Source organism: Lynx rufus, unplaced genomic scaffold (genome assembly GCF_022079265.1).
Source record: "Lynx rufus isolate CCGP_SWC_20201006 ecotype Redwood Valley unplaced genomic scaffold, mLynRuf1.p SCAF_3, whole genome shotgun sequence".
Classification (NCBI taxonomy): Eukaryota; Metazoa; Chordata; class Mammalia; order Carnivora; family Felidae; genus Lynx; species Lynx rufus.
In genome coordinates this window covers 29,602,025-29,887,670 of record NW_025814845.1, presented here as the reverse complement: position 1 = coordinate 29,887,670, position 285,646 = coordinate 29,602,025, and the positions used below count along the sequence as shown (strand labels likewise).

Sequence of the window (285,646 nt, the reverse complement as noted above, 5' to 3'; positions counted from 1 at the left end):
CCACAATGGGAGTAAGTGTGATTTCTCACAAAGTGAAGTGGATTGATCGGGGTGAGAGCAGGGGAACAATTGGAGGCTGGTTGTAGCTAAGAAGTGATTTTCACTTAGTAAGTTGTTTTGTTGGTAAAGGAAAGTCTAGTTCTCTCCCCAGGAGGGCTTCCATGTCTTCTGTGCCTACAATAGATAAAAGGACTTGTGTGTTACTTTCCCAACTTTGAGGATTAGGTGCCCACATTTTATAATGAGAAAACAAAACTCTGAGGAAGGTTCACCAGTATGCACACAGCTTGGGAGGATGGGCAGGGGCAGTGTTAGGCAGAACCCAATTATACACCAGACCCATTCATATTCTATAGTTCTTAAAATTGATCAGACTGTTAGCATAAACTGTTTATTTGAAATAAATTACATTGAGAATTAAACAATTAGTCAAAATGTACTGACCACCTTTTTACAGAGGATCTTTTTTATTTTTAAAAATTTACATCCAAATTAGCATATAGTGCAACAATGATTTCAAGAGTAGATTCCTTAATGCCCCTTACCCATTTAGCCCATCCCCCTTCCCACAACCCTTCCAATAACCCTCAGTTTTCCATATTTATGAGTCTCTTCTGTTTTTTCCCCCTCCCTGTTTTTATATTATTTTTGCTTCCCTTCCCTTATGTTCATCTGTTTTGTCTCAAAGTCCTCATATGAGTGAAGTCATGATTTTTGTGTTTCTCTAATTTCACTTAGCATGATACCCTCCAGTTCCATCCATGTAGTTGCAAATGGCAAGATTTCATTCTTTTTGATTGCCGAGTAATCCTCCATTGTATATATATACACCACATCTTCTTTATCCGTTCGTCCATTGATGGACATTTGGGCTCTTTCCATACTTTGGCTATTGTCGATAGTGCTGCTATAAACATGGGGGTGCATGTGTCCCTTTGAATCAGCACATCTGTATCCTGTGGATAAATGCCTAGTGGTGCAATTGCTGGGTCATAGGGTAGTTCTATTTTTAGTTTTTTGAGGAACCTCCATACTTTTCCAGAGTGGCTGCACCAGCTTGCATTGCCACCAACAAAGCAAAAGAGATCTACAGAGGATCTTTAAATATGGTTATGTTGTAATATTTTCTAGATAAACCAAACTTGAGAGACAGTTTGTCACATTGAATACACAAACTACTAGCACGCACAAAATTTAGCACAAGTTAATTAGATTTTAAGATGATTCCCCCTGCCCCCCAGCAAGTCTCAGGCTTAAATTCTGAAGATCTTGTCAAAAGCTACCAGCAGTTTCAAATGATAACTTGACAATTCTTAAACATTTGAGTCTGGGATAAATCTGAAAAGTATAATTGGTCATGATTTAGATTAAATACCTATCTAAGGATTCTTATATGATCATGGCTTAAAAACTTGTAAGATGATTCCTAGGTGTTAGGACTGCTGTAAGCATTGGTTTAAGGACTTGACTGGGGCTGGGGGGGCAGGGGTTGGTGGTTATGTATGGCAAGGCAACAAATATGCAAAAGGACACAAGTTTTTTTTTTTTTTTTTTTAATTTTTTTTTTTTTTCAACGTTTATTTATTTTTGGGACAGAGAGAGACAGAGCATGAACGGGGGAGGCGCAGAGAGAGAGGGAGACACAGAATCGGAAGCAGGCTCCAGGCTCTGAGCCATCAGCCCAGAGCCCGACGCGGGGCTCGAACTCACGGACCGCGAGATCGTGACCTGGCTGAAGTCGGACGCTTAACCGACTGCGCCACCCAGGCGCCCCAAAAGGACACAAGTTTTAACTTAAGGTGTAAATGTAAAGACCTGAAGTAGTGAAGATTATAAATATAAGGTATCTTTTTAATGTTTATTTTGAGAGAGAGAGGGCCCAAACAAGATGGGAGAGGAGAGAATCCCAAGCAGGCTCCCCACTGAGCACAGAGCCTGACTCTCATGAATCCTAAGATCAATGGAGCCAAATAGTCTTCAAGGTACTTTTGAATCAAAGAGCACAAAGTAGACCCCAGGAAAGGAAAACCTAAATTTAATTCTTAAATCTTTGTTGTTCCTAATACTGAATGTGCATTCTTTTTTCAAGATGTTGGATGTTTAGAGAGGTTTAAAAGTTGGTAAGTTGTTCAACTGATAATTAGAATATTCACTGGAACTGTGGGGTCAGTGAAGCCATGTGGCACAAAGGGGAGGGGGAACCAGCCAAGTGATTCTTTTAAATGACATTCTTTACACATAGTGAACATTAGAACAACCAGTTGTAATTGTGGATAGCCTTAGGTCCACTTACTTCTCAAATTTTTTTTTTTTTTCAACGTTTATTTATTTTTGGGACAGAGAGAGACAGAGCATGAACGGGGGAGGGGCAGAGAGAGAGGGAGACACACAATCGGAAACAGGCTCCAGGCTCTGAGCCATCAGCCCAGAGCCTGACGCGGGGCTCGAACTCACGGACCGCAAGATCGTGACCTGGCTGAAGTCGGACGCTTAACCGACTGCGCCACCCAGGCGCCCCGAGGTCCACTTACTTTTCAAAGAAGAAATTAAATTATTTGAAAACAAAAAGCATAATCTAAAAATTGCCAAAGGTGGAAGAGTGGGTGCAGAGGGATTAAGAAAAATAAAAAAATTTACTGCTTGAATTTGGCCAGCCGAAAAGCAAATTTATTTCCCATCAATCACTTGTGCATTTATTTGACCAATTGTGTTCTCTCATTACAGTTATCTTTGAAACACTGCTATTTTCAATTAGAGCCTCTGTTACATATAAAATTTGGCTTCTGACATAGGTGGACCTGGAAAACAATCACAATTGCCTTAATTTAGGGTGCTTTCCTACCAAGGGTTTTTGAACAAAAAAACTTCACTTTGACTCAGGTTCCTGGAGAGCGGGGGACAGTGATTAGCTACTATGTGTAATGGGGTGGTGATTGAAATGAATGGGTATGAATGGGTTTACATTTCGAGTTTAGCATACACAACAAATCTTAAGCATGGAGTTTAAGAAAGTCAGACTCCTGGTTCAGATTTAAGTTACTTAATCCCAGCTTCAAAAGGTACAATGAAAAAAGTTTTAACTCCTTCAGACCATCAACATGTACACAAAAAGCACAGTTGCAAGGTCAAAATACACCTGCATTCTACATCTCTGAGAGGTCCCTGTATTCACATGGTATCAGAACAGTGGAGCTCAGGAGAGAACCCAGTCTTACAGACTAATAGGGTCCTTTGATGACTTGATAATAAAACTTGACATCTTTTTAGAATGTTTAGCTTTCCCAAGTATGTAAGATCTCGTTTGTTGCTTCACAAAAATCAAGCGAGGAAAATGCTGTCAATTTGTCTAAAGGAGTTTGCAGTGTTGTGAGGTTGAGCAGGCAGGTGAGTCTAGCTGTCCTTTATCTTAGTCCTGTGACCTTTCCATGAGATGAGTTATGGAAGTTATTTGTTTTTTAAAACTTGGATCTGGTGCAAGGAGAGACCACAAAATCCTATATTTTATAAATGATAACTTTTATTACTATTGAAAACTAGGATTAGTGGGCTTAACAGTCTATGCTGTAGCTGATGATAAATGAACACTAATCCTATTGTGTGTTTTCTAAAGGGGAAAAGCACCTCCTTAGAAGTGACAGAATAATCACTGATTATCCAGTGTTAAGAGTTTTAAATTTTCTGTTGTGGAGTCTAACCAAAGTTGTACTTTTTTCAATATAATTTGTTAAATGTAGCTATTGGTATTTAGAGAAGAATGATAGAAAACAGCTCATCAAACTTCATGAAGCAGTGTATGAGATAATCCTAGCTTACTGTCTGGGTAAAGCCTTTACCTTCAGATCCAAGAACTGAATTCACTGATGTCCACACCTTAAGGGAAAATTCATTTGAACCACACAACAGAGACCTCGATTGTCATCACTTGGTTACTACTAGTATTTCAAATTGTCTTTCTACAATATAGGTAATTCTGTAAGTTACCAGTATACGGAACCGGAGTGAATTTTTTCAACTTTCTTTCATACAGACAGAAATAGGATCAGTTTCACTAAGACCTCTCTGTGTCCTTACTTTAGTGGTATGTGCTGTAAGTTCTTTGCTTTCCAAATTTTTTTTCTCTTCCGCTTATGAAAAATAGTAATTGATAAAAGTAGAACCAGGGTGGAGAAGAAGCAACAAGCAAAGAATATCAGTGGTTTCTTTTGCACAAGAAATAAGCAGACAATGCACTCTGTGTTTCTTGGAGTCTGACTGCATCTAGGACTAGTGATGTCAGAAGGGAAGCCACTGTTGCTGATCAGTTTGTTGTAAAGCTGAACTGAGGACTTAGCTTTGAATTCAGATGTGAAGAATCCAAATCTGGGTTTAGATTTTTCTTCAGTCAGTTTGAATGCATAATAGCCTTTGATTTTGACTTTATCAATCAGTTGTGCTGAAAAATATCAGAAATGAACATTAATCACATGGACTATAAAGTAAGTAAGAATTTAGTTTCCATTGAAATAAAGTCATACCCATAAAAAAGTAGTGATTGTCCTTAAAGGGTTTTTTGACATTCTTTCATGATTGGTAAAAGTGAAAATATGTGTAACTATAAAAATATGTGTAATTAAGTTTTTAAACATTTGAAGTAAAACTTTGATCCATAATATAAGAACTGGGAGCAGAGCACAGAAGCGCATTTATGAATTGGAGCCATGAAGGTGGAAAAGGACTTACACTGTTCAGTTGATCATAGGCACAGAAGTCTTACCTATTTGGCTGGTTTCAGGTCTCCAATACGTCCTTGGTGCGGCCCAATAACCATACTTGGTTTCCCCTAGTCACTTGCTTGGCTGTTTCACACCTCTCCCTCCTCAAACATATAGCACCTCTGTCCTTGCTTTGAAGGGATAGCCTTCCTTCCTATTTTACTGAAAAACATACTCACAGGAGAATTCCTCAAACTCCCACAATCCTATCGATCCACCTACTACCATACTTCTGTTGCTGTGGATGTCCTGTCCATGCTCCTGGAAGAGGCTGACGCTTATACACTAAGTTTATTCTCTGATTTACTCAAGGACATCTCTCCATCTGTTCTCTCACATTTCCCCTCACTATTGGTTCATTTCCATATAAACATGCTATAACTTTTAGTATCTTACGCAAAAATATCCTTGATTGCACACCCTCTACTGAAAAGCACTGGCTCCTACTCACCCTACTCATTGGTTTCTCATCTGACTTCTGAATATTGAAGTGTCCCAGGGCTCAGTCCTCTACGCTTGCTCCCTTAGTGATACCATCCAGCCTTACTGTTTCTAAATCCCATTCTTGGTCTTAACTCCCAAGTTTGTATCTCAGCCCCAGACCTGAACCTGAGACTCCAGTTAGCCTATGTGACATCTCTAATTGACTGATTAATAGACGTCTCAAACTTTAACCTGTGCAACACCAAACAACTCTCCAAAAACCTGTTGTCAGTCTCCCTGACCTGGTAAATGGCCACTCACCCTTTAGTTGCTCAAACCAAAACAGATTTCATTCTTCACTCTTCTAACACTCTCCATCCAAGCCTGATGACTTTACCTTCAAAATCGGTACAGAAGCTAGCCACTTCTCACTATCTCTACTCTATAACCTAATCCAACCCCCCCCCCATTATTTCTTACTTAGACTCCAACCCTCCCTGATTCTGTTGTTGCTCCTTTATAGTGTATTCACTGTAAAAAAGAGTAGCCAGAGTGTTTTTTAAAGACTGTGAGTTAGATCATGTTCCCCTGCTGTTTAAATTTTTTTTTTTTTTTTTGCAACGTTTATTTATTTTTGGGACAGAGAGAGACAGAGCATGAACGGGGGAGGGGCAGAGAGAGAGGGAGACACAGAATCGGAAACAGGCTCCAGGCTCTGAGCCATCAGCCCAGAGCCTGACGCGGGGCTCGAACCCACGGACCGCGAGATCGTGACCTGGCTGAAGTCGGACGCTTAACCGACTGCGCCACCCAGGCGCCCCTCCCCTGCTGTTTAAAACCTTAAATAGCCTGTCTCTCACAGTAAGAGCTGCAGTTCTTAATGATGGTTTACTAATGCCTCTTCTACTTCCTTGACCTCATCTTTGATTGCTTTACTCCCTTACTCATTCTTCAACCTTCCTGAACCTCAAACAGGCCAGGCATGCTCCCACATTGGGATTTTTGCATTTGCTGTTCTCTCACCTGGAACACTTCACAGATAACTGCACAGGTTTGCTGCCTTGTTCCTCCAGGTCTTTGAAGACTTCCCTAACTACGCTTTAGAATTGTAACCACTCCTAAACCCCACTCCTGGGCACCCTCTTCCCTCTTCCCTGCTGTGTTTTCTCATAGAACTATTTGCTTCTGACACTCTGTATCTTATCTGCTGATTCTCATCCCACAAAAATACAGCCTTCATGAGGAAAGTAGTCTTTATTTTGGTGAATGCTGATATGGTGCCTAGAACAGTTTCTGCCCATATTCGGTGCTCAGTAAACATATTTCTGGGATCTTTTTGCTGCTTCAACAAATCTATTATGAATATTTAAAATTAATATTTAAGAATGATAGTAGCAAATGCTGGAAAGAGTAGGAGATAAAGACTCTCAAACACTGTTGTTTGGTCCTATCAAAATAGATAAAATTGAGGAAAATTTTTTACAGTATTAAAAAAATAGCTTACTAGAGGAGGGGGGATAGAAAATGCCTTTATAACATTTGACCCAATAATTCCATAGTGGGCAGTCCTTAGGAAGATAATTAGGAATGAAGACACAGATTTGTATTCAAAGATACCTACTTTTTAGTATTAAAAAAGAAAAAAAAGAAAAACCCACGGGGCTGCCTGGGTGGCTGTCTGATCCAGAGCATCAGACTCTGGATTTCTGCTGAGGTCGTGATCTCAGGGTGGTGGCAAGCTTGAGCATGGAGTCTGCTTAAGATTCTCTGTTCCTCTGGAGTCCCGCATGTGGGGCTCGAACTCACCAAAGTGAGATCATGACCTGAGCCAAAGTCAGACGTTTAACCAACTCAGGCACCCGGGCGCCCCTATGGGTTGTCATTGTTTTTGATTTTTTAAAAAATGCTCTTCTATCCTTGCCAAACTTTCCCTAATGAGCTGGCATTGTCATTAATGCGCCTTCTCCCCTCATTCTTTCGTTCACATTAGCTGGTAATGTCCTATTTCACTGTATCTGATATGGCCCCGCACCTCACCTTTCAAAGCCTCCTGAATGTACTTCTCTAAGTAGTATTTTCGGAGTTCATCATTCTCCAGAGACTGGTCATCGATGCCATTGGCCGTGATGTAAACATCCACGTCTCCATAGTTCTTCTGGATCCACCTCAGCACCTTGCGCTCCCCCCAGGGCAGGACAGCCAGGCGGCTGGGCGAGCTCAGGCAGGTGATGTCCTGCAGAAACTGGACGTCCCTGTCCGCGTCGTAGCGGCTGCCGTTCTGGCGCGCGTGCATCACGAACCAGGTGGTGAAGTGGTTCAGCGCGTAGAAGTCCGCGGCGCCCTTGACCAGCCTCCTCTCCTCCTCCGTGAACCGAGGCAACGCGGAGCGCGAGAGCCCCTGCCTGTTCTTGAAGGCGATGTACTCCCTCATGGCCAGCGGGTAGTCCCCGGTCTTGAAGAGGGGTTCTGCGAACCAGGCGATTTCGAACTGCAGGAAGCGCTCGGCGGCCTGCCAGTGCGAGTCGGCGTAGGGGTTGGCGGGTTCCGCCCAATCCGAGTGCAGAGACAGCGACACGGCCCCGTGCTGCGCAGACCTGTACCGCCGGTCGTAGAGGTGCCAGACCAGGGCGTGGGCAATCAGCAGGTTGTGGGCTGCCCGGTAGGTGTCGTTACTAGTGTGGCTGTAGATGTCACTCAGCCTGTTGGGCTCGTTGATGGTGATCCAGAGCCTCACCAGGTCCCCCAGCTCCTGGAAGCACAGCCCGGCGTAGTCCTGGAAGGCCTGGACTGTGGATGGGTTCAGCCATCCCCCGCTGTGCAGCAGGGGTGTGGGGAGACCCAGGTGGGCGTGAGTCGGATAGTACAACGTGACCATTGGGGAGATGTTGAGCTTCAGCCCCTCACTGACCACGCACCTGTAGTACCTCAGAGCTTGTCGGTTAACCACGGACAGGTTGCCGGCGGGAAGGATTGAGGGCCAGTCCAGAGCAAACCTGTAGTGAGTGACCTTCATTCTTGCCAACATCTCGAGTTGTCTTTTGATGCTGACAAAATCTGTGCATTGGGCTGGCCGTGTTTTCAGCCTCACCCCTTCCACACGGTGCAACAGTCTGTTGCCCGTCACATTCCACACATACAGGTGAGGGTCGCTGAACTGTGGGGAGGAAGCCACTGCCTTGGGCTGTGAAAACAAGCACATCGAAGTAAGGCACACCCTGGCAGATAGGCTCTTAGCATACATGGTTTAAGAGGAAGAAGGGGGGTCTTATTCTGCCTCTCACTGACAACAAAGAACATAAACGAAGCATGTAGCCTCTTCATAACGATCTGAATGTTCTTCTAGTTCTCCTGGTGATGTCATAGAAGAGGTCTGGATGGATCATCCTCTCTTCTAGCTCTTGAAATCTCCCAGGGAGACCAGAAAACAGGGAAAGAAACACACCCAGGGCTTGGCTTGGATAACAAGTTGTTTTTCAGAAAATACTGAGAAACTCCTTTCTTGTCCTAAAAACTCAAGTTATACAGAGGGGTCTCTCATGATTCTGTTCAAATGCATTGGGAAATTTGGGTTGGTACCTTCAGTTAAAAGGAATCATGAAAGATGGACCTTCCAAACTCTGCCATAAGTTGACGGCAAAGTTAAAATTCCAGTTGTAGAGGATTTCACTGAGTTTGGCACTTGGAGTCAAAGGTGGCTGGTTAACCCAGCCATAGTTCCTACAAGAGGCTAGTGGGATGGCATAGGGAATGGCCCTTGCATTTGCTGAATGCAATTTTCTAGCACCTTATATTTGAAAAGTCCAGGTGATATCACATATGCATCATTATGTTGTCCCTACCCATGTGTCTGTGAGAACACGGCATTTATTCATCCAACAGGAGAATACTGAATACCCTCTTTATGCAAGATACTTGGATTATGACTGGGGAAAACAGGAAAATATCCCCCAGAAACTCCCAAATTGACTCTTGGATCTGATGGTGTGTCATACCCTGCCCCTCCACCAAGGAGATAGTCCTGGACGCCGGTCCTCATTCTCCCTCTTTGAAACTTGAGCTTGGCAACTCTGGATAGTGACAGAGCAATGTCACCCACCCCACAGATGTGCCGTAATGAGCCAATGACTCTGGCAGAGCACTCTGTCAACTCTAAAGCAATCTATAAACCTAAGGTAGTCATGACTTGGGTTTAGTTTTCCATGGTTGCAATAATTGCCTGCTAGGCCCTTGAGTATAAATTAAAAATAAAAAGGCTTAAGAAAAACATCTCCAAATTCAGAATTAATAGGAAAAAATAAAAGTTCTGTATTTGTGTTAAAATACCTTTTCTTCCTTTAGCTGAGTTTAAATGCACCCAGAAAAAAAATGATAATTAACCTTTGGTAAATATTTTCCCTCTAATTGTTTTCTTGTGTGTCATCCTTCATAGTCTAATTACAAAACCATAACACTGCCCACTTACCATCTGTCAACCAGTTATCTAGAACATTAAACTGAGAGAACATTGATCATGTGAGCATGAAGTTAAATGTGTATATAATTATTTGAGTACAATCCTTCTAGCTTAGATTGACAGTCTCAGTGTTTGGAAACCTCAGAGCATCAATATTGAAAAGGTGTTTACAAAGAGCAATCTTGCTCTGAAATAAGGCAAGAGCCAATGAAAATGTGTCTTTTAAAAATCTCCAAAAAGCATTAGTTTTAGCAAGTGGGTGTGATTAATCTGCTAAGAGATCTCATTAGAGATGGTGAACCCTGATTTCAACCCTAGCTCCCTAGAGCTTGTTTCTAAAATTCTGTTCTCCACTAAAAGGATCCTGGGCTCCTTGGAGAATGGCTTCTTCCAGTCTGCGGTAGGAAAAGAATGAGGTGATGCTGGTACATCTAATGCCAGAAAAATAAGGATGTGCTTAAAAACTGAAAGGGAAATGTCAAAAAGACACAGGAGCGGTTTGAAGGAGTCCTATTGGCTACTTTGAGTGAGATAATTTGAGCATCAAAATGACTAATGAAACATTGGCAGTAATGAATTATAATGCACTGAAGTTAAGAGAACTACCCAATATATGTTGAAGGAATAATATAATTAAAAATTTGCCATTTTGCAATCTACAAGGTAATAATTCAGGTGAAGTTTATGAATCAATATTAAGACCATTAGTGACATATTGTTAGGAAGCAGGATATGTATACAGTCTCAAAGTGTCATCAGCAGATTACTTTCTAATTACAAATGGAAAAGTTACCTTTCAATTAAGAGATCTGGCAAATGCTACCTTAATCAAGAAATCTGGTAACTACTACTTCCACACATTAACATCTTTCATAATGAGACAATGACATCATGTGCTTCCTGATGTGATATATATTGAACCTCATCTACATAGTATCATTCCAGAAGTTTATTGAATCCAACAAAGAAACAAAGAAAACCAGAACATGAGACATTCTACAATCAATTGGTTTGGACTCTTCAAAACTGTCAATACCATGAACTTGGGGGAATTATTCTGAATTTAAAGGAGGCTAAAGATGAATGACATCCTTGTTTGTATTCCTGATCCAAAAACATTTTTTAAACCAAAAAGGACATTTTTGGAAGATTTAGGATAATTTGAATATGGAATGTGATGATATTGAATCAATATTAAATCTTATGGGTATGATAATATAATAATATAGGAGAATGTTCTTATTTTTAGGAGACACATTTGGATAGCTATATTTTGGGGTGAATTGTAATGACATCTGCAACTTTTCACTTTGTTTATCAAACAAACACTTTATAAAGCATAAAGCAAATGTGGCAAAATGTTAACAATTGGTCAATTTCGATGAAGGGAATATGGGTGTTTATTGTACTAGTTTGAAATATTTCAGAACAAAATGTTGGAGGTGCCTGGGTAGCTCAGTCAGTTGAGCATCCAACTCGGTTTCAGCTCATGTCATGGTCTCATGGTTCATGGGTTCTGGGCTGACAGTGCAGATCCTGCTTGGGATTCTCTCTCTGCCCCTCCCCATGCCCCTATGCGTGCTCTCTCTTTCTCTCTCTCTCAAAATAAAGAAACTTAAAAAAATATGTTGGAGGAGAAAAGAATGCTGAGAGGCGGGGGGAAAGTACGATAGGGATATTTGTAGGTAGGCATACTAATATTTTTAAAATGTTACTTTCATTTTGTCAGTCTTCGTATAGAGGACATTTAGGTTTTTTTGGCATCTATTCATAATCCTCTGGCTGATTTTTCAAAAAGCACCCTAATTTTCCTTGGCAAACAATTTACCCTCATTCTTAGTCCAAGTTCAAGGAAGATCGATGTCTACCAGGCTCCAGGGGTAAGCATGAAACCCAGACGTGGTTGATCCCAGAATTGCTTTCCCCTGACCTAAGTGACTCACTTTCGCTCCTAGGAGTAGGAGTAGGGTCCCCAGATGGGGTAGACATTCACAGTGTCAATCACAGGGGTATAGGTGGGTCTTCAGATGAAACAGAAACATATAGGTTGAGTCATGTGCAGGCAGGAACTCTTGTCTCTTGGGATCTTTCTTTGCAGGTGTGGAATTATAGAAAATATAAACCCATTTGAAATGGTAAAGAAAAGATGGCGTGCCTTTGCCATGTGTAGGAAATAGGAATTGGGTAAGTAGTTGGCTCCATAGGGGACACAAGTGGAAGATGAGTCAGTCCTGTATTTAAGTTACTCTATATCTTTCCCCCCTTTAGTATCTCTGAGCATTTACTAAGTCATGTTTAAGTATCAACAGGGGTTGATATTCATGACCTGTGAACTTTGTTCACTCATGGTTTGAGCCATTTTGTCTGGTCCCATCCCTTGTACATCTTGTTGTCTTTCCATATGCTTCTAGAATACAGGCCATAGTGTGGTATTGTGAGATCTTATAGCGTGGTGTCATGAAACAGATCTTTGTAACCTGAATGAGTTACATAACCTCCCTAAGCCTCAGTTTCCTTGCTTGTAAAATTAGAGTTTTTAAGATTTAATAGAGAGAACATGCATACATACAACAGCTACATGCTTGGCACATAATAAGTGTTTAAAAAATAGTTGCTATTATTTTGAAAAGAGCACTGCAAATATGGGTGCTTGAGAGTTGCCTGTTATAGTTCTGCCTATTTGTGTTACCTTGGGCAAGTCACTTAGGTCTCAGTTATGAACTGATGGGTCTCACTTTCTTAATCCATAAAATGAAGGATTTGGAATAGGAGGTCTCTAAGGTCTCATCTCGCTCTAAAAGTTGACCTTGCATTGAGCACTGGCCATGTACCTGACACTGCCCTAGTAAGGCACACAGCAGGCAGCAAAGCCTCAAACATCTCCACCCTTGTGTGGAGAAAGCTTGCATTCTAGTAGGGGGAAGACGTGATAAATAAGAAAAATGTATAGGGGCTCAGTCAGTTAAGCATCTGACTCTTAATTTCCGATCACGTCATGATCTCATGGTTCATGGGATCGAGCCCCTCATTAGGCTCTGTGCTGACAGCCTGGAGCTTGCTTGGGATTTTCTCTCTCATCCTCTCTCTCTGCCCTCCCGCCTCTTGTGCACACACTCTCTCAAAAAAAAATAAAAAATAAATAAAAAATAAACTAGGGGCTCCTGGTGGCTCAGTCGGTTAAGTGTCTGACTTTAGCTTGGGTCATGATCTCACGGTTTATGAGTTCAAGCCCCGCATCTGGCTCTGTGCTGACAGCTCAGAGCCTAGAACCTGCTTCGGGTTCTCTGTTTCCCTCTTCCTGCCCTCCCTCCCTTGTTCACTCTCTCTCTCTTTCTCTCTCAAAAATAAACATAAATAAATAAACTAAAAAAAATTTAAAAAATGAGAAAAATGCATAAAGTAGTTACCAGGGGCTAGGGGGTGGGATAAATGGAGAGATACTGGTCAAAGGATACAAACTTCCAGTGATAATATTAACAAGTTCTGAGGATCTGATGTACAGCATAGTAATTGTAGCTAATGATACTGTATTATATATACTTTGAAGTTGCTAAGAGAATAGATCTTAAATGTTCTCCCCACAAAAAGAAATGGGAATTTTGTTATGGTAGCATTTTGCAATATATAAATGTATCAAATCAACATGTTGTACACCTTACACTTACACAATGTTGTATGTCAATTGTATCTCAATAAAGCTAGGGGTAAAAAGAAAAATGTGTAAAGTACATAGTGGTATGTTAGTGATGAATAGGATTCACAGAAGAAAAAGAAGGGGAATTGAGGAGATAGCGACTTTTTGGAGTGGAGCAAAGCCTTATTGAGAAGGTGGCATTTATTTATTTTTTTAATCTTTTTTTTTTAACATTTTATTTTATTTTTGAGACAGAGAGAGACAGAGCATGAACAAGGGAGGGTCAGCGAGAGGGAGACACAGAATCTGAAACAGGCTCCAGGCTCTCAGCTGTCAGCACAGAGCCCGACGCGGGGCTCGAACTCACGGACCGCAAGATCATGACCTGAGCCAAAGTCGGCCGCTCAACCGACTGAGCCACCCAGGCGCCCCGAGAAGGTGGCATTTAAGAAAATAATCTGATGAAGGTGAAGAATGAGACATGAGAGGCTCCACTGGGATACAGAGACCTCATAAGGCAAATTATTCAAATCTATCAGATAACAGGAACCACTTGAATAAAGAGCCACTAATAATTTGCTTTTGGCAAACAAAATCTATAAAAAGCTTTTTCTTATAACTTTGACACTACTGACCAATGCCTCCTTCAAAAGCAACTGTAAATTCCCTCTAGACTGTATACTCCTTGAGGGCAGCCTTTTCATCTCCATCACCAAGGAGAAGTTCTGGCACATGAGAGGCTCTCGGTAAGCATCAATTCTCCTCATTTTCCTTCCTCTTTCCGCAACTCCCCTCCATCACCTCCAAGTAATCATATTTGATATTGTCTGATAGTTGTCACTGAGTAAATGAAATAAAATACTGTGTACTGTTTGCACCAGTTCATAGTTAATTTGTAAGTAGCCGCTTACCTTAAGGACAGATTCAGTGACACCCCAGGAAAAGTTGCAGGGAAACTGACCCTGCACATCTGGCGTGGACTCTTTTAAGGTAAAACCATTTTCTTGTACGATCTGTTTATAGTAATGTGCCGAAGACTTGGGCCTTCTTTCTTTTTGTTTACTATTAAAATCCACATAAAATAATCCTCGGCGAGTGGTGTAAGCATCCTGCCATTCAAAGCCATCCAGGAGAGACCAGGCAGTGTAGCCAAACACTCGTATTTCATCAAACCTTATTGCTGCACGGGGAAAGAAAAGCAGAGATGTTCACTCTGGTTCACGGTTATGATTCACTAACAGTATGCTGGGGGACATGTTGCCAGGAGCATATTGTGAAACCAACTTTTCCCCCTAATTTAAAGGCTCATTATAGAAAATAGAAAATTTATGTTTATACTGGAAAAGTGGCAGTTATTTTCATCCAGCATGGTCCTCCCCCTACCCACAACAAGTGAAAGATACAGTGAAATAATCAAATTTAAAATATTCCTGAGACTTAGTATGCAAATCTGTGTCAGAAGGCATAGAAATTTCCAGAACCCTTTGGGACCAATGCAGATGTCTGCTTGTGACCAAGAGTTTCGCATTTCAAGCTTGGGTTGGTTCCCATTTGTGGAGAAACTATCTCCTAAGTAGCTACCCTTTAAGGACTGAAAAATCAGCTTTGAGAATAAACATAAGTGAATGAGCATCTAAGGAAGAAAACAAGTACAGTGGTGTAAGAGAAGGACTGACTAGCCAAGGGGCAGGAGGTGTGAGGGCAAACTCTGGGGCAAGTTTGTTGACCTCAGTTTCCTCATTTGTTAAAAAAAGATGGGGAAAGATGATCTCTCAGGACCTTTCTAGCTTTAAAAACTCTGATTCAGGAGCATCTGGCTGGCTCAGTCAGTGGAGTGTGCAACTCTGGATCTTGGGGTTGTTGAGTTCAAGCCCCACGGTGGGTGTAGAGATTTCTCAAAAATAAAACCCTTAAAAATTAAAAAAAAAATTAAAAGAAACTGATTCAATAACTTCTAGGAATTGGGCAAAAATGAAATATGGAAATCAACAGCAGCAATAAAAGCAACAAATACCCAAATCAATCATGAACTTTTTTTTTTCTTAAGAGCCTTCATTTCTGCATTGTTGGGTTTTTGTCACTGACGTTCTTTTCCTAAAAGGTGGAAAATCCATGCCAAGAGATTCTAGTGAGATAAATATATTTTGGTAGGCCCTGGTGCTAGTCTCTTTGGTGTTGTACAGTCCTCAGGGGAAATGGAATGGTAACATGTGGGGAATGTATAGCCCTTCTGCCCGACCGTAGGTATTTGGCTCAGGCCCTGTAGGCAGAGTCCTCTGTTCTGGCGGTCCCCATATGCACATTCCTGTGACTGGGCATGGCTCTGTTCCATGCTGCTCCTTCCCACAGGTTGGGGAAACAAGGTCTTGCTCTCCCAGAGGACCCTCCCTGAAGACTCTCTTGCAGAACCTGGGATTTTCCTCTGGGCTTGTGACTTCTTGCTTGTTTGTTTGTTTGTTTATTAACTCTAACCCCAACGTGGCGCTGGAACTTATGACCCTGAGATCCAGAGTCACACACTCTACTGACTGAGCCAACCAGGCACCCTTAGGCTTATGACTTCTAAAGAGAGCTACAGACTTTTAGAAAGATCCACTAAGAATTTCTTTTTTTTTTTTTTAATGTTTATTTATTTTTGAGAGAGAAAACAGAGAGTGACTGGGAGAGAGGCAGAGAGACAGAGACACAGAATCTGAAGCAGGCTCCAGGCTCTGAACTGTCAATACAGAGCCCGATGTGGGGCTTGAAGCCACGAGCTGTGATATCATGACCTGAGCTGAAGTCAGATGCTTGACTGACTGAGCCACCCAGGTGCCCCCAAAATTTCTTTGTATTTGGGTGAAATGGAGCCCAATTTTGAAGGGGACAAACCCACCATAATTTGAGCTTATCTTATGCTCCATTATTTCAATAGTCACCTGTAGATGTCACTACTTGAGTAGTGGAAAAGGTATGAGGGGTCACTAGGGGTCAGAGAACTATCTAGGAGCCATAGATATTACTCAGCTTTGCCATTCATGGCTCATTCTTTGTCTCCAGGCCTTTTTACTATTTAGTCATGTAATAGAATAAAAACAGCACAGTTTCAAGAAAAGCTTTCAACATCTTAAACCAAGTTACTACTGTCAAAAAACTTTGGGATGTATCTCTTATAGCATGCCTTCTTTTACAAAGAATGATACAGCACCTTGTTACCAATTTAGGATGTATCTACAGTCTAAAACTATTTTGTTCTCAAAATTTTATTAAAAAAGGACATGAGAGTAACATTTAAAAATTCTATCAACATTAGACAATGGGGAAGCCCAACAACAATAATCATATGTTGGAAGATGACTTTAAGTATCCTGTAAGGATTAGTATTCAAAAGTTTTAAAAATTGAGCTAATGTACAACCAACCTTGAAGAACCTGGTTGACGAAATTCTTCATCATGTAGATGGCTGTGGTATCTTCTGTTTTCACATGACTGTCTGTGAACCAGCCATTCTCAGCAATCAAGATTCGGGGGTTGCCATATTCCAGTTTAATCCAGTTCAGCACTTCTCTTAAATTGAGTGACACATTTTGTCCCATTTTAGCCATGGTGTTCTGGGGCTTGAAATTGTTGGGTCCAAAGGAAAAGGCAAAGAAGTCAGCTGTGCCCCTCACTTCACTTTTCTCTGCTTCAGAGAAAAGGGGTAGAATGGAGAGCAACTTCTTTTTCATCACCTCTGGGTAGTCTCCATCCCCATGGATAGGATTGGCAAACCATCCGAGCACTGAAACCATGGATTGTTGACACTTGAGTATATCCATCATGTCTTCTGATCTGTTTGGTTCAATCCAATGGGACCCCAATGTGATTGACAACCAACCTTTCTGATGTGGGCGGAAATTTACGTTGTAGTTATGCCAAACTTTAGAATGAGCCTAATAAGAAGAAAATATTATTAATTTTTATTGTCCTTACTCACAAGGATTGTAACTTGGCTGGTAGAAGGTCTTTTCATTGACAAATTAGTGCAGCACAGGGTGATGCAGGGGAAAGCTGTCAGGGAACCCTGATGATCTCAAAGTCTATTCTCTGTCTGCTTCTCCTGTGCTTCCAACCTACAGCCTCTCCTATAGGATTACCAAGGGCAGGCAGAGAGCTCTGGTCCAAGCTCCATCGTTCTTCTCCTCTCCCTGACTCCTTTCGTGGGCCCTCTTGGGGCTGGGTGCAGGTGAGATATTATGTGGATTGTAGGGTTTCTTCCTCTACATAAAAAGACAAAGACAAGTGATCTTTCATCGTTCTACAGAATCTGCTTTTAGCCCTAACTTATAAGTCCAAGATAATGCACTCTCAAAATTCTGTAAATGGATAATAATAGAGCCCATCTCCTAGGTTTGTTGTTGGGATTGAATGAAATAATATATGTAAAGGACTTTAGAAGAGTGTGTGGCACAGAGTAACCTCTACATAAGCCATTATTATTATTACTATTATTTTTATAACATTATTAATATAACAGTTTTATTTCATAACTATTCTTTTATAAAATATTATTAATATAACATAACAGTTATTATTATTACTGTTACTGTTAAAGAGTGATAGGTACTATACAAAACAGGAAACCAGTGGAAAGAATGTGGGCTTTGGGCTCAACCATCTTAGGCTTGAAGTTTAGGTACTTACTGTGTGGCTTTAGGTAATTCACTTAAGCTTTCTGAAATCTCTTAGTATCCTCACCTGTAAAATGAAGTTAATAACAATACTAATACTAATAATACCCTTTGTAAAGCTGTTAGATGTTGTGCTGATGTATATATTAAATATGTAGCATTGAATAGAGCATCTGGGAGGTACAGCCCAGAGATGGATGTTGTTACTATTGGTTCTCCCACAATTTACATTTCCAGTTGAGCTTTCTTATAACAGAGCCTCATGATAGGTTTCCAGGCTGGGTTTTGTTTTGTTTTTTAAGTTTATTTATTCATTTTGAGAGTCGGGGGCTGGTGGAGGGGCAGAGAGAGAGAGAGGGAGAGAATCCCAAGCAGGCTCCACGCAGTCAGCCGAGAGCCCAACGCAGGGCTCGAACTCACAAACCGTGAGATCATGACCTGATCAGAAATTAAGAGTCAGATGCTCAACTGACTGAGCCACCCAGGTGCTCCTCCACTTGTTTAATAGGTACTTACTTAGCAATTACTTAATGCCTGGATTGTCCCCCCTCGAAAGGCTGAAATGTATGGCACAGGAATGTGCCCTCAGGAGCCAATAATATTATTGGGAAAATAAGATTGAATTTATGAAAATTAAAAATAGAACTACCCTATGACCTAGCAATTGCACTACTAGGTATTTATCCAAGGGATACAGGTGTGCTGTTTCGAAGGGACACATGCACCCCAATGTTTATAGCAGCACTATCGACAATAACCAAAGTATGGAAAGAGCCCAAATGTCCATCGATGGATGAATGGATAAGGAAGATGTGGTATATATATATACAATGGAGTATCACTTGGCAATCAAAAAGAATGAAATCTTGCCATTTGCAACAACGTGGATGGAACTAGAGTGTGTTATGCTAAGTGAAATTAGTCAGAGAAAGACAAATACATGACTTCATTCATATGAGGACTTTAAGACACACAACAGATGAATATAAGGGAAGGGAAGCAAAAATAATATAAAGACAGGAAGGGGGACAAAACATAAGAGACTCTTAAATATGGAGAACAGACAGAGGATTACTGGGGGGGGGTAGTGGGAGGGGGGATGGGCTAAATGGGTAAAGGGCATTAAGGAATCTACCCCTGAAATCATTGTTGCACTATATGCTAACTTGGATGTAAATTAAATAAATAAATACATAAACACATAAACACATAAATAAATAAATAAATAAATAAATAATTTTTAAAAAATACTGAATTTATGAAAGAAAACATGTAAAATGGCATAACATAGGTCATTACGTGGAAAAGTAATTAGAAGCTGGGTAAAGAGTCATGAGCTATATCAGCAGGAGCAAATGTCAAGGACTACAATTAAGGACTCCCGGCCAGTTAATGCTCAAGGCCACTTCATGTCCTGGCTAGACTTAGAATTGTCTGTTATCTGTGTGACAGCCACCTCTTCCCGGGGCAATTGATTTGCTTGCTTTCTGATATCTCTTCCCAGATGTCTCAATTTCTCCTCTGTTTGGGTGTTTCTAAAACAAGTGCACAAAACCTTACTATTTTTAACCCACAATATCTGCTTTCCATTTTATTCCTTAGCTTCTCTTTCGCTCATTAGAGGTATTTTATATTGGGTTGAATTATGTGAAATGCCCTTTTATAAGCCAAAAACAATCAAATATGAGCAATGGTTCGAACTTAATAGATCCTGTGGACACTGAAAATGGTCCATAAATTGTGTTAAGATGAGGAAAGATAGGTGTTACCGTAAGAGGTAAGGATTCTAGAACTGATGCCTCCTTGCTTTATGCAATAATAGCTAATTTAAATAATTCCTTGAAAGATTTTCTGAAGGAGTATTTGCCTCGAAGTATTACCTCCATTCTACCTGTCCTTGATCAGTTTTCACTGGAAGATCCTGGAATCATTTAGCACCCAGACATTCCCAAGGATACTTAAGAATGCTCTCCTCCTAAAGAAATATTCAGGCTGTGGCCTTCTCCCCTACCTGGAACCTGGAAGGTTCCTGGAAGGAATCACGGGAGAGCCTGGGACAGACTTCACCTGAAGTGGTCTTATTCACCCTTTCTGGGATTTTCTGGGGCTGGAATCACAACAGAAACACTTGAAAACTGTTTTTTGTTTTTTTCTGATTCGATATGAAAGCAATCATGCATGAGTGGAAAGGAAGCATTCTTTGCTTTATTCTCATCTGTCACTTAATCCCTCGGTATCCTCAGTAGTTTCATTCACAAAAGCCGCAGTGATCATCAGTACATCTCTTCAGGGCTGTTGTGCACCTGTGATGTGTAAAGTGTAAAGCCCTGAACATGTAAGATTCCAAGTCATAAACTAACTGCCTTGCAAATATGTTATCAGACACTAGAGGAAGAGTGAGATGGAATCAGTATACATTCATTAAAACAGTCCTAATGGGAGCAAAAAAAGGAGAGGGGAATTTCTTTAAGATAGAGATGTTCTATTGCAGATTTCAGTGATTATATGAAAGATGACCTAAGCTGTGATAAAATCTTGGTTGTATCAGCATTTTAATGAGAAATAGAACAGCTTAGAAGACAACAGACATGTACATTGGCAACTCCCTTCCAAGCAAGTTTTCAGGAGATACACACACACACACACACACACACACGTGTTGTCATGCCCCAAGGTGACCTTCATATTCCCCAGTGTCTCTTTCACCTTTGCTGCTATTTGCATAGGCTATCAAGGTATCCAGGGTTATCTTTGCTCAGGACTGAAGACAGCCTCTCCATTCTCATGTGGAGAATGTGGGGGAGGTTCTTTGTGTGGTACTTATGGTTATAACTTGATCCTGTTTGCCAAGGAACAAGGTAAAAAGTATTGCTCCAACATAGTGAGTTTGACATAAATCTTAATGAAATGGGGATATCCATGCATGTCCTTTGGTCTGGCCCTCATAAAGGAGGTCTGTTGGGAAAACCGAAATGGGGTTTAGGAGTGTGGCCTGGCCCTGCAGCCTTGCACAACACTCCTTGTGCGATTTTCCAAGGTTACCCTCTATCTTGTACAAGGCCATCTACCTTTGGAATGATTGATTTAAGGGAGCTTCAACCTTTGTTCTTCAGATTCAGTGGCTTAAAGGGGAAGTCAGCAGCTTTTTCCTTTTGAGCCAGCTATCAGGGCCTGATGTCACTGAGAGACAGCCAGGGGCCAAATATCTTCTTCTGTTCCCTCCTCTAGTCTAACATAGCAGCTTTCTTTGATGCCCCTAGAAGAGCAGATTCAGATAAGTTCTATGAACGATAGGAAGCAAATAAGATATCGGCACAATTTCAGAAACAAGATGAAGACGGGGTCAGAGATCAGGAAGACATGGCGGGACGCTGGTGGAAGGGAAGGATGTGGAGGGTACGGGCTGAAGACAGATGAGCAAACGTAGCATATCACCCGTGTCTGTGTTTCAGGAACCCGCAATCATTTGTCGAAAGCTAAATTTCCAAATCTGTGCATGATTTTAGTCACACTTTGGTTGAAATATCTTCATGTGAACTATAAACTTGTTTATTGTTAAAGCTATTTCATAAAGTATTAAGTAAACACTGTTAAAGAAAATTTATTTAAAACCCTACAATCATAGCAAACTGTTTTCATATTTCTGTGATCCCATCCAGCTTTCCCAAATATATTTCCCACCTAATATCCCTTTGAACAGTTTCCATCTTTTTAATCTTCATAACCATTCACCAATTTGATGAAATATGGCTTAGTCATCTCTCTCTTTTGATAGGAATTAGCTTGGTCCCCCCCCCCTTCCTTTCTTCCTCCCTTCCTTCCTTCCTTCCTTCCTCTCATTTTTTTTTCCTGTCATAAATAACATTGCAATAACTAACTTTGGGCATATAGCTTTTAATGTGCTTGATTTATTTCCTTCTATTAATCCCACAAATGGGCTACCTATTTTTAAAATTGTTTTACATATTTCCAAATTACTCTTCACACATTTTGTCCATTGGTGTGAGTATTCTTTGACCATCTCCTTCAAAACATTGCTGTATTTGGGGATACATGGTTATCAAGAGCGACAGGAAACTGCTACTTACCTACATGGTATCATAGGGGAAAGGACCCAGGTCCCGAAAGCAAGAGACCTAGGCTCTAGTACTGGCCCTACTGCTAATTGGCTTTTTCGTCTTGGGTAAATCATTCCCTCCGATAGCCTCAGTTTTCCCTCTCCCTCTGTTATCCTAAGCTAAAAAGAAACACGCTAGACAATTGCAGTGAAGATTGAATGAGGTAAAACATGTGAAGACTCTGTGAAGACTACACAAATGTAAATTTGAAGTACTGTGCTTTAAAAAAGGAAGCTGAAGATAACTTTAACTTGCTGTGGAAAACAATGGTAGGAAGTCTACGTGGGCAGGAAGAGTGTTCTGCAGCCAGCTCTCCCTTACCTCTCGAGTTTCATGGCTAGACATGTGTGTTCTCATTTATTTTTTTACAGCTGATTGAGTTTTAGTCATTGTCCATTTGGATTGGGATTAATTTCAGCTTGATTGGATGGAGCTAGAGGGTATTATGCTCAGCAAAATAAGTCAGTCAGAGAAATACAAATACCATACGATTTCACTCATATGTGGAATTTAAGAAACAAAACAGATGAACATAGGGGAAGGAGAAAAAAAAAAGAGAGGGGGAGGCGAACCAGAAGAGACTCTCAACTGTAGAGAACAAACTGAGGGTTGCTGGAGGGGAGGGGGGACTGGGCTAAATGGGTGATGGGCACTAAGGAGGGCACTTGTTGGGATGAGCACTGGGTGTTGTATGTTAAGTGATGAATCACTAAATTCTATTCCTGAAACCAAAATAATAATAATAATAATAATAATAATAATAATAATTTTGGTTTGACTCATTGATTCATTTGTTTCATCTACTCAACACTTCTTTATGTTAGCATCCGGTTTTCTGCTAATTATAATTACTGCCCTTCCAGCTTATTTAACATTCATTCATTTTCCACAAATGTTTATTGGGTGTTTAAGATATGCAAACTTTACTGTTCATTGCTAAAAAAATATGTAACTATTATTTCATTAAAGTTTATTATGTGACTGCTACTTCTTTAATTTTTTTTTGAATCTTGAAACTCTGGGAAATGATATCCCTCATTAATCTTAGGTGAGAATTTCAATATTAACAAAAGTTCCCACCTTTCATAAAGAAAATTTTTACCTATCCTATTTTTAATGGTTCAAATTCATGTTTTCTATAGTTGGAATAGCTCAGTAATGATAATATTAAAATTTGTTTTAATGAATTTTCCTATTTTCTTTCCAATTGTTATGTTTTCAAATGATTCTGACAAATCTTTGTTCGTCATCAGTTTGTATAGTTTCAGGATTTCCCCGTAGAAATCATGTAAAAGCTAAACTCTACTATATTTGTTCCTTCAAAAAAATGGTTTTAATATTGTTATAGAATTCTAATTTCAATGATAATATTACTAAATTCAACTAATGTTTGAGTCAGGATCTAAACCTGGCAACATAAAAGGAAAAAGGTCTAGAATAAAACTCATAATTAATTAAGCGAAGCATCTGTGGGTTTCCCCAGATATTGAAGGGGACTTAGAAGAAATCAATATTAGTAAATTGATGCTTAACTGAAGTTCAATTTCCTTGCCCAAGGAGAACATTTGCATGCCAAGTCTGCAGAGGTTGGAATGATATTTTAAGCTTCCTGTTATTATTACATTAACAATCATGATCTTGTTAGTAATTTTTTCATGCAAAAGGACCATATCTCAGAGTATAATTGAAGCTAAAATGGTCTGAGTGGATGACCTGAGGCCTTTCCTCAGGATTTAGGAATGAAGATTTAAAGACAGTCAACATAGAAAACACTCTGGAAATTACAAATAATACAAGTATTACAATAACAAAAATAAGACAAGACCTTTTGGGCCCTGCAACAAAAGCAGATTTCCCATGAACTAAAGGAAGCTGAAGTTTTAGGGCCACTCACTTATATGGGTCCCTATAGAATGTGCTAGGTGGGTTGGAAGCCAGGTTGTATTTAGAAGCATTTCTAGGTAAGTATTCCTTATGAATTCCCTGAAGAGACCTTGGAAAAAAAGGAATCTGAATCAAGCCCACAGTAACCTGTTGTAATATTTTTCTCATTCCAAATAAATGTTCACTCTTGTACCAACTTTCATGTCCATAATTTTTTTTCTTACAGAGGGTCCCCCAGATTGTACATTTCAGGCCCATATAATATAGAACCATGCCTGGCCTCCAAGCCTCTTGAATGCAGAGACTGTACCTATTTTGTTTCCAGTGGTACCTATAGATGCCCAGAGAAAAGCCTGACACAGAATACTTGCTGAATGAATGCCCAGTATGGGTCAGCTAGTCAGCTGGTCACCTGACACACATTGTCGATAGTACAGCCCCTACAAGGCAGATTTAATTTTTACCATTTTAGAGAAGAAACTGAGGTTCACAGAGGCTGGACATTGGTGAAGCTAGGATTTGAACCCAGGCCTTTCTGGTCACTTTACTAAACCATCCTGCTTTCTATATGTCCGACTAGTTCTAAATTTTGAAGCACTTGGGGACTATCTGACATGAACCACAACATACTGTTTTAAAATTATATTTTCTTCCTGCTGTACTTGATTATAATTGATTAAAAGAACTGAACAGTCATAGAATGAAAGTATTGTATCCCACTCTTCCATGCTGAGAGGAAAATATCTATGTATGTGAAATTCAGTATCACCTAGAAAGGTCATGGAAAAAATTCGGAGTGTTCAGAAAACCATGTAGCTGTCCAAGTGCCTGGCCCAGCATGGAACACGTCTGTATAATTCCCTGGGCTCCTTTCCTAGAACCAGCAAAGTTGGCATTAGATATTGTCCTCATTGGTGTCAGAAGCTAAATGAATCCTGAGGGACCACTTCTACACTTGACCGTCTTGATTGAGGATTGAGATCTTTACACCATTGTGAATGTTAGACCAAGAGGGCAGGGATGCTGTGGTTGTATAGCATTCAGTGCAGCACCATTTTCAAACAAATCATAATTAAATGGTCATTAAAGATTAGTGATTTTCATGATCAAATAAACAGTGATTAAATTACAGAACCATAGAAAATTAATAGTGTAAATAGTAATAAGAACCAACATGTATCCAGGGCCAGATATGCTGAGCACTGTTCTAAGTGCTTCCCATGTACTATATCATTTAATCTTTATTTAGGAGAATTAAGGTAGGTACAATTAGCATTCCCACTTTAGAGGCGGGGAGACCAATGGATGGGGAGGTTAAATGACTTGTCTAGTTTCAGAAACCAAGTCAAGCCCACACTGTGGTTCTCCAAGTTCTGGGCTCTTGCCTGCTAACTAGAGGTAGGGGATGGACCTTATAGGTCACTTGATCCAATCTGCAAATATCTTCTATATAGATGAGATGCTGAAGCCCAAGATGTAAGTGACTTGCCCAATGTCTCAGTGGCAAAGCTAGGATTGGAACTGAGTCTTTCAGCTTTCTCCGTCACTGTCATTTCCAGGACATTACATGCATTAAATTATATGCCTTTGAAGCATACTTTTATGCCTTAGACCCAAAGGTGATTGAACAGGCTGAGACAATGCTAGGGGTATGTAACAGACAAGGCACAAAAACAAGGACCAGTACACTGTGAAACCCATGGGACAGTTTTTGGGTGCCAGTAACACTGTAAGGAAAGAGGCAAACTGGGAGTTGTGGTTTTGATTACACCTTCATCCAGCCTCACCAGCCGGGGCACCATATCAGTACCTAATCAAACAGTGAATTCATTAGCATTACCTTCTGTTTATTTATTTTTTTTCCCTTAGAGAAATCATACACGTTAGCAAAAACAAATTTCAATAAATCATTTTATCTTTTTCCTTTAACCTACGGCTATTTTATCTTTTTCTTCACTCTCCATTCATTCACATTGATTAATTGTTTAAATTCAAGTCTACAAATACTTATTTAACAAATACAAGGCACCTTGGTGGGCATTTAGAAAAACATTAACAAGATAACTCCTGCCTTCAGATGAAGTATAACTTCTTTTTTTTTTATGTTTTATTTATTTTTGAGAGAGTGCAAGCAGGGGAGGGGCAGAGAGAGAAAGACAGAGGATCTGAAGCGGGCTCTGTGCTGACAGCAGTGAGCCTGATGTGGGGCTTGAACTCACTAACCACGAGATCATGACCTGAGCAGAAGTCAGACGCTCAACGGACTGAGCCACCCAGGTGCCCTGAAGTATAACTTCTAATAGGAAAGAGAAGTACTGAAATAAGTAGATAAAAGCAGTATACTTTTGGGGCGCCTGAGTGGCATAGTTGGTTGGGCATCCAACTTAGGCTCAGGTCATGATCTCACGGTTAGTGGGTTTGAGCCCTGAATCCAGCTCTGTGCTGACGACTCAGAGCCTAGAGCCTGCTTCAGGTTCTGTGTCTCCCTCTCTCACTATCCCTCCCCTACTCGTACTCTGTTGCTCTCTCTCTCTCTCTCAAAAGTAAATAAACATTAAAAAAAAGCAGTATACTTTTGCATTTCAATTAATCAGAAATGATAACTGAAACTTAGCATAATAATATGATTCAAATTTTGTGAAAAAAATGTGACTTTACATATGTGTTTATATACACCTAGAAAACTATGTGGATAATGAGCAAGCTGCTAGCAGTTGTTACTTCTGGGGTGTGGGGTTAGGGTATAAGAGGAGACTTTCCATTTTTGACTTTGACTTATGTCTTTCTGTATTGTTTGAATGTTTTGCAGTAAAAATGCATAATATTTCTAATTTTAAAAAGTCAAGAGAATTGGTTGAAACAAATGGTTTCTGTCAGTGTATTTAATTGCTCTAAGCTATTACTCTAGTTTCTCCAAAGTTCCAAAACTCTCATGGGAAAAACCGAAACTCATAAAAAGTTCAGTTATTCTGGATTTTATTATCTATTAAATAATGCCTTTTTACTCCATAATAATAAATGTTGATATTCAAAGGTAAGAGCAGAAGACATACAATATATACGTGATTAATATGAAAGAACTGAGAGCAGTAAACCTCAGCCCCCCCTTTTTTTAGACTCAGTCACATAATCAAGATATGACACTATGAAGAACCCATCAATATACTCTCCAAAATACTAAAAGATTTGGTTTTCCCCAGCCTCAAGACTTCCCCCAAACATTTTCAGGCAGATCACCCAGAAACCACTTTAATTACTTCTGTGATTCACTCTTTACTGGTTAGTAAGTTTGGGAGTTCTGATCTATTCTTAGCATTCCTACTGCTTTTCAGCGACAGAATCACTAATGTCTGTTTAATGACCCTCTTTTCTTTTAACATAGACTAAATGACTTGTCAGTTTTCTCAGTAAGATTTTTTACACTAATGCAAAGCTTTCCTCGGTTCATTTTTTCCGTCATATCCAGCACCGTTTTGATCGCTTACAGTATTTTCTGATCTCTGGCTTCCTTTTCCATGTATGAGAGTGTTCACATCAAACCAAGCTGTTTAAATATGATCACAATGTTATTCTCTGAACACTTATAATTACATTTACTTATACTCTTGTTAATCATTCACTGAAGTATAACTTTTTCTACTGAACGATTAGAGAAAGTAAATATTGGGGTGCCTGGGTGGCTCAGTCAGTTAAGCGACCAACTTCGGCTCAGGTCATGATCTTGTGGTCTGTGAGTTCGAGCCCCGCGTCAGGTTCTGTGTTGACAGCCTGGAGCCTGCTTAGGATTCTGTGTCTCCCTCTCTCTCTGCTCACACTCTGTCTCTCTCTTTTTCTCTCAAAAATAAAAATAAACATTTAAAAGAAAAAGTAAATATTACTCTCTTGAAGATTTTAGAATACCAATTGTCTTCTACAAATAGGTTTTTTTACATGACTCCTATCTGACAATGGTATTTTGAGTATAGAAGCTGTCTTTGGCAATTCTTACGTATAAGCAGTTTTCATCTTTGTATTCAAATTTGATTAGAAATGCCTGTAAGAATGCCAATCTTAACTTGTTTGATCATTATTTCCTATATTTTGTTAGAAGTGTCTTAGACGCTAATGGGATTATCGTATAGGTACTATGCATTAGCTAATTAAATGAATAATTGTGTTAAAATGTATTAAACTGTATGAGGTGCCTGGGAGGCTCAGACGGTTAAGTGTCCAACTTTGGCCCAGGTCATGATCTCACGGCTCATGAGTTCGAGCCCCGTGACTGTGCGGACAGCTCAGAACCTGGAGCCTGCTTGGGATTCTGTGTATGTCTGCCTCTCTGCCCCTCCCCTGCTCGTACTCTGTCTCTCTGTCTCTCTCAAAAATGAATAAACATTAAAAAAAATTTTTATTAAACTTCAAATGGTTTTGCCAAGGGCACACACATGTGATTTAACATTACTTCAATGGGACACTAAAGTTTTGAGCAAATAAAACATTAAAATCATGGAAACACATGGAAAACCTTATGGTTAATGTATGAGTCAGGGATAAATTGTTCATAGATTTTGTGGACAAATAAAATATGTGGATGGATGGTTCTGGTCTTTAAAAAGGCAAAGTGAAGTTAAATATCTGTGAGTCAGCATCAACGCAAGTGACTGCCATGGGTTTTAAGACTATAAATTGTTCTTTTCCATTGAAGCCAGGTAGCTGATTCATGTCATTAAACCTTGTTAGCTTGGATTCAGATGGATAAGATTTGAATTTTGGTTCTGTCAATTATTACGGAGTAAAAATCACATACAACCTCAGAGAAACTTCTCTGGGCTTCCGCGTCACCAACTGTAAAATGACTATAAGAGTACCTACCTGGCAGAGTTGATGTACAAATCAAATGAGACAATGTATGAAAAGTACCTAGTATAGTTTCAGACACTACAGTAGGTATGCGGTATTCTTCTTATAATAATGATTAAGAATAGTATGATAGAGCAGTGCCTGGGTGGCTCAGTCAAACATCTGACTCTTGGTTTTGGCTCAGGTCATGATCTCATGGTTCATGGGCTTGAGCCCTACATGGGACTCTGTGCTGACAGTGTGGAGCCTGCTTGGGATATATTCTCTCTCTCTCTCTCTCTCTCTCTCTCTCTCTCTCCCCCCCCCCCTCTCTCTCCATCTCTCTCTCCCTCTCTCTCTCTCCCTCTCTCTCTCTCCATCTCTCTCTCCATCTCTCTCTCCCTCTCTCTCTCTCCATCTCTCTCTCCCTCTCTCTCTCTCCCTCTCTCTCTCTCCATCTCTCTCTCCCTCTCTCTCTCTCCCTCTCTCTCTCTCCATCTCTCTCTCTCCATCTCTCTCTCTCTCTCCCCCCCCGTCTCTCTGCTCCTCACTCTCTCTCAAAATAAATTAACAAACTTAAAAAAAAAAAGAATAGTATGATAGAGGGGCACCTGGGTGGTTCAGTCAGTCAGACATCCAAATTCAGCTCAGGTCATGATCTCATGGTTCGCGAATTTGAGCCCCACGTTGGGCTCTGCGCTGACAGTGCGAAGCCTGCTTGGGATTCTCTCTCTCCCTGTCTCTCAAAATAAATAAATAAACTTAAAAAAAATAGTAAGATAGAATGTCAAAAACTTATCTGCAATAATTGTCTTAATTCTCCACTTTACTGTAAGAATTAAGACCAACCTCTTCCCCCATTCCTGTGTCCTTTTTTTGTTCATTTTGTGTGGGACAGGAAAGTGGTGGAAGGTAGCAAGTAACAAGGCTTTTTTCTTTTCAACCTTTTTTTCTGTCCTTCATTGACAGAAAACTTTGGGCTGGTTTTTTAACCATAGATTTAGCAAAAATTAATTAAAAAATTTTTTTTAAATGTTTATTTACTTTTGAGAGAGAGAGAGAGAGAGAGATAGAGGGCGAGTGGGAGGGGCAGAGAGAGAGACACACACACAGAATCTGAAGCAGGCTCCAGGCTCGGAGCTGTCAGCACAGAGCCCGAGTTGGGGCTCGAACTCATGAGCTATGAGATCATGACCTGAGCTGAAGTTGGATGCTTAATGGACTGAGCCACCCAGGCGCCCCCAAAATTACTTTTGGTATTTTGTTGTCTTGTAACCCAACTTTAACAAGGGAGTTTTTAAACATTCCTTTATTTTTCTCATGGAAAAAAATCATTTCAGATGATCATTAGAGATTTTGTTTCCATCTGACCAAGATAAGCTAAAGAAGGCTCCTGCTAGTATTTCCATTTCAAAATATCACACTTAGCCTTCAAGATATTGGTGGGGATTTGGGCAGAAGAGGCTTAAAAGTGACATTTTTATCTGTTTAAATGTGCCTGTGAAACACTGCAGCTTTCTTGTTCAAGAAAGTAGTTGCCGTGTTCTGTTGGAAAGAAGGCTTAGTTATTAATCGTGTGAATGGTGGCCTTTCATAGCTGTTTTTTGAGTTTTAACACTAAATTTTGGTTAAGAAGTGTATTATATAAAGATAATTGTTGTCTTTTAAAATATAAAATAATCTCTTTACTAATAGTGGAAATTTTCATAACATATAAAAATAGAAGAATATAGTGAACCCTCATGAGCACATCACTCAGCTTTAAGTGTTGTCAATATTCTGCAGCTTGTTTCAAGGTGAGTTTTTAATGTAAAATTTTTTTGATGTTCATTTATTTATTTTTGAGAGATACAGAGAGAGCAGGGCAGGGGTGGAGAGAGATGGAGACAGAGAATCCCAAGTAGTATCCACACTATCAGCACAGAGCCTGATATGGGGCTCGAACTCACGAGTTGTGAGATCATGACCTGAGCCCAAACCAAGAGTCGGAGACTTAACCAACTGAGCCACCCAGGCTCCCTTGATGTAAAATTTTTAATAGAAACAAGCATAGATAATTGATTTGCATATTCTGAAAAGACTATGTGTTTATGCCAGAATCTGTATTGGTGTGTGTGTATGCATGTGCGTGTGCGTGTGTGTGTGTGTGTGTGTGTGTGTGGTGTGTCTGTGTGTCTGAAATCAACTTTTATTCAATTGCAATTTTAAATCCTTTCTGGGGAAAAAAAATCCTTTCTGGAACAAGGTAGATCTTCCTTAAATAGAAAATAATCAGTTGAATTATTTATTGATACCTAATGCATACCCAGCCTTGTATGAACTTTTCTGAGGGAACAATGGCCAAGAAATGCTAAGACAGTGTCCCTCAAAGAGGTAGAAAAATAGGGACTAAATCAAATCTTATCCCAGGCTCAGAAACAAGTAGGTGAGGCCTTGACCTCGAGCAGAGTTTCCCAATATTTCTTGTCCTGAAAGCCTCTTTCATAGTATTAAGCAATCTCTTGAACCCCTGAGGAATTTAAAAAATAATTTCATCATTTCTGTGTAATATACAAAAAAGTGTTGACATACATTTTATTTTATATAAGCCTATTTTATTAAAAATTGTGTTGGAAAGTATCTCAATTCTGTATCTCAAGGCCAAAGTTGAGTTAACTCTTGAAGGAAATTACATTGAACTTGTATCAAACTCAGCTGCTTTGATTCAGCAAGCCACAACAGTTAAAAAAAAAGGATATCAGAAAATCTGGGGATAGTATCTATGTTTCTGAAAAAGGAACAGTTCAGCAGACTGATGAATAAGATCTAAGTTGTCCAGCTACAGAAATAGCAAGATGTCGGATGATTTTTTAGACTTATTTGTAGTATTTTAAAGATGCAATAAAAGCTGTATTGATTGGAGCTTTTTCTTAAAGCAATAACATAAAAAAGAAAGTTTATTTTAAATAAATTGAAAATATTCAAAAATAAATTACGAATATTTAAGATGCTCATGTACATAAACATAAATTTTGGCATTCTCCCATTTAATAATCATACATTATTCAAATTATTTTAATTACACAAGAAAAAGCATTTTATGTCACATTTTTAAATGGCGCACTCTGTTTGGTTTTAGAACCAAATGTATTACAGTGGTATTTTCCAAGTCTGGTACACCTACCTCTTTTTGTATGGGAGGTGACATTAGGTGTAACAAAGAAGAAAGTTTTCTGTTTTCAATGTTACATATTTATTTGAAGGGTATTTGAAAATACTTATCTCATGTATAGTAAGGATAAATTTTTCTTTCAAAATAAACATTTTAAGGAAAAACATTTTAGTAAATAATAGTACATGTGGCACTTGGATATGCAAACAAACAAACAAAAAACCAGCAAAAAAAAAAAGCCAACATGAAGTGATACACAAAAAAGCAAACTTTGTGAAACAAGATGTTGTGGCATCAAAAGTGGATAAAAGTTACTTACGTAACGTTTGTTTGAATTCTCGAATTTTGCTTTTCAAAAAGTACATTTAATGTTTTGTTTGTAAATAACTATGTAAGAGAAATGGTCTGGGGCAGTTTTTACAAGTATTTCGCAAGTAATGCAAAGCTAGCAGAGATAGTCTCTATTCTCAATGTGTGAAAAGCCAAACTAGACATAAATTAATATAGAGTGTATGCATGCAACTTACAGTTCTGGTGAAAATCATGAAGCGATTTTATGTCCCTCATACTAATTATATTTCAACGTCCTTGCTCTTTCTGCTTCATGTTTTTAACCAATTGTCTATTACAGGTTTACAGGAGAAGGAAAGGAGAAGAATTTTGCCTCCCACTTGTTGGGGACATTTGACAATGTCCGGAGACAATTTTGGTGTCACAACCCCGAGGACAAGGGTACTTCTGTCATCTCTCTAGTGGGTAGAGGCCAGGGATACTGCTAAACATTCTACAAAGCACACAAAAGCCCACCACAAAAAGAATTATTTGGCCCCAAATGTCAATAGCACTGAGGTTGAGAAATCCTGATACTACGTAAACAGTACATGTCTATGAAAGATAAAAATTTAAGGCAATGAAGTCAAAACTATCATGGAAGCTATTTGGTGGAGTAGTAAACTGAATGACTTGCCATCTTATGAGCAAAGTCATCTTCCCCAACCTCTGGGCATGTTTACTCAGAGGTTCTAGATGTTCCCTTTTAAGGGGGAGAGGGATCTACAAATTTAAATTATTATGCATATTTATTGACTTAAAAGTAGAAAGAAAACAGACACCTTTAACCATCTTTACTAATGTGAAACCTTGAAGCTTTGCTGATCTGAGGGATGAGAGCAATAGGCCACACAGGCTGGGATCCGTCTCTGGGACTTTAAAAATTGAACTTGAAAGAGAGAAATCTTTCCTCTACAAAGGAGAGAATGATGCCGAACCCCAAGAAGAGAAGGTTGTGAGAGATCCGAGACAAAGGGCTTCTGACAGTGTCCTCATTACTGGATCCATTCATCCCTGTGATTTGGTTACTGGGCCAGGAAATTGCTCATTTTTGCTTAAGTCAACTTGAATTAGGTTTCTGTCACTCACAACCAAAAAGTCCTGACTGATATACCAGTGGATTAACATAGGCAATATTTCAAGAATTAGTAATAATGCAACAAAATATGAGTTTTGAACTTGACATTGGCTCTTTGATTACAAGGTTTAAGAAAGAAATCCTAAACTACTCACTCAAAAAACATTTCTACCTCGCATGTACCTAATCCTAATATTCTGTGTTGGGTGCTAGAAACACAAAGACAAAGAATAGCCTCTCCTTTCAAGGAGCTCTCAGGCTCCTTGGGGAGACAGAAGAGCACCACATGCTATGAGTGCTATGGTAGCAGCAAGCACATCTTATTATGGGAGCCCTTAGAAGGGACAACAACCTTAGCAGGTCAAGAATAACTTAGAGGTGGTGACTGCCTAAACTGAATCTTGAAGGACATTAGATGGGTAAAGTAGAGAGTACAAAGGGCATTCTCACTGGATAGAATGCTAGTAAAGGCTGAATGGGGAGGACTAGTAAGGTACAATCAAAACACTCCTAGCGTATTATCGTGGAGCGTGGGGTGGGAGGGGTTGGCGTTAGTGATGGAGATGGGAGAGTGGCCAGGAAGGACGCGGGAATGCAGGCCAGGGGTTGGATGTCTTGGTGGAAAATCAGGACGTTAATCCTAAAAGCTTTGGGGAGCCACTTCCTAGATTTTATGCAGGGGTGCAGCATGATGCCTGTTGGAAATGATCACTCTGTGGTAAAACAGGGATAATAACAGGTATCTGGCAAGGTTGCTGCCGAAGTTATACATAATATTTAAAGCCACGACTACCATGCTTAGAGATGGTCAGTCAAAAGACGTACTCTCTTTCTTTTCCAAATATTGTCCAAAACTCAGAATGGGGCGTCCATTAGTAGGTGTGATTACGACAAATTTTTACCCAAGGCTTAGGCTCACTCTAAGGTAATCACCAAATCTGCAATGAAGTTGGAATTTAAATTCCAGGTCAGTCTCAGGACTGACTAGGCCATTCAGGTTCCCTCCAAACCAGGACAATGCAGACTGAAATGGAGTTTCCAAGGTTATTCTGGCACTAGAAAACCCCAACAGCCACAGTGAAATCTTTTCAATGTCTGAGGAGTAGGAAATAAAACGATCTATAACCACCCATGAATTTACTTTCATATTAGGCTTTTTTAAAACTCAGTAAGATGTGTTAACTTGGACTAAAAACTAATCCTCAGGAATACTTCTGGGTCACAGATGGCAGAGTAAGGAAGAAATACTTCATTGCAACATAAAATATCAAATTAATCTTTTTCACGTTAAAGGAAGAACAGAGAAGGAACAGCGGAAAAAATGAGTTCACCTCAGGCTACCAAACCATTGCAAGATTTCTCTCTGGAGCTATATGTCACTGGGTTATGAAGCATATTTCACTTTCTGACTGATTTCAAAGGACCTCTTACCCTCCTTATTTAAGTCAGTGATTTAGAAATTTTAAAGAGATAGAAGAAATTATTTGGAAAACACAATAATTAAAAAATGTAATCCCTCAATTTAAAACAATGAAATTTATTTCACTACCAGAGAGTGCTGATTTTGTGTTTAAGGCAGAGTTTGTCTCAAATTAGGGGAAAATGAAAAACATCTGAAAATATAGCATTTTATATGCTAAGTTTGTAAGCAATGCCTGTTAGTTACAACTTTTCCTGTGTATTTTTTATCAGATAGCCAGTTTTTAAGGCCTTAAATTAACCACCAAAACAGATTTTTCATGAAAATTCCAATTGTTAACATTTTCCAGGCAAACCGAAAACTTTTCAACAACTGAGAACACTTTTCTTTATAAACAAGTTAAATAATCATAAGAAATCATAAGAAACCATCAACAGTAGCTTCCTCAAGGTTTAGATTGCCAGGTGGAGAGGGAGAGACGAATTTAACTTTTTCCACTTTATAAACTTTGGTACAATCTGATGTTTCTTAATCTTCACAAGCATATAGTATACATGAATGCTTAAATTTTAATAATTTAAAGAACTAGATAAAAGGAATATTTTTCTAACTTATATATGCATAATCCTCATAGTTAATAGCTGTAAGTTTTCTCCCTTTTAAGGTCTTATTTGCCAAATCACAGTATAGCCTCACAGTAATGTTCTATATACAACCCTAACCAAAGATTTGTAAATGATCTTGAAATCATAATGCAATCAGTTTACTGCCAAGGCAGATGCAACAGAACTATAGTATGACACACATATATAATAGCCCAGAAAGTTCAAAAAGATAAGAAGGGTGGGCAGATATTTTTGTAAGTGCAAATTTAGACACAGAGTAATTTTATGTTCCTAAACATTTTTCTACTTCTATACATTTCACATTTGATTGTTAAAAATCAAAATACTTCTCCTAGCACATTATTAAACACTATTAACAAAGTTGTTTTCATTTTTAAATGTAGCAGGTGTCCAGAGTAATTTATTTTTCCCGAGGAACCCATTTGACTCAAAAAGTTAAACCTGATTCTAGATGTTAGCCTCAGTGTGAGGTGAAGTCTCTTCAAAATCTCTGAAAGATTGCTCTTTTGAAAACATTCTTAATGAAAACATTTCATGTTTAATTATGTTGTCATTTATAAATTAATTCATTTAATCCCACTAAGCTTCAGTTTCCTCATCTTTAAAATGGGAATACTAATAGGACCTTGTTCATGAAGTTATCACAAGGATTAAATGTGATAATGCATGCAGAATGCTTAATATGGTCTGTGGTACAGAGTAAGCATCCAACCAATATTTGCTATTTTTTTGCTTACATTTTCAGCATTGTTTTAGTAATTTTCAGATTTCCCAACGTTAACTGTAGCTTTTAAAACATACTGAGTAGAGCATAGTCTTCCCAGTTTTTATATTACTAGTTTAATTTTAACTCTTAGAACAGTTAACCTCATCTTTTCTGTAACACAGATAAAACCACTGTGAAGTACACTTGTCTCAATTCCTGTATTTAATATGTATCAGTTAGCTAACCTGTATCTAGCTTATTATTGCTAGGTATCACCAAGAATAGCAATACTAACAACATTTATTGGAAATGGTCATGCCTTAAAAGAATCCTGAAATGGTTGCATATTTTCAGAAAAGGTTTCAGCATTTAGATTTCTAAAGTACTGGTTTTTCATACAATGAAAGTGAACTCATATTCTCACACTGTATACTTGCAGATTTTGAGTTAAAACGTTTTTAAAGGGCAACATTTAGGGAAAATAATCAGCTTAATCCATTACTAAGAGCCTAAATAAATAAAACACGACCTTAAATATGAAATTTGAGGATAGAATTTGTGAGTTAGGCTAAAATTAGTTGAATTGATATTAATGAAAAGAATTATTTAAACAGGAGATACATTTCTTAGTGATTCTCTTTAACTCCTGCTCCTTAACATTCTGAAGCTATAACATGAAGCCAGCCGTACAGTACCTTGATGAGGTTGTGTCCCACAGAGTAGACAGCTGCTAAGTTTCCCTTCTCTCCAGGCGCATGCAGACCTGTCCCATACCCATGCCAAGCAACTAGATATGGATTATGAATTGTAATCCAATATTTGACACGGTCCCCAAACGTCTGGAAACAGTAGGTGGCATAGTCATTGAAAATATCTATTATGGTTTCATTTTTCCACCCCCCATATTTTTCTTGTAGGGCCAAAGGCAAATCCCAATGATACAAAGTAACTATCGGTTGAATGTTTCTAAGTACTAGAGCATCGAGAAGAGCATTGTAATACTGGAGACCTTTCGCATTGGCAACTGCTGCTATTCCATCGGGGAAAAGCCTTGGCCAGGAAATTGAAAATTGATAAAAAGAAACTCCAATAAAATCCAGGGCTGATAAGTCTTTTTCCAGAAAAATGTAACTGTCACTGGAACTGTCCGTGCCGTTGACATTTTTAAGGTGTGTTTGGATGAAATGATCCCATATAGAGGGTCCTTTTCCATCTGTCTTCCAATTCCCTTCCACTTGAAATGCTCCAGTCCCAACACCCCAAAGAAAGTTTTTAGGAAAAGTGTCATAGAGAAACAGCTGACTTTCATTTACCGGGCTAAAATGAGGATTTTTAGACCACACAGCTCTGCCGTCTCCAGAGAATCCAGTAACAGCTCGCAGGAGAATAAATGCTGACAGGATGGCAGATCTTTGCAGTCCCCGGTTGCACATTGTTTTCCGATAGTGTATGTTTCTTTCATCGGTGCTGAAGGAAAAAAAAAAAAAAAAAAAAAAAAAAAAAAAAAAAAAAAAATCCATTCATTCCCTGGAGATCCAGCCGCACAGCCGGACTTCATTTGCCACTAACTGCTCGCCTGTCTTATCAACGCTTCAGTAAAAGCTTGTGATTGTAAACCTCTGTCAATGATTAGCTTGAACTGTGAGACTTAGGATGGGCCACGGAGAGCAACGTAATTTGAGGGAGGTGGCTCTCCTACGCTCCCCAACACATTTCATTCCCTCTTACTATGGGAAAGATTATATGAAAACACATCACTGACCGTAGTTTGTGTAACGAAAACATGTATAAGCAATGAATAAAAATGCCATATTCTCTTTGTAGCCTTTCATATTGACCCAAATCTTTTCTGAATGTTTTGAACATTACTGAAAAAAATATATACCTTTTCTAGTTTTATATTTTTTGAGTGGTAATTTTATTTTTTCGCGTTTCAGGAGAAGCAATACAAACAAGAAGCATTCCTATAAGCTTATAATGCGGAACTAGAAAATAACATAAGATATCACACTTCTACCAAAATTATAACACATTGAAGAATAATCTTATCAAGTGCTACCTATTTTAAGAAAATTATAAAAATGTATCAATACATTTGAAAGAAAACGAATGAAGAAATATATAGCTCTTTCTAGATGGAAACACTGAATACTTTCCAACTTAATTTATAAATTTAAATGTACTTTCAACCAATATCCTCTAAACCCCAAATTTTACTTCAACAAAATTATATGAAAGTTTGCTTGAAGAATAAATAGACAATAATTACAAATAAATAAAAGAAAAAGAAAATAGTGAAGGCATAGACTACCTTTACATATGAAAACATTAAAAAAAAAAGCATAACTTAAATAACATGAATCTGGTATAGGAATAAATAGAAAGAAAATACTGTACAGAATCTATAGTTTCCAGATAAAACTTTTTAAAAAATGTATTCTTTTAAATATTTGAGATATCCCATAATAATGAAAGATAGAGTAGTTAACAGCTTGGCCTCTGGAATCAGACTGCCTGAGTTTATTTTATTTATTTATTTTTTTTTTAAATTTTTTTTAACATTTACTTATTTTTGAGACAGAGAGAGACAGAGCATGAACGGGGGAGGGACAGAGAGAGAGGGAGACACAGAATCTGAAACAGGCTCCAGGCTCTGAGCTGTCAGCACAGAGCCCGACGCGGGGCTCGAACTCACAGACCGCGAGATCATGACCTGAGCTGAAGTCGGCCACTTAACCGAGTGAGCCACCCAGGCGCCCAGACTGCCTGAGTTTAAATATAGCTGTGTGACTAGAAACAAATTATTTAACCTTTCTGCACCCCAGTTTCTTGTTAGGTAAGAAAAGGCAGAATACTAGTATCTACTGCATGGATAATTGTGAGAATTAAATGAGTTAATACATGTAAAGCACTTAGAAGAGACACTGACACTTAGTAAGTGCTCAATAAACATTATTCTTATTTCTTTGTGAAAAGGAAGGATTATTCAGAAAGTGATGCTAAGATTTAGCATAATAGACACTATGTTCTGGCTCCTGCCCACATTTTAAACTTCATTTCTCTTCAGTTAACTACATGTAGTACCCTGCCCTTCAGCCATAACAAATAATATTACTAAGTTGGACACACGTTAAGCCCTTATATCCTGTGCCTTGGTACGCATGCTCTCTGCATAGGATGTGTTTCCCCCTTCATCTAGCTCATGTCGACATGTTCTTCAAAACTGCAGCACCTTTTCCGGCAAGTCTTTCTGGCTTCCCAGTTTGTTTTGACTTATTTATTTATTTAAATTTTTAAAATTTACAGTTTATTAGTCCTCTTGTGAAAAAAGTCCTCTTGCACAATCACTGCAGATAAAGTCACTGCAGAATCTTTACTCCTGGGCCTGATCTCCAGCTCACTTTTGTCAGCACCAACACTGGCCTTTGCAGTCCGCCTGACTTTCTTCATTCTATTCTTGTGTTCCTTTCACTGTTTCCTTGACGTCTGTTTCTTCTCATAGAGGCCATGTCTTGCAAGTCTGCCTGGGTTCATTTTTAGAAGTTCATTTTGGAAGCAAGAAATCATAAATCATGCTGAAGCCAGTTGTCTTGCCATCACCAAAATAGGCTCTGGATCCAAATCCAAATATAATATCTGGTGTCATCTGGTCTTGTGCATTTTGGGTGGTTTTTCGTGAATTTCTGTCTTAGGTACTGTTGCATTCTCAGGGTAAAGTAGTCGGTTGGTCATGAACTTCCTGGTCTGGATATTTACCGTGTTGCTCATGATGGTGGTTGATCCTCAGGCAGCCAGAGAGGAAATAAGACAGTTTGATTTGATATAGATGTATCTCTTTGTTCCGTGTTCCCATCGCAACCCATACTTTCTCTGTTATGACATTTATCACACAATACATTTACCTATAACCTCTTTTTGACTTTAATTTCTCTCTCAGTCTCTCTTTTTTAAAAACAAGGACCATAACTGTTTGGTCCCAATAGAATATTTGGGGCCTATTAGTCACTAGACTTGAATGAACGTGCCTGTAGTATAGTATGCATACGTCTATCACCGCATTTATCACATGATCCTGGGATGGTTTGTCTCCTCTCCCAGACAGTAAGAGTATCTCTTATCTAAATTTTTATCATCACTTATCTAAGTAAATGCTTAATCATTGTATATGGAATGAATGGCGTTGACGGAATCAATTCACTATTTCTAAAATATTTTTTCCAGATTTATTGAGATACAACTGACATATAACATTGTATTAGTTTAATATGTACAGCATAATGATTTATGTCTGTATTGTGAACTAATTACTAAAAATAAAATTTTTAAGTGTGGTTATTTATACCCTCACAAATATATTTGATTAAAAAATATATAGCTACAGAAATCTAGAAGAAAATGGAAGTAAATGTTAAATTACATAAATATATAGTTTATATAATGATATTTATATACTTACATATGAACTTATAGAAATAATTTAACTATAATTAAAATAAATGAAAAAAATTGAAAGGCAAATAACAAACTTGGAAATATTAGAGTAAATCTAGAAGGCAAATGGCCAACTTTTTATTATATAAATAATTCAGGCAAATCATTAAGGAAAACACTCTAAATTAGATAAATGGCCAAACAACATGAATAAAAAATATGCAAAAGAGGAAATGCAACTGTGTAGCTAATGAAAACAAATTAAATAACCAGTAATTAAAAACACATATAAAAGTAACTCCAGGAGAGCCTGGCTGGCTCAGTTGGAAGAGCATGAGACTCTTGATCTCGGGATTATAGGTTCAACCCCCTTGTTGGGTGTAGAGATTACTTAAAAATAAAATCTTTCGGGGAAACTGGGTGGCTCAGTCAGTTAAGCATCTGACTTCAGCTCAGGTCATGACCTCGAGGTTAGTGCTTGGAACCCCTGTCTCTCCCTCCCTGTCCCTCCCCCAAGGTCCCTCTCTCCCCCTCCTTCAAAAATAAATAAACATTAAAAAATAAAGTAAAATAAAATCTTTAGGGTGCCTAGATGGCTCAATCAGTTAAGTTGGGTTTTTTTAAGTTAAAAAAATTTTTTAAAAAATCTTAAAAAAAAATTTTTTTTTAATGTTTATTTATTTTTGAGACAGAGAGACAGAGCATGAATGGGGGAGGGTCAGAGAGAGGGAGACACAGAATCTGAAACAGGCTCCAAGCTCTGAGCTGTGAGCACAGAGCCTGACGTGGGGCTCGAACTCACGGACCGCGAGATCATGACCCGAGCTGAAGTCGGCCGCTTAACCGACTGAGCCACCCAGGCGCCCCTAAAAAATCTTTAAACAAAACAGAACTCCGTAATATTTTCTCTTATTAAATTAGCAAAAATAAAACTAAGTGATGAAACCCCCTGTTAATGAGATTGTAAGACTCATTGTCTTACAGATTGTAAGATTTCTGATTAGAATGTGAATTTGTACAATACTAATGGAAAACAATTTTTTTAAGTTTATTTATTTATTTTGAGAGAGACAGAGCGCAAGTGGGGGAGGGGCAGAGAGAGGGAGAGAGAGAATCCCAAACAGGCTCTGCACTGTCAGCATGGAGCCTGACATGGGGTTCGAACTTACCAGACACCATGAGATGATGACTTAAGCCAAAACTAAAAGTTGGACGCTTAACCCGCTGAGCCACCCAGGCAACCCCAAAACAATTTTTTAATATATAATTAACCTTAGATATTTTCATACTTTTAAATTCAATAACATCAGAAATTTATCATAATAAATTAATTCTAAATACATAAAATACTGTATATGCAAATATTTTATAGCAGTATTATTTATGCTTGTGCACACATGCATTCTCTCTCAAAATAAATAATCTTTAAAAAAAAGAGTCTCTTATGGTTTGCTTTCTTCTCTCTCTCCTTTTTCCACCCTTCCTGTATGTTCATCTGTCTTGTTTCTTAAATTCCATATATGTATTTAAGTCATATGATATTTGTCTTTCTCTGACTGACTTATTTCACATAGCATAATACACTCTAGCTCCATCCATGTCATCACAAATGGCAGGGTTTCATTCTTTTTGATGGCTGAGTAATATTTCATGGTATATATATGCCACATCTTCTTTATCCATTCATCAGTTGACAACATTTGGGCTTTTCCCATAGTTTGGCTATTGTTGACAATGCTGCTTTAAACTTCTGGGTACATGTACCCCTTTGAATCTGTATTTTTGTATTCTTTGGGTAAATACCTAGTCACGCAAATTGCTGTGTCACAGGGTAATTCTATTTTTAACTTTTTGAGGACCCTCCATAGTGTTTTCCAGAGTGGCTGCACCAGTTTGCATTCTCACCAACAGTGTAAGAGGGTTCCCCTTTGCATCCTTGCCAACATCTGTTGCTTCCTGTGTTGTTCATTTTAGCCATTCTGACAGGTGTGAGGTGGTATTTCATTGTGGTTTTGATTTGTATTTCCCTGAGCATTTTTTCGTGTGCCTGTTAGCCATCTGTATGTCTTTTTTGGGAAAATGTCTATTCATGTATTCTTCCCATTTTTTAACTAGATTATTTGTATTTTGGGTGTTGAGTTTGATGAATTCTTTATAGATTTTGGATACTAACCCTTTATCAGATATGTCATTTGCAAATATCTTCTCCCATCCATAGGCTGCCTTTTAGTTTTGTTGATTGTTTCCTTCTCTGTGCAGTGAATTCTTCTGCATGTTGCTGTCCAGTTTCCCCAGCACCATTTGTGAAAGAGACTGTCTTTTTTCCACTGGATATTCTTTCCTACTTTGTCAAAGATTAGTTGGCCATATAGTTGCAGGCCCATTTCTGGGTTTTCTATTCTGTTCCACTAACCTATGTGTTTGTTTTTGTGCCTATACCATACTGTCTTGATGACTACAGCTTTGTAATATAGCTTGACATCAGGAATTGTGATGTCTCCAGTTTTGCTTTTATTTTTCAGGATTGCTTTGGCTATTTGGGGTCTTTTGTGGTTCCGTACACATTTAAGTATTGTTTGTTCTAACTCTGTGAAAAATGCTGTTGGTATTTTGATAGGGATTGCATTAAATATGTACATTGCTTTGGGTAGTACAGACATTTTAACAATGTTTGTTCTTCCAATCCATGAGCATGGAATGCTTTTCCATTTCTTTGTGTCTTCTTCAATTTCTTCCATAAGCGTTCTATAGTTTTCAGAGTACAGATTGTTTACCTCTTTGATTAGTTTTGTTCCTAGATATCTAATTGTTTTTGGCGCAATTGCAAATGGGATCGATTCCTTGATTTCTTTTTCTGCTGCTTCATTATTGGTGTATAGAAATGCAACAGAATTTCTGTATGTTGATTTTATATCCTGTGACTTTGATGAGTTCATGTATTAGTTCTACCAATTTTTTGGTGTAGTCTTTTGGGTTTTCTACATAGAGTATCATGTTGGCTACAAATCGTTTGACTTCTTTCTTGCTGATTTGGATACCTTTTATTTCTTTTTGTTGTCTGATTTCTGAGGCTAAGACTTCCAGTAGTATGTTAAATAGTAATGGTGAGAGTAGACATCCCTGTCTTGCTCCAGACTATAGAGGAAAAGCTCTCAGCTTTTCCCTACTGAGGATGATACTAGTTGTGGGTTTTTCATATATGGCTTTTAAAATGTTGAGGTATATTCAATGATTTTTTTAAAAGTAAGCTCTATGATGGGGTGCCTGGGTAGCTCAGTCGGTTGGGCGTCGGACTTTGGCTCAGGTCATGATCTTGTGGTCTGTGAGTTTGAGCCCCGTGTTGGGCTCTGTGCTGACAGCTCAGAGCCTGGAACCTGCTTCCAATCCTGTGAGTCCCTCTCTCTCTGCTCCACCCCCGCTCACGCTCTGGCTCTCTCTCTCTCAAAAATAAATAAACATTTAAAAAAAAAAAAAAGTAAGCTCTATGCCCAATGTGGGGCTTGAACTCATGACTCTGAGATTAAAAGTCTCATGCTTGGGGCGCCTGGGTGGCTCAGTCAGTTCAGCGTCCGACTTCAGCTCAGGTCACGATCTCACAGTCTGTGAGTTCGAGCCCCACGTCAGGCTCTGTGCTGACAGCTCAGAGCCTGGAGCCTGCTTCAGATTCTGTGTCTCCGTCTCTCTCTGCCCCTTCCCCGCTCATGCTCTGTCTCTCTCTGTCTCAAAAATAAATAAAAACATAAAAAAAAAAAAGTCGCATGCTTTACCAACTGAGCCAATCAGGTGCCCTTTAATTTTTTATTTTTAATTAAAAAAACATAAAAGGATAAAACGAAAAATTAGTCAATATTAGATATAAAAGTTTATTGATGAGAAACTATACTTTCCTGCAAAGATTAGGAACAAGGCAAGGATGTCTACTCTCAACACTTCTATCCAACATCATACTAGGAGTCCTAGCTAATGCAATAAGACAAGAAGTGGAGAGAAAAAGTATAAAAATCGGGAAGTAAAAAATAAAAGTCTCTGTTCATAAGTGATGATTATTGTCTATATAGAAAATTCCAAAGAATCAATCCTGGAAATAGGAAGCAACTATAGCAAGGTCGCAGAATATAAGTTTATATATATATATATATATATATATATATATATATATATATATTTAAACTTAATATATATATATTTAAACTTTATGTTATTTGTTTTTTAAACTTTTATTTTCATTCTAGTTAGTTAACATACAGTGTTGTATTAGTTTCAGGTGTAGAATGTAGTAATTCAACAGTTCCATACATCACTCTGTGTTCATCACAACAAGTGTACTCCTTAATCCCTATCACCTATTTAACCCATCCCTTCACTCACCTCCCTTCTGGTAACCATCAGATTGTTCTCTATAATTGAGTAGAGGTTAATATCTAAAAGTCAATTGCTTTATTATTTACCAGAAGTGAACAATTGGAATTTGAAATTAAAAAGACAATACTACTGGGGCACCCGGGAGGCTCAGTTGGTTACATGTCTGACTTTGGCTCAGGTCATAATCTCACAGTTCATGAGTTTGAGCCCTGCATTGGGCTCTGTGCTGACATTTCAGAGCCTGGAGCCTGCTTCGGATTCTGTATCTCCTTCTCTCTCTGTCCCTCCCCTGCTTGCGCTCTGTCTCTCTCCCTCTCAAAAATACACATAAAAAATTAAAAAAAGAAAATGCAAAAATAAAAAAAATACTATTTACATTAGTACCAAAAAAATTACATACTTAGATAAATCTAACAAAATATGTACAAGATCTATATGAGGAAAACTATAAAACTGATGAAAGACATCAAAGAAAATCTGAATAAATGGAGAAATATTCCATATACATGGACAGGAAAATTAAATATTATCAGGATGTGAGTTCTCTGTAATGTGATCTATAGATTCAATGTAATCCCAATAAAAATCTCAGCTAGTTATTTTCTAGATATTGAGAAATTGATTCTAAGTTTTATATGGAAAGGCAAAAGACCCAGAAAAGCCAACATGGTATTGAAGGACTGATAATCTAAGGACTGAAGTTACCTGACCTCAAGACTTTAAAGCTACTATAGTCAAGACAGTGTGGTATTGGCAAGAGCAGACACATAGAACAACAGAACAGACTAGAAAGCCCAGAAGTGCACCTGCATAAATATACTCAATTGATCTTTGACAAAGGAGCAAAGGCAATTCAATGGAGAAAAGATAGCCTTTCCAACAAATGGTGCTGGAACAATTGGACATTCACATTCAAAATTCACACTCACATGGAACAGACTATATACACTACACAAAAATTAACTTAAGGTGAATCATAGACCTAAGCTCATAGTGGATCATAAAATGCAAAACTATGAAACTCCAGAAGACAGCATAGAAGAAAATCTAGGAGACCTTGGGTTTGGGGATGACGACTTAGATACAACACCAAAAGCTCGACCCAAAAAAAGAAGAAAAAAAAATGGTATGTTGGACTTAATTAAAAACATTCTGCCTTGCAAAAGACTATTAAGAGAATGAAAAAACAAGCCACAGACTAGGAGAAAATACCTGCAAAACAGATACATATCAGCTAAAAGATTGGTATCTACAATGTACAAAGAACTCTTAAAACTCAAGAACAACAGCAGAGGTGTTTGGGTGGCTCAGTTGGTTAAGCGTCCAATTTTGGCTCAGGTCATGATCTTGCAGTTGGTGAGTTCGAGCCTAGTGTTGGACTCAGGGCCTGGAGCCTGTTTTGTATTCTGTGTCTCCCTCTCTCTTGGCCTCTTCCCCACTCACGCTCTGTTTCTCTTTTTCTCAAAAATAAATAAACATTAAAAAATATTAAAACAACAACAACAACAAAGCAATTAGAAAATAGGTAACATATTTGAACAAACACCTCAGCAAAGAGGATAGAAGCATTTGAAAAGATACTCCACATCATATATCATTAGGGAATTGCAAATTAAAACAACAATGATATACTATTACATACCTATTAGAATGGTCAAAATCCAAAACACTGACAACACCAAATGCTGGTAAGGATGTGAGCAACAGGCACTCTTATTTATTGTTGGTGGGAATGCAAAATGTTACACACACTTTGGAAGAGAGGTTGGAAGTGTCTTATAAAATTGCTTATAAGTTTCTTACAAAACATACTCTTACCACACTGTCTAGCAATTACAACCTGTGGTATTTCCCCAAATGAGTTAAAAACTTGTGTCCTTACAAAAATCTGAACATAAATGTTTGTAGCTCCTTTATTCATGATTGACAGAACTAGGAAGCAACCAACATGTCCTTTAATAGGTGAATAGCTAAACAAAAATGTGATACAGCCATACAATGAAATATTATTTAGCAATAAAAAAGAAGTGACCTATCAAGCCAGGAAAAGACATGGAGAAGACTTAAATGCATATTACTAAACGAAAGAAGACAATCTGAAATGGCTACATGCTGTATGATTCCAACTATATGACAATCTGGAGACAGTAAGAGGGAAGCTATAAGAAGATTAGTGGGACCGGGTTGAGGGAAGATGAATAAGTGAACCACAAGGTGTTTTTAGGGCAATGAAACTATTATTCTGTAGAATACTGTAATGGTGGATCCATTTATCAAAAGCCATAGAATGTACAATACAAAGAATAAATGCTAATATACACTATGAACTTTAGTTAATAATGTATCGATATTGGCTTATCAATTGTAGCAAGTGTACCACATTGATGCAAGATGTTAAAAATAGGGGAAGTTGGAGCTGGGAGAGGGAGTGGAGGGGTGTACAGGAACTCTGTAGCTATAATTTCTCAAGAAAGAGTCTATTAATTAAAAGAATTTATTGACAAAGCCTAAGTTTTGAAATGTATACTGAGTATTTGTTTGCTAGTGACCAACAATTTATCACCAGACTATTTCAGATTTCATATTAGAAAACAAAGGAATTGGATAATTGTCAGGGTGAGTACAGTAAGCTGCTTAAATCAGAACACATGTAGATAAAAAGAATATAACTCCGCACCCATTAGGATGGCTATTATGGAAAAAAAAAAAAAGACACCAGAAAATAACAAGCATCGGAGAATATGTAGAGAAATTGGAGCCTTTGAGTATTGTTGGTCAGAGTGTAAAATGGTGCAGATACTGTGGAAGAAGCCAGTATAGCAATTCCTCAAAAGATTAAACATACAATTCCCAGGTGATCCAGCAATTCCACTTCTGGGTATTTACTCCAAAGAATTGAAAGCAGGGACTCTAACAGGTATTTGTACACCCATATTCATGGTGCCATTATTCATAGGATCCACAAGGTAGAAACAATCCAAACAATCAACATATTAATGGATAAGCAAAATGTGCCATATATGTATATATGTACATGTACATATACATATAAATATATATATATAAATATATATATATATAAATAAATATATATGTATATTACTCAGCCTTAAAAAGGAATTAAATTCTAACATGTGCTACAACATGGATGAACTTTGAAGACAGAATTAAATAAACCAGACACAAAAGACAAGTATTATAACAATTATACTTCCACCAAGTACCTGGAATATTCAAATATATATAGACACAGAAAATAGAATGGTGGTTTCCAGGGCTGGGGAGGGGGATGAATGAGGAGCTATCAGTTAATGAATACAGAGTTTCAGTTTGGGAAGATGAGAGTTCTGGAAACGGATGGTGTTGGTTGCACAACCATGTGAATGCACTTAATGCCACTGAAGCATAAATCTAAAAATGGCTAAATGGCAAATTTTATATATGGATATTTTACCACAATAAAACATTCTTTTTGAAAGAATGAATGAGGAAAAATATGAAGAAACCTTTATAATGACAATGACTTAATACTGAAGCTTAAAGAATTCTCAAATATTTATGAAAATAAGTCGTGAATTTATGAAACATTTATCATGATTTAATGAATCAGAATAGGGGGTTCGTTTTTCCTGAACAATTATCAAATATTTATAAAATATTTTACTCATAAAAGGGCCCATATTAAGTCCTGGGAGAGAATATATGTGTTCCTGCCTCCAAAAAGAGTTTACAGTTTAGCCAAGAAGAAACAATAAAAACCATAAAATGTGTAAGAATACAAAATAGAACCTCCCAGGTACCAAGTGAATGGGACAGACATACGTGCTCTAGGAATTCTGTATTCAAAACATTACTTCATAATGCTTCATACAAATGACAGAATTCTACAGCAGGGAGTGTCCTTAGAAATCATCTCGTTTAGCCCTTTATTTTACAGATAAGTGTTTTGAGACTAAGATAGTAGAGGCCAGAATTCATCACTCACTTATTCATTTCACAAATCTTTATTGAGTATCTCCTATGGATCACTTTGTTGGAGGTTGGTATTTAAAATCGAAGATGTTGGCAAGACAGTGGAGAAAAAGGAACCCTCATGCACTGTTGGTGGGAATGTACCCTGGTGAAAGCCACTGTGAAAAACAGTGTGAAGATTCCTCAAAAAATTACAAGTAGAACTACCATATGATCCAGTAATTCTGCTACTGGATATTTACCCAAAGAAAACAAAAACACTAATTCAAAAAGATACATGTGCCCCTGTGTTTACTGCAGCATTGTTTACAAGAGCCAAGTTATGAATGTATCCCAGGTGTCCATTAGTAGGGGAATGGCCAAAGATGTGATATATATACATACATACACATGCACAAATATGTGCATATATATATGTAATAAAATATTACTCAGCTATAAAAAAGGATGAGATCTTGCCATTTGTGAAAACATGGATGGACGTAGAGGGTATTATGTTAAGTGAAAGAAGTCAGAGAAGGACGAATACCATATTATTTCACTTCTAAGTGGAATCTAAAACACAAAATAAATGAATAAACAAACCAAAAGCAGAAATAGTCCCTTAAATACTGAGAACAAACTGGAGGCTGCCAGAGGAAAGGGGCTGGGGTCAGAGGAAAATGAGTGAAGAGGAATGGGAGATATGGGCTTTCAGTTACGGTATGAAAAAGTCACAGGGATAAAAGTACAGCATAGGGAATAGAATCAGTGTAACAGCCCCATGTAGCTACACTTCTGGTGAGCATAGCATAATGTATAAACTTGTCAATTCTCTATGTAGTACACCTGAAACTAAAGTAACATTGTATGTCAGCTCTACTTCAATTAAAAAAATAAAAATAGGGGCACCTGGGTGGCCCAGTCAGTTAGGCAGCCAAATCTTGATTTCAGCTCAGGTTTCGGTCTCACTGTTTGTGAGATCGAGCCCTGCATCGAGCTCTGTGCTGACAGTGCAGAGCCTGCTTGGGACTCTCCCCCGCCCCCCCTGCCCCTCCCCTGCTCTCTTTCTCTCAAAATAAATAAATAAACTTAAAACAAATAAATTGAAGATGTTACAATATTCACAGATCTTATAGAAGACAGGAGAGAGGTATAATCCAGAGTGATGTGTGTGTGTGCATGCACGCATGTGTGTAGGTGAAAGGGTGGAGTAGAGGTGCCTGAAAACTCTGAGTTAAGTCCTAAAAAATGAAGAATGATGAGATGTTAGCTGGAAGAGAGAAAGATGGAGGGAGGCTATCCCATGTAGGTGGAGTAGCATATTGGAGGTCAAGAGATGAAAAAGTGTGGCAAGTGGTTCAGGACATCCAGGTTTTAAGAGATAGCGGGGAACAGCAAGAAATAATTAGCAGAGATCGGCAGAAACCATTCATAAAGGACTTTATTAGCCATGTTACTGGAATTGATTTATTTATGCATTTTTGTGTTTATTTTTAAGTAAGTTTCACACCCAGCGTGGAGCCCAACCTGAGGCTTGAACTCACAACCCGGAGATCAAGACCTGAACTAAGATCAAGAGTCAAAACCTTAACTGACTGAGCCACCCAGGCCCCCCATGTTATTGGAATTTAGATTTCATTTTGAAAGAGATAAGCAGCCATTGAAAATCTGTTAAGCAAGTATATAAGTTAGGGTAATACTGTACAAATAAACTCCAAAATCAAAGTCAAGGCCTAAATAGAAGGTCATTTGTCACACATTTGTCTGATGAAGGAGTTCCCAGTTTTTAGGTGGCTCATCTCCACAGTGATTGAGAGATTTAGGGTGCTTATGTCTGTAGTTCTGCAACCCCCTAAGGCCTCACAGGAGTCTCACCCCCTGCACTCAGCATTTGGAGAGGAAATCCGCTGAAAGCTTTGGCCTGGAGGTAAGGTACATAATTCCAGAAATGTCTTCAAGGTGCATCCATGTTGTGGCATCGGTCAGAATTTAATTCCTTTTGAAGGCTGAATAATATTTCATAACGTGTATATACCATATTTTGTTTATCCATTTATCTGCTGATGAATATTTAAATTTCTACCTTTTGGCTATCATAAATAGTGCTGCTATGAACATAAGTGTGTAAGTATCAGCTGGAGTCCCCTGCTTTCACTTCTTTGGAGTATATACCCAAAAGTGAAACTGCTGGATCATATGGTAATTCTATGTTTAATTTTTTGAGGAATTGCCACACCATTTTCCACAATCTCAATTTTTGTTGTGCATCAGAATCACTTCTTGAGCTTTAAAAAATACACATGCTCAGTCTCCACCTCTGGAGACTGATTAGTAGATCTGAGGAGACACCTGACTTCCGTTTCTGTTTAGAATTCATGGTTTAAAAATACTAGAAACAAATTATTAAGAGGTGGTTTTTAAAAAGATCTTTATTTACTTTAAAAATTCAAGCATAATTAACCTACGGGGTTGTATTAGTTTCAGGTGTACAATAGAACGATTCAACAATCCTATACCTTACTCAGTGCTCATCATGTAAGTGCAGTCTGAATCCCCTTCACGTATTTCACCGACTCCCCCGCAACCTTCCTTCTGGCAACCACCAGTTTGTTCTCTACTGTTAAGAGTCTGGTTTTTTCATTTGCCTCTTTTTTCCTTTGCTCATTTGCTTTGCTTCTTTGATTCCACATATGATAGGAATCATATGGTATTTGTTTTTCTCTGAGTTATTTCATTAGCAGTTTATCCTCTGGATCCATTCAAGTCATTGCAAGTGCAGTATCTCATTCTTTTTCTTTTTAATTTTTAATTTTTTAAGTCATTCTTTTTTATGGCTGAATATTCCAGTGTGTGTGTGTGTGTGTGTGTGTACCACATCTTCTTTATCCATTCATCTATAGATAGACACTTGGGATGCTCCCATATTTTGGCTATTATAAATAATGCTGCAATAAACATAGGGGTGCATATATCTTTTAAAATTAGTGTTTATTTTTTAATTTTAGAGACAGATAGTGTGAGCGGAGGAGTGGGGCAGAAGGAGAGAGAGAGAGAATCTTAAGCAGGCTCCACGCTCATCTTGGAGCCCGATGCAAGACTTGATCCCCTAGACCCTGGGATCATGACCTGAGATGAAATCAAGAGTCAGACGCTCGGCTGACTGAGCCACCTAGGCGCCGTTCGAATTAGTGTTTTGTATTTTGTATTTGTGTTTTTGTATACTTTTCCACCAGTAGTGGAATTTCTGGATCACATGGTAATTCTGTTTTTAACTTTTTGAGAAACTTCATGCTGTTTTCTGCAGTGGCTGTACCAGTGTACATTCCCACCAACAGTGCATGAGCTTTCCTTTTTCTCCACATCCTCACCAACACTTGTTGTTTCTTGTGTTTTTGATTTCAGTCATTCTGACAGTTATGAAGTGATATTTCATTGTGGCTTTGATTTGCATTTCCCTGATGATGAGTGGTGTTGAGCATCTTTCCATGTGTCTGTTGGCCATGTCTATTTCTTCTTTGGAAAATGTCTGTTCACGTCTTCTGCCCATTTTGGTTGAATTATTTGGGTTTTTTTGGTGATGGGTTATATAAGTTCTTTATATATTTTGGATATTATTAAGAGATGGTTTTAAAAGAGTAAAAATAAGAGAATATTGGGCAAAATGTTGAGGTTCCCCTAGTTAACATTTAGAGTATATCCTTATACACACACACTCACACACCCACACTCCACACAAATTTTGCATACTTTTAAAAAACATAAATGTATGGGGCGCCTGGGTGGCGCAGTCGGTTAAGCGTCCGACTTCAGCCAGGTCACGATCTCGCGGTCCGGGAGTTCGAGCCCCGCGTCGGGCTCTGGGCTGATGGCTCAGAGCCTGGAGCCTGTTTCCGATTCTGTGTCTCCCTCTCTCTCTGCCCCTCCCCCGTTCATGCTCTGTCTCTCTCTGTCCCAAAAATAAATAAATGTTGAAAAAAAAAATTAAAAAAAAAAAAACATAAATGTAATCACACACCATACAGTGTTCTACAACATGCTTTATTCTGTTAATAATATTGTGAAGATCTTTCAATGTCAGTGTACGAATGTTAAATTCAATCTTCCTAAATAGATGCGTAATATTCCATGGTATTGGTGCACTATATTTTTATTTATTTGACTACTTATCTACTTGCAGAAACCTATTTTTTTCCAGTTTTTTCTATTACAAATAATTCAGCAATTACCAACCATGAAATAATAATTTTGCATATGTGAGAGATATGCCGGGTTAAGGGGTATGTCCATTTTCTATGTTTATGGATATTTCCTTACTGCCCTTCAGAAAGGCAATTGATACTTTTAAGCCCCTACCATTAGTGCATGAGAGCCATCATATAAAGATATTCTCTTATATTTTCCTTTTTAAAAAAACTTTTAAAAATGTTTATTTACTTTTGAGAGAGACAGAGCATGAGCAGGGGAGGGGCAGACACAGAATTTGAACCAGACTCCAGGCTTGGAGCTGTCAGCACAGAGCCCGATGTGGGTCTTGAACTCATGAACTGTGAGGTCATGACCTGAGTCAGATGCTTAACCAACTGAGCCACCCAGGTGCCCCTCTTATATTTTCTTTTTAGGACTTTTATAGTTTTGTTTTCCATGTGTGGTCTGTGAGATCATGACCTGAAGTCAGATGCTTAACCAACTGAGCCACCCAGGTGCCCCTCTTTATTTTCTCTTTAGGACTTTTATAGTTTTGTTTTCCATATGTGGTCTTTTAAAAATTAATTTTCCTATTTATTAAGGTATTACTTCCCTCAATCCCTCTTCCTCTCTTTCTACTTTTTAGTTGTTCTTCTAGAATTTGTACATCTCCACATTTATACTTTGCATAATATTCAGGTATTGCTATCTTTCAATTCATTAATTTTAGACTATCTATTGGTTTGCTATTATGGTAGATGAAGATTTAGCTTTCTTATATTATCATTTCCTGTTGGTAAAAAATTTACCTTTTTGGTTAAATTGATGGTTTGGGTTTACATTATTTTTTACATAAATATTATCCAGTGCTGGGTATTGTAGTATACCATAATTCTGTTCTCTCTCTTTTAGTGAAGCACATTTCCCACCACACATTTGTTTCGTTGCTTGGCTGGGTTTAGAATTCTAGGTTGGGGATCATTTTCATACAAAATGTTGAGGGGAGGGGCACCTGGGGGCTCAGTTGGTTGAGCATGTGACTTTGGCTCAGGTCATGATTTCATGGTTCGTGGGTTCAAGCCCCACATTGGGCTCTGTGCTGACAGCTCAGAGCCTGGAGCCTGCTTCGGATTCTGTGTCTCCCTCTCTCTCTGCCCCTCCCCCGCTCATGCTTTGTCTCTCAAAAATGAATAAACGTTAAAAAATTAAGAAAATGTTGAAGGGAGACAGAGGTGGTGGAAGCCGATGCACTACCTCCCAGCATCAGAGTGTTTGTAGCCGCCAGCCCCATGCTTCCTGGACTGGCTCCAAGTTCGTAAGGGTGGAAGGCGGTGGCAGTGGCAGTGGTAGTAATAGCAGTGACAACAGTTGTAGTTTCCAAATGTAACCTTAAAGCCAAAAGTCTAGTGATGGTGTCTCGCTTCATTTCTTCGGCCCCTGCCCCTCCAACATATAAAGTACCAAATTAATTCCCTGCTAAAACAACAACAACAACAACAACAACAACAAAACCCTTTTCTGGAAGAAATATCTGGAATGATTTCTGTTTCCTACACTGAAGTGCAACACACACAATGTTACTCTTTGCGATTATGTTGGTAGATACTCCATACACAGCTGTTCTATATTTTGAATTGCTAATTACCTGAAATTTAAAAAATTTTTTTTTTTCTGCTGATCTCTTACTCATGGTGCTGGTGCTTAGTCACCTTTGACTGTGAGTAGAGACTGTGGTGGAGAGGGTGATCCATACAGCTATTGGGGGAAGAGCATTCCAGGTACATCATGAGTAGTGAGTGAAAAGTCCTTGAAACAGAATTGTCTGGAACCTTCAAGAAATAATGAAGAGCTGTGGCTGAAGTGGAATGATTGCAAATAGGAGGCGGTAAGTACAGAGGTAATGGCACCACATGGTGCAGGGGAATAGAGAGGAATTTGTTTTATATTCTTACTGAGAAGAGGAGCACTGGAAAGCTTTCAGCTCAGAGTGACATGATCTAACATACACCTGAAAAGAATCTCTCTGGATCCTGTGTTCAGACTGTACTGTAGGTGGAACAAAAGTAGAATCAGGGCCATCAGTCAAGAGATGATAACCAGGGGAGATAAGATGGTAGCTTAGACGTGCATGGTAGTGGTAGATGTAATGAGATTTGTTGGGTTCTGGTTATATTTTGAAGGTAGAGCCAATAGAATTTACAGATGGCTTGAATGTGTGTGTGGGTGATGTGTTGGGGAGAGGAGAGATAGAAAGAGAGAAAGAGAGAAAGAAAGAGGGAGGGAGGGAGGGAGGGAGAGAGAGAGAGAGAGAGAGAGAGAGAGAGAGAGAGAGAGAGTCTTAAGTAGGCTCCACGCTCAGCATGGAGCCCAAGGAAGGGCTTGGTTCCATGACCCTGGGAAATCAAGAGTCAGATGCTCAACTGACTGAGCCACCCAGGTGCCCCTATCTTCAATTTTTTTCAAGCAAAGAATCCTTCTTAAAATTTCATTAAGCTTAAAAAGTTTTTCATTAAGCTTCACAGCCATATTATATATTATTTAGACATAAAAATTTTTCTGATTTCATTGCTCATAACTATTTCTTTCATCCCAAGTCTAGTAAACATCTCAGACATAACATGCCCCCAAACAAATCCTTGTTCCCTACCTCCAATCCCATTTGTTCAACCACAAGCATCCATCATCGCAAAAACAGTAGAGCTCACACATATCCTTCACTCAGTTTTGCTTCATGTTAACTTACATAATCATTTACAATGATCAAAACCAGGATACTATGCTATGCTACTATTTACTAAAGTATGGACCTTATTCAAATTTTACCCATTTTCCTTCTAATGTCTAATGTTTCCTTTTTCTGTCCAGGATCACACATTGCATTTAGTTACTATGCAGTTTTAGTTCTCTCCAATCTGTGACAGTTCCTCAATCTTCCCTTGTCTTTCATGACCTTGACACTGTTGATGAATCCTGGTCAGTCTCTCAATTTTGGTTTGTCTGATGTGCTCTCATGATCAGATTTAGATTATGCACACATGGTAGAAGAAGGGAAAGCAGTGAAAGTCAACTACAGTAGTGAATTTCTTTTTTCTTTTTTCTAGCACTGAGAGTAGTGAGTTTCAACATACAGTAATGTTAAGTTTTGCAAATCCCACGGAAACTAAACATTTTCTAAAAAATGTCTAGGGAATCCGAGTTATTAGTGACCTACTGTATTTACTTTACCAGTTACAATGCTTACCACATCCCAGAGCTAATGATAATATTTATATAAAGACATCAAACCAGGTATAATATTAAAAAAATTTTTAATGTTTATTTTTGAGAGAGAGAGAGAGAGAGAGAGAGAGAGAGAGAGAGAGATTGAGACAGAGCATTAGCAGGGGAGGTGCAGAGAGAGAGGGAGACACAGAATCCAAAGCAGGCTCCAGGCTCTGAGCTGTCAGCACAGAGCCTGAGGTGGGGCTCAAACCCACAAATCAAACCGTGAGATCATTACCTGAGCCAAAGTTGAAGTTGGACGCTTAGCTGACTGAGCCACCCGGTGCCCCTCCAGGTGTAATAGTTTTAAATGGAGAGCCCGAAGCACTTGACCTTATTTGTCTCAAAGCAAAGAGTAGCTCTTTCTATAGCAACTAGCAGTTTAAATGGGTATGTTAAAAAGTATTGCTTATGTCTGTTTTGTGGCAATGGATTAGACTTTATTTGAGTAAGATTTTTGCTGTATATTTTATGGAAGATATGAATTTATTGGAATTCCTTTCTCATGTGTCTTTTCTATTCGGACTTGTGTTCATTTACGAGACTTTTTTTTCCTTCACATACACACTACTCTGTATAAGCAGTGATTATATTCAATACTACTTAAATTGCATGTCAAGAGGGGCACCTGTGTGGTTCAGTTGGTTAAGCCTTCAACTTTGGCTCCGGTCATGATCTCACAGTTCATGAGTTCGAGCCCCATGTCGGGCTCTGTGCTGACAGCTCAGAGCCTGAAGCCTGCTTCAGATTCTGTGTCTCCCTCTCTCTCTGCCCCTCCCCCGTTCATGCTCTGTCTCTTTCTCAAAAAATAAACATTAACAAAATGAAATTGTATGTCAAGAAAGATGATCTATGAGGTTTCCAAGGAAATTCAAAATAATCTTTATTACAAACATTGTTGGAATATGAATGAGGCTTCTGGGTATATATTATGAAAACTCAGATTCTCAAGAGTCTTAAAGGCGTATAATATCCAGGTATATGGTCATCCTTAATTTTCAAATAACTGATGGTAGTTTCCTTTATTTGCTATACTTCACATTATTTCTATGAAACAACAAAAACAAAAATCCTGGAATTACTTTGATTTGTAGGGTTTGGAGAATGAAAGATTATCCTAATCATAAAATCTGTTATCACTGGGGCACCTGGGTGGCTCAGTTGGTTAAGCATCTGACTTCAGTTCAGGTGATGATCTCAGTTTGTGGATTTGAGCCCTCTGTCAGGCTCTGTGCTGGCAGCTCAGAGCCTGGAGCATGCTTGTTTCTGTGTGTGTGTGTGTGTGTGTGTGTGTGTGTGTGTGTGTGTGTCTGCCCCTCCCCTGTTCATGCTCTGTCTCTCTCAAAAATAATAAGCATTGAAAAAAAATAAAAAATCTATTATCACTAAAGGGGCACCTGGGTGGCTCAGTTGGTTAAGTGTCCGACATCAGCTTAGGTCATGATCTCATGACTTGTGAGTTCAAGCCCCACATCACACTCTCTGCTGTGAGTGCAGAGCCTGCTTTGGATCCTCTATCTTCCTCTCTCTCTGACTCTTCTCTGCTCATTCTCTTTCAAAAATAAATAAACATTTAAAAAAATCTATTATCACTACAAAATGCTGTTGGCATTCTTGTTGCTCTGTCTATAAACACTCTTAAAATTACCAATGAGTATTTTAGAAAATTAATCTACAACTTGAGATAGAGTATGTGTATTTGATTGTATGGGTATATTATAGCAGTATTATTTAATCAAATAATATATTTGATTATATTGATATATAATCAAATGTGTATGTCAACAGTAAAGTTATATGCTTTTTGTTAAGTTTACTATTTTAAATATAAATGTTTCTTCTCCTAACTTAAGTGAAGACACTGATATACTTGGGAGAAACTTTTTATTATTTACAGTTTATAAAAATTATCAGGCAAGTTTATATAAATTTAGATTACAAAAGTATAATCATATAAGAAGGTTAATTGAATATCATCCAAGAATTAAGATAAATGACATAGAGCTTAATTTCATAAATTAGAATATATGTGCTATCATGGTGACAGATTATGACTTAATGATTATGCTCATAAATAGATTACAAGGTCAGCATCACTGGTCTGGATCTGCAGTCACCATAAATGCAGAAAAGGATAAGCTACATTCTAATGGACTGTTTTCTATAAGGAATATGTTCCAATAAACCCTGACAAAGCAGGACATGCTAATATTTATCCAGAGGGCAGAAAGTCACATTTGTTGTTGCACAGCGAAAATTCGATTGGTTTCTGTTGACTTATAAAAGTCTATGTGAAAGACAATGTAATTATTGTTACTGGGACAGGATTTTAAAGAGGACTGAAAAGGATTTTAAAGAGACTTCAAGTAAAGAGTTATTTCCATAATACAGATAAGTTAACTAAGGCAGTTGTATTAACACTGAAAATTTACATTGAACAGTTGTTTTCTACTTACACATGGTAGTAGTTAGATTATAAAGGATGACCAAAATTCAAATTATGTACTTTTTAGCTAATGCCAAGCTTTTAGTCATTTTAGGAGGACAATGATTTAACTCTCTGTATATGTTATGGAAAGACAGCCAATTATTATATGCGTAATCCAACTATTCACAAGTTTAGAAACGTACCAATAAAGATGTTAATGTCAATATTCTAACTTCTGTGGTAAAGGGTTCTTCAATGAATGGAAATAATTCTTCCATTAGAGATATATCCCTAAGTTGGGGAGGGAAGGAGATCCTTGACTTTCACACAAAATTGGCTTTGTTGACAAACTTTCCCTGAAACCCTTTCTTTTAAGGATGAACAAGGCCAGTGAGCATTGGGTAATCAGATCCAATATATAATATATCCCTTAAAGATATGTCTTCTCTGTGTTAGGTCTCAAATGATTATTTAAAAGTCTTTAAAAATATTTTAGGCTTTTAATAGATGCCCTTAATTCTGGAAACTGCGCTGCTTATCCAATCGCTGTATTATGTTACCAGTGCCATTCTGGAATGAATTATTAGTCTTATTTATTCATCAGCTGGTTTGAGAAATAGTTACACAAAGAAGATCTGAACTAATAACTAAAGATAGCATGAGGAAAAACCTTTGATGGAAGTACTTTTTTTTTTAATGTTTATTTATTTTTGAGAGACAGAGAGAGACAGAATGTGAGTGGGGGAGGGGCCGAGAGAGCGAGAAAGACACAGAATCTGAAGAGTCTCCAGACTCTGGGCTGTCAGTACAGAGCCCGACACGGGGCTCAAACTCACAAGCCGTGAGATCATGACTTGAGCCGAAGTCAGATGCTCAACCGACTGAGCCACCCAGGCACCCCTATATTTGGTAATCTTTTTAGCACTCTTTAGATTTCTCTTCCATGGAAAACAAATGGGTATCATATTTTGCCATAAAACACATAGTAACCTTTTTCTTTTTCTTTTTTGTCATAAAATACCAAGTGTAAGAATGATGGGATCATAGTAATCTCATGGCTTAAAATCTTATAAAACCTTCCCATTACACTTAGAATAAAATTAAAAGTTTTTGCTGGAGCCTAAGGTTCTAGAGGATCTCTCCTTTCACCTCTGCCCAAATTAATGTCTTATCACTTCCACTGAATTCTGCACCAGTCATAAAACTGGCTTTCTGGTTATTCTCTGGATGTGTTTAACTTACAATCATATTAGGGCCTTTATGCTCGCCCCTTCTCAACATCCACATCCCAGCTCAATGTCTCCTTCTTAGATCACTTATTTACAATACTTCCACACCCTCCTCCCCAGGTACCCTCTATCTCATAAGCCTGCTTCATTTTCTGTATAGCACTTACCCTTCTCTGAAAATACAGACTTTATTTTTGTCTACTTATTTATTTTTCTCTTTTCCTCAAAGATCTAAACTTCAAGAAAGCTGGGGCTGTCTGCCTTATTTACTGTGGGTTCCCAGCAAGCACATAAAAAAGTGCTGACACACAGTAGATGGTCAATAATTATCTGTTGAATGATGCATGGGTAAAAAACACCCCAGCAGAGAAAATAAGCATGAATATTCTGTTCATGTTTATTCATGGTTCCGTTTTGGGTTCTTTACAATATTTCTGTTCCGATTACTTATCATTTCACAACAAACTACCCCAAAAGTTACCACCTTAAAAGAACAATTATTTTATTACACTCACACTACTGTCAGGGAATTTAGGCAAGTTTTGACTAGGTGATTTTTCTGCCCTAATAGTGTTGGTTGGGGTCATTTAGAATTTCACCGGCAGCTGGTATGGTGGGTCCGAGATGGCTTCACTTACAAGCCTGGTACCGAGTGGAGATGGCTGTAATCCTGGGTTCAGCTGGCTCCTTCTCTTGCTTTACATGGGAGCTCAAGGGTCCAGTAGAGCAAGGTAGGAGCTGCTAGTCCTCTTAAAGCTTATGTCTGGAACTGTCAAATCAGACACAGGTTAGCTCAGGTGAGGGGAGCAGTATCAAAGCATATGCAGTCATTTTTAATCTGGTACATTTCTGAGATAGAATATTTCCAAGTAAATGTTCCTAAAGAAAACAATCCAACAAATTCTGTATCTTTCTGGAAGTTACAGGCTTCTGACTTAAGTCTCAGCTAAATTCAGGGAAGGCTTCAAATGCTAAAAAAGAAATACAAAAATTAGAAGTTATATAAAAGATATGTAAAACTTTGAATATATATCTTATTTACTTATTTGCAACACAATGGACATTGTGAATTGGTTTACATCCTCTGAGACCATAAGCAAAATTTGTGATCTCCCTGCTGTGTACATTTTTATGGAGAGTAGGTTCATAGTTTTCATTGATTTTTCAGTTTCTAATGACACCCCTCCTCCCCTATCAAGTATTTCCCTAAGCAAAATTATGGAGTGCAAGGGGCGCCTGCATGGCTCAGTCGGCTAAGTGTCCGACTTAGGCTCATGTCATGATCCCATGGTTCTTGAGTTTGAGCCCAGCATTGTGCCCTCTGCTGTCAGTGAGGAGCCTGCTTTGGATGCTCTGTCCTCTCTCTCTACCCCTCCCCCACTTGTTCCCTCTCTCTCTCTCTCTCTCTCTCTCTTTCAAAAATAAACATTAAAAAATTATGGAGTGCATAAGTTCATTTTTATATCTATCTCCCTTGATAATACCTAGCCTTGTGTAACAATAATGGTAATAGCTGACAAAAATATTATCTTAAGCCAAGAGTAATGTTCTATAATAACCCTATGAAGTACTACTATCATCCTTATTTTATGCATGAAGAAACTAAGGCATAGTATCTTGCCCATAGCATGTGGTGGGGCTGGGAACCCTACCATACTGGCTGCAGATGGTCTGACGCAACAGGGCTCTCTCTGTTCAGGAGTAATAGTTTACTCCTTTGTAAATTGGGGAGAATAATAGTAGCTAGTGTCACAACGGCTATTAGATGAGCTGAACTAGGATAGTCCATAGCTGCATGCCTGGCACATATTATATTGGCATTTGATAAATATAGGCTCTCCACCTTTAACCTCTGTTGTATTCCAGAAGGCTTTGCTATCTTTCTGGTAGAGATATTGGTGTGATAAAATGCAAGACCTGAAGGGGAGGATGGGTGGGTAAAGATCTGAAAGTCTAGGGCCAAACCTGGAGATACTGCTCTCTCCACTAAACTCCTTAGAGTCCGGTGTTTTCTCTTAAAATTGTATGCAAATGTCGCATTCTACTCCACAATTCAGTTGCTTATCTATTAATATGAAACTTGATTACCCCAAAGCTTTTGGGATCATTGTTTTTCTGTGATGCACCTTGTTTATGCCTTGGTCTCACACACACAACTGCTCTGATGAACTTAGTGCAGGTTTGGGAATTTAGACGCCCTAGAGCCTTCTGTGGACCCTTTAGCTTGTTCGGGCCTTATATTTTTCACTTATAAAGTGGAGTGGGTGTTGATGACTAGATGATTTTACCAAAGTCTTTTCTGTTCTGGAATTACACAATATGAAACTGTCCTTTAGGGGGCCTGGGTGGATCAGTGGGTTAAGCGTCAGACTCTTGATTTCTGCTCAGGTCATTATCTCACGGTTAGTGAGTTTGAGTCAGTGTTGGGCTCTGCACTGACAGGGTGGAGCCTGCTTGGGATTCTGTCTCATTCTGCCTCTCCCCTGTTCGTGCTTTCTCTATCAAAAATAAACATTTAAAATGGTCTTTTAGCCCGGTTTTCAAACTGTGGGTTTCCACTTAGCAGGCAGAAACTCCAATTCGGTGGGTCAAACATTAAAAAAAAAATCGGGATAACTACTCTCCGGTGAAATTCTTGTTTCAGAATTGATATTAAAATGTAATGTGCAAAACGACATCTGAAATGTTTATCTTCATCGCTGGTGGTAATTGAAACACCTGAAAGCTGGTGTAAGGCAGTGCACCCTAGAGACGTGTAATTGGGAGAATCCCGGTTTGCCCGCCTTAGTACATCAACCTCGGAAGCTCCATTTGAGGGCTCCCACCAAAAGCCCAAGGCGCAAACCTGCGCGCGGACCCCGGTCCCGTACCTCCTCGCGATGGCAGCGGCCCGCCGGCCTGCGGGGCGTCACCTGGGCCGACGTCGCACCTCCCGCCTCCCGCCTGGGCCAAAGTGAAGCTGCGCGCCTTCTGACGTCATCACCGGGCGCCGCGGCCCCCACCACCTTCCACTTCGCGGGAGAAGTTGTTGGCGCGAATGGATCCCGAGTCCCGGTAACGGATTCCCCAGCCCACCGGCCTGTCTGCCCGCGCCGTAGTCCGTGGGCTGCGATGGTGAGTCCCTGGGGGAGGCTGTGTGGCTCGGGGGCTTGGGAGAGTTTGCAGGCTGGGTGTGGACCGGGCACTTTTGGAATGCAGGGTGGGGGAGGACGGCGGTGCGGGGCTCCGAAGGGGAGCGAAGGCACGGAAGGGGCCAAAAATCTGGCACTGGTCGCACAGCTTTCCTGGGACCGCGGGGTTTCTGCTCTCGGCAGCAGGCTGCGCTCATGCCTTTGGTGCTGCGCCGCAGTTTCACTTTTTTTTACTCTTGGGGGAAGGGAGGAAGGAAGAGAGTAAAGAAGGTGATTTGGGGGGCTTGGCGATAAAGTTGTTTTCCTGTTTGGCGTTGCCCGAAACCTCTCTTTGCGTCCTGCTTAAAGCATTGATTTCAAGCCCTTGTTCAAGGCGGAGAAAAATGTAACAAACTTTCCTTTTTTGTAAGTTGTGTTAGGCCTTGAACTTTCGTCATTAATAGCGCCACGAAACGCTCATCACAGAGCCGTTTGAGACCGAAGGCTTAGGGAGGATGCTTTATTTTGTTTAAATGAATTGGTAGAAGCCAAAGGGATAACACGGTTTACCGGGGGGGGGGGGACCCAAACCCTAACAACACTGGAGGTAAAGACAGATACAATATATCTGACAGCTGTCATCGCCTATCACCTGATGTTAAAAATAATCTTATAAAAACACACCTCTGTATAATTGTGCATAAAGCATATCAATTGAGCGTGAAATGATTATGCAGGTATTAAAACAGACGTTCATGCTGGTATGGAAATAGATACAGATATGTGTTTGAAATATTTAAAGGACAATTTATGATGATCTATTAAGCCAGAATCTACTTCATAATCAGACGCAATTTTTTCAACTATTTTTTACCTTATCACAACACCAGCATCCTGGAGGGAAAATTTTTATGCCACATTGGGAAACCTTGCAGCCCTTAGTGTTTTTTTCTCATAAAAAAGGGATAAAATAATAGCCACCTTGCACCAAATATCAGTGTGTGAGCTGTTTGTTTTATATACCTTTCTCACTTAAACCTCTCAGCAATCTAGTTTTACGGATGGTGAAGGAGGCTTTTAGAGTTTAAACAGTTTGTCATACAACTAATAAGTGGTTGAACTAGAGTAGGAACCTCGGTTTTTCTGACCACTACATTATACTGCCTCCCTAAAATGATTATAATTAATATTGGACTTAAGGCACTATAGTATTGTGGAAAGTTGATGACATTTGGAGTCTTGAAGGTTAAGAGTAAGGCGATAATTTAGTCTTGCTCTGCCATTTGGTAGTTTTGTGGTGGTGGATTTTATTTGGTTTAAGTAAATAGCTTAACTTTAACTTTTTTAAGCTTGTGTTTTTCTTAACTGTAAAAAGGGGCAAAATATAGCTGTCTTAAGTGATTAGCTTGAGGATTAAACAGGGTAATATGTGTAAAGCTTTTTTTGTGGCACCTAGCATGTGGAGGTATACTACTATGTGACTACCAATGATCTAATTTTATTAGGAAGGACTCTGGAACATTGCATAGTTTAAGGGTATCAAAGATGCCTCTGATGTTGTCAGTTACAGTGAACAATGGTTTATATAGTCAACTTTTGATCATTCAAGGACTTTAAGTTTTGGTTCTTTTCTATCTTAGTACTTTTGTTCGCATGCAGATGAAAAACAAAGCTCTTCTAAGAAAAGAAGTAGGGGTCAGATGGGTCAGTTTTGCTCTTTGCTGAAGGGAAAGGTTCTATAACATAGATAAGAATTTTGGATTGCATTGGTATTTAATTTAGTCTTTCTGTCTCTAGTACAACAGTTAGCAAAACCCCAGACTAAAATTCTGTTCAGTGTAGATTTATTGAACACCTAGGCACAAGTTATATTGTAATACAGTAGTTTTTAACTTTGGGTCACAGTTCCCTTTGATAATGTGGTGAGTGGTATGCAAATTTTCTGCCCACAGAAATACATATGGGCATGTATACAACATTTAAGAGAATTTGCATATCTTCTGAAGCCCTTCCATAGACGTTTACAACTCTTACCCTGGGGGCTACATTTTTTTTTCTTAAATATTTTCTAACTGAAGTTATCAGTAAAGGGGTAAAATACTATATCTACAAAATCCAATACTCCGTAAGCATTAAAAAAGAGAAAACTTTATGCCCTGATATAAAACAGTTGTCAAGATAATTTAGTTAAAAAACAAGGGTGTAGGACAGTATGTAAAGTTTCACTTTATGCAGAGAAAGAGAGAAAAGAATATACACACTTTTATTTGAAGTGTGAAAGGATACACAAGGAACTGATAACATTTGCTACCTCTGAAGATGGGAAATATGTGTCTGAGAGGCAGGATCAGAAGCAGACTTTTTTACTCTTGAATTTTTAACCATGTGAACATAATGTCTGTTAAAGGAATTGAAACAAAATTAAAGATAAAAAGAATAGAAAAGAAGTCATGTCAACAATTTGGTTGCTATTAGAATTTAATAACATGCTCAAAATGTGAATGAAACCTGAGATGCCATTTTTAAGAAATCAGCATATGTAATTTGTTGGCTGGTATAATTTATTGAACACATGCATAAGGTTGAATTAAACACACATGAGACCTAGAGTATAGCCTGTTTGAAGAGCTGTCATGTCTAAATACATCTGAGTTGCTTCATGCCCCATTTTAGGGGATACCTTTTGCATTGAGTTTTACTATATGAATGCTCCCCCTGGACTAGTGCTGTCACCCTATTATAGTGTAGTTTTTGCCATATGTAGTAGCAGGTGACCTATAAGGCCCCTACCTACCTCTCTTAGCTCTCTGTCTTTTGAGTGTATTAGGCTGGTTCTGTCTCTGCTCTTGTTCTTGCTATTTCATCTCCTTGTTCACATCCTTCCTCACATGTCTGCCTTTTTATTACTCAAGCCTCAGTCATCACTTCCTCAGAGCTTTTGGTGTTGTATCTAAGAAACCATTGCCTAATCCAAGGTCATGAAGATTTATGCCTGTCTTCTTCTAAAAGTTTTACCTCTCACCTTTAACCTTGATCCATTTTGAGTTAATTTTTAAATTTTATTTTTTATTTTAGAGAGAGAGTGAGCAGGAGGGAGAGAGGGGTATAGAGGGAGAGAAAGAGAGAATCTTAAGCAGGTTCCATGCTCAGCACGGAGCTGGATGTGGGGCTCCATCCTATGACCCCGAGATTATGACCTGAGCTGAAATCAAGAGTCAGATGCTCAACTAACTGAGCCACCCAGGCGTCCTGAGTTAATATTTTGTATAGGGTGTGAAGTAGGGGTTCATGTTTATTCTTTTGCATGTGGATAGTTGTTCCTGCACCATTTGCAGACATTTCTTTTCCCATTGAATTATCTTGGCTCTCTAGTTAAGAATCAAGTGACCATAAGTGTGAGGATTTTTTTTTTTAATTCTCTGTACTTTTCCTCTATCTATCTATCTATCTATCTACCTACCTACCTACCTATCTACCTATCTACCTATCTACCTATCTACCTATCTACCTATCTACCTATCTATCTATCTTAGTGCCAGTAACACACTGTCTTTTTTACTGTAGTTTTGTGGTAAGTCCCTGCCTGCCCTTCCCCCCCTCCCCCCCTTGTGGTAAGTTTTGAAATCAGGAAGTATGAGTTCTTCAACTTTGTTATTTTTCAAGATTGTTTTGTGTGTTCTGGGTCCCTTGACTTTCCACATGAATTTTAGAATCAGCAAAGAAGCCAGCTGGGATTTGATAGTGATGGTGTTGAATCTGTGGATCATTTGGAGGAGTATTGCCCTCTTGACAATAGAATGTCTTCTGATCCATGAACATGGACTATCTTTTCATTTGTTTACGTCTTTAATTTCTTTAAACAATGTTTTATAGTTTTCAGAGTATAGGTTTTACACTTTTATTAGGTTTACTTCTAAGTACTTTGTTCTTTTTGATGATATTGTAAATGGAATTGTTTTCTTAATTTCAATTTTGGATTGTTCATTGCAAAAGTGTAGAAACTTTTGTATATTGATCTGTATTCTGCAACCTTGCTGAACTCATGTAGTAGTTTTAATAGTTTTTTTCGTGGATTCCTTAGGATTTTTTTCTATATAAGATCATTTCATCTGTAAATAGAGATAGTTTTACTTCATCCTGTCCAATCTAGGTACCTTTTATCTCTCTGTCTCTCTCTTTTTATTGCCTAAATGCTTTTGCTGGAACCTTCACAAGTGTTGAATAGAAGTGATGGGAGTGGTTGCATCTTTTTCCTGATCTCAGGGAAAGCATTCTAACAACTTTTTGCTTTCAAAGTGTAAGACCTCAATATAGTTTTAAATACTTTATTCCACAGCTTGTCTCTGCTGTGCTACCAGTTAAATCATTGTGTATATTAGTCAGATATATAATTTGTATATTAGTGTTTTTCAGGATAAAAGATTCTTATATTTGGACAGGTTTTGTGAAGTTTGTTGATAATCAGTTTCTTCTTGTGGATTTGGTGGTTGACTTAAAAATATTAATCAGAAATATTTATATTTCTTGGTTACTTTCTTTTTTTTTTTTTAATTTTTTTTTTTTTCAACGTTTATTTATTTTTGGGACAGAGAGAGACAGAGCATGAACGGGGGAGGGGCAGAGAGAGAGGGAGACACAGAATCAGAAACAGGCTCCAGGCTCTGAGCCATCAGCCCAGAGCCCGACGCGGGGCTCGAACTCACAGACCGCAAGATCGTGACCTGGCTGAAGTCGGACGCTTAACCGACTGCGCCACCCAGGCCCCCTCTTGGTTACTTTCAAAGTAGAGAAGTGAAGCCAAGATACATTGTGGCAACTACTCTACAGAGCACTGCCATACTTACTTTGCATAAAATCCTGTACCTTTCAAAGATAAGTGAACAGAGTGACATAATTTGTTTTCTTTTTGCATTTTTGATAGGCAAATATAACTTGTTTGTTGGTTGAGCTCATCAGCAGTGGAAAAAAGTAACTTGAAGGTTTTGATTATACTTCAAAGTAAATACATGGTGGCTTTTGTACTTTGACCTTCTAAAGCTAGAGGTCAGTGAAAGCTTACTTCTGTATGGGTTTAGGAGTATTTATTGCAAAAATTTTTTTCATCTCTAACTCTACTAGTGGATTTATATAATGAACCAAGTTGGAAACTTCTTGGTACAGGTAAAGGACTCTAAAAATGCAAGATTTTTTTTTTTTTTTTTTTTTTTTTGAGTACTTGGCAAAGTTGGGTATTTTGTCTTGGCTTATGTATGTTAAAATTGCATTTGGGCTGCCTACTAGGTGATGCTTCTCTCTAATAGTGTTGTAGAATTGTTAGTTACACCTTAAGGTAGAAAATGCAAGAAGTCTTTTTTTGCTTACGTTTAAGAGCATCTTAAATTTCAAAACTTTTACTAGAGAATATCTTGTTGGCATTCTCAATTTTTTTAATTCTGGAGTTGAAGTTAAAAAAGTCATAGGGTTGTTATGAGGATTAAATGAGTAAATATTTTTAAAGTGCTTAAATTATTGCTTGGCACAGAGCAAGTCCTATTTAAGGGTTTATTAAAGAAGTAAATAAATGATGCCTTGACTCTGGGCATTGGCAAAAGAAAAAGAGGGAAGGGGACAATAATATTTGAGAGATAGGATGAATAGGTGGAGAGTCAGAGTGAGGAGGAAAAACAGTACCCAGGTTTCTGTTTTGGGTGAATGGTGGTGCTATGCATTGAGGTGGGGAATAAAGGGAGAGAAGCAAGTCCCACAGAAATACGAGCTTAGTTTTGGACATTATGGATTGGAGGTATCTTTGGGGCATTTGGACAGAGATGTATCGGCAGACTATTGGCTACGTGATATGGAACTTAGGGGAGGTATGGGGTGGAGAGATTGAGGAGAGCTTTAGGAGGTATCAGTGTGTATTTGGTACTTGGTACTGAGGTTGAGATGGATGTGAGTTAGCTTGAGTGTATGTGGATCAGAAGTTTTTGATTTCGGATTCATGGAGAACCATTAGTAGGTTTCAGGGAAAGCCCCTGAATTTTAGATTACATGCAAAGTTTTGTATGTGTGTGGGGTGTTTTTTGCCATCAGTCAGTTCTCTAGTTCTCTTGATACTAACTGGGTGTCCTACAGTTCAGTTTACTTCCGACACTATTCAGATTTAGTGCAGACTGCATAAGTTAAGGGGCTCAGTCCCACAAAGTGGCTCCCACTTCAGAAGCCAGTTACAAGCCCTAGTCCACCTATACTTCTGACTGACTGGCTCTAAGTCAGGGCTTTTCAGGACCTCCTCCTCAGGTTTGATAATTTGCTATGGTGGCTCACAGAACTTAGGGAAACATTTTACTTATATTTACCGGTTTATTATGTGGCTACAACTCAGGAACAGCTAAAGGGAAGGAGAAGGTTTGTAGGGTAAGATATGGGGGGTTGGGGGGTCAGAGCTTCCGTGCTGTCTTTGGGTATGCCACCCTCCTAGCAACTTGATATGTTGACCAACCCAGAAGCTCTTCAAACATCGAACCTTGCTTATTCAAGAGTCTTTATAATCTAATCTTCAGTCCACCTCTTCTCCCTGTAGAACTACGAGTGGGGCTGAGAGTTCCCATTCTTGGCCTTTCTAGTGACCAGTTTCCATCCTACGTTGCCTCATTAGTATAAACTTAGGTGTGATCCAAAGAACTGATTGTAAATAACAGAAGACACTTCTGTCACTTAGGAAATTCCAAGGTTTTTAGGAGCTCTGTGCCAGGAACCGGGGATAAATTTTTATTATAGTGTGTTTTTGCATATTTCTGTGGAAAATATTCATAGCTTTTGTCAGATCCACGAAAGTGTAAAAAACAAAACAAAACCCTGGTGTGTTTAGTGAAAAGACCACGCCTCTGTTTACTTGGCACAAGTTTTGGATATTAATAGATAGGCAACCTGTTACTGACAGCATCTTATACTAGCGTATAAGTTTTGCAGGGACAGGAGCCACAAGGATAGGGAACTGCTGTACAGTGCCTGGCACATGGTACATTTTTAATAAGTATTTGATGAAGTACAAATAAGCTTTATTTCCAATAAAAGAGAAATTAACTAGAATAGAAAATTTACTGGTACGAAAACATCTTTTCTAGCCCTTTCTACTTTAATCTATCAAACATTTTTGTTAAAGTTTATTTAAGTAATCTTTACACGCAACATGGGGCTTGAGTCTACAACCCTGAGATCAAGAGTCACATGCTGGGGCTCCTGGGTGGCTTGATTGGTTAAGTGTCTGACTTCGGCTCAGGTCACGATCTCGTGAGTTCTAGCCCTGTGTTGGGCTCTGTGCTGACAGCACGGAGCCTGGAGCCTTTTTCAGATTCTGCGTTTCCCTCTCTCTCTGCCTCTCCCCTGCTTGTTCTCTCTCTCTCTCTTTCTCTCCGAAAAATAAACATAAAAAAAAAAAGTTGCACGCTCTTCCGACTGAGCCAGCCAGGCGCCCCTCTAAGCTATTGAACATTTAATGACAATAAGTAATATAGCCTAGAGAAATACAGTATTTATTATGTGGTAGGTCTATTTTTTTTTAATTATTTTTTATTTTCTTAAATATTTATTTATTTATTTATTTATTTATTTATTTATTTAATGTGTAGTTAGTTATTTTTGACAGAGAGAGAGCAGGAGTGCGAGAGGGGCAGAGACAGAGAGGGAGAGAGAGAATTCCAAGCAGGCTCTATGCTGTCAGTGCAGAGCCCAACATGGGGCTTGATCCCACAAGCCTGTGAGATCATGACCTGAGCTAAATCAAGAGTTGGATGCTTAACTGACTGAGCTACCCAGGTGCCCCTATTTATTTTTTAAATGCTTTTATTTTTAGCTTTGAGAGAGAGAGAGCACAAGTGGGGGGGAGAGAAGCGGAGGGGGAGAGAAAGAATATCGAGCAGGCTCCATGATCAGCACAAAGCCCAACATGGAGCTAGATCCCATGATCCCAGGATTATGACCTGAGCTGAAATCAAGAGTTGGTCGCTCAACCTATTGAGCCATCCAGGTGCCCCACAATTATTTATTAAAAAAAAATATTTATTTATTTGTTTATTTTGAGAGAGAGAGAGAGAGAGAGAGCGCAAGGGAGAGGCAGAGAGAGAATCCTGAGCAGCCTCTGCACTGTCAGTGCAGAGCCCAGTGTGGGGCTTGATCCCACAAACCATAAGATCATGACCTGAGCTGAAATCAAGAGTCACCCAGATGCCCCCCAATTATTTGTTTTTTAAATTGAAGTATAGTTGACACACGTTCCTTTCAGGTGTAGAAAATAGTGAATTGGCAACTCTATATGCTGTGCTCACCACACGCTTAGCTGTCATGTGTCACCATAAAATGCTATTGCAATACCATTGACTGTATTCTGTATGCTGTACTTTTTTGTCCCTGTGACTTATTCATTCCATAACTAGAAGCCTATATCTCCCACTTCCCTTTGTACATTTTGCCTATCTCTTCAACCCCCTTCCCTTTGGCAACCACCAGTTCTCAGTATTTATGGTCTTTTTGTGCTTTTTGTTTGTTTTTTAGATTTCACATATAAGTGAAATCATGTGGTATTTGTCTTTCTGTCTGACTTAATTTCACTTAGCATAATACCCCCTAGGCCCATCCATGTTGTCATAAATGGCAAGATCTCATTATTTTTATGGCTGAATAATATATATATGTGTATTATATTACATATATAATATAATATTAATTATAATATTATATATGTAATATAATACACATATATGTGTGTGTGTGTTTGTGTGTGTGTGTGTGTGTGTGTATAAACCCCATGTGGTCTTTGTTCATCTGTCAGTGGACATTTAGGTTGGTAGGTCTGTTTTCGATTTGAACTTAATTTCAGTCTTCATTGAAATAGTGTAAATTTGATTTTTTAGATCTGAAGTCAGCTGTAAAAAGTTAACTTCTGGATGAATAAAAACCATAATCAGACTACATTAACCGTGGTGAAAATGTCAAAATGTTGAAATAAATCATTAGATCAGGCATAAAGAGTTTTAAATGTTTCAGTTATTCCAATTATGCATGTTTGAAGGAGAACTTATTTTTTAAAAATCTAAATTAATTAATTTCCATTTTCTGTTTAATTTTGCTGGTGTTGGTTAGTACTTTTGGATCAGGTACACCTGAAAACTTTCTGTAGTACAGTATTTCATTGAAAGAGTAGTCTCGGACTCATGTGATTACACTTATTATGGCTTCAGAATTTCACACATCTTCCTCAACACAACCAAGAATAGAATTGGGTTTTTTCACTTCTTGGGAGCAGCCTCTTATGTAGACTGAGCAGATTCCAGGGCAAGTAGGAGAGGCAGATACTTCCATAATCATATGTTCTCTATTTCTTTTCCCTTTCTGTGCTTTATATTGTCTGTTCTTTATTTCCTGTGTTTTGCGTTATTTTCTAAAGACAGAAAGACCAAGAATAGAAAAGTAGAATGAAACCTCCACAGAAACAGAGACTTTTGTCTGTTTTGTTTATTCCAAGCACCGAGAAAAGTTCGTGGTTCATAGCAGGCTCTCAGTGAATATTTGTTGAATGAATAAATGAATGAAGGAATAAAGAGGAATTTGATGCAGGTTCTTAAAATTCTTCCTGGATAGAACCTGTGATTATTTAAAAATTTTTCAGATCACACTTCTTTTTTACTCACTGGTATCTTAGAATTTCTTGAGGCCTGTGCTAGACTTTGCTGTATCATTAACATTGATTATATGTAGAGATATATATGATTTCTAAAAGATACTTAGTTTGGCGAAAACAAATTTGAAGAAGAGGAAATATTGTAGAAAGAGTGAAACTATTTTGTTTTTTGTAGCCACAATATTATAATATGACAAGAGAGTACCATATTTCAAGGGTTAATTATAGGTCAACTTTAATAATTTATTTCAGAATTAATACACAATAAGTGTTAATGTAATACCCACTTAAAATTTCTTAAAGTCAAAAGCAATAGGTAAAGTCATAGCAAAAAATTAATCTCAATTAAAGATTATGTTAATACTCAATTTTTTAAAAACACATCTACCATGAGTTTCATTTTACATAATCAAGAACCTCTCTTTTGGAGGGAGCCCAGATGTAAAGAAATAACTGCTCATGTGTTCAACCGATATGTATAGTTTTAAAGCTTTTATTATTAAGTAATCACTCCCAGTGTGGGGCTTGAACTCAAAAGCCGCACACACGCTCTACTGACTGAGCCAGTCAGGTGCCCCATTGCATTCATCCAACATTATCTCAAGTGCTGGCCCTGTGCTTGAGATAGAGTGGTGAGCTAGGCCTGCTCTATGGAACTTAACAGCGGTGCCTTCAAACTCAGATTTATATGACTATCAAAAGTATAGTCTGGCTGGCTCAGTCGGTACAGCATGTGACTCTCGGTCTTGGGGATGTGAGTTCAAGCCCCACGTTGGGGGTAGAGGTTACTTAAAAAAACATCTCATTTAATCATCTTAGGACTCAATTCAGGTGTTGCTTCTTTTGGAAAGGTCTCTGTGTTAGTTGTTCCTGTCTTCTAGTTTTTAAATTTAAATTTTTTTTTTTTCAACGTTTATTTATCCTGTCTTCTAGTTTTGTGAGAAGCTCTGTCTTAGCACTCTTTTGTATTTAATTCTTTATATACTAATTTGACTCCCAGGTAGCTTCATCAGGGCATTTTCCTGTTTGTGTTCTAAGTCCCTGGCACAGTGCCCGCCTCTAAGCATACAAACTTGTCAGGAATGAGAAGGGAAATGCCATACTGCTAATTGTGGGGTATGGCTACTTTGCATAGATCCTTAGAGTTGTAGGAAAACTATGAAGGGGCAGTCATGGTCAAGTGGAAAACTGAAAGGGATTTGGAGGACCAGGTTCCCTGGTGGAGGTTTTTGGTGTGCCACCTTAATCCCCACAGGAATTTTATGAGGCAGGTGGTAACATGAGGAAACTGAGAGGCAGAGAAGTTATGTAATTCATCCCAAGTGTCCGGTACTAAATGGCAAAACTGATAGAAAGCCTTTGTCTGTCTTAATTCCAGTTACTTATCTATAAAACAGAGATATTCTATTTGCCTTATATACCTCACAGAATCATCAAGAGAGAGAAATCTGTGTCCAGTAGCTGTAAGTAAAAGCACATAAACTTGTTATTATTAGCTATCTGTGCTAAAATTTGTTTTAACTTTGATGTGATTTTTGCCTAAGTTTTTGCCTTATTTGACCTGAATTACTTGTTCAACTAGTAACTGTTGAAGAAGAAAATAAAAAGAGTTAATTACTTTTTTTTGGTCTCCCCAAATAAAAATAATGTTATTTCTTTTATCATTTCTTTTAGAAATGGACTTCCTGGGACAATGGATATGCACATTTAAAATTGTGACAAGTATTGCTGATTGTCTTCCAGATGAGTTTTTATCCTCCAGTATACCAGTTTTTACTTTTACAGCAGAATAGTTTGTGAGCATCTGTTCCCCCATATCCTTGACAAATCTGGGCATTATCAGTCTTTTAACATTTAGAGAAAAATAATCCAGCTTCAATTTATTTGATTATTATTTGTGAAGTTGAACATCTCTTATTATTTGTTGATTATTTGCATTTTTTATAATTTGCTTACTAGTAGCTTTAATTCATTTTTCTACTCAGCTATCTTATTGGTTTGTAGGGACCCTATATATACACCATATATTGTAGATATTTTCAAGTTAGTTACTTGTATTTTAACTTTTGTTTATGGCATCTTTTCTTGTTATGTAGTCAGATCTGTCTTCCTTTATGGATGGTTTCTAGCCTTGATGTTATACTTAGAAGACTTTCCCTTTGCCAAGATTATAAAAGTAAATTAAAATCTGTTCCCTCTTCTCATATACTCAGGAATAATTATTTTGTGAATTCAAGAATGGTGTTTAAATTACAAAATTTTTTTTTAATGTTTATTTTTGAGAAAGAGAGAGACAGTGCAAGTGGGGGAGGGGCAAAGAGAGAGAGGGAGGGACAGAATCTGGAGCAGGCCCCAGGCTCTGAGCTGCCAGCACAGAGCCTGATGTGGGGCTTGAACTCTCAAACTGGGAGATCGTGACCTGAGCCAAAGTTGGGTGCTTAACTGACTAAGCCACCCAGGTGCCCCAAGAGTGATGTTTAGATCTATTAGTTGGGAGTATGATTAGCCACTAGACTTGTTCGCCATTTCATGAAATGTTTGAAAACTGGGAGTACTAGACAAGGGAATGTTAATTGAAGGATAAAGTGAAGTCACTCTCTAAGGCCAAATTAGTGACCCTTGTCTTTTAGATGTTTATATACAAGATGGCTGCTCACATTGGAGATAATCCTAAAAGGTGTGAGTTAATTGGCTTTCCTTGTGATGAAAATTCTTTTCCAAAAGTTTAGATTTTCAGTGTGTATTGGGATAGATCAGAATGTTGTTATTTGTTCTGCTGCCATCAGAGTATAAGGGTGTGGGGAGTGAGAGTAGGGTAGAATAAAGAAAAGGAAGAGAAAGGGGATATGAATAGAAAGGATTAGTTAGGAAGGAAAAGTAACAATGCTGAGGAGTATGAAACACAAAAGTCAGAGAGCGTTAATATAACCAACCATTCCATTTCCTGAATTATATTTTGTTTTCTTTTGTGGTTGTAAGCGTTTGTGTGCCTAATACAGTTTGAAAACCAGCAGTGACTTTAACCTGATTATTAATATTCAGTTTTGGTATTTCCATGGTACACGTGTTGTGCTGTGTGTAAGGGTGCATGCATGCGTGCAAACCGTCACCACCATTTGAATGAAAAATCAGTTGGTAATTTTAAAAGTGAAACTCTGGTGTGAAACTGTCATTTCCTCCAGAAGCAATAAAGTAAATAGTTGTCAACCGCAAACCCAGTTTTTTGTAAGTTATATGGAAGACTGTGCCTTTCTTTATTGCCTATTTTTCTTTATTTAGCACTTGACACAAATGTTTTAGCCTCATAGGTGAAGTATCATTCTGTAAACAATATTTTTTAGACTTAGATTTTATTAGGATGGATTTGTGACTTTTCTGTGTTAAGCAGTTTACAAAAGAGAACATAAAATCAGAGAGGTCTATAATCTTTTAAAAGAAATTTAGTGTCTGTGTACCTCATTTATCTGCTTTGTTTATTTGCTTAGACACAAAGCTATTTTTGTGTGTGCATAACATGCTTATTTGGGATTTGTGGCATTTTAAGAGTATGATATTTACTGCCAGGTTCTAGGAAAGAATTGTTAACTTTCTTACACCTCACAAAGTACCTTTAAGAATTTTTTCTGTATTTGAGAGAGAGAGAGCGAGCGAGCACACGAGTGGGGGAGAGGGTCAGAGAGGGAGAGAGACAGAGACAGAGACAGAGAATCTTAAGCAGTCTCCATGCTCAGTGCTGAGCCCACAGTGGGGCTTGATCCCGTGACCCTGAGATCATGACCTGAGCTGAGATCAAGAGTCCGTGCTCAACAGACTGAACCTCCCAGGTGCCCCGGCAAAGTACTTTCAGCAGGCATTTTGCTCACCACAATAAAGAGAGAACAGGGAACAGGTTAAAAGGATTGAAAACTCAGGAACGTAAGATAGGAAGAGGAGAACACTTGGCTCTTGAACCCAGTTCTTAGGAATTCAGATCCTTATTCAGATCTCATTATTTTGTGTTCCTTATATCCTTGCCTGGGAGCAGAGATAATTATAAGTAGAGACGTTTCAGTGATATGAAGGAATAATAGTTCATAAATGAGGGAAAGGGAAGCTTTTTACTGAGCCAACATTAATTATCCTCATAAAGTGTAGGTAGTATTAGTCCCACTTTACTGATGAGAAATCAGATTAAAGTAACCTGCCCAAGGTCACACATAAAAAGCAGTGGAGTAGAGATTCATACTGAGGCTTTCTGATTCCAAGATCTATTCCTGTTCTCTACACCGTCCCGTGTTCAAAGCTAAAATCTAAAAGGGTAGGGAAGAATATGTATGCAAAAGATAAAAGTGAGTGATTTTAATTGTAAATTACATTGTAAATATTTCATTATGATTAATTTGATTTCAGCTTAACACAAAGGGATAGAGCAATTAAAGAGAATATTGTAATAAGCATAAAATATTTACTTCAGAATTTGGAAAAATCATATAAAGAAGAGTAACTTCAAGGTTTTTAGTTATTAAGTGATTAAGTTTTAAATTATTAAGCCTTAAATGATCAGGGTTGTGAAAGGTATCCTTCTTTCAAACTGGAGTATAAATCCCATGGGCAAGGATTATACTCTTCAACATTTGTCTTCTCTCTCACTGTGCCTGGGGAGGTGGGATGAATATGTGCATATGACTTGCCTCTTTAGTAATTATGCTGTTGTTAAGAACAATTTCATTGCTCATTTTTGTCCTGCTTTTGCCAAATTCTGAGAATTAATAACTATTTTTCATTAGGCGAATGGTTCTTAACCCAGGTAATTTTATCAGTAAACTTTTACACATGAAAAGAACGCTGCTGCACATGGTGGAGTTATTGCACTGTGAAGAAATTGCTGAGGGCAAACCAGTGTGTGTAAGGTGTCCCTGTTTGCAAGTGAAATTCACATTTTGTGCCGTTAATGTTTGTTTATGCATGTCCATTTTTGCTTTTAGGATATTCGGAAATTCTTTGGGGTTATACCAAGTGGAAAGAAACTTGTGACTGACACAGTGAAGAAGAATGAGAAGACAAAGTCTGCTGAAGACACTTTAAAAGCAAAGAAAGGAATAAAGGAAATCAAGGTCAGTTTTCCAGATACCGTATTGAATTGTATAAAAAGTTAAATAAATTCAGTTCCTAGACTTGATATTATGCGAGCCTGAAATGAATATAGATTTCAACTCATTTTGCAGAGAAAGAAGACAAGTATATTTCTAATTAATACAGCTTCCTGCATTCATTGCTTGTTTTCCTATAGGAGAGATGGAACCCTTTTCAGTTGTTAAAACTTTGTATTTTAAGACCAAAGTTTATTCTTAAAGACATGAGCCCCAAGTGAAAGGTGTTGGACTTCTGGTGAAGGAAAACTTTGGAGGAAAGCTTTATTCTTTCCTTGTCTTCCTTGGGCCTCAGAGAAGTTAAGGTACAGTGTCACTGTAGAAAGCAGGTGATGGCTACAATAGTGTGTCTGAGTTAATATTGTTCCACTTTGTGTAAGATATGAGAGTTTTGCAACTCTACAGGTCTATTTACCACCATCTTTTATGTTTTAACTATATGTATTATAGCTACATGTGTTAATATTCCACATTCATTTTTTTTTTAATTTTTTTTTTTAACGTTTTTATTTATTTTTGAGACAGAGAGAGACAGAGCATGAACAGGGGAGGGTCAGAGAGAGAGGGAGACACAGAATCGGAAGCAGGCTCCAGGCTCTGAGCTGTCAGCCCAGAGTCCGACGCGGGGCTCAAACTCACAGACCGCGAGATCGTGACCTGAGCTGAAGTCGGACGCTTAACCGACTGAGCCACCCAGGCACCCCAATACTCCACATTCAGTGTGATAATTTTTGCTCCAAACAGACATGTATTTTATTTTATTTTATTTTATTTTATGTTATTTTATTTTATTTTATTTTATTTTATTTTATTTTATTTTATTTTATTTTATTTTATTTTATTTTATTTTATTTATTTTTTTCAATATATGAAATTTATTGTCAAATTGGTTTCCATACAACACCCAGTGCTCATCCCAAAAGGTGTCCTCCTCAATACCCATCACCCACCCCCCCCTCCCTGTCACCCCCCATCAACCCTCAGTTTGTTCTCAGTTTTTAAGAGTCTCTTATGCTTTGGCTCTCTCCCACTCTAACCTCTTTTTTTTTTTTCCTTCCCCTCCCCCATGGGTTTCTGTTAAGTTTCTCAGGATCCACATAAGAGCGAAAACATGGTATCTGTCTTTCTCTGTATGGCTTATTTCACTTAGCATCACACTCTTCGAGTTCCATCCACGTTGCTACAAAGGGCCATATTTCGTTCTTTCTCATTGCTATGTAGTACTCCATTGTGTATATAAACCACCATTTCTTTATCCATTCATCAGTTGATGGACATTTAAGCTCTTTGCACAATTTAGCTATTGTTGAGAGTGCTGCTATAAACATTGGGGTACAAGTGCCCCTATGCATCAGTACTCCTGTATCCCTTGGGTAAATTCCTAGCAGTGCTATTGCTGGGTCATAGGGTAGGTCTATTTTTAATTTTCTGAGGAACCTCCACACTGTTTTCCAGAGTGGCTGCACCAGTTTGCATTCCCACCAACAGTGCAAGAGGGTTCCCGTTTCTCCATATCCTCTCCGGCATCTATAGTCTCCTGATTTGTTCATTTTGGCCACTCTGACTGGTGTGAGGTGATATCTGAGTGTGGTTTTGATTTGTATTTCCCTGATGAGGAGCAACGTTGAGCATCTTTTCATGTGCCTGTTGGCCATCCGGATGTCTTCTTTAGAGAAGTGTCTATTCATGTTTTCTGCCCATTTCTTCACTGGGTTATTTGTTTCTCGGGTGTGGAGTTTGGTGAGCTCTTTATAGATTTTGGATACTAACCCTTTGTCCGATATGTCATTTGCAAATATCTTTTCCCATTCCGTTGGTTGCCTTTTAGTTTTGTTGGTTGTTTCCTTTGCTGTGCAGAAGCTTTTTATCTTCATAAGGTCCCAGTAATTCATTTTTGCCTTTAATTCCCTTGCCTTTGGGGATGTGTCGAGTAAGAGAGCGCTACGGCTGAGGTCAGAGAGGTCTTTTCCTGCTTTCTCCTCTAGGGTTTTGATGGTTTCCTGTTTCACATTCAGGTCCTTTATCCATTTTGAGTTTATTTTTGTGAATGGTGTGAGAAAGTGGTCTAGTTTCAACCTTCTGCATGTTGCTGTCCAGTTCTCCCAGCACCATTTGTTAAAGAGACTGTCTTTTTTCCATTGGATGTTTTTTCCTGCTTTGTCAAAGATGAGTTGGCCATACGTTTGTGGGTCTAGTTCTGGGGTTTCTATTCTATTCCATTGGTCTCTGTGTCTGTTTTTGTGCCAATACCATGCTGTCTTGATGATGACAGCTTTGTAGTAGAGGCTAAAGTCTGGGATTGTGATGCCTCCTGCTTTGGTCTTCTTCTTCAAAATTACTTTGGCTATTCGGGGCCTTTTGTGGTTCCATATGAATTTTAGAATTGCTTGTTCTAGCTTCGAGAAGAATGCTGGTGCAATTTTGATTGGGATTGCATTGAATGTGTAGGTAGCTTTGGGTGGTATTGACATTTTGACAATATTTATTCTTCTAATCCATGAGCAGGGAATGTCTTTCCATTTCTTTATATCTTCTTCAATTACCTTCATAAGCTTTCTATAGTTTTCAGCATACAGATCTTTTACATCTTTGGTTAGATTTATTCCTAGGTATTTTATGCTTCTTGGTGTAATTGTGAATGGGATCAGTTTCTTTATTTGTCTTTCTGTTGCTTCATTGTTAGTGTATAAGAATGCAACTGATTTCTGTACATTGATTTTGTATCCTGCTACTTTGCTGAATTCATGTATCAGTTCTAGCAGACTTTTGGTGGAGTCTATCGGATTTTCCATGTATAATATCATGTCATCTGCAAACAGCGAAAGCTTGACTTCATCTTTGCCAATTTGGATGCCTTTGATTTCCTTTTGTTGTCTGATTGCTGATGCTAGAACTTCCAACACTATGTTAAACAACAGCGGTGAGAGTGGGCATCCCTGTCGTGTTCCTGATCTCAGGGAAAAAGCTTTCAGTTTTTCCCCATTGAGGATGATGTTAGCTGTGGGCTTTTCATAAATGGCTTTTATGATGTTTAAGTATGTTCCTTCTATCCCGACTTTCTCAAGGGTTTTTATTAAGAAAGGGTGCTGGATTTTGTCAAAGGCCTTTTCTGCATCGATTGACAGGATCATATGGTTCTTATCTTTTCTTTTATTAATGTGATGTATCACGTTGATTGATTTGCGAATGTTGAACCAGCCCTGCATCCCAGGAATGAATCCCACTTGATCATGGTGAATAATTCTTTTTATATGCCATTGAATTCGATTTGCTAGTATCTTATTGAGAATTTTTGCATCCATATTCATCAGGGATATTGGCCTGTAGTTCTCTTTTTTTACTGGATCTCTGTCTGGTTTAGGAATCAAAGTAATGCTGGCTTCATAGAATGAGTCTGGAAGTTTTCCTTCTCTTTCTATTTTTGGAACAGCTTGAGAAGGATAGGTATTATCTCTGCTTTAAATGTCTGGTAGAATTCCCCTGGGAAGCCATCTGGTCTTGGACTCTTATTTGTTGGGAGATTTTTGATAACCGATTCAATTTCTTCGCTGGTTATGGGTCTGTTCAAGCTTTCTATTTCCTCCTGATTGAGTTTTGGAAGAGTGTGGGTGTTTAGGAATTTGTCCATTTCTTCCAGGTTGTCCAATTTGTTGGCATATAATTTTTCATAGTATTCCCTGATGATTGTTTGTATCTCTGAGGGATTGGTTGTAATAATTCCATTTTCATTCATGATTTTATCTATTTGGGTCATCTCCCTTTTCTTTTTGAGAAGCCTGGCTAGAGGTTTATCAATTTTGTTTATTTTTTCAAAAAACCAACTCTTGGTTTCGTTGATCTGCTCTATAGTTTTTTTAGATTCTATATTGTTTATTTCTGCTCTGAGCTTTATTATTTCTCTTCTTCTGCTGGGTTTAGGCTGCCTTTGCTGTTCTGCTTCTATTTCCTTTAGGTGTGCTGTTAGATTTTGTATTTGGGATTTTTCCTGTTTCTTGAGATAGGCCTGGATTGCAATGTATTTTCCTCTCAGGACTGCCTTCGCTGCATCCCAAAGCGTTTGGATTGTTGTATTTTCATTTTCGTTTGTTTCCATATATTTTTTAATTTCTTCTCTAATTGCCTGGTTGACCCACTCATTCTTTAGTAGGGTGTTCTTTAACCTCCATGTTTTTGGAGGTTTTCCAGACTTTTTCCTGTGGTTGATTTCAAGCTTCATAGCATTGTGGTCTGAAAGTATGCATGGTATAATTTCAATTCTTGTATACTTATGAAGGGCTGTTTTGTGACCCAGTATATGATCTATCTTGGAGAATGTTCCATGTGCACTCGAGAAGAAAGTATATTCTGTTGCTTTGGGATGCAGAGTTCTAAATATATCTGTCAAGTCCATCTGATCCAATGTGTCATTCAGGGCCCTTGTTTCTTTATTGACCATGTGTCTAGATGATCTATCCATTTCTGTAAGTGGAGTGTTAAAGTCCCCTGCAATTACCACATTCTTATCAATAAGGTTGCTTATGTTTGTGAGTAATTGTTTTATATATTTGGGGGCTCCGGTATTCGGCGCATAGACATTTATAATTGTTAGCTCTTCCTGATGGATAAACCCTGTAATTATTATATAATGCCCTTCTTTATCTTTTGTTACAGCCTTTAATTTAAAGTCTAGTTTGTCTGATACAAGTATGGCTACTCCAGCTTTCTTTTGGCTTCCAGTAGCATGATAAATAGTTCTCCATCCCCTCACTCTCAATCTAAAGGTGTTCCTCAGGTCTAAAATGAGTCTCTTGTAGACAGCAAATAGATGGGTCTTGTTTTTTTATCCATTCTGATACCCTATGTCTTTTGGTTGGCGCATTTAATCCATTTACATTCAGTGTTATTATAGAAAGATATGGGTTTAGAGTCATTGTGATGTCTGTATGTTTTATGCTTGTAGTGATGTCTCTGGTACTTTGTCTCACAGGGTCCCCCTTAGGATCTCTTGTAGGGCTGGTTTAGTGGTGACAAATTCCTTCAGTTTTTGTTTGTTTGGGAAGACCTTTATCTCTCCTTCTATTCTAAATGACAGACTTGCTGGATAAAGGATTCTCGGCTGCATATTTTTTCTGTTCAATACATTGAAGATCTCGTGCCAATCCTTTCTGGCCTGCCAAGTTTCAAAAGAGAGATCAGTCACGAGTCTTATAGGTCTCCCTTATATGTGAGGGCACGTTTATCCCTTGCTGCTTTCAGAATTTTCTCTTTATCCTTGTATTTTGCCAGTTTGACTATGATATGTCGTGCAGAAGATCGATTCAAGTTACGTCTGAAGGGAGTTCTCTGTGCCTCTTGGATTTCAATGCCTTTTTCCTTCCCCAGTTCAGGGAAGTTCTCAGCTATTATTTTTTCAAGTACACCTTCAGCACCTTTCCCTCTCTCTTCCTCCTCTGGGATACCAATTATGCGTATATTATTTCTTTTTAGTGTATCACTTAGTTCTCTAATTTTCCCCTCATAGTCCTGGATTTTTTTATCTCTCTTTTTCTCAGCTTCCTCTTTTTCCATGACTTTATCTTCTAGTTCACCTATTCTCTCCTCTGCCTCTTCCATCCGAGCCGTCGTTGTTTCCATTTTGTTTTCCATTTCGTTTAAAGAGTTTTTCAGCTCCTCCTGACTGTTCCTTAGTCCCTTGATCTCTATAGCAAGAGATTCTCTGCTGTCCTCTATACTGTTTTCAAGCCCAGCGATTAATTTTATGACTATTATTCTAAATTCACTTTCTGTTATATTATTTAAATCCTTTTTGATCAGTTCATTGGCTGTTGTTATTTCCTGGAGATTCTTCTGAGGGGAATTCTTCCGTTTGGTCATTTTGGATAGTCCCTGGAGTGGTGCAGGCCTGCAGGGCACTTCACCTGTGCTGTGGTGTATAACTGGAGTTGGTGGGTGGGGCCACAGTCAGTCCTGATGTCTGCCCCCAGCCCACCGCTGGGGCCACAGTCAGACTGGTGTGTGCCTTCTCTTCCCCTCTCCTAGGGGAGGAATTCACTGTGGGGTGGCGTGGCCTGTCTGGGCTACTTGCACACTGCCAGGCTTGTGGTGCTGGGGATCTGGCGTATTAGCTGGGGTGGGTAGGCAAGGTGCACGGGGGCAGGAGGGGCAGGCTTAGCTCGCTTCTCCTTAGGTGATCCACTTCAGGAGGGGCCCTGTGGCAGCCAGAGAGAGTCAGACCCGCTGCCGGAGGTTTGGCTCCGCAGAAGCACAGCGTTGGGTGTTTGCGCGGAGCGAGCAAGTTCCCTGGCAGGAACTGGTTCCCTTTGGGATTTTAGCTGGGGGATGGGCGAGGGAGATGGCGCTGGCAAGCGCCTTTGTTCCCTGCCAAACTGAGCTCTGTCGTCCCGGGGCTCAGCAACTCTCCCTCCCTTTGTCCTCCAGCCTTCCTGCTTTCCGAGCAGAGCTGTTCACTTATGACCTCCCAGATGCTAAGTCCCGCTTGCTGTCGGAACACACTCCGTCTGGCCCCTCTGCTTTTGCCAGCCAGACTAGGGGGCTCTCCTTGGCCGGCGGGCCGCCCCTCCGCTCCGGCTCCCTCCTGCCAGTCCATGCAGCGCGCACCGCCTCTCTGCCCTTCCTACCCTCTTCCGTGGGCCTGTCTGTGCTTGGCTCCAGAGACTCCGTTCTGCTAGTCTTCTGGTGGTTTTCTGGGTTAGTTAGGCAGGTGTAGGTGGAATCTAAGTGATCAGCATGATGCGCGGTGAGCCCAGCGTCCTCCTAAGCCGCCATCTTCTCTTCACCCCAGACATGTATTTTAAAGAAATTAAGAGGAAAAAATTGATCTTTTATATTTACCCATATTTGCCATTTCTGGTACTTTCCATTTCTTATCGAAGATAAGAATTTCTTAATTTCTATCTCATATCATTGTCTTTATACCTGAAGAATTTTCTTTGCCATTTCTTGTAGTGTAGGTCTTTGGTAACACATTGCCTAAGTTTTTGTTTATTTATTTAACAGTTTATTTATTTTGAGAGAGAGAGAGCATGCATGCACACAAGCAGGGGAAGGGCAGAGAGAGGGAGACAGAATCTGCACTTACAGTGCAGAGCCTGAAGTGGCGCTCAATCTCATGAACCTTGAGATCATGACTTGAGCCAAAATCAAGAGTTGGTTGCTTAACTAACTGAGCCACCCAGGTGCCTGTAAATTTTTGTTTATTTAATAATGTCTTTATTTTGTCTTCATTCTTGAAGGATATTTTTGCTGGATATAGAATTTTGTATTGACAGTTTTTTGTTTCAGCACTTTAAAATGTTCTATTGTCCTTTGGTCTCTATTTTTTTCTGGAAAGATGTTAGCAGTCATTCGTATTGTTTTCTTTTGTATGTTATGTATTGTTTTTCTCATGCTGCTTTACAGATTTTTATCTTTGGTTTTCAGCTTTGACTGTGGTGTGCCTGGGTGTGGTTTTCTTACGTGTATCCTGTTTATGGTTTCTGAGTTTCTTGAATCTATAAATCTCATCAAATTTGGGAACTTTCTGCCATTATTTGTTCAAATATATTTCTGCCTCATTCTCTTTGTCCTCTTCTGGGATTCCAATTATACACATATCAGAATTTTGATACTGCCTCACAGCTCATGGAGATTTGTTCATTTTTATTCTTTTTTTTTTCCCTATATTTCAGATTATATAATTTCTTTGTTACTGTCTTCAGGTTCATTGACTCTTCTTCCCTCTCCAGTTTGCTGTTAAGCCTATGTAGTGAATATGTTATTTTAAATATTGCATTTTTCAATTCTAGAATTTCTGATTGTTTCTTTTTTATAGTTTTTATTTATTTATGTTCTTGAATGTGGTTATAATAGGTACTTTAAACTTCTTGTTGGCTAATTCTAACATATTAGGATTGGTCTCTATTAAATGCCGTTTCTCTTAAGTCTTTGGCTCAAGTATTAGTTTGGGCTACTATAGCAAAATACATAGACTGGATGGCTTAAACTGAAATTTATTTTCTTACAGTTCTGGAGGCTAGAAGTCTATGGTTAAGGATCCAGCCAATTCAGTTCTTGGCAAGAACTCTCTTTCTGGATTGTAGATAGCTACCTTCTTGCTGTGTCCTCACATAACGTTTTCTTAGTGCGAGCACATCGAGGGAGAGAGAGGTAGAGAGAGAGAGCACGTGCGCTAGTGTGTGTACATACACGTGTGAGTGAGGCCTCTGGTATCTCTTCAAGGACATAAAGCTTGTCAGATCAGGGCCCCATCCTTTATGACCTCATTTAACCATAATTCCTTAGAGACTTCTGTCTCCAAATACAGCAACAATGGGGACATAGGGGCTCAACATATGAATTAGGAGGGATACAAGCATTCAGTCCAAACATTTTGCCAATGGTCCCCCAAATTCATGTTCTTCTCACAATGCAGAATACATTCATTGCATCCTGACAGCCCCTAAAAGTCTTAACTCATTACAGCACCAACTGTCAAGTCCAGAGTCTTATCTAAATACCATTTAAACCAGATAGGGTGAGATTCAAGGTATGATTTCTCCTGAGAAAATTCCTCTTTAGCTGTGGACCTGGGAAACCAGACAAGTATGTGTTTCTAAAATACAGTGGTGGGATAGGCATGGAATAGACATTCCCATTTCAAAAGGGAGAAATCAGATGGAAGAAAGGGGGGATGGGTCCCAAGCAAGTCCAAAACCTAGCAAGGCCAAAACCTAGCAAGGCAAATTCTATTAGATCTTAAAGCTTGAGAAAATCTTTAGCTTGATGCCCCGCCTTCTGGACCCACTGGGGCAGTCGTCCCAGTCCCAAGGCTTCTGGATGGAGGCTGTTTGATCTGTTGAAACAAGAAGTAAGGCAGCCTGATCTCTGAATCACCTTCATGATCTCTTCTCCTTTTCTTAGAGAATGGTGCAGGTTTGCAGCTGAATAGCTCTACTGTCCTTCCCGTAGAATCAAGAAGTCTGACAGCCTTTCTTCATTTTGTCTCATTTCAAACTAGCACAGTTTTTGCTTGTGAAATCTCATTACCTCTTTATTGAGTGATAGTCCAGCCACACTTTTGGTGTTCTTTTCAGCACATGTGTTCTCATTTTTTGCAACATAGGTTGAGTATTTTCCAAAGCTTTAAGTTCTGGTTCCTTTTTGCTTAACAATTCAGTTCATGTCTCTCCTCTTGTATTTTACTGTAGAGGATCCCAGTCTTCACCTTCCAACAGTTTGCTTCGGAATCTCTTCAGCTAAATAATTTCATTGTTCACAAGTTCTATCTTTCACTAAAACACAATGTAGCCAAGTTCTTTGCCATTTTATAACAAGGATTGCTGTTTCTCCAGTTTCCAACAATCTGTTCCTTGATTCTGTCTGAAACCTCACCAGAATGGTCTTTAATGTTTATATTTACCAGCATTCGATTTACGATATATGTATCCTCTAAGATGATAGAAGCTTTCCCCATAGCTCTTATTTTTTCTCCTTGAGACCTTGTTGGAGTCGCATTTAACATCCATATTATTGCTAACAGTCCCTTCACAGGAGTCTACATTTTACAAAATTTTTCTTTTTATTTATTTTGTTTATTGAAGTATGGTTGACAAATAGTATTACATTAGTTTCAGGTGTGCAACATAGTGATTCAGCAACTCTGTGTTATGCTATGCTCACAAGTGTAGGTCCTATACAGCACTTTTAAAATACTATTGACTGTATTCCCTAATCTATACCTTTCACCCCCATGATTGATTCATTTCATAACTGGAAGCCTGTACCTCTCACCCTTTCACCCCTACTTACCCATGCCTTCAACCCCCTTCCCTCTGGCAACCACCAGTTCTCAGTATTTATGGATCTGTTTCTGCTTTGTTTATTCATTTTGTTTTTCAGATTCCACTTATAAGTGAAATCATATGGTATTTGTTTTCTGCTGTCTGACTTATTTCACTTAGTGTAATGCTCTTCAGGTGTGACATGGCAAGATCTCCTTTTTTTTTTATGGCTGAGTAATATTTTGTTATGTTATTATTTATTTATTTTTATAATAGAACCTTTTATTTTGTTATTTTTTAAAATCTTTACTTATTTTGAGAGCGAGTGAGCAAGCGAGCATGAGCAGGGAAGGAGCAGAGAGAGAGCGAGAGAGAGAATCCTGAGTGGGCTCGGCACTGTCAGCACAGAGTGCAATGTGATGCTTGGTCACGCAACCGTGAGATCATGACCTGAGCTGAAATCAGGAGGCAGACACTTATCTGACTGAACCATCCAGGTGCCACAGAGCTTTTTTTTAGGTTTATTTATTTATTTTGAGTGAGAGAGAGAGCATGGGCACAAGCAGGGGAGGGGCAGGGAGAGAGAGAGAATCCCAAGCAGGCTCTGCACTGTCAGCACGGAGTGAGATCTCACTCACGAGTGAGATCATGACCTGAGCCGAAACCAAGAGTCAGGCACTTAACCGACTGAGTCACCCAAGTGCCCCTAGAAGGGTTTTTTTTTTTTTTTAGTTTTTTTTTTTTAAACATTTATTTACTTTTGAGAGACAGAAACAGAGTGCGAACAGGGGAGGGGCAGAGAGAGAGGGAGACACAGAATCTGAAGCAGGCTCTAGGCTGTCAGCACAGAGCGCAGTGCGGGGCTTGAACTCACAAACTGTGAGATCATGACCTGAGCTGAAGTCGGCTTCTTAACTGACTGAGCCACCCACGTGCCCCTAGAACTTTTTTTTTTTAAGTTTATTTATTTTTGAGAGAGAAAGAGAGAGCATGAGTGCACAGAGAGGGAGAGAGAGAATCCCAAGCATGTTCTGTGCTTACAGCGAGAGATCATGATCTGAGCCGAAATCAAGTCAGACACCCAACCAGCTAAACCACCCAGGTGCCCCATGGCTGAGTAATATTTTAGTGTGCGTGTGTATGTATCTCACATCTTTATCTATCTGTTGATGGACATTTAGGTTGCTATCATATCTTGGCTATGTAGGGGTGTATATATCTTTTTGAATTAGTGTTTTTGTTTTCTTTGGTAAATACTCAGTAGTGGAATTACTGGATCATATTTATATATATGCATTTTTGTATTTTGTATTCTATTTCTATTTTTTAATGTTTTAAGGAACCTCCGTACTGTTCTCCACAGTGGCTGCACCAGGTTGCATTCCCACCAACAGTGCATTGAGTGTTTTTTTCCCTCTACATATTCACCAACCCTTGTTTCTTGTCTTTTGGTTCTAGCCATTCTGACAGGTGTAATCTGATATTTTATTGTGGTTTGATTTGCCCTGCTGGTTAGTGATGTTGAGCATCTTTTCATGTGTCTATTGGTCATCTGAATGTCTTTGCAAAAATTTCTTTTTGGGTTTTCTGCCCGCTTTCTCTGCCCATTAGATTATTTGGGGTTTTTTGGTGTTGAGTTGCATAAGTTCTTTATATACTTTGGATGTTAACCCCTTATTGGACATATAATTTGCAAGTATCTTCTCTTATTCAGTAGGTTGCCTCTTCATGTTATTAATGGTTTCCATTGCTGTGCAAAAGCTTTCTATTTTGGTGTAGTCTCAATAGTTAATTTTTGCTTTTGTTTCCCTTGCCGAAATGACATCTAGAAAAATGTTGCAATCTTTTTCAAGACTGCTTTGGCTATTTGGGGTCTTTAATGGTTCCATACAAATTTTAGTATTTTTTGTTCTACTTCTGTGAAAATTACTGTTGGTATTTTGATAGGGATTGCATTGAATCTGTAGATTGCTTTGGGTAGTATGGATGTTGTAACAATATTCGTACAATCCATGAGCATGGAATATCTTTTCATTTGTGACATCTTCAGTTTTGTTCATCAATATTTCATAGTTTTTAGAGTACAGATCTTTCACCTTCTTGACTAAATTTGTTTCTAAGTATTTTATTCTTTTTGGTGCTATTGTAAGTGGAATTGTTTCTTTAATTTCTATTTTTTGAAATGTTTCTATGTATTTTTGAGAGAAAGAGTGTGAGCTGGGGAGGTTCAGAGAGAGAGAGAGGGGGACAAAGGATCTGAAGCAGGCTCCACACTGACAGCAGAGAGCCTGATGTGGGGCTCGAGGTCACAAACCGTGAGATCACAGCCTGAGCCTAAATGCCTGAGCCTAAGTCAGATGCTCAACCAACTGAACCACCCAGGCACTCCTTAATTTCTATTTCTGATACTTTGTTATTAGTATATAGAAACAAGACAGGTTTCTGTATATTAATTTTGTATCCTGAGGCTACTGAATTAATTTATTCTAATGTTTTTTTCTGGTGGAGTTAAGGTTTTCTATGAATAGTATCCTGTCATTTGCAAATAGTGATAGTTTACTTCTTTACCAATTTGGAGCCCTTTTCTTTTTCTTGTCTGATTGCTATGGCTAGAACTTCTTGTACTAATACATATATTTTTAAATTTCTTCTTTGATTTCATCATTGACCAATCAGTTGTTTAATAGCATGTTGTTTAACCTCCACGTGTTTGTGTTTTTTCCATTTTTTTTTTCTTGTAATTGATTTCTAGTTTTGTACTGTTATGGTTGGAAAAGATGCTTGATATGATTTCAGTTTTCTTAAATTTATTGAGACTTATTATGTGGACTAACATGTTATCTGCCATGGAGAATGTTCCACGTGCAGTTGGAAAGAATGTGTATTCGTCGTTTTTGGATGGAATGTTCTGTATATATCTGTTAAGTTGGTCTGTTCTGATGTGTCATTCAAAAGCTGTTTCCTTACTGATTTTCTTTCTGGATGAAATGGGGTGTTAAAGTTCCCTACTGTTGTTGTATCACTGTCGATTTCTTCCTTTACGTATGTTAATCTTTGTATTATGTATTTAGGTACTTTAATGTTGGGTGTATAGATATTTACAATTGTTATATCTTCTTGTTGAATTGATGCCATTATCAGTATGTAATGCCATGTTTTGTTTCTTGTTATAATCTTTGTTGTTAAGTCTATTTTGTCTGATACAGGTATTGCTACCCTGGATTTTTTTTAGTTTCCATTTGAACAGAATATCTTTTTCCATATCTTTACTTTCAGTTTGTATGTGTCTTTAGGTCTGACGTGAGTCTCTTATAGGTAGAATATAGGTGGGTCTTGTTTTTTTATCCTTTCTATCACCCTCTGTTTTTGATTGGAGCATTCTGACCTTTTACATTTAATTATTGATAGGTATGTACTTACTACCTTTCTGTTCACTGATTTTTGGTTGGTTTCGTAGTTCTTCTGTGTTCCTTTCTTGCTTTCTTGTGATTGATAACTTTCTTTAGTGTTGTGCTTGGCTTTCTTTCTCTTAATTTTTGTATATCTATTTCAGGTTTTTGCCTTGTGGTTATCATGAGGTTCCTATGTAATATCTAGGTATATGATATTCTGTATTAAATTGATGGTCACTTGAGATTGAACACATTATAAAAGAACTTCATTTTTACTCTCCCACCCCACATTTTGTGTATATGTTTTCATATTTTACATCTTTTTATTATGTGAGTCCCCTTAACTAATTTATTTTATTTGAGAGAGATAGAGAGCAAGCGGGGTAGAGTGGCAGAGAGAGAGAGAATGAGAATCTTTAAGCAGGTTCCATACTCAGTGCGGAGCCCAGTGCAGGGCTTGATCCCATGACCCTGGGATCATGACCAGAGCTGAAATCAAGAGTTAGACACTCAACTGACTAGGCCATCCAGTTACCTCTAATTTAAAAAATATAGTTGATTTTACTACTATGTCTTTTAACCTTTATACTAGCTTTATAAATGGTTGCCCTACTACCTTTACTGTGTTTGCTTTTACTCATGAAATTTTTTTCCTTTCATAATTTTCTTCTAAATACAGCCTTTCTTTTCCACTTCAAGAAGCCCTTTAATATTTCTTATAAGGCTGGTTAAGTGGTGATGAAATCCTTTAACTTTAGTTTGGGAAACTCTTTAGCTCACCTTGAATTCTGAATAACTTTGCCGGGTAGAGTATTCTCGGTTGTAGGTTTTTTTTTTTTTTATTCAGCAGTTTGAATATATCATGCCATCCCTTCTGCTAAAAAATCAGCTGATAGTCTTATGGGGTTTCCCTTGTAGGTAATTATTTGCTTCTGTCTTGTTGCTTTTAAAATTCTTTATCCTTAATCTTTGACATTTTACATATTAATGTGCTGTGGTGTGGAACTCCTTGGGTTTATCTTGTTTGGACCTCTCTGTGCTTCCTGAAGTTGGATATTTGTTTTCTTCACCAGTTGGGGGAGGTTTTCAGTTCTCATTTCTTCAAGTAAGTTTTCTCACCCTTTGTCTCTCTTTTCTTCTGGGACCCCTGAATGCAAATTTTTGTTCACTTGATGTTTTCCAAGAGATCCGTAACCTATTCTGTGTCTTTTTTTTTTTTTTCTAATTCTTTTTCCTTTTTGCTGTTCTGTTTGGGTGCTTACCATTAGCTTGTCTTCCAGGTCACTGATCTGTTTTTTGCATTCTTTAATCTACTGTTGATTACTTCTAGTGTATTTTTAATTTCCTTTATTGTATTCTTCAATTGTGGTCCTTTTTAATATTTTCTCTTTGTTGAAGTTCTCATTGAATTCATCTATGCTTCTCTCCAGTTGGTGAGCATCTCTGTGATCATTACTTTAAATTTATTTATCTATCTATTTATTTATTTCTTACTTTGAAATGGTTAGCAGATAGCTTGGTTATCTCTATTGCATTTAGCTCTTTTTCTGAGGTTTTGTCTTGTTGTTTCATTAAAAACATATTTCTCTGTCTTCTCATTTTGCCAGACTTTCTGTGTTTATTTCCATGAATTAGGTAGAACAGATACTTCTCCTAACCTTGAAGGAATGGTCTTGTGTATGGCCATCTCCTGTGTAGACTGCATGTGTCTGGTGACTTTGGCTGGCTGGCTGAAGTTGTGGCTGGTGGTCTTGGGGAATTCTGTGCTGGGGTACCCGGGTGGGATGGCCTGAGCTGAAGTGGGTGTGGACTGGGGTGGTTCTAGGGCTGTCTGCACAGATGGTGCCCTGATGGAGCAGCTAAAGTTGAAGTGGGTGCAAGCTGGAGGTCCTGGGGTTCCCTGCTCTGCGCAGATGACACCCTGGCAGGACTGCTGAAGCTAAAGTAGGTGTAAACTGGGTGGTCCCAGGGCTCTTTGTGCACAGGGTGCACAGTTGAAGCTGAAGTGGGCATGGGCTAGGGTGGTCTAAGGGATCTCTGTGCTGAGGACAGCTGAAGCTGAAGTGTGTGCACATGAAGGTGTCCTGGGGTGCTTTGTGTGGGAGTGCCCTGGTGAGGTGGCTGGAGCTGACTTGAGAGGGGGCTGGATGGTCCTGGACACTCTGTATAGGGGAATCCTGGTGAGTTGTCTAGATCCAAAGCAGGAATGGGCTGGGTGGTCCCAAGGCACTGCATGTAGTGGGTCCCTTGGTGAATCATCTGGATCCAAAACAGGCATGTGCCAGGAGTGCTTGGGGAGCTCTGTATTGGGGGTGTCCTGGCAAGTTGTCTGGAGCCAAAGTGGTATGGGCCTGGAGTGTTTTGGGGTGTTTTGTGCCTGTGTCACCTTGGCAAGACAGAGCTATAGTGGGGATTGACCAAGGATATTGTGGTGTGTATTGCACTGGGGTCACATAGGTAGGATGTCTTGGGCTGGTGTGGACTAAGAGCCTGGGGCTTACTGAGGTGATAGGCTGCCTAGGGCACCTGGACCCTGCTTCAGTCCATGCCATCAAGGTGAAGGGAGAATGTAAACCTTGGCCCCTCTGACCTGGAGAGAGTTCCAGCAGCTCCCGCACCATTTGGTGGAGTTCTAGGGCTGGATCTTTTATAATCTAGTTGCCCTTTTAAATTTTGGCCTTTTTTCTGGGGCGCCTGGGTGGCTCAGTCGGTTAAGCAGCTGACTTCGGCTCGGGTCATGATTTCACGGTCCGTGAGTTCGAGCCCCGCGTCGGGCTCTGTGCTGACAGCTCAGAGCCTGGAGCCTGTTTCAGATTCTGTGTCTCCCTCTCTCTGACCTTCCCCCGTTCATGCTCTCTCTCTGTCTCAAAAATAAATAAATAAATAAATAAACAAACAAACAAACAAATAAATAAATAAATAAATTTTGGCCTTTTTTCTGTGCCCCAGGGCACACATCTTGCTTATGGTCCCTCAGTATATCCCTCCTCAATGTAGTTTGCAGTGACAGGGTAAGGGTTCCTTTCATTCAGCAGTTTTTGTTTCTGTTTCTCTTAACATTCTCTTGTGCTCTCTCCATCTTTTGTTGTGCAAAAGCTGTTCAGTCAGCCCTCAGTTCTTCAGGAGGAATTGCTCTATAAATAGGTATAGATTTGGTATATTCTGTGGAGGTGAGTTCAGAGTCTTTCTGCATTGCCATCTTGGACCAGAAGTCCTAGGCTTTTTTAAAGCATGTACTTTTCCAGCCTTCACCATAACCCAGTTCCAAATCCACTTCCATGTTTTAGGTATTTTTTACTGCACCACTTTATTTCATGGTAACAAAATCTGTATAGTCAGAATTCTCCAGAGAAATAGAATCTACAAAGATATTTATTTTAAAGAATTCATGCATGTGATTACAGTGTCTGACAAGTCCCTAGACCTACAGTTGGGAAGCTGGAGACTCATGATAGCTGTAGTATAGTTTAAGTGTGAGTCTGAAGTCCTGTGAACCAGGAGAGCCAGTAGTGTGATTACAGTCTCAAGCCTGCTATCCTTGGATAGTTAATGTTAAATTCATCCAAAAACACCTTCATAGAAACACTCAGAATAATATTTGATGTAATACTTGGGCACTTTGTGGCCCAGTCAAGTTTACAGATAAAAAATAAAGCATCACAGGTTACATTTTGTATTTTGTGTGTGTGTGTCTGGTTATTTTGGATTTATGGTGGATAGTCTAGTTATGTAGTGCAGGAAATTTGGATTCTGTTACATTCCTCCAAAGAGTGTTAATTCATTTGGTTTAGCAGGCAGTTAACTTGCCTGAACTCAGAGCCTAAACTCTTGTGTCTCCTGTGATGGGCAGCAGATGAAATCTTTGTTCAGTTCTTTTATCCTTAGCTGGTACTATGAGTTGTTCCATTCATGTGTAGTGCAGGAGAGATCTGGGCTAAGTTTATGGGCAGAATTTGAGACTCTCCTTCTGTGGCTCTCTCCCTTGTGGGATACCCTCTTCTCTAACTTTTGAGTTACTGTAGTTCTTTTTAACTCTGTGCTCCAGTTCATTTATCTCATTTTCTTGCAAGCTAGTCAATTGTTCTTATATTTTTCAAGTTTTATTGTAATGAGTAGAAGCATATTTCTTTTTTCTTTTTTTAAAGATTTTATTTTTAAGTAATCTCTACAAGTAGTGTGGGGCTTGAACCCACAACTCTGAGATCAAGAGTCACATACTGTATGGACTGAAGCAGTCAGGTGCCTCTAGAAACATATTTCTCCCTTATGATTGGTTATAGTTTCTTTTGCTGTCTGGTTTCTTGATTTTTTTGGGAAAATTTGAATATGTTAGAAATATAATGTATAACTACAAAATATAAATAACATCTTTTGCCTTGGTTATGTATAGTATTCTTTAAAAAAAAATTTTTTTTAATGTTTATTTTTTGAGAGGGGGGTGGAGGGGCAGAGAGAGAGGGAGACACAGAATCCAAAGCAGGCTCCAGGCTCCAAGCTGTCAGCACAGAGCCCGATGTGGGGCTTGAACTCACAAACTGTGAGATTATGACCTGAGCTGAAGTTGGACACTTAGCCAACTGAGCTACCCAGGTGCCCCAGTTATATATAGTTTTCTAACAGGCAGTGGGTAGTGGACAGCCCATAACTCCTTAACCTTTGTCTCTTTCATTTTCAGTAAGCATTTGCCTTTTAATATCTGACATTCTTTTACTCTTTGTTATATGTAATTTAGTGTTGAAAGTGGAGCTGAATAATAATACAGCCTTTTCTATAATTCTTTTTTTCCCATCTGATACAGTTGGTTTTTTTCTTTTTTTTTTTCAGTTTTATTAAGAAATAATTAACATCTGAGCTGTAGAAGTTTGAGGTATACAGCATGATGGTTTGACTTACATATGCTGTGAAATGATTACCACAGGTTTAGTTAATATCCGGGATCTCATATAGATAAAGTAAAAAAAGAAAAAAAAATTTTTCTGTGATGACAACTTTTAGATCTGCCCTCTTAACACGTTTCCTATGTATCAAATAACAGTGTTCATTATATTCTTCATGTTGTATATTGCATGTCTAGTACTTATAAGTAGAAGTTTGTACTTTTTTTTTTTTTTTAAGTTTATTTTGAGAGAGAGAGCAGGGGAGGGGTGGAGAGAGAGAACTCCCTCCAACACTGTCAGTGTGGAGCCCACTGCGGGGCTCAAACCCATGTACTGTGAGGTCATGATCTGAGCTGAAATCAAGAGCCAGATGCTCACCCCGACTGAGCCACCAGGGCTCCTCAGAAGTTTGTACCTTTTGACCACTTCCTCCACTTGTACCTCCCCTCACTCCCTGCTTCTGGTAACCACAAGTCTGGTATCTTTTTCTGAGTTTGGTGTGTTTTTTGCTTCTTTTAGAGTCCACATATAGGTGAGATCATACAGTATTTGTCTTCCTCTGTTTGAATTATTTCACTTAGCATGCCTTCAAGGTTCATTCATGTTGTGGCAAATGGTAGGATTTCCTCTTTTTTTATGTGTATCACAATTTTATCCTTTCCTACTTTGATGGTCACTTAGGTTGTTTCCATGTCTTGGCTATTATAAATAACGCTTCTATGAACATGGGGGTGCAGATATCTTTTGGAGTTAGTGTTTTTGTTTCTTTGGATATAGTTTCAGAAGTAAAATTGCTGGGTCATATGGTAGTTTTTAGACAAAAATTTTTGAGGAACCTCCATACTGTTTTCGATAGTGGCTGTACTATTTTACAGTCCCACCAACAGTGCACAACGGTTCCTTTTTCTCCACATCTTCGCCAGCATTTATTCTCTCTTGTCTTTTTGATGGTGGGTTTGGCTAATTGTTTAGTCTAATTATGGCATTAATGACATTTTGGGCTGTGTAATTCTTTGTTGTGGAGGACTATCTTGTGCGTTGTTAGGGTGTTTAGTAGCATCCCTGGTCTACTCAGTAGGTGCCAGTAACCCCTTTCTCCTGCCCCCCAGTTATAATAAGGAAAAATGTCTCCTTGGGGGCAAAATTACTGAGTTCAAGTCTAACGAGAAAACACAACGAATTTATATAAGTTTTGCATTCTAATTATACTGTGATGTTTACAGGTAAATAGTTCTTGTAAAGAAGATGACTCTAAACAGAAGCAACCAAACAAGAAAAAGAGGATCATCTATGATTCAGGTAATATTTCTTCTGGGGAGCCTTAAAGTTTTAAAATTATTTTATATCCCTTAGAACAGTGTTTTCCCAACTGATGTTCTGAGACACACAGCTCTCTCTGTTGTTGTAATAGGTCCTGTGAGAAGACTCTATGCTCCAATAAAGTTGAAAACAGTTTTATTGTACTGTAGAACTTAACAGAGCTACAATATATTAATGTGTTAAATATGTTTGTTCAGAGGGGTATACAGTATACATAGCATGTTTCAAACTTACTTTGAACATGACATTTATTTATCAAGTAAGTTTACTTATAAAGTGTATTTATTTATTTTGAGAGAGAGAGGCAGAGAGAGAATCACATGCCGCAAGAGTCTGACACTGTAGGGCTCGATGTGGGGCTCTGCTTCACAAACTGTGAGATCATGACCTGTGCTGAAGTCAAGAGTCGGACACTCAACTGACTGAGCCACCCAGGTGCCCCTGACATATTTATTTTTAAAAATATTGATACTAACTTCTCTTTCAGCTGAGCTTCTTGGAGACTGAATTTGAAAAATAGTGCCTTAGAATATTGCTCTGGAAACAAAGATGCTTTTGATCTGGTCCTTTTTTGTTGGATTTAAAATGGAACAATCACAATATAAAATATTTGAATATACTGTACTTTCAAGATGGGGAATGTTGTATTTTTATGTATGCCTTTTATGATCTGTTAAAATAATGATAGAATTCAAAAAGTTTTAGGTGTTGCTTTTGCGGAGAAGATCCATCTGGTTGTGAATTCTTAATAATGCAACCTCTAAGGAAAGTATGCATAGATTGTCAGGATTTGACAATAACAGCAAAAATTCTGACTCAATTCTAAAAGTGCTTCAATGTTTATGTCTTTTACTGCTGTATACAGTAAGGAATTTGAAATAAGTACACATTCCCACTCCCCAGGAGTTTCTATCTTTTGGGAAATTGAAAATTTAGTTGTTTGATACAGTTTTAGTATGAAACAGGATTTATAAATGCATGGTGCAGAGGAAAAGGAAGGATCCTAAAGTTTATGAAACTTCTATTTTTGTACCACTTTGTCTTGATTTGTATTTAAGCGTCCTGGGTGATTAGGTTGTGGTAGACTAATGGCTCCCAAAGATGTCCATGCGCTAATTCCTAGAACTTGTGAATATGTTAGGTTACATGGCAAAAGGGAAACTAAAGCTATAGGTGGCATTAAGGTTGATAATCAGGTGACCTTAAAATAGGGAGATGATCCTGAATTATCTGGGGATGGGCCCACTGTATTCACAAGGAAGAGGGAGGAAAGGGGGAGAGAGAGAGAGACAGAGACAGAGACAGAGACTGACCATGGAAAATAGAGAACCAGAACGATGCAGCATGAGAAGGATTTTGCCTGATGTTCCTTGCTTTGGGGATGGAGGAAGGGAGCCAGAAGCTAAGGAATGTTAGCAGTCACTAGAAACTGGAAAAGACAGGGAAATGGATTTTTCCCTAGAGTATCCAGAAAAGGGTCATAGCCCTGCTGGCACTTTGATGTTAGCCCAGTGAGACCCATATGGGGTTTCTAACCTTCAGAACTATAAGATAATATGTTTATGTTGTTTTAAGCCACTAAATTTGTGGTGATTTGTTATAGTGACAATAGAAAAGTAAGACCAAGGTTTAACACTGTGTAGAAGTAACCTGTGAGAATTCATAAAAGGGATTTGCCTCAAAATGGGCCTTGAGGAATTCGTTAACAATGATCACTTTAAGAACACACTGTATTTTATTTTTTCTCTTGAGAGTTTTGTTTCATTTGCTTCTCATGTACAGATTCAGAATCCGAGGAGACAGTGCAGGTAAAAAATGCCAAAAAGCAACCAGAAAAACCTAAACCTGGTAAAATTCTACGCCAGGATCCTGTTACATACATTTCAGAAACAGGTAAGTGTACTGAGTATGTTTAATGTTTGGGAGAAGAGTAGTGTGTGTTATGTTCTTGAGCTACTCATTGATGTCTGGATGAACCTCCTTCACTTTGAATTGAATTTCTGCTGCCTTTTTTGCTTTGTTGATTTATATTTATCAGGGAAAGGCTGTAATCATCTTTGGCATTTTCTGTGGGTTAAGGGCCATTGTAAGGGTTAGTTACAGGGGAATTGGCCTTGGAATTTTTTAGGTGTTCTATATTGAGTAAGTTGAAGCTCTATCTTGAATCCTGTGTTAAAATATTATTGGTGTATTTTAAGGGCGCCTGGGTGGCTCAGTCAGTTGAGTGTCCGACTTCAGCTCAGGTCATGATCTCACGCTTTGTGAGTTCAAGCCCCGCGTCGGGCTCTATGCTGACGGCTCAGAGCCTGGAGCCTGCTTCAGATTCTGTGTCTCCTCCTCTCTCTGCCCCTCCCATGCTCATGCTCTGTCTCTCTCTGTCTCTCAGTAATAAATAAACGTTAAGGAAAAAAAATTAAAAATATTATTTTAAAACTTTTTTATTTAAGTTTTTTTACTTTGCATGCTAAAGTCATAATAATCTAAGTATATAACAATTATTCATATTTGTGATCTGTGATCTAGCACAGATGTGACCTGAATTCCTTGTATTTTCTTGTGACAGTAAAGATTTTATTAGCATTAGCTTTTTAATAGATGATTGTTTTTATACTTAAATTTATTTGTTCTGTTTTGAGTGGTTAGAAAGCAAAAGCCATTTATAAATAATTGTACACTAATCTTAAAATGGTAAAATAGTATAAATGATTGTTTCATAGATAGTATTCCTTTATGGTGAGGAACTCTGAATTATCATCTTAGGGAAAAAACTCAGATGTGTTGTAAAGTCATTTTTTTTTAAATCGCTGTGAGGATTTTCTTTTTTTTCTCTCCCCACCCCCCCTTTTTTTTGAGAGGGGCAGAGAGAGAGAGAGAAGTGGGGCTCACCTGAAGCAGGGCTCAAACCCATGAACCGTGAGATTATGACCTGAGCTGAAGTCAGATGCTTAACCTACTGAGCCGCTCATGCACCCTGTAAAGTAATTTTGGTTGTGGCATTGTTAATTCCTAGAGGAGACTGTAACAGGAATAAAAGGTTAGATGTATTAATCTTCAAATTCACAGAGCCTGTTGAATTGGTTCCTATGTAGAAATACTTGAAGGAACCATGAAAGCATCTCATAGGTTGTTGATTTGTTCATATTGAAGAAAACCTCTGAAACCATTATTTTTAGCACTCTGCACTTGAATTGCTAGTGAAGTGAACACACCTGGTTTGAAGAGATGGTAAAAGCCACATAATTACTTTGGCACAGCATATTACAGTTCATATTCAACAGACATTTATTGAGTGTTTTTTACATCCCAGAAACTAGGTGCTGGAGGTACAAAAGATGACCAGACTCCGAAGTACTGTAGTAGTCGCTTGAGGTAGCAATAAGCAGTAGTCAGGCAGAGGGCTCGAAGGGTAAGATTTGATCTGGCACTTGAAGGATGAGCAGGCGGTGGAGGGAAGAATGTCAGCTTAGGGGGTGGGATTATTTAAAGCACAGCATCCAGCACAAGGCTTGGTATGTTCGTAGGGCACAGAAGAGACTGCTCATATGAGGAGGAGCAGTGGGAGGTAGGATTAGAGAAGACCTTGAAAGCTAGGCAGATGGATTTAGACTTAACATAGCAGGGAAAGGGAACCATTAAAATTCTTGAAGAGAGTTGTGGAATGATGAGAATAGTATTTAAGAGTGATTGCTAGAGGGGTGCCTGGCTGGCTCAGTGGGTAGAGTGTGCAACTCTTGGTCTTGGGTTGTGGGTTTGAGTCCTATGTTGGATATAGAGATTACTTAAAATATTAAAGGGGCGCCTGGGTGGCTCAGTTGGTTGAGTGTCCGACTCTCTGTCTCAGCTCAGGTCTTGATCTCAGGGTCGTGAGTTCAAGTCCTGCGTTGGGCTCTGCACTGTGCATGAAACCTAATAAAAAAAAAAAGAAAAGAGTGATTGCTAGATTGCTAATGTTCAGGGTGGGATAGAGAGTATAGAAACCATAATTAGGTAAGTCAAGGCATTTCCTAGGGGTGAAGTAATGAGAGACTTAAGTTAGCAATATAAGGGACTGATTTATAAACATTTTTGAGAAATGAGTTACAGATTAGGTTTTTGGATTATCTTTGGTAGTATTATTAGGATAATTGGAGAGTTGATGTCATTACCATGCTAAAGACTTGTTGTTTGTTTTTAAAAAATTTTTTGGTATCCCAACATGGGGCTTGAACTCACAACCCTGAGATCAAGTGTCACACGCTCTACCTACTGAACCGGCCAGGCACACTCCCCCCACCCCCCATTTTTTTTTTTTTTTCAATAACAGCTTTATTGAGATCTACAATTCACCTCTAAGATTTTAATGTTACTGGAATTTGCAGATAAAGGTCAAGGTTTTTGAAGATACGAGTAACAATAAAATTTTTCTTACGTGTATGGGCTGTTACTTGAAAGTATGTGGGTACTCATGGTAGATAAATTGTTCAGTAAGTTGGGAATGAAACAGGAAAGAAAGTCCTTGTGTTGTAGAACAAATCTTAGCCTGGAAGGTCAGAAGCCCTGCCTGAGGGTCCATCCTCGGTTGCCATCTAACAGTTGTTTGAGTCTCACGGACTATAAAGTAGAGACACTACTTGAATAGGCTTGTTGGAGAGATTTACTGGGATGGTGCATAGGAAAGGGCCAGACCCAGTGTCTGAAGCATATAAAAATAGCTTTGTATAGGTTCTCAGAGACATTTGATTGTTATTCAAATGATCAAAAACAAAATGTAGATAACATGAATGTATTTTCTGTAAACTTTTTGGTAAGCTGAGATAGTTCTTCATTACGTCAGAGGCCGACTGACTCTAACCTTTTTGTTCTATTGCTAAATATCTGCTTAGGCACATTGTGCAAATGCACTCTTCTATTAAGAGATCCCCCTCTGAGATCTGGCCACCTTTGTGAAGTTTTGAATATGTGGGAGGGATACTAGAAACGTATGGTGATAGGTTTATTATGTAACCAAAGGTGGTGTGATCGAGCTTTCCAGTGACACCCTGGAAACGTCAAAGTTAGTGTGCAGACAGCCGTGGCCTTCAACTGTGGATCAGTTGGCTATCCTTATCTTGTGATTTTAGGTACACAGAAGGGTCAGACAATTTAAGCTCTGATCACAGATTTTCTTTAACATGGGATCATTTATTTCAGGCCAGGTATTTTCAAATGTTATTTTCTGAAGAGATATCCAGCACTTTATCTGAAATTTTAATGAGCATTATCCATGTTTCTGTCATTCTGCTGGTGGCATGTATGTGTGAAAGTAAACATTGTCCCCTTATTTTAGTTGGAAATTTGGGGTGTGATGTACCCATCTAATAGGATGTTCAGTATTTATTACATAGTATTCTGTTTTTTTGTTTGTTTGTTTGTTTTTTTAGAATTAAAACATGCCTGTTTTGTCTTCTCATGTTTTTTTATTCTTTGAAATTACAGGTTCATGGGAAGAAAATAATCACTTTTTCTTCCTTTTATAAGAGAATGAACTGTTAAAACGAAGTCCATAATAAAATCAGGAATATAATGGGTTTTAAGAAAGTGCAGCTTCTTGAAATTAATAAACTGGGAAATTCATCACCTTAAGATATTTTTAAAAATTATTCTTTACTTTTTTTAAAGCTAAAACTACAGTTGTTCAGTACCAGGTTATGAATAAATATTCACATTATAAATGTAAATGTTTATATTGCAAGTATAAGATTAACCTAAAATTGTATTGTTTATTTGGGGATTGGAACCTCTTGTGGAAAAGGATTATATGACAATGATTTAATTTTAAAAACCTGTTAATAACAAAAGAAACAATTTTTGCTTCATTATTCCTTATTTTATCTTTCATATACCAATTTTTGTTTGGTGTTTTTCTTGCATTTGTGGTGTTTAGGAGCAGAAACTCTTAAATCAGATTGCCTGAGATGACGTTCATTTACCTTCCTTGTGTCTTAGTTTCCTCACTTGGGGGTTGGGGCTAGCAGAGCACTTGAAAAGCATTTAAAACAGGGTTGGGCATATAGTAAATGGTCAATAAGTACTAACTGTTATTCTTACATTTTAACTTTATTTTATCCCTACGTCTGCCTTTAAAGACTATGCTAAAAAATAAAAACATTTTGCTTTTGCTTAAGACTTTCTGTTGATTATGTAACGGTGCTTCAGAAATTTAGAAATTGTATCTGACTCACTTAATGTTGTGGATATACACTGTCAGTATGGTAACTACTATTTACTTGTAGCTGTTGAGCACTTGAAATGTGACTGGCCCAACTGAGAGTGTTGTAAGTATATGTACAGATTTGAAGACTTGGTACAAAAAGAAGTAAATTGTCTCATTAATAATTTTTTAGTATTGATCACATGTTGAAATGATAATTTGGATATATTGAGTTGAATACAGTATATCATTAAATTTAATTTCACTTATTTCTTTTCCACTTTCTTTAAATGTGGTTATTTGGGTTAAATAAAATATGTTACAGTTAATTTCACTTGTTTCTTTTCACTTTTTTAAAATATGGTTATGAGAAGTTTAAAACTACATATGTAGCTCACATTTTATTCTGGTTGCACAGGGCTATATAAACAATGAGAAAACATTTAGGATGTAACCTTAATTTAGAAAATAGCCTGCTTCATTCAAGTGCTTTTACTTTATATTATTATACATTTGTTTAGGCTATATTGTTTTACAGATCTTTAGGCTTATCGTCTAGCTCCATGACATATTTTTCATCATCATTTTGATTAAATATGTCTTCTGTTGATTTTTAAAGTAGTTTGATTACATCAACCTCCCAAATTACAGGAAAAGGAAAAAAATGGCTTATAAATACCTTCATAGCTAACCACTGACTCTAGTAAAATGTTCTTGTAAGTTGGTAAAAACCCAAATACTTGTTGTACTGGGTAAATATATTTACTTTTAGCTGTTTAATGAAGTGAGAGACCTTGAGTTTTGTTTGGCAAAGATGACCTTTTATTATGCAGTTTCATCAGGAGCTGCTGTTTGGCTGAAAATGATGGGGGTTTTTTCCTGTCTTGAAAGTTGTTTATGACTGGTAGTTTTAATTGAGCACATAATTCCAGAGACTGTGCTCTTGAGGTTATAATCATTTGGGAGATGTTAAGTGGGAAAAAATTGGGAATGTAATGTTCTCCAGTTTACCATGTAATATTGGCGACCTGTGACTTGGGAAAATAGTAGCAGAAAATACTGCTCTGTGTGTAATATTCTCTTTTGCTGATTTTTAGAGACATAATAGTTTTGTTTACCAGACAAATGGGAATAGATTATGTAAGGATAGAGTACTTTTCTTAGACATTTTCAGGGAAACCAAAGTGATTGAGACGGAAAATTTCCTTGAAGTGAGAGGAAACTAAGAACTAAGAACTGTGTGTTACATTTCTTTGATTATACTTGTTCAAAAATTAATTTTGATTTGTGCACTAAGACTCTATAAAGAAACTAAATTTATCATTTTGGAGGATGAGTAAAGTATTTAGATTAATATTATTTTAAATTATCTGAGTAAAACATTAACACATTCTCACTGAAAGACAAGTAAACAATTCAGATGACAATGTTTCATTCTCTCATCTATCCCTTTGCCTTATATAGCTATATAAATAAAATATATATACACACACCCACGTGTACATATATACACACTTGTATTTATTTGAGTGGCATTTTATTATAAAATTCTGTAGCTTGCTTTTTCATAACTTAATGTCTTTGGCTCCCTCTTTCCCTCCCTCCCTCCCTCCCTCCCTCCCTCCCTCTCCCTTCCTTCCTTCCTTCCCTCCCTTCCTTCCTCTCCTTGTCTTCCTCCTTGTCCCTTCCTCATTTTCTGCCTCTTTGTCTCAATACAGAAAGATTCCTATCTCATCTTTTAAACTTTTACATGGAATTTAATAGTATGCATTTAATTTTTCTCATGCTCTTATTTTGGATATTAGATTATTGATGTGTGTACTTGTTTGTGCTTCATTGTAATGTAATATATTTAATAAATGAACCATTCACAATGAGGAATATGATCACTTAAAAGAGGGGAGTATTTCTTGAGGTTCATTTTAAGAATGTAGTTTAGCTGCCTATATTATGAAGAGTACATAGGGCTTCCACTTTCTGTTTCTGGGCCCAGTGCTCTTATGAAGGTTCCCACTGCACCCCTACCAGCAGCATTTTTAGTTTCCTTTTGACTTTTATTAATCTTCTGGATAAAAACACCACTAATAATATATTTTTTTGAATAAATACTGCTGTTCCGTCAGGTCTTTTCCAGTTTTCAGGTTCCAAAAGGGGGACTTAACACTTACCTATATTAGATTTCTTTCTGAAATAAACTCTTACATTTTTACCTTATTAGATTCCAGGCTTTTGTAACCTGATTCAGTCATTTATTTAACAATATTTAACAATATTAAATCCTCACTAATTTATTCAACAAATATCCTGTATGTACATAATAGTGTACTGGATAATCTATGAAATAGATAAAAGAATAAAATGTAGTCTTCAAGGGTGTAGAGTTCATTGGGGAGATAAGTCTTTTATATAAAAATTACATAAGGAAAAAATTAACAGCAATAAAAATGTCTCCTGAGGATATTCAGGCATGGGAGAGGTAACTTCTATTTTGGAGGTTTGGGAAACGTTTCCTAGAGAGAGAAATTCGAGATAAATGTGAAAGGTTTTAGAAGAGTTTAACTTGTAGATTTAGGTATTATGTATACCAGAAAGAGAGAATAATGTGGAAGCTTAGAAATCAATAGTGCTATTTCATACGCATTATTCATTACTTTCATACATATTATAGAAAGAGAAAATTTTAAAAATTCAACTTAAAAACTTTTACAGATTTATACCAGCTTAATACTGCCTACTGTTGTAGCTCATATTTTCTTGCTTACAGCATCTTTTACATAGGAGTTTCTTACTTTATTTGAAACAAGACTTTTGTCCAGAGTGCAAGGCGAGAAGAATTCTACCAGAATGATAAAATAAATTTTATCTTGTATACTACTATAGATTTTTTTTCAAAACACTTTTGCTGACCTCATGGAATAGCATTATTCATTATATGGCTTATATTTCATATTCACCTCATTTGATCTTCAAATCTACCTAATAGGAGAGATGACTTTTCAGAAGCAGTTTTCAAGCATTATTCATTATATGGCTTATATTTCATATTCACCTCATTTGATCTTCAAATCTACCTAATAGGAGAGATGACTTTTCAGAAGCAGTTTTCAATCTAAGGTTACACAAAGTTTCACTGTGGAAGAATGCGGTAGTTCTTTGCATGTCCCTCATCTACTTGTTTTTTCATATCCTGTGATTTCATACCTTCTACAAATTTGATAAACATATCTTTGTATTTCTTTCTGAATCATTGGTAAAATTATTCATTTTTTAAAGTTTAGTTTGAGAGAGACAGAGACAACGTGAGTTGGGGAGAGGCAGAGAGAGAGAGAGAGGGAGAGAGAGAATCCCAAGCAGGCTTTGCGCTGCCAGTACAGAACCCCGTGCGGGGCTCAAACCCATGAAACTGTGAGATCAGGACCTGAGCCGAAATGAAGAGTCAGATGCCTAACTGAGCCACCCATGCGCCCCTAAATTTGTTTTGTATTAAGAGACAGGTAAAGAAACCTTTTCCAAAATGACATGATCTGTTATCAGCACCTTGGATATAGCTCTTCTGTTTCTCATGAATTACTTGTAGATCTTAATAATCACTGTTACCTATGTTGTATTTCTTCATCTTGTATAGGGTGCAGGAGAGCTCTCTTCAAAAGGGTTATTTGGCTCAAATGTTACTACTGTAGATGTTGGAAACCCTGGTTTACCCAATCAGAAGAGAAATTGGTGAATGTTTTGTTGAACTCGAGATATCCCTTGTTTCTAGATTTATTTCATCTGCTAGTCCTGTAACTTAATAGAATAAATAAGCGCTTAGGTCAGCATTGTTTGTTTCTGGGAACTCCATCTTCTTCTGTTGAATATTCCTTTTGTCTTCCTCTTGATACCGTTGCACAGAACTGTCACCAGACCTTTCCTCTTCTACAGTTCTGTGGTTGGAAATGTGCCTTTCTCTTTTTGGCAATTTGGGTTCCATTTCTCATCTTTAATCTTTAGCGATTTCTTCCATTTTATAGATGATTCAAAGGCCATTGATACTGCTTTGGCAATTTTATTTACAGATTCACATTAACTGAAACATCTTTATAAGAGCTGGGTGCTTTCTTGCAATCTTTTTTGCCTCCTAGTTCTTCAGTCCTATTTTAATAGTGTGTATTATGAGACTTGAAAAGAATTAAGTGGCATATGGAGCACTGGAGTATCTGGAATGATTATTGAGATTCTGAAATATCTTTGAAAATGAACAGACTGGGGCGCCTGGGTGGCTTAGCCCATTTGGCGGCCGGCTCTTGGTTTCAGCTCATGGTTTCAGGCCATGATCTCATGGTTCATGGTTTCAAGCCCCATGTCAGGCTCTGCACTGATAGCACAGAGCCTGCTTGGGATTCTCTCTCCATCTCTCTCTGCACCTCCCCTGCTCGTGTTCTCTCTCTCTCTTTCACATAAACATTAAAAAAAATGAACAGACTGTTGTTTGTTCTTGTAACCCAATATTTTGCTATCAGGCACTTGTGAAACCACGAGAGACACAGGATTGTATTCCAGAATGCCAAGGAAGTAGTACTATATTAGGAAAATAATAACTAAATACTAATGAAGTAATATACAAGTGGTTTATATTTGGCATTAATACTGAGACAGCATTGTTACCTCCTCCCACATGTGGGGAAGTGGAATATGAATGGAAGTGGGGAATTGTGTTGCTGAGCTGCTCCCTTTACTCTTTGTGGCCAATCAGGTTTCCTTGTATTGCATGTTTCATACCTGAAAATTGTAAGAAGTTGTGGGTGTTGTACCTGTGTCCTACTGTCCAAGCCTCCTTCCACCCACTTTTCTTTTTTTGTGAGATCCAGTGGCGATAGAAGGAGAGTAAGTGGTAAAATGTTCCACTTTCTTTTCCTGTGTTCTGTTTTCTTAGTAACTGAAACCAGCTGTGACTTTCCATGGACGGTTTTTGCTGCTCTGGTAGGGACTCGGCACCGTGTGGTGGATGACATCACAGTACAAGCCAGTACATTTTTTCTTGTTTATCATTACTCACCTCACTACACCTCACAAATGATAAAATGGGTTTATTTAAAAAATATAACAAAGTCTGAGTCTAAGAGGATTTGTTGGTAATGAATCAAATCATGTGTTCTCTTAATTTCTTGATTAAAGATGAGCAGTTACAGAGGTTTTATTTAATTATACTGGAGTACAGAATGTCTGATTCACCACATAAATGGTGCAAAGATGGTATGTTTAGTTTCTCTTCCATCCATTTAATTAACAAATATTGAAGACTTGGCATGCTTCTGAACTTTTCTCTACTTCCAAAACCAAAATGACAGTTTGGGTTTTTGACTCAAGGAAAGTATTGAAAAAGAACTTGGTAGAAAAAGACTCTAAAAACTCGGATTCCTTTTTCAGTTTTTGGCTAGTTGTTACCAAATAATTTTTAATCTCTATAACCAGATCTGTCTAGCATGATCTCCATTAATTTGGTTTCTGTGTGTTCCAGACTGAAGGAAGGAAAATCAGAATCCCCAGGTCTCAGCAGGATAAACTCCATAATTAGATATTTTTCCTTCTTGGCTTATAAATAGGTTTCTGTGTAGACCTGCACATTATTTTCTTTCTCTGATTTGTTACCCTTTCTGAACAAATGAATGTATCTAACTCAGAGTGGCAAAGCAATCTTCTCTCCCAGGCAATTCCTCTGCTGTATGTTGGATAATGCTAGTTTACTTGGTGATTGTTACTACTTTTGAGGTTGTGTTGTATATAAATAAAAATAAATGGTGTTTTTATAAGGAGACAGATATCCTGGAGGGAGATTCTGAGTGTTCAATTGCCCGTGATTTTCAACTAGGTCTAAGAAATTGGACTTAGATCTGTTTATCATTATCGTATTATACGTTCCTGGGCAGAAGAGAACACAGTTTGCCTTTGGCTTCTGACAATGCAAGAACAAATTTAGGCTTATTAAAAAATAAGAACAAATGTTAAAAAAGAGAAACAATGATAACTTTATTTGGAATGTTTCATTTGTGCACACTGTGTAGGATTGTAAAATATTTATTTTATATGAGGATGGTCACAGCAACACCTGTTAAAATGACTGTCTTCTGCAAGCAGCTGATGGCATTGTTTTCATCTGTGGCCTCTTTTGCCTTCATTTTCAATAATGTATTGGTGTAGCCTTTGAAATACTAAAGGCTATAGGAGTTTTAAGACAACTAGTTCAGAAGTCCTAGTACAAAGACATAGCACTGCTGCTTTCTGCAGGTTTTCTGCCTTTATCAAGGTAAGAGGACAGAATGCTTTCAGATATGCCTATTAGTTTATAGAACACCATATTTTTTTTTCTGTATTCTTGATGATCCTCTGTGTTTATAAGAAATACCCCTATGCTTAGGATCATGAGTTTATTTTTTTTTGGTGTTAGCTTTTCCCATAACTGTAAGGAATATTATCGGGAAGTGCATAAATCATGGAGTACTAAGTAAGTGTCAAATCAGGCAAGCCAGTCTTTTTTTCTCTTTTCGTGACTGTATTTCACTAGAATTTCTCCTACTTTCCAAGGGGATTGGAGAGCTATTTATTTTGTGGTTAGTACAGAAAAAGGGGCCTTGTATGCAGTTTTAGCTAGTACGATATAAAATACTTGAAATTTTATTCAGAACACTTCTAGCTTTAAAATCTTTTTTTTTTTTTTTTTTTTTAGTTTAGAGAGATAGTGAAGGAGGGGGGCGAGGGGGGGGAGAGAGAGAGAGAGAGAGAGAGAGAGAGACTCTTAAGCAGTCTCAGAGCCCAACACAGAGCTCTATCCCACAATCTTGGGATTGTGACCTGAGCTGAAATCAAGAGTCAGATGCTCAACCGACTAAACTACTCAGGAGCCCTCCATAATATTTTTTTAAAAATCCATGTGTAATTACATTTTTATTCAGAAATTATGAAAATATGTAAAAAAATATGTCTGTTTGGGTATAGTACATTCTGGATCTATAGCTTGAAGACATTTGTTTTATTGAAGGCTAAATTCATTGAAGTGGAATTACTGGGTCCAATTAATGGGTATACATATGTAAGGATTTGGTACATATTGCAAAACCGTCTTCTATAGATTTTAAACAACTTACTACCATTGCTTGTTATGTATGTGAAAGTCCCATTTCCTTACACCCTTGCTAACAGTCATTTTAATGTGATAATCTTTTTTTTTTTTTTTTCAACGTTTATTTATTTTTGGGACAGAGAGAGACAGAGCATGAACGGGGGAGGGGCAGAGAGAGAGGGAGACACAGAATCGGAAACAGGCTCCAGGCTCTGAGCCATCAGCCCAGAGCCTGACGCGGGGCTCGAACTCACGGACCGCGAGATCGTGACCTGGCTGAAGTCGGACGCTTAACCGACTGCGCCACCCAGGCGCCCCTTAATGTGATAATCTTAGAAATTTTTGATCTCACTAAATTTCATGTTAACCTGTTGGCTGTAAATATTTATGAGATTGCTGGAGAAAGGGTTAAACTAGGGATTGCAAGTATCTACAATACCATTGTTTCCCTTTCTGGGGCTATACCAAATAGCAGTGATTGATCTTGTCTGAAGTGAGTTCTTAAAGACAAATACAACATTTTAGATAGTGAGGAAGTAATTAGGGAAGAACTGTAACAGAAGAACAGTGATTGACATGGTCCATTTAATTCTGGGATTTTCTGTTATGCTGCTTATTAGCATGGCTGGGTGTAGTGGAAATGGAATGTTATTGCTTTTGGCATTTTTAAAGTGGGGAAAGGGAGATCTAGTAGAGGACTATCATTTTGCAGAGACAATGTAATTTTGTTCTTTCTTCATGAAGGTAATCCCTCGTGCCCAGAAATACAGCTGTTGAACTTAAAGTGAAAATTTCACCAAGTGAAAATTATAAAATTTAATAAGCTCTCAGATGAGGTTAGAAGTCTTATATACACTTATATATACATATTATAAAAACAATATGTTTTTACTTTTGCACTTACTCTCTAAGGGAGATGTATTGGTTGTCTACACTTTGTAGATTCCAGTGTTGTGGTTATTTTTATTAAATTAAAGCCAGGGTATCAGCAGTGTTGGTCTTGTTTTGAATCTTCTTTTAAGGGCACTTTGCATAATTTGCATAATATTTTTTGACTGCTAAGTAGAATAGTTTGTTGAATGCCACTGGTTTGGTTATGCTACAGCTTAACTGAGTCTAGGGGTTTAAAATAAACCAGCTATAAATTGTAAAATATTATTATTATTATTTTTAATGTTTATTTTTGAGACAGAGAGAGAGACAGAACTTGAGCCGGGGAGAGGCAGAGAGAGAGAGGGAGACACAGGATCTGAAGTAGGCTCCAGGCTCTGAGCTGTCAGCACAGAGCCCAATGCGGGGCTTGAACTCACGAACCGTGAGATCATCACCTGAGCCGAAGTTGGACACTTAACCAACTGAGCCATCCAGGCGCCCCTAAATTATAAAATATTATTTGGGTTTTTGTAATATAACAATTCATTACGTTGTTATCTTAGAGAAAAAGAAAAGAGTTTCAAATTACATTCTTAGTGGTTATCAGGGCTATTATGGGTGATTATCGTGGCTGTTGTACTTTAGTGGAATGGTGATAATGACACCTCTCCTTTGCAAAACGATCTGAATCAGACACCTTTTCCCACATCTGGCAGTGACAGACAAGGTCCTATTGTCAGGTGGGGAGAACAGATATGTGAGTGACTGAACCTGGTCAGCTGGCTGACTCTTGTTAACAATGGTTAAACTGAAATCTAAGTATATAAAGCCTTGGATGTGCTTAAAAAAGTTTACAAATGAAAATTTTAAGCTTGAAGGTAGATTGACTATAGTTGAGGATAAATAAAACAAGTATGCTTTAAGTAAAATCTTTTGCTTGCAGGTTAAAACCTGCTTATCGTGAAAAACGTAGGTTATTGTAAGCAAAATGCAATTTGTTAAGCTATTGTCTCTCTCTGAATGCAGGAATGAACCTTAACACTTTAGTGTAAATATGTCAGTTTAGCAAACTGATCAAGGGTAAGATTGGCCTCCATCTTGATCAAGTGTCCACTCCTGGTCCAGTTGTTGGTGGCGAGGAGTATGGAGCCATTTTATAAATTTATTCATGATTATCCAGGCCCTCGGAGGGTAGTGTGAAATGTAAATTCTTTGGAAATTTGTAGTGAACAATTCATTTGTAGAGAATTTGCTTTAAGTGGTAGGTTACTTTTTTTTTTTTTTTAATGTCTATATTTTGAGAGAGAGACAGAGTGTGAGTGGGGGAGGGACAGACAGACAACAGAATCTGCGGTAGGTGGCTGTGAGCTGTCAGCACAAAGCCCGATGCCAGGCTGGAACTGTGATCTGATCCAAAGTTGGACGCTTAACTGACTGAGCCACCCAGGCACCTCTGTAGTTTCATTTTAGTATAAATACAATAATTAGAAAGTAGGGCACCTGGATGGCTCAGTTGGTTAACCATCTGACTCTTGATCTCAGCTCAGCTCATGATCATGGTCCAGGTCATGGTCTCATGGTTCCTAAGATTGAGCCCCATGTTGGGCTCTGTGCCAACAGTGCAGAGTCTCTTTGGGATTCTCTCTGTCCCTCTCTGTCTCTGCCCTTCCTCTGTTTGTGGGCATGCGTGTGCTCTGTTTCTCTCTCAAAATAAATAATAAACTTTAAACAATAATTAGAAAGTAAGCCTTTAATCCTTTTTGATTTTTTTTACATATTGTGGGTACGTTCCTCTTTGAGGTGGCAACCACGTAGGAATAGCACAGTGCATGGCAAATGCTCTTGGTTGAATGAGGGAGTACTTGAGAGGAAGTGACTCACCTATATGTGGCCTTGCACATCAGACTTATAAAGTGAACTCTCCCACCCACACAGTGACCTGGTCTTCACAATTGCCTTTCAGATTTTTCTATTGGATTTCTTTTATTATTGGTAATGGCCAATGAAAAGAGCTTTTTATCTTGTGAATCACTGAACCAAAAAAAAAACCCCATGTCTTTTAGGCCTTTCTGAGGTACATTGTTGTATCTAAGCATTTTAGAAAGATTAGAAAGCTTAGAAAGACTTTTAAACTAGATGTTTAATGAGAACTTTTTAAAAGAAATATAAAACGTAACCAAAAAAAGTATTTAAAGTCTTATATGAATGGCTAGATATTGCTGGACAGTCCACCTTCAGTATAGAGCTAGACTCTGACGACTTATTACCTCTGCAAATAACACTAGTTCAAGGCATCACCATTTCTTCTGGAACAACCGGAGCTTCCAAAATGGTCTTCCTGCATTTGTTTTTTCCGCTTGATGGTGTGTTCTCCAAAGGATAAGACTTAAGTTGGATCACTCACTACTCTGCTGAAAATTCTCCAGTGGATTCTTATTCTGAAATAGAACCTAACATTCTTTCCATGATCCCACATGATTTGACCCCTCCCTCTCTCACTGAAACTCTAGTGATGTATCCCCTTCATTATGCTGCAGTCATAGTGACCTTCAAGCTCACTCACTTTAAGCCTTTTGCTCTTGAGTTTTCATTGCCTGAGGTATCTTCATTTCCAGACTCTATTTGAATGTTGCCTATCAAAGAGGCTTTCCCTGATGACCATGTCTGAAAGAGCACCCCCCTCATTGCTCTTGAATTGTTTCATCTTGTTTTACTTTTTCTTTATAGCAATTATAATTTGACAGCATATGTTTACTTGTATATCTGTTTCCTCTTCTAGACTCCAAGCTCCATGAAGGCAGGGATTTTGTCTTTTTAATTCACTGTATAAATACAGTGAATATTTTATTCACTGTAGGTGTCCTCAGTGCCAGCACATAATGGATACTCTGTAAATATTTGTTGAAAACATGAGTAAATAAATCTATTTGTGTCCTCTGGGGTGGTAACTGGTGGAAATGGTTTAATACATATATGGCAGTGGTAAATGTAAGGATGACTGTTGAATTTAGGAGATAGGAAGAAACAAATCATTAGCCTTCCATAGCTCTAGAGTAGTTTTTATAAAGTTGGTGGAAGTGGTTGCTTTATATAATTAGAATCAATGTTTTATTAAGTAATGTTTGGTTATATTCCATTTAAGATGAAGAAGATGACTTTATGTGTAAGAAGGCAGCCTCTAAATCAAAAGAGAATGGAAGATCTACAAATAGTTATCTTGGAGCATCGAATAAGAAAAAGAATGAAGAAAACACTAAGACCAAGAATAAGCCTTTATCACCAATAAAACTTACCCCCACATCAGTGCTTGATTATTTTGGAACTGGAAGTGTCCAACGATCAGATAAGAAGATGGTAGCAAGCAAAAGAAAAGAGGTGAGTGTTCGGCATTCAAGCAAGAATATTCAGGATTTGTACCCCTTTATTGTTATTAATAAAAGAAATTTGGATGTTGTAAATTGGTCAGCATATTTTCTTAATGAAAATAATTTTCCTGTGATTATGGATAAAACATACTGCCATCATTTTAGAGGATAAGGAATTTAGCATATTACACATTTATTTTTTTGTATATGAAAGTGGGAAAAGATCATTTAAATCATAGGAATAAATTGAAATGCTTAGAATTTAAATACTCAGAATGCAAACTTGGGGCATTTGGGTGGCTCAATTGGTTAAGCTTCCAACTCTGGATCTTGGCTCAGGTCATAATCTCATGCTTCGTGAAATCGAGCCCTGCATTGGGCTCTGTGCTCTCAGCACAGAGCCTGCTTGGGATTCTCTCTCTCTGTCTCTCTCTCTCTGTGCCCCTTCCCTGCTTAGTGTCTCTCTCTCTCTCTCTCTCTCTCTTTCTTTCTCTCTCTCTCTCAAGAGTAAGTAAATAAACATTAAAAAAAGAGAGAGAGAGAGAATGCAAACTCACTTTGCCTTTGACTTTCAGCCAGACAAAATTGGACAGTAAGTTTGTTCCCAAGTGAGGTTGTAAGTATATAACTTATAAACAGAGCTTACCTATGTTATACTTTTGATCTTTCTACTTTGGCTGATGTTGGAATCATTTTCTTCTGAACATTTAGGAAACAAATACACATAAATTACAGTGAAGATAGTCTCCTGAGTTAAAGCCTGCCAAATGATGTGTGTTTGTTGATTGCATTAGTGCCTCTGTAGGACAAATGTAACCAGTCACACATACTGGTTTGCCAATGTTCCGGACTATTTCTGAAGCCAAGATGTTAGTCTGCAGGTTTTTGGGGTTACTTCTTTTGAACATTACAATAGAATTAAGTGAGAACCATCTGTTTGTAGGATATTTGCTCATTAGGAAATTGCATGTGGTCAGGGAGTAGCTATGAACATAATCTTCTGGCTGGTGTGCATTGAGACTATTTTATAACTGATAAATTTATTGCTCATTGGTGTATTTAATTAGCTACAGTCGAGAAAAAGTACTTTATTTTTAACTTAAGGTTTATCTGATCTTGCTTGATTATCTTTGAAATATAGCCTTCACAAAATGTGGATGATTCCAGATTAAATGATGAAGCCATCGCCAAGCAATTGCAACTTGATGAGGATGCAGAGGTATTGACATTTTGTTTAGGTATCATTAACAGCTTGATGTTGTGCCTTGCTGTTTAGTGTACTCAGGCCAAATGATCAGGATCGTTCTAGTTTAATTTTGAATTGACTCTCATTGTAAGAGTTATGTGTAAAATAAGTTAAAATCTAATATATAAAAATATAAATTTATTTAAAAAATTTTTTAAAAAGTGTATTTTTATTTTTGAGAGAGAGACAGAAAGAGTGAATAGGGGAAGGGCAGAGAGAGGGAGAGAGAGAATCCCAAGCAGGTTCTACACTGTCAGCCCAGAGCCTGATGGGGGGGCTCCAGCTCACAAACTGCGAGATCATGACCTGAGCCGAAACCAAGAGTCAGATGCTTAACCAACTGAGCCATCCAGGCACCCCTAAAATTCTAAATTTATGTAAAAGATAAATGATGAGAGTAGGAGATAATTATTTAAAGATTTATTATTAGATTTCTTTGAGTGGAAGCCTCCTTTAGTATAGTTAAAATAATTTAATTTGGTCATACCTTTTTCCTTTTCAGTATGGGCAATTTCATCCACTCTTGTGGCTAAAAGTACTATGTATATGCTGATGACCCTTAAATCTGTTCCAGTTCAGAGGGCTCTCGTGAGCTGTAAACTTTTTATATTCATTCAACAAGTATTTATTGAGCTCGTACTGAGTGCATGGCACAGTTCTAAGTGTTAAGGATACTGCAGTTAAAAAAAATGTCCTATCATTATAACTGCTGTGAAGAAAAGTAAAAGGATAGATAGTTTTGGGGTGATCAGTGGGATTATGAGTGTTCTATTTAAATAGAGGGGTTAGGAAGGCCCCTCTGAGGAAGTGACATTGGGGAACAAAATGAGGTGATAATGGTGAGGCATAGGACTGACTACCTGGAGGAAGATTTCTAAACAGAGAAAAGCAAGTAGTTTTCTTGAGGTGGAAACATTTGAGTTTGAAAATCCTGTAAGTCATGATAAATCTTTGGAACCTACCAAAAGAAATGGTAAGGATTTTGGATTTTAGTCTCTGTGAGATTAGAAGCCATTGGAGTGTTGAATACAGAAGTGACATGATTTGATGGATCTTAAAAGAAAATTATTTTGGCTGCTGGGAGGCTAATAAACCATGGTGCAGCAAGAACAAAAGATTAGTTTGGCGACTCTTATGGTTGAGTAGGTGAGAGAAGTTGGCTTGTACCAGGGGTAGTGAGAAGTGGTCATGAAATCTTTATGTGCTTTGAAGGTGCAGCCTTTCAGTTGTTGCCGACAGATTGTGTGTAAGCTGTGGGGGAAAGAGAAGATGCAAAGAGGATTCCCAGTTTTTTGGCTTGAGTAACTGGATGAATGGTGATATTATTTATTAAGATGAACACTGGTACAAAGAAATAAAGAATTTTGTTTTGGACATGTTAAATTTGAGATGCCTAATAGGCTTCCACATGGAAATGCAGAGTAGGCGTTTGGATAGAAGAATCTGGAGCTCAGGGGAAAGGTCTAAACTGAAGATGTATATTTGGATCATTAGCATTTGAATGGTGTTTGAAACCAGTGTAACCAGATAAGATCATGGGTAGAGAATGTAAACAGAAAAGAAGTCTCAGGTTTGAACTCTAGGGTACTGTTAAAATTTAGAGGTCAGGAAGAGAAGGAGGATGATCTAACAAAGGGGATTTAAGAAAGTGGCTAGTGAAGTAGGAAAATCAAGAAAGCTTGTTATTTTCTGGAAGCCAAACAAAGAAAATATTTCAAAGAAGAGTGTTCATCTCTATCAAAGGCTCCAGACCTTGATACCTGATGCCTGAACCCCCTTCCTGTTTATTAGCTTAAGTGTCATTTTATTATACTCTCTTAACTATATTAGAAGCCCCTCCTATATACTGTGTTGCACCCCATTGTAGCTACTAATAACATTTATTATAATTGTTATTTATGTGTTTTCTTATCATAGGCTCTAAGTCCATACACCAGGGCTGTTTAGTTTCATTTTGCTTTTGTGACATCAGTGTTCATTTTAGTGCTTGGCATAGAAAAAGCTCTTGTTAAATATTGTTGTGAGAGAACAGTATTTCAGTTTTCTGAAATATGTCTGATCACATTTCATTAATTTGGCAGTTACACAGAGTTTGTGTTTTCAAAATCTTTTCCATCTTATTTGATTACATTGAATTACATAGACTGTAAGCAGATAATCCTGATGACTGAAGGTAGCACAAATGGTTTCATTAAAACGGTGAAGTAATTTTTAGGTATATGGCTTCTTGTCTCAAATACTGGAGACCTACCCCATCCTTTCCAAACTGGCTTTGGTACTTTGTATCACAGTGCCCCTGTTTTCCCATTGCTGTCACATTCTTTTAGAACCTTACTTGGGTAATTTACTCGTCTGTGCGTGAGCTGGGGAGGGGCAGAGGGAGAAGGAGAGAGAATCTTAAGCAGGCTCCACTCCTAGCATGGAGCCTGACATGGGGCTCCACATGGGGTTCTGTCTCACCACTGTGGGATCATGCCCTTAGCTGAAATCGAGAGTCAGATGCTTAAATGACTGAGTCACCCAGTGCCCCCCCGCTGATGAATTTCTAATGGGAGTATTTTCATTTCTTCTGTTCTGGCTTCTCAAATCCTCTTTACTAGAAGCATACTATAGAGTGTGAAATTTGGGGAAAATGGTAGAGTTCAACCAGAAATCCCTGCAACTGGAGGTTTAGAATTTGAAACACTTTTCTATGATGAAGATTTTTCATATTGTTTTTAGTAATTAAATGCTTAGTTCAGTTATAGTAAGTAAATATTTGGTAACAGAACATATTGATGTGCATCTGTCTGGCTTGCTTACAGTTCTGTGTAGCTTGAATTAGTTCATTTTATAAACAAAAGGCTTGGTTACTGTGTTCTCATCAGTCTTCTGCCAATTTCAAAGCCTTTTCTTTTGGATTGAGTAGATTTGGAGGTTCCATCCTTTGAATGATACAAGGAGGCTTTTGTTTGATATTACATTAAACTATTTTATTGTTAAACTGGGACGTAAAACCAGTTAGTTTATAAATGAGAAATATAGGGGCACCTGGATGGCTCAAGTCAGTTAAGTGTCCAACTCTTGATTTTGGCTTAGGTCATGGTCTCGTGGTCATGGGATCGGGCTCCATGCTGGGTGTGGAGCCTGCTTGGAATTCTCTCTCCCCCTCTCCTCTGCCCCTCCTCTACTCACACTGTCTCTCAAAAAACAAAAATAAATAAAAATAAAAAATTATAAATGAGAAATGTATTCCACTGCTACACATTCTTTTCTGGAAGAGTTCCATTTTTCTGCAAATGAAAATACTGGAAATAACAACAAGGCAAGTAGAGTATCTTTATTCTACATGCTGTCTATTACTTTAGCATGTTAGGATGATGAAATAAATTTTCAAAAGTCAGAAGAGATACATCTGAATTCGTAATTGAAAATTGAAGTTTGATGATTATAAGTGATAGTTACACTTGTATGTAATAGTATTGTATACAAAGAAAATATATAATTTTCTTTATTTTTTAGATTCACTTTTTTGTTTGTGCCCTCCAGTCTATTGTTTTTCTGTATGGATGAGATTGTTTTCAGAGCTGTTAGTAGAATTCAGAATAAATAAAAATAAGAGACCTGCGGGTGTCTGGGTGTCTCATTTGATTAAGTGTCCGACTCTTTCGGTTCAGGTCATGATCGAATAGTTCATGAGTTCCAGCCCCGTGTTGGGCTCCATGCTGTCATTGCGGAGCCTGCTTGGGATTCTGTCTCTCTCCCTCTCTCTCTGGCCCTGTTCCGCTTTTACTCTCTCTCTCTCTCTCTCTCTCTCTCTCAAAATAAATAAACTTAAAAAAAAATGGAATAAGAGATCTGTGTTATATTTAATAAAACCATAGACTTTCAACTTTGTAAGTGAGACTTTAAAAATATGCTCAATTTGTCTATTTTACCTGCAAAACTAGAAATAAGTATTCTGAAATCTAATTTGGCTTAACGAAACAAATCTGTGATACTGAATATTAAGTGGAAAAAATATTGTAATTTCTGGAAAGTGTTTTTTCCACTTTGAAGTATCATGTATGAAACATTTAAAAACTTTCATTTACAGAAAGAAAAAAGCAACTCATTGTGTTGACACTTTTTACAGCTGGAGCGACAGCTGCACGAAGATGAAGAGTTTGCCAGAACGTTAGCCATGTTGGATGAAGAACCAAAGACCAAAAAGGTGGTGTGTGAGCCAGCTTTTGTTTGCACTCTGAATATACACTGCAGATCAGTGGTCCCTTTCATACCTGTGTATTCGAGGCTCTGGACATACAACCAACCATGAGTAACTTCTAGAAAGAAGCTAAATTATTTTAATTTATAAGAATATTTTGAGGAAGCTCATTGAGAAACATATTCTTGCTCAAGGAAGGTTGATTGAGTCAAAGCCAACCAGAACCGTTCTTCACAAAATAATGAATTACAACTTTTACTTACAGTCTCTCTCACAGATGGATTCTTATGTACTTGTTCAGAGAATAGCACTTACAGATGTTGCTAAGGAACTTAAGTTTAATAACTCAAATGTTAACTTTTGGGAGCACAATTTTACTATTTTTAATTAGCTAATTTTAAGATCTGTATTGGTCCTAGTCTCAGATAATAATGAGTATATTTTTGGGAATATTAAAAGCATCCGTGTTTTTTTTTTTTTAAGCACTTTCTCTCCAAAAAATTAGCCTTGTTTCCATTGAATCATTCTGTTAATATTGTCAGTATCAATGTTTGACTATTTTAAAAGATTTTAACAGCAGGCAGGTATAAGATAATAAGGAATGGAGGGGAGTTTGTCATTTAAAAAACCTTACTCCACCTTAAAGGCATTCAAATTATAATTATTAAAAAAAATATTGCATTATGTATCCTAGTTTGTGACCTCTTTGTAAAATGGAATTTTGAAGGAGCAGTGGAGAGAGTGGATTTTATTTTTTCTTTTGGGAAAGCGCTGTCTTCTTTTGAGCTCTGGATTGTTTCTTTAATTTAGTCTTTTGGGTTTAGATTTTAGTTTTTAGTTACCTAACACAAACAAATTGAGAATTGAAGTGAAAGAAGCAGAAGCAAGTCTTTGATGCTTACAAGTTGGGATCAACTGTGATAATTTTTTTATAGATACATTTTTTATAACCTTTCATCAGTTTCCTCATGTGTAAAATTAAACATAAAAAAATGCATCATTTTTCCTAGAGATTTTGGGGATGAAGGAATGGAAATTTATTGTATTATCTTCTTGGAAGTTGGCCCTTAATCTTACAATCAAAACTTAAAATTAACTTTGGTCAATTTTAATAACATATTTTGTGGTAGTAGTTTTCCTGTTACTTGTCACATTTGACACTTTAAATTTTCTTAGGCTCGAAAGGACCCAGAAGAAAGAGAAACATTGTCATCTGTCCAAGCCAATTTAAGTAAAGTAGAAAAACATAAATCTCCTCATAAAGGTAATATTAGCAGGAAAAAGTGGGCTGGAACATTTATCTTTACAGAAGAAAATTCATGATAATCTGTTTAAAAGTTCTATTCAATAATTGCCTTGTATTGTTAGGTAGACATTATTTCATAGGACTATTGAAACATGTTCTTCTTAGATACTTTAAAGCTATATTTGGATATTAGCTGGTATTAAATGTCTATTCTATGATTGTTGTAAAAGATGTATTTCAGTTCTTAGTTTCACATTAATGTTAATTTCCAAGTGTAGTGCAACATGTGGACTTCAGTATCTGATGGCAAAGAACTAGATGTTTCAAGCTGATAATCTGTCTGCTAGTATAGATGGTCTTAATCCTATAAGTAAATTCATTCATATAGTACCTTTTAGTCTTTTTTTTTTTAAATTTTTTTTTTTTTTTTTCAACGTTTATTTATTTTTGGGACAGAGAGAGACAGAGCATGAACGGGGGAGGGTCAGAGAGAGAGGGAGACACAGAATCGGAAACAGGCTCCAGGCTCTGAGCCATCAGCCCAGAGCCCGACGCGGGGCTCGAACTCACGGACCGCGAGATCGTGACCTGGCTGAAGTCGGACGCTTAACCGACTGCGCCACCCAGGCGCCCCAGTACCTTTTAGTCTTGAAATCACAGGATTTGGGGCTTTCAGACTATGTTACAAACACAGAATTTTCATGTGACATTTCTACTCTGAAATTCTGTGTAAATTTCAGATCATTGAAGTTTATCTGTGGAATAAAGGGCATGTCCTTCGATGTAGTTTAACCATATCATTTGAAGTAGAGTCATTTATATTTAAAAGGACAGACAGATCCTTTAATTTGAATTGTTTATATAAAAATGTACAAATGTTAAACTTTTAAAAATAAATACTTCGTATAAAGAACTAAATTCTTAATGTAAATGTTATGAAATCACCATATGACATTGTGTGCTAATATTATTGAGTTGAAAAATGAAAAAAAATCCTGATTTGGGTGTCATTTTCCCAAAAACAAAAGTCATAATCTTTGCTTTCTTTCTAGCAAAAACAGAACAATTTTCAGATGACAGAAAGAACTGTAGTCCTAAGAAGCAAAGTAAATGTGAAAGTTTGAAAGGATCTCAGCAACATTTGAAGTCCTCACCTCACAAAATAGGGGAAACTTCTCCAAAAGCCAGTTCCAAGTTGGCCCTTTTGAAAAAAAAAGGAGAGAGTTCTTATAAAGAAACAGAGCCTATGGCTTCAAAAAGAAAAGAAAATGCCATTGAATTGAAAGGACAGACAAAAACTCCTAAGAAATCCAAAAGTTCTCCAGCTAAAAAAGAGGTAGAAATTTTCTAAAAGTATATCATTTGGGGGCTATGTGTTGGTCTGGGTTCGACTGTTTTCAAGTCTTATTTTTAGCTTTTTAAGTCATTTTAATATGTTTAAGATATCTTACTTAGATGCTATTGCAGAATATAGCTTATTAATACAGCTAAATTAGCCAATATTGAGTGTTAAAGTGTATTAGATATTACACTAATACATATGGTATCTCAGGTAATCTTCACAACAACCCTAATTACTTTTATTATTCAGTTTTTAATGATGAGGAAACAGGCTGATGAAAGAATTAAGTAACTTTTCCAAGATCATTCAACTAGTAAGCAGCAGAGCCAGCTTTAAACTCAGGTCCTCTGAGGCAAAACAAAAACAAAAACAAAAACAGTATAACAACATAGTGGCTCTCAGAATGGACTCTGGAGCCATTTTCAGATCATACAGCTCTGCCATTGAGCAGATGTGTCACCTTGGTCTGGTTATTTCCTCTCTCTCTTCTTTCTTTCCTCATTTGTAAAATAGGGATAATAATAGTACCTGACTTAATATATAAAACCACTTGGAACCGTGCTTAGTACATAAGTGCTGTTTTTGCTATTATTATTAAAATAATTGGGATTTGCCCTGAGTGTACTCCTTTTTGCTCTTGTATAACAGTGTTGAGATAGTGAATTCATTTGCAAAGGCAAAAAAACAATGAAATAATGCAAAATGGTTTTCAAAAATTGTCTTTTGTTTTCATATATATTTGAGAATTGAATGGTTTCTTAGAATCTGTAATTTGGAACCACCTTAGATTCATAATGAGAGACCACTATTCCTTCAAGCCTCTTAGGTACTTAGAATTAAAAGCAGAATATTGTATATTTTAACTGCTCATCACCATTATTTTTTAGTGTAGAACAGTGAAATGGTGATTTCTAGATGCTTTTGTTTGTGGTCAGTGCTTGTAAATATGCTTAAGGGAGCAATTAACATTTTGGTCTCTGATTTTTCTTTACTAAACTTAAATACTTATCTGGTGGATGAATGTTTTTCTTCAGGCATACTAAACATGTTCATTTTATAGAGATTGGTCTATTTTTATTAAAGGAGAAGAAATCTTTAAATGGTATTGCTACTCTTCACCTTACTTTTCAAAGTTGGAATAGCATGACTCAGAAATTTTATGTTAGCAGCTTTGGGAATATCAGAGAGTTTAATAAATTCAGTCTACCTTGGTCAGATAATTTCAACTTCATAAATGACTGCTTCACAGTTACTTTATAAAGTTGTGTATAATTCAGAATTGCGTTTTTCGTAGAATTAATGTTATAAATGAATAATTTTCCCATTTTGGTATGCATTGGACTCTCCTGTGAAGCTTGTTAAAAATATGGTTTGGTGGTCTGGGCAAGTGTGTTTTAATAAGCTCCTAAGATGGATATGAATGCACACCAGTTTTTAAGAACCGCTGTTAAAAAGTAGGGTTAGAGTCTAGGACCAGCCTCTAATGGCTTACTTAACTTACAACCAAAGCAACTTATTTTATTGATTAAAATCATTTATTTGCATAGAAATAATATTTGGTCTATTCTCAAAGGGATTTGAGATGTCTTTTAGTTAAAAAAATGTAAAATAGGAAGTGGAAAAAGCATGAAACCATTTTTGCAGTGGTCTCAAGTCAGAATTATCTAGGATGTTTTCCCCCCAAATACACATGCCCCAGCCATACCCCAAGCCAAACTTGGAGTATATCTAGGGACATATAGTTTGAAAAGTTTCCCTAGGATTTTCTGAGATAGACCTACAGTAAGATCTCCTGAGAGAACAGAATGGGAGAGATTAAACCTGGAAGGGAGAGTGGAGGTGTATAGAATGTGTCAAATTTTTGGAGTAAAGCTTGCCTGTTGTTTGAACCAGCTGGGTATTATGAGGCCATCAATGCTCAGCCTGTAGTGCTCATAAACTCAGAGGTATAGGACCATTTAGGCTGTTTTAGGGGTGTGCAAAGCTATAGGATAAACATGGGATATCTTCTTGTGTGATGAAGTGTACTTGGGGGAAAATTAATTTTTATATTAAAATATGCATGGCTATATGATGGAAAAGAACTCGAAACTCATGTGAATTTTTGAAATAAAGTCCACCTTTTTTTGTTTCTTTGCTTGGGGCTAGCAACTTGGCTTGTGTACCTAATCTGCACTCGTGGTATGTTTCTCTAGAGCGTCAAAAGGTTTAAGAAGAGCTGATGTAGGGATGCTTATAAGCCAGGCGTGTCTAAGTGGGGAGTACCTGTGTAGGCAAAAATGTTCATCTCGGGACCAAACACAGAAGTGACTTAATGTGTACTTATTGATACATATGTTTTTGGATACATACTCATTTCATCTGAATGTTGCATGACTTTATTCAGTTTTTTTCCCCTCCTTCCTGAAGTCTATAAGTCCTGAAGATTCTGAAAAGAGACGCACTAATTATCAGGCTTATCGAAGCTACTTAAATCGAGAAGGTCCCAAAGCTTTGGGCTCCAAAGAAATACCAAAGGTGAGTTCTGAGAGGGCATGCCTTTCCGTCAGGGCCTCTGGCCCATGGGTCCATGCACGTATTCAATATTTTTACAGCAGCAGAAAACTGATAATTAAAAATTAACAGAGGAGCGCCTGGCTGGCTCAGCTGGTAGACCGTGTGACTCTTGGTCTCAGGGTTGTGGAGCTTGAGCCCCACATTACGTGTAGAGATTACTTAAAAAATATCTTAAAAAAAAATTAACAGAAAAGCCTTAGTCACCATCATTGTGAATTAGGTATATTTATTCACATTATGAACTACTGCTTGATACTACTTAGAAAAGTTTTCCTTTAAGTAACCCATAAACCTACAAGGGCTGAGTTTTGAGGAATATGGTACTCACAAGACTAATGTTTTTCACTGATAATATGGAGCCACCAGAAAGGGAGTGAGGGAAGCTATACCAGAAAGAGAAGGATAATCAAATGTAGTGTGAGATTTCTGACAAGGTAGAACGGGAGGGGATTCAGTTGACAAATGGGGATTAGTAGTTCCACTAATAAAGAAGAGGAGAGGGTAAACTTTCAGGGGCTGGTGGGTTGTGTAAGAGGATAGAGGAAGACGTCAACCTTGCCTCCTGCATGTGGTATGAGAAAGACTTTAAGCATACCTCTGCTTGAGAGGCCTTTAGTCAAAGGGGAGTCCTTAGGAGACTCTGTCAAGGCAAGGTGGTGGAGGGATATTGGAGTAGTGGTTGAGGATATTGGGCAGCTTGCTGGTCCCGCAGTAAGTGTTCTAGAGTGTAAGAGGTTGGTTGGGAGGCTAGAAGTGCTGAGTTTGGCTAAGTGATAGTATATTCAGAGCCACAGGATAGGTGATTGTGGTGTGGGTTAGGGGCTTACATGTGGACTTCACTAGGGTCATTTTGAATTTATTGAAAAGAATTTAAATAGTGTTCGCAAGATGATTTTAATCCTAGAATCATAGATAGGGCTTGAAGAGACCTGGAGATGTTGTTAATCAGACCTTTTCTCTCCAAGAAGATTCATAGCTCTTCCCCCGCCACCCTCCAAAGATTCTTCATCAGGATAGTGAAGGATTGAACTTGTATTTGGTAGTCGTTGAATTTTGTTTAGCATCTTTCTTTTAGGCATGTTTTAAGTCTATGTTGATCTCAATTCTCTATTCAAAGGGTAATGAGTAACTTAGAATCGTTTACATAATTTTCATTTTGCTTGGTTGTATCATTTTATTGAACCATTACAAAAAATTTAAAAAGTCTATTAACTATAGATAGTTCCAGTTAAGACTAAATGTCTCCTCCTCCCAGTTCTCTTTGGCCAGTGTCTTTTGTATATCAAGTTATCTTTCTAATCAAGAGATCATATGATCTTGCCTTTAAGTTAATTGCAGGCTGTTAGATTTACTATTGTACAGTAAACAGGAGAGAAGGAGCTCAAACTTGTTTAACTTTTTAAGAATCCAATCTTTCCTTTCTTAACAATAATAAATTCTATAGGTGGATTGCATCTAGTTGTTTACTTGAGGTTTTGCAAGTAAACTAGTGGTTTAAATATTTAGAAAACCATGAGAGTAGTATGAATGGATAATTTTAATAAGCTTTGCTAACTGTATTGGATGTATATTTTTCATGGCTTGTTTTGTAAGTTTATTAAATGCTAGCCTACCTAAGAGTTTCTCAGGATTTAATTTCAGGTTCTGCTTATTTGCTGCGAATTTCCTGCAAATTTTTCATGCTGAGATTATTTATGATGTCAAATGAGAAAAATCAACTTCCTGCAGTTTTGATGCCAAATATTTCTTTGGAAGGCTACCATGTAATTTCCTCTCTGCTTGAACATTTTGGTTTTTAGGGAGCTGAAAATTGCTTGGAAGGCCTTACATTTGTAATCACAGGAGTGCTGGAGTCCATTGAACGAGATGAGGCCAAGTCTTTAATTGAGCGTTACGGGGGAAAAGTAACAGGAAATGTCAGTAAGAAAACAAACTACCTTGTCATGGGTCGTGATAGTGGACAGTCCAAGAGTGATAAGGTGGGTACTGCCGTCTTCTCAACACAGGCAAATAGCCTGCTTCCATTGGCAGGCTCTCACTGTGACCATTTGTAGTAGTGCCCTTTCTACACAGAGTTAAATAAAGAAAAAAAATGTAAAAGTAATTTCATCCCTACATTATTTCTTCTCCAAGAAGTGTTCTTGGCTTCAACTTCAGGATTTTGGTTTTCCAAAGGCACAGTTCCTGTGTAGTTGATTTTCTTAGTGTAGTATTCTAGTTTAGATCTTTTTTCAAAGATAGAAGCAAATACAGTTTTCTTTTTCTTTTAGTCCTAAATATTCCTATATATGCCACTGTACACTCCATCTTAAGTTTTGTTTATTGAAAACTCTTTCTGTGTTGGGGAAAATTATATTTAGCTCAAAGGAATTATACCTGATAAGTGTGGTTTTGACAAATGGCTGCTCATTTCTTTACCTAACAAGAATCCTAGAGGTAGGTGCTTGCTGGGGATGGTCCAGCAGCTCAGTGATATAGCTAGACTAGTTCCTTTCTCCACCTCTGTCATCCTTACTTACTGTGTTAGCTTTAGTCTTTGCGATGTTGCCATGTGTTGCAAAGAAGCTGTACGTCTAGGCATTCAAGTCCACGTTTAAATCAGGAAAAAGGGAGCAGTGGCAAGATGTTGCCCTAACTGCGATTGGCCTTATAAGAGTTTCCCCTAAACACCTCTTGTAGAGTTCCCTCTAAGTCTCATTGGCCAGAGCTGTCACATGGCTATTATTAGCTTATAAGGGAGTTTGGGGAGGATGAGGACTTTTCTGATTCTTCAATCATAATTCATCACTTGGAGATGGACACATCAGAGTTTTTTAAATAGGGAAGATTGGGGGAAAAACAGACTTTGGACAAGCCCATCCTGGGGGGCCCTAGTGGCTTTGCCCTTCCTAGGTAGAAGGAAAGGTAAAGCAGTCCAAAAAGGGGTAGTGCGTCACCTCCATTGCCAACCTATCGCTCTTAGGGGATGTATCTGTTATTTTCTCTTTTTAATGGTACTTTTTCATGAATATGTTTTTAAAAAATATTCCAGTTTTTCTAATTTATAAATGTAGTTTTTCACCTATGAGCAGATCCTAGAATCATTTTTTCTTTAACAGAAAGTAAAGGTTAGGATACAGTTTTAATGATTTGTATTTTTAATCAATAGGCAGCAGCTTTGGGGACAAATATTATTGATGAAGATGGCCTATTGAATCTGATTCGAACTATGCCAGGCAAGAAGTCCAAGTATGAAATTGCAGTTGAAGCTGAGGTTTGTATAAAATGAACTTGATTTATTTAAGTTGGTTTGTTTAACAATTTTCCTATTTCATAGAGACATTTTGTGAGTGGCTACAGGCCTGTTGCCGAAAAGATTAACTTCGCCCTCTACCACAGATGAACCTACCTTATTTCCTTCTGAGCAGGGATTCTGCTTTAGGCTCTCTTCTTTGGTGTATTTCCTTTCCTCCTTCTTTCCCTCCTTCCCTCCCTCCCTTTGAATGTTTATTTATTTTGAGAGAGAGAGAGAGAGAGAGAGAGAGAGAGAGTGTGTGTCTGTGCACACCAGCACGAGCTGTGGAGGGGCGGAGAGAAGGGGAGAGAGAGAATCCCAAGCAGGCCCCACACTGTCAGCATGGAGCCCGATTGGGGCTTGATCCCATGAACCATGAGATCATGACCTGAGCTGAAATCAAGAGTAGGATGCTTAACTGACTGAGCCACCCAGGCACCTCTTACCTTTCCTTAAAGAAATATAAGGAGAGTGAGAGCAGTGTATTGCACTTAACCATATCTGCTTAACTAAACTTTCCATATTTTCCATATTCTTTCAGTGACTTTGTGCAAATGTTTAATGCTTTTAAGAGTTCATTAAGGGATATGTTATAGGTATCAGCACTTTAAGTTCATTTTCAGTTAGAACTTATTAGCACTTTTTCATTTGTGACAGAAGCCCATATTAGTTTTAGCAAAAAGGAAAAACATGTTGGCTCACATAACTAAATTATGGGCTGGCTGGGTCTGATGTCGGAACTATGGATCTGGAGACCACAGTGCTTTTAGAACTCTTTCCACAGTGCTTTTAGAACTCTTTCAGTTTTCTTCTCTGCTTCTCCCAGTATTATCTTCATTCATTTCCACTCTGTTCAGGTCTTTTCCATGTATAGGATGCAAAGGTACCAGAAGTCCAGGTTTAATGTCCTCAGCTCTGTCACCCAGGTAGTGAGGTTGTCTTCCCATTTTTTTTTTCCAACGTTTATTTATTTTTTTGGGGACAGAGAGAGACAGAGCATGAACGGGGGAGGGGCAGAGAGAGAGGGAGACACAGAATCGGAAACAGGCTCCAGGCTCCGAGCCATCAGCCCAGAGCCCGACGCGGGGCTCGAACTCACGGACCGTGCGATCGTGACCTGGCTGAAGTCGGACGCTTAACCGACTGCGCCACCCAGGCGCCCCGGCCTTGAGACTTTTAATGAGTACTAGTTAGTTGTTTTGTAGAATGTCTCTCAGTTTGGGTTTTCTGATGTCTTTTGATTAGATTGAGGTTATGCATTTTTTGGCAGGAATACTGCAGAAGTGATATTTTGTCCTTCTCAGTGCATCGTATTAGATGTAGATGTCAATATGTCTTATTATTGATGCTGTTAACCTTGGTTAAGGTGGTTTCTGACAGGTATCTCCACTAGTAAAGTGACTGTTTTTCCCTTTGGAAAATATCTTGGAGAGAACTTTAATACTTGGATAATATCCTGTTTCTCTTTAAACGTTTACCTCCTAATTTCAGCATCCAGTTACTGGCAAAGAGGCACTATTTTTCTTGTTTTTGAGACCTTCACATCATAAAATTCACCCTTTTAAAATGTATATCAGATTTTTAGTATACTCACAAGATTGTACAACCATCACCAGTATCTAATTTTAGAACATTTTCATTGTTCCAAAAAGAAGCCCCGTGTCCACTATTCAATTTTTTGTTTCCATGGATTTTCCTATTCTGGACATTTTATATAAAGGGAAACATGCAATTTGTGGCCTTTTGTTTCTGACGTCTTCACTCAGTATGTTTTTAAGGTTCAGCTGCATTGAAGTGCATGTGTCAAGACTTTACTCCCTTTTTTGTGGTGATTAATATTACATTGTGTGGATATACCACATTTTGTTTATTCATTCATCAGTTGTTGGCCATTTTGGGTTTCTATTTTTTGGCTGTAATAATAACATAATTATATAATTAATTAATATATAATATATAATTACATAAATGGCTGCTGTGAATATTAGTGTACAGGTTTTTGTGGAGGCTTTAACTTTTAACTGGTCAGAAAACTGGTACAAAAATTTCTTAATCCTTCACCTTGGATTTCAGACTGATTTTGGAATACTTACTATTTGCAAACTAATATGTTCTCACTTAAAAATTTGCACTTGGGTGCTTTTTGGTGTGTGTGTTGTTAATTTTGCTAAAGTTTGGAAGGTGGTGATTTACACAACAGCAGGGTTCATGGTGAAAAACCGGGCCCAGGTTGGGTAGCTCACTTGGACATCCCAGATTGCCCTGTAAAGTACATTTAGCAGGATAGATATTCTGCATATCTTATCAGGTTTCTTTTTTCCTCACTTTCCCAATTTTTAAGATGAAGAAAGAAAAGTGCAAATTGGAAAGAACACCCCAAAAAAATGACCAAGGAAAAAGAAAAATTAGCCCAACTAAGAAGGAATCAGAATCTAAAAAAAGCAGACTGACTCCCAAAAGGGGCAGCTCTATGAAGTCAATAAAAAAGGAAACAAGTGCGATTTGGAGATCCCTGGACTTCGAGGAGCAGGTGGCTGAGGAGACAAATGTGGACAGCCGGGCTAGGAATTTGGCTGATGACTGCAGTGAAAACAAAGTGGAAAATTTGCTCTGGGTGGATAAATATAAGCCAACCTCACTCAAGACCATAATCGGACAGCAAGGTGACCAGAGCTGTGCCAACAAACTCCTACGCTGGCTCCAAAACTGGCACAAGAGTCCATCTGAAGATAAGAAACGCGGTGATTTTACAGCTTCATTCATTTTTGTGTGTGTCTGTCACCATGTAATTGCTCAGTTGCACATATTTGAGAAAGTATACTAGTTGGTTCATTCATCTCTCAGCAAACGTTTATTGAAAGCCTGCTCTGAGTCTAGACCCCAGAGGTGCTGTTGTGAACAAATCAGTCCCCTTCAAGGAGCTCAGTCAGTCACAGACATATGTGAACCAGCAGTTAAGATATTTTGTGCTAAGTACTGTTACGGGGGTAAGTATAGGGTGCTAGGGGAATGGAGGTATGTGGTCAGGGATGCGGATGTGTGCTCCCATCCCTGGAAGAAGGGATAGCTAAGCAAAGAGTTGGAAACTAAAGAGGAGTTAGCTAGTGAAGGGAGGGAGGAGTGTTGGGTGGAAGAGAACACAGGGACCAATTCTGAAGACTTGTGAGAGCGAGGCCATTGAAAGTGCTAAGGAGAGTTGGGGGAGAAAGGTGCAAATAAACAGCTGAGGCACACTGATGGAGTCAGCAGCCTAAAAATCCCAGCAGCACATTTGCTTTTAGTAGGCCTGAGCTCTGGTTTCTGTACTTGTTCACCATGTATTTGTCATGGAAAATGAACAGTCACGGTCTGTATTTAATGTCTAGGGTATTCTTGAAACTGAGATTTGAGATCACAAATGTTAGTAGTGTTTTTCTGAGCGTCACCCGCAGCCCTGGAGGATACTGTATGAGAAATAAGAAGGCAAAATTTAGTGAGCAGCACGGTGAATTCCCAGGGTGGTGACTGGCTTATCAGTGTGCAGGTGGTCACTAGACGTTGGCTGTTGTTGTCAGCTTATTTATGACGGTCGGATGATGTAATTGTAACGATACATGGTTATATTTGACTCTTTTTCCTTTTCTGAAACCACATAAAATCTACCTTAAAAGGGGATATAGTGCTTTGTGTGCCTGGAAAAGACTTAATAAGGCTTCAGGTGAACTATAGTCTCTTTTCCCATGCCTGTAACCATCTCTCTCTCAGTCATTGTGTATGTACTGAGCGCTCTTGATGAATCAGGCACCTGTGCGATAAGGGGAGAAGAATGCTCAAGAGTCAAATTGTGCAGGATAGTTGCAGACACACCATCTTCAGTTCATTCTTTTTGTGATCAAAAAGAATGTTACCCTCATTTTACAAAGGAGGGAATAGGCCCAGAGGGATTAAATCACTTTTCCCAGTTGGTAAGCAGTGGAGTTAGGATAGCTAGAGTTTGGATTGGGACCCAGGTACTCTGCTCCTTGACCTGTGCTTTTTGTAGGAAAGGAAACTCATAAAATTATGGTTTCAAATCAGAATTTCAGAGTTCATTAGTTTTAGTGTTTTATTTTGGGTGTAAGTGAGGTAGGGAGTAGAGCTTCACTAAATGCCTGGAAACTTGTTTATGGTTTGTAGAAAGTATTTTGTAAATTTAGAAGTCAACTGGAGGACTGCTCTTGATGCTAAGTTTATGCACAAGGAATGATTCTGCCATTCCTGAATTTCTCCTGGGTAATTAATAGAAGTTAACTCTCTGGAACTTCTTTTTTCCTGGCAGCAAAGTTTGGTAAGTTTGCTGGCAAAGATGATGGCTCTAGTTTCAAAGCGGCACTGCTCTCTGGCCCTCCAGGTGTGGGCAAGACAACCACAGCGTCTCTGGTTTGTCAGGTGAGTGTGCTGTCCTGGAGTGCAGTTGGAAAGCTAACCCAGAAATGAGCATGTGTAGGAGATACATACACATGGGTGTTAGCATGTCCGTGGTATATGTATTTTAACCTGTATATATTTTAACCTATGTATATATTTTGCCAAAATTAAACCTTTAGAATTTACTTTGGGGAGGCACCTAGGTAGCTCAGTCGGTTAAGTGTCCGACTTCAGCTCAGGTCATTATCTCACAGTTTGTGAGTTCAAGCCCTGTGTCGGGCTCTGTGCTGACAGCTCAGAACCTGTAGCCTGCTTCGGATTCTGTGTCTCCCTCTTTCTCTGCCTCTCCCCGTCTTGTGCTCTTTCTTTCTCTCTCAAAAATAAATGTTAAAAATTAAAAAAAAAAAAAAAAGAAAATTTATTTTGATTCTGGGGATATTTTTCATTTTCATCCTTTTTCTTAATATTGGTAATTATAATAGGAATATTTACCTGTGTGCCAGGCAATGTGCTAAGCCCTTAGGTACATTATCTTTTAGGTAATATAAATAGGTCTCATAGACTCTGATGGATAAAGATATTTTACTTACTCTTGTAAGAATTCTCTGTATGAATATGTGTATTCTTACCATGCTCATGTGACAAATGAAATGGGCTTACAGTGGAGGCTGGTGCCACAGTATGAACCCAGCTAGTCTGATCCTTCACTGCTGTGGGAGCCTGCCTTTGCTCCTCCCTGTGTGGCCGCCAGATCTAGACAGTGAGATGAGGAGACACTAGAGCAAACCAGAGTTCCTGTATCAGAACGGTGTGAGGTCATACGTGAAGTGGTATCAGAATGATAAAATGAGGGATAGTAGACTTGTTTTAAATTTATTACTGCATTTCCCAACCCTTATCCTATAAGCTGGTGGTTTTGTTGTGTCCTTGTTTTATGGACCAGATCATAAATATTTAGCTGGTATAACAAGTACATATTTTCTATTCTATTATAAACATTAAAAAAAAACCAAAAAATTTTTTCCTAGTCTTACAATTGTGAGCATGACTCTTTTCTCCCTTATTATTATATTATTTTGGAGGGGAATTGAATTAAAGCATATCATAATGCTTATCAGTAGAATCAGTTTTGGGAAATGAGTCAGAATAACTTGATTTTTCACAGCTTGGAAAGATTTTATATTGGAATGGTTTGATAACGAATGCTTTAACTTTATCTTGAAGAGTCAAGAATGATTTTTGGTATCTTATAATAGATTGATTCTGTATCTGATAGTATAAAATCTTGGGATGGGTATATTTAATTCTTTATAGGATTTGAAGAAGCAAACCTAGTAATATTGCTTGTTCAAGTATATGCTTCTAGATTAGTGATTTATCAGCTGAAGTTTTAAGACCAAACTTGTATTTTGTGTATGTGTGGTGCGTATGTGTATGTATGTGTGTGCATATGTGTATATATGTATTATATATATAATCTCAGTATTGTGAGGCATGTTATAATCTCATTGTCTTCATCTTTTTTAGCCATGGTTCCTTATGTCATTTTTCTATCCTCTTCATTCATTGCCTTGTTTTTTTGGGGGGAAGGGTTAATAATTTGCATTGTGATAGTAACAGTTTCCATATTTTGATTAGGAATTAGGATATAGCTACGTGGAACTGAATGCAAGTGACACTCGGAGTAAGAACAGTTTGAAGGAGATTATTGCTGAATCACTGAATAATACCAGCATCACGGGCTTTTATTCAAGTATGTGGGTATTTGAACTGTTTTCTTTGGTTATGTAAGGAAAACAAGTTCATTTCAATGTTTACTAACCAGTATAGGCAAAGATAATAGCAGAGGAGAAGAAACTGTGAAGGTGCCACTGTGTTTCAGGCTGTAGTTGGTGGTCTGGTATGGCCAGAGTTTATGAGAAAAATAAGATGCTCAAATTACAGTCTAAATAGTGCATATTTAGAACCAGTGGTGGATATTGCATGGTCACCTGAATTCTTGGTACTTTCGTTGGTAGAAAATCATTATTAAAAAGGATTTGCTTAGGAAACATCACTCTTCTACATGGCTGGTGGGAGTGTTAATATGTACTACTCTGGAGAGTAGTCTGGCAGTATTTCTGAAAGTTGTATTACACAGACCCTTTAGCCTAGAATTTCTAATTCTTGGAATTTAGCAGTTGTGTTATATATATATATATATATATATATACACATACATACACATGTATATGTATATATGTATATGTGTATGTACAAAATGATATGTGAGAATATCATTTAGTATGGTTTATAATAGCAAAAGGTTGGAAGCATCTTCATATTTTATCAATAGATAGCAATTAATTATGATACATGTGTAAAGTAGGATATTATTAAACAGCCTTAAAAAATAAGGTGTTCTAGGGGCCCCTGGGTCACTTAGTCAGTTGAGCATCTGACTTGATATTTTCTCAGTTTGTGATCTCGCAGTCATGAGATCGAGCCCCCTTCAGGCTTTGTGCTAAGTGTGGGTCTGCTAGGGATTCTCTCTTTCTTCTCTCTCTCTCTCTCTCTCTCTCTCTCTCTCTGTCTCTCTCTGCCCCTGCCCCGCTGGTACGTGTACATGCTTTCTCTCTTGAAATAAGTAAACTTAAAAAAAAAAGAGGTGTTCTGTATCTACAGATAAGAAACAGATCCCTACAACATATTGAATGATAAAACCAAGATGTATATTTTTATGCACACATGTTTTTAATATATATAGGGACACCCTAGTGGGCAAAGGTAGAGGGAGAATTTCTTTTCATTTGCATATGCTTGTGCCTCTTGCATTTTGTACCATGGACCTATATTACCAGTTTGAAATGTTTTACATGGTTTTTATAAAGCAGCAGCATTTGAACAATTACTATTTTTTTGTCCCATTTCATTGCTTCTCAACATGGGTCAGGTGGAGGTGCCCATTCAGTAAGCATGAAACATGCTGTCATCATGGATGAAGTAGATGGCATGGCAGGCAATGAGGACAGGGGAGGAATTCAGGTAATGAAAACCATGTATTTTTGCAGTTTGATTTTACTGTTGATTTTTAGTTTTTTTTTTTTTTTTTAATATTTAAAGAACTAATTGTGCTGTGATAATTAAAGTGTGGTGCCAAAGAGGTTTTCAAAACCTAAAATATATGCATTGTGTATAGTATTTTGTTTTTTTAAAATAATTATTTTATGTTGTAAATTTGCCTTTCAGGAATTAATTGGTTTGATAAAACATACAAAAATTCCCATTATTTGTATGTGCAATGATAGAAATCATCCCAAGATTCGTTCTTTGGTTCATTATTGTTTTGATCTTCGTTTTCAAAGACCTCGAGTTGAACAGATTAAGGTACGATGATGGGAATTTTTTCCCCCATCACACTATCCTTCTTATTTTTTGGTCAGTTTTTAAAAATACCTGATAGATACTTAAATGTTTGATTATATGAGTTAAAATCATTTAAGATTCCCCTTTGTAAATTTCAGGGTGCTATGATGTCTATTGCATTTAAAGAGGGTTTAAAGATCCCCCCTCCAGCTATGAATGAAATAATTTTGGGAGCCAATCAAGATATCAGACAGGTAAATTAAATATATATTATGTAACAGTTGCTGATTCTTTTGAATTAATGCCTTCAACTTTTCAGGGAGGAGGAGTAGCATTATTTTCTCACTTTGACCATGTCTTATTTCTGATTTCTTTTAGGTTTTACACAATCTGAGTATGTGGTGTGCACGAAGTAAGGCACTAACCTATGACCAGGCCAAGGCTGATTCTCATAGAGCGAAAAAGGATATCAAACTGGTAAGATAAGTTTCCATTTCTTAAGTACTTTTCTCATGCTAAAGCATTTCTTCTGCTGCTTATATTAACTTAATAGTTATTATAGTTCCTTGACACACCTATAGAATCTATTGATATTTACAATAAGAAAGACAGCTAAAATGTTTCCAAATCAGATGAGTTTTTCCTCAAGGGCTGCTAGTATATATTGTAAATTATGAGAAATGGAAGTTTTAAATTATACTCATGCTTCAGTAGTTATAAGGTGGCCTTTTCAGGGTCCCTTATGTATAGATTTCATGTTTTGAAGTTTTGGAACTGTTCAGAATAATTGTTTCAAATGGTTTATAATTTAATACCCTCTCTGAAACTAGAAGTCTGTATCAATTATTCTATTTCATGTAGTCAGTAGTCAGAATTTATTATTACAGCTAGAGCAATGATTAAGCAGTGTTTTTAACCCCCTCTCTCCCTCTTTTTTTTTTCATCAATAAACTTTTTTAGGAGCAGTTTTAAACGGTTCATAGCAAAATTTAGCGCACGGTACAGAGACTTCCCTTATATCCCCTGCCCTCAGGCTCATACCACCTCTCCCACTGGCAATATGCCCCACCAGAGTGGTACCTTTGTTACAGCTGAACATGTACTGGTACATCATTATTACCCAAAGTCCATAGTTTACATTAGGGTTCTTTCACTTTTGATGTACATTCCATGGCTTTTGACAAATGTATCATAGCTTGTACCCACCATTGTAGTATCACACAGAATACTGTCACTGTCGTAAAAATACTCTATACTCTGCCTGTTCATCATCCCTTCCCTGAACCCCTGACAGCCACTAATCTTATTTTCTCTGTAGTTTCATCATTTTCAGAATGTCATATAGTTGGAATCATACAGTATATAATCTTATCAGATTGGCTTCTTTGAATTAGTAACATGCATTTAAGGTTTCTCCATATCTTTTCATGGCCTTATTTTTGTGCTGAATAATATTCCAGTATTCCAGTGTCTGTATGTGTCACAGTTTATTCACTTACTGAAAGACATCTGGATTGCCTCCAAGTTTTTAGTTATGAATAAAGCTGATGTAAAGATCCATGCAGGTTTTTTTTGTGTAGTATGTTTTTAATTCATTTGGGTGAATACCAAGGAGCACAAGTGCTGGATGGTATACTAAGAGTATATTCACTGTTGCAGAAAGATTGCCAGTCTGTCTTACACGTGACTGCACCATTTTGCACCCCTACCAGCAGTAAATGAGAGTTCCTGTTGCTCCACATCTTTGCCGGCATTTTATGTTGTCAGTATTTTAGACATTGGCCATTTTGCTAGGTGTGTCCCTCCCTTTTTTTAGGGCCCATTTGATGTTGCCCGGAAAGTGTTTGCAGCTGGAGAGGAGACTGCTCATATGTCGCTTATGGACAAGTCAGATCTCTTTTTTCATGATTATTCAATAGCACCCCTCTTTGTCCAGGAGAACTACGTACATGTGAAGCCTGTAGCTGCAGGGTGAGTGTTCAGAGCTAGTGAGGGGTAGAATTTGTATCCTCCAGATACCTGGGAGAGAGGGGTCTGAGGTATGGACAGTGCTGTAATCCAGACTGGTTTATTTCTGCAGGGGTGACATGAAAAAGCACTTGATGCTTTTAAGCAGAGCAGCAGATAGCATATGTGATGGTGACCTAGTGGACCGTCAGATCCGGAGTAAGCAAAACTGGAGTCTTCTGCCCACGCAGGTAAGCATAGGGCTGTCCTTAAAATGCAGACTCTGCTTTAGTTAAAGAGAACAAAATAGCTTTTAGCTCTTGTAGCTATTTGAAATACCAGATAAACATTATGGCTCTTATGGCAAAAATACAGTCTGTTAGAGATTAAAACACTCTGTGGTCACTATTGTCTATTTCTTAAAAATTGCCCTATTTTTCAGTGTTTCAAAATGTTTTTATGTAAATGGACCTGTAGAAATAGGAACATTAGATTCTGGTCATAAATAAGATGTTAGTCAAAAGTGTTACTTGCTCTGTTTTACCCTAAGAATCCCATTTCTTTTTTGTCATTCTTGGCTCTCCCAGATGGTTGCTAAGTAGCTCCTACTTAAAGTAGGATAGCCAGAGCAGGTCAGCAGCCACTTTTCTGATATGTGAATTCTTTTTTTTTTTTTTAACGTTTGTTTATTTTTGAGAGAGTGCAGGTGGGGGAGGGGCAGAGACAGAGGGGGACAGAGAAGCTGAAGTGGGCTCTGCACTGACAGCAGTGAGCCAGATGCGGGGCTCAAACTCATGAACCATGAGATCATGACCTGAGCTGAAGTTGGACGCTCAACTGACTGAGCCACCCAGGGGCCTCTGATATGTGAATTCTGATTTTCTTCATCATTGCTCAAGAGGCAGTTTTATATTCAGTACGTTATCTGGGTTGGTAGCTTCTACTCAAAACAGAATTTTGCAGACTGTCATAATTAAGAGTGTTATTTGTTCTTGAGCTTTGCATATTTGTACTGTATTATTGGCCTGAGTGATGATAATCAAGGGACTTCCGGAAGGCTTACTCTTGCCTTAATTCAACCTACACATTATCTGAAAACAGTAATAAAACAATATTCATTCTGGATATAAAGAATCCCTTCTCTTATGTTTTAAAAGTGTTCATTTTTTTAAAAGTTCATTTATTTTGAGAGAGCATGAGCAGAGGGAGGAGTAGAAAGAGAGGTGGGGCGGGGCAGAGGGAGGGAAAATCCACCCTAATAGTGTGAAGCCTGACTCCAGACTCCATCTCATGAACTGTGAGTTCATGACCTGAGCCAAAATCAAGAGTCAGACACTTAACTGACTGAGCCACCCGGGTGCCCCAAAGTGTTCATTTTTTAAACTAATAATTGTACCTTCAAGATTTTATCCTAAAGAAATAATTTGAAACATAGGAAAAGCTTAATGTACAAAAATATTACATTAGTTTTGATAGCGTAAGAAATTGGAGAAAATCTCCATGTCTGGCAATAGGAGAATGATTAATTATGGTAAATACTCTTGATGGAACATTATGTAGTCCTTAAAATTATTTATAAAGATTGTTTAATACGAAAAAATGCTTATGAGAGACTATTACTAGAATAAAGCAGGATACAAAATTTATGTATAATTCCAACTTTAAAAAGTATGAGCCCTGGATCTAGAAGATATTCAAGGATACCGTTTTAAAAATCTTTTCTCAATTTACTTGATACTCTATTCAGTTTTCCATGTCTTGATCCACCTGTGCTGTCAGTAGTTTATGTTAAAGGTAATCCTATTCCTCTTAAAGGCTTTCCTGTGACATTGACACAATCAAGTAACTGGTATGTTGGGATCAGTGTTTGAGAAGCCTGAATGAACTGGCAAGATGGTCTCTCTGAGGACCATAACGTGTTTTGGACCGATCTGTTGTTTTCTCTGGGAGAAGTTTGCCATACCAACAGATGAGAGGCAGAGGGGAAGGGTGTGATGTCCTGGAATTAGGTACCTGGGACAGCGTTGCTTCATTTGCCAGAGACTCCTTGGAAGCTGGCAGCTGTGTAGGAAGCTCTGTACTGAATCAGATTTTGGACTGCACTTTTTTTTTTCAGGCCATTTATGCTAGTGTTCTTCCTGGAGAGTTAATGAGGGGGTACATGACCCAGTTTCCTACCTTCCCAAGCTGGTTGGGGAAGCACTCATCTGCCGGCAAACATGATCGTATTGTACAGGACCTAGCACAGCACATGGGTCTCAGGTAAGTGCTGTTACTCCATGTCTCCATGATTACGCCATGTGTTATCAGTGTGCGTATTTAGGACAACATAAGCACAAGATTTGGGCTTTAGTTTATTTTGCTGCAACTAGATAAATGATCCTGGATAAGTTCCTTACAGTTTGTGGACCTGAGTTTTATTATCTATAATCAGTATAACAATTGTTTTATCACTTAAAAGGATACTTTGGAATTTAAACCCAGATGGTAAATGTGCCATAACTTTAAGATAAATTTTAAAGCTCTGTAAATCTGAGGTAGTGCTACTATTTATTACTGACTATGCCTATTACTAGTAGGCATACGTAACGTCTCAGCTCCCAAATAACTTCATAGGAAAAAGGGGACTATTTAGATAAATGAACTAGTTTTTACCTCCCTAGTAGGAAACTGACCTGGTCATTTAGGAGAGGGGACACAGTTTAGCATAGAACAACAGGAGGCAGACATGCAGATGACTGAAAACAAATGTGTTTGGAGAAGTTTAATGAAGTTCAAAAATTCTTGTTATTTGTTTTGTTAAAGTTTAGAAACTTGGAAAATGTGCAGGCGCACAAATATTAAGTGAACCTTAGGAATTCATTTGTAACCATGAAGAACCACTTGAGCAATCTTATTTCTCTCTCTGATCTCTGGAGGGAATATTAACATGGGTCCACTTTTTTTTGTAAGTTTATTTATTTTGAGAGAGAGAGAGAGAGAACAGGAGCAGGGGAGGGGCGGAGAGAGAGAATCCCAAGCAGTCTGCACTGTCAGCGCAGAGCCCGATATGGAGCTTGAACTCAGGAATTGTAAGATCAGGACCCGAGCTGAAATCAAGATTGGAATGCCCAATTGACTAAGCCACCCAGGTGCCCCAATATTGGTCCACTCTTAACTTTTGTTTGAAGTTGAGCTGAAATAGTTCCTTTCTTCTGGTTTTGTAAAATTCTGTGTTCCCTTTTCATAGCCTTGGCATGGGTCTTTTTTTTGCCACTCTTGTATGAGTTTCTATTTCTGCTATAACAGATTACCAAAACTTAATGCTTTAGAATAATATAAATTTATTCTTCCCTTAAGATGGGAAATTTGTCAGGGCACCTGGGTGGCTCAGTAGGTTGAGCATCCAACTCTTGATTTTGGCTCAGGTCAGAGCGTTGGGCTCTGCACTGGCAATGCGGGGCCTGCTTGGGATTCCTCCTCCCATCCCTCCCCTGGTCACTCTTTCTCTCAAAAATAAACAAACAAAAAAAAGGTGGGAAGTTTGTCCTCAATTATCTGGGCAGGTCCAATGTAATTACAAAGGTCTTTACAAAAGAAAAAAGAAATGGAGCAGTGTCAAGTCAGAGAAAAAAGACATTTTTAAGATGATACATTGCTGGCTTTGAAGATGGGAAGAGGGACCGGACCATGAGCCAAGGGATGTCAACGGCCTCTAGAAACTGGAGAGTGCTGTTTTCCCTACTGCTCTTCTCATTGATCCAGTGAGGGGCCCAGCTGTCAGCTCTTTTCCTACTCCCTGCACTCTGCTTTTTAAAGGTGATGCATCCCTGTACCCTGGGGGTGTCCGTCTTTGGTGCCCTCACCATATTCATGTAGATGGTGAGCACTGGACTTCCATTTTGTTTTATGGCTGTGTTTTTTGTCCCCTTCTCCCATTAGACCAAATATTTCTGGTGGTAGGAACTGAGGCCTACCCATCCAGCAGATAAAATTGCTCAATAAATGTTTCTTCATGAATCATATACAGGACATTGTTATCATCAAAGGACATCTACAGTGCATTTCACAATTTTTAAAGTAAATTAGGACCTTTCTATTTACCTTGGTTAAGTCATTGAACTTTGATAGATCTCAGTTTCTCTTTAAAAATGGAAGTGCAATTTTATTATTAGTTCTTACTAGGGTTATACATGCCTTTGAGAATCTGAAAGCTCTTTGATCTTTATTACCCCCAAACTGCACTAACGTACAAATAATGTTAGGGGAATTACAGACTTCTGAGTTTATGAACCCTTGATTTAGGAACATTAGATGATACCTTTAGACTTTTCTAGAGTTATTTCTGTGATTTCTAGTAGAAGGTAACAGTACTGTAACAAATATAAGAAAATACTTTTGGAAAAGGTTTCATGATTTTCTTAGGCACTGGAGCTTATGGGCTCATACTTGTCTTCAGCTAACTAGTGTGCCTGGTTATGGAAGACTGAATCTAGAGGAAATGGGTGAATTTAAAATAAGAGTTTTTGGGGGCGCCTGGGTGGCTCAGTTGGTTGAGTGTCCAACTCTTGATTTCGGCTCAGGTCATGATTTCACAGTTCGTGAGACTGAGCCCCACATCAGGTTCCATTCTGACAGCACAGAGCCAGGTTGGGATTCCCTTTCTCTGCCCCTTCCCTTTCTCTCAAAATAAATAAATAAACTTAAAAAAAAAATAGGAATTTTTGGGATTCTTTGCCTAGGTAGTAAAGCTGTCGTGGGACAGGGTTCTAGATTTCTGATCAAGAAAACTGTGGATTCTTGTGATTCAGACCCAGTTTACCTGAAAGCAAGAGCAGGACCCATTAGTAATTTAAAATTTTTTATGGGTTCTGAAGCCCAACAGCTTTTGAGGTTTGTTGTTTGAAGTATGCATACATATAATTGTCTGGTTTGATGATGGTGGTAGCTGGCTTGGAAAGATTTAGATTTAGATTTTGTTTTGTTCAGCTATTTTCTGTCTTTGAGTGACAGTATTTGAGAGAGAGAAACTGTCATTTCATGATAACATTGTAGTTCTCAGCAAATCAGAGACTTTCTCCCAAAGCCTTCCCCTCACCAGTGTGGACCACCTTGTAATTCTACAGGGACGTTTTCTGCAGTTTTCTTAGTTTGGGGAAAACCCTGCTCTAGAACTAAGGATTTCAGAGTAATAGTACAGTACAAGGAAATATGAGAGAAACATTCATATGTAATTTTGCATGTTATAATCAGAGATAAAAAGGTGCTACAGACCCTCATATAGGAAGTAACAGTGGCACTTGAGGTAGGAAATCTCACTGCCTTTTACTGATGCATTTAAGATTTGGAACTGGGAATGAGTAATCTTTGGCTATAAGGAGTACATAGAAATGTTTTTGTTGCCTAGGCCTTAAGAGTTGATTGGAAGTAGAACCTATATTTGTTTTTCATTCACTGATTCGAGATAAGTAGTAAATTCCCTTTGAGCACACTGGTGTGTATCCATTACCCTGATGGTGTAGTGCTAGGCTTTCCCTATACCGGCTGGTAAATAGTAGACATTACATTGGGCATTTTTAAAAGTGGATTGAACTCTATCCAGCACATTATGACTTGAGTTGGTGGTAGTTTGCCATTGACTATAGGTATCTCTTTTGTTTTGGTTTAAGAACTTATTCCAGCAAAAGGACTGTAAACATGGATTATCTGTCACATATAAGGGATGCACTTGTACAGCCCTTGATCTCCCAAGGGGTAGAAGGAGTACAGGATGTTATTGCTCTTATGGACACATACTACTTGATGAAAGAAGACTTTGAGAATATCATGGAAATTAGCAGCTGGGGAGGCAAACCTAGTCTCTTCTCCAAGTTGGATCCCAAGGTAAATTGTGTAACCCACTCGTTTTCCATCACTTTGTGATTACCAGGCTTGTACTAGGACTATTTCAGAGATGTTGTAGGTACTTTAAAAAGGTTTAATTGTTTTCTTCTTAAATGTCTTTTGCTTCTTATGGCCTATGCTTTCCAAAGATACTATTTGCGTGCACTATTAAGAATGGACTTCTGGATTTGACCTTGTAGTTTGTAGTTTTGTCATTGCTTTATGCCGAATGGAAAAGTAAAACATGAAATCTCAGAGGCAAATCTAAATATATTCCTTATGGGGGGGGTGTAGATAAACCTGGGAAAGTAAATAAGACGGTGGTAATACATTATGAAAAGAAGGAAGTGTTTATGGACTGAGGATTTTTATACTTTTTCTCAGTCTGCCTAATGTATGAATTTAGTATTTATCATAGTTGGACAATCTGTTATGTAATAATATATCCCCTATTTTTTTTTTTTTTGTATAATGAGCATGAAAAAACCTAAGTGACATAACATGAATTTGTAATATCCAGTACCTTACACACTTGTGCCAGTTTCTTGGTGCCGTTGTAAAAGACCTATTTATTCCGTGTGGCTTGCCTTCTCCAGAATTTTGATCTGACTTTATGGTTATGAGTTAATTCTCACAAGAGATCTCCATTGTTTGAATTCAAGGAGTAATTCTACAGTCATGTTTAGAAGCTTCAAGTTAAGACTTCAAGTTACCTAGTATTTTGAAGTAACCACTGTCATGGTAATTTATGTATTTTGTGGTAATTAGAGACCAACTTTAACTTGTACTTTATTGTAAGTCTTTTTTGATTTGATTCACTGCTTCTCACTTTGTAGAATTGTGGAATGCACTGAATAGGCAAAAATGATGAGTTACAGTTTTTTCTTTTCTCTGCCTAATGTTCCCAAATACTGGTTCTTATTTTTTTGAGTCATAGGCTCTATTAAGAATGTCATGAAAAATATGGGACTTCTTTATAGGAAAATGTATATACATATACTTACATGAACTTGCATAAATATTTTGCAGAATACTTCAGGGGTCTTGCAGAGTCTTGCAAAACTATTTGAAAGGTTGTTTGGCACTTAGATCATTAACCAACTCCCTCTGTTCCTTTCCTATAGGTGAAAGCAGCGTTCACAAGAACCTACAATAAGGAAGTCCACCTTACTCCATATTCACTCCAGGCAGTGAAGACACCCAGACACAGCACAGGCGCATCACTGGATTCTGAATACAGTGAAGAGTTAAATGAAGATGACTCTCAAGCTGATGAGAAAGACCAAGATTCTATGGAAACTGATGCAATGATCAAGGTAACATTTTAAGCTTCAGACAGCAAATGCCATGATAGTCCCTTAGTAGTTTATCTTTTCTTGTGTATAACTTGCCTTCTGAAATTATTCAGGGCCTATTTAAGTTTTTGTATTCATTACACTGAGTGAGGGTGGAGAAGGTGTAGATTTTATTCTTGTAAACAGTCAGCTATTTATAATAGTGTAAGAGCCAGATAGCAAGAAAATAGGCCATCATATTGATCTGATCATCATATGCCCTGTTAGAAAAAATACCATTTTTTATTTGGCCATTGGTGTGTGCTTTACCCTAGAGACAGATTTTTACAGCTTAATCAAGAAAAACATTTTCAATGAAACCATCTCTCCCTTCTGTTTTTTTTGTGTTTTGCAGTAGCCATTGAACTGCCTATAGAATTTTCCTCAGAATAAAACATCCTTGTGCTAGAAAAGATTAAAATCATTTATGGCATCAGCCCACTGTTTACCATTGGCTAAGACAAAGGAATGTAGTCTGTGTTCTTTTTTGGCCTTAGTGTGTGTCATTCTTGTCCCTCATTTCTGGTTTGTATATGCAGGGGTAGGAAGGTGGCCTTCTCCGGTGTAGTTCTCTAGTCTTGTGTAGACATAAGAGGTTGTCTCCCTCTCTCCCCTTCTCAAACTGAACGTGTTTAGATCTCTAATCTGAAACCGAAAGAAAAGGAAATTCTTCATTAAAACGTTATCCTATTTGTATTGCCTGCTCATTTTGTCTTTCCTAAATATACCTTGTGCCAAATCCAAGAAATTGCATGCCTGGGTAACATATCTTAGTTCTAGATTCTAAATAGCTTTTCAGTAGTTGAGGGCTTCAGCTAGCCATTTCTTGGAAGTAAGCTCGTCAGGGGTAGCAGTAATGGAAGATGTTTACACTCTTTCTTCTTACTAAGTTGCAGGTAAAGATTTGCTTTATTGTAGAAATTAACGTATTTCATTTCCTCATGAATACAGCTATTAACTATTTTGTGCATTCTTCCCTCCCAACAGAAAAAGACAAAATCTTCAAAGCCTTCAAAATCAGAAAAAGATAAGGAGTCCAGAAAAGGAAAAGGAAAAAGTTCAAAGAAATGAAACTGTTTTTCACTACTGACAGCCACTTTTTACTCACCCTGTTGACCAGTCTAGCTTGTCTAGAGAATGCCTTGTTTTTTCCCCAAAGGAACCATATTTTAGCATAATGGGGCAACTTGGTGGTCCCATTACAAATAAATGGTGGTACTGCTAGAAGGATGTAACCAGTAGGCTAACATACACCTCTTATAGAGGTTGATAGGACTGCTTGGGTCCTCCACTGTCCCCTGTCAACTATATGTGGGCTTTGGAGTCAGATTTTAGTTAACAATAATATGCCTGGAAACATTGGTACTAAGGCAACTTTTGTAGGCTTAAGAATTTATCCTAATGGCCTTTATAGGACCAATGCTGATTTTTTTTTTTAAAAAGGTAGTTACTATTATGTGGTGAAATTTTGTAAATAAATCGTAATACAAAACAGTCACCACCTAGAACTGGGTATTCTTTGTACATTGTCAAATATCTTACAGAATATAAATGAGAAATAAAAATGTTCCACCTGATACATGTACAAATTCTTAAGAATGTCATTGTGTACAGTAAAATAGTATGTTGGTATATTACTTTATTAGTTTGCAAATCATTGGGTAAGAAGCTAACTATATTTCTCACTAACCAGCTATGTGAAATAGAACTTTGGCAATTACTTCCCAACTTGATTACCTCTTTAAGTGCCAGCCATCTCTCTGTGAATAGCATGTCATGGGGAGGCCTCTTTGGTATTACTGGAAGATATGGGGGGCTGCAAAAGGATTGCCACATTTTTATCCTTCTAGAGTCTCAACTCATCAGGTTCAAACCAGTAGGGTCTAAGTTAATCTCACTCTGGCTTGGGACAAAATGAACCCTGATTTTTGTTTACTTTGTCTCTGGGAGATCTGGTTCTGCCCTATGACAGACTCCACAGACTGGACTAGAGTTTTAGATTGTACCTGTAACTGTATTTGTTGAGGAGCTCTGAGGCTGTGGAACTAGCCTGGAATTTAGTTGTCTAAATTTTGTCATTTAAAAAATTTTGTCAGTAAATGCTCAGAGGTATGTGCTAAGAGAATTATAAAATTAGGATACTATTTCCTCCCTTTAAGTAATTGACAGTCTGCTTGGGAGGTGAAACAAAGTTCTTGAGACATTTAAAGTGTATTTAAAAATGTTTTTCATGCAGACTAAATTCATTATGGGAATAAAACATTGCCTTAAGCCTTGCTCCTCTCTTTGTTAAAGCCCAGCTTGAAATTTGTGCTTCAGTGAAGATATCCTTGATTGACGACTGCCTCACCTTACCTGTGGGGTGAGCATGGCTTTCTTACGCATATTCTTCCATTTCTAGTGCTTTTTGTCTGCCTACTTGTTCTTTCCTCCCCAGGAAAGGGAGTATATTCTCCTTGCAGCCAGAAAAATGAATAGTGTCCTTCCCTTGTTTATTATGATTTTGTTATTAATTCTAAGTGCTCTATGATTGGCATAATCAGTGTATAAGATTACTTTTTTTTTTTAGAATTAGAGATGGTAAATACGCTCTTTAAAATATGAGATGGCAACATGGATCTGCTGGAGCTACTTGATGCCACACATCTTTGCAGCAAACTGCATGCTTCTTTTGAGATCCATTGAGGCTTGGCCGTTTTGGAAGCTATAACAAACTACTGTGCTTTATCCTTCATCCTGTTAAGTTTTGGCAGTCCATTATTCGGCCTCTTGAAGTTATTAACAAGGAACAGTGATTTATGTACGAGGAGTAGTGTCTTCCTGAATAAGTTCTGGTGTAATTATGCTTATTAGTGAATGTTTAAGGCTCATAACTCCCCAAATATAATGTGCTTTACTCTCACAGATCCCAGGTGCCTATGGCTCTTACTCTTCTAACTTCACAACATCCTTCCAGTGATAATGGGAAAACAAGGGGAGGATAGTGGGTTTAATGATAATAACTTGTATCACTTAGTAAAACATTGGGCTTTACTTGGCCCATTCTCTGGCCAGCCTTTGTGGAAGCAAGAACAGATCAAAACGTTGGAGGCATCATGCATGTGGATACTTGGATGCAATAAAACATCACTGACCCCCCCTATGGGGTCTACCATAGGCTCATAGGTGCCACTGGGTACCTTTGTAATGCTCAGGATGCTGGCGCCTATACTGTAAAATCCTATCATCTGAGACAAAGTGAGGCTACATGACTCATTTCTGCCAGCTGCTTAGACTTTGGTGACATTAGCCTTGGGTGGCAAGGAAGGATATACTGTTGTAGGAAAAATACGGGGTGTGTGTGATAACGGGGAAGAGTTTGAATATATCTTCAGGAGAAGTCCAGTGATTTAATTTTGTGAAAAGAATTCTACAGTATGTGGTATAATGACTCAGGAGATAAAAGCTTATGGTTTATAGTTTCTTTTAAATTGGTGTTTTTATTGTAAGACTGATTCTGCTAAATAGGCTTAAGCTTAGTTCCAACTTTTAACTGTTAATGTCTGTGCTGCCCACACTTCATGATGTTCTGCAAAGCTGTCTTCCTTTCTCCCTTTAATCCAGGAAAACATTACAAATATCTAGTCAACAATTTTATTTTAAAGGAAGTATTTCAAAATATAAAAGTTATCAAAAAGTTGAATATTTACAGTTATGTCATAGGTTACTATTAACAGTGCAGAGCATAGAATATGTAAGACTTTGAAGAGGAACTATAACATCAAGGTTATATGTCACTGTTTTGCCACTGTACAATGGCAATTGTACAATGTCTGTGACCCGGAGAGTCTTTCTTTTTTCTGTATCCAGCAACCACACAGCCTCCTGTAGAAAAATGCTATCTTTTCAGGAACATTATATCTAGAAAAGATAAAAAACCCCACATGTCTTTAGAAGCATTTCAGGTAACTGTGGTATGTAGTAATAAAGCTATACCAAAGAAGTTTTTGCTCATTTCTGGAATGTGGAGCAAGATGACCATATTCAAGTTAGAAGCCTCTGGTCTATAATCTGTATTGAGTTTAAATCTTGGCCTTGACTAAAAATTGTACATGCAAGCTGTCGAACTGTTATTACAAAGTGAGGGTGCTAATAACAGCCACTTTACTCAGAAGAGTGGGGAAATGCAAGGAAAGTGCTCAGCAATCTGTGAAGATTTTCCTGAAACGAAATAATTGTTAATGGTTCCTCGTCTAAAAGGAGTCCATGAAGTTGCTGTTTCAACCAATATTTATTGTATAAGACATTTATAGTGACTTTTTCAAAAGATGGTGCATAATCATAACTTACTAAAGCATATCTGCAAGTATTTATGAACCATGGTTTAAGGCTCTGCTTTAATCCATGGATAGTGTCTGGAGAGAGTCTATGTAGGATTATTAAAAACATAAGCAACATCCTACTTTGGCAGAATTGCAGATTATCTTTTTGCAGATAATAGTTACAAACCTGGGACAGACTATTCAAAGGCACTGGAGAGCAACCAACCAAAAGCTGGTAGAAATTGGAAAGATGCCAACTCTTGAAAGAAGAGAAGGCTACTGGGTAAAATTCATCTTTATATGCCTTTGCACCTGAGGTTAAGTCCATGAGACAACCGTAAAGTCATTGTCTTACTAGCTTGTAGAGTTGAGTTAAGAGAACAGAGTTTGGGCCTGCCAGAACTACTGAAATGTGAGGGAGAATATCCTGAAAAGAGTATTGCCCCCTAAATCTGCTTATAAACTCCATGTAAACCCTTGAACTTCCCAGGCTCAGAAGAGACTCTTTAATGCTGGACTGAAAGCATAAAAACTGAGGGCTGCTTGTAGGATCTGAGGGCCTCAGTACTCTGAAGGTAAAGGATGGAATCCCACCAACAAACAGGCTGGACAAAGACACTGAGCCTTACATGAGATTGCAGCTCCAACCAATTGCAGCCTTGTGAGACCCTGAACAGAAGACTCTGCTAAGCCATGTGTATCCTACTGATAGGTGTGTCTCTTCCCACAGACACAGTGAATGTACAGCTACATATGGAACAAGTCATCTGAAAGAAACTGATTCCTGCACATCAGGTGAATAAGAAAAAACCCACATTAAACTGGGTAGGAGAGGGTGAGAAAATCTTGACATTAAATTCCATCCCCAGCACGATGACACACAACCAGGAGGCAACTAACAACTCCCAGCTTTTCCCTGAGGAGTGAAGGGTTTGGACCCACGTTTGGTGCCCTCACTTTTAAGACTTCCACACTAGAGATGGGCCTCCAAAACCTCTAGCTTTAATAGGCAATGAGACTTGTATCCACGAGACCTATAAGGACATAGCAAACAAGAAAACAGTCCAAAATAAGATCACATGGACCCACTGTGGCTAATCCCCCATGGCCCAGCACAGAGGCAGCAGAATGAAATGCACCCAGTCTCTCTGTGCAAAAGGCCTGCTATCTTAAAAGCTTTGGCCTGAGGGACAGGCTTCTAATTTAACACATACTTACGGGCCAACCACAACACTCTCTTGGCATACCCTCAACTACTGGGAGCCACTAAAAACAAAGATGGTAGAGCCAGGGCAGTGTTGAATAATTAGGCTCTTTTCCTACATGAGGCCACTCCTTCAAGACTGGGAGAGGTGGCTCTTTTAGCTAATGCATAGCAACCAAAACAGAGTCAATGAAGATGAAGACACAGTAATATGTTCCAAACAAAAAAAGAGATGAAACCTCACAAAAAGATCTTAACAAAATGGAGATTTTGCTTGATCTCCATTAAGTGATTTATGTGATAGTTTACAATAATGGTCATAAAAATAATTCATGAACAAAGTGAAAAAAGTACCAAACAAATCACAGACTTGAAGACTATAGTTTCTGAACTGGAAAATACAATAGAAAGGTTCAATGACAGACTAAATGAACAGAAAGGATCAGTGAACTTGAGGATAGGTCAATGAAACTCATCTAATCACAGCAAAAAGATAAAAGAATGAAAGTGATTATAGCTTAGCTTAAGGGATTCATGTGATAACATGAAGCCAACCAATATTGATAATCTAAGGGTCCTAAAAGAGAAGAGAAAGAGGGTGAAAATTTCCCTAACTTGGAGAAAGAAATAGACATTCAGTTCTAGGAAACTCAGAGTTTCAAACAAGATGAACCCAAAGAGACACCAAGACACATAATTAAATTGCCAAAAGCTAAAGGAGAGAAACAACTTGTTACACAAAAGGGAACCCATAATACCATCAGCAATTTTTTTAGTAGAACCTTTGCAGACTAGGAGACAGTGGCATGATATATTCAAACTGCTGAAAGAAAAACAATGCAACAAAGAATACTCTACCTGGCAATACTGTCCTTCAGAACTGAAAGACCGTTTTTTTTCTTTTTAATATACTTTACTGTCAAACTGGCATACATACAACACCCAGTGCTCATCCCAACAAGTGCCCTTCAGTGCCCATCACCCACTTTCCTCTTTCCCCCACCCCCCCATCAACCCTCAGTTTGTTCTATTTAAGAGTGAGAGACCATTTTCCAGACAAGGAGAAACTAAAGGAGTTCATCACCACTAGACCAGCCTTATAAGAAATGTTAATAAAGGGGCGTCTTTAAGCTGAAAGTGCGGATTTTTAAAAAAGAATATTTATTGTGTGTGTGTGTATGTGTGTGTGTGAGAGAGAGAGAGAGAGAGAAAGAATCCTAAACAGGCTTCGCGCTAAAAGTGCAGAGCTTGGTGTGAGTCTTGAACCCATGAACTATGAGATCAGGATCTGAGCTGAAATCAAGTTGGACACTTAACTGCCTGAACCACCCAGGCACCCCTGAAAGTGCTGATTAATAAGAGGAAAGCATATAAAAGTGTAAATATGAATGCTTAAAGGTTAATATATAAATTCAGAATAATCTTATGTTGTAATATGGTGGTGGGTTAATCGCTTACTAAAGTAGTAAAAATAACTATAATGACAATAATGGACACCCAACTTGCAAAGATGTAAACTATGACATTAAAAATAGAATGGGGGGTGGGGAGAGTAAAAGTGTAGAGCCTTAGAATGTGTTTGAACTTGTTATAAACATAAAATAGACCGGTTTTATGTAAGCCTCATGGTATCCACAAAGAAATGTCTATAGTACATACACAAAAAAAGAATCTAAGCATACCACTATAGAAAACAATTAAATCACAAAGAGAAGAAGGAACAAAAAAGTTAAAAAACAGCCAGAAAACAATAAAAATGTCAGTACGTCCATATCTATCAATACATTAAATGTAAATCGACTAAATTCTCTGATCAAAAGAGTGGCTGACTGGATTAAATAAGTAATATCCATTTGTCTTGCTGCTAACAAGAGACTTACTCAGTTTTAAGGACAGAAGCAGACCGAAAGTGAAGGAATGGAAGAAGATATTCCAGGCTAATGGAAACCAAAAGAAAACTGGAATAACTTTACTTATATCAGATAATAAAAGACTATAATAAGAAACAAAGAAGGTCATTATATAATGATAAAAACGTCAACCCAAAAGTGGATATAACATTTGTAGGTATGGACTTAACATAGGAACATCGAAAGATATAAAGCAAGGGGCAGCTGGGTGGCTCACTTAAGCATCTGACTCTTGATTTTGGCTTGGGTCGTGATCTCAGTTTGTGAGTTTGAGTCCTGTGTTGGGCTCTGTGCTGACAACACGGAGTCTGCTTGGGATTCTGTCTCCCTTTCTCTCTGCCCCTCCCCTGCTCAGTCTGTCTCAAAAATAAATGATATTCATTTATTCATTAAAAAAAAAAAGAATAGGGGTGCCTGGTTGGCTTAGTCGGTTAAGCAACTGATACCTTTTATTGGCTCCGGTCATGATCTCACAGTACATGCTATCAACACAGAGCCTGCTTGGGATTCTCTCTATTCCTGCCTTATGTGCGCACACGCTCTCTCTCTCTCTCTCTCTTTCAAAATAAACATTAAAGAAGTAAAAAAATAAAGATCTAAAGCAAAATTCACAGATCTAAGAGAGAGTTAGCAATATAGTAAGAGTAGGGGACTTCATCCCCTAACTAGATCATCCAGACAGAAAATCAGTAAGTAAACATTGCACTTACCAGACCTTTACAGAATATTCCCTCCAAGAAGAATAGACATTCTTTTTTTTAATGTTTATTTTTGAGAGAGACACAACATGGGTGAGGAGCAGAGAGGGTGAGAGCGGGGAGACAGGGGATCCAAAGCAGGCTCTGCACTGACAGCAGAGAGCCCGATGTGGGGCTCAAACTCATGAACCGTGAGATCATGACCTGAGCTGAAGTCAGACGGTCAACCGACTGAGCTACCCAGGCACCCCAGAATAGACATTTTTAAGCACATATGAAACATTCTCCAGGAATGATCGATCATAGGTTAGGCCACAAAAACAAGTCAATAAATTTAAAAAGACTGACATCATATCAAGCGTTTTTTCTAACCACAACAGTATGGAACTGGAAGTCATTTATAAGAAAAAAAAATGGAAAATTAAAAAATATGTGGAGATTCAACAACATGCTATGGAACAACCAAGTGGGTCATGGAAGAAATCAAAAGAAAAAAAAAATAACCGGAGACAAATGAAAATGGAAAGATAATATACCAAAATTTACGGGATGCAGCAAAAGCAGTTCTAAGAGGGAAGCTGATAGCAATAAAAGCCTATGTCAAGAACAAGAAAGATCCCAAGTTAAACAACCTAACTTTATACCTTGGGGAACTAGAAAAGAACAAGCTAAGCCCAAAGCTGAGATAGGGACTAAAAAGAGTAAAAAAGAGCAATAAAACTAAGCTGGTTAAAGGAAATAGACAAACCTTTAGCTAGACTCACCAAGAGAAAAAGAGAGGACTCAAATAGAGGAGATATTACAACTGATAAATATAAAAGATCATAAAAGAATACTGTGAACTATTATACACCAACAAATGAAACAAACTAGAAAAGAAATAGATATAATCCTAGAAACAGAATCTTTCTTACAAGACTGAATCATGAAGAAACAAAATCTGAACAGACCAATTACTAGTAAGGAGATTGAATCTGTAATCAAAAAACCTCCTAGCAAACAAAAGTCCAAGGACAGATGGCTTCACTGGTGAATTCTATCTAACGTTCATACCAGTCATTCTCAAACTCTTCCAAAAAATCAAAGAGGGAACATTTCCAAACTCATTTTATGTGGCCAGCATTACTCAGATATCAAAACCAGACAAGGATACCACAATAAAGGCAATTACAGGCCAATATGCCTGATGAACGTAGAATACAAAAACCATAAGCAATCTATTAGCAAACTGGCCTCAATAATATGTTAAAAGGTTCATACACCATGATCAGGAGGGATTTTATTCCAGGGATACATGGAGATAGTTCATCTACAAACTAATCAGTGTGATAACACCACATTAAGAAAATCAAGAATAAAAATCATATGATCATCTCAATAGATACAGAGAAAGCATTTTGACAATATTCAACCTCCATTGATGATAAAAGTTTATACCAAGTGGTAATAGAGGAAATATACCTCAACATAATATAGGACAAGCCCACAGCTATCATCATCCTTGGTGGTTACAAACTTACAAAGATTTTTCCTCTAAGATCAGGAAGAAAATAGGGATGCATATTCTTGTCACTTTTATTAAACATAGTACTAGAAGTCCTAGACAGAGCAATTAGGCAAGAAAAAGAAATACAAGGCAGCCAAATTGGAAAGCAAACCAAAGTGTCACTATTTGCAGAAGATGTGATACTATATATAGAAAACCCTAATGACCACTAAGGTGTTAGAGCTAATAAATGAGTTCAGTGAAGCTGCAGGATACAAAACCAATATACAAAAATCAGTTGCATTTCTATACACTAATGATGAACTATCAGAGATTAAGAAAACAATCCATTTACAATTGCATAAAAAAGAATGAAATACTTATGAATAAATATAACCAAGGAAGTGAGATACCTGTACATTGAATACTGTAAGACACTGATGAAAGAAATCAAGGACACATAAGTAGATACTGTGCTCACAGATTGTAAGAATTAAAATTGTTAAAGTTTCCATACTACCCAAAACAATCTACAGATTCAATGCAATGTCTATCAGTCTCCAATATTTTTCACAGAAATAGAACAATCCTAACATTTGTATGGAACCACAGAAGACCCTGAGTAGCCAAAGCAATCTTGAGAAAGAAGAACACAGTTGGAGGCACCATAATTCCTTAAACTATACTACACAGTTATAATAAGCAAAACAGTATGGTATTGGCATAAAAACAGTTACATTGGTCAGTTAATTTAGGACAAAGGAGTAAAGAATATATAATGGGGAAAGGAGTGGCTCTTTAATAAATGGCGGTGAGAAAACTGGATTACTTGCTCACACCATATACAAAAATCAACTCAAACTGGATTAAAAATTTGAACATAAGACCTGAAAGCATAAAACTCCTAGAAGGAAATATAGGGGGTAAGCTCCTTGACATGAGTCTTGGTAATGATTTTTTGGATTTGACCCTAAAAATAAAGGCAGGAAGGCAGGAAAGCAGATATAAACAGGTGAGACTACACTGAACTAAAAAACCTGTATACAGCAAAGGAAACCAACAAAATGAAAAGGCAACATGGAAATTTGCAAATCATACATCTGATAAGGGGTTAATATAAAGAACTCCTACTATTCAATTGGCAAAAAATCCAATTAAAAATGGTCAAAGGATCTGAATAGAAAATTTTCCAAACAAGATACAACAAATGGTCAATAGGTATGTTAAAGGATGCTGCTACACATCACTGATCATCAGGGAAATACAAACCAAAACCACAATGATACATCAGCTGACACCTATCAGAATGGCTATTATAAAATGACAAGAAATCACAGGTGTTGGCAAGGACGTGGAGAGAAAGGAGCCATTGTGCACTGTTGGTGGGAAGGTAAACCAGTGCAGCAACTGTGGAAAACAATATAGAGGTTCCTCAAAAAATTAAAAACAGAACTACCATATGGTCCAGCTATTCCATTGCTGGGTATTTATCTGAACAGATCACTATCTTGAAAAGATATCTACACCCCTGTGTTCATTTCAGCATTATTTACAATGGCCAAGATATGGAAACAACCTAAGTGTCCATCTATATTGGATAAAGAAAATGACACTGGAGAAAGAAAGTCATGTGTGTATGCACACACACAGAAATGTTATTCAGCCATAAAAGAAAATATTGCCATTCACAACAACATGGGTGGGCCTTCACTATGCCAAGTGAAATTAGAGAAAGACAAATCCTGTATGGTCTCACTTATATGTATAAAAACACTGAACTCCTACATAACAGAGAACAGTTTGTTGGTTGCCAGACGCCTGGGGTGGGGAGTGGGTGGAATAGATGAAAGTGGTCGAAAGGTACAAGCCTCCAGTTATAAATAAGTGCTGGGGATGTAATGTATAGCATGGTAACTAGAGTTAACTATGTTGGATATTTGGAAGTTACTGTGTGGTGATGGATGTTAACTTACTATGGCAATCATTTCTATATATATAACCATTATGTTGTACACCTAAAACAAGTAATGTCAGTTATTTCTCAAAAAACTTGGACATAATTATGTTGTTTTAAGATGCTAAATTTGTGATAATATGCAGCAACAGAAAATGAAACAAATCTTAATCATAATTTGAGCATGCTTTAAAAACAGAATTTGACAAGCTGACTCTAAAATTTTATAGAGAGATGGAAAGGATTAAGAGTAGTCAAGGGGCGCCTGGGTAGCTTGGTTAAGCAAGGCTTGTGAGTTCAAGCCCTGAGTTGGGCTCCAAGCTGGGTGTGAAACCTACTTAAAAGAAAAAAAAAAAAAAAAAGATCACTGAGGATAAAACTGGCAGGAACCAGCAGACAGAAAGGAGCATGTGACTTCTCCCTCCTCTGTCTTCCCTTCTCCTCTACTGCCTTCTAAAGACAGTCTAACCAGGATTCACTGGCAAAGAAGTAGTGTAATTTTCAAAGTTTCTGTCCCATGCAAGTATATAATTTTGAGTTTGAATTTGACACATGATAGTATAACAAAAAGCACATGGTTGATGAGAGATCACAGGAATGTGCTAAAACATGATTCTCAACTTTTTCCATGATTGCAGCCTTTTGGGAGTCTTGTGAAAATACAGATGCCACATTCCAGCTCCCAGGGTATCTGATTTAGTCTGATTAGCTTGGGCATCTGCACATTAACTAGTATTTCAGGTGATTCTAGTTTAGATGCACTTTGAGAAGGAATTGGCGTTTCAGAGGAACTTCAAGACTGGATGGTGGCATGAGTATCATTCAGTGTAGACCCCTTTGGATCACATGAGGGAAGATATAGCAGGAAGGGGAACCCCTCTGGAAAGCACAGGGTCCTGAGACACAGAGACAACCCAGGCTACTCCAAGGAACAAATCAAAGCACATCTGGTGGAGGGTCCAAAATATTCCTATGAGTAGGGTAATAAAATAACCAAAGTCACAACAACAGAGAGCAAGTAACAATCCCCAAAAAAACACTTCTTGAAGGGCCAGGCCCTGGACAGTGTATGACCCTCCTTTAATATAGCAGTGCTGGTAGGTGCAGAGCATACAGCAAGCTTTTAAAATGCATAAGGGACAGAAAACTAGCCAAAATGGTGAAATGGAAAGAAATTCCTCAAAAGAAATTCCAAGAAGTAGCAACAGCTAACAAATTGACCAAAACCGATTTAAGCAATATAATGGAACAAGAATTTAGAATAGTAGTCATAAAATTGATCGCTGGACTTGAAAAAAGCATAGAGGACAGCAGAGAATATTGCTACAGAGATCAAGAGACTAAAAAATAGTCATGATGAATTAAAAAATGGTATAAAATGGAGGTGGCTACAGCATGGATTGAAGAGGCAGAAGAGAGAATAGGTGAAATAGAAGATAAAATTATGGAAGAAAGAAGCTGAGAAAAAGATTAAAAAATCCAGGAGTATGAGGGGAGAAGTAGAGAACTGAGTGATGCAATCAAACGGAACAATATTCGTATTATAGGAATTCCAGAAGAAGAAGAAAGAGAGAAAGGGACTGAAGGTGGACTTTAACAAATCATAGCTGAAAACTTCCCTGATCTGGGGAAGGAAACAGGCATTGAAATCCAAAAGGCACGGAGAACTCCCTTCAGATGTAATTTGAATCGATCTTCTGCATGACATATCATAGTGAAACTGGCAATATACAAGGAATAAAGAGAGAATTCTGAAAGCAGCTAGGGATAAACAGGCCTTAACATACAAAGGTAGACACATAAGGGTAGTAGCAGACCTATCTACTGAAACTTGGCAGGCCAGAAAGGAATGGCAGGAAATCTTCAATGTGATAAACAGGAAAAATATGCAGCTGAGAATCCTTTATCCAGCAAACCTGTCATTCAGAATAGAAGGAGAGATAAAGGTTTTCCCAAACAGAAACTGAAGGAATTCATCACCATTAAACCAGCCCTACAAGAGATCCTAAGGGGGACTCTGTGAGTGAAATGTTGCAAGGACCACAAAGTACCAGAGGCACCACTACAAGGATGAAACCCATAGACATCATAATGACTCTAAACCTGTATCTTTCAATAATAACACTGAATGTCAATGGACTAAATGCTCCAACCAAACGACATAGGGTATCAGAATGGATAAAAAACCAAGACCCATCTATTTGCTGTCTACAAGAGACTCATTTGAGATCTGAGGACACCTTCAGATTGAAACTGAGGGGATGGAGAACTGTCATGCTACTGGAAGTCAAAAGAAAGCTGGAATAGCCATACTTCCATCAGACAAACTAGACTTTAAATTAAAGGCTGTAACAAGAGATGAAGAAGGACATTATATAATAATTACAGGGTCTATCCATCAGGAAGAGCTAACAATTATAAATGTCTATGCGCCGAATACCGGAGCCCCCAAATATGTAAAACAATCACAAACATAAGCAGCCTGTTGATAAGAATGTGGTAATTGCAGGAGACTTTAATACTCCACTTACAGCAATGGAAACATCATCTAGACACAGGGTCAATAAAGAAACAAGGGCCCTGAATGACACATTGGATCAGATGGACTTGACAGATATATTTAGAACTCTGCATCCCAAAGCAACAGAATATACTTTCTTCTCGAGTGCACACGGAACATTCTCCAAGGCAGATCACATAGTGGGTTACAAAACAGCCCTTCATAAGTATGAAAGAATTGAGATCATACCATGCACACTTTCAGACCACAACACTATGAAACTTGAAATCAACCACAGGAAAAAGTCTGGAAAACCTCCAAAAGCATGGAGGTTAAAGAACATCCTAGTAAAGAATGAGTGGGTCAACCAGGAAGTTAGAGAAGAAGTTAAAAAATATATGGAAACAAATGAAAATGAAAATACAACAATCCAAACGCTTTGGGATGCAGCGAAGGCAGTCCTGAGAGGAAAATACACTGCAATCCAGGCCTATCTCAAGAAACAAGGAAATCCCAAACACAAAATCTAACAGCACACCTAAAGGAAACAGAACAGCAAAGGCACCCCAAACCCAGCAGAAGAGAAATAATAAAGATCAGAGCAGAAATAAACAATATAGAATCTAAAAAAAACGGTAGGGCAGATCAATGAAACCAAGAGTTGTTTTTTTTTTTTTGAAAAAATAAAATTGATAAACCTGTAGCCAAGCTTCTCAAAAAGAAAAGGGAGAGGACCCGGGCGCCTGGGTGGCTCACTTTGTTGGGTGTCTGACTTTGGCTCAGGTCATGATCTCACATTAGTGGGTTCGAGCCCTTCGTCAGGCTGTGCTGAGAGCTTGGAGCCTGGAGCCTGCTTTGGATTCTGTGCTTCCCTCTCTCTTTGTGCCCCTCCCCTGCTCTCTGTCTCTCTCAAAAATAAATAAACATTAAAAAAAAAAAAAGGGAGAGGACCCAAATAGATAAAATCATGAATGAAAATGGAATTATTACAACCAATCCCTCAGAAATACAAACAATTATCAGGGAATACTATAAAAAATTATATGCCAACAAACTGGACAATCTGAAAGAAATGGACAAATTCCTAAGTACCCACACACTTCCAAAACTCTCAGGAAGAAATAGAAGTTTGAACAGACCCATCACCAGTGAAGAAATTAAATCAGTTATCAAAAATCTCCCAACAAATAAGAGTCCAAGACCAGATGGCTTCCCTGGGGAATTGTACCAGACATTTAAAGCAGAGATAATACCTATCCTTCTCAAGCTGTTCCAAAAAATAAAGGGAAGGAAAACTTCCAGACTCATTCTATGAAGCCAGCATCACTTTCATTCCCAAACCAGACAGAGACCCAGCAAAAAAGACAACTACAGGCCAATATCCCTGATGAATATGGATGCAAAATTTTTCAACAAGATACTAGCAAATCAAATTCAAAGCATATAAAAAAAATTATTCACCATGATCAAGTGGGATTCATTCCTGGGCTGCAGGGCTGGTTTGACATTTGCAAATCCATCAATGTGATACATCACATTAATGAAAGAAAATATAAGAACCATATGATCCTGTCAATCGATGCAGAAAAAGCATTCGACAAAATTCAGCATCCTTTTTTTTTTTTAATTTTTTTTCAACGTTTTTATTTATTTTTGGGACAGAGAGAGACAGAGCATGAACGGGGGAGGGGCAGAGAGAGAGGGAGACACAGAATTGGAAACAGGCTCCAGGCTCTGAGCCATCAGCCCAGAGCCCGACGCGGGGCTCGAACTCACGGACCGCGAGATCGTGACCTGGCTGAAGTCGGACGCCCAACCGACTGCGCCACCCAGGCGCCCCCAGCATCCTTTCTTAATAAAGACCCTCGAGAAAGTTGAGATAGAAGGAACATATTTAAACATCATGAAAGCCATTCATGAAAAGCCCACAGCTAATACCGTCCTCAATGGAGAAAAACTGAGAGCTTTTCCCCTGAGATCAGGAACACCACAGGGATGTCCACTCTCACCACTGTTGTTTAACATAGTGTTGGAAGTGCTAGCATCAGCAATCAGACAACAAAAGGAAATCAAAGGCATCAAAATTGGCAAAGACGAAATCAAGCTTTGACTTTTTGCAGATGACATGATATTATACATGGAAAATCCGATAGACTCCACCAAAAGTCTGCTAGAATTGATGCATGAATTCAGCAAAGTTGCAGGATACAAAATCAATGTACAGAAATCAGTTGCATTCTCATACACTAACAATGAAGCAACAGAAAGACAAATAAAGAAACTGATCCCATTCACAATTGCACCAAGAAGCATAAAATACCTAGGAATAAACCTAACCAAAGATGTAAAAGATCTGTATGCTGAAAACTATAGAAAGCTTATGAAGGTAATTGAAGAAGATATAAAGAAATGGAAAAACATTCTGTGCTCATGGATTGGAAGAATAAATATTGTTAAAATGTCAATACTACTCAAAGCAATCTACACATTCAATGCAATCCCAGTCAAAATTGCACCAGCATTCTTCTTGAAGCTAGAATAAGCAATCCTAAAATTTGTATGGAACCACAAAAGACCCCGAGTAGCCAAAGTAATATTGAAGAAGAAAACCAAAGTGGAGGCATCACAATCCCTGATTTTAGCCTCTACAACAAAGCTGTAATCATGAAGACAGCATGGTATTGGCACAAAAACAGACACATAGACCAATGGAATAGAATAGAGACTCCAGAATTGGACCCACAAATGTATGGCCAACTAATCTTTGACAAAGCAGGAAAGAATATCTGATGGAAAAAAGACAGTCTCTTTAACAAATGGTGCTGGGAGAACTGGACAACAACATGCAGAAGAATTCTTACACTTTCTTACACCATTCACAAAAATAAACTCAAAATGGATGAAGGACCTGAATGTGAGACAGGAAACCATCAAAACCCTAGAGGAGAAAGCAGGAAAAAAAACCTCTCTGACCTCAGCTGCAGCAGTTTCTTACTTGACACATCTCCAAAGGCAAGGGAATTAAAAACAAAAATGAACTATTGGGACCTCAACAAGATAAAAACCTTCTGCGCTGCAAAGGAAACAGTCAACAAAACTAAAAGGCAACTGATGGAATGGGAAAAGATATTTGCAAATGACATGTCGGACAAAGGGCTAGTATCCAAAATCTATAAAGAATTCATCAAACTCCACACCCGAAAAACAAATAATCCAGTGATGAAATGGGCAGAAGACATGAATAGACACTTCTCTAAAGAAGACATCCGGATGGCCAACAGGCACATGAAAAATGTTCAGTGTCGCTCCTCATCAGGGAAATACAAATCAAAACCACACTGAGATACCACCTCACGCCAGTCAGAATGGCTAAAATGAACAAATCAGGAGACTATAGATGCTGGAGAGGATGTGGAGAAACGGGAACCCTCTTGCACTGTTGGTGGGAATGCAAACTGGTGCAGCCGCTCTGGAAAACAGTGTGGAGGTTCCTCAAAAAATTAAAAATAGATCTACCCTATGACCCAGGAATAGCACTGCTAGGAATTTACCCAAGGGCTACAGGAGTGCTGATGCACAGGGGCACTTGTACTCCAATGTTTATAGCAGCACTTTCAACAATAGCCAAATTATGGAAAGAGTCTAAATGTCCATCAACTGAAGTATGGATAAAGAAGATGTGGTTTATATATACAATGGAATACTACTTGGCAATGAGAAAGAATGAAATCTGGCCATTTGTAGCAACATGGATGGAACTGGAGAGTGTTATGCAAGTGAAATAAGTCAGGCAGAGGAAGACAGATACCATATGTTTTCACTTATATGTGGATTCTGAGAAACTCAACAGAAGACCATGGAGGAGGGGAAGGGGGGAAAAAAGTTACAGAGAGGGAAGGAGGCAAACCATAAGAGACTCTTAATACTGAGAACTGAGGGTTGATGGGGGTGAGGGTGAGGGGAAAGTGGGTGATGGGCATTGAGGAAGGCACCTGTTGGGATGAGCATTGAGTGTTGTATGGAAACCAATTTGACAATAAATTTCATTTAAAAAAAAATAGTCAAAACAATCTTGGGAAAAGTAACAGTGCTGGAGGATCCACAGTACCGGACTTTAAGATGTGTCATAAAGTCACAGTAACCAAAACAATGAAGTATTAAAATAGGGGACAAATACATCAATGGAAAAGAAGAGAGGGTACAGTCCAGAAACATCTATACTTAAAACCTCATTGGTTTTCAACAAAGGCACCCAAGCAATTCAACGGGGAAAGGAAAGATTTTTCAACAAATGGTGTTGGAAGACTGTATATCTGCTTGAGGGAGCTGCAGGGGGAATCTCAATCCTACTCTCACATATAAACAAAAATAATTTCAACATGGGTCACAGACCTAGAACTTCTAGAAGAAAACCTAGTAGAATATGCTCATGACTTGTTAGTAGACAAATATTTTTTTAGACAGGACACAATAACCATAAAATTTTACAATGTATAAATTATAATTAAAATCTCATTAAAAGACACCATTAAGGAAATGAATTGGGAAGCCACAGAAAGAAAATATTTGCAAAATATATCTGACAGATTTGTATCTAGGAAATGCAGATAAAGAAGTTTTACAACTCAATAACTAAAAGACAACCCAGTAACAATGGGGAAGAATAGTTTTCAGCAAAAGGTCCTGGGACATGTACATGGCAAAAGAAGGAGGTTGGATCCCTAACTTAACACAGTACACAAAAATTAAATGGATCAAAAATATAAATGTAAGAGCAACAACTATAAAACTCTTAGAGCGAAACAGCTATAAGTATATTCTTAGATATGACTCCAAAAGTGCGTATAGCATATATAACTAAAGACAGAAAAAAAGATAAACTGGACTTCATGAAAATAAAAATTTTTACATCAAAGGATACTATCAAGAAAGTAAAAAATACTTCCACAGAATGGAAGAGGATATTTGTAAATGATTTATCTAGTAAAACACTTGTATCTAGGGTCTATTAAGAATTCTTATAACTTGGGGCGCCTGGGTAGCTCAATCGGTTAAGGGGCCGACTCTTGAATTTCAGCTCAGGTCATGATCTCACGGTTCGTGAGTTGGAGGCCCGCATCAGGCTCTGCACTCACAGTGTGGAACCTGCTTGGGATTCTCTCCCCTCCTCTCTCTCTGACCCTCCCCTGCTCGCTCTCTGTCTCTGTGTCTGTCTGTCTGTCTCTCTCTCAAAATAAATAAATAATAAAAAACGAATTCTTATAACCCAACAATAAAAAGATAAATTACCAGGTTAAAAAATGGGCAGAGGACTTGAATAGACAGTTCTCCAAAGGTACAAAAATGGCCAAAAAGCCCATGAAAAGATGCTCCATATCTTTAGTCATTAGGGAAATGGAAATCAGAACCACAGAGATACCACTTTACACCCACTGGGACATTATAAACAAAAAGGCAGACAAGCCTTTGTGTGCTACTGATGGGAATGCAAGATTTCTCAGGTGCTGTGCAGAGACTAGCAGGGCTGCAGCACAGTGAGCGGGAGGGGGAGGGGGAGGCGGAGGCTGTTTTTGCAGGTGTAGTAGAAAGTTCCCAAGAGGGTTTGTGAAGGGAACTTGATACACTGCAGGTGGACGAGAGGACTTGCCCATGGACTGGGGGAAGAGGCGAGGATGAGTCCGATAACGTCCGGGTTTCCGTCCTGACCGGCTAGTTGAATAGAGCTGCTATTTACTGAGGAAAGGAGACTGTGGAGGCAGGTAGTGAGAAAACGCAGAGTTCCATTTTAACCAAGTGAGGGTAGATGCCGTGTCAGGAACCGATCTCACTTTTTCCTTTCAACGAGACACCCGGGTTTGGGCGGGCGGGGCTTTTGGCTTCCCAGGCAGACACCACATTTCCCTGCCTCCCTTTGAAGTATTTGTGGCCATGAGTAAATTCTTGCCAGTGGAATTCAAATGGAAAGGGTATGTATAGCTTCCATGTGGCAAAAATGAGACTTGGAAAGAAGCGATTTTTCAAATCTGTGGAAGCCAAAACCTTTATAATATATTCAGAACTTTAAAAAACTCCATTGTTCATAAGCTGGCTCTGGTTTTAACAGACTGATTAAAAGGAACATGTGGTTTGATAAAATACAGCATAGTTGAAATCCATGATGCTGGTTGGCCAAATAGCCTTTGTCACCATGGAGACTGTACAACCTGCCTTTTTAGCATTTTTTAAGCACACCAAAGGTTTGTTGTAGATTCTTCAAATCTGACAAGTTACATGATGCACAAAAAGGAGGTGTTACCAATACAAACTGTAAAGCCGTGTCTACTCTGTGGACCCTCACGCCCTGGGAAATGAGTGAATTGTCTGGCACTTACCTGCACGCGCGACTCACTGCTCTACCTCTGTTCGCAGGTACTGGGTACAGTCCAAGATTTTTTTTAGTTGAGCAAAGTTTAGTTTTTCTGAACACATAGGACATGTGCTTTCAGTATTTAACATGCTGTTTGGGGAGGGAAAGGCAGAGTAAAATGAAATACATTCCTTTATCTTTGGGATATTCTAACGTGAAAAACAGCTATTCCTGTCTACACCTCCTTAGTCATGTTCATCATGCAGTTTAAGAATTAGGAATATTCAGTCCTCATGCAAGGTCCCCTTTAAGGATAATGTTCACAAAGGTCATTTAGAAAGTTCTTCCAAGAAGACAACTTGGGTCTTTAGGAACATGAATAAGGAGACCTCAGAATAAAAGAGTGGTTGAATCAAAGGCCTCATCCGTGTGGCGGAATGAAACAATGCACACTTACATCTTAAATTCTGAGTACAGGGCAGGGAAGTCGCAGTGTGGGCACACAGTCCAGTCATCCTTCAACATATGGCGACCCTGGAAAGAGTACATTTCAAAGTAAAATTCATCATTTAAAAAATTCCTGCCATCATTCAGTTATGATACACATATTCAAGTTAAAAGCCAGACCTCTAAATTATGAAATTGGTATTTCACGTAGGTGATTGACTATGAAGAGATGGCGTCAAACAGACTGAAGCCAGATTTCATTTCTCACATTCACAGAAGGGTGTTCAATTTTGTGACATCATTACCTAAATTTATTTTCCTCTAAAATAAAGCTTATGTTAGCCTAGTGATTAACAAATAATCTGTATTTAAATTTTTCTAATAGGTCTTAATATTAAAATTAATACTAAAAACCACCACTTATGCAGTGCTACAGTATGGCAAGGTAGTGAACTAGGACTTCATGTTCTGTCTTCAACCTGCAGTTGATCTCACTAGGCACACATTGTTAGGGTTGGGCCCGGAAGGTAAAGCAAACTGCACAAGGTTATATAGCCAAGAAAGTGGCAGAAAAAGGCCTTAAGCCAGGACCATCTGATTCCCAAGTGTGTTTTTTCTTACACAGCAAGTATTCAGATGGATTGTGAATATTTGTTAAAAAGAAACTTACTGTTACAATGCAATATGGGATGTTATTTTTGCATCCAGGACACAGGAGTTCACACTCTGGGAGAAGAAATTCGCAGAAGGGACATGGGGTTGTGGCCTCTTCTGTCTCGGATGTATCAGGTCTCCTGTGAGAAGGAATCACGTGTTTAACATGCCTACTTCTTCACAGTCAGAATCTGAAACTAGAGAGAAGCTCAGCATCAGCCTGCACTCTAGCTCAGGAAGGGGGAAGAGGAATCAAGATTGGTCAGACCGTAACAGTATATGGGCCACATGCAGGACTTAGAGTTCATGGCACAGTAAATGGCAGAAAACATGGGTGGGTCTTCTGTGTCCTCTCTTCTAGGGTCACGGAGGGGTAAGCTTGCTTTTTCTCCTCTGTCTCTCCCTTTTGTATACTCAAGTGGTAAAGACTGCCTAAGGCTGTGCAACAGAACTTCCTTGTGACCACGGCAGCGTTCTAATCCTGTGCTCTTCAATATGGTAGTCATGAGTCACATGAAGCTTCTGAGCGCTTGAAATATGGGTGATGTGAGGAACTAAATTTTAAATTTAATTTTAATTTAAATAGCCACACGTGGCTAGCAGTTACCATATCAGACCTCATAGCTGTAGAGAAATCTTAACTAGCATCTCTTCAAAGCTAGTGCCCAGGCGTGGCACCAAAATGTCAGGGCAAACGTGCCCCTACGTTTTCTCCCCACCTGCCTCTTCATGAGGAGGGAAATTCTATATGCTCTGGATGGCAAAGCTGGAAGGCAGAGGGATCTGTCCTTGCTGGCATCAGGACCCAGCAGCACCAGCCCTGGACTGTGATGCTTTGTGTAGGAGTCAAAGAAATCCTGACTTGTTCAAGCCATTGTCGGGTTTTCTGCTGCTGGTAGCTGAATACAGTCCTGATTGCTGCCCCCCATCCATTCTCTTACCGAGCCTGCACACTAGCAGCCGTATTCTAACAAACGCATTTGTGAAGTGTGATTAGATAGAAGGAGCTGTCACTGCCTACCGGACCATAGCCTCAATCTTCTTTTTGTACTTGGCATCTATTTTGTGGCGGTACTCAGGCCTCATCAACATAGCTGCGAAGCTGAAAGCAGAGTTCTTCAGGCCTGCTCTGTGGCACTCGATCACAGTAGACGTCAGGATGGGCACAATGTCTGCAAAACAAGCGAGAGCAGAAAGCACAGTGCTCCTACCGTCATGACTCTGTCCCTGTTCAGGAGGAAAACAGGATCACACCTCTCTAAATGTGCATTTTCTGGCAAAGAACCAGATGTGTGACCTGTTAAACGAGGACAGGACACAGCAGTGAAGTCGCTGCTTATCAAAATGTCCTTCCTGTGATTATACTGTGTTTTGTCAGGGGACACTTGGACCGGCACTTGCTTGAGGACATCTGCATGTATCCTCCCGTTACCGGTGAGAGAAAGTTTTACATTTGACAGGACTGCCGATGCATGGTAAGGGAGATTAAGAATTTTATGCACTAACCTGTCTCCATGCGTCTGTTTCTCCAGGACAGATATCCAGAAGGTGAATTAATGGATCAAAGAGCATGACCTTTTAAAAAACACTCTTAGCACAAATTGCCAAACTGCTCTCTAGAAAGGCATATACCAATGTCCATTCCCACCAGCAGTCGCGAGAGTGTGTGTCCTGTTACACCATTTGCCAGCATGGTATACGGTTAAAGTTTTTTTTCATGTAACAGAAAAGAATATATTTAGAGAACAGGGGTTGGTGAGGTATGACCTGTGAGCCAAATCTGGCCCTCTGTTTTTGTACGACTCATGAGCTAAGAATGGCTTTTACATTTGTCGATGGTTGAAAAAAATCAAAAGAATATTTTGTGACATATGAAAGTTATATGTGGTTAAATGTCCATGTCCAAAAATGTAAAGTCCTTTTGGAGCACAACCATGCTCATGTACGGTTTACGTAGAAACAGTAGTTGTGACAGAGACCGTTTGGCCCACGAGGCCTAGACGTTTAGCCCTTTACAGAAAAATTGTGTTGCCCTGTCGTAGAATGTGGGAAAGTCTATTAACTGAAGAATGTTATAATGATACATCATATGGGATAATGGGACCTTTTGTAGAGGGCGTGGCCTATCATGGTTGAGAAGAGAGTCAGACTTATTAGCTAATAGTGTGATCTCGGGCAAGTGTTATTCACTTCTTTTGCCTCCATTAGCTTCTCTGTAAAATAGGGAAAGTAATAATAGTACCCATGTGTGTAGTGTTGAGGTTATTATCCTTAGAAAGATCTGCTTGATCTTGGCTGGCATGTGGGACTTGGATTTTGGAGGAGTTTCTGCCATTTCCAGAACTGATAAGAGTGGCTCACTGCCTAAACTCTTGGTACAAACAATGTGGTTTATGCTGAACACCTGCTCTCTGGGAGTCTGGAAATTCAGTACATACCAAGCGGGAGGTGCTGATGTGACCAGGCCCCCGTACAACCCCTGGGCACTGAGTCTCCTCTGGGAGACCCCATTTTACGTGTGCTGTCACACAACTCATTCCTGGAGGAGTCGAGTGTGTCCTGTGTGACTCCATTTGGAAGGGACCCTTGGAAGCTTGCACCTGTGCTCCTCCAGACTTTGCCCCATGTGCCTTTTCCGTTTGCCAATTTGGTTTTGTATTCTTTTGCTGAAATAAATCGTAGCCTTCGGCACTATGATGTGCCGAGTTGTGTGAGTCCTAGTGAATTGCCAAACCTGGAGGTGGTCTTGGCATACCGTTATACTATAGTGGCTGCAGAGTTAGTGACTATAGATCTCACGGTGCCACACGAATGCAGAAGTGCAGGTAACAAGCTCTTCTCAGACAGTACTCACGTGACGGAAACTTGCTGATGTTGTTGGCCACCCGAATAAGCATACGTGCCCCTTTCATATGATCTCCATTTTTAACATGAATCTGAAATACATGTTTTACTTTTCTTAGAGATTTTGATTCAACCTAATTCACTCTTTATTGCCCCAAATAAAATAATCCCCCCTTGATTATGACCCTGAACAGGGTCGTTCCAGGATCCTTGCAGTCTTACTTGGCTTATGGCACTTGGGATTTCTCCTTTATTCTTCCAGCGGCTGCTGCCTGGCACCATGGCCTCACTGGCCTCACCTCTACTCTGTGCTCTGTTTTCTACTTTGTCTTAGACCATGTGACATGAGTTCAAATCCCTGATCCATCTCTTCCTGGCCATTTTTGGAGGGCTAATGATACCAACTTTGCCAAGCGGTCGTGAGACCTGAAGGCCGGGTCTGTCAGGCTGAAAGGGGATGAGTTGTTAAAGGAAAAGAGCGCTGCCTGTCATGTGGAAAAAGGGGCAGCGATGGCTGGAGGGTAAGGCTGAGATCGGGTAAGTACTAAGTACGAGCAGGGTCTGTGATGCTTAAGATGAGAGGAAGCTGGAGAGTCCACAGGACCAGGCCACAACGTTGCTGCATCATCCAGGCAAGGTGGGGCAGCCGACAGGGGTGGGGGGTGCGGGGTGAGGGGAGCAGACTGAATAGGAGGCAGAACTGGTGAGAATGTGCAGGGCAAGTTTAGAGTAACTCCCAGGCATCCAGTCTAAGCAAATGAATGATAGTAGAATTTACTGAGCACTGCAACCTTCTGTTAACTGAATCTAAAGGGTAGGGAGTCCCCTGCTGTTTGTCCTCTGTTGACTCTCTGTGCCTCAGACTTCCCAGCCCAGTCATCGAGACCCAGAGTTCCCAGGCTGTCCCTCAGCCAGAGTCCCTGTCCCACCTCTGAGAGGAAACATCCACCAAAGCTGTCTTGATATCCCCTGAAATGTGGATGGCTTTTTTCAGTCCTTGGTGTCAAAGATGGTGCTGACATTTTCACATGAACTTGTTCTTACTTGGAAAGGTTAACAGTTTCACTTCTGATATCACAGTTAAAAATCTTGGGAATGTTTGGTGCTTGTGAAAGAGGCAAACATTACAGCAAAGGGGGAAGAGTCACAGGGGCCCTGCAGTGGGAGGGAAGAGGGTGTCTGGTCCTATGCAAGTGACAGGCCAGCCCTTAATGCCAGAGGAAAAGAAAAAGACGAGAACCATCCCTATCACTTAGGGTGCTTCTTATATAAGGATTCCTTAACTTTTGCTTCCCATCTTCTACCAGCTTTTTTTTTTTTTTTTAATGCTTATTGTTGAGAGAGACAGAGACAGCACAAGCAGGGGAGGAGAAGAAAGAGAAGGAGACCCAGAATCCAAAGCAGGTTCCAGGCTCCAAGCTGTCAGCACAGAGCCTGACGCAGGGCTTCAACTCACAAACTGTGAGATCATGACCTGAGCTGAACTTGGACGCTTAACTGGCTGAGCCACCCAGGTGCCCCCCACCAGCTCTTTCTATCCTCCCCCTGACCCCAAAAGTTCCATCTTGCTGGATTCTGTGCCCCCAGCACACTGGCACTGCCACTCAGGTCTGAAGCTGAGAGAGACCTCCCTTCTCCCTTTCTACTCTTTTCCACCTGAGAGAATGGATCTTCCTGCTGCTCTGGAGGGAAATGTACTCTCAGGGGTTGCAAGCTGGAATTCTAATTTTTCCCTTAAAATCAGTGTTACAGGGGCACCTGGGTGGCTCAGTCGATTAAGTGTCTGACTTCAGCTCAGGTCACGATCTCACGGTTCGTGAGTTCGAGCCCCGCATCGGGCTCTGTGCTGACAGCTCAGAGCCTGGAGCCTGCTTCACATTCTGTGTCTCCTTCTCTCTCTGCCCCTTCCCTGCTCATGCTGTGTCTCTTTCTGTCTCAAAAATAAATAAATATTAAAAAAAAAAATCAATGTTACAGAACTGTGTGGGCTAACACGGTAGCCACTAGCCACATGTGGCTGTTTAAATTTAAAAATGAAAATTGTAAGTCATCCCTACATCCGTGGGGCTCAAACTCATGACCCTGAGATCCAGAGTCACATGCTTTTCCAAATGAGCCAGCCAGGTGCCCCTAAAATTAAAATTATGTAAAGGAAAAAAAAATGAGTTTATCAGTTGCACCAGCTGTATTTAAGGTGCCCCACAGCCAGGCTAGTGGCTGCCACGTGGGGCAGCACAGATACGGTACACTTCTAACACTGTAGAAAGTTCTATTGGACACTGCTGTTATAGATAATTGGGATCTAAGTCATTCATAATATGACTACTGTGATCCTAGGTACTGTCAAAGTTAAATAAGCTCTTGTGGACGGGCCTGAATGCCAATTTAACATTAATATGGGAAGGTATATTCTGATATAAATGAAAATCTGGAAGAATATGTAGGTTAGATTCTGTATCTTTACAAAGATGTGTTTATGTGTGTGTGGATACACACACATATAATATTTAAGAAAACTGTACACAAGTATTTGAGGTTTACGTGATGTATTTTGTTTTTTATTAAAAATTACTAATTGAAAAAACAGAACAGACAACTGGACATAAATACTAATGTAAAAAAAACATGCACACATGTCTTCATAGAAGTATGGAGGGCGTATACAGCACTGCGTTAACAAGGTGTTATGTATGGTGATGGGCTCAAAGGGTAAATTTTTCATTATACTTTTCTACACTCTCTAAATTTTCTCAGTGAATATGTATTATTTTTATATTCAGATGAAAACTAAATAGTATTAAAAATCATGGAGGGGGGGCGCCTGGGTGGCGCAGTCGGTTAAGCGTCCGACTTCAGCCAGGTCACGATCTCGCGGTCCGGGAGTTCGAGCCCCGTGTCGGGCTCTGGGCTGATGGCTCAGAGCCTGGAGCCTGTTTCCGATTCTGTGTCTCCCTCTCTCTCTGCCCCTCCCCCGTTCATGCTCTGTCTCTCTCTGTCCCCCCCAAAAAAAAAAAAAAATCATGGAGGGGCGCCTGGGTGGCTCAGTCCGTTAAGCGGCCGACTTCGGCTCAGGTCATGATTTCACGGTCCGTGAGTTCGAGCCCCGCGTCGGGCTCTGTGCTGACAGCTCAGAGCCTGGAGCCCGTTTCAGAGTCTGTGTCTCCTTCTCTCTGCCCCTCCCCCGTTCATGCTCTGTCTCTGTCTCAAAAATAAATAAACGTTAAAAAATTAAAAAAAAAATCATGGAATTGTATAAAATCCACGATCTTAGAATTAATATAAGCTCTGGTTGAACAAAAATGTCTTTTTTTTTTTTTTTTTTTGGCCAGGTAATACATTTATGTGCTTCAAAATCAAAACAAGGTAAAACAAGGTACACGGAGAAAGATATGCTCCCTTCTATCACCTGATTGGGATAGTACCAGGCCCCCTCTGTCCCATGTCTTATTCCCTTTAGGAAATTACTTTTGCTAGCTAGACTTCTGAGTATATTTCTCATTTTACTTGCAATGAATATTTATTCATTCTTATTTTTTTCCCTTTTGTACACAAAAGGCAGCATATTGTACAATTATCCTATGTTGCTTTTTTTCACTTAACAACATAGAGATCTAGAAAATCACGCTCATCCAATGGAGGGGTGCCCACAAAAAAAATCCTTCAGGTGATAAACTCACTTGGCAGATTATGTCCCAAGTCACTGTAAGGCCTCACCTTCACGAGGATATAACTGTGCAGAATCATGAGGTTGGTGGCCATCTCAGAGGGAATTTTGATCTTCTGGGATTTAAGTTCTGCATACATACTGAAGAGAACGTCGTGTGCATTCCGATAGTTTCCTGGAAAAAGGCGGCAAGATGGCATTATTGCAAAGGATGAAATCTGAGGACTTTCTGTGGGCCCTCATTTTATTTTATTTTTTAAAGTTTTTATTCAAATTCCAGTGAGTTCATACACAGGGTAATATTAGTATCAGGTGAAAATACAGTGATTCAGCACTTCCATACATCACCCGGTGCTCATCACAATGTGGGCCCTCATTTTACAAGTAGATTTTGTTATTAGCAATATCTTTATAATTTCTTACATAAAGTAGCTTAGTTTTTCCTGTGGTAATTGATGGTGCTAATACCCAACCAGTCCCTCAGGGAGCAAATGGTGTCATCCTAGGCCCCTCCCTCTTCCTCAGGGCTCCACCTGCCCCCAAAGCAGATGGTGATCAAGTTCCGAGTCACCTTCTAGGTCTCCCAAATCCAGCCTGGTCCCAGGCCTGCTGTAATGCCTCTCGCCATCTCTCTGCAGCCGTGTCCTATTGGGTGTTCCTCTGTGCTGCTTCTGCCTCCATTCTGAGAAGTCTGAGTGATCTTGTCAAAGCTCAAGGTCACACCCCAACATGAAACCCTCCAAAGGCCTTAGGGATCACGTGCAAACTCCTGAGCCAAGGTCCTGAGCCCTTCAGGATCTGCCTCCTCCTACCTTCCTAACCTTACCTCTGCCCTCCCCTCCTGCCTCCCCCCACCACCACAATAGGTGCCCAGGAGTCCCTTGCTCCTCTGAGTCTGTGTCCTCCTTCGCTGCTGCTGCTCTCCCTGCATATGCCTTTCTCCTTCATCTTCTGCCATCTCAGCCTTTCAAAACTCAGCTCAAACTTCTGTTGCCTTCTCTCCTCTCCATCTTCCAACTCCCTACAACACCCCCAACCCTCAGGTGAGGTGGATCCCTCTCCTGGTGCCCTTTTAGTGGATTTCTGTTCTGTTCTGGCACTTATCACCCTTCATAACAACTCTCTCCCACCAAATCAGGACTCCCTGAGGGCGGGACTGTGGCACAGTCCTCTGAATCGTGTATCTCGCAGTGGGTGCTAGATCAACATAAACTGAGTAAAGCAGTGACTCATTTCATTTTGTATTTGCCAAAATTGTGTTCCATATTTCTGAACATCTAGAAGAATCAGCTTGCAGAAACTAGTGAATATACGAGACTAATTCTCTTAGTCAATAAACATTTAGAGAGCATGTAAGGGAAGAGAAGCCTTACGGAGGCTCTATAAATGGTCCCTGCGTACTATTAAGAACTAGGTCAATAATAACATCACACCATCTTCCACTTTCCAATCTCTTTCATATTGTTAAAGTCAAATACGTGGCATGGAAAGAAGGTGTGGCGAAGTGTACGAGAGGGGCACTGGGCTGGAGAGGGGAGAGGGCACTGTCCCAGAGACAAGAGCTGCGAGGCCGTGAGAAGAGGAAATAGCACTACCGAGAGAAGGCATTAGTGGAGTTACCTAGATCCCCCTGTGCTGGTCAATTATTGTACTTCTCTGAAACCCAGAAATGGTCATTCTCCTCATATTCTGGGTTCAAAGCAAACCTAGATTAGAAAAGGGCTACTTTTTCCGGGGCATTTCGAAGAGTTTGGAGCTTGATTCTACTACTTGACTACGAGACAAACGTGAATGTCAGGGACGTACCTGCAGACTGCTCTTCTCTCGCAATGATGATGGCAGTCCGGGCAGCTTCTCGGTACTGTTTCAGGGCCATGTACAAGCGGAACAGGTACTTGGCATCCTGACATACAAACCATTAGAGAAACATCACTCTTCATTAGCCAGGGGGACAAACACCTAAAATTTTTCATTTCAGTCGGAATCCACTTTTGATATTGTTTAAAAAAGTCCACTGAATAAAGAATTTATTTCTTTATCAAGAATTTATTCATAGTTTAATATGTCTAAGTACTTGAGAAATATTAATGTGTTTAAATCCTCATGCTCTTCCTGGGAAGAAGGCATGTTTATACACTAATTGCACTGATGAGAAACACACACAACAGGACCTCTCCAGAGTCTGGATTTGAGCCACAGTGATCAGGCTTCAGAGTCTGTGTTCCTAATGCTACTCCACAGAGTTATCTCCTGTGTGCGATAGCAAAATGTATTCTTATATCAACTTTGCAAAAACTTAAAAGTTTTTACACCGATATAAATTTCTCTGGCCCATAAGAACGCTGGCTTTTGATTATTTTCTGTTCCCATTCTCTTCACCTATAGACAATTTTATATACCTGACACTGTTTTCCTGATTACTAGAATAAGTGGACATGAGGTGAGGTGGTTTGGAATAGTTTAAGGGCCTGTGCCCTTTGGTAGGTTAACTTAGCTTCCCTGGGTCTCCCATTTCTGTCTGTGGACTCAGGGATCAGGACTGCTACCATCCTCTCCAGCTATGACATTGTGGCACCTCTCCAAATCAGTAACTTGACTTCCTTCACAAGAAGATCACCTCAGACATCAAAACAAAAGGGAAGAACAAGCTCGGGGGTGTTCTCAAAGGGGACTGTCCCCATCAGGACTGTGAGAAGACCAATGTCTGAATGAACTCCCAAGAGTCACATACTTAGAAAATATGTTCTTAATGATTTATTTCTACTTTATATTTATAGTGAGTTACTTTTATGCTAAATATGATTGTTATTAACACAATTTTTGAAATATGAACAAAGTATGCTGATTTTTAGGGATTAATGCTCATAGTTCTAATAATAGTTTTCAAAGTTCCCAGAATAAATAAAACTCTTTAACATTTGAGGAAAGTTGTGGGTGGTGTGAATTGTTATCTAGAGGACTGTGGCGATTTCACAGGGGACAATGCCAATTTCAAAGGGTGAATATACCCAATATCCTCTAAAATGCAGGGACTGTCTAGAAGATCATATTCAGAGAGAAAACTTTACAAGTCCATGATGCAGAACCCATAATAGGTAAAAACAGGGCAGAAGAAAGTCAAATGGTAACTAAAATACTTAGAACCCAAGAGAAGACAACATTTCTAGTACCTTAGGCATGCCATCACTCTCTCCCATAAGGTGGTCTATCAGCTGACTGGTCAGCAGTTCATCTTTGGCCTCACCAACCTGTTTAGGAAGAGAAAGAAACAGTAAATTCAGCATCTTAAAACTAGAAAGGAAGGGGAGGAGGGGCAGAAAACCTTGTGCTAAGGAAATAGAATTAAAAAATCGTAAAAATGGCTATAGTCAAGTCCTGACATGATATAAATTCAGGGTCTTTCTTCATTTATTTGTAGAGTCTCCATTAATAAAAGTCTATCCTTAAAAGCTACAGCTTTTCTCAGTTGCTGTATCAAAAGACCGTTTCCCGCCCCCCCCTCTACACACAGAATATACTTTTTGGATGTTTCAGTAAAAACTTTCTCAAGGTGAACATGGCACGTAGAGAATAAGGTCTTGAGTGCAGGAACTAGGCCTTCTGCAAGCACACAGTACCAAGAACTGCGTCTCCACTGCTCCCCAAGGAAACACATCGAGTACCACTGATGTGTGGTGTTGATCAGGAAAAATTATGTACAATATCGGAGGATGGAAATGTGTTTTAGTAGGGATAATTACTGACGAGGAGGCTTAAGAGTCTTGTGTCTGTAAAAAAGGGGTGAGCCAAGAATGCAACTGGAGCTCCACCAAAGGGAACGAACACCGAAGAGGGCAGTGCTGTGCTTGTATTAATGATGCAGTGCAAAGAGCCACCAGAAAAAGAAGGAAACCGTTACGAGGGACAGAGCAACATGTGGCCTAGCCTGCTATGCTTGAGGGAAAAAGATAAAAGTTTGGAAGTTCCTTGTGCAGAAGAGACTGTGGTGAACGTGTGGGGTGGAGAGGGCCTTGGGGCTGCAGAATTTCTACACACTTCACTCACTGTGGTAGTCGTCAGTGCAAGAAAGCTAAGCCTTTACAAACCTGTTGCCTCTGCTTTTGCCACTGCTGTAAGGAAGCGATGCTGTAAGGAAGAGAAATCCTGTACAGCTCATCATCTCGATGGCTCTTGTGGATGGTTTTGGGTGAATGAGCCAGTACGGAGACATGGTAAAGCAAGGGCTCTGGGGTCAGCCTGCCTGAGGTCAAAAGATCACCTGGTTACTCTTGGGACCTCATTGAGGATAAAAAAAATACCTAACTCGCCGTATTGTCTTAAGGGTTAAATAAGTTAATACCCATAAAGGGCTTGGACTGATGTTAAGCAGTGCTATCTGATGTTGCTGGACATAGCAAATAAAAATACAGGATGCCTAGTTAAATATGAGTTTCAGAGGGTTGAGCACACCCAAAATGTTAGGATGGAAAAGGGAGCCAGTAAGGAATAGATGTGGCCGTCAAGAATTAAAAGAAGGGGGGGTGCCTGGGTGGCTCAGTCGGTTAAGTGTCCGACTTTGGCTAAGGTCATGATCTCATGGTTTGTGAGTTTGAGCCCTGCACTGAGCTCTGTGCTGACAGCTCAGAGCCTGGATGGAGCCCAGTTCAGATTCTGTGTCTCCCTCTCTTTCTCTCTGCCCCTCCCTTGCTTGCACTCTCTCTCTCAAAAATAAAGAAAACATTGAAAAATGTTTTTAAAAATTAAAAGAAGGATGAAGACAGAATGCTGAGGAACACTTACATACTGGAGTAGAGTCGTCGGTGAAGGAGGCTGAGAAGGGACCATTTGAGAAGTAATGGGAGAAGCAGTGTTCTAAGGGAGTCATAAGAAAGATGTAGTAATGATAGTGTAAAATGCTCTCATAACATGGAGTGAAGACAGAGAAGAGACTTTTATATTTAGCAGTGGGGACCTTTTAGAGAAGGTTTACAGAGTGGTGAAGGCAGAAGCTGACTGCAAAGAGGAAGGAAGGCCCCCAGCACAGTTAAAAGATCCTGTGAAGACCCATCTTTCTCATCCATATCATGGGTTCATTCAGGTAATGATTCTCAAGTAGGGCTGTACTATACACACACCAACACACACACACACACACGCACCAAGAATGCATTTCAGGACCTTAAGGGGTAGAGGATGGGGTAGGGTGGGGGTTGGTAAATTGTGAACATTTTCAAGATATTCTCAATTATGGAGTCAGCAAGTAAGAGTGCACAGATTATAAGAAATTCAAATGTGGGGGGGGGGTGTCTCAAGGTGGAAAGGAAAGAAAAGAATGGAGGGTTGAAAGGAAACTTATATCATCCATATAGTGTGTTCACTAAGTTGGGAACCAACATGTGTTCAACTAAGCGAATATTTATTGAGTGGCCATAATGTGCTAAACACTCTGAAGAAATGGGTCCTTGACCTTGAGGAGCTATTAATCTGAAGGGAGATAACTGTAGTGGTAGGTGATGTTCAAAGTACTTAGAGAAGAGTCTAAGGACGGTGAAATTTCATCCAGAGGACAGTTCACAAAAGGCTTGTGTGTGAAGTGGGTCTTGCATGTTGTGTGGGAGTATGAAAGGCAGAGGTGTAGGAGGGTGGGTGGCCTTGGTGTAGGGGACCACAAGAATGAAGGAACACAGGAAGGGGAGCCCTGAATTACTCGGGTAGAAGTGGCCAGGTTAGTGTAGCATAGGCTACTGACACAGAGGAGTGTAACAGGCAATTTGGTTGGAAAGAAGACTTAGTCATAGTTCTGTTACTTTCTATTTGGGTGGCTTTAGGTTAGTCATATCATCCTATGGGACCTCTTGTTTCCTCGCCAATAAAATGAAGAGGTTAGACAAGATCACCTGCAGGGGTACCTAAGCTTCTGTGGTTCATGAAGAATAGATTGGGAACAAATTATGAGGCAACTGGGAGGCAATGCAGCTAGAGAATAAAAGGATTTAAAACTGGACTCCAGGAAAATTCTCTGGTAGTGAAGTGCAGAATGCACTTGTCTGAATGAATGAAGTTATCCTAGTAATGGATAATAAACACAAATATGTTGGTTTTATAGGCCACATGTCCCTGAACTTAGTAAAATTTATTATAATGAAATATATAGCACAACACCTAGAAGTAGCTATGGGAGGATTAAAGAATACTCATAAAAGGAGAAAAATTTGATAGCTGCAAGGGACATCTATACTTTTGTCTGATACCAATTCCTTTAACTTTTCTGAGAAATGCTCCTACTTTCATTTCAACCATGGTATACCATTGACACTTCCATGTCTCAGAGGACCCTATTCCCCATGACAATAGAGGTGTAATGTCTAGGGGTTGGAATTTAACCTAATTTGCCCAAGCAGATTATTCCATCCTTGTGGCCACCAGTTGTTTAATCTTGTAATGGACACCTGAACTAACCAATTCAGAGCTCTTCTGGACTTATGCATTTGGGGCCAGAATTCCAGTCCATCTTTAGCAGGAAGGGTGGGAGATGTATTCTTGAGAGTTGCTGGCAGCGTTGAGTCTGGCTTTCTGGAGGAAATACGCCTTAGAAAATGTGGATATGCAGAGAAAATCAGAGAATGAAACTATTTTCATAATGAAATAAAACGGCCTTTTGTGGATGGCCAGAGGATAATTTTCATACTTTACTAATTTCACTGCAGCTTCAAATTCAGGTACTTTTAGAAAATACTAATTTTTATGCCATAATAAAAAATGCCAATACTTTTACTGAAAAGGCTTAGAAATAGAATATTGCTAGCACCCAAATTATGGTCTCTAAAACAATTTCTCACTGAAAGGAACTAGACCTTCTTAGAGAAATGACTGATTCCAGGTCTGGGGCAAGAAATGGAATTTGGCCACAGCAATTAGGCAAGAAAAAGAAATAAAAGGCATCTAAATTGGAAAGGAAGAAGTTAAATTGTCACTATTTGGAGATGATATGTTACTATATATAGAAAACCCCAAGGAATCCACCAAAAAACTATTAGAACTGATAACTAAATATTGTAAGATACAAAATCAATATGCAAAAATGTGTTGCATTTCTGTACACTAATAGTGAAACATCAGAAAGAGAAATTAAGAAAACAATCCCATTTACAATTGCATCAAAAAGAATAAAATACCTAGCAGTAAATTTAACCAAGGAGGTGAAAGACTTGTGTACCGAAAACCGTAAGACACTGATGAAAGACACTGAAGATGACACAGATAAACAGAAAGGTACTCTGTGCTCATGAATTAGAAGAATACTCTTGAAATGTCTCTATTACCCAAAACACTATACAGACTCAAAGTAATACCTGTCAAAATTTCAATGGCATACTTCATAAAACTAGAACAAATAACTGTAAAATTTGTATGAAGCTAGAAAAGATCCTGAATAGCCAAAGCAGTGTTGAGATAGAAGAACAAAGCTGCCTGCAGGTCTCATGCTCTCTGATTTCAAATTATACTACAAAACTACAGTAATCAAAACAGTATGGTATTGGTACAAAGACAGACACACAGGTTAATGGAACACAGTAGACAGCCCAGAAGTAAATCCACATATATAGGGACAATTTATCTATGACAAAAGCAAAAACAATGAAGACAGGAGAGTCTTCAGTAAGTGGTATTGGAAAAACTGGAAAGCCACATTGAAAAGAATGAAACTAGACCACTTTTTAACTCCATACACAAAAAATTAAAATGTATTAAAGACTTGAATGTCAGACCTGAAGCCATAAAACTCTAGAAGAAAACATAGGAGGGAAGCTCCTTGACTTTGGTCTTAGTGATGTCTTTATGGATCTGACTCCAAAGGCAAGGCGAACAAAAACAAAAGTAAACAAATGGAATTACATCAAACTAAAAAGTTGCACAGCAAAGGAAACTGACATCAAAACAAAAAGGCAACCTACTGAAATGAGAGAAGATATGTGGAAACTATATACCCAATAAGGGGTTAATATCCAAAATATATTTTAAAAAATCTTCATATGGGGGCGCCTGGGTGACTCAGCTGTTTGAGCACCTGATTTCGGCTCAGGTCGTGATCTCACAGTTCGTGGGTTTGCGCCCCGTATCAGGTACTGTACTGTGCTGACAGCTCAGAGCCTGGAGCCTGCTTCGGATTCGGTGTCTCCCTCTCTCTGCCCTTCCCCTGCTCATGCATGCTCTCTCTCTGTTTCAAATATAAATAAACATTTTTTTAAAAAGTTTAAAAATCCTCATACAACTCAACAACAAAACTAACCTGATTAAAAAATGGGCAGAGGATCTGAAAAGACATTTCTCCAAAGAAGGCATATGAATAGCCAACAGGCATTTGAAAAGATGCTGAACATCACTCATTATTAGGAAAATGCAAACTAAAACCACAATAAGATATCACATAACACCTGTAAGAATGGCTATTATCAAAAAGACAAGATAACAAATGTTGGAGAAGATGTGGAGAAAAGGGATCCCTTGTACACTGTTGGTAGGATTTAAAATTGATACAGTCCCTATGGAAAACAGTATGCAGATTCCTCAAAAAGTTAAGAATAGAACTACCATATGCCCTAGTCATTCCACTTCTTGGTATTTATCCAAAGAATATAAAAGCACTAACACCCCAAGATATATATGTGCCTTTATGTTCATTGCGGCATTTACAAGAGCCAAGATATGAAAACAAGTGTCCATTCATAGTATGAATGAATAAAGACGTGGAACACACACACACACGCACACACACACACACACACACACACACAAAATGGAATACTACTCAGCCTTAAAAAAATAATGAAATCTTGCCAAATGTGACAACATGGATGGACCTTGAGGGTATTATGCTAATTGAAATAAGTCAAAGACAGATGCTGTCTAATTTCATTCATATGTAGAATCTAAAACAAAATAAAAGCAAAACCAACTCACAGATACAGAGAACAGACTAGTGTTTACCAGAGGGGAAGGAGGCTGGGGGATAAGTGAAGTGGTGAAGGGAGTCAACTATATGGTGATGGATGGTAACTAGGTTTATGATGGTGATCACCTTGTAGTATATACGGATTTTGAATTATAAAGCTGTACAATTGAAACTTATATAAAAAAAAAAAGAAAAAAAAGAAACTTATAAAAAAAAAAGAAATGGAGTCAATAATATCTTGTACCTGAGGGCAAGGAATCTATCAAAGATTAATAGGATTGTGTCAAAATGCAATAATAGTTAATGTAAAGACACATTTGGGTATAAAAAACATCGACTGGATGTAATGGGTTGAAATCAAATATACTAAAAATCTATGAGTTCATAATGATAGTAAAAACAAAAGCATCTCTAGAGGTCACCTTTGGAGGATGGCAGGAAACCAACTCATTATTCTTTTTTTTTTTTCAAGAGAGAGAGAGAGCACAAATTGGGGGTAAGGGTAGAGAGAGAATATTAAGCAGGCTCCATGCCCAGTGTGGAGCCTGATGAGGGGGCCCAATCTGACGACCCCGAGAACATGATGTAAGCCAAAATCAAAAGTCAGATGCTCAACCAACTGAGCCACCCAGGTTCCCTGCAACTCATTAGTCTTAAAACTAGTAAGCAGAGGGGGAAAAAATCAAGCATTTACCCTATTTTTCCTTTATCTCACAGTAACAAAATAGTTGGTATGGAATAGAAGGAATGACAAATATCGCCATTTTGCAACCCCCAATAAAATAATGGATCCAGGTAATAAACATTAATGGGTGCTGAAATCATTAGGTGAAAGGTTGATGGGAAATGTCATAATGGAGGGATAAGGCTGACCATTCTAATATCTAATAATCAATCTTAACACCATAAAAACAGATGACCAAAATGATGGGCTGTTATGGACTGAATATTTATGTTCCCCCAAAATTCATATGTTGAAGCCCTACATATTTGTATTTGAATACAAATGTGGTGATATTTGAATATGGGGCCTTTGGGAGTAATTAGGGTTAGATGAGGTCATGAGGGTAGGGACCTTATGATGGGATCAGTGGTGTTACAACAAAAGGAAGGGAGAGAGATCTCTCCTCACCTGAACGCACCCCATAAAGGCCACGTGAGGATACAGCAAGAAGGTAGCCATCTACATGACCAGAGGAGAGCTCTCACCGGAAACAAATTGGCTGGCCCCTTGATCTTAGCCTTCTCAGCCTCCAGAACTGTGAGAAATCAATATCTGTTGTTTAAGCCACTTAGTCTGTGGTATGTTGTTACGGCAGCCTGAGCTTATTAAGACATGAGCCTACTGATGTCATGAAAGAGGACAAACTTAGCACCATCTAAAAACACCAAATCTATGTCTGATTAAGTATCTAGATTTAATTGCCAGCTAGTGGGAAATACAGGAGATGGGGAAATTTGAACTAGATGTTCAACAATGACAAGAAATGATTGTTGGTGAAACTGCAATGCTCACACATTGCTGTTTGTAATGTAAAATGGTTTAGCTGCTTTGGGAAACAGTTGGACAATTCCTCAAAATGTTAAACATAGAGCTAACATATGGCCTAGAAATTCCTAGATATACACTCAAGAGAGTATATACAATGTATATAACATTGCACACAAATGTTAACAGCATTATTCATAAAAGCTTGAAAGTAGAAACAAACCAAATGTGTATTAACTGTTGAATAAATACAGTGTGGTAGAGTCATACAACAGAATCTTTAGCCATAAAAAGGAATGAAGTATTAGTACATGCTACAGCACAGCTGAACGCTGAAAACCTTCTGAAAGAAAGATGCCAGACACAAAAGTCACATATTGTATGGATCCATTTATATGAAATGTCTAGAATAGGCAAATCCACAGCGACAGGAAGTAGATCATAATAAAGAATACATGTAATACAGTGTGGTATTGTTACAGGCAAGACAAATCAATGGAAGAGAATACAGAATCCAAAACTAGACTCACATATGTATTTGGTCATTTCATCTCTGGCAAATGCTCTATGGTAATTCAGTGGGGGCAAAACGGTATTTTGATAAATGATGTTGGATCAACTGGATATCCGTTTGGGGGAAAAAAGATTCCTAATTCCTACCTCACACCATACACAAAAGTTAATTCAGGATGGGCATAGGACTAAATAAGAATGCTAAAACAATCAAATACCTAGAAGAAAACATAAGAGAAATAGCTTAATGACCATGCGATAGGAAAAGATTTCTTAAATAGGATTAAAAAACACTAACCATAAAAAAAAAAGATTCATAAGTTGGACTTCATTAAAACCTAAGAATTTCTTTCCATCAAGACACTACTGAAGATGGAGCACCTGGGTGGCTCAGTCGGTTAAGCGTCGAACTCTTGATTTCAACTCAGGTCATGATCTCACAGTTTTGTGGGTCTGAGCCCCTGAGCATGGACCACATACAGCCTGCTTGAGATTCTCTCTCTCCTTCTCTCTGCCTGTCCCCAGCTTGTGCTCCTTCTCTCTCAAAGTAAATAAACTTAAAAAAAAAAAAAAGACACTACTGAAGAATAAAAAGGCAAGCCACAGTTGGAGAGATCATATATATATATATATATATATATATATATGATGGAAAGACTTGTATCTAGAAATTATAAAAAGTCCTACAAATCAGTAAGAATAAGATGAGATGATACAATTAAAAATTAGAAAAAAGATTTAAATAGCAGAAAAGAGGATATCCAAAAGGCCAATATACGTATGAAAAGGTGCTCAATATCATTAGTCTTTAGAAAAATGAATTGAGACCATAATGAGATACCACTACACCTCTATCAGTAGTCATAATGACATAGATTGGTCTTAGTAAAGAGAGCGACTAAATTCTTTCATACTGCTGGTAGAGTGTAAATTGATACAACTATTGCCAAAATATGTGTATCTTATGACCTAACAATTCTACTCCTGGATATACACCCAATAAGGCAGAGTGCTATGTCCACCAAAAGATATGAACAACTTTGTGGCAACTTATAATATGCCTGAAGTGGAGACAACCCAAATGCCCATTAATGGAGTAATAGGTAAATAAATTGTGGTATAGTCATCGGGTGGAATACTACACAGCAATGAGTAAGAATGAACCATCACTGCATGTAGTAATACACATGCATTAATAGACTATATGTTGATTCGAAGGAACTGGACACAAAATAGTACATATGTACAATTCCATTTATATGAAATACATAGACAGATAAAACCAATCTATAAGGACAGAAGTCAGAATTGTGGTTACCCTTGGCTGTGGTTACCCTTGGCCAGTGACTATGAGACATCATAAGAGCCTCTGGAAGCTGGAAATGTTCTATATCTTGATCTCAGTAGGGGTTACGTCAGTGCAATATATGAGAAAAAGAGTTACATACTTAGGATTTGTGCACTTTACTACATGCAAGTTATACCTAAAAGAAAACCCAAAGGTTCTTTTCTTTTATAGATAGACTTTGTACCCATAAATGAAATGACATGATGTCTGTGATTTGCTTTAAAATAACACAGGGAAAGAGGTGGGGGTACAGATAAAATAAGATTGCTCATATGCTGACAGCTGTTGAAGTCAGATGATGGGTACAAGTCACATGAGTTGGTTACAATATTTGGTCTACTTCTGTATGTTTGGAAATTTCTTCAAAATGTTTTTCAAAATATCAGCATTCTCAAAAGTCTTATTACAGAGCTCACTTACAGTTTCAATCGCCATTTCTATTGCTGCATTCTCTTCTGGGCTCGGACATTTCAGGAAATGTTTCAGTGCCTGAAATGAGAAATTTACAGCAATTAAAAACTTTCAGACTGCTTTCACATTGGGAAAAACAAAGTTTTCACACAAAGTAATTACAGTTTATGAAAGTGTCCACCTCTCAACCAGGGGCTTGCACAGTCTGGGTCTTAATATATACACCTAAAATGCTGAGGGACACATGGATGGCTCAGTCAGTTAAGTGCTGGATGCTTGATTTCGGCTCAGGTCACAATCTCATGGTTCGTGAGATCAAGCCCTACCTCGAGCTCTGTGCTGACGGCGTATTCTCTCTCGTGCTGACAGCGTATTCTCTCTCTCTGCCCCTCCCACACTTGCTCTCCCTCTTTTTCTCCCTCTCTCTCTCAAAAATAAACTTAAAAAAACCCCAAAAAGGCTGAGTAGAATTTTAAAAATGGAAGGATCCAGTTAACCCCCTGAAGAATTTAGTTCTGACTTCTGATGAGAGTGAAAAATAAGTCCTCTTTCATTATGAAGATATAATTATTTTCATTCATTTATTCGTTCAACAAATATTTATTGCCAACTTACTACTATGTATAGGAGACTATGGAGCATACCAGGAAGGGTATGACACAGCCCCTCTTGTTGTATTATACACAATCTAATTGGGGAGATCTGTGTAATGTGATATTTATAAGGAACCAATTATTTTAAATCATAATTGTCTACTTCCTAAACACTACACCTATGAAGAAATTTAAGGTTATAATAAAAGTTTAAGAGACAATGGGCAGTATGACCATTTGTTTTCATTGGTGCTCTAAGGAAGAAAAGTTGATTAAGCAGGGGGGTGATCTGAAGGTACCATGAAGGAAAAAGGACCTGAAGATGAACAGGTCTGTGGTAGGTAGGAAAGAGGGCAGAGAGAGATCTAGAGGAGAACAGGAATGGGAAAAGGCTAGCAGGAATGTTTCTTTTTTTTTTTTAATTTTTTAAAAATGTTTTTCTAATTTATTTTTGAGACAGAGAGAGACAGAGGATGAGTGGGGGAGGGGGAGAGATCGAGAGGGAGACACAGAATCTGAAGCAGGCTCCAGGCCCTGAGCTGTCGGCACAGAGCCTGACGCGGGGCTCGAACTCACGGAGTGTGAGATCATGACCTGAGCTGAAGTCGGACGCTTAACCGACTGAGCCACCCAGGCGCCCCATGGAATGTTTCTTAATGGAAACAGCTGGATGCCAGGTTGGGAAGTGCAGGAGCTGGTTGGTCAATCTGTGGGAATTTTCTTGAGTGCCAGCTAAGGAATCTGGACTTTAAGTGGCCAGAAGCAGTAAATAGGTAGCCAGAAGGCTGAGTTCACACACAGACACGTTTCTTTGGCAGGTGAGGTATTCTACAAATATGTGGGCCCATGTTTTAAAATTGGGAGACCCAGAATTCTATTTCTCATGAAAAGTCCTATGATCTAGCCCACAGGGGCCCAACTCCTGAAGGGCAACAATTTTCTGGAGGTAAGTAGAAGATGTTTCCCTCAGACCAAACAGGTGGCACCCATAAGTCCCCAGTGAACACCCAATGAACACAATGAACACACAGCTTCACTGAGTTACACCCCTTGCTTGAATGCCATAACTCCTGCTTTAGGGGCCCTGTAGCAGTGAAAGTAAGTACTGTTTGGGGAATAAAATGAAGGATGAGTTATAGGAACAGAAACTAGAAAATAGGAATAATATTGTAATAATATAATAAGCGAAGTGACCCAGGTTTGGATTAAGTTGATGATAGTTAGAATGAAAAGGGACAATGTCAGAGATATTACAGGGGAAGAATGTGATTGGCTGTGGGAGAGAGAGAATGATTTAAAGTTAACTTTGATATTTCAGGTCTGGGTGTCTGAAAGCATTAATAATAATTTTAAAATATTGCTGGGGCATCTGGCTGTCTGTCAGTAGAGCATACGACTCTTGATCTCGGACTCTTGAGTTTGAGCCCCACATTGGGTATAGAGATTACTTAAAAAAATAAAGAAAGAATCTTATTAGCATTCCTGCGGAGTCCAATGTATATTTTCTCAGGAAATACTAACTCGTGAATATTGGCCACACAGCAAGAAGAATTTTCCAGCCTGAAAATGTCTTTTTTCTCCTTCAAAATATAAGGCGATGCTTTGATAGTCTTCATTAGTAGTACCTTCAGAACCTACAACAGAAGTTTACGGAGTAAAATATCTGAGCAAAATTTTATTGCTAACTTAAAAATAAGATCCAAATACAGGTGATCTAAAAATAGGTGATTAAAAATTTGTAACTGTAAATATCAGTGTTATTATCAGTGTTTGTTTTCATCACAAAACAGATCCACCATCATTCCCCCAAATACCAGCTCTGTTCCATTTTCTTTTCACCCTCAACAGGAATCAGGAGAGAAAATTACGAGCCTTGTGAGAATGTAGGCTATGGTCGGACATCACCCTTAGTGACTTTTATCATTCTTTAAGAGTCCCAATCTCATTTCCTAAAACAACAGGAACAACTATGACTACAAATCGCAATCGCATTCTGCCGAGAGTCTAAGAACAATCAGAAGTCAACCATAATACAAACAGAAGTCAACCATAATACAAACGTAATCTATCCGCCTTTCTCAGCAAGGCCTGGTTTCGACAATTGTCCGCATTTGCCAGACAAGGAAGGAAAATGATATTCAAGTGGCTGATAGATGCCATTTAAAGATAATTATTCTTTTTCTTTTATTACTGTTTTTCTTTTGGTTTGAAGCTTAAATATGTTAAGCACAGTGGGAGAAGGACCTCAACTCTGCAGGAGTTCCAACTCATTGTTTACATTTACCCATGGGTATTGGAGTCCTGTTACAATACCAAAGTGTCACAACAGCCCTGGGCCTCCAGCCCAAGGCAGATAGGGAGTTTGTAATAGAAGAGGGTAAAGAAAGGTGGACAAAAGTGTGTGTGTGCGTACGTGCCTACGTGTGTGTGTGTGTGTGTGTGTGTGAGTGATGCAGGATAAGCCACATCCTTATGAAATGAGAAAAACTTAAATGGGTTAGTGGTATAGTGGTTTGTAATGTTAAGAAATGTTATCTGTCGAATTAAAAATTAATAACTCTAGGGGCGCCTGGGTGACGCAGTCGGTTAAGGGTCCGACTTCAGCTCAGGTCACGATCTCGCGGTCCGTGAGTTTGAGCCCCGCGTCGGGCTCTGGGCTGATGGCTGAGCCTGGAGCCTGTTTCCGATTCTGTGTCTCCCTCTCTCTCTGCCCCTCCCCCGTTCATGCTCTCTCTCTGTCTCAAAAATAAATAAACGTTAAAAAAAAATTAAAAAAAATTAATAACTCTAATATCGTTTGTATTTGTATTTCCTTTTTTCCTTTAGCTCCTTATTTTCTCCAATTATCTGAATGACTTTCTAAGATATGAGAAGATGCTTTTACCTATTTTTGTTTCCTTGAAACTGAAATAAAAATTTTCTCATAAATCCTATCATCAATTCTTACGGTCATTTTGTAAATTTTAAAAAACAAAACACAAAAAGGCAAATACTTCAGGATTCCATTTATATGACATACTATGAGTAGTCAAATTTATGTAGATTTGTAGAAAGTACCACAGTGGTTGCCAGGGGCGGTGGGGGGCGGGGAATGGGGACATACTGTGTAATGAGTACAGAGCTTTACTTCAGGACGATTCAAAGTTCTGGAGATGGATGGTGGTGACTGACGGCTGTATGACACTGTCAATATGACTGAACTGTACATTTGAAAATGGTTAAAATGGTAAACTTGTGCTAGGTATATTGGGAAAATAAAACAAAACAAAATAAAATACCACCAAAAATAATGATATGTATGGCCCATAAAATCAAAATCTGAAAATTATTTCAGTAGTTTCTAAGAAAATTGCAAATAAGGGAAGAAAACCTAAAAGCAGGTGTTCTCAGAATATAAAATCCTCTTTTGGACTTTCTTCTGAAAAACCACGTCTTGTGTATATCACTCTTCATCAAAGTAGAATCATATAATCTTAATTTTTAACTCAATTTAAAAACTTATGAAACTATTTTTTCAAAAATTCCTCTGCATTTTTCATTACCTTCATTTTGGAACCTTGTTTTACCACTGGTTGGCAAACAGCAGAATTTGGGAAATCTGGCTTCTTTTAATAGTCACCCCAAAATCTTAATTTTTGAAAACGGTCTTATAATTCCATCTCACCTGTAAGATAGTAGGAATCTTGAAATCTAACACATCAATATGTATGCGTCTCTGTATAAATGGTGTGTGTGCATGTGCTTGTGGGCTATACCAAGTTGATAATTAGGTCCTAAGAGTCAAGAATTTCTAGGATACAAATCTGTAAGAGAAATTAGGGAAAACAATGGTATTTACCAATAATGTCTGCATAGATTTCCATTTTGTTGTGCTGCTGAGCCAGGGTGAAAGCTTCATTATTACATTTGGACATAACAAGAAACTGGATGGCAGACCCGTAGTCACCTAACTGTAGGAAAAACCTAAAACAAAGTATTTTAATCAGCTTGGCTCATTTAAAATAAGTTTGTCGTTTACAAAATGAAATCTTTTTGCAACTATGAGAAACCGTTTTAAAAAATGCATTAGGCAAACTGCAGTTTTATACTATATGCTTGTATTTGAAAAACATTCTCTCCTACACTAACCACAACAAATAGACTTTGAATTTAAACACTTAGATCTAACAAAAAAAATTATAAAGAATAAATATTCCCTTTGAATTTATTTGATCAAGGTAAGTGGGGCTTTCTTTCCAGGCTAGTTTTTGGAAGTCCAAAAATAATGCATTCAGTTACCTGGCTACCATTTTGGCTCCATCCAGAGACTGGGTCTCTCTGACAATACTGACAGCCTTTTCAGGATTGTTGAGGTGATCCAGATAGATGCGGATTACACTGTTCCATTGTTTTGCATTCTCATAAGCCACAACGGCTTCTTTGTATCTATAAGAAATACTGAGTTCAGATAAGCTTCCTTAACACTGTCACATTTGGGGAGGGAAATGTCAATAAAGGAGGCAATTTTTTTTATTGATGGCGATTGCTTATTTTTCTTGTACTTCTTTATTCTTCATTAGGATGAATACAAGGAATCATCTCCCTAAAATGTGTTCTTTTTTAGAGGTTTGATAAACTAACAGTAAAATATTAATATTGAATTGCATTTTTTCATCTGAACAATATATATAGAATTTTTTACACTTTCCTTTTTTTTTTGATTGGGAAGATTATAATAGTAATATAAGCTTATTTTAGAAAACAGAAAATAACAGAATATTTCAGTAAGAGTGATCTATAAAATCTTTGCGTGTCAACCTCTAGATGGAGCTCAAGACTTGTCTTCAGTCTGCATTAGCTTTCCAGCTCTTTCCATTTCAACAAGACATTTAGTGTGTATCTCTATTTCCTAAGGTTGCTTTTCTAAAAGTAGAGGGTACTGACCTTTAAAAGTCTTTTAATGTATTTTGCCAAATAACTTTCCAAAGGCTATGGAAATTATACAGAATGAGTCAGTCATGCATAACAAGTGCATTTTGATAGTATGGTTATTAGTTTAAAATCTCATGATAGGAGAGGTTGAAATAACATACTGTTGCTTTAATTATTATTAGTGAGGTAGAGCTTTTTCATGTTTGTATGAGATACAATTTCATAATTGTGTTTCCTCCTCTGAGACTCCTTGTCTTTGAGTTTCTTCTATCCAGTTGCAGAAGGACAGAAGATATTATTTAGGATATTAACTATCCATTGTGATATCTTGACGCTGTTTTGCAGCTTAAACTGTGCAATCATCGGTGTGGAATTCGTATTTCTTCACTGTTCTTTTCCTTGGCATCTGTAAGTTACCCTTCTTAATAAAATGACCATCACTTTATTTTCATGCCATATTATATCAAAATATCACCTTTTAGTATTTAACTCTCAAATAAAAAGAGATAGTAGCCTATATTGAATACACAAAGGTTTACTTGAGGTATTTAAAATATGGGAAAAATGTAATAGTTTGGCACTTGAGGCCAGGCAAAGGGTAAAGATGTTTTCTTTCTCCACTCTGCCTTTCTTAGAAGTTGCAAAGATTGATGGTTAATTTATCAAACTTATATATTGCTTTAAACTTGCATGAATTTGAGAAACTGTACAAACCTTCCATCTGCTTCCTTAGCTTTGGCATACTGCAAGTGAATCTTTGGAGAAGAAACACGAGGCAGAAGCTCCCCAACTTTTGCCCTAGAATGTACATTTCAGAGAGTATCAGCACTATATTCACTTCCAAAGTCACTCTCCACAATCAAGTGTTAGTTTTTAGGATTCAAAAAAGTTATCATGATCTTTGAAATCTTGGCTCCGGTAGGTAAAAGCAGATGTAACTGCTTTTCCTTCTGATGCCACGCCCCTGCCCTCCCCCTCCAAGGGAAAATGAAGGTTCGTTCATTAACAGTTTGGGGGCAACAGGGCTCTTTTCCCTAGTAATTTGTCTGATCAGGGATTTCCGAACCAACAGGATGTGTTGTTCTTTGGGAAACAAACTATTAATATGAACTCATCCAAGAAGAAAAAAGGAGATAGAGGGAAGACCTAGATAGGGAGAACAGGGTGTACAGATAAGGAAACAAGTGGGGAGACTTCCGGGACCCATTCATTTCCACACTTGCTCAGAACAAACTTAGCAAATGCTTACCAATTCTTACAGCGGATGTAAACAGATGCTGCTTTATCATAATAGAGACCTTTTTCATACAGTTGGGCTGCTTCTGAAAATTGCTAAAACAATATGAGATTATTAAAACACTGAATTTATTACGTATAAGTCCGCATGAATATTTAGGCATAGAAAAGGGTACCTTCATGTTCTCCAATATGGCTCCACAGTCTCTTTTAAGGACCCTGCTGGGATGCTTTAGGGCTTGGTTAACCCCTCGGCGTATGTCTCCCATTCTTATAGACATCTGGGCCACTCCAGCCAAACACACTTCATCATGTTCCTAGAATTATAAGGCAAATAACACATCAGACCCTAAGTTAAATTGATGTATTTCAGCCAAACAATTGATTTAAATCTAAAATGAGCCCAAAGGTTACTTTCACTAGTCTTTTCAGGAAAATCTCAACATTATGAAGTAACATGAGTCCTTTTTTTTTTTAAATCTTCTGTTACAAAGTTATATATTTTTCTTTAGAAGTTTACACCTTTTATGCTTAACAACAAATTCTTACTACCCTTGTCATAATGCTTTGTGTATCTCTGTATGTCTTCTTGATATAAAATTTTATATAAGAAGTAATATGCTGGATACACAGCATAAATGCTATGAACAAAATTAAGGAAAAAGCCATTTATCAAATGGAAGATTTCTCTACTAGACACGATTAAACATTGAAAACTTTCTGTAAAATTGTTTAATTCATTAAAGATAACTAAAGAACTTTTCAGGGAACTAATCTATGTAATAAAATATAATGTCCTATTGTATTTTATGTAAAGCAGCATGGCTGGTGGAACATTCTGTGATGATGGAAATCTTCTATATCTGCCTGGTCCAACACAGTGGCTAATAGTCATAAATGGCTACTGGGCACTTGAAATATGGCCAGCGTGACAAAGACACTGAATTTTAAATTTTATTTAATTTTCAATCATTTAAATAGCAATCTGTGGCTAGTGGTTACTATATTCAAATACACAGATTAAAAAAAAAAAACTTAAGGGGCGCCTGGGTGGCTCAGTAGGTTAAGCGTACAACTTCAGCTCAGGTCATAATCTTGTGGTTCATGAATTCGAGCCCTACGTTGGGCTCTGTGCTGATAGCTCAGAGCCTGGAGCCTGTTTCAAATTCTGTGTCTCCCTCTCTCTCTGCCCCTCCCCTGCTCATGCTTTCTTTCTGTCTCAAAAATAAATGGAACATAAAAACAATTTTTTAAAAACCTTAAAATGTATGTAGCCAAAGAAAGTATAAAAAACTCAAGAGTTATGCAAGGCAAAGGATATGATCAGGCAATTCATTAAAAAACATATAATTGGCCAATAAAAAAAACATGCTCAGCTTCACTAATAAACACACACAAAAGACCTTTGTTTTTGGCTCATAAAATTGATAGATGAGATAAAATGATTAACATTCAATGTTGTTGAAACTGTGGGGGGAAATGGACACTTTCTCAGATGACCTACAGCTATATGAATTGCTATAATTTCTGGAGAGCAACTTAGCAATATAAAAAATTAAAAGCATATATTTTATGACGTAGAAATCCCCTTATAAGAATAATATCCTTCAGAAATACTATCTTAGGTAAAGATACATGTACACTAGGTAGAATATTCATTGCAGTATTTTGATAGTAAAAAGCCAAAAACAATTATGATTCAATAAGGGAGTGGATATAAAGACCATGCTACATCTAAACAACAGACTATTAGAAGCTCTTAAAAGATTAACATAGATTCGAATGTATTGACTTGAAAGACCATGAAGAAAACAGAATGCTGTTTATCCCAGAACGGATTTCAGTTAATCTTTGCTGAAAGGAAATGATTTTTTTAAAGCATTAAAACAATTTTTTTTAGTTTATTTATTTATGAATGATAGAGATAGCACAAGTCGGGGAGGGGTAGAGAGAGAGGGAGACAGAATCCGAAGGAGGCTTCAGGCTCTGAGCTGTCAGCATGGAGCCTGACGCAGGGCTTGAACTCACGAACCATGAGGTCATGACCTGAGCCAAAGTCAGCTCTTAACCGACTGAGCCACCCCAGGCACCCCTGTAAAACTGAATGATTTCATATTTAGTGAAAGTCCACATTACATTCGTATTTGTATGCTTACAAGAGATTCTGGGTGGAAATATATAAAACTGTTAACAGTGGTTACCACTGAGGTGTGTGGATGGAGGAGAGATTGGTAGACTCTCACTTGTCATGTTATACTGTGGTGATTTTTTAAATGGACTACAGTGAAACTGTATTAACTTCTGTAATAAAAATTCTAGCTATAAAATAGGAAATAAAAAGATTTTCAATCTTTACAAGACCTCACCTAAAAACATCAATTTTTATTGCAAAATTTAGCTTCTTGAGCTAAAACCCTGGGATGGGAGAATGGGCTGGAATAGTGCATAAAGCACATGATTTCCAGGATCATCATAAAAGATACAGCGTGAGAGATGAAATGGCAGAACAGACTTTTATGGACTGGGGGTACACTGTGGAGTAGTTATTGAAATTTTTTGAGAGTAAAAGGAAAAGCCTCATGAAAATCATAGTTAGCCTGTAAGTGGGAAAGGATAAAAATTTTACTCTGAACATTAACGAGAAGCTCATATTTAAGATACAAAGGAAAACAGATCTTTTTCAGAGTGATAAAAAATATTGTCATCTTTAGATCTAAAGTGTTTTAAAACGATTTAACTATATCCTTGCAAAGTTGTTAATAAACTGAAAAAGAGCTCACCTACTAATAAATAAAATGCAATTTAGACCATGGCTTTTTAAATGAAACTAACAAACCTAAAGATAATTATACATATCTTTATTCAAGTTTACCTTATGATCACCCGTTATTCCTTTCTCATAATGAGCCAAAGCATTTACATAATCACCCCTGAAAAAAAATTAGAGTGAATTTTAATACATATTTAAGTATCTCATTTACATATACAAGATTTAAAAGAAATCTTTGTCACTGAGTTGCTTGGGCTCACATAAGATGGGATATACAACATATAAGCATTTTTTTTCAAGTGCAGTTCATTATTATTTTGCTGTTTTAGAAATAATTATAGGGGTGCCTGGGTGGCTCAGTCAGTTAAGTGTCCAACTTCGGCTCAGGTCATGACCTCACGGCTTGTGAGTTTGAGCCCCACATCTGTGCTGACAGCTTAGAGCCTGGAGCCTGCTTCGGATCCTGTGTCTCCCTTGCTCTCTGCCCCTCCCCCACTCGTGCTCTGTCTCTGTCTCTGTCTCTCTCTCTGTAAAATAAACATTACAAAAAAATTTTAAAGAAATAAAAATAATTATAAAGCTGGATTATGTTAGATTGTAAGATACTTATTACTTTGTAGTATTTTAAGCATTTTGGGGAGAGACATTAAATTTTATGGGCCACTTTTACAGGCATCTTTTGTTTTTAAAAAAAATTACATACAGTGTTATATTAGTTTCAGGTGTACAATGATTCAACAATTCTATACATTCCTCAGTGTTCATCCTGATAAGTGTACTCTTTTTATTTTTTTTTAATTTTTATTTGAGAGAGAGAGACAGAGCATGCATGCAAGCGGGGGAGAGGCGCAGAGGGAGAGAATCTTAAGCGGGTTCCATGCTCAGCCTGTGGAGCCCGACCTGGGGCTCAATCTCATGATTCTGGGATCATAACCTGAGCCAAAATCAAGTGTCGGACATTCAACTGACTGAGCCACCCAGGCATCCACAATAAGTGTACTCTTAATCCTCTTTACCTATCTCCCACCTACCTTCTCTCTGGCAACCACCGGTTTGTTCTCTATTTTTAAGATTATGTTTTTTGGTCTTTTTTTTCATTTGTTTTGTTTCTGAAATTCCACAAATGAGTAAAATCACATAGTGTTGTCTTTCTCTGACTTACTTCACTTGGCATTATACCTTCTAGATTTATCCATGATACTGCAAATGACAAGACTGCATTCTTTTTTATGGCCAAGTAATATCCCACTGTGTATATATACCACATCTTCCTTATCCATTCATCTATCAATGGACACTTGGGTTGCGTCCATATTTTGGCCACAGTACATAATGCTACAGTAAATGTAGGGTTGTAGATATCTTTGTGAATTTGTGTTTTCAGTTTTGGGGGGATAAATACCCAGTAGTGGGATTACTGGATCATATGGTAATCTATTTTTTTTTCTTCCAAGATTTTATTTGAGTTAGTTAACATATAGTATAGAATTGGTTTCAAGAGTAGAATTTAGTGATTCATAACACACAACACCCAGTGCTCATCACAAGTGCCCTCTTTAACACCCATCTAGCCCATCTCCTGCCCATCTCTCCTCCAGCAACCCTCAGTTTGTTCTCCCTAGTTAAGAGTCTCTTATGGTTTGCCTCCCTTTTTGTTTTTATCTTATTTTTCCTTCCCTTCCCCTATGTTCATCTGTTTTGTTTCTTAAATTCCACATGAGTGAAATCTCATGGTGTTTGTCTTTCTCTGACTTATTTCACTTAGCATAATACATTTTAGCTCCATCTACATTGCAAATAGCAAGATTTCATTCTTTTTGATGGCTGATTGTATATGTAAACATATACATATGTATATGTATACCACATCTTCTTTATCTGTTCATCAGTCGATGGACATCTGGGCTCTTTCCATAATTTGGCTACTGTTAATAGTGCTGCTATAAACACTGGGGTGCATATGCCCCTTCAAATCAATATTTTTGTATCTTTTGGATATATACCTAGTAGTGAAATTGCTGGGTCATAGGGTAGTTCTATTTTTAATTTTTTGAGGACCCTCCATGCTGTTTTCCAGAGTGGTGCACCAGTTTGCATTTCTACCAACGGTATAAGAGGATTCCTTTTTCTCCACATCCTCACCAACACTTGTTTCTTGTGCTTTTGATTTTAGCCATTCTGACAGGTGTGAGATGATATCTGATTGTGGTTTTGATTTGCATTTCTCTGATGATGAGTAATGTTGAGTATCTTTTCATGTGTTTGTTGGCTATCTGTATGTCTTCTCTGAAAAAATATCTATTCATGTCTCCTGCCCATTTTTTAACTGGATTATTTGTGTTTTTTTGGTGTTGAGTTATAGAAGTTCTTTATATATTTTGGATATCAACCCTGTATCAGATATGTCATTTGCAAATATCCTCTCCCATTCCATAGGTTGTCTTTTAGTTTTGTTGATGGTTTCCTTCACTCTGCAAAGGCTTTTTATTTTTGGTGTAGACCCAATAGTTTAATTTTGCTTTTGTTTTCCTTGTCAAAGGAGACATACCTAGAAAAATGTTCCTATGGCTCATGTCAAAGAGATTACTCTTTATGGGATACTTTAAAAAAAATTTAATTCCAGTATATAACATACAGTGTTACATTTGTTTCAGATAGTGATTCACCAATTCTATATACAACTCGGTGCTCATCAGGTAAGTGTATTCTTAATCCCTTTCACCTAGTTCACCCATGCCCCCATCCACCTCCCCCTCTGGTAATCATCTATTTGTTCTCTATAATTAAGAGTCTGTTTTTTGTTTGTCTCTTTTTTTTCCCATTTGTTTCTTAAATTCCACATATGAATGAAATCATATGGTATTTTTCTCTGACTTATTTCACTTAGCACTATACTAACTCCAATCATGTTGTTGTAAATGGCAAGATTTCATTCTTTTGTATGGCTGAATAATATTCTTTTGTATATATATGCCACATCTTCCTTATCCATTCATCTATCGGTGGACCTTGGGTTGCTTCCGTATCTTAGCTACTGTAAATAATGCTGCAATAAACATAGGGGTACATATCTTCTCAAATTACTGTTTTCATATTCTTTGGGTAAATACCCAGAAGTGGAATTGCTGGATCATAGGGTATTCCTATTTTTAACTTTTTGAGGAAACTCGATACCGTTTTGCACAGTGGCTGTACCAGTTTGCATTCCCATCAACAATGCACGAAGGTTCTTTTTTCTCTACATCCTTGCCAACACTTGTTTGGTTTTAGCCATTCTGACAAGTGTGAGATGACTGTGGCTTTGATTTGCATTTCCCTGATGATGTCTGACGCTGAGCACCTTTTCATGTATGTGTCTGTTGGCCATCTGTATGTCTTCTTTGGAGAAATGTCTGTTCATGTCTTCTGAATAGACCACTTTTGATTATCGCATTAATGACAATCATGTGACCATAAAAATGAATATTTTCCAAAGGCCCAATATTTATAAGTAGAATATGTATTGAAAGGATCAGGGTAGAAATTAAGGAACACGCTTCAGATTACAGTACTGAGGGCCCTGGTTCTTACTGAGATAAAAAGTATTACACATAATATAAATAATAATACTCCCATAACTGATGCTAACATGGGTCTGCATATCCAGAAGACCTATTTATTATCTTGTTTTTATTATTTGGGAGAGAATGAATCAGTGATGTTTGGCTAAAACTCACTTGGAGATCCATCTTCCTCTGAGAAAACATCGCCTCCAGAATAAATCAATCAGCTCTAAAAATGGCATTATTTGAGTTCTGCCTGAGCTTTACCATATCAGTTTAGGCAGGTCATCCAACTCTCTAGGCCTCACCCAGTTCACCCAGTTTCCTCACATGTTAGTGCACCAGGGATTTTTTGGAAGACAAACTGTTCTGCTGATTGAGAACATTGTTCTGGACAGCCCAGGCTGTGTGGTCAGCAATGTTTCTAAGTGGAAATTTCTTTTTGTATTTTATTTTATTTTATTTTATTTTATTTTATTTTATTTTATTTTATTTTATTTTATTTTATTTTAATTTTATTTATTTTATTTTATTTTTTACTTTTTTCCTTTCTTTCCTTTTTTTAAAAATATAATTTATTGTCAAATTGGTTCCCATACAACACCCAGTGCTCATTCTAAGTGGAAATTTCTAATATTTGGACCCCATTATGTCAACACAGCTAGGATGTTTCTTGACAACAGGGATAATAATTTCTTCATCAGAAGCCTCAGGTTTTCTTTGGGCAAGCCCAGTTAGGCGATGCTAAGTTGAAATTTTGAACACTTTATTTATTTATTAAAAAAAATTTTTTTTTATGTTTATTTTTGAAGGAAAGAGAGACAGAGTGTGAGGCGGGGGAGGAGCAGAGAGAGAGAGGGAGACACAGAATCTGAAGCAGGCTCCAGGCTCTGAGCTGTCAGCAGAGAGCGTGATGTGGAGCTTGAACTCACAAACAGTGAGATCATGACCTGAGCCGAAGTTGGATGCTCAACTGACTGAGCTGCCCAGGTGCCCCAATTCTGATATTTTTCCACACGACCTGAAATTACACTGCAAATCCTTGAAGTGTTCAAAGAGGTCAAGATCATGAACATAGGCTATGAAAAGCAGTACATCACCTTGATGCTATGTATAACTGTTTTGGCCAAATGTGATTCAAAACAATATTTAGACTCTAAGTGTAGGAAAGGCTTAGACCCAAACTTAAATTTTGATCCTGAAAATGAAAGTGGATAAAGGCCTGGACAAGACTTCGTTAGAAAAAACATTTTTTGGAAGTACAATTAATACAGCTTCCCTCCTGTCCCCATTAGCAATTATTAAATCAGTGGAGGGCCTTCTAATTAATGGCAGTTTGGAATTGAAGATATTCAGTAGCTAGCTACTGACTCAAAAACGTAAAGATAAGGACTTACGTGAATTCAAGCTGAATAGCATATTCTTTTGATATAAATGGTATCTGGTCTGGGGCCAACCGCTTGGCCAGTTGCAGGGCACTGTCCCAATGCTGTAAATCTCTTCTCATCTATTGGGAAGAGAAAGACATTAATTTCAAATGAACACATTATTATGCACAGTCACCATACAATGCTAGTTTTACTAGAAGTGATTGGAAAAACTTTTTGTTTAAAAAGTGGAACTTGATCTTGGTAAGGATAATGTATTATTATAGCATACAGCCTCAGTGGGAGTGATAGAGCTCCCAAGGGGGTAACAATTGGTCTTGGGGAGCAAAAACATCTTACTATTATGATGGTGTGTGGTCCTCCAAAATTCAGTGTTCCCTAACAAAATACTACTCTTTAGTATTTAATTTTTATCAATTGGGAAAAATTAAATAAAAATTAACCCAATCAAGATTAATTTTCTAGTTAGAGGGGAGATAATTTAAAAAATGAGACATACTTTACTATAGGAATTGATGTTATTTTCAGAGAAAATCTGAAGCTATTTCACAACATGAATAATAGCAAACATAAATATGAAATGTGAACCTGTCTTTCCTCCTGGCTCCTGTGATCTTTTATCTGCATCTGGCACATAATTCCAAACATAAACTAATTATTAAAGAATCTTTTAGAGTTTACTCCTCACTTTATTCACATTTTGTAAGGAATGAATAATAGCTAACATTTTTCAAGTGCTATTCTTTGCCAGGTGCTAGTTGAGGGCATTAACTTATTTACTTTTCCTTAGCAAGCCTTTTGCAAGGAACTTTTATTGTACTTATTTTAGAAAGCCAGAAACGGAGGCAAAGAGAGGCTAGTATAGCAAGTTATACTGCTAGTACCTGGCAGAGCTGGGCAGTAGGGCGGTGCCTCTGACCTCTTACCCAGCTAACTCCTCAGCCTTCGAAGTGAGGTTAAAGGGACGACAGGTTAATCACCCCTCTCCACTGGGAAGTCAGTCATCACTTCAAATCCTTTACAAATCCCGTAGCACACAACAAAAGTCCACAACTAAATGCAGAAGGGCTAAGGTGACATTTTTGCCCTCATATCACAACTATATTCCTTTTTTTCTTTAATATGAAATTTATTGTCAATTTTGTTTCCATACAACACCCAATACTCATCCCAACAGGTGCCCTCCGCAATACCCCTCACCCACCCTTCCCTCCCTCCCACCCCCATCAACCCTCAGACTGCTGTCACTTTTTAAGAGTCTCTTATGGTTTGGCTCCCTCCCTCTCTCACTTTTTTTTTCTTCCCCTCCCCCGTGGTCTTCTGTTAAGTTTCTTAGGATCCACATAAGAGTGAACTATATTCCTACTTCAGTGCCTATCAGTCCAAATTTTGAAATTTTCTCAGCGTGTCCCCTATTATCACAAATGATATTGTAAAATTATCTAACATTTTTAAATTTAGTTCACTTAAAATTATGAAAATTTTCTGTAGAACAATTTGAAAAAGTGAAGTTGTAAAACTAACTAACAGCAAGTGCGTTTTCAAAACCCCTCCTCTAAGTAGTTATGGAAATGCTGGTGTGAGGTAGGATAACGTTAACAATGACAACAGCTACCACTTTGTGTCCTTACTATTGGTCAGGCACTGTTCCAGAGATTTAGTCTCATTTTGAAATCTTTACAGTAACCCTACAGGCTAGATATTGTGACCCCTAATTTTAAAAAATGGGACCTAGGGCAAAGAAAGATTAAATAACTTGTAGAACATTACACAGAGCTGGGATTTGAACCCAGACACATCTGACCCTAGAGTTCATGTTCTAACAGCAACTCTATTTTTTATCTTATCTTATCTTATCTTATCTTATCTTATCTTATCTTATCTTATCGAGAGCACCAGCATGGAGAGGGGCAGAAAGGGAGAGAATATATCCAGCAGTCTCCAAGCTCAGTGTGGAACCCAACATGGGGCTCCATCCCGTGACCCTGGGATCATGACCTGAGCTGAACTCAAGAGCCCAATAATTGCTATTCCATTTAACCACTTCTTCCTTGTGTTGAGCCAGGTCCTTCCCTCTGTCCTAGTCCTTCCCCTGCAATGTTCACCTCTGGGAAACTAATGGTGGTATACTAGTCCTCAGTGTACCTCTTGACGCACAAGAGAATCTCATACAGCAAGTAAAAGATACATGTACCTCAGTTTCCCCACTTGGGAAATAGAGAAGGTAACTAACCGCTGGGATTGTTGGGAGGGTTAAAGGAGTAAAAATATGTCAAGTGCTTAGAAAAGTGCCTGGCACCATGTGAGCTCTAGATACATGGTGACTGTTTTCATTTGTGTACATTTTTATAAATTTAATAATCTGTTCTCTTTGGACACAGACTTTAAATTATTTGGTAATGTTCAAATAACATGCCTTTTATGGCTCCACAGAACACAGAATGAAAGTAGTTTTGAAATTAATGAATACTTAGGGGTTCTTAAAGCCAAAATGTCTAAATTCTAGGAAGGAGAAGGTGTGTGGTGTCTGGTGCTGAGAAATTTTAACTACACAAAAGGGGATCCCCTTTGCGTGTTCTTCCCATCCTTATTTGCCACCATACCTCCAGGGCGGCAATGGGACAGCTGGATGCCAGGTACAGGTCCTGGGCCAGGTTGAAATCACTAGTAAACATGGCCAGATGTCCTGCCAGAAGATTGTAGTCTTCTATTCCCTACAAGGAAAAGCAGTTTTAATGAGAACAAATACAGAATTACTTTTTTTTAAAAATTTTTTTTTCAACGTTTTTATTTATTTTTTTGGGGACAGAGAGAGACAGAGCATGAACGGGGGAGGGGCAGAGAGAGAGGGAGACACAGAATCGGAAACAGGCTCCAGGCTCTGAGCCATCAGCCCAGAGCCCGACGCGGGGCTCGAACTCACGGACCGCGAGATCGTGACCTGGCTGAAGTCGACGCTTAACCGACTGCGCCACCCAGGCGCCCCTGAATTTCTTTTTTTTTTAAAAGCCTTTGCTTAGTAGGAAGTGGTAACGGTCTATCGACTAACTTGCTGATGAGTTAGGTACGACTAACTTCAGAAACTTAAAATGACTGAATAAATACCACTTAAATACTAACTAATAATTCTCATGAGATGCCGTTTACCTTTATCTGTTCCAAGGACATCACTATGCCAACATTTCTGATTGTCCGATAGACGCGGATTGCGAACTCCACTTCCATGTGATGGAGACAAGCTCCGGCCAGCTCATTCCAGGCAGCGTGATCATTCAGAATCTTGCATATTTCCCAAGCATCAGAAAACCTAGCATTTGAGCACAGGATTTAATCAGGGAGCTCTACTCGTCCCCTAACTGGCAATGCTCAGGGTATATATAATATAATGTCACATCTCAGATAAATTTGCAAACCATTTCTTCATCTGTAATCATCATTTCCAAGTTATCAAAAACTACATAAACGTGTCTTCCTTTATTATACAGATAAATGCTTTTTCTTGAACTTCTTTTACTAATCTGACTCTATGCTGTGTAACCACCCTCCCTCATTAGCAATTAACTCTTTTTGTTTGTTTATTTTTGGGTTTATTTCACACAGAGATGAAAATTATTTCTCTTCTCACATGAGACTAATAACAGTACTCTCTCTACTCCTACATATTTGGAAGTTTACAACAGAGGCCAGCAAACTATGGCCTACAGTCAGCTGTCTGCTGCTGTGACCCAAGTCTGAGTGGAACAAGGCCGCTCGGTCCATTTTTTATGGATTGTCTTGGCTGCTCTTGTGCTACAATGGCTGACTTGAGTAGATGTGACAGAGATCCCATGGCTTTTAAAGCCTGAAATGTTTACCATTTGGCCCATAACAAGAAAGGTTGCTGACTTCTGGTCAAAACATGACCATAAATGCCAGTTGAACTTTTTGTGGGACCCCTGCATTAATGAATATATCTATCCATCCATCTGTTCACCCATGCATTTTCCCAGCCAACACACGTTTACTGAGCACCTGTTCTGTGCCAGAAACTGAGCTTGGAACCAAGATACAAAGATCAAGCCCACAGTCACTGTCTTTTAGGCCGTCATAATTGGGGAAGGTGGAAGAGACAGGTAAGTCAACAGACGACTCTGACACAGTATGACACAGGTCATTTAGGGCTTGTGATATGTGAATCTGTGCTAAATGCTTTGCCTAAACTCTCTCACTAGATTACTCTAACAGCCCTCTCCACTAAGGAATATTATTATTTCTTCTTTACAGATGAGCAAAAGTGAAGATCAGAAACCTCACAAGACTAGCCTGTCACACAGCAGTGGGGGTAGGGGGGAAGTACTCTAAACCACTGTGTATACTGCCCTGTGGCAATCCACCAGAAAGGCCCCCAACCAGCCTGCCAGAGGTTACGGGGCTGCAGGGAACACATCCTGGAGGAGAGGGCTCTGTTGAATGTGGAGAATAAGGAGTTCCTGCATACAGACATAGGAGAAGGGTGTTCCAGGAAGAGAAAGCTGTATGTGCCAAGGCAAAGAATCATGAAAAACATCAGATTCAAGCAGCTGGCAGAACAGAGAGTGGAAGAATGGGGACAGCTGAGGCTGGCATTAAATCATCAAGTGTCCGGTACATGGTCATGCTGAGGTCCCTGAGGAGTAGGGATTTCTTCCTCAAGGCAATGGGAAGGATCTCCAGCAGGAGAGTGAGAGCATCAGATTCAGATTTTCAAAAGTGTATGGAGAATAGAGGAGACTGTCATGAGGCTATCAAAGAGAGAGAGGTCAAGAAGTGGTGACATCATATATTATTCCAAGTGAGGGTGCGAGTTAGTGGGAGAGTATGGGGGTGGGAGAGAAAAGGGTCTGGTGTATGCGTGTATGCAGGTGTAGGTGTGTGTGTTGGGACAGGTGCACACGTGATAAGGACTGGGGGAAAAGAAGAGGCCGAGCAAGATGAGTTGTTTTAAACAGAGAAAGTTTGAGGAGCTTGTGGACTCCCAAAAACACAACTGGTAGGCAGTGGGAAATACAGGTTTAAGCAAAAGATGCACATTTTGGAGTCAGCCTCTTATGAATGTTGTTGAAGCCATGTAAGTAGAGGAGATTCATTCAGGAAAAATGATTAGAGAAGAGAAGAGGGAGATCATGGGAGGCTGAGGAACAGCAACATTTAAGAGATGGTCAGAACCACAAAAGAAGACTCAAAAAAGCCCTAAGAGGTAACAGGAAAAATCAGATTAAAAAAAAAAAATTACGAGCTAGGCAAAACCAAACTTCTTATGATGACATTAAGATACTGCTGAAATAATGAGGTTTATTAGAATTTCACAATAACTGTGCTATTTGGGTGATGAGAAACCTCTTCCTTCTAAAGAGCTTAGTACAACAGGACTTCCTTTAGAATTTACACATATTCTCACACCCATTATCTTATCTGAGCCTCACAACAATCCTGTAAAGTAAACAAAGTAAATACTATTATGCCCATCTCTTTCAATAGGATTTGGCCTTTAAAATCACAAAAGCAAATAAGAGCTCCAGAGAAGTGTTTGGAGCCCTACCTTTTTAGCATTAAAGTCCGTGTCAGCATCTGCCTCAGTTCATCAGGCCCCACATCTTTTAAACTGTCGAGGAACTTGTGGGTGCTAAGGTAGATGTTGTTTATTTTTCCACTCTGTGTCTGGCAGGTCAACTCTCCATTATATAACAGCAAAGGTTTATGCGAGAAGGGAACTTTGGTGCCTCCAGCCAAAATCACCTTGGATCCTGTATTTTAAAATAGACATCTTAATGCTAAAAGCGAATACTCAGCACAAAAACCAGAAAGGAAGGTTTTAATTTCACTGTCACGGAAATTTAATGACAATTGTACAAAAAGGTGATTAAGTACCTTGTATCGTGTCCTTGTGAAAGACGTAGGTGTACACCTTATCATCATCGTAAGCAATAAATACACCTTTATCCATTGGCCAGTTTTCCCAAAGGACACCTTTAATGGTTGGTGAAAAATCTGGAATCTCATAGGTAGCGTCATTGACCTACAAAACAGGATTTACAGATTTGCCCCAAGCATGTACTTTGTTATCACTTGCCTTGGTAGGAGCCTGTCTGCAGCCGTGGTTGGCATAGTTTTCCCAATGCATTCAACCCAACAACACTCCAACCATAACAGGAAGGAAAGTTCCTTTCCCGATTCTTGTACCAGATCTGGCTTGGCCTAAAACTTGTTGAACTCGGGCAAAACTATAAGTCTGGACACAAAGCTTCAGCTTAAGGAAAAAAAAAAATTGAAACTTCTCAAGACAAAAGAAATTTAAACTATGAACACACTGGTGTTTGGAAAATTTTCAATCCCTGGTATATAGAACAAATTAACTCATACATATTTGAAAATTAAAGAAATTCCACTGGGTCTGTTTTGTTTCAAAAAACTTCTCCATAATGCATTGCAATAAATTGAAAATGTACTGTTAGTGATATAAGCTATTGGCCTTGGCAGACAGGCTTATATAATATCCTGAATGTGAAACTGAGAAATACCCACCTCCTCTCTACCCTATTTGCCTCTCGGAGTCAGAATGAAATAGAAGATTCTTGCAGATAATAACCAATACTATAGAGCTGGCTGTCTAACATAGTAGCCACTGTGTAACATCCACATGCAGCTATTTGAACATTGAAACGTGTGTAGTCTGAGTTGAGATGTGTGTAAGTGTAAACTATCCAATAGGTCTCAAGGAGCTAGGATGGACAAGAGGGTAAAACGTCTCAGTACTTTATATTGATTACATACTGATATAATAATATTGGGTTAAACATATTAACATGAATTTCACCTGTTTCTTTTTATCTTCTTAAAAAAATTACCTAATCAAAAATGTAAAATTGTACGTAGTTCTAATTCTATTCCTATCAAATAGCGCTACTTACTGGGTACTGTGCTAATTACTTATATGTACGTAACCTCATTTAATTCTAACCTCACACTGTACAAGATGGGCATTATTATGCCCATTTTGCCGATGAAGAAACTCAGGCACCAAGGAATTTGTCCGAAGTCACACGGCTAGTAAGTTGAAGAGTCAGGATTTGGACCCAGCAGGCAGTCTGGCTCCAGTCTATGCTTCTAACCACTATGTTACATTGATGCTTGGTTTGTGCGGATGTGCACACCAGGGCCACTGGACTGGTGGTAGAATTTTTAAAGGGTAAACATTTGTTGAGTGCTTATTACACGGCAGACACTGTACTACAAGCTTTATGCACATCATCCCATTTAGTTTTTACATAGCAACCTACAAAGTAGGTACTAGAACTGTACCCATTTTATAAACGGTGAAACTGGGAATCCAATTAAAGTGAGAGCTCTGGAGCAAGCCACTCTGGGCTCATACCACATATACCATTTCATGACTGTGTGACCTTGGGCAAGTTCCTTGTCTTTTCTTTTTCTTTTTTTAATTTAAAAAACATTTTTCTTAACATTTATTCATTTTTTGAGAGACAGAGAGACAGAGTGTGAGTGGGGGAGGGGCAGAGAGAGGGAGACACAGAATGTGAAGCAGGCTCCAGGCTCTGAACTGACAGCACAGAGGCCGATGCAGGGCTTGAACTCACAAACCATGAAATCGTGACCTGAATTGAAGCTGGACGCCTAACTGAATGAGCCACCCAGGTGCCCCGTTACTTATCTTTTCTATGCCTTAGTTTCTTCACCTATAAAATGGCCAATAATATGAGTATTTACCAAGGAGCCTGGCTGTCTCAGTCAGTAGGGCATGCAACTCTTGATCTTGGGGTTATGAGTTAGAGCCCCATGTTGGGCATAAAGTTTACTTAAAAAAATGGGAATATATCTGGGGTTGCTAAAAGATTAAGAGATAACTGATATATGTAAGGAGTATTCTGCACAAAAATATTCGTTGTTATTATTACTAATCTTAATTCCAGGTCTGTTTGTCTGTCTTTAAGGTCCATACACTTAAATACTGCATTCTACCACCTCTCTCAAGGGCAACGTATTTACGAATTTTCCGTAATATATCACAAGTCACCCTTCATGGGCTTCCAGAGAGTGATGGGGGGACAAGGCTGTTTTATTAGGGCATTCATTAGTAAGAAAAATGTCATCTCTCCCACTTCTATTGTACAACATAAGTCACTTCCTCACCATGCACCCAGTGAGGAAAAATCGGTTGAATGAATATACATACGAAGGGAACCTACAGGTAAATGTAAGAACTTTAAAGAGGAAGAGCGATGGTCTGAATTGTTCCTTATTCTCATGTATGCACACCGCAGGAGCAGTATTTCTCTCAAATTCACTGAAGTTGAGTAGAGAAGTGAGCTGCATAGCAGCAGCACACTATGACAGGCCGAGTGCTCAAATCAAATCAAACGCACAGCAACCTGGTCTGGAGTCCAGGGGCCTCCGCGCAGCCTCCTCCTGTGCCCTAGGTGGTGGCAGGGGAAGGCCCACACCACAAGCCTTCCTTTCCCTTCCCTGCCACACTGGCCTTACTTGTGGAAGATCGTCTGGTGTTATTTAAAAGAGGAATTCGCTCCTGTGGGCACTACACTCCCCTCAGATATTGTGCCCAACCACGTAACTGTTACCCTAGCAGTGAGATCTTAATTTGGATAAAAGCAAATACCCACCCACAGGTCAGAGTGGGAGAGCCTGTGCTCTCATACAGTCAGTCTTTTGTATGGATTTTGTTTTACCAGGACTTTTTTCTTAACACTTAGCTGGGCTGCAAGTTAGAGTTGGAAACAGGACTTGGAATGGGCAGCAACATGTGAGATAATTCTGGAACTTGAGGGGTTGAAGGGTGGTAAAGCAATAAAGAGGCAGGGCTTTAACGAACACCTGCTAAATGGCTACCAAGTGCCCAATCACGGGTTTGGAAAAATCAACTCACTGAAACCTCAAACCAACTCCACGAGAAAGGCCATGTAACCTCTTTAACAAAAATTATCAAGGAAAGGAAAACTGTAAAAGGAGAAAGAAAAATGCATCAGCTCTTTCTGACTCTTACTCTTCAGCCTTTCCCTAGCAGCCAAACCCCATTCTGCCTCCAGCTCCTGTCAGATCCCTGATTTACCCGCCTACCCTCTAGGTGCTCTCAGCAGCAGTTTCCACCCACGGGGAACCCACATGGGGAAGCAAGGCAGCTCGAACGAGTGCCCTGTTACAGAAGGGAGATCTGTACAGGATGAATTTCTGTATCAAGTAGAAAGAACTCAAGGTTATCTTTCTATTTATGTCATTTTCCCTCATTGGTTTTGTGACTGGGAGAGGAACGGGTTGAGTAAGAACTGGCACATTAGGAATTTTGCTTAAATAATGCAAGCACTCCTGTGGAAACTTGTTCTATTTATCAAAGAAAGAAGAGAAAAAAAGAAAAAATTAAAGAAAGAGAAAGACAGGCAGAAAGGAAAGGAAAAGAAGGAGAAGGCGGGAAGTCTCAGCATCTAGTGAAGTGTACAGGGAGGGCAAAGTAGTCTTCACCGAGTGGCTACTGAGGTGGAGGAAGGCACCAGGGGAATGGCTATTAAGACATGTCTGAGAACAGCTGTAGGCTGTGTGGACTGTGACCAAGGACATACTAAATCATTAACTGGATATCAAAGGGAAATGAAAAATCCAAGTAAAAGATGTAAAATCACATTTCCTTTTGCTAATCTATTTCCAAAAAAGTTAAGGATGTGTAAAAAGCAGAGTAACTCATCTAAAAAGGGTCCATCTGTTTTTAATTATGAAAAAAATGCCTTTCCTTTGTGTTCAGAATCTTTAAGGCAAGAGGAAAATCAAATAAGGTGGGTGGAAAGGAGTCCCTGCCCTTTGAACCTTATTGCACAACTGGAGAGAAAGGTCATGTACACGAAGATATATTGTAATATTGTGCAGTAAATCAGGTTAAAGTGGTATAGGATATAATTATTTTTCCATTAAAAAAAATCTTTCTGGTACTGACACTATGAAAAACTGCAGAATATTGGACAAAGTGTTTCATTTGTTTTTTAAGATTTTATTTTGAAGTAATCTCTACGCCCAATGTGGGGCTTGAATTTACAACCCTGAGCTGGAGAGTTGTGTTGTGACTGAGCCAGCCACAAGCCCCAGAAAAAGTTTTCTTGATGTATAGTTGTAGAAATAGATCACAAACACGGTAACAAAGTACTATCATCTTTGAACTGCATAAGAGAAAATGATTTTATATATAATATATATTAAAAACACTGGGTGTTATATGTAAGTGATAAATCCCTAAGTTCTATTCCTGAAATCATTATTACACTATATGTTAACTTGGGTTTAAATTATATATATATATATATATATAGATAGATAGATAGATATAGATAGATATATAGATAGATATCTATATATATATAGATATAGATATATAGATAGATAGATATAAAAGACAATACCGTGAACAACTATTTCCACCACTAAAGAAAAGGAGTATGAAACATAAAGAAATAATCACAAAATTAACTCCAGAAGAAGTAGAAAATCTGAATATACTAATAATCGTGAAGGAATTAAGTCAATAGTCTAAATTTTCTCCCTAGAAAGGTATCAGTTGCAGATAATTTTAGATTTCACCAAATCCTCAAAAAAGAAGTAGTTAATCTCTGTCTTTTAATCAACTGTCTTAATGAACTCATTTTAAACATTAGTATAATATTGACTCAAACTGAACAATGACCATATGAAAATTATATGCTTATGTAACTTATAAAAGTGATATTCTTAAAATATTGAAAATAAAGTGCATAAAAATGAAAAAAACCCCACACTTTTCTTTGTATATCGCATTAAAAAAAATAAGTACTTAAAAATCTTCCAGACTTACCGGACAGTAGACAAATCCATCACTTTTTTCATCAATGAAAACTAATCTGGTCCCATTTGGGTCAGGAAAAATCTTTTTCACACTGACAGGGTGTCGATAATCATTAACAAATTGCCAGTCTTCAATGTAGAAATACTGAATGATACCAGTCTAAAAAAAATCCAGTCATAGAAATATAAAGGTTGTCAAAAAAATACTTTTAGCACTTAAACATACTTCCTAATTTTAAGAGAAAATATACCATATTTTCATGTAGGAAGAGTCTACAACAATTGTTTACTATATGTAAAGGTACAGACCCGAGACAGTAAATGAGAATGTGCATTTAACAATTAGTTCTAACATTCTTAGTGATATTAAAGCATAACTGATTTTCAGATGTTTTCGCTTATAAGAAATATCCTTACAGTTTAAGAATAACTTTCAAACCATGTTATTTTAAAATATTTTGCTGTTGGTAGACAAATTAGAAAATTAAATTTAAAATAAAAACAAACCACCTGATGCAATCAATTGTATTTTTATATATTAGCAATGAACTGTAGATACCAAAATTTAGAAATATATTACCATTTACAATCTCTCAAAAAAACCCCCGAAATATTTAGATATAAATTTAACAAAATGTGCACAGGATTTGTATGCTAAAAACTATAAAACACTGATGAAAGAATCAAAAAAGATCTAAATAAGTGGAGAGGTATACTATGTTCATGGATTGGAAGACTCACCATTATAAATGTGTTAATTCTCTCCAACTTATATACAGCTTTACCAGAATTCTAATAAAAATCTCAAGATTTTTTGTAGATACAAACAAGATTATTCTAAAATTTATATGAAAATGGCAGAAGAACTATAATAGCTAAAGCAATTTTGAATAAAAAAAGAATAAAGTAGGAAAATCAGTTTAATCAGTTGCAAGTTTTTGGGTTTTGTTGTTTTTTGTTGTTTTTTTTTAGCTACAGTAACCAAGACTGTGTAGTATTGGTGAGTGGACAGACACATAGGTCACTGGAACGGAATAAAGATAGACCCACCCAGATACTCCTAATTGATCCTTTTCCTTTTTTTAAAAGATGTCTGTACTTCATTTTAAATAATAGCATATTGAGGTATAACTCATATACCATGTAATTCACCCACTTAAAATATAGAACTCCATGGTTTTTAGCATAATTTACAGATTGATTTGTATAATGCTTGATCACAATTCACTTTAAAACAATTCATCGTTTCAAAAAGAAACCCCATTTAGTAATCTTTCTCATTTTCCCCAACCCCATCCCACTCTCCCCACAGTCTTAGGTAACCACTAATCTACTTTCTATCACTAGATTTGTCTATTCTGGACATGTCACATACACAGTATCATACAATATGTGGTCTTTTGTGACTGCTTTCTTTTACTTAACATGATGTTTTCTAGGTTCATCTACTTTGTAGTAGGTATCAGTATTTTATTCCTTTTTATTGCCAAATAATATTCCATCATATGGATAAGCTATATGTTCATTTATCAGTTGATGGACATTTGGGTTGTTTCCATCTTTTGATTATTATAAATAATGTTGCTATGAACATTGGTATACAAGTTTTATGTGGACATATATCTTCATTTCTCTTGGGCATATACATAGGAGTGCAATTCCTGGGTCATAAGATAACTCTGTTTAATCTCTTACAGAACTGCCAGAGTATTTTCCCAAGCAGCTGCACCATTTTACATCCCCACCAGCAGTGTATAAGAGTTCTAATTCCTCTCCATCTCTCCCAACACTTGTTATTATCCGACTTTTTGATTATAGCCATTACAGTGGATGTGAGTGTTAACTTCACATTTACTCAGAAGTGAAAACTTGTTCACATAGAAACCTGTATGTGAATGCTTATAGAATATTTGCAATATTCAAAAACTGGAACTAATTCAGATGTCCTTCAGTTGGTGAATCCTTAAACAAACTGGTACATCCATATCATAGAATGCTACTCAGCAATAAAAAGGAAAAAAATTATTCATGCACACAATGACTCAAATGAATCAAATGACAAATTATAGAAATGTAGAACAGATTACAGTTGACCCTTGAACAACACAGGGGTTATGGGTACTGACCACCTCCATAGTCAAAAATCCACGTATAACTTTTGACTCCCCCCCCCCCCCAAATTACTAATAGCCTACTGTTGACTGGAAGCTTTACCAATAACACAACAGTTGATTAACACATATTTTGTATGTTAAATGTCTTATATACTGAATTCTTCCAATAAAGCTAGAGAACATACTACAAAAACCTTAAGAATACATTTACAGTACTATACTGAATTTATCGGAAAAAAAATCCACATATAAGTAGACCTGTACAGTTCAAACTCCTGTTGTTCAAGGTCAACTGTAACTTTGTTACCAGGGATTAAGATGGGGGTGAAAGCAGAAGGGAAGTGGATGTGTCTATAAAATAGACACAGATCCTCCTGGCGATAGAATTATTCTGTATCTTGACTATCAATGTTAATATCCTGGTTATAATATATAACATATTACCATTGGGGGAAACTAGGAAAAGAGTATATTGGATCTCCCTGTTTTGCTTCTTGCATGGGATCTCTTTGTATTGTTTCTTACAACTGCCTGTGAATCTACAATGATCTCAAAATAAAAAGTTTAATTAAAATAAAAACACATAACATCTTGGACTTCTATTCAGGCCAAGACAGAGTAACAAACTGGATTTAACTTTCCCACCCAAACAACCAAAAAGAACAGACAAAATCATGAAAAAACAATTGTCAACATATTGGAATGAGGCAACAAAGAACAGTGATGCCTGATACTTTGGAAGCAAACCAGGTGAGCCCTATGATTGCTCCAGCTTTTGCTTTGCAAGTTTTCAAGGCATGGCAAAGGGAGGAGGATGCAGGCAGGGCAGGGCTCCCTGAGTTAAGGATATGGAGCTGAGAGTCCAGGGAGCACAGGTGGCTGGACTTTGCAGGGCAGAGGACAAGAGACAAAGAAGCTTGGAGAGCTGCAGGGGGTCCACCGTGAGTCCTCAGCTGGTAGCAATGACTGCATGCATGTGAAAAAACCACAAGGCCATGGAAAGAACCATCCAAAGGGATTAGAGGGAACAGAACTGGGAATAGTGACTGTTTCCAATAGTCAGATTGGAAAAAAAAGATCATAGCTCACAGGGCACTGGGTACAGAATACGGAAAGATCAAAAGTGAGAAATAATTAGCTATAGACTGAGCACTGTTTCACATCTGCCTAAGAAATTATAAAACCAAGTCTCAAAAGGGCCAAACTGTTTCTAAGTCAATTAACTGCATCCCAGAGCAAAGTTCAAGAATATTTTTAGAAATACAAAAATATCTAGCACTCCAAAAGGTAAAATTACCAGTATGCAAAAACACAGAAACACATGAACCATAATAAACAGAGTAATTAATCAATAAAACCTGACACAGATATTAGAATTAGCAGATAAGGTCATTAAAACATGAAATTTTTTTAAAACTATATTTCATGTTTAAAAAGTTAAGTGGAGACATGGAAGACTAAAAAAAAGAAACATATCTTCTACAGATGAAAATACCACATGTGAATTGAAAAATACATTGGATGAGACTAATGACAGATTAGACACTACAGAAGAAAAGGCTAATGACCTTGAAATACAGCAGTAGAAACTATCCAATATGAAACAAAGAAAAAATAACAAAATTATTTGAAGAGCACCAATGCTAGGATAGCTTAATGGGTTCAATATAACTGTGTATTTTTTATTATTTGATTTTATCTAATTTGTTGACTTCTTAGCTACAACTTTGTTATTTTAGTGGTTTTTAGGTTTTGTAGTATACATACAACCTGTTAACGGGCATCTACAAAAGATCTGTAGCTAAAATCATACGTAATGGTCAAGAACAAGATGAAGATACCACTCTCACCATTCCTATTCAACAATGAATTGGAATAAAAGGCATCCAGATTGGAAAAGAAGTAAAACTACCTTTACTCAGAGATGACATGATCATCTATATAGAAAATCCAGTGGAATTTACAAAAAACTACTAGAACTACTAAGTGAATCTAGCCAGGCTGCAGTATACAGGAATAATACACAAAAATCAGTTGCACTTCTATATGCTACCAATGAACATTCAGAAATTAAAAACTAAAATGTAATACTATGTATTAAAAAAATGAAAAATGCTAAAATACAAAAATATGAAATACTTAGGTATTAATCTGATAAAAGGGGTATTGGTACACAGAAAACTTGAAAACACTAAGATAAAGAAAACCTAAATAAATGGAAATATATACCTTGCTCATTGGTGAGTAGAGTTTAAGATGGCAACTGATCTGTAAGTTCAACATGATACCATTAAAATTCCCAGCAGCCTTTTTGTAAAAATTAACAAGCTTATCATAAAATTCAAATGGGGATGCAAAGTACTGAAAATAGCCAAACCAACTTTGAAAAACAAACACAAAGTTGGAGGGCTAACACTACCTGATTTTAGGACTTATTATAAAGTTACAGCAATTAAAACAGCATGATACTCTTATAAAGATAGACACACAGATCAATGGAATGAGCAATTCCAGAAAGACCCACTTATTTATGGATAATTGATTTTTTAAAAATGTTTACTTATTATTTTTGAGAGAGAGGTGTGGGAGGGGCAGAAAGTGAGTGAGACACAGAATCGGAAACAGGCCCCAGGCTCTGAGCTGTCAGCACAGACCCTGACGCAGGGCTTGAACTCACCAACTATGAGATCATAACCTGAGCTGAAGTTGGCCACTTAACCGACTGAGCCACCCAGGCGCCCCTATGGACAACTGATTTGTGACAAAAGCACAAAGATGATTCAGTGGAGGAAGGACAGTCTTTTCAACAAATGGTGCTGGAACAATTGGAATATCTATAAACAAAAAGTGAACTTTGATCTATACTATACCTTACAGTATAAACAAATTAATTCAAAATGGATTGCAGAACCAAATATAAAACATAAAGCTATACAGAAGAAAACATAGTAGAAAAACCTTATGACCTTGGGTTAGGCAAAGATTACTCAGATAGGACACCAAAAGCACAATCTATAAAAAAAAAAATTTTCATGTTGGACTTCATCAAAATCAAAACATTTTTTCTCTTTGAAAGACACTGGTAAGAGAAAGAAAAGAAAACTCATGCAATGAGAGAAAATACTTGCAAAGTATATATCTGATAAAGGACTTAAATCCAGAATATAAAAAAAAAAACTCTCAAAAATCAATAATAAGAACACAACCCAATTAGGAAATAGCCAAAGAAATTTGAACAGACATTTCACCAAAGATACACAGAAAGCAAACAAGCACATGAAAAGATGCTCCACATTAATCCATTAGAGAAATGCAAATTAGAATCACAATGAGATTTCACTTAAGATACACTTAAGAGTGGCTAAAATTAAAAAGACTGACCATGTCAAATGTCAGTGAGGATGTAGAGGAATAGGAATACTCACATACTGTTGATGGGAATGTAAAATGGTACAATCAATTTAGAGAACAGACTGTCAGTTTCTTAAAAACTTAAACACACACATGCCATATAATGTAGCCATTCTACTTCTTAGGTATTTATGGAAGAGAAAAGAAAGCATGTGTCCATGCAAAGACTTGAACATGAATGTTTACAGCAGCTTTATTTGTGAAGACCCTATACTGGAAACAATCCAGGCTGGAAACAACCCCAAACTAGAAACAGCCCCAATATCCATCCTTAGGTTCTTGAGTAAGCCAATTATAATAAATGCATACTATGAAACACCACTCCAGCAAGAAAAAGGAATCAACAATTGACACACACAGTAGGAAATGAATCTCAAAATAATGGTACTGAATAAAAGAAGGCAGATAGAAAGGAGTACATACTGTATGATTCCATTTACATAAAACTCTAGAAAACAGAAACTCATCTATAGTGACAGAGAGCAATCAATGTGGTGGGACAAGAAGGAAGAATCATAAAGGGGTGTGAGAAAACTTTTGGGGGTGATGGGTGTGTTCACTAGTTTGACTGAGTTGATGGTGTTTCACAGGTATATACATGTCAAAACTTACCAAATTGTGGTTTAAAAATTTTTAATGTTTTAATTCATTTTTGAGCCAGAGAGAGAGTATGAGTGGGGAAGGGGCAGTGAGAGAGGGAGACACAGAATCTGAAACAGGCTCCAGGCTCTGAGCTGTCAGCACGGAGACCAATGCGGGGCTCAAACTCACGAACCGCGAGGTCATGACCAGAGCGGAAGTTGAACGCTTAACCGACTAAACCAGCCAGGCGCCCCTCAAATTGTAACCTTTAAATAGTGCAGTTTGTTGTCTATCAATCATACCTCGATAAAACTTTAAAAAACATGACGTAGTCAGAATCACTCAAGAAAGATTGAGATAAATGCTGACTTAATGTCAGACCACCACCCTGAGTTCTTACTTCAGAATGCCATGTGGCATAGTGGAAAGAGTAGATTTTACATCAGGAGATACTGTTCATGTTCCACATCTATCACAAACTTACTAACCTCTTAAAGTTCAGTGTCCTCATCTCTAAAACTTCTCTGCTCATTTTAGAAAACTAATGAGATAAAATAAGTGAGATCGGGGCTTTATAACCTGTCATGTATCATACAAATGTATTATATTTACTATTATTTACCATTTCCCTTGCCACTTTACCTGACACATGAGGCCTACCCTACTGTGTATATTACTAAAAAGACTGATCATTTTAGGTCAAACTTAAAGTCTCCCTTATGGCAATAGTGTGTTTTAAGACATGCTCTTTTTTAAAGAACAGTTCAATGTGAGAAAATGAAACATTTAAAACAGTGAATTGCTTTTCTAATTAATGTGGAAAACTGCCCTTCCTACCACCTTTACTAAATTATTTTAGAGATTGAACAAGATAACCAATATGATAGGTTTTGAAAAATCTTTGAAACCTATATTTGTACAAATATAAAGTGCTATTACTATGTTTTATGTCCATGTGACTAATGTAATATTTAGAGGAGTAGGGTACTAGTGGTTCAAAAGACGAGACGGTTAAAGTGGGATTCTCAATACACAATTAATTTTACTATTTATTAAATGCCTACTAAATGTAGGCAGTGAAGATCTAAAGCGGAATGAGGTGTCTTATGTTCATCACCACATTAAATCCTTAAAGCATCCAGCTAAGGAAACTGAGGCTTGGAGGGGTTAAGTACCACCTAGCAAGTAATAGAACTGGCATGTGAGCCCAGACTTTCCAGGCTCCAAAGTCTGCTCTTTTTACTCTGCCATCAGAATTGCTTATAATCACAAAAGCAACTTGATAGCAAATCATGCCACCTATTTGCTGTACATGTCTATCTACTGTAAATAACAATATAATGTAACATACACAATATACATGCATATTACAAAATAACAATTAAAAATTCCCCTATGTTCTGTATCAAAGAAGCCACTACGTACATCTGTACCATAGATGAGGAAATCACCAGTTAAGGCATGGCATAAAATACGGCACTTATCATCCACTGCCGGGAAGAGTCGAGTCTCACGTTCTTCTTGAGCATCCAGGATTTCACTTTCTATCTAAAATACAAAAGAATAATAGCTTATAGGTGTATTTGACTAAACCTGGCCTGTAACAATCTAGGGAGATAGGAGAGAGTCTTCCTAAGTTCGATTAAACGTTCAGACTACTGAATGTCTACTGAGAAAGACATCAGACAGGAACCACCTGGCAGGGCAGCATTAAACAACCCCTTTTAGGGGAATGGTTTTTGCAGCAGGCCCTGCAGTGGTAATAGCTACTCTCTTTGGTTTCCCAGAAGCAAAGAGGCATGAAATAGATGTAAGAGAGGCCCTTGTTTAGGGACCACATTTTGGGACCCAATGTCTTTTGAACAATAGGCTTCGTTTCAAGGATCCCCCCTAGCGACATGCCCAAATACAGAAGTCAATTCATTCCAGGAAGACCAGGCATATAACATGCCCATCAGTTTTTAATTTCCCACTAGATGCAGTCTACCAACAGGATCTACTTGGCTGCGGCAGTGTTGTGAGTAGTACGGTGGATATTTTGTTGGGTTTCTTGGAAACAGAGCAAGAAAGTTAACTGAACATCTCATGCAGAAGGGGTAAAGAGTTCTGTTAGTCCCTTATGCACACCTGGCTTTCTAGCTTTCTGACCAAAGTTCTTGATAATATGACATTAGGCTGATCATCATCATCATTTAAACTGAGTCATCACTAGTCCTGAGGGCTCTGGGACATCAAAATTACACTTACCAAGTGCAACTGGACTTTGCCTTCAAAAAGTGCAGCAGCATAGTCAGAATGAAGGCAAACACTGGATACCGTCCCCAGATATTCCACATCTTTCAATTTTTTAACAGCTGTAGCAATAAACACACACACACACATATTAATATATAAATGAAATTACATAAAGATTTGCAAATAATTTTTACATGTGTGTTTTTAAGGGCATTCTGAACCAAAAATTTGTATTTTGGCCGTTCTAAAGACAATCTTAGTTGTCATATAGATTTGCCTTCAGGAATTCCATAGTGGTGCATGTGAAACCAAGTAAGAGAAAATAAAATCACACATAAAACAATGAAAAATTACACTTCCGTGACAATAAGCTTAATGGTGTACTCTATTGGGGGATAATTCTCAGGCTCACTCTACTCCTGAGGGAGATCTGACCCCCAAAGGGGAGAAGAAAAAGCAAGGCTCCCTTCAGGTGCTAGTGGTCATTACTTCATGGATAAAAGGAGGGGGAAGGGACCCAACCACTAGCCTACCCAAGAAAGTGCCCAAGAAAGTCATTGTGCAAAGGTGGATCACACGTTACTTCATTTAGTTTTGCTCATGACCCCTTACAAGTAGAAGAATCCTCATTTTCCAGACGAAGTCTTCCAAAACAAGGCTCAGAGGGGTAGATAATTTGTCTACAGTCACCCAGCTACAAGGAGCAGAAGGGGAATTTGAACTCGGGGCCTAATTCTAAAGGTCATACTCTGCCCACTATACCAATGCTGTGTTCACTGCAAAGGTAAAGGATAAAATCCTTCCAAAAATTATGCCAAGTTTTTAGAGGACTCACATAACCATTTAAGCTAAGAAAGAGGCATCTGAAGACAAAGAGTGAAAGACCTGGTCTTAAAAGAAACTTTCAGCATTTCCCAAATAATAACAGAAATTACATGCTGGTTAAGAAAACGACAACTGGATTGATACTTGCCATTTTCTCCAAGGACATAAAACCAAGCTCGATTATTCATTCCCACGGCCAGGTGATAGAGCCCTACGGCTACAAAGTTGGGTTCCACATCAACAGACACTGTGATTGGCAGCTCCTAGAACACAGAAGAGTAAGAGTAGCAAGTCAACTGCTACAACCGTTTTGGTTTTACTGATAAATAGAATCAAAGGAACACTATTTTCATACTCCTTCTACAGGGTTGGCCACAGTGACTTCAAGGAGAGAGGTGAGATATGCAATCCTTGTGCTGCAGGCACCCCCGAGGATGGGAAGCTTGGTCAGGAAGACGTGCAGTGAGCCCCTCTGGGTAGACAGTGCCAGCAACTGGCCATCATCTGTCCAGGATAAGGTGCCCAACCCTGAAGTAAGTGACAGAATAAAGGAGTAGTCAAGAACAAATAATACTGTTGCGGGCAAACGAATATTTTCATTTAAACTACAGAGACAAAAAAAAATCTTCAAGTGTTTTCTTTAATGGTCTATACAGACTAAAACTTCACTATGGACAAGCATGTGAGCATGAGCATTGATTCATTCAGTAGTGGCTCAAAGAGAAAGTATGTCAGAATTTAGATTTTATAACTGAAATTGGGATTAAACTCACTATAAATCTTTAGATGAAAGTGGATTTAGGGGCGCCTGGGTGGCGCAGTCGGTTAAGCATCCGACTTCAGCCAGGTCACGATCTCGCGGTCCGGGAGTTCGAGCCCCGCGTCAGGCTCTGGGCTGATGGCTCGGAGCCTGGAGCCTGTTTCCGATTCTGTGTCTCCCTCTCTCTCTGCCCCTCCCCCGTTCATGCTCTGTCTCTCTCTGTCCCAAAAATAAATAAACGTTGAAAAAAAAAAAAATTAAAAAAAAAAAAAAAAGAAAGTGGATTTACAGCTTTGTAGAGGAGTAGGTTCTTTTAGGGAAACCTAATGGAGGTTAGAGTTAGGGTTATTTTAGCAAACTCTAATGAAGGGTGTTAATTTTATTCCTCCCACAATGAATGCAAATCATATAATAGTAAACACACTACTCTGTCATTGCAATAAAATGTCACTCTGCTTCAGAAAAACCAGTACCTTTATTTTCATCATCCAGGTTGATTATAGCATACATATCTTTTAATTCTGCCAAGTCATGAATTTTAATGCTGAAAAATGAAAAAATATGTATATAAATATAAGCGTTAAGCAAAATTGTTTCAGTTCATGAAAAAGTGTAGGCCAGTGTTTTCCAAAGGGGCCTGTATAGGATAATCATTTGGGTCAAGGTAAGAAAATAGAATTTCTATAATTACATTTTATCTTAAAAAATTTTTCTTTGTGGGGTGGTGGTTGTGCCCGGCTGCATTCTCTGATTTATAGTTTTAGGAACAAGGAGGTTTAAGTTGCCCTGAAGAAAACTTTGTGTAAGAAAACTTTCTTCTGAGCAGCATTAATTATTTAAGAAGTAAAAGGTTTCTCTTATCTGTGTGCTCCTCCGACCACCCTGAGTTCTTTCATACAAAGAGAAATGAGGTATAACAGAAAGACCATTTATCTGGAATCACAAGGCATAGGTTGAAAGCTCTGAAAAACTGCAGGCATATTGGGCACCTGGGTGGTTCTCATGATCTTGCAGTTTGTGAGTTCAAGCCCCGCATTGGACTCTGTGCTGACAGCTTGGAGCTTGGAGCCTGCTTCGGATTCTGTGTGTGTGTGTGTGTGTGTGTCTCTCTCTCTCTGCCCCTCCCCCACTCTCTCTCAAAGATAAATAAACATTAAAAAAATACTAATGAAAAACTGCAGGCATATTACTTCATAGGGTTACAGAGAAGATAGGTCAGTTCATGCCAATGAAAGTTGCATAGCACAGTGTTGGGACACAATGGTTGTAAGATTTCTTTCCTCTTTGTCTCCTTTCCTCTCTCCTCCCTTCCGCCCTTCTAGGGTTTTCCCTTTATATATATTACTTCCTTGTTTTCATTTAGCTTTTTATTTTGATATAATTGTAGATCCACATGCAGTTGTAAGAGAGAATATGGAGATTGTATATACAGAGATTGTCTATACCCTCCACCTTTCCTTACATGTTAATATCTTGAAAATCTACAGGATAATAGTATAGTCAAATAATGACATTGATATAACCTCTTTCAGATGTCCCAGGTTTTACCTGTATTCATTTTGTGTGTGCATGTGTATGTATGCACGTGTTTGTATTTCATTCCATGCGATTTTATCACATGCGAGATTGCTGAGATCCAGGACCACAGTCAGGATATAGAACAGTTCAATCACAACAAGGATCCTTGTGTTGCCCCTTTATATATGCACTTAACCTCCTTCCTCTCCACCCCAGATGCATTCCTAAGCCCTGGTCACCACTAATCTGTTCTCCATTTCTATAACTTTATCATTTCAACAGGATTACATAAATGGAATCACACAGTATGTGACATTTTGTGAATGGCACTTTTCATTCAGCGTACTTCTCTGGAGGTTCACATCAGTTGTTGTGTGTATCAACAGTGTGTTCCTTTTTATGGCTGAGTAGTATTCCATGATGTGGATGTACTAGTTTAACCACTCACCCACTGAAGGACATCTGGATGGTTTCTAGTTTTTGACTATTACAAATAAAGCTGCTATAAACATTCATATTCAGGTTTTTCTGTGAATATAAATTTTCATGTGCCTGAGAAAAATGGCCAGGAGTGAAATTCCTGGGTCATACGGTAAGTACATGTTCAGTTTTTGTTGTTGTTGTTGTTGTTGTTGTTGTTGTTGTTTTAAGAAACTGCAGGGGCGCCTGGGTGGCACAGTCGGTTAAGCGTCCGACTTCAGCCAGGTCACGATCTCGCGGTCCGTGAGTTCGAGCCCCACGTCAGGCTCTGGGCTGATGGCTCAGAGCCTGGAGCCTGTTTCCGATTCTGTGTCTCCCTCTCTCTCTGCCCCTCCCCCGTTCATGCTCTGTCTCTCTCTGTCCCAAAAATAAATAAACGTTGAAAAAAAAAAAAAAAAGAAACTGCCAAACTAGGGCACCTGGGTGGCTCACTGGGTTGAGCGTTTGACATCAGCTCAGGTCGTGATCTCATGGTTCATGGGTTCAAGCCCTGCATTGGGCTCTGTTGTCCGTGTAGAGCCTGCTTCAGATCCTCTGTCCCCCTCTCTCTGTGCCACCCCTACCCATGATCTCTCTCTCTCAAAAATGAATAAAATTAAAAAAAAAAAAAAAAGAAAGAAACTACCAAACTGTTTTCCAATGTAGCTGTACCATTTTACACTCCTACCAGCAAGGTTTGAGTGATTTAGCTTCTCCTCATCCTTTCCAGCACTTGATGTTATAACTATTTTTAATCCTAGCCATTCTAATAGATGCATAGTAATATCTCATTGTGGTCTGAATTTGCATTTCTGGAATGGCTAATGATGTCAAACATCTTTTCATGTGTTTACCATCTATATATCTTCTTTGCTGAAATGTATGTCTTTTGCCGATTTTCTAATTGGATTGTTTGTTTTTTTTGAGTTTTGAGAGGGCCCTTTATGCATTCTAGTTACTAGTCCTTTGTTGGATACGTGGTTTGTGAATATTCTTTCTCATTGTGCTGTTTATCTTTCATTCTCTTAACAGAATCTTTCATGGGGTAAAATTTTTTAGTTTTGAGCAAGTCTAATTTTCCAATATTTCCTTATACAGATCATGTTTTTGGTTTTAAAACCAAGAACTCTTTGCCTAGACCTAGAAGATTTCCTGTTTTTATCTAAAAATGCTATAGTTTTGCATTTTAAATTTAAATCCATGACCCACTGAATTAACTTTTGATTAAGGTGTGAAGTTTGTTTTCCAGGTTTTTTCCATATGGATATCCGGTTGCTTGGGCACCATTTCTTGGAAAGGCAATTTTAATTCTATTTAATTTTCTACTTTTGTCAAGAATCAGTTGTGCATATTTGTGTGGGTTTATTTCTGGCTTCTCTATACTGTTTCATTGATCTATGTGTCTTTCCCTCTGCCCATACCACATGGTCTTGATTACTGCAGCTATAAAGTGAGCTTTAATACTAAGATGATTCCTCTCATTTGATTGTTTTCTTCAAAAAATTTTTTTAAATGTTGATTTATCTTTGAGAGACAGAGAGAGAGACACACACACAGAGCATGAGTGGGGGAAGGGCAGAGAGAGGGAGACAATCCAAAGCAGGCTCCAAACTGTCAGTGCAGAGCCCTATGTGGGGCTTGAACTCACGAACCATGAGATCATGACCTGAGCTGAAGTTGGACGCTTAACCAACTGAGCCATCCAGGTGCCCCTTTATTGTTTTTTAAAGATTGCTTTTAGCTATTTTAGGACCCGTGATTTTGCATATATACAATTGGTTCTTAAACAACATGGGGGTTGGGGGTGCCAAACCCTGCACAGTTGAAAAATGGCATATAACGTTTGACTCCCCCAAAAGTTAATAGCCTACTGTTGACTGGAAGCCCTATCGATAATATAAACAGTCTATTAGCACATATTTTGTATGTCATATACATTATATACTGTATTCTTACAATAATGTAAGCTAGAGAAAAGAAAATGTTATTAAGAAAATCTTAAAGATAATTTACATTTACAGTACTGTATGTATTTTTAAAAATCTGCATGTAGGGGTGCCTGGGTGGTTCAGTTGGTTGAGTGTCCAACTCTCGACTTCAGCTCAGCTCACGATCTCATGGTTTGTGGGGGGTTCAAGACCTACCTGCACTGTCCGTGAGGAACCTGCTTGGGATTCTCTCTCTCTCTTTCTCTCTCTCTCTCTCTCTCTCTCTGTCTCTCTCTCCCTGCCCCTCCTCTTTCTCTCTCTCAAAAAAAAAATAAACTGAAAAATAAATCTGCACATAAGTAGATCCAAGCAGTTCAAACATCTGTTGCTCAAGGATTAACTGTGTTTTAGCATAAACTTGTCTATATCTACAAAAAAACCACCTTGGGATTCTCATATGAATTTCATTAAATCTATAGATTAATTTGGAGAGAACTGATATCTTCACTATGTTCAGTCTTCTGACCTATGAACAGTGTGTTTCTCCATTTCTTTGGGTCTCTTGATTTCTTCCAGCATCATATTGGAATTTTCAGCACATAGACCCTGTACATGCTTTGTTAAGTGTAGATCTAAGTACTTCATTTTCTTTGGAGTAAAAAGGACATATTTTTAATTTGGTTTCCATAGGTTTGTTATCAGTATATAGAAATGTGACTGATTTTTGTGCATTGATCTTGCATCCTACGGCCATGCAGTGTTCACTCATTAGTTCTAGGCATTCCTTGTTTGTACTCCTTGAGATTTTCTACATACGCAATCATTTCATCTGCAAACAGAGATGGTTTTACTTTTCTCTTTTCAATCTGGATGTAGCTTATTTCTTTTTCTTGTCTTAAACTGCAGTGGCTAGAACTTCTAAAATTAGGTTGCATTAGAGTAGTGGGAGTGGAAGCCTTGCCTTGTTCCCAATCTCAGGAGGCAAGCACTCAGTCTTTCACCATGAAAGATGATGTTAGGCTTTTTAGTAGACATTCTTTATCAAGTTGAGGTAATTCCCCCCCCCATCCCCAACTTACTGAGAATTCTTATGAATGGGTGTTAGATCTTATGAAATATTTTTTGTGTGTCAACTGATGTGATAGTATGGTTTTTCTTCAGGTGCAGATATAGTAACTTCATTGAATTATGAATGTCGATAAGGCTTGCATACTTGGAATACATCCCACTTGGTCATGAGGTATAATTCTTTTTATATATTGCTGACTTCAGTTTGTTAAATTTTGTTGAAGATTTTTTGTCCACGTTCATGAGAGATTGGTCTCTAGTTTTTTCTTTCTTTTCTTTCTTTCTTTCTTTCTTTCTTTCTTTCTTTCTTTCTTTCTTTCTTTTCTTTCTTTCTTTTTCTTTCTTTCTTTCTCTTTGTGTAGTTTGATTTTGGTATAAGGCCTTAAAATAAGGTGAGAAGTGTTCCCTCCTCTTTTATTTTCTGAGGAGATTTTGTAAAATTGGTGTTAATTCTTTTTTAAAAAGAATTTGGTAGAATCCTCCAGCGAAACCATCTGAACCTGGAGATTTTTCAGGAGGCTTAAATTATTCAATTTCTTTAAAAGTTACAGGACTAATTCAGATTATCTGTTTCATCTGGGTTGAGTTTTGGTAGTGGTTTTTGAAGGATTTTTCCAGTCTTCTAATTTGTCAAATTTCTGAGTTGTCTGTAGTATTCCTCTATAGTCCTGAAGTTGTAGTATTCCTTTATTAGCCTTTTAATGGCTTCCAGATCTGTAGCAATATTCCCGTTTCATTCTTGATATTGGTCATTTGTGTCTTTATTTCTGTCATTCTTGCTAGAAGCTGATCAATTTTTTATCATTTTTTTAAAAAAACACCTTTTGTTTTTTCCAATTCTATTTTCAATGTCATCAGTTTCTGCTCTTTATTATTTTATTCCTTCTGCTTTGCCTTTTGTTTGATCTTCTTTTTCTAGTTTCTTCAAGTAGGAATTTAGATTATTGATTAGAGATTTCAGTTCTATGTATTTTTAAATTTTCTCTAGGATATACTCATGATTTATTTGGAGTAGGTTAATTTCCAAGTGTTCATAGAAGTTCCTGTTGTTTTTCTATTATTCATTTCAAGTGTGGTTATATTATAGCCAAGGAACACATTTTGTAGGACTTCAATTTAAATTTCTTGAGGTTTTGTGGGCACCAGGGTGGCTCAGTTAGTTGAGTGGTCAACTCTTGATTTCAGCTCAGGTCAGGATCCCAGGGTAATGGGATTGAGCCCTATGTCAGACTCTGCTAAGCATGGAGTGTGCTAGAGATTCTCTCTGCCTCCACCCGCTCCCCCACCCACTCTCTTGCTCTCACTCTCTAAAACAAAATAAAATAAATTTGTTGAGGTTTCATGGTCCAGGATATGGACTATCTTGGTGCATGTTCCATGGGTGCATAGAAAAAACATATATTCCATTGTTGGTGTAATGTCCAACAGATGTATGTTAAGTCTAGTTGGTTTACTGTGCTGACCAAATCTATGAAGAGTTTAGCTAAGCTACTCCATGGTACTGCTGCCTCAGCATCCATTCTGTTTGGCCAAATGGCCTTAAATTGACACCCCTCCCTCCTTCTTATAAGTGCATGCCCTAGGTAGCAGCCCAGAGTCACAAGCAAATGTAAGTTCCGGATGCGACTTCCCCAAAAGCCCTTGTGATCAACAGTCTCCCCTGCCTCCTACCACCTGTGTGCCTTATGTTCCCCTAGGATAAGACCTCTGGGGCTTACCCCACTCTTTTGGTTAGAGTTGACCAATTTGGACTTAGCCTGGGAAACCTAAAGCAGTTTATTCATGAACCCTATTTTTTCCATGAACCCTATTAACAGCACATGCCCCTGGTTGTCTCTTTTTGTCTGAACTGTGCCTTGAACTCTCTGTGAGACCCCTCAAGACAGGCCAGGTATTTCCTCCTGGACCTGTGAATAGTGAATTTCTCCATTTCTGTTCTTCTTGTTGTGTATTGTTGAATGGCAGCTCATGATCTGACACTGTGCTCTACTTAATAGGTGTCAATTTGATACTTTTAATTCCTTGTTGAACTTCTAATTGTTCCATACATTACTGAAAGTGGGACCCTGAGGACTTCAACTATTATTGTTGTCTATTTCTCCTTTTAATTCTGCCAGTTTTTACTTCATCTATTTTGAGGCTCTGTTGCTAGGTGCGTGCTCATTGAGCATTATTATATCTAATCAATATGCAGTCTCTCTCCCCATCCCTGTAATTTTCTTTGCTCTTTGTTTGATACCCAGACAGACACCTAGCTTTCTTTTGGTTAGCACTTGGATGATCTTTTTCCATCCTTTCACTTTTACCTGGTTATTTCATTACATGATTATATTGAAGTGAGTTACTTACAACATATAATAGGGTCATTTAAGAATTCTAATAGTCTATGTCTAATAGCATTGTCATTTACACGTTTAACATAGTTAATTGATCTGTGTGAACTTAAATCTACTGTTTTGTTATTTTGTTTGTCCCTGTGTTCCTGTTTGTCCTTTCTTGCCACTTTTAGATTTGAACATTTTTCAGTATTCCATTTTAATTTACCTATTGTGTTTTTGTATATATCTCTGCCTATTTTTTAGTGGTTGCTCTAGATTATAACATACATATTTAATTTCACAGTCTCTTTAGAATCAGTATTTCACCACTTCAAATAATGTAGAAATCCCATATAACTTTAACCTCTTCCCTTTATGTTGGGGTTGTCTTATGTACTGCATCTTAATATGCTGAACATACTATCAGACAATATGATAATTTTGCTTTCAACAGCACGTATGTTAAAGGTCTCAAAAAAAAATGATCTATTGTATTTACCATTTCTGTCGTTCTTCCTTCATTCTTGATGTTCTGAATCCTCTGCTGTCATCTGTTCTGTCCCACCTGAAGAACTTCCTTCAGCAATTCTTCTAGACCAGGTCTGCTAGCAATAAATTCTCTTCATTTTTCCTCACCTGAGAATGTTTCCATTTCACTTCATTACTGACAGATATTTTCACTGGGCAATGAATTTCAGCTGACTGTTCTTTTCTCTCAGCCTGTTAGGAAGCTGTGATGCTTCCTTCTGGCCTCCAAGACTTATGGTGAGAAATCCACTGTCATTTAAAATGCTGTTCTTTAGCTGTTTTTTGTCTTTAGTTTTTAGCAGTTTATGATGTATCTGAGCTAGGTTTTTTTGGACTTATTTGGACAATTTTTATAAAGCTGCTACCTTTACCTCCATCCTCTTGGCACTGGCATCTTTTGATTGCCTTTTCCAAGCAAGTTGAAACTTTCTTGATTCTTTGTATGTCAGGCAACTTTGGGTTCTATTTTGGACATTCTGAATATTATGTTTGAAACTCTTGCACCTTGTCTAAGTCCCATAGACAAGGCTAATTTTTTTTTTTTTTTCCAAAGCAGGCAACCAACCCAGTTGGGTTCAGGCCATGAGTATCAACCAGCCTTTTGTGGGTTGTGGTTTCAACATCAGTTCCATTTTCAAAGGCTTTGCAGTCATATTCGGATATGTTCCTGTATGGCCCACTCTGTGGCCCATAGGACTTGCATTATGATCTTTTAGTTCAGTTCTCAAAGTCTTTGGTATGTTTAGGATGAGATACACATGTATAGCTCAGGAGTGAACCTAGGAGCTCATAAATATCTTTAGATGCTTGCTTTCCAGAGCTCCTCCCTCTCTAGGATCTCCCTGGTATGTTCTGATTCCCTGGGGATCCCTTTTTTGGTCTTCCAGCAGTAAAGTTTGGGCTCTAGTTACCCTGCAGGGTCTTGTCCTTCCCACAACTGTACCCATACCTGCCACCAAGCAGTGGGAGGGCAGGGAGAAAAGTAAGCAGCAGGGTTTACCCCACTTTCCTGGGACCACAGCCCCTGTAACTGGAGGAAGGTTACCCTCTGTCAGAGCTGTAGGCATCTGAGGGTCCTTCTTGCCGGAGCTGTTGCTGCCACTGCAGGTTGCTTGGTGGCCAGGGCATGAAAGAAGAAAGAAAGAAAAAGAAAGGAAACTGGGAAATTTCCCCAACTGTCTCCGAGCGTAAGAGGAGTTCTCTTTCCTGCAACTTGAGCCAGAACCAGAGGACTTCTCTCAGAGCTCTCTCATTTAAGTTCTGGTTTCTACTTCTGGATTTTGGCTGCCTTCAGTCCTGAGAGATTGGAAGACGAATGGGAGACTCATTACTGGTTCAGTGGTACTTCAAATTTTGGTCTTCTTCAATATGCCTACTATTTACTTTTTAAAGTCCTCAAATAGCTGTTCCATGCATTCTGCCCAGGTTTTTTTTTTTTCTTCAATATATGAAATTTATTGTCAAATTGGTTTCCATACAACACCCAGTGCTCATCCCAAAAGGTGCCCTCCTCAATACTCATCACCCACACTTCCCTCCCTCCCACCCCCATCAACCCTCAGTTTGTTCTCAGTTGTTTTTTTTTTTTTTTTTAATTTTTTTTTTCAACGTTTATTTATTTTTGGGACAGAGAGAGACAGAGCATGAACGGGGGAGGGGCAGAAGGAGAGGGAGACATAGAATTGGAAACAGGCTCCAGGCTCTGAGCCATCAGCCCAGAGCCTGACACGGGGCTCGAACCCACGGACGGTGAGATCGTGACCTGGCTGAAGTCGGACGCTTAACTGACTGCGCCACCCAGGCGCCCCAGTTTTTAAGAGTCTCTTATGCTTTGGCTCTCTCCCACTCTAACCTCTTTTTTTTTTCTTCCCCTCCCCCATGGGTTTCTGTTAAGTTTCTCAGGATCCACACAAGAGTGAAAGCATATGGTATCTGTCTTTCTCTGTATGTCTTATTTCACTTAGCATAACACTCTCCAGTTCCATCCACGTTGCTACAAAGGTCTGTCCAGGGTTTATAGCTGTATTCAGTGAGAGAGACAGATGGAATGTGCTTACTTCATATTACCTGGAATTACCTATTTTAAGATGGATTTTCAAGCATACTCAATTTTAGGTGTTGTATTTAGTTTACATCTAGTATTTATTTTAGGTTTTGCCCTGAGTGTTAACAGCAGAAGCAATCTTAGAAATTTTCAATTGCAAACAGGTTTTAGGAGTGCAAGAAAGTATGGTGGATAGAGTCATATTAGCCATCAAAGTCTTGTTGAATATCTTCAATATTCCTTACACAAGCTTCCTGGGAAAATGTGAATATAACTTACCAGGTGTCACCACATGTAGCAGCTTTATTAAGCGTCTGTGATACCGCAATACTGGTTAGACTATCTTTGTGGTCACGAGCCTGAAATACCTCTTGACCAATCTCTCTAATATGAGTGGAGATGACCACAAAAATTCCACGTGAAAAGCCAATCATGATGTAGCCATCACCATACCTATAGCAACAAAGGCAACAATACATTAAAAGGATGATTAACTATCATTTGCAATAAAGTAAATAAGCAAGTGCCTTAAAACTAAAGAACTACAGAATCCAATTTATCAAGGGCCATGTAATATGCTAGGTAGTTTCACATATTTTTTTTTTAATGTTTATTTCTGACAGAGAGAGAGAGAGAGAGAGAGAGAGTGAGTGAGTATGAGTGGGAGAGGGACAGAGAGAGGAGGAGACATAGAATCCAAAGCAGGCTCCAGGCTCTGAGCTGTCAGCACAGAGACTGTTGTGGGGCTCAAACTCATGAACCATGAGATCGTGATTTGAGCCGAAGTTGGCCACTTAATTGACTGAACCACCCAGGTACCCCAAGTTTCGCATATTAAATCATAGTTTACAATCCAGAAAATGTTACATATAGAAGTGAAAATGCTAAGGTCAAAAATGAAATATATTAGTAAGGAAAAACACACAGATATCTTTTGGTAATAAGCTTTTTTTACATACCACCTATAGCAGACAATGTTACCATAGCGCTGCTGAAATTCCAGATCAATTGGACTATCTGGTTCATTCAGATTATAAAGAAACAAAGTTTTCTTGCCAACCACCACACTGATCTGCCAGAAAAGATTAAGAGATCATGCAAATGAATTACTCAGTACTTTGTGAAGACCAATAAGGAAATTCAAATAGCTAAATCTAATTTATGCAAACAATGAGCCAAGTTTACATTAAATGTTGTAACTAATAAGATAACGTGATTTAAAAAAATACATTGTAATATATAGTCTGGGAAGGGTCCTTGGCTTTACACACATCCAACATACCCTTTGAAAAGTACATTAAAATAGCTGGGTGTTACTTTATTTTATTTAAAAAAATTAAAAAAGAAAAAAAATTTTTAGCATTTATTTATTATTGAGAGACAGAGAGAGACAGAGCATGAGCAGGGGAGGGGCAGAGGGAGACACAGAATCTGAAGCAGGTTCCAGGCTCTGAGCTGTCAGCACAGAGCCTGACACGGGGCTCAAACTCACAAACTGTGAGATCATGACCTGAGCCGAAGTTGGATGCCTAACTGACGGAGCCACCCAGGCGCCCCTAAAAAAATTTTTTTTAATGTTTTATTATTTATTTTTGAGGGAGAGAGAGAGAGAGAGAGAGAGAGCAGAGGAGGGGCTGAGAGAGAGGGAGACACAGAATCTGAAGCAGGGTCCAGGCTCCAAGATGTCAGCACAGAGCCTGACATGGGGCTTGAACTCACGAGCTGTGAGATCATGACCTGAGCCAAAGGTGGATACTTAACCAACTGAGCCACCCAGGTGCCCTTGGGTGGGTTAACTTTTTAAAATTCTCTACACCTCTCATTAGAGTTCTGTGCAATTCAGGACTGTAAGTCTGACAAAGTTCCACTGAAACTGAATTCATATCCAGAGTATAGAGAGTTTTCCATCCTAAGAGGACATTCTGATTTTGAGCCACATTGTGTGGGTAATTGAGCTCAATTTTTTATGTCATCATTCTTTCCATCACCTGCAGGTCACTGGTCAATGTTGCTAGACTAGTGTCCCTCCATTATTCACACAGTCAATATTTGATTGTAATTTTCAGTGCAGGGTTTACCTGTGTGAGGGAGGGGAAGGAGTGTATTACTTATTTGGGCTCATTAAGAGTGATGGATTTATATAAAAAGAGAAACACTGATATATTTCCTTGATTCTACCAATTATAAGTCACTATCAATTAAATAGCTTTTTAAGAAATTGGATCATTTAATTTAAATATATTTGTATTAATTGTGAAAATCATCTGGATTTCAGAATATTAAATTGTGGCAGGGAAAATGCATCTAAGCTATTAACAAAATAAAAAGTACAAATTCCAGAGCTCTGGTCACCATCTCCAATAGCATGAAAAAAAAAATGATATAGAAATCAGGACTTCTATTTGTGAAGGCGCCCTCCCTGTTTTTACCACCACAAGAATCGGAAGAGCAACACCCACTGCATCAGGAAGATGCCTTCATCTGCTGTGACACCAGGCAGCTAGATGTTGCCAGCAGCAGCAAAAGCAACTTACATGCCTAAGAGACTGGAGCTTACACTGATTTAATAAATGACAGACCATAATTTATTTATCACTCTACATTCTGAACCATCCTAGAAAAGGAGAAAAAATAGTCTACAAAAGTATCAAAATAACTTGGGCATGGATTTGACTTAGAATTCTTTAAAAAATTTTTTTTAACATTATTTTTGAAAAAGAGAGAGAGAAAGAAAGAGAGACTGCGTGCACACAAGTGGGGGAGGGGCAGAGAGAGGAGACACAGAATCCAAAGCAGGCTCCAGGCTCTGATCTGTCAGTATAAAGCCTGGTGTGGGGCTTGAAACCACGAACTGCGAGATCATGACCTGAGCTGAAGTTGGACACTAAACCGACTGAGCCCCCCCAGTGCCCTGGTTTAGCATTCTTACTGTGCTTTCAGCAGCAGACATTCGATCATCAGTCTTCATCGTGGAAAACTGCATGTCGCTAGGCTCTGATCTCACTGACGTCTGCAGGGATAGAAATGTTATCACTATGAACAAATGCAACACTTAAATTCATTCTGAATATTAATAAAACAGGTAACTTGCTTTTACTTCTGTTATACCTGAAAATCCCACCGTGAATAAACCTCTAGAAATTCTGGATGAAACGGAACACATATCTTATCAAATAGATACATTAAGCTTGAAAGAAGGTAAGGAAAATTCCCAGGGACAATAAGCAAAGATCAAACCATAAACCAAAGTATGTGTGCAACTATCCAGAGCAGTTGGTAAGGAGATAATAAAGAAGCCCATTTGATTTGGGCTGAGCTTTGAGTCAGAAGAAATGCCGAAAACATTCTTTTCAAATCAAACGTTCCTTCCTATCCTCATTATGATCTGAAGTTCAAATTTATACTTTGAATGGTCTAGAAACTCCTTGGAGTGTTTATCAAAAGCAAATCCAAAGCCTCTTCCAAAGCTGCAAAAAAATGTCCACAGACAAGCCCTGCTGAAGATGAACTCACAATTCAAAATGAGAAAAGTCACAAAGAAATAATGCATCAAGAGCAAAAGTCAGCAGATCTAAAAATAACAGAATTCTCAGAGAGAGATCATAAAGTAATGCTTTAAAATGACTAAATACATAAAAAGACTCAAAAGTATGACAAGAGACTTTTCCTTTATAATTTTAGAGAGAGAGAGAGTGGTGGAGAGGGGCAGAGGGAGGGGGATAGCGTTGTAAGCAGGCTCCAATGCTCAGCGTAGAGCTTGATGCAAGGCTTGATCCCACAACTCTGGGATCACGACCTGAGCTGATATTAAGAGTCAGATGCTCAACCAACTGGGCCACCTAGGCACCCTGACAAGAGACTTAAAAAAAAAAAAAATCCTGACAGATTTTTAAGAGAACTACAAAGTATTTTTCTTTTTTAATTAAAAATACAGCTGACCCTTGAATAACATGGAGGTCAGGATAGCTGAGCCCCTGCACAGTTCAAAATTGGCATAAAATGTTGATTCCCCAAAACTTCACTACTAATAGCCTACTGCTGACTGGAAGCCTTACTAATAACATAAACAATTAATACATGGTTTGCATGTTATGTATATTAAATACTGTATTCTTACAATAAAATAAACTGGAGAAAAGAAAACGTTATTAAGAAAATCATGGGGTGCCTGGGTGGCTCAGTCAGTTGAGCATCTGACTCTTGATTTCAGCTCAGGTCATGATCCCAGGGTCGTGGGACTGAGACTCACGTCAGGCTCCACGCTGAGCATGGAGCCTGCTTGAGATTCTCTCTCCCTGTCCCTCTTCCCCATTCACTATATCTCTAAAAAAAGAAAAAAAGAAAGTCATAAGAGAAAATACATTTATGGTGCTGCACTATATTTATTGAAAAAAAATCCACATATAAGCAAATCTGCACCGTTCAAACCCATGTTGTTGAGGGATCAACTGTATACTTGACATACAATATCCTATTACTTCTAGGTAAACATCATAGTAGTTCAATATTTATATACTTTACAAAATTATCCCCATAAGTCTAGTACTATCTCACCATACGAAATTATTACGATATTACTGACTATATTCCCTATGCTATATATCATACCTCCATGACTTATTTATTTTGCAACTGGAAATTTGTACCTCTTAATCCTATTAATGCCTATTTTGCTCTAAAGTACTTATTAAAAATGAAAAGAAGAATCACTAAAATAAAAAAACTCAAATTTGACCAAATTTCAAGAGTAAGTGAACTGATTTGATGAAATTATCCAGAAGTTGTAGTGACAAAAAGATATTATGAAAGAGAGTTAAAGAGATAGGAGGTCCTACATATGTCTAACTGACACTGCAGAAGGACAGAATAGAAAGAGCAAGAGGTAATACCCAAGAGATAATGACTAAGAATTTTCCAGAATTGATGAAAGACAGCAATTTTCAGATTCAAGAAATAAGACAAGCCCTTAATAGGACAAATAAAAATAAATGTACACAAGTAACACTAGAGTGATCTTCAGAATAGTAAAGTCAAAATAATTCAGAGACAGTACCAAATAAAGCAATGCTTTTAATGTATGCTTTGCTTACCACAGGACAACTTAAGTAGTATGTCTAATTCTGGAAGCATATATCTTAAAGATCAGAAATGGGAAATGTATGCAGATAATGGCTGAATATAGTGACTTCCTGGGATGCTATGTAGCAAAACATTGTAAGACCATGTCTTCATTCAGTGTTGATGTCTGATATGGATACAAAAGTGTGGAGCTAAAGCATTTGAACTGTATTATCATTCTAATTCAAAAGGGTACCAAAATAGAATGCTCAAAATTTTAGGTTTCTAGGAAATATCTTTTACACTAGTTAATCTTTCTTAAGAACCACTTTAATCATGCTATGGTTCTGCTCAACATGGTTGAGTTACTTCTGCTTAACTTTCAGAGCTTTCCAGATACAGGAACCAACTTTCTTCTTCAGCCTTATTTTCTATAAATTTTCAATCAAAGCCCATATCTTCAGTCAAGCCAATCTTGAACAAGCCATAAACAAGCTTCAAGTTTTTCTTCTTATCTTTGTTCATGCTGCTTTGCATGGGTTGAATGACAGACTGCTAAATGTCTTATGGTATCCACTAAAACAAGTTTCAGTGGGGCACACGATCGATGATCTACAGAGACTAAATTTGTAGCTTCCCTGGCAGCAGTGTGGCGTGACTATATGATTAGGTTCTAGTGATATGAATGGAAATAATAAATGCATCTTCCAGACTAGGTCCTTTAAATGTTTCTTGCACTCCACTTCTCTTTCTCCCTTCCCTGGGGTGGAAATACAGATCTGGTGCTGTTAACTATGCATATGAAGACAAAACATCCTAGCAAATAGCAGAGCAGTAAGATGGAAGCAAGGAACCTGGGACTATGTACAGCCTTGTGAAGCAGACATGCAGAGATGATCTGCCTACCTCTCTCTGTTATATGAGAAAGAGAAAGAAGAAAAACCATCCAAACTACCATATTCTTAGAGCCCTTGTAATTTTGTGTTTTTTTTCAATATATGAAATTTATTGTCAAATTGGTTTCCATACAACACCCAGTGCTCATCCCAAAAGGTGCCCTCCTCAATACCCATCACCCACCCTCCCGTCCCTCCCACCCCCCATCAAACCTCAGTTTGTTCTCAGTTTTTAAGAGTCTCTTATGCTTTGGCTCTCTCCCACTCTAACCTTTTTTTTTTTTCCTTCCCCTCCCCCATGGGTTTCTGTTAAGTTTCTCAGGATCCACATAAGAGTGAAAACATATGGTATCTGTCTTTCTCTGTATGGCTTATTTCACTTAGCATCACACTCTCTAGTTCCATCCACGTTGCTACGAAGGGCCATATTTCATTCTTTCTCATTGCCACGTAGTACTCCATTGTGTATATAAACCACAATTTCTTTATCCATTCATCAGTTGATGGATATTTAGGCTCTTTCCATAATTTGGCTATTGTTGAGAGTGCTGCTATAAACATTGGGGTACAAGTGCCCCTATGCATCAGTACTCCTGTATCCCGTGGGTAAATTCCTAGCAGTGCTATTGCTGGGTCATAGGGTAGGTCTATTTTTAATGAAGCCCTTGTAATTTTGGATCTCTCTGTTACAAGTTCATCCTATACCTTGATTTATTCAGATCATCTGTCTTTTAAAGATTCCTAATTCAACTTTCCTTGATCTCCTCCATCTCACATATGTAAGACTTGTAAGCTATACCACAAAACTGGCAATCGCATAAGGCTGTGTTTTATCGTAATTAGTTCTGTCTTTTTGAGAGTAGGATCCTATGGTTCACAGCTTTTAAGATGATCCACAATGATCCCCACCTCCTGGTTTCTTTGTGTAATCCCCATCCCTACCCCTTGAAGTGTGGGCTGGACCCAGGGACTTACTTCTACATAACAGAATATGGCAAAAATGATTTTGAGATCAGGTTATTTATTAAGAGATTGTGGCTTAAGTTTCAAATGGCTGCTCACCATCTATTACCACCTGCTATGTTATGAGGCACTCTATGGAGAGATCCACGTGGCATGGTAATTAGGTAAGTTTCTAATCAATGGCCAGAGAGGAACTGAGGCTCTGAGCCTAACTACCTGTAAGGAACTGAACTCTTGTCAACAACCATGTGACTGAGAGTGGAAACAGATTTTTTTCCCAGTCAAGCCTTCAGATGAGACTCCAACCTTCACCAATAAAATGCAGCCTTTTAAAACCTTAATGCAGCTAGGTGCACCTACATTGCTCATCCACAAAAACTATAAAACAATAAATGTATACTGTTTTAAACTGCTAGGTTTTGAGAGCAATTTGTTATGTAGCAATAGAGAACTAACATAGGGTCATATTTCATATTTCTTCTAAAGTACATAGCACAGTGCCACATACCTAGTGGGCATTTAAAGAATTTGCTAGTTAATATTGCCCCAGCAATACTAAATCATAAGCCAAGTGGTCCAGAGTATAATTTACCCACTGGTGAGATTATGTAGTAGCTCTTGGTAATACAAATTCCGTTAAGGAGGAGCCACTGAGGATCTAATCAGTTGTGAAATTTGAACAGCGGTAAACTTTAATCCTAAAATTAAATTTAAAATTTAATTAGGGTTAGTTTGGAAGCAATTTAACATATCAGTTAAAGTTAAATTAACATATCAGGCAGACCAGAATCCAAGTTTAGTTATTCACATTTATATTATAAACATACATATATAAAGTAAGGGTTATCTCACAAATGGACAGACGGAGTATAACCACAGAGCCGATAACCCACGCTAATACTCGATAATGGAAAATGTACAAAGGAAAATATTTGGATAAAGTAGTCCTATGAAGAAAAGTGTACTAATACATAAAAAGAAAAGCTTTTGTTGTTTAGAATATGAAGTTATTGTATACATATCTCACGTAGAGATTTAAAAATTGTACAGATTAGCTTGGTAGACAAACTTCATTTCAGGGAAATTCTGAATATATTGGACCAAGGATGTTACTGTATTACCTGTCTTATCGTGTCACCTTCCTGATTGCTAACTGTAATCATTTTATCTTCACCACCTAAAGCAAGCAGATTTTCTGCATTCCAACATCCACATGTGATTCTCTTAGTGTGTTTTCCTGAAAAAGAGATGATTTTTGTACAGACACATGGGTTTCTCAAAAAAAAATTAAAAGATCTGTGATGTCTAATCTGAACATTTAGGTAATATGACATGGATATTAAACAAAGAATGTTAAACCTCATCAAAGCAGTTAGTGTCTAAGCAACCTTATTTAAAAGTTTATTACCAAGTTACAAATCAATATAACAGCATAGAAGAGCAATAATGCTTTTTTTTTTTTTAACTGTTTAGGTGGATATTCTGCTACTTGATAAGTTTGTTTGCTTACCATGTAGCTAACCCTGTAACAATGTCTCTAAGAGAGGCAAATCCCACAGCACTGGAGTTATCTTTACTATACTCAGCTTTACAGGGTGGTAGACCCTTGGTATAAACAGATTCAACATTCACAGTTTTGACTATTCATGAAAAATTAGAGGGCATTAGATTTGTGATAATACTGAGGTGCAAATCTGAATGTGTCCTAGTGAGACTTGTGTTAAGAACTGAGTCACTTAACTAGTAAGGGATATTAGATAGAACCACTATGTATCAGGAAACTTTTTTGCTGAGGAGTCTAGCCAGTGCAAAAACTGTATTTGGGGAGGCAGAGAATTACATACTTGACACTGTGAGATTTATTGAAGGTCCTAGCATAAATTTTTGAGTCTCAAGATTAATTCTACAATGAGAAATAGAATGGTTAAGTATACATACTCTGGAGCCAGACTGCCTAGATTTGAAACTTGGCTCCACCGCTTACTGTGAGCTACTTAACATTTCTATTCCTTAGTCGCATACCCATAAATTGGGGATAAGAGTAGGGCCAATCTCACAGAGCTGAGGATCAAATGAGTTCAAGCACTTAGAAGAGTGCCAGGCATAAAGAAAGTGCCATATAAGTTTAGCTATTTTGGCTGCTTTTGAGAGCAGAGACCACACCATTCTTTCCACCCCTTACAGAACTTAATACAGTACCCATGCAGGAAGTAAGTTCTAAGCAAGTAGTTATTAAGTGAGTACAATCTGAGGCAGGAGTGTGCCAGCTATGTTAGAGGCTCAGCAAGGAGGACAGTGTGGCTGGAGCAGAGGAAGTGAGAAGATGAGATGAAATCAGAGTTTGCAAGCGCCAGGTCATGCAGGCCTTGGCTGGCCATTGTGAGGACTCTGGCTTTGACTCTGGGTCAGATGGAGGACCATTGGAAAGGTCTGAGAAGAAGGCTCACTCTGGCCCCTAGTTGAGAATATTCGATAGTGGGGCAAGAGTTGAAGCAGGGAAACAAGTTAAGAGATTGCAGAAATTCAGTGGAAGATGTTTGAGGCTCACACACAGCGGAACAGGACAGGTGGTGAGAAGAGGCTGGATTATGGAGATATCTGAAGATAATCCTGTAAGATTTTCTGGCAAATTAGATATGGAGGCTATGGGAAAGAGGAAGAGTCAAGACTAAGGGTTAGCCTGAAGATCTAAAATGATGAGATGTCACCAATGGTGAGAGGGACAGCTGTGTGTCCAAAGGGTTTTAAAGATATTAAATTTGAAGTATTTATTAGATATCTCATCAGAGATGCTGAGTAAGCAGTTGGATATAGGAGTCTACAAATTGGAACAGATAAACATGGGAGTTGTCAGGATACAGATGACATTGCCAATCAGGAGGCCAGAGCACAAAAGTGAAGGGAGCATTCAGAGAAGACACTGAGATGTAGTAGAGTTTTCTGATTAGAAATTAAGGGACTTGGGTGCTACATTGGAACTGGGCCCAGAGAGATGGGCATGAGGAGGGAAAAAAGAGTGAACAAAGAGAGGTGGGAAAATCTCAAAGACAAACTCCTTTCTATACCCGAGAAAGGGAGAAGAACATCTCTCCCTCCTCCTTCCTGTACACCTCAAGGCCTCTTTGCTTGCAGTGCTCAGAACTCAGGTTGGCCTTAACATCAAGAACAGTTAACATGTTTTGTGTGCCTACTTAAAGTGTTCTGGGCACTTTACATGTACTGACTTATGTAATTAATACTGACTCACAGATGCTCTAGTATGGTAACTGGGGTCTGAACCATGTTATTGAGAGGCTTGCAACATTTAATTAAACTGTAGTAAATGAATTTCATGTATATAAGAACCATGCAATGAGAAAACTGCCCGTGTCTAGTCTAGTTGAGGAAATAAATCAGTGTGAGATGAAACGTGGTAACAGATTTTAGTTACTGTGAAATGTTGACAGATCATGCTACCATGCGGCAGCTACCTGGAGTGGAAAAGCTTGGATTTAGGAAAGTGAGTTATTTAAAAGGAAAAAAAGGCAGTCACAAATCATAGCCAACTCTGAAAGAGGCAGCTATTATATATTTAGCTAAAGATACAAAATTAACTTGAATCTCCTTAGGCCCATTTTTCACAGTTAATAAATGACTGAGAACAGACTCATATTCATATTAAATACGAAGATCACATATAAAATCATGAACATATGGCAAATGCCTGACACAAAATAATCATGCTTTGATGAATTATTTTCTTATACATCAGGTGTCAAAATTTCTGGGGCCTGTAAATTAATTGGCGGGATATTCCTACAGATGAACTGGGATACAAAAAAATGCCTAACTGAAGTCAAATAGACAATTTGTATGGTGAAAGTTGTTTTTTATAACTCAAAATAGTTTGTTTAGTTTTTCAAATGGATCAATAACATTACCTTTTGTCTGGAGTACTAAAAATATTAATATTAAACAGACATATATGTGAAAAAAATGAAATAATTTAATATCCTCAGTTGAAAGGTACTTTCTCAAGTATTCTGTGGGTACTCTTATCTCCAGGGTTTAATTTCTTCCTTAGCAGTAAATTATAACTCTTCTGGCTACCTGGGTATAATTAAGCCTACTAGTTTCGCCATTTACCAGCATGATGTTACAATAATTAAGAATAGATCTGTTTCTTCTTGGGTATTCAGAAGGCAGATGCTAAGTGACCAGAGATTGTGGGAATCAAAGAGCCTGAACCAAGAATGTCAAACAAGGAACGACACACTGTAGTCATATACCCTGAGGCAAATGTAATTCCCAGTGCCTACATAGGCTAACTTGGTGTTTGGAGAGAGTAAGAGGTTAGAATTAATATCTAGTTATATTCTCACCAAACAGTCACCAAATGTTTTAGTCCATCTACTGATGTGTTGATATGAACATGAGCTATTCCATGTCCACAGTTCTCAATCTGGGTGAGAAAGGGACAAATGGAAGCCATCCTATTAATGTCCTGGTGTCCACAGGCACAGGTGGACCTTAGAGAGACATTCATTCTATTTAGCCTGGGTAATTCTTAGGAGACAGTATAGATGGATCTTGAAGTTTAGCCAGATATAAGGTTTGACCAGGGGAGCCTCACTACTACACAATTTCCCTTGCAATATCAGCAAAATCTAAGGCAGTAAAATATATTACATTTATGTAAAGCATCTCAAGTATTTAGCAGTGTTTCCAGCTATAACCTACCCAGCACAGGAATCTTTCGAGATGTCTGACGATTATAAATAAGCAAATTTCCTTTAACAGTTCCAACAGCCAGGAAACTTCCAATTTTTGACCAAAGAAGGAAAGACATTTGATCCCTATAACATTAAAATATCAATTACTAAAAAAAATTCACAATCATAACCTCCAAACAGATCCTTTAAAAAGTATTTCATGAATAATTTTAGTATCTACTTAGGAGCTGAAGTACAAAATTACAACTTAATGCTTTAGAACAAAAACTAAGTGCTAAAGATATTTTGGAGATGCTAGAAGGTGATCTTACTGTCAGGCCTACAAATTCAGTGCAGACCTACGAATATGTAATAAATAAAAACGTAAGCCATGATGGAATCTCAAATTTCGTTAAGATGCCTCATGATGAGATGGTTTAATTAGTCTAATGACCGTTGTAAATGTGGTAAAAATCTTAATGGATGAGAACACCTCATGCTTTCAAAAAAGTATGTCCAATAACACGGTATATTAAACTGGAAACATCATCGACAATTCATCGCCTTAAATAAAACATATATTTTCCAACTCTGTCACTTTTTAAAGTTTTTATTTAAATTCCAATTAGTTAACCACAGTAGAATATTAGTTTCAGGTGTGCAATATAGTGATTCAACACCTGAATACATGACTCAGCGCTCATCATGACAACTGCAACCCTTAATCTCCATCACCTCTTTTGCCCATCCCTCCAGAAACCTCCCCTCTGGTAACCATCAGTTTGTTCTCTATAGTTAAGAGTTTGTTTCTTGGTTTGCCTCTCTTTCTCTCTCTTTTCTTGTTTTGCTTGTTTTGTTTCTTAAATTCCACATGTGAATGAAATAATATGGTATTGGTCTTTCTCTGACTTATTTCACTTAGCATTATATTCTCTAGCTCCTGATCAATGTCACTGCAAACGGCAAGGTTTCATTCTTTTTTATGGCTAAGTAATATTCCGTTGTGTTTATGTATGCACATAAATACATATATACCACATCTTCTTCATCCATTCATCAATCAATGGAACTAACACTGTTTCCATAATTTGGCTAATGTAGATAATGTTGCTATAAACATCAAGGTGAACATATCCTTTCGATTTAGTGATTTTGTACTCTTTGGGTAAATACCTAGAGTAGTATGATTGAAGGATCACAGGGTAGTTCTATTTTTAACTTTTTGAGAAACGTGCATACTATTTTCCATAGTGGCTATACCAGTTTGCCTTCCTGCCAAAGTTCCCATTTCTCCACATCCTCACCAACATCTGTTGTTTTTCATTTTAGCTATTCTGACAGGTATGAGGTGATATGTCATTGTAGTTTTGATTTGCCTGATAAGTGATGTTGAACATCTTTTCATGTGTCTATCAGCCATCTGTATGTTTTCTGCCCATTTTTTAATTGGATTATTTATGAGGTGTTGGATTTTATAAATGCTTTATATATTTTGGATATTAACCCTTTATTGGATGTCATTTGCAAATATCTTCTTCCATTCTATAAGTTGCCTTTAGTTCTGTTGATTGTTTCCTTCATTGTGCAGAAGCTTTTTATTTTAATGTAGTCCCAAGAGTTTATATTTTGTTTTGTTTCCCTACCCTCAGGAGACATCAAGAAAGAAGTTGCAGGGTGCTTGGATGGGTCAGTTGGTTAAGTGTCGACTCTTTTTTTTTTATAAATATATTTTTTAAGTTTATTTATTTATTATTGAGAGGGTGAGAGCACAGCTGGGGAGGGGCAGAGAGAGAGGGAGTCAGAATCTGAAGCAGGCTCCAGGCTCTGAGCTGTCAGCACAGAGCCCAATGCAGGTCTCGAACCTACAGACCATGAAATCATGACCTGAGTGGAAGTCAGACACTTAACTGACCAAGCCACCCGGCACCCCTAGTATCTGACTCTTGATTTAGACTCAGGTTGTGATCTCACGGTTGTGAGATTGAGCCCCACTGTTGGGCTCTGTACTGGGCATGGAGCCTACTTAAGATTCTCTCTCTCCTTTTCCCTCTGCCCCTCCCCCATGCACTCTCACAGACACTCTCTCTCTCAAATTAAAAAAAAAAAAGGTGCAGCAGCAGATGTCAAAGAAGTTACTGCCTGTGCTGTCTTCTAGGATGCTTATGGTTTCAGGTCTCACATTTAGGTCTTTAATCCATTTTGAATTTATTTTTGCATATGGTGTAAGAAAGTTGTCAAGTTTCATTCTTTTGCATGTTGCTATCCAAGTTTTCCCAACACCACTGGTTGAAGACACTGTCTTTTTCCCACTGGGCATTTTTTCCTGCTTTGTTGAAGATTAATTAATCATATAATTGTGGGTTCATTTCTGGGCTTTCAATTCTGTTCCATTGATCTATGTGTATTTTTTTGTGCCAGCACCATACTGTCTTGATGATTACAGCTTTGTAATATAGCTTGAAGTCCAGAATTGTGATGCCACCAGCTTTGCTGTTCTATTTCAAGGTTGGCTATTCAGGGTCTCTGGTGGTTCCACACGAATTTTAGGATTGTTTGTTCTAGCTCTGTGAAATTGTTGGTGGTATTTTGATACAGATTGCATTAAATGTGTAGATTCCTTTGGGGAGTATGGATATTTTGACAATATTTGTTCTTCCAATCCATGTGCATGGAATATTCCATTTCTTTGTGTCATTTTCAATGTCTTTCAGAAGTGTTCTATAGTTTCCAGAGTACAGGTCTTTCATCTTTTTCCTTAGGTTTATTCCTAGGTATCTAGGATTTTGGTGCAATTGTAAATGGTATTGATTCCTTAATTTCTCTTCTACTGCTTCATTATTGGTGTACAGAAATGTGACAGATTTCTGTACATTGATTCTGGCAACTTTACTGAATTCGTGTATCATTTCTAGCAATTTTTTGGTGGAGTCTTTCAGATTTTCTACACATAGTACCTTGTCATCTACAAATAATGGAACGTTTACTCTTTCCTTATTGATTTAAATGCCTTTTATTTCTTTCTATTGTCTGATTTTTGTGACTAGGATTTCCAGTACTATGTTGAATAAAAGTGGTGAGAGTAGGGGCACCTGGGTGGCTCAGTTGGTTAAGTGTCCACTTCAGCTCAGGTCATGATCTCATAGTTTGTGGGTTTGAGCCCCACATGAGGCTCTGTGCTGACAGCTCAGAGCCTGGAGCCTGCTTTGGATTCTGTGTCTCCCTCCCTCTCTGCCCCTTTCCTACTCAAGCTCTGTCTCTGTCTCTCAAACATAAACATTGAAAAAATTAAAAAAAAAAAAGTATGAGCTGGACATCCTTGTCTTGCTCCTGACTTTAGGGGAAAGGCTCTCAGTTTTTCCCCATGGAAGAGGATGTTAGCTGTGGGTTTTTCATATATGGCCTTTATTATGAGGTATGTTTCCTCTAAGCCTACTTTGTTGAGCATTTTTATCATGAATGGATGTTGTTCTTTCTCAAATGCTTTTTCTGCATCTATTGAAACAACCATATGGTTTGTACCCCTTCTCTTATTGATGTGATGTATCATATTGATTGATTTGCAAATACTACCCTTGCAACCCAGGAATAGTTCCCACTCGATCATGGTGAATAATTTTTTTAATGTTTTGTTGAATTCAGTTAGCTAGTATTTTATTGAGAATTTTTGCATCCATGTTCATCAGGGATATTGGCCTATAGTTCTCTTTTTTAGTGGAGTCTTTATCTGGTTTTGGTATCAAAAGAATGCTGGCCTCATAGAATGAACTTAGAAGTTTTCCTTCCTTTTCTATTTTTCTGAAATAGTTTGAGAAGACTAGGCCATAAGTCCTCTTTAAATGCTTTCTAGAATTTGCCTGTGAAGCCATCTGGTCCTGGACTTTTGTTGGTTGGGAATCTTTAAACTGCTGGTTCAATTTCTTCACTGGTTATCAGTTTGTTCAAGTTTTCTATTTCTTCCTGTTTCAGTTTTGGTAATTTATATGTTTCTAACAATTTAACCATTTCTTCTAGCTTGTCCAATTTGATGGCATATGGTTTTTCATAATATTCTCTTATAATTGTTTGTATTTCTGTGGTGTTAGTTGTTACTTCCCCTCTCTCATTTGTGATTTTACTCATTTGGGCCCTTTCTCTTTTCTTTTTGGTAACTTTGGCTGAAGGTTTATAAATTTTATTTAGTTTTCTCACAGAATCAGCTCTTGCTTTCATTGCTCTGTTCCACTGGTTTGTTGTTGTTGTTGTTGTTGTTTTTAGTTTCTACATCATTTATTTCTGCTCTAATCTTTATTATTTCTTTCCTTATGCTGGCTTTAGGCTTCATTTATTGTTCTTTTTTCTAGCTTCCACTAGGTGTAAGGTTAGGTTATTTAAGGTTTTTCTTGCTTCTTGAGGTACACCTGGATTATTATATACTTTCCTCTTAGGACCACTTTTGCTGCATCCCAAAGGTTTTGGACCATTGTGTTTCCAATTTGATTTGTTTCCATGTGCTTTTTTCTTTCTTTTATTTCCTGGTTGACCAATTCATTGTTTAGTAGCATGTTATTTAATCTCCATGTATTTGTTGTCTTTCCAAATTTTTTCTTGTGCTAACTTCTAGTTTCACAGCATTGTGATCAGAAAAGGTACATGGTAAGACTTCAGTCTTCTTGTATATGTTGAGGCCCATTTTGTGACCTAATATATTATGTATTCTGGAGAATGTGCCATGTGCACTTGAAAGAATATGTATTCTGCTATTTCAGGATGGAATATTCTGAATATATCTGTTAAATCCATCTGGTCATTCAAAGCCATTGTTTCCTTTTTGACTTTTTGTTTAGATGATCTGTCCATTGGGGTGCCTGGATGGCTAGGTTGGCTGAGTGTCTGACTTTGGCTCAGGTCATGATCTTAGGGCTAATAGGTTTGGGCCCTGCATAGGGCTTTGCACTGGCAGCACAGAGCCCACTCAGATTCCCTGTCTTCCTCCCTCTGCCCCTCCCTCACATTAAAATTTTTTTTGATGATCTATTGATGTAAGTGGGGTGTTAAAGTCCCCTACTATTATTGTATTATTATCAATTAGTTCCTCTATATTTGCTATTAATTGTTATATATATTTGTGTGCTCCTAAGCTGGGTGCACAAATATTTATAATTGTTAAATCTTCTTATTGGATTGTCCCCTTTATTATTACATAGGGTCCTTCTTTGTCTCGTTACAGTCTTTGTTTTAAAGTCTAGTTTGCCTAGGGGTGCCTGGGTGTCTTAGTCAGTTAAGTGCCTGACTTCAGCTCAGGTCATGATCTCATGGTTCAGGAATTCAAGCCCTGCATTGGGCTCTGTGCTGACAGCTCAGACCCTGGAGTCTGCTTCGGATTCTGTTTCTCCCTCTCTCTGTCCACCCCCAGCCCCACTCACGCTGTAGCTCTATTTCCCAAAAATAAACATTGAAAAAAATTATAAATAAATAAAGTCTAGTTTGTCTGATAAAAGTATTGCTACTCTTTCTTTTGACACCCATTTGCATGATAAGTGTTTCTCCATCCCCTCACTTGCAATCTGCAGATGTGTTGAGGTCTAAAATGAGTCTCTTATATGCAGCATATAGATGGGTCTTGCTTTTTTATCCATTCTGACATCCTATGTCTTTTTTTTCTTAATGTTTATTTTGAGAGAGTGCACACATGCAAGCAGGGGAGGGGCAGAGAGGGAGAGAAGAATCCCAAGTACACTCCACGCTGTTAACATAGAGGCTGACGTGGGGCTGGATCCCACAAACTGTGAGATTATGACTTGAGCTGAAATCAAGAGTTGGATGCTTACCTGACTTAGCCACCCAGGCGCCCCATAACATGCTATGTCTTTTGATTGGAGCATTTAGTCCATTTACATTCACAGTAATTTATGATAGTTGTGTTATTTATTGCCATTTTATTACTTGTTTTGTAACTGTTTCTGGAGATTTTCTCTGATTCTTTCTTGTCTTTCCCTCTTTCATGTTTTGCTGATTTTCTTTAGTGATATATTTGGATTTCTTTATTCTTTGCATATTTATTAGTGGTATTTGATATATTGTTACCATTAGGTTTGTATAAAACCTCTTTTGCAAATAGCAGTCTATATTAAGTTGATGGTTGATTAAATTTTAACCCTTTCTTTTCTCCTCTCCTCCCTAAGTTTTAGGTATATGTTATTATATTTTATATCCTTTTTTTGTGAGTTCCTTGACTGTTTTTTACAGAAATGTTCATTTTTACTGTTTTTGTGTTTCCTGTCTTTATACTGTCACTTTTGGTTTCTCCTTTCCATTCAAAGAGTCCTTTTAATATTTCTCACTGGGCTGGTTTAGTTGTCACGAACTCCTTTAGTTTTGTTTGGGAAATTCTCTATCTCTCCTTCTATTTTAAATGATAGACTTGGGGCGCCTGGGTGGCGCAGTCGGTTAAGCGTCCGACTTCAGCCAGGTCACGATCTCGCGGTCCGTGAGTTCGAGCCCCGCGTCGGGCTCTGGGCTGATGGCTCAGAGCCTGGAGCCTGTTTCCGATTCTGTGTCTCCCTCTCTCTCTGCCCCTCCCCTGTTCATGCTCTGTCTCTCTCTGTCCCAAAAATAAATTAAAAAAAAAAAAAACAAAAAAAAAACGTTAAATGATAGACTTGCTGGACAGAGTGTTCTTGGCTGCAGATTTTTCCTGTTCAGCACTTAGCACTTTTTTTTTAAATTTTTAAATGTTTGTTTATTTTTGAAAGAGAGAGACAGAGTGCAAGTGGGGGGAGGGCAGAGAGAGTGGAAAACACAGAATCTGAAGCAGGCTCCAGGCTCTCAGCTATCAGCACAGAGCCTGATGCAGGGCTTGAACTCCTGAACTGCAAGATCATGACCTGGGCGGAAGTTGGATGCTTACCTGACAGAGCCACCCAGGTGCTCCTCCTGTTCGGCACTTTGAAGATATCATGCGCTCGCTTCTAGCTTGCCAAATTTCTGTTGAAAAATCTTCTGCTAGCCTTATGGGTTTTTTCTTGCAAGTTAAGGACTTTTGTCTTGCTGCCTTTAATATCTTTTCTTTAGCATTATATTTTGCAATTTAATTACAGTATGTCTTGGATTAGGTCTGTTTGGGTTGGTTTTGATGGGAGTTCTCTGTGCCTCTGGATCTAGATGCCTGTTTCCTTCCCCAGATTAGGTAAGTTTTCAGCCATTATTTCTTCAAATACATTTTTTGCCCCCTTTTGTCTCTTTTCTTCTTCTGGGACTTCTATAATGGGAATGTTATTATATCTGATGGAGTCACTGAGCTCCCCAAGTCTATTATCATGTTGTATAACTCTTCTTTCTTTTGTTCAGCTTCATTACTTTCCATTACTTTGTCTTCTAGGTCACTAATTTGTCCCTCTCAGTCTTCCAGCCTGTTGTCCACTGCATCCAGTGTGTTTCTAATCTCATTTATTGCACTCTTCATCTTTTTTTTTTTTTAACTCTTTGTCTCTGTGGGATGGGTCTCACTGATGTCTTCTTTTCTCAAGCCCAGTGAGTATCCTTATGATTGTTGCTTTAAATTCTCCATCAGGCATGTTATTTATATCTATCTCACTTAGATCTCTGGCCGTGACCTTATCCTGTTCTTTTGTTTGGGATAAATTCCTTGTCTTCTCATTTTTTTCTAAGTCTCTGTCTTCTTTTGTGTGCTATTAAAGCCAGTTAAGTCTCCTGCTCCTGAAACTAATGGTCTTATAAAGAAGACATCACATAGCATTTAGGGCCTGGTGCTTCAGGGAGTGCTTCCAGTGTGTGTGCGTGCACTGTGCTGTTGTGTTTTGGCTGCCCTATCCTTCAGTGAGTCATCTGCAGGGCTCTGCTTGACTTCTATGCACAATGTTTGGTCCCTGATCTGATGTGGCAAGTTTTAGTCTGCTTGTGAAATGAGACCTGTCACTACTTCCACCAGAACTGAGGCCCTGCAGCACTCTCTGCTTAGGAGACATGGTGTGGGCAGAGGTTTGTGATGGTCTTCTGGGGGAGTGCCCTGCCACACTGGGACTGAGGTGTGACTGAGAAAAGCAGTTCCACTGGAGCACAGGGGGTACTTAATATAAGTTAGGCAGCCAGTATCCATGCTGCACTGCTTCCACAGGTGACTGTGTTTATGCTGTGGAGAGAGAAATGGCACTGACCAGCTCCTTTGTTCCTGGAGATGTATCTCCGTGAATGCTGTCTCTCGGGGACATGCTCTCAGAAGAGCAAATGATCTCCCAATTTTGTGGCCCAGTCTCTCTTCAGATTGCTGTTGACATGCTGTATGCCCCAGGTTGTTTATCTGCCTTCTCTCAAGGAGCAGGACAGTACCCTCTAGGCTCTATCCTAGTGAAGCCTGCTGACCTTCAAAACTCCAGGCTTTAAGCCCCATTGGTTGCAAGAACTCATGAAATTCAGCCCTTCTCATTTTCCAAGCCAATGGCTTTGGGGAAATGTTCTCCTTGTGCATTCCCCTGTATGCTCCTCTCTCAGTTGCCCTTCTCCATGACCACGCTCCTTCCCCTCCACAGCAGCCAGGATCCATTTCTCCACTAAACCATGTCTCCACACTTCCTATCTTTTTCAATGTGTCCTCTTCTCTCCCTTTAGTTGTAGAGTCTGTTCTGTCAGTCTTCAGGTCGATTTCTGGGGTATTTAGGATGTTTTGATAGTTATCTAGTTCTATTCATGGATCAAGGTGAGCCTAGGGTTCTCCTATTCCACTGTTATTCTCCGTCTCTCCCAACTCTGTCACTATCAAGGGTAGCTCATTTAGAAAGAGGTAGAAAGCACATTTGCCTACCACCAGTTCTTACGTACATTCTAGGATCTACTGGTTGAACTTTTATATAATTCTTTACTACATGGAATCAGGACTCCTTGGAAAGTAGTAGATTCCTTTCCATATATTGAGGAAAGAAATCACAAAGGGTATAGAAAAGTGTTTCTGAAAATGCAATCACAGGACCAGCAGCAGCATCTGGGAAGTTCAGAAATGCCAGTTCTCTGATCCTAACCCAGGCCTACTGAGTGAGAAACTCTGGTGCCCAACTATCTGTGTTTTAATAAGCACTCTGATGCACCTAAAGTTTGAGAACCACTGATAGGCCATTCACTGCAGAAAATAACACTGGTTTCAAGAACATTTGATACCTAGGAGACGGAAGTTCACCTAAAGTATATAAAAAGTTAGTTGTAACAACAGAAGGATGTAGTAAATGTGTAGTTAAAAAAATTACTTCTGGGGGCACCTGGGTGGCTCAGTCGGTTGTGCATCCAACTCTTGATTTTGGTTCAGGTCATGATCTCAGGGTATGTGAATTTGAGCCCTGAATCAGACTCTGCACTGACAGTGAGGAGCCTGCTTGGGATTCTCTCTCTCCCTCTCTCTCTATTCCTACCCTGCTCATGCTGTCTCTCTAAAAAAATAAATAAACTTAAAATTGTTTTCTTTAATTACTTCTAATAAGAAGTACTAATATACCAGGCTGCTGTGTTTCATGTATTAAGCATATATTTTTAAAAGATCAATATGCATGTTTCTCTTAATGTTTAAGCAGGCATGACAGCTGTGAGACTGTCTCTCAGATCTCCAGCTATGGAAAGTGTAACTGACCAGTGTCCCCAGATGCTTGGCACTGGAATCCATCACCTCAATCTGCTGGGGCCCACGCCCTCCCACAGGCTACTTCCAGAGAGTAACTGAGTGGACACGGATACTGTTGAGGCCCATTCCCAGGAGATACAGGATTTCTCTGATGGGTTACTTTGGCTTAAAGTCTCCCCAGAGCCCTAGCTGAACTTTCTTAGAACTGAGCTGCAGTCTAAGACATTTCTACCTAACCTTTCTTCCTTCCCTCTCCACTTCACAAGGGTCAGATATGCACTGTGGTCTGGTGGCTCTTCTAACCTGCCCCCTCAAGGTTCCCCCACAGTTATTTCTTATAATAAATCTCATACACTCAATCCTCTTTGGGAGTCTGCTTTTTATAAAACATGAACAGAAAGAATTGTGAGCAAGCTAAATAGTACCTTTAGACATTAAATATTAACTAATATTTAATTGGTTCCACCTTAATGATAATTACAATAACATCTACCATTCACTCAGTTCTTGGTTTCATGCCCAGGCATGACACACAATTAAACCTCACAACTCTGAGATGATATGAGGAAATGGATCTGTGGGAAGATAGACAGCAGAGGAACATACACCAGTCTGAAACACTGGAAATTATGCTTTTTTCTTCAGGAGAGAATGTGGTCTCACTGATGCTGAATTTGGTTCAAGAACCAGTACTTGATGTTTATAAATATTCTCTTGAATGGAAGAACAGAAAGTACTTCAAATCTTTTGAAAAGTGATGCACACCCCAAGTGTAAAAGGACAGAGCAAGAAATGTTAAGACTTTATAATGGGCAGACAATATCAACTGTGAATGCACACCTCATGAGTCAATTTTGAGGGAAAGGAAAACTATGCTAAGGTTACCTTTGGTCTTGTTCTGCATGGCCACCTTTCTTCCTCTGGGTTATTATTATCCTTGGTAAATTGGAAATTTATAGTCTTATCTTATAGTGTGTGTGTGGCCTACCTGCATGCCACATGACACCATGAGGCAGATATTATTACTATACCCGTTCCATATAAAAGAACTTGGGATTTAGAGAGAGGTTAAACAACTTGTTCAAGGTTGAGCTACCAAGTTTCAGTTGTAAATAAAATTTGCTTTTCCATATGTCAAAATGGTTTCTATTTTAGCACAGACCTGTAATTCATTCTGTTTTCCAAATGTATTTTCCATTTGGGAACTGTCCCACCTTTCATCCCACTCTTCACCTGGTGGGATTTTCAATCCCATGGCACTGTGTACCCTACTCAGGGACCTTTTGAGTAACTGAGTGGACAGGGTGATGTGATGGGATATGCTCTTCTCTTTGGCATAACTTGCTGTGAATGATATGATATAAGTCAATAGCTGGCAGTAGCCATGGAAACAGTCTGATTTAGAATAAGTCAATACAGAGAAAGGAAGAGCTAAGAGCTAGAGTCTTGACTGCATCACTAGAAACCCTAGATCCAGCCATGCCTGCGGCCAATCCTATCTCCAGATTTTTCAGATATTTTGTCTCATCTTTGTACATTTTAGTCTGTTCCATAGAAAGCAACTTCTTAAGAAGCTATTTATATTTTATAATTATAACAGTTTTACTCTAATTGGGCAAAATCAATAGAATTATATGTAACAATAAAAAATAAATGAACTTTCTTTCATAATAACTCACAAATGCATTTTTATAATGATAGCAATAAGTATTGTTAGTATCAAACCTACAAATAATCATATTTCTTTCTTTTTTTTTTTTATTTTGAGAGAGAGAGAGTGAGTGCGCATGCATGCGCATGAGCTGGGGAAGAGCAGAGAGAGGGAGATAGAATCTCAAGCAGGCTCTGTGCCATCAGCACAAAGCCTGACATAGGGCTCAAACCCATGAACCATGAGATCATGATCTGAGCTGAAACCAAGAGTTGGACACCCAGGTGCCTCCAAATAATCATATTTCTAAGTGAAGATTTAAAATAAAAAAGTTATTCTTACCTCATACCACTGTCTAACTGGCTGGTTTTATTTGTGTTGGCATCCCATAGATAAATGCAACTAGATTTCTCTGCAATCACTGCTAGGATATCTCCATCTTTATCCCAATCCATAGCAACACAGTTACTTTTAAAAAAGAAAGCAAAATATCACTATACTTTTTCTTACAGCAAGGGAAAGAAATTTAAAAATCTATTTGTGATTTTTATTTATAGCAAGACCAATGTACTTTGAATAGGTCATAAACTTTCTAAAGTGAGAAATACAATTCACTATTCACTGCGTAGATTACACTAAGTTAAAATTTTTGTTGTTGTTGAGAGGATGGGAAGAATTTAAATTCTATTTTAAATATAATTTATATATACTACATTAAATATAATTACACATAGTAAGTTAGCAGATTTTTCTTACATCCTATAAAGAACCTGGCCTTTTGGTAAGACAAACTCATCAAGTACCTCTACAAAGAAATCACATCTGGAATCAAGAGGTAATTTGTATGACCAAATGTCAAAAGGTCACTTCAGATTTACAGAGAAAGAGAAGGTACTGATAAAAAATGAAGTTATATCTACACAAATTGGGTATAAAACAGATCAAGGTTGGGTAGATGTGGGATTGCAAATAATGGAAAAACTGGATTTTGAAGTGGTAAGAAATGTTATTTTCATTTTATATTATAACAGAGTAAGAGTGATTTGATTAAAATGACAAAAGTTATAAATAGGAAATGCTTTTTTAAAAATGTTACAATTGAAAATTATTCCAAAGTGTTTATCATAATTCAAAAACTTCCTTGAGAATTAACTTTTTCTTCTCTGATTTTCATTTTGAGACTCTGCTCTTGGATATCGGCTAAGCCATACTCAGTTTTATAGTTAAGACAATTATTTCAATCACTTTATTCTTCAAAATTAATTTTCTCTAATATTTTCAGAGATTAGGGAAGTTTGGAAGAGGGAAGCTTTCAAATTTTTGATAAAATCATCTAACAAAGGCAATACATAAAGCTATTTTATTTATCTGCAGATCCTCTGTCAGTCGAATTTAACTATGATAAATACAGCAAAATAATTCAAAGGTAAAAAAATATATATATAGCTAATATATAACCAATAGAGGTCACAGAGATCATGCAAAAACCCCATACAATGTACTCAAAGAAGGTCCTTACTAAGTGCCTTTTTGTTTTTAGACATAATTACAACTATTTTGACTTCTGTTTTCCATAATATAGAAAACAAAAGCAACAGTTAAGAGGCGATGGGAAACACCAAAATGGTGGCATCAGGTGAGTGGGGCAGAGAAGGAGGTGGGAAAGGCTGTCAGAGACCAACGGAAGTAAAACAACCTTTGCAAAGATGGTGGCAGTAAACCACAGAAAACAGACATGAATTTAAAAAGCATGGCAGCATAAGACCATTTAGATGAGGAACTCTACACACCTTAGTAACCATTGAGACTATCAATAAAATAATACAGGTAATTTACAAAGAATCATCAAAAATGCTTAAGTTATATTTTGTGTAATCTAGAATGATTTCCTGAAAACAGAATGTCTTTGTCATTTAAAAAGTATGTGGAAAGTAACTATTTTCCAACAATTTGTGAAATGCTATAGGGATGTGGATTTATCTTCTCTGCCTATACACACACACACACACACACACACACACACGCACACACACACACAGGCTTATTTATAATTAAATAAGTATTCTTCCATATAGACTCATTTATAATTATACTTTAAGGCTTCCCTCTGAATGTATGGAGGTTATAAATATCAACTCTATCTGTTTACATGTTTTACTAACAACTTATGTATAAAAAAATCTCTTTGCAATAAAAAAAGCAAAAGAGGAGATACAGATTATATATATGTGGTAAAATTCTACTTGATTATAGTTTTAAGGCAATACTGTTTTTATCTTTTAGGAAACAAAGCTTGAAAAAGTTTTTGACCCACCTCTGTACTTACCCAGGTAAGTTAATTTCACTTCTTTTCTGACCATGGCGATCAAAGATTTTCACAATATGATCAGCTCTAAAAGCAATTAGAACACAAAAATATAATCTGTTTCTTTTTATTTATATACATTAAAAAAATTAAGCTGCCATTCAAGTGATTTCAGTGATCTCTCATGACAGTTTCATAATTTGTACCTACAAAGTTATTATCAGGGAAAAGACTTTATGAACTGTGATTTTTTTTTAGGTTTATTTATTTATTTTTGAGAGAGAGAGTGAGAGAGAGAGAGAGCAGGGGAAGGACAGAGAGAGAGGAGAGACAGACAATCCCAAGCAGGCTCCACACCATCAGTGCAGAGCCCAAAGTCAGGCTCAAACTCACAAACTGGGAGATCATGACCTGAGCCAAAACCCAAAAGTCTGATGCTTAACCAACTGAGCCATTCAGGCGCCCCTGAACTGTGATGTTAATGAAGATGAATGTATTACTTTTCCCACTGTACAACCACCATACAAGAACTTCTACTAAACAAATGGTGTGGTAATACAGGCATACAAGCCTCTGAAGTCAGGATGATTTACTTAAAGCATTCATTGATTTCTTACCCTGTTACTGCAAGGTAGTTTCCTGATGTTTTTTGCCAGGTGAATTGTATTGGTGTGCCAAGCCAAGGCCTTTCTATCAGTGAGAAAACACGCTAAAAAGGCAAACGCAATTTTTATATTTTCAAAACATACAATTAAGGGTTGGTCAAAGACACCAAAACACGATCATGAAAACAGTAGAATTCAGGATGGTAAAGGCTTATTGTTAGAACTTATCCAGAAAAAGTCAATAATATAACAAGCAAAATGACTAATCAGATCAAGCAACCAATCAAAAAATTTCCACAATTTGGCTGTTAAAGTATGGACCTTAGTACACACAGGAAAGCAGTTATAAAATTTGGTTTTAAATGTTTTGAATATTCATTTCATGAAAATTATAATTTTAATGTTTTATATGTTAAAGAGTAAAATAACTTAAACTTGAATTTAGCTAATAATCATTAGCTAAATGGAGTTTAGCATGGCATGGAGTTTTTAAACTTAACAAAACTACCATTTAAAAAATCTTAAGCGTGATAAAAATACAAATGTCTATCCTTCATTCAAAATTATTTTCTTCCTTTACCCATTAGTTATACTTACTTCATCATTAAGTGCTTAATTTTGCTATTGGGTGGACAGTGTATCAGCTGAGAAGCCTTTCTTTTCACTTAGTCAAGAACTGGGGTATCCAATATGGAAGCCACAAATCACAGGTGGACTTGAAATTTTATTAAGGGCTTGAAATGTAGGTAGTATGAATTTAGATGTGTTGTAAATATAGAATACATACACATTTCAAGGACTATGAAAAATGTGAACTATCTCATTGATATTTTATATTGATTACATATTGAAACAATATTTTGGATATACTAGATAAAATATATTATTTAAATTAATCTTACCTGTTTCTTTTAAAACATTTTAATGTGGCTACTAAAATTTTTAAATTACACTGGCTCACATTAAATTTATATCAAACAATATTGATCTAAAACTATTAAGAACATAAGCTTGAATGAAAAAATTTAGATTTTAATATTAGGTTAAATTATAAATAATTAGGTTAAATCATAGACCGTATCTAGGCATATGAAGTTTAAATACTACAGCTGGCTTGGCAAGGCTAGTGGCTACACAAAACTCATCCAATGCTTAAAATTAAACACCAATCAATTTGGTGTGTTAAGTGGATGAAATCCACCTCTATTGAAAACAGGTGCACCTCTATAATCAAAGGTGCATTCACATTTTGTGGAGCAGGAAAACACCTTGAAGGAAAAAAAAAAGCATAAAGGCATCTTTTGCAATTTTGTGACAACATGACCTAGAACCCCTTTATTCAAGCGATGCATCCTTAAATTTCATTAGCTTCATGGTCGCGCTCTTCTAGCTGTGACCTTACAGATTATTTTTCTTCAGTGGAGCTATATATACATGCTCCATATACAGTACACAGGAAAAGTGCTAGCTTCAAAACCAGAAAACCAGATTTTGGTTTTGCTTTTTACTTACTAGCTGCAGGGCTTAATTAAAACAAGTAGCTCAAATTGCCTCAAGCACAAAATTCTCAACTGTAAACCAGGAATAATATCTTCTCCCTTCTGATACTTCATAAATTGTGAAGTGCTTTAGAAATGTTATGATTACCGGTCAATTCCAATTTCCACGCTAATAGCCACGAGGAATCATTACGACTTAATTACTTTTTAAACTGAGCTATCCATTTCTTGTCAGATCAGGGCTGTACTATCGCTGTAGTAAAGCGGATAGGTGAATCGGCAGTAGCCACTGACGTGGAATGGGGTTCACTAGAAGCCCAAACCTAGGAACGGTGCGTGCAGAGGATGATGCTCTCGAGGGAGACCTGCGTGTGCAAGTGCAGTTTTCTCCGTGAATAATGTACATTAGCCACTGAGTGATTTCTACATTAGATCAGTCACTGGCGATACAATTTGACGTTATTCTTTCGGAAGCTTTTCACTCTTTTAAAGGCACTGAGTACGGCTTGCTAGAGGCTCAGCTGCAGGAAAAGCAGCAGCTGGTGACACCCAATCCAGTCAATTTCACCGCAACCTTCCAAACGCAGACCGCTCTTTCCGCGGTGTGAAGTTCCTAGTCTCTTCAGATCCAATCTACTCATTTCGGGCCATGCCCGCCTTCCCTCTGCCCTCACCACTTCAACTCGGTTCGCGGTGCCAGAAATGAGGCCTCCCTCTCCGCCTTCTCCTCCTCTCCAGTTTTCTTTCCTTTCCCTCCTTCCTTCAACTTCGCTGCAGCTTTCCTCCCCCCGGGCCACCGGCTCTCTTGCCCCCTCCTCTAACGCTTTCAGGACGGGGGAGAGGGCACCGGCTCCTAACCTCAAAATGACGCTCAGCGGGCTAAGAGCCAGTGGTCGCGTTTTCCCGCCCCCACCCCCGGGGGTTTGTAAGTTATTTACCTTCATCTCAAGGCTCGAGCGGCCGCGCGATCTGGCAAATGCGCAGGCGCAGCGGGCCTCCTCCAAGAGGGCTAACGCGTTCCCGTCACCCAGGAGACCGCAGGAACAGTAACCAATCAGCGAGCACTAGCTGAAGGGCGGTGCCTCGTGGGGGTCCTCCTCAGGGGAGGGCGGGAGGCGCGGACTGGAATCACGTGACTCTGGCGGACGTAGGCCGACTCGCGTCAGGTCTTGCGGCTACTTGATTTCCTGGTTGAGCTCTGATTGGATGAATCCCGGGGACTTGCTCGAGGGAGGTGGGTTCTGTGAACCCTGAAAGGCGCCTGCGTAAATTTCCTCTGCTGGTTAGTAAGATGCCCATGGTGGCGGGTTCGGGGCGCCGAGAATCAAGAAAACGAACACTGGATGTTGGATGAAAGGAAAATGGGAATTTGCTCTTGGGGCAAATACTCTTACACAGTCAGCGCAAAGAGGACTTGGATGGGCTCGTGTGTCATCTTTTTTTCCTTTCCAGGCTTCTGGGGTAGAAGAAATAGGATGTGAGAAGTAGGTTTTTTTCAAGGCGTTAATAGGACAACTAAATTGGGCAAGAAAATGAGCACTAATTGCTTCTTTAGACTTTGGACCTGGCAGCTTTTCCCCAAATAGTATGCCCTACCATAGATCTGTGCGTTATTATTTAGCATATGAAAGTACTTCTTTTGCCAACATGTCTGAAAGTGCTGAACAACCCACACTTTTCGTTATTAGGTAAGAATCTTATTGACCTGCAGGAAATGAAATGATTTCAAAGAACTAATGATGGGTGTTACATTCTCAAGTAGGGTACTGTTCCCTGGCGTGGGGGTGTTGTTTAATTTACGCTTCCCTTTAGTTTCAGGTGCGAGACCTATTCGTTAAAATGAAGATGTCAATAGGTGACTGAAAAACAAAAAGGTTAGCAGAAGCAGAAGTTCAGAAATTGGCCATGCAACATCTAAAAGAGTGAATGGGACTTTTTAGGTTTGAGAAATGTAGGGAAGACAAAATTTTACCTCTACCCTCTTAGGGTTTTTTCAGCTAGACCTGAGAAGTAAGCTGACCTAAGACAGATTAACAGAAATTAATTTATTAAGATAAATTAACACTACAAATTTATGTGTTAGCTGACATGGGAGCCATCCTAAGGGAAAGACCCAAAGAAATGATGACACCTACATACATACTTTTAAATTAGGTTGAACAAAGCGTGGCAACTGTGAGAAAGCAATTAAACAATGTGGTGAGGCTAAAGAAAAGTAATTTTAATAAGGCCTATTTGTATAAACTCTCAATTTCAGCTTCTTGATAAGGATGCTATTTTGCTTCTTGTATAGGGAGGGTATCTTTCACATGGGAGTTTTTAATGCCCTGTTTTCAGAAGAAGATTAGAATACTCTTGCATCTGCTGTTTTTTTAGGTACCTTCTGGCTCAAAATAATCCTTATGTCAAAGTGGCTTATTTTCGAATAGCATATTTTGCCACCCTTTAGGAGAAGTCTACAAAAGGAGAAATACAATTAGGCCAGAAAAATTAAACTCAGGAGAGTGTAGAGTCCTGCAAACCAGAGGAAAGCATTTCAAGAGATTCAAAGTAGATATTACTTATTAGACTATTGGGTTTGTCTCAGAAGAGGAAGTTAATGTAAAGTGATAGAGTAAGGATATGAAGAATTAAAGAAATCAACTTATTTAGAGGTAGGTAATTAGGCTTACTGGTTTTTTTTTTTTAATGGGAATTTGTTTTTTAGTTACAAGTTCCATGTCTTGTCATAGGTCTCATCAGATTTTCTACTTGTTTTTGAGTCAGTTTTGATAATTTGTGTCTTTCTAGGAATTTTTCCTTTTCATCTAGGTTATCCAGTTTGTTGGCATACTGTTCACAGTAGTCCTTTATTTTATTTCTGGAAGGTCAATAGTGACATCTCCTCTTTTATTCCCGGTTTTAGCAATTTGAGTGTTTTCTCATTTTTCCTAGCTAAATATGTCAATTTTGTTGACCTTTTCAAAAAATAAATTTTGGTTTTGTTGATAAGTTTGTGTCCCTCAGAAAGGTATGTTGAAGTCCCAACTCCTGGTACTTGTGAATATGGACTCATTTGGAAATAGGGTATTTGCAGATATAATTAAGATGCCATTAGCATGGCCCTAATTTAATATGACTTATGTACTTACCAGAAGAGGGAGGACACACAGGGAGAATGCCATGTGACAACAGAGGCTGAGATTGAATGATGCAGCTGCACCCAAAGAATGCCAAGGAAGTTGGACTTCTGGCTTCCAGAACTGTGAGACAATAATTTCTGTTGTTTTAAGCCACACAGTTTGAGGTATTTTTTTACAGCAGCCCTAGGAAATTAATACAGATATTGGTACCAGAAAGTGGTGTGCTACTGTAACAAATATTTAAAATGCAGAAATGGCTTATGAATAGAGGCTGGTAGAATTTTGAGGTACTTGTATTAAACCTAAATTGCTTTGAAGTCATTGTTGGCTGAAATGTGGACATTAAAGGTACTTCTGATGAAAGCTCAGACAGGAGAACCAAATAGGAAGTTTCTGGGGTTTTTAGAGAATACATAGATTGTCATAACAGAATGGTGCTGAAAATAGGAATGTCAAGATGCTTCTGGTGAGGTCTCAGATGGAAGTAAGGAACATGTTATTGGATGCTAGAGGAAAGTTGATCCTTGTTATAGAGTGGTAGATAATTTGGCTGAATTTTATTGTGTTGGGTGGAAAGCAGAACTTGTAAGTGATAAACTTACATATTTAAGGAGATTTACAACTAAGGTGTTTGAAGGCACAGCCTAGTTTTTCCTTGCTGCTTATAGTAAAACGTGAGAGGATGGAGATAAGTTGAGAGTGAACTGCCAAACACAAAAGAATCAGCACTTGGTTATTTGGAAAATTCTCAGCCTATCCAGATAGCAGTTTCTGGAAACAAAGCCAAAGGTATGGACAGACAATGAATTGCTAAAGAGTTTACGCATGTGACTTATGGATCCAACCATGCCAGCAAAAACAAAGATTAGTGAACTTCAAGATATGGCAACATAAACATCCCCTTGTGCCCTCCTGCACCCCCACCTCCCCAAAAAACCCAAAGGCAACCACTGAGAGATATATAGAGTATCATGGAATTGTGAAAAAACTTCAAGAGCCTAATTTATGTGTAATTGGAGTCCCAGAAGGAGCTGGGGTGTAAGAATAGAATATTTGAAAAAGTAAAGGTTGAAAAAAATCCCCAAATTTGATGAAAATGATAACCACCAATCCAAAAACTCAATGAACACTAAGCATAAGAAACATGAAAAAAAAAAAAAAACTAAAAAATTATTTAAAACCTGTGATGAAAGAAATTCTTAAAAGAAGCCAGATTAAGGGTGCACCTGGGTGGCTCAGTTGGTTAAGCATCTGACTTCAGCTCAGGTCACGATCTCACGGTTCTTGAGTTTGAGCCCTGCGTAGGGCTCTGTGCTGACAGCTCAGAGCCTGGAGCCTGTTTCAGATTCTGTGTCTCCCTCTGTCTGCCCCTCCCCCACTCATGCTTTGTCTCAAAAATAAACATTAAAAAACTTTTTTTTTAATAAAAAAAAAAGCCAGATTAAGAAGATATATGCACATAGAAGCAAAGATAAGAAAATGAGCAGACTTCTTGTTGGACATCCTGCAAGTCAGAAGACAGTGGAGCAACATACTAAAGGACTGAAAGAAAAAAGCTGTCCATACAGAATTCTATACTCAGAAAATAGATCTTTCAAAAATGAAAGTGACCAGCAAATTAAGTCCAGCAATATATTAAAAAAAGAATGTACATCACAACCAAGTGAAATTTATCCAAGAAATGCAAGCATAAGTCAATATCTGAAAATAAATTTCTGTAACATGTAATATTAACATAATAAAGGACAAAAATGCATGATCACATTAATAGACAGAAAAATACTTGACAAAATCCCGAACCGTTAAAACTCAACATTCATTCATGATAAAAATACTCAATAAAGTAGGAATGTAAAGTAATTTCCTCAAACTGAGAAAGGTCATCTATAAAAAAAAAATCGTATAACTACTATTGCATTTAATGGTGAAAGACTGAATGCCTTCTCCCTAAGCTTAGGGGGGAAAAAGGGATATCCACTCTTGCCACTTGTACTTACCATTGTATTCAAGGTTCTAGCCAGGGGAGTTATTGAAGAAAAGGAAATAAAGACCATCTAGATTGGAGAGGAAGAAGTAAAACTGTGCAGATGTCATTACCTTGTACATAAAAAATTCCAAGGAATACACAAAAATCATTATAATAAACTAATAAATGAGTTGAACAAGTTTGCAGGATACAAGATCAACACACAAAAAGTCAATCGCATTTTTCTTTTTTTTTTATTTTTTTTAACATTTATTTATTTTGGAGACAGAGAGAGAGAGAGCATGAACAGGGGAGGGTCAGAGAAAGAGGGAGACACAGAATCTGAAACAGGCTCCAGGCTCTGAGCTGTCAGCACAGAGCCGACGCAGGGCTTGAACCCACAGACCGCGAGATCATGACCTAAGCAGAAGTCAGACGCTTAACCAACTGAGCCACCCAGGTGCCCCTCAATTGCATTTTTCTATATGAGAAATGAACAATCCAAAAGTGAACATTTTTAAAAATCTATGTATAATAGCATTAAAATAAAATACATAAATTTAACAAAAGTACAAGATTTGTACACTAGAAACTACAAAATCTGCTTAATTAAAGAAGAAAATAAATGTGAATACATACCACATTCATGGATCAGAGACTTAGTATTCTTAAGATGGCAATACTCCCCAAATTAATGTATAGATTCAATAAAATCTCTATTAAAATCCCAGTTATCTTTTTTTGAGGTGAATTGACAAGGTGATCCCAAAATTCATAAGGAATTTCAAGGGCCCCAGAATATGCAAAATAATCTTGAAAAAGAAGAACAGGGGCGCCTGGGTGGCGCAGTCGGTTAAGCGTCCGGCTTCAGCCAGGTCACGATCTCGCGGTCCGTGAGTTCGAGCCCCGCGTCAGGCTCTGGGCTGATGGCTCGGAGCCTGGAGCCTGTTTCCGATTCTGTGTCTCCCTCTCTCTCTCTGCCCCTCCCCCGTTCATGCTCTGTCTCTCTCTGTCCCAAAAATAAATAAAAACGTTGAAAAAAAAATTTTTTTTTAAATAAAAAAAAAAAAAAAGAAAAAGAAGAACAAATTTGGAGGGCTCATATTTTTCTATTTTAAAACTTACTGCAGGGGAGCCTGGGTGGCTCAGTCGGTTGAGCGTCCGACTTCGGCTGGTGTCATGATCTCATGGTTGGTGGGTTCGAGCCCCACGTCCGGCTCTGTGCTGACAGCTTGGAGCCTGGAGTCTGCTTCAGATTCTGTGTCTCCCTCTATCTCTGTTCCTCCCCTGCTCTCACTCTGTCTCTCTCTCTCAAAAGTAAATAAAGATTAAAAAAAAAAAATTAAAACTTACTGCAAAGTTACAAAACCAAAACAGTGTATTATTAGCATAAGGATAGTTATATAGATAATGGAATAGAATCGAGAGACTGGAAATAAAATCATGCGTCTGTGGCCAACTGGTTTTCAACAAAGTTGTCAAGATAATTCAACGGGGGAAAGAATTAAATTCAACAAATGGTGTTGGGACAACTGGATATCCATGCAAAAAATAAAATTGGATCCCTACCTCACAGAATACACAAAAATTAAATGAATAAAAGACATAAATGCAATAGTTAAAACTATAATATTCTTAGAAGAAAACACAGGAATTCATTGCTTGGGTTTAAGCAATTGTTTCTTGGATATGACACCAAAACCACAAACGACAAAAGAAAAAAAAATTGTGGACTTCATAGAAACCAAAACTTTTGTTCCTCAAAGGACACCACCATGAAAGTGAAAAGACAACCCACAGACTGGGAGAAAATATTTGTAGATCATATATTTGATAAAAGACTTGTATTTAAAATATGTAAAGAAATCTTACAACTCAATGATAAAAACATAACTTCATTAAAAATGGGCAAATAGGGGGCGCCTGGGTGGCTCAGTCGGTTAAGCGGCCGACTTCGGCTCAGGTCATGATCTCGCGGTCCGTGAGTTCGAGCCCCGCGTCGGGCTCTGTGCTGACAGCTCAGAGCCTGGAGCCTGTTTCAGATTCTGTGTCTCCCTCTCTCTCTGCCCCCCCCCTGCTCATGCTCTGTCTCTCCCTGTCTCAAAAATAAATAAAATGTTTAAAAAAAAAAAAATGGGCAAATAATTTGAACAGACATTTCTCCAAAGAAGACATATGAGTGGCTAATAAACCCATGCAAAGTTGCTCAACATCATTAGTCATCAGGAAAATGTAAATAAAAACTACAATGAGATACCATTTTACATGATATTCACTGTCACTTTAATTTGTCTTTCTCTGGGGGCTAATGAGTTCACTTTTCCGTTGGTCATCTGTGCTCTTCTGCACATTATTTAACAATATTCACTAATTTTGTGGGGTTGTCTTTTTTTGTCAATTTGTAAGGGATCTTTTGCATAATCTTGTATGGTTAAGAAGTATTTTAAAAACAGCTACTTGGTTCTAGCCTTGGTTTTGAAGTTTTCCTTGCTTATAGATTTTCTTGAATGATTTTTTTAATTCTAATTTTTTACATTTAAGTCTTTAATATATAGTATTTATTTTTGCATATGGTATCAAATGGGAATCTTCTTTTACACTAGACCTGGCCCAAACTCTTCTCCAGACATCCACTTAGTGTTGAGGTTACTATACCACATGTACTTTTATTATAAAGGAATCTTCTGGCCAGGGCAACTTACAGTTACTCAATTCAGTTTCAGGAAAAAAAAAAACCATTCAATTTTGATCAGACTGCTGCTATACGCGCTTGGCTCACCATTCCAGTGTTGGCAAGAATGCAGATATTCTGTGTTAATCTCCTTATTTTGTCTTTCTGTTTTTGGGAGGGGTCTTCTCCCCCCACATACAAGATCTTGGTAACTTGCATACTTCTCTTAGTTTCACTGACTTTACTCATTCTATTTTTATTATGATTAATATTGCCCATTCAACTATTCTTAGTCCAGCCAAAGGACCTTACTTCAAACCTTTTAAGAATGCTAGCACTTCATGATATAGTGCACCCATTTATCTTTTCTCCACCGTATTATAAGACTGTAATGTTAGCTTTTCTTTCTTCTTTTTTTTCTTTTTTAGAGAGAGAGCACATGAGCAGGGAGAGAGGGGCAGAGAGAGAGAGAGAGAGAGAGAGAGAGAGAGAATCTTAAGCAGGCTCCACGCTCAGCAACTAGCCCAACACGGGGCTCAATCCCATGACCTTGGGATCATGACCTGAGCTGAGATAAAGCATTGGATGTTCAACAAACTGAGCCACCCAGGTGCCTCAGTTTTGTTTTGTTTTTTTAGGTTTTTTTTTAATGTTTATTTATTTTTGGGAGAGAGAGAGAGAGAGAGAGAGAGAGCAAGTGGGGGAGGGGCAGAAAGAGAGAGACACACAGAATCTGAAACAGACTCCAGGCTCCAAGCTCTCAGCACAGAGCCCGATATGGGGCTTGAATCCAGGAGCCGTGAGATCATGACCTGAGGGGAAGTCAGTCGCTCAACCAGTTGAACCACCTTAGCTGCCCCTCCCCCCCCCCCCCCCCCCCCCCGCCCCAAGTTTTTCATTTTTAATATTCACTTTTATCTCAAGTTTGGTGAAAACTACATAACTCTGTGGTCAGTTTTGGTATGTTTTCAATAAATTGGCTGAGAACATTTGCAGGCTTGTGAACATAATTTTTCTAACGTTGCAATAACTTAGTAATGTAACAAAGCTGGTAATGGTCATTGCATATTTAGCTTTAAATATGAATATTAAACACATTTGGATATTTCAAAATTTTAATTTTTGTGTATTGCTTCCTCATATGTGTTTATATATTTAAATGTTTTTCAATTATAAAATGATATGACTCTTTTAAGGACTGCATTCTGTAAAATAGCAAATTGAACATGGCCATAAATTCCCACTTTAAACACAGTTCATGACATTTACTAGTTTCTTTGTGTGTCTTTTTGTTTTTTTAAGATTTTATTCTCCAGTAATCTCTATACGTAAAATGGAGCTTGAACTCACATCCTGGAGATCAAGAGTTGCATGGTCCACCAACTGAGCCAGCCAGGCAGCCCTAGTGTTTTAACCTTGGGCAAATTACCTCCTCTGAATGTGTGCTCTGAAGTTTAAAATGGGGATAACAATACCTACCCTCACTTGATTTTAGATAAAATTAAATTAGTTAAAAAGAGAAAAAAACCACATAGAATCCCACTATCAACATTTTTTTTGTGTGTATTTCCTTCTGGGTTTTGCCACTACGTATACCTATTTACTATGCATTTATAATTATGGTAAGTGTGTGTATTTAACACATTTACTTAGGTCAAGTAAAAAATATACCACACCTATTAGGCTGCTCAGTACTGAAAATAGAAAAGCATACAATCCTAATAAGTGGAGTTTTAGCTTCTCCATACCAGGTTACGTCAATTCTTCAACTCTCTTCTGCTGCTTTTGAGTCTGAATCATTTAAAAAATTTTTTTTTCAATGTTTATTTATTTTTGGGACAGAGAGAGACAGAGCACGAACGGGCGAGGGGCAGAGAGAGAGGGAGACACAGAATCGGAAACAGGCTCCAGGCTCCGAGCCATCAGCCCAGAGCCTGACGCGGGGCTCGAACTCACGGACCTCGAGATCGTGACCTGGCTGAAGTTGGACGCTTAACCGACTGCGCCACCCAGGCGCCCCGAGTCTGAATCATTTAGATCACTTGTTCTGTAACTTTAGTGTGTATCTGATAAATTCAGTGTGATAAGTCAGAATCAGTTGGCGGGAGGGTAAGGGAGGTGAAATAGATTGCTTGGCCCCACCCCCAGAGTCTCTGATTTAGTAGGTCTAGGGTGCATCTGGAGAATTTGCATTTCTTTTTTAAAAAAAATTTAAAAAAAAGAAAATTTGCATTTCTAACATCTTCCCAGGTGAAGCTGATTATGCCCATCTGTGGACTGCTCTTCAAGGCCACTGATCTCCAGATCGTTTACTAAGTCTCCTTCACTTTTTGTCATATGTTAGACTCAAACAGCCTGTATTCTTTTTTATGCTGATTAACTTAGCAAAGCTACAATACTTTTCCTAGTACATGCCTTCTGAAAGATTTCAATTTATTCTTTTTAAGTTGCAAGAAGCATTTGGTTATTATTTTTTATGAAACAGGGATCCTAATTAATGCCTGGTTTTCTATTTTTTGTTATTCTTGTTTTTCTCATTAGGCTGACAGAATAGGTAGGGTTTCAGTAGGGAGGAGAAGGGATGTTGAGAGGTAATGAAGGACAGTGGAAGATGCAGACCAGGCAATTTGAACCCAGTAATAACCACTTGGATAATGTACGTAACTTCCTTAGCTTCACTTTTTTTTATCGAAATATATTTGACATATAACATTGTGTAGATTTAAGGTGTACATGTTAATTTGATACATTTATGCATGTAGTATGATTGGCTATTGCAGCAATAATTATTAGCTTCATTTTTCTTATCTACAATGGAACTTGAAAATGAATAAAAATATTTTTGTTGTAGTCTTCTGGAAATATTTGTATCCTTTGCAAATGCTTGAGTCCTTTCCTGAATGCAAAATCTCTTATAAAAGAATATTTGGGAAAGAAGGGAAATCCAGCTTCCCATTCTAAAATTTAAGAGTCGGGAACTTGATTAAGCCTGTCCCTCTGGGAAAGGATCTGATGTCCACTTATTCAGGAGAGATTCATTGAAGAGTTAGTCAAGCCATTATACAGTCTGTGAGAGGGGTAATTCTAGAATGCACAGAGCTATTTTTGTTTTAGCTATACAATTTTAAATTGATTGCTTATTTAAGTATAAATAAATAGCTATTATTATAGCAGTCTTCAGAAACCTCTAATTTATTTGGAAAAGCATAGCATTATGAAAAAGTAGTATTTTCAGAATCTGCTGTAAAAACTGGGAAAGATCGCAGGAAACTTGTCAAAAGGATATGGAACTAAAATGAACATAATTTGCTATAATATCAGAAAAATGTTTTTCCACAGAGAGAAAGAGAGAGACAAAGAGAAGGGAGAGTTTCCAAGATGAAGAGAGAGAGAATATGGGATTGGGAATGGGAAATAATGACATTTATACTAAATACAGATAAAGGAATAGGAGATTTAGGTAGAATTCAGGTTTTAAAAATAAATATATAGAGTTCTTTATTACACATTATATTTCCAGTAAATTCCAGTATTGTTTGATCATCTTATATTTTTGTCTCCAACTTATCTTTTAGACTTCTGGTCTTTAAAATGGCCATTTGAAGAAATAATTTCCTGCCACTATTATGGAGAAAGGAAGTCTAGTTAAGCACGCTAGGGAAAGATAGTGTATTCAAAAATAGTATCTGATTGGGGATCCTAAGTTGAACATATTTCCCTTTGGTTTCCTAACTAATATCAGTAGCTAAAAATATTAATGTCACTTAAAATTATTAACTGCTATTAAAAATGATTAATTGTAAGCTTAAAATAAAATTGGATATTCCATATTAAGGCAGTTATTTTTGTCCAGTTCTTTCCTAAGCATGATTCTAGGTACAGATACATGGCTATGAATCAAATAGCCAAGGAAATTAAGAAATTAAAGTTAAAAAAAAATTAAAGTTAGTTCTGAGTCCATGACAAATGATTCCTATTCTCCAAGGGAAAATTTCTGCATTACTTCCCCAGAATTCATTTAGAAAAGTAGTTCTCAATCTTGGCTGCCATTAGAATTACCTGGGGGTCACTTGGTGTGGCTCAGGCTCAACCCAGATTTATTGAAACAGAATTTCTAGAGATGGAGCCTGGATGGAGCTGTCTTGCATGCTTTCCTTTTTTTTTTTTTTTTAAAACTCTTTGTGATATACAGCCAGAATTGAGAACCACTGATTTATTCTAAACTGTGCCAAATGCAAGGAAGCAGATGGAAATCCGGTTTTGTTTCTGAAGGCAAATAGCTTCTTCTCTTAACAAACCTATGCTCAGAAATGTAAAAGGACTCTGTCACTTTGGAAACCAGTTTGATGGGTCCTCAGAAAGTTAAACATAGAATTACTACATGACCCAGCAATTTCACTCCTAGGTATGTACTCCAAAGAATTGAAAACTGGAACTCCAACAAATGCTTGTACACATATGTTCAGAGCATCACTATTCATGTTAGCCAAAAGGTGGAAATAACCCAAGCTTCTAAATGAATAAACAAATTGCAGTACAACCATACAGTGGAATATTATTCAGCCATAAAAAAGGAACGAAGTTTTGATAGATTTCATGCTACAACATGGGTAAATCTTGAAAATACGTTAAGTGATGGAAGCCTGACATAGTCACAGGTCATATGATTTTATTTGGAATATCCAAATAGATAATCTACACAGATAGATTTCAGTTGGTGGTTGCCAGGAGCTGGGAGAAAAGGGAATAGGGGGTAAGTCTTGATGGCTGGGGTTTCCTTTTGGGCTTATGAAAATATTTAAAACTAGACAGAAGTGGTGGTTGCACAACATGAATGTACTAAATGCTACTAAATTAATTGTTCACTTTAAAATAGTTAATTTCGGGGCGCCTGGGTGGCTCAGTCGGTTAAGCGTCCAACTTCAGCTCAGGTCAGGATCTCGCGGTCCGTGAGTTTGAGCCCTCTGGGCTGATGGCTCAGAGCCTGGAGCCTGCTTCCGATTCTGTGTCTCCCTCTCTCTCTGCCCCTCCCCCATTCATGCTCTGTCTCTCTCTGTCTCAAAAATAAATAAAAAAACGTTAAAAAATTTAAAAAAAAAAGTTAATTTCGTGTTATATGAATTTTGCCTCAATTAGATAAAAGCTATGCACAAACATTAGATCTTCACATTGAATGTGGCTTTCCTGATAAAACTAGCTTTTTGGAAAATTAGGTTAAAGCTTGTCATAAAAACAATTAATGAATCTAATTAATCATGTGATCCAGGTGTTTTGCTTGTCTCAAAAATATCCTTAGGTAGAAGTTGTTCCTTACCGTATTCTATGTATACCTAGGAATATGCTGTATCTGGATATTTGAATTTCTTTACACCTGAGTGTGTAGGTCTTTAATGAGGAGTATGCAGGGACCAAAGGGTATTCCTTGTCCTAGTAATTAGTGTTAGTGACTTCAAAACTTCTGGCCCTATCCTCAAAGGGTAAATGATTAAAGATACTGTTTTCTCTAAAAGGATACAGAAGAAGCATGCCAAAGAGAGAGGAGGAAATTAAGGAAAATAAGGAGAGAATAGGAAAAACCAGAGCAATAGGGTTGAGAGACATAAATATTGTCTTAAGTAACTGCAGATTTTAAGGTGTTTTTTTTTTTTTGAAAACACACCAGAAATGTGAATTTTTCTTGGAAAAGATATAAAGATGCTCTTATGATATTTAAAAATGCCAAGCAAGGGGATATATTTGAAATCTAGGAAAAAGTTACTGTTTAAGAAATAACCTTCTGAAAGAGTGAAAATGGAGGGTAAGTAATGTTAACCGTCAAAGTGCAAGATTTGGTGATAAACATACAGATCACACACTTAGGGCAGAAGTGGTCAGGGACCCAACACCCGCCCTTAGGTTCTTTCCATCCTCAGGAGGACAGTAGGTATAACACGGAGTCAAGGCCTTAACATACTCGGGTTATGTTAGGCCTCTCAAACCCTAAGTTCAGTCCTGAATATAGAACACATTTTGCCCTTTCTGGTTAATGTGTAAAAATATGCTATTCGTAGGAAATGTTGCCACATTGCCATGGCGATTCATAGAAAGTGAATTGCCATACCTACCTAATGACTGGCAATTCCTTCCCCTGCTTCCCTGCTAGTCTTTGTATTTTCAAGAAAATCACATTAAATGTAAAGATTTAATTTTTGTACATAGCATCTTTTACTTTTTACTTTGAAATAATTCTAGATTTATAGGAGAGCACAAAGAAATGTGCAGGGAATTCCCACGTATTCTTCCCCCAGCCTCCCACATCTTACACAACTATGATGCAGTATCAATGCCAAAAAGTTGGTATTGGTACAATCCACAGTTTATTCAGATTTCACCAGTTACACAGGCACTCGTGTGTGTGTGCATGTGTGTGTGTGTGTGTGTGTGTGTGTGTGTGTAGATTGAAAGCCCACTGCAATCAAGATATTCAACTGTACTATCCCAAGACTCTCTTGCAATATGCCCTTAGAGCCACATTCACCCCCTCCTCCACCATCTCTAACCACTGGGAACCACTAATCTGTTCTTCATCTCTATAATTGTGTTACTTCTTGAATCTTAAATGAATGGAGCCATGTGGCATGTAACCCTTTGGCTCTACCTTTTTTCACTCAGCACAATTTCCTTTAGGAGGTTCATCCATGTTGTTGCATGTATCAATAGCTTGTTCCTTTTTTTTTTGTTTGTTTTGTTTTTTTGCTGAGTAATATTCCATGGTGTGGATGTCTCTTAGTTTGTTTAACCATTCACCAAATGCAGGATATTTGGGTGGTTTCCAGTTTGGGGCTATTAGGAAAAAAGTTCGATGAACATTCATATGCAAGTTCCTGTGTGAAAATCACTCTTCATTTCTCTGGGATAAATACCTAAGAATGCCACTGCTACATAGTATGGTAAGTCTATTTTTAGTTTTGAAAGGAACTGCCAAATATTTTCCAAAACATGCATATCCTTTTAGGAGGGGAAAATATTCACTTTCAGAGATCATGAATTTCCCAAATGAAGTTTTTAAGGGAGAAGAAAAAGGAAATTCTTTCTTAAAATAATAGCTCTTGGATTAACTGTATTTTTTTTAATTTTTTTGTTTATTTATTTTTGAGAGAGAGAGACAGACAGCACCAGCAGGGGAGGGGCAGAGAAAGAGGGAGACACGGAATCTGAAGCAGGCTCCAGGCTCTGAGCTGTCAGCACAGAGCCCGATGCGGGGCTCAAACCCACAAACTGTGAGATCATGACCTAAGCTGAAGTCAGACACCCAACCGACTGAGCCACCCAGGCGCCACTGGATTAATTGTATTTTAAGTTTTGTGACTTGGACATTTTTTTTCTACTTCCTCTGTAATGAATCAGGTGTTGCTGAAAGCAGTTGATCCGTGTGAGTTGTGGTCTTACAGCACGTGAACATAACACAACAGCAGTGATGGTTGTCAGTGGCTCAGGGATAAAAATAATTTTTTGTAAGGTACTTTGGTTAAAGGAAGCATGAAAACAATATTTTCAAAGAAAGATTTATTGAATAAGACAACAATAGTTTCTATTTGCCCACTGACTTCTAAATAAGAAGGGATCCTTCATGGTTCGGTATTATAAATCTTCTTATAATCAAACTATGGCCACTGCTAGCTTCAATACTCTCTTAAAAAATAAGGAAGGAGAAGGGGCACTTGGGTGGCTCAGTCGGTTAAGCATCCAGCTTGGGCTCAGGTCATGATCTCATGTTTCATGAGTTTGAGCCCCAAGTAGGGCTCTGTGCTGATGGCTCAGAGCCTGGAGCCTCCTTGGGATTCTGTGTTTCTGTGTCTCCCTCTCTCTCTGCCCCTCCCCCCACACATGCGCTCAGGTGCTCGCGTGCTCGCATGCGCGCGCGCTCTCTCTCTCTCTCTCTCAAAAAATAAACATTAAAAAAGAAAAAAGAAAAAAAAAGGAAGGAGATGGAGTATTTAGTATATTAGGTCAGGGATATTGGCATACTTGGAATGGGACAAGGTAGATGACAGGCTAGAGAAATATACCTGTTCCTTGGTCTCTTGATTTTTCTTTAAGTTTAAACTTAAAAATTTTTCTGTGCCTTTTTATTCCTGTCTCCTTTTTACTCTTTCTTTGCCTTGAAAAATCAAAATTATCTGAAAAATGAGCTTTTCCCTCTAAATAAGCTTTTCCCTTGGCTCATCACTAGCAAGATATTTCAATGTAAATATCACCTTATACTTACAAAAATGTTAATTTACAGAGATTTCAGCATTTCCTTCCATGCCTTCATTCACTTTTTCTTATCTCTTCCACAGGAAAGGGGATCAATTTTCTCCTAAGAACTTCTTAAAAGGAATAGAAAACCAAATTTTGTATGCTTCATTTGCTATATCGCAAATAAGGCCATTTTCATAAACTCTATCTCATATTGATGGAATTATATGCAGAGAAGCTTTCATTGGCAAATCTGGGATCAGATGTGCAGTTTTCAACAATCAATTATTTTCAGATGATTTGCAATTCTGCTAATGTTTCCTATGCATCTGAGGAAGGCAGGAAATTTGTGGAAAACTGGAAGGAGGAGGCCTAGAACACAGAGAACAAGCTGAAAAATGAGCCTTTTTAAAAATTTTTTTATCAAATTTCAGGGGCACCTGTGTGGCTCAGTCAGTTAAGCGTCCAACTTTGGCTTAGGTCATGATGTTGAGGTTCATGAATTCGAGCCCCGCATAGGGCTCTGTGCTGACAACTCAGAGCCTGGAGCCTGCTTCAGATTCTTTGTCTCCCTCTGTCTCTGCTCCTCCCTGACTCGCACTCTGTCTTTCTCTCAAAAATAAATAAACATTAAACATTTTTTTTTAATTTTTATCATTTATTTTAATTATTTTTTTAAATAATTTTTTTAAAAAATTTAAAAAAATGTTTTAAAAATTTTTATCATTTATTTTAATTATTTTTTTTTAAATAATTATTGTTATTTTTGAAACAATCGGAGAGTCACAGAAACAACTTTTTCGGAACAGTTTGAGAGCACATTGGCCAGCACGATGGTCCATCATCTCAGAATACTCTTTATTTCCTACAAACACACTTCTGTGCAAAACCACAACACAATCATAAAAAATCAGGAAGCTTCACAGGGAAACATTACTATCACCCAATGCACAGAACCATTCACATTTGACAACTGTCTCTATAATGTCTCTTTTATAGTGAAAGAATTCAGTCCAGGATCATGCACTGCATTTAGTTGTCCTGTTTCTTTAGTCTTCAATCTGATACAGCTGCTCAATCTTTCCTTAACTTTCAAACCTCAACACGTTTGAAAATTCCAGGCTAGTTATTTTGCAGAATGACCCTCAGTTTAGCTTGTCTGATATCTTCCCCTGATTAGGTTCAAGTTATACATCTTTGGCAATATCACAGAAGTGATGCTGTGTTCTTTTCATTCCATCCTCTCACGTGGCGTAAGATTTTCATTTGTCCCATTACTGATAATAATCGCTTTGGTTTCGTGATTAAAATGGTGTCTGCCAAGCTTCTCAATTTAAAGTTACTCATTGTCCTCTGTAACAATGTTTTGGAGGGAGATACTTTAAAACTATTAAATGTCTTGTTCCTCATCAAGCTTCCAGTTTTTGTTTTTTTAAATGTCTGTACGTGTTTGTATTTTATTCAAAGGGTTATAGTTTATTATTGCCATTTATTTTACATAGACCCCAGTTTAGTCAGTGGAAGCCCCTCCAAGCTGCCTTCCATGCCCTTTGCCATGTCCCCAACATTCTTTGAGCACAACCTTGTCTACTGGCACAATAAGGTGTTTTAGTTTTGCCTTGTATTTTTCTTGCCCTAGGTCTGGAACCGGGCATTCTCCAAGAATCTTTCATTCCTTTTAGTAGAAGATGGTATTTAGAAGCCAAGATCTGGGCATAAGGTGTGATCACTGCTATCTACAGAGATCAGACTCTCTCTGTAAAGAGAGCGAGCTAGGGAATATTTGTCTTATATGTCTCCCTTCCTTCCTTCCTTCCTTCCTTCCTTCCTTTCTTGAACTGTGAGTTCACACTGACGCATCCAATCCTGATTCAATATCAGGATTCATTCTAGTTTTTATGCTTTCTGTATTTATAACTCCCTTCTCCAACAGTGAGAAACTTGTGTTTCATTATCCTTAATATAATTACTAATTCGATTAATACCCTTTAACCATGCTGGGGCCAATCCCAATGTCTGTGGTTTTTCCCACACCACCAAGTAATTGTCCAATACCAGCTGAGTATCCTACAATTCAACTCAATTCCAAGGAGAGTGTCAGATCCCACAGGTTAAAGGCTCAGTCCCACAAGACTGCCGCCCCTATCTCCCTAATTCAGACAGCAGTCATAAGCCCAGGTTGTTATCTGTGCTTCTGACCAATTAGCTGTAGATTGGCGTTTCCAATACCCCCTCCTTGGGCTCGATTAATTTGCTAGAAAAGCTCACAGAAACATTTTACTTACCAGTTTGTTATAAAAGGATATAACTCAGGGGGTGCCTGGGTGGCTCAGGTGGTTAAGTGTCCGTCCGACTCTTGATTTTGGCTTGGGTCATGATCTCGCAGCTCCTGAGATTGAGCCCAGAGTTGGGCTTCATGCTGACAGCACAGAGCCTGCTTAGGATTCTCTCTCTCCTCTCATTCTGCCCCTCCCTGACTTGTGTGCATGCACATGCTCTCTTTCTCAAAATAAATAAGCTTAAAATATATATATACATATAACTCAGGAAGAGCTGGGTGGAAATGATGCCCAGGGTAGGGCAGCTTACCTTAAAGGTGCAGAGCTTCTATGCCCTCTCCTGGCTGTCAATTTCCTCAATTCCCCACAGACTCACCAACTCAGAAACTCTCCAAACTCCATTCTTTTGGGGGTTTTTAGGGAAAGCTTTGTTTCTTAGGCACGATTGATTAAATCATTAGCCGCTGGTGACTGAATTCAATCTAGGTCAAGGGGTGGGACTGAAAGCTCCAACCAGCTAATCACCTGGTTGGTTCCCCCAGCAACCAGTCCCTCCCCACTCCCTCCCGCACCCCCCCCTCAGGGGCTTTCCTAAAGTCACCTCATTAACATAACAAAAGACACCTTTGCTGCTCTTATCACTTAGCTCTGTGCCAGAAACTGGAAGGAAGACAAAAGAATGGATGTTTCTTATAAATCACAGTATCACACCTTTGTAGGCACCCACTCTCCAATCCCTGCCCCCACTCTCTCTGTCCCCAGACACCCACCTCTCCCTGGTGGGCTCTAACTCCCCTTTTCCAGGTTGTCCCTCACAGACACCTTTTTCACTCTGCTCAGCCTCTGACTTTGTGATGCCAGGCTGAACTCTGGCGTGGGTATTTCCCTTACCCTCCTCAGGCTCTGACAGTTTGTGCCAGGCTGCCCCGCTGTGTGGTTACCCCCCTCACCCTGCTCAGGCCCCGGTGCCCCACACTGGGCCACCATGTCTTCCCTCAACCCTGCTGCACATACTATCCTTGCCATGTTCCACCTAATGGCTTTAAATTGCATTATTAGGGAAGGAAAATGCTTTAAAAATTTTTTCTGTTTACTACTTTTGAGAGAAAGAGAGAGAGAGAGAGAGAGCACAAGTGGGGGAGGGGTAGAGAGAGGGAGAACACAGAAGCTGAAGCAAGCTCCAGGCTCTGAGCTGTCGGCACACAGCCCTATGCAGGGCCTGAACCCATGAACCTTGAGATCATGACCTGAGCCAAAGTCCGAAGCTTAACTGACTGAGCCAAAGGCACCCCGGTGCACCACTTTTAATTTTCCTTTTTTTTCATGTTTATACACCTAACCATTCCCAGATCAAGACGTCAAACATCCCGTCACCTCAAAAGATACCCTCTTGGGGCGCCTCGGTGGCGCAGTCGGTTCAGCGTCCGACTTCAGCCAGGTCACGATCTCACGGTCAGTGAGTTCGAGCCCCGCGTCAGGCTCTGGGCTGATGGCTCAGAGCCTGGAGCCTGTTTCCGATTCTGTGTCTCCCTCTCTCTCTGCCCCTCCCCCGTTCATGCTCTGTCTCTCTCTGTCCCAAAAATAAATAAAAAACGTTGAAAAAAAAATTAAAAAAAAAAAAAGATACCCTCTTGTCCACTTATAGTCATTACGTCTTCAAAGTTAACCATTCTGAGCTCTATCGCCATGGATTAGTGTTACCCCTTTTGAATTTCACTCAAGTAGAAACATTCAGAAGCATACAGCATGTAAATGTTTGTGTTCTGTTTCATTCACTGAATGCTACACCCATGTTGTGTGGATTAGTAGTTGGTTCTTTTTTACTGGTAAGTAAATAGTTCATTGTATCACTGAACCACTTTATCCATTTTGTTTTAGGACATTTAGGACATTCATTTCTAGTGTGGGGCACATTAAACTGCCATGAATATTCTTGTTCATGTATTTTGATAGAAATAAGCACTTATATGTGTTTAGTATATATTTTGGAGTGGAATTGTAGGCATGTAGGGTAGATTTTGTATTTAGGATTAGTAGGTCCTGACAAACATTGTTACAAAGTGGTTGTATTAGACTTCCACCAACAATGTAGAATTAACTGCTCTGTCCTCACCAACCCACAGTATGACCAATCTTTTAAAATTGTATTTATTCTAGGAGTGCCCCGGTAGCTCAGTCGGTTAAGTGTCTGACTTCGGCTCAGGTCATGATCTCGAGGTTTGTGGGTTCAAGCCCCGCATCAGGCTCTGTGCTGACAGCTCAGACCCTGAAATCTGCTTTGGATTCTGTGTCTCCCTCTCTCTCTGCCCCTCTCCTGCTTGTACTCTATCTCTCAAAAATAAATAAATTAAAAAAAAATTTTTAATTAAAAAAATTAAAATTGTATTTATTGTAGTGTGTTGTACCGTGAATACTATGCCATAGTTTTAACTTGCATTTATCTAATGACTAACAATGTTGAGCACCTTTGCATATATTTATTGGATATTTTGATATTTTTGCAAATTGCCTTCAAATCTTTTGTTTGTGGTTTAATTAGGTTAGCCACACAGCTTTAAGTCATGCAGAGTTGCTTTCTTGTGCCCAGGAACATGGGCCAGTAGCATGAGATCAACCACTTTCTGATGCAGGCAGGCATGAACTCAGTTTGGCTGGTATGAGAGGTGGGATGGAAAACACTCTTTGGAATTGTGAGAGAAATGATCTAAACCAGCATGTGTTTGCAACTATGAGAACCCTGCTGTATGTCTTGAAGGAAAGAAGAAACAAATTTCAGCAGACCAATTGTTTTTTCTTTGCTTTGTTGACAGCATCCATGGCTCGATGTAAGAGGGAAAAATTAAATTTCTTTCCAGATGCTTTAAAAAATAAGAATAAGTTATTCTTTTTGGGATGTGTATCAATGAAATTACAGTCCCATCAGATCTCACTTAGTTTCCTCATTTTCCTCTGGGAAACGAGTCACACACTTTTCCATTATGTATGCAACCTGGTGCAGTCTGGCTCTTAGACCCTCTCCTCAGTGGTGTGCTGGTGCCCTCAACACTGGCGCTTGAGACCTGCTTGTACCCATCTCTTCCCAACTTTGTATTTAGTGACGTCATGTTGGTAGCTCGAAATCGTTACCTGGTGGGAGTATTTTCACCATTGATATTGGCAAATGCTACAAATCAGAGGTTGTTTTTTATTCCCCACTATAGAGATTCAATGTTAAACATTTACTAAGACACAGCTGCTTCTACTTCATGCAAACTGCTCATCGCCAAAACAAGTGGTCAGTTTTAAGCTCCCTGCTTTCACGTATATTTAAGTTTTGCAGCTGTTCTGGCTTAGGTCAGGACATGAAGGTGCAGGGCATGTGGTGGGATCATGACAGAAATATGTCCAAAAGTAGGGAAAGCATAGAAATATGGGAAAGTAGAGGAGAAATAGCTCATACAAGAAAGAAACTTGAAGGGCACCTGGGTGGCTCAGTTGGTGAAGTGTCTGACTCCTGATTTTGGCTCAGGTCATGTTCTCGTGGTCATGAGATCAAGCCCTGCACTGGGCTCTGCTCTACTCTTACAGTGCAGCGCCTGCTTGGGATTCTCTCTCTCCTTCTCTCTCTGCCCCTCCCCACCTCTCAAAATAAATAAACATTCAAAAGAAAAAGAAAGAAAGAAGCATGATGTAAATCTTCCCCAATCCTAAAGGTTTACATGGCATGACTGATGATGAATTGTGAAGCTGAAAGAGGTTTTGTGAAGTATAAATAATAAAAGAACAAATTATGATCAATTGTGTTACAGGAAAGTGAATTACCTTTCTACCTTTCTATACTTTCTATAGAAAATATGAGAAAATTGTTGCCATATGAAGAGGTGATCAGTAAGTAGGCAACCAAAAAATGTAAGAAAAAATATTATAAAGGTATGTCAGGCAGTTCATAAAATTATTTCATTCTGTAACTTGTACCTTGTAGATATTTAACAAATGTTTACTAAACTAAATTGAACTAATTTCTGAAAATGTTTACTTGCCCGTAATCTGTTTGATATGTATGTATTTTATTTGAGGTGCACCAACCATTGAAGGAACTCTCATTTTCTTATTTTAGGTATCACACTTCTTCCTCTGAATTCGTCTAATGTTCATAATTTATCCCATTTGCTACTTATCTTCTTGTACTGTAATTATCTGTCAATACACTTCTTTTCTACTAGAATGTTTCCCTCCTTTTTCTCCTTTTGTATTAAAGGGAATCGTGGATGTGATGGATTGTCGGGGACATAGTTATGGTTAGTTGTCTGTGTCCCGCCAGCTTATGAGCTCCTTACAGTCACTAAAGTGTGAGGGACCATGTGTTTTAGTTCTTAGCACACAGTAGGATCACACACACACACACACACAGATTTGTTAAAATGAATCGAATCACCCTCTTCCTTTTATTCTATATTTTCAGACTCTATCTCGATTCAATGTGCCTGGTTTCACTGATAGTCATATGTGCCAATTTTTAATTTTTGGCTACTCATATCCAATCTTCATTACCTGCTCTGTGAAAATAGACATGGGCCTTTTCCTTCCTTTCCAGCTGGCACAACGTGAAATGCTGGAGACATCGCAAGAGGAAGGGGACAGCAATCTGCTGCAGTGCCTGAGCGTCCCTATTCACTACTGTTAACCTGGGCCTTTCCTCAGGGCTGTGTGTAGTATGAAACCTTGAGGACAAAGAGCAGTGTTGCCTACCATTTGCTATAAAAGCACTGGAGGGGTGTCTGGGTGGCTCAGTTGGTTAAGCAACCGGCTCTCGATTTCAGTTCAGGTCATGATCTCACAATTTGTGAAATCCAGCCCTGAGTCAGGCTCCATGCTGGGCCTGGAGCCTGCTTAATAGTCTCTCTCTCCTTCTGCCCCTCCCCCGCTTGAGCTCTCTCTCTCAAAAATAAACAAATAAATAAAAGCAATGGATTTCTGAAACTCAGCAGATTCCCCACCAGCTCCTGTGGGATTTGGGGGCCAGCAGAATTGTCCCAAACTCTGAGAGTCAAACTAGTTTGTGTACTTGGAGTCATCTAGTTCTTTGTCTCTGCCCTAGGACTTTAGTGTCTTCTGCCAGTGCGTGAAACAATAACAGGTTAATTTACTAGTTTGCAGGTAGGGCAGAGTCAAATCCCAGACCGTGATAATCAGCCAACCCTGCGCTATAGTACGGAGTTCCTTATATCAAACCTTCTCTGAGGCCTTATCTCTTAGGTGATGGAAGAATGGTCCTCCGCACAGGTTGGCAATTTTTTTTTCTGCAAATGTCAAGGAAAAGATACGGTTTTTGTCACAACTACTCAACTTTGCTGTTGTAGCACAAAAGCAGCCATAGGCAATATGTAATCAAATACGCACATCTGTGTTCTAATAAAACTTCACTTACACAAACAAACAGCAGACAGATTTGCCCTGTGGGCTCTAGTTTGTTGACCTTCAATCTGTAGTTTCTCTGCCTTTATAGTCTTTGGATGTAGAAAGCTGAAGTGTAATCTTGAGTTGGCCATTTTTCTCTATCTTTGGTCTTCAAAAGAGGTACTCATTTGTGGAACGTTGCAAAGTTTTACCACAGGTAAAATTTTAATTTTAAACATTTTCCTCACTCCAGTAGTACTTACCATATTTGATCATGGGCCTTCATTGAATGGCTCTACTTGGCTCCCCGAGATTCTATAGTCACAGGTTATTTATTATAAGTATGCAGACAATTAGGCACAAAAATACCTTTAGCTCATCTTAAAGCATAATGTAATTAATTGAAAAAAATGGCAATGTGCTAAATAGCATTAACTATATAGTATCAGTGGACAACCCAGGACTATGAATCAGCTTAATTTTTTATAGTTTGATGTAATATTAGCAAGTCCATAATCTAAAATTTCTACCTGATAAGACAAAGAAAAATTGAGCTGAATAATTTTTATTATCAACAAGGGAGAATAATTTCAAAATAATGACTATTAAAATGTTTAATATTAATTAAGTCATTGTCCTATTGTGGTTAAAGAACTTGTCACCATCATGCAGTCATGGATGTTGAAATTTTGGTTCTCTTAACTAATCACTTGTAGGTTTTACAATTTTTTGTGAATGCTCAAACATGTAACATGATTATTCTAATGGCAATCATTGTGAACAATATAGAAGACTAAATAAAATTAGAGAAGAAATATCTTTTGCCATATTTTGAATAATTACAGAATTAGTTTAATGAAATTAACAAAGTTTAGTATTCTTGAAGGTCATATGAGAGAAATATTTTGCTGAAAATGCGCAGATAGGGCATTTCTTTGATGTCATTTTTCTGACATTAATTTCCTAAGCACATATTATTCTGTTTACATACATTTCAGAAAGATAGTCTTCCTTGTCTGGTAGAAATTCCCAGTGAAAATATCTGGGCCTAGAATTTTCTTTGTGGAAAGATTTTCTTTAAATGACTATGGGACTATTTATGTCTCCTGTAATGTAAATCTGGGCTGGAACTTTACAGTGGGTGTGCATGTGTGTGTGTGTGTGTGTGTGTGTGTGACTTGTGGTCACCTGTTCTCAGAGATCCCAAGGCATTTTCTTTTCTTTCTTTCTTTTGTTCCTTTCTTTTCTTTCTTCCTTTCCCTTTTCTTTCTGTCACTTTTTTTCTTTCTTTCTTTCTTTCTTTCTTTCTTTCTTTCTTTTCTTCCTTTCCCTTTTCTTTCTTTCTTTCTCTCTTCTCATTCTCCTGATAATAGGGAACAAAGTAGGTGTTATTTTGGTTTGTCACTTTCCTTGAGCTGTAGCACTTTAAGGTCCCAGCTTTATAGACTTAGAGTCTTTCCACTTTGGGCATGTCTTGGGTTTTGACTTTTTTAGCCTATACCCTAGGAAACCAACAAAACCAGAAGGAAATTTCCTCCATTTGGGGAATGTCCTCAATAAAAGAGGTTCAGTGCTCAGCTCATCTTTCTCGGTCTCTCCTTTCACTTAGCTTTTTGTCTTCATAATCTTTATTTGTTCTTCAAAGGTTTAAGGGAAAATATATTTTATTCAGAATTTTTGACTGTTTTAAGCAGGATGATTTTTCTGAATAATTTACTCAACCATATTCCCAGAAACGGAAGTCTGTTCTGAGTTGTTCATGTTTTTGAAAGATGCTTTTCATTTTAGAACATCACAAATATCTTCTTAAATAACTTTGTTAAAAATATTCCATTTCTTCTACAAAAATACTATACAGCCTAATTTGGTATAATTTAGGAAAAGCTCATCTAAATTGTGAAAACCTCTAAATGGTATATTGTTTTAAAATAAATTGTATACTTTGCACATGCTAAATAAAGCTACCAAAATATTATCTTGTAGTGGTCCTTGGAGAGCTTGAGCAGATAAGAATGATTTGCAATCTCATAATTATGTGAATAAGTGGCTCTCCTAAAAGCCTGAGGGTGCTTGAAAAGTTTGCTCTTGGTTTAACACTGTGATAGTCTGTTCTAGCTACTAAAAAACCAAACCAACCAACCACGGACTGGGTGCCTTATAAACAGCAGAAATTCATTGCTTACGGTTTTGGAGGCTAGAAGTCTGAAATTAGGGTGCCCCATGGTTGAGTGAAGGCCCTCTTTTGGTTGCAAACTTCTTGGTATATCCTCATGTGGCGGAAGGATCTAGGCATCGCTCTGGCGCCTCTTTTAGAAGACACTAATCCCACCCAGGAGGGCTTCTCTCCTCTTGACTTAAGCACTTCCCAAGGGCTACACCTCCTAATACCATAACTTTTGGCGGGGGGGGGGGGGGGGGGGGTCAGGTTCTTAACACGTGACTTCTGGGAGGGACACAAACACTCAGACTATAGTTCAGAGGGCCTTGATTTGAAGACTTTGGTAAGCGGTGACACAGAGATTGACCTAGGTAATGGTTCTTTACGGTGGCTGCAGATTAGAATCACCTAGGTTCTGGCTGGAACTGATATCCTGAGATGGCATATATGGGGTAGAGTCCAGGCACTAAGGGTCTTTTATTTTTATTTTTTTATTTAAAAAAAATTTTTTTTAACATTTATTTTTGAGACAGGGAGAGACAGAGCATGAACGGGGGAGGGTCAGAGAGAGAGGGAGACACAGAATCTGAAACAGGCTCTAGGCTCTGAGCTGTCAGCACAGAGCCCGACGCGGGGCTCGAACTCACAGAGTGATCGTGACCTGAGCTGAAGTCGGCCGCTTAACCGACTGAGCCACCCAGGCGCCCCTCTAAGGGTCTTTTAAAGCTCCTCGAGTAATCCTGGTGTGATGCTGTGGTTGAGAATCACTAGACTAGACAATGCTGGCACTGGGGTGGTAACTCCATAGCGTTCTGGGTTCTGGCTGGGATATTATCCCAAGATGTCATGAACATCAAGAGATAGTTGCTATTCAACCTAATTATTGAATACTGGAGCTAGGAGGGACCAGAATAATCATCTAGTACAATCTTTGCAATGACTATTACTTACTATGCAAGATTTATGTAACAGAGAAAATATAAAATTTCCCTACCACCCAAATATTGAGTAAAATGTCCATGACATTTGAAAATTGTAATTGTTGTAATATTGCTGGGAGAAGAGAAAACAGATGATTTAGTTAATATATTTTAGCTGTAAGTGGTCCATATGACTATGTAGACAAGGTCAGAAGGGAAAAGCAGGTAGAATATAATGGAGGCCTACCTGTAGACTGCATCCCTGGTAGTTATTTATAACCGTCTGCAGCTTCTTCATATTATTGTGGAGTCATGTACAGATAGAAATGATGACTGTTATTCTTAATTTGAATAATACAATAAATGAGCCGACATTTCCCTCCACCCCATGCATGTATCTGATTCAGCAGTCAGCCTGGGCTGCTCCTTCCTTCCTGAACATATTCTAGGTTAGTCATTTCTGTGCTTGTGTTCTCCACCTCTCTAATTTCAAAACCCTCTTCCAATATGTGAACACGGAA

General features: G+C 38.3%; 3 protein-coding genes across 3 annotated transcripts; 1 reads left to right on the top strand and 2 right to left on the bottom strand.

The window, feature by feature from the left end:
* Positions 1 to 4,067: 4,067 nt before the first annotated feature.
* Positions 4,068 to 37,599, bottom strand: KLB (klotho beta). Its single transcript, XM_047092236.1, has 6 exons — positions 37,553 to 37,599; positions 36,737 to 37,514; positions 16,662 to 17,172; positions 14,173 to 14,441; positions 7,212 to 8,355; positions 4,068 to 4,432 (listed from the first exon to the last, which is right to left on the bottom strand). Exons 1-6 carry the CDS (start codon positions 37,597 to 37,599, stop codon positions 4,068 to 4,070), a joined length of 3,114 nt encoding a protein of 1,037 aa, XP_046948192.1.
* Positions 37,600 to 62,888: 25,289 nt separating this feature from the next.
* RFC1 (replication factor C subunit 1) lies at positions 62,889 to 148,268 on the top strand. Its single transcript, XM_047090376.1, has 25 exons — positions 62,889 to 63,005; positions 77,624 to 77,752; positions 97,039 to 97,114; positions 98,918 to 99,028; positions 114,416 to 114,648; positions 115,780 to 115,857; positions 119,999 to 120,076; positions 121,247 to 121,334; positions 122,369 to 122,652; positions 125,068 to 125,175; positions 127,014 to 127,193; positions 128,363 to 128,467; positions 130,830 to 131,229; positions 132,786 to 132,895; positions 134,513 to 134,627; positions 135,807 to 135,898; positions 136,103 to 136,240; positions 136,378 to 136,473; positions 136,598 to 136,696; positions 138,036 to 138,190; positions 138,300 to 138,417; positions 140,283 to 140,428; positions 143,815 to 144,028; positions 145,153 to 145,344; positions 146,350 to 148,268. The coding sequence occupies exons 1-25, from the start codon at positions 63,003 to 63,005 to the stop codon at positions 146,431 to 146,433; spliced, it is 3,432 nt and encodes a 1,143-aa protein (XP_046946332.1). The 5' UTR covers positions 62,889 to 63,002; the 3' UTR covers positions 146,434 to 148,268.
* On the bottom strand, positions 145,844 to 259,376 carry WDR19 (WD repeat domain 19). The gene is made up of 37 exons (XM_047090378.1): positions 259,352 to 259,376; positions 256,927 to 257,018; positions 256,331 to 256,396; positions 254,347 to 254,472; positions 242,781 to 242,896; positions 239,183 to 239,298; positions 234,074 to 234,154; positions 232,104 to 232,216; positions 231,424 to 231,597; positions 221,755 to 221,825; positions 220,877 to 221,049; positions 220,670 to 220,784; positions 219,709 to 219,815; positions 218,887 to 219,009; positions 211,365 to 211,514; positions 206,390 to 206,537; positions 206,061 to 206,265; positions 203,651 to 203,810; positions 203,107 to 203,217; positions 200,513 to 200,622; positions 195,676 to 195,733; positions 192,980 to 193,120; positions 192,817 to 192,899; positions 192,282 to 192,365; positions 190,935 to 191,081; positions 190,495 to 190,619; positions 188,178 to 188,290; positions 186,073 to 186,141; positions 176,541 to 176,618; positions 175,177 to 175,273; positions 173,421 to 173,545; positions 169,717 to 169,798; positions 167,884 to 168,034; positions 166,879 to 167,002; positions 166,219 to 166,295; positions 165,787 to 165,911; positions 145,844 to 146,007 (listed from the first exon to the last, which is right to left on the bottom strand). Exons 1-36 carry the CDS (start codon positions 259,355 to 259,357, stop codon positions 165,800 to 165,802), a joined length of 4,029 nt encoding a protein of 1,342 aa, XP_046946334.1. The 5' UTR covers positions 259,358 to 259,376; the 3' UTR covers positions 145,844 to 146,007; positions 165,787 to 165,799.
* Positions 259,377 to 285,646: the final 26,270 nt, after the last annotated feature.

What these genes read in the sequence shown, in the direction of transcription:
- KLB (XM_047092236.1), bottom strand. Translation starts at nt 37,599, where the DNA reads ATGAAGTCCGGCTGTGCGGCTGGATCTCCAGGGAATGAATGGATTTT. An exon ending in CGTCAACCAGGTTCTTCAAG is followed by an intron (nt 14,442 to 16,661) that starts GTTGGTTGTACA and finishes TTCCCCGTGCAG; the next exon opens with CAATAAGGTTTGATGAAATA. An exon ending in TCACTGAATCTGTCCTTAAG is followed by an intron (nt 8,356 to 14,172) that starts GTAAGCGGCTAC and finishes TTGTTTTCACAG; the next exon opens with CCCAAGGCAGTGGCTTCCTC.
- RFC1 (XM_047090376.1), top strand. An exon ending in ACATAAATCTCCTCATAAAG is followed by an intron (nt 121,335 to 122,368) that starts GTAATATTAGCA and finishes CTTTCTTTCTAG; the next exon opens with CAAAAACAGAACAATTTTCA. An exon ending in GACAGTCCAAGAGTGATAAG is followed by an intron (nt 127,194 to 128,362) that starts GTGGGTACTGCC and finishes TTTAATCAATAG; the next exon opens with GCAGCAGCTTTGGGGACAAA.
- WDR19 (XM_047090378.1), bottom strand. An exon ending in ATGGATTTGTCTACTGTCCG is followed by an intron (nt 206,538 to 211,364) that starts GTAAGTCTGGAA and finishes CCTGTTTTGTAG; the next exon opens with GTCAATGACGCTACCTATGA. An exon ending in TAGAAATGGCGATTGAAACT is followed by an intron (nt 176,619 to 186,072) that starts GTAAGTGAGCTC and finishes CTTCCTAAACAG; the next exon opens with GTTGGTGAGGCCAAAGATGA.